General features: G+C 37.9%; 1 protein-coding gene across 2 annotated transcripts; it reads left to right on the forward strand.

Moving 5' to 3' along the window:
- Positions 1–18449: 18449 nt before the first annotated feature.
- On the forward strand, positions 18450–243244 carry PTPRO (protein tyrosine phosphatase receptor type O; the record flags this gene model as incomplete). Of its 2 annotated transcripts, XM_082850493.1 has the most annotated exons (26): positions 18450–18524; positions 137955–138228; positions 148820–148978; positions 150937–151089; positions 152729–153172; positions 155154–155315; positions 159354–159550; positions 171468–171588; positions 171924–172117; positions 173068–173179; positions 176990–177141; positions 178305–178425; positions 195599–195738; positions 198242–198374; positions 200318–200438; positions 205125–205193; positions 207809–207892; positions 213221–213256; positions 216431–216512; positions 226563–226653; positions 228757–228833; positions 229668–229802; positions 230032–230154; positions 234831–234985; positions 237104–237239; positions 243140–243244. In XM_082850493.1, 26 exons carry the CDS (start codon positions 18450–18452, stop codon positions 243242–243244), a joined length of 3651 nt encoding a protein of 1216 aa, XP_082706619.1. The 2 variants fall into 2 exon arrangements, with proteins under 2 accessions (XP_082706619.1, XP_082706620.1); XM_082850494.1 differs by lacking the exon at positions 207809–207892.
- Between the last annotated feature and the right edge of the window lie 549 nt (positions 243245–243793).

A 243793-nucleotide genomic window follows, 5' to 3' on the forward strand; every position in this document is an offset into this window, starting at 1 on the left:
AAATTGGCTAGAGTTTACAGGACAGAGTACCAGAGAAGAGAGCGCTGCAAAGTGAGATTACCCCAGAGATCTGCAAAAGATCTATTCTCAAGTGATCAGCAGAACACTTATCAGGGCATGCATGTGAGGAAACTACCCATTTCCAAGGAAGAACCACTTGAAAGGATTAGAAGGAACAATAGTCAGTGCTCAAATAGGGTTGGAGATAGTTCTAGTTCCCACTAGCCAGATTGAAAAACCTCATAATGAACAGTGCACTGGGTAGAGTACTCAAAAATCATGAGGTATTGCCTCATGATGGGGATTAATTTGCCTGCTCAGGTCCCACCTAACAAATCAAAACAGTTTCAACAGACTAACCTATTTCCAAATAACTTAATTACTTCCCAGACCTAATCCAAGAATATTTAAGTAGAAATCCAACATTTACAGTGCCCAGCAATGTAAAATTCATAATTTGTGATATCCAATAAAAAAATCACCAGTCACGCAAAGAAGCAGGATAAAACTCACGATAAGGAGAAAAACCAGTTAATTGAAGCTGACCCAGAACTCTAAGAGGTGTTAGAGTTATAGCAGAAAAAAACACCAAAGCATTCATTATAACTGTGTTCCATGTGTTGAAAAAGTTAAGTTGATACCCAGAAGATACAAAAAAGACCCAACTCAAGCCTTTGGAGGTGAAAAACATAATGTGTGTAATGAAAAATAAACTAGATGGGATAAACCATAGATTAGACATTGCAGAAAGATTAGTGAATTTAAAGACATAGCAATAGAAACTACCCAAAGTGAAACAGAAAATGAAAAGAACATCATTGAGCTCTGAGACAGCTTCAAGCATGTAAGTGGAGCCCCCAAAAGAGATGGGATGGTGGTACAGGAATAAATTTTGGATGACATATGGGCAAAATGTTTCTAAATTTGGGGGGCGGGGATATAAATCTAATAATCTCAACAAATGCTGAGTATGTGAAATATGAAGAAGATCACACCAAAGCATATCAAAATCAAATTGCTCAAAACCAGTGATAAAAAAGAAAATCCTAAAAGCAATCAGATAAAATAAGAATTGTTAGATACAAAAGGACAAGGAAAAGAAAGACAGCATACTTCTTATTAGAAATGATTAAAATGAGAAGAGAGTGGAGAAAAATCTTTAAAATATGGGAAAAAAAGCTACTGCCAGCCTAGAATTTTATACCCAGCTAAAATATATCTCAAAAGTGAAGGCAAAATAAAGACTTTTCAGACATAAAAATTAAACTAACTTGTCTCCAGCTATCTAAACTTTAATAAATATTAAAGTTAAGTTCTTTGGGAAGAAGGAAAATTATATGACATGGAAATGCAGATCTACGCAAAGATATGAAAATCATTGGAAATGTGCCAATATAGGTAAATACTTAAGATTATTTTTTATTATTTAAATGTTCTTAGAGAATAATAGGCTGTTTAAACAAATAATAATGATGTATTATTGGATTTATAATATATACATAAAAGAAACGTATTACAATAATAGCACAAAGGATGGGAGAAGAAAAATGGAAGTATACTACTAAGAGGGATTGATAGGATAGAGATGTGTACTAAAAACCCTAAAATAACGACTAAAGTAACACAAAAAGAATGGTAGTTAATAAGTCAAAGGTAGATAAACTAGAATTATAAAAAATATACAACTTGTCCAAAGGAAGATAGAAAAAGGAAACAAGGAACAGATAGAAAAAAGAGAAAACAAGATTGTACATTTAAATCAACTACATCAACAGTCATATTAAATGGAAATTATCTAAATACCCAATTAGAATCCAGAGATTGACAGGTTGGATAAAGTAAAACCTATCTATATGTTTTCTCTGAGAAAAGCCACTTTAAAAATAAAGACACAAGTAGATTAAAAGGAAAAGGATGAAATAGTTTATACTATCACTAATCCAGAGAAACTAGAGCAGCTATGTCAGTACCAAACAAAGAAGATTTTTAGAGCAAAGAATATTGCCATGCATAAAGAGAATCATTTCATAATTATAAAGAACTAAATTCATCGAGAAATAATAATACTAAACTTTTATGTCCCTAATAACAGAGTTTGTATATACGTAAAGCAAAAATTGATGAAACTGTAATGAGAAATAGAAAAAGCCATAATTATTTTTGGAGACTTCAATGCCCCCTTTCAATAACTGATACAACAACTATACAGGAAATCAGTAAGCATATAGAAGACTTGAACAACACCATCAACAAACCTGACCTACTATTTGACATCTACAGGGCACTTTACCCAATAGCAACAGAATATACATTATTTATAAGTACACACAAAATGGTTACTAAGATAGACGATGGGGCTTCCCTGGTGGCGCAGTGGTTAAGAGTCCGCCTGCCGATGCAGGGGACACGGGTTTGTGCCCTGGTCTGGGAAGATCCCACATGCCGCGGAGCGGCTGGGCCCGTGAGCCATGGCCGCTGAGCCTGCGCGTCCGGAGCCTGTGCTCCGCAATGGGAGAGGCCACAACCTCATAAACATAGATGCAAAAAAGTCTTTTAAATTACTTTAAAAATTCCTACGGCTGTTTATTTATTGAAAGGTTCAATATTATTAAGACGTCCATCCTCTCTCCAGCTGATTTACAGATTCATCACAGTCCCTATCAAATCCCAGCAGGCTTTTCATAGAAATTTACAAGCTGAGATTCAAATTCTTACAGAAATGGAAGGGACCTAGAATAACAGATCAACTTCCAAAAAGAACAAATTTGAAGGACTAATACTATTCATACTATTAATACTAATAACACATAATATAAAGCTCAGTAATTAAGACAGTGTGGTATTGGCATCAAGATAGACAAATAGATCTTAGGGATCCAAAGAAATTTCATAACTGGATCCCTGCATTCATGGACAACTTATTTTCCACAAAAGTGCAAAGGTAATTCATTGGGAAAAGATAGTCTTTTTAAAAAATGGTGATATAAAAAATGAATTTTCGTATACTTAAAAAATCTTTAATCCACTTCTCACATCGTATACAAAAGCTAATTCAAAATGGATCACAGACCTAAATGTAAAGTCTAAAACAATAAAAGTTCTGCAAGAAATCCTGGAAGAGAATCACTCTGACCTACAGTAAGGCAAAGATTCTTAGCTACAACACCAGAAACATCATCCAAAAGAAAAAAGAGCATGATAAATTGAACTACATTTAAATAAAAGTCTTCTGCTACTTGAAAGACACTGTGAAGAGAATGAATTACAAGGAATAGGCTGGGAGATAATATTTGCCAATTGTGTACCTGAAAAAGGACTTTTATCTGAAATATATAAAGAACTCCTGGAACAAATAGTAAGAAAACTAGCAACCAAACAAAAAAATAGGCAAAATATTTGAACATATCACCAAATAAAATAAGCAGATGGCAAATAAGTACATGGAAAAATAGTTACATTATTAGTCATGAAAGTAATGCTAGTATGGTAAGAGGTACCATAACTAATATTACAAATTATGAACATACTATGTTTTGGCAAGGGTATGGAGGCACTGGAACTCTCATACACTGTTGGTAAATGTGTAAAATGATACAATCATTTTGAAAGCCAGTTTGATGTTTCTTAAAAATTAAATGTGCACCTACCATATGACCCATTCATTCCACTCCTAAAGTATTTACCCACAAGATAAGAAAGCACATGTTCATTCAAAGATTTGTACATGAATGTTCATATCAGCTTGATTTGTAAGAGAGACAAACTGAAATTGACCCAAATATCCATCAATGGATGACTGGATAGACAAATTGTGACATATCAATACAATGGAATTCCATTCCTCAATGAACTATCGACAGATGCAGCAACATGGATGAATCTTAAAATTATGATGCTGAAAGACAGAAGCTAGACAAAAAAAGAGAGTACCTATTGTATGATTTCATTTATATAAACTTATAGAAAATGTAAACAAGTGGGTAGTGACAGATTGGTGGATGCCTTGCAATGAGGAAGGGCAGGAGAGAGGATTTATATACAGGTACATGGAAACTTTTGGAGGTGATGGATATCTTTATTATCTTGTGTGTATTCATTATTTCAAGGGTATCTACATATACCTACATCAAAATTTATTTAATTGCACATTTTAAATATATGTGTGTACCTTATGTATATTAATTATACTTCAACAATGATATTAAAAACATTTTAAAAATTAAATTTGGTATAGACATTGAATCACAGAGCATATCACAAAACGTTCAAACTAAAAATTTTAATATTAGTGAAGCCTATTCAGTAGCATTGCTCTCACTAAAAATTATTGTTTGTAATATGTTTTCCTGAACACTGAATGTTTTTATTTTATTAAAAATAAAATACTTAAAATACATTGTTATATTTAGCTATACCTCATCCTTAAATGTATATTTGTGTGTATTTAATAAAGTACATATTTTATTAGAATAGTTATACATTTATATAGTTCATAAATTTAAAACATAATCATACATTAATGTTGCAGTACTTTTTCTAACTCATGAAAGTGAGAGTTTAAGAAGGTTTAGAAGCTATTGCTTGAACAATGTAAGGTTACAATATTAAAGGCAGTAAGGATAAATGAAGCTTCAAAGGATATGCAGGTAGGCAAGTGCTATTCGTGTGGCTAAGTACAGAATATAGCTTGAATGAGCTTAGGGAACTAATCTGTCTCTAAAAACAGACACCTCAGTATACATTAGAAACCAGCCTGTTTTCCATTTGGCTACATCAAAAGTTCTTACTTTCCTTCCACTAGTGGTTTTGATCAAAGTTGCCTGAATTTTTCTGTACCTAAACAGGTATCTTTTTTCTAGCCAGCAAAATGTATTCCCAGTATAGTTTATGTTAGACACATGGCTCTTCTGATTCTCTTCTTCTACTGTGTTATCTTTCTCATGTAGATAACTACCTCTAAACTATATACCTTCACTTTCAGTTTGAGTCAGATATCTTCCAGCTTTTTGTCCCAGGGGGCTAACCTGTGCAGACTACATCAACCGGCTGTCTTACTTTTGATTTGGTCTGCCAGTGGGAAGACTTGGAAGGAGGTTAAAAATTATGAATGTGCAATTAAGAATACACGCAGGGAGGGTGGAAGGGAGGGAGATGCAAGAGGGAAGAGATATGGGAACGTATGTATATGTATAGCTGATTCACTTTGTTATAAAGCAGAAACTAACACACCATTGTAAAGCAATTATACTCCAATAAAGATGTAAAGAAAAAAAGAAAATCAGTTGTAACCAATACAATAATAAATTTAAAAAATAAAGACAGTGAGACAAAGAAAAATAAAAAGAATACATGCAAAGATGTGAAAGTTTCTGGAATGTAATTCTGACCATTTAACTTGCCTGTTGGGCTGGTGCAGAGACAAATAGGTTCTGGGAGAATGGCAGTGAATTATTGCAAACTTAATCAGGAGGTGATGCTAATCACAGCTGTGGCTTAGAATGTGGTATCTATTAGAGAAAATCAGCACAGTTCCTGGTATGTAGCTATTCTGGGTATGGAAATGCCTTTCCTGTGTGCAGGGCTTTCATCCAATAACCAACTGTCTACTTACAGAAAATCTTATTCACTGCTGTGATATCCCATCCAACATCACATCCAGGTGGGATACCTTTATTTCCTTGGAAATGCAGCAATGGACTCTTCCCACAATTCACTGATGTTTCATACATCTCATTACCCAGAAAAACCAAGCAATAGAGTGGTCTGTTGAAGACTCATAATAGCACCAGCTGGCATACATTCCTTGGATGCTATTCTAGGATCAATAGCTTAGGTGCTATTCTGTTGTACATGGTATATATCTTCAGGCTACCAATAAACAGTATATGAGCTGCTTTCACAATATCCGTCAAGGATGGAGGTTAGCCATGGCCTCAACAACCTAGCTGCCCTTTCACCAAGACTGACCTGGCTATCACCCCACCCCTGAGTGCCTAACATGTCAACTACATGAAGTCAGTGCTGAGTCCCTCACATGGCACTATTTTCCACACTTTGAGCTTGCTACCTCGTGGCAGGTTGATTACATTGGAACTCTCCCATCTTGAAGGTCAGTACTTTGTCCTCCGGGACTGGTTTCTTTTCCTTAGATCCAAATGTTCTCTATCTTTTTTTCTAAAAGAATATTTTCTCTTTACGTCATTTTCAACATATTCCCTAATCTCTACACAATGGGAGTTTTCTGTAATGCTAAGGTGAAGCAGGAAAAAATTTGTTTGACTCCCTTTAGTGGAAAAGGGATCTTCCTTATTGAGGATCAAATTGAACATCAATCCACTTCAGTTGTGCATGTATATGTCTGTGTATTCTCATTACCTAGCTTCCTAGCAGCAGGAGTTCAGGAATTCTTTTATGTTCATTATACAGTAGCCACAAAAGTAACTGGAAAACAGTAGCAGGCAGAAATATTTAAAAAAAAAAATTGGGGATAAAGATCTAAAATGAGGACCATCTTAGTATTAATTAAAATGTGGTGGTTGCTATTAGTCATTTTGACTATGAAATGCCCACTCTAAGGCTCAGTGACACTTGGCTTTCTCTTATAATAAACAACCATTTGCCATGTTTTCACAGAATAGATTATAGTAAATATATGCCACATACAAGCCCACATAATAGATGCTTCACTGCAATATTGAAGGTGATCTCTTCTGTATAGTCTGGACGAACGCTTTCTACACTTTGTAATGATGCTTGGGACAGTCCTGGGGAAAAAAGTCACCTGTGATCCTCCATCTTTTTGTATCACCTGTTTGTAACCACTACTAACCCTACCAGCATCTTTTAGAAAACTGAAGTGAGGAAAGACTACAGACTAAGGGTATATAGAGAGCTGGGGGAAGGCTTTGTTGTAGGATGCCAGCCCTGTTCCCATCCATGGGGAAGGAAGGGGAAGGTATATTTCTGGCTACATGCATATGAGTGGCTGGCAGAGGCTCTGAAGCTAATGAGACTTAAGATCCATAACCCCTTCCAGAACTCTGGGATGCACCCTATCAACACGTTGCCATGGTCACCCGTTTTTATAAAATTTGAAAAAGTAAGGTTTTTACATTGAAGTAGTTAGGACACCTTTCTCTTTACACTCTGACTTCCCCTCCACTGCACAATTTCCACTTCCTTTTGAATGGCTTGGAGCCTCAGTCATTTTTGAGGTCTGGCTAAAGGAAAAGTGAAGCGGGAGAGGCATTTACTGTGGGTTTAGAAACATATTTATGTAGGTCACAGTCACTTTCATGAAATAAAAAATTATTGTCAGCATAGGAATATCTTCCAGGAATCCCCCTAGTACCCACTGTCTGACAGTCCAGCATCATGACGCAAAGACACAGCACCAAAAAGAAATATTATTTACAAACAGTGCTCAGCATATGTGAGCACAGGCGGAATCTGAAAAATTCTTCCAATCATCAGACATTAAATTGTAAGGAGAGGTTTTATCTTCAGTACTGTGTTAACATGGATGTTCTCTCCTGTCAGAAATATTCTTAAAATGTAGCATATCCAATTATAAACAGATCACATTGTTTTCTTTCTTGATGGCAATGAAACAATATGAAATCAGAATTTGTGTCTTTAAGGTCCAAAGCAAATGTTTTAGGCATGCCAAGTATTAACAGTAAAATATAAGTTTTGATCATCCATGCTGGAAGAAAAACTGGATTGTATTTCTATTCTTTAATTGAAAATGATATTGCAATATTATTTTCAAACAAAGAGGCAGCCAGAGTATGCACCAAAAACCATAGGCAAAAATTATAACAAGAATATGGCAGAGAGGGACTTCCCTGGTGGCGCAGTGGTTAAGAACCCACCTGCCAAGGCAGGGGACACGGGTTTGAGCCCTGGTCCTGGAAGATCCCACATGCCGCAGAGCAACTAAGCCCGCGCGCAACAACTACTGAGCCTGTGCTCTAGAGTCCGTGAGCCACAACTACTGAAGCCCGTGTGCCTAGAGCCCGTGCTCCGCAACAAGAGAAGTCACCGCAATGAGAAGCCCGCGCACCGCAACGAAGAGTAGCCCCCGCTCGCCGCAACTAGAGAAAGCCCGCGCAGCAACGAAGACCCAACACAGCCAAATATTAAAAAAAAAAAAAGAATATGGGAGATAAAAGTATACGTTATTTTTCTGGATTTTTATGATGTTTGTACAATTATTAACTTAAAATTTTATAGTTTGTTATGATTTTTTTCTCGTTCTGAATACATTTACTTTCAGGCCTAATTTTGGATTTTCCGTTTTTATTCTTTTTCTTTTAAGGCTCCCCAGATTGTATAAGCTTTGAGGTCTTAGATCTACCTCTGGGCTCTGAAGTTGCTTAGTGTCAGTTCATAGAATCATTTGTTCCTCATCAACACACACTGCCGGACTGTCACCATACATAGGGCCTAGTATGTTCATTCTACTTGGCTCTATTAAGATGATTTGGAAATTTGATTTTAGTTACTTCTAGAGGATGAGAAATAGAATTGTTTATATTTGAACTCCCAGGATGCACTGGGCTATGACACATCCCTCACAAATAAAACGAAGTCCTTTTCAATATACTAAATAGAACAATGGAAAATTTTTAATATTTATTTATTTTTAAAGATAGACATACCTACATTTCTCTTGTTTCCTCATGTTTTATGTCTTCAGCGTCAATTTTCTGGACTCTTTTATTAATTATTTAGAAACATTTCACACAAAATATGAATGTATCAAAGTACTTTAAATTCTCTCTGATGTGATTTGAGGGTAGATATAAATGAATAACTCTTTCCCTTTGAGATGGGATAAATTATCATGTCCTGAGATTTAGAATATCAGAAAGACAAGTGACAAAAAAAGTGCCCTGGAGTAAAAGTTGGTGTTTGTTTGAATCAGAAATATAAAAAATGTTTTTTTTCCTGTATGTTTTGGAATCAAATCATGCATAGATTTGTGTGTGTGTGTGTGTGTGTGTGTGTGTGTGTGTGTGTGTGTGTGTGTATGAAAGCAAGCAACGAAGACACATTTCTTTTTTTCATATATCTCTGCTAACCATAGTAGGTTAATGGAGACATCTGGCTCCTTTATTTTGATACAGATGTCACTAACTTCTCTCAGACATATTTTAATTGTTAGTTTCTAATGAAATTCATAATCCTAAGGGAAAGTTAAACTCACTGAAGGATCTTCTTGGCGCACTACAGATTATTAAACAACAGAAATGCCTGATACTGACATAATTAATAATATTACATGGAAATAATTTATTCCAAAGGACGGGCAAAGAATTTAATGTATGAGTTATTATACAGAATAAGATAAATTTTCTAACCTATCATCACTCCAATGTAATATGCTTGCTGCAATAATATTGATTTTTTTTCAAAACATGGACTGAGAATACTTTATTTGCAACTCAAAAACTCATAGCCATTGTTATATGCTTGTATTCTGTCATTGCTGCCTAAGTGAAATTGGCCAACCATGATGGTGGCATTGTTCTTCATAATGTGGATCTAGTTTGTGGAATTTTTTCCTACAGATATTTATTCTGATAAAATAGTATCTGACTACACTTTTATATCTATTTCAAACGCATTCGTGGTGTTCCCACTTATATCCCCAATATTTCCAGGTCTTTAGTAAGTAATTCATTCATCTATTTTTAAATTAATCTGTAATGTTCCAAATCTTTCTTATAATTGGTGGCTTTTCTGTGTATATCTATTTTGTGTAAATTTTAAAATAAAGCCAGTGGGCTCATCAAATATATTCTCAATGTAAAATTTTTCAGCATTACAAAAGTATGTCGAACAAAATATAAAAACTTCCTTTCTGCATCCACTCTGCCCTCTTTAGAAATCAAGTCTTCTGGCAGTTTTTCCTATCCACTTACATAATGAATATTTTTGTACAAGTGGCGTTACATCATATATAATTTTCTGCAAATTAGTTCTTCTCCTCAACAATATCTGGGTGATCTTTACATTTCAGTATATGTAAGAGCATCTCATTATTGTCAACAAATTTCCTTGGCTTTATTTTATGTTTGCTAACCTTTAAAGTTACATGTGGTACTCATTTATTTATTTTTTAAGTCTCTGTAACACCAAAATTCAGACCAGCAAATTTCAGGGCGTTCATTATTTTCCACACTTCACTGGGTAGATGCCACTTTCACAAACAATTCATGGAAAGTGTGACATTTAGTTATTGATCTCTTAGTATTCCTAAATATGTTTTTCTCATTGAGAGCAAGTAATGACATTTAAATTTTTTGCTTCTGGGATGATTTGCATTTTCTGTAGAAGAAATTTTCCATATTAATTATTTCTAAATTCCATTGCCCAGAAGCATGAGGCTTCTAACTATTTCTTAGCAGCTTTGGGGCTTTCTTAGAGCCTGGCATATGCTTGAACTTTTCTTTGCACATCTGTAAGTAGACAAATGTCCTTCATGTTGGTATGCATCTTTACTCTTATTTTATGCCCCAGTTCCATTTTGTGACTTGATAACTGGAGGTAATTTCATGCTTTACGAAGAACTTTGAAAGGTTTGGGATATGTTGTTCTTAAGAAATGGAAATGCAGATTGTTTGGTTGCTGCTGTTACAGACATTATGTGACATGGTAATTCAGCATCAACTTAATTTTTCTACCATTTTAAATTTCAAAGGTTATAAGGAAAATTCAGAAGGGACATATGTTACCCATGCAAATAAATCACTTTTCACTAAGTCATTGTCAACATGGTCACTTAATTTGTGAGACCCAGGAAGTCTGGAAATTGGAAATAAATCTTCTGCAGCTTTTAAAAACATGTTTACCTCACCTTGCAGTTATCTAAAAAGTGCCTATTAAGTAACACTGAGGTTTTATATTTAAGCCAATGAAAGCAATAAGAATTCATGATATCAAAGATAGGCCAGTGTATTTAGTTTAGGATCAAGAGCCCAACACTAGTTGATATGGATCAATGGGGACCTGCAAGAATTAGTAGCTTCAGGAGTAAAACAAGGAGATTCCCATGACATCCTTCAGCTCTTCAAGGGCATTGCCAAAGGACCCCAAGACGCCAATATTTAATTGGCTTCTTATACTCAAAGTAATTGAGCTCATTTGACTTTATAAAATCTTTAGATATATCAGTAATGGGATTTTTAAAAATCATTTTTATATCAAAGTTTCTGAACATGAAATTTTGCCAATGTTGCTGTGGTTGTAAAACAGAGTAGATACATGTATATTTGATTTTTGCATATCTATTTTCAACACTCTAAAAATAACAATATTCACACTTGGTTTCTGCTAAAAATTCCAACTGAGAGTTTTTCCAAGAATAAGGAATAGAAAAATAATAAAAGTAACAATGTTTTTAACCACAGGACCTAGCCAAAAATACTGAACAAATAGTAGACACTTAATAAATACTGTTTGAAAAAGAGTATAAATGAGTGAGAGCTTTTGTCTAATCAAGGGTCCAGCTAATGACAAAACAAATACTAAGCCAAAAAAGAATGAAAACTCTATTGACAAAATGTTTAGTAAAGCATGTATACATGTAGACATTTTTATTTTGATACTTATCTATATGTACATATTCAGATTGCTCTATTAAATTAGGTTATGATATTTATTTTATAAACTGCTCATACAGATTTATGGATAGGTAGACAATTTGTCTTCATCCTGATGGAGGGGGAAAAGGTTTTTCCATCCATGTTGCTGCAAATGGCATTATTTCTTTCTTTTTTATGGCCAAGTAGTATTCCATTGTATATATACATCTCATCTTTATCTATTCATCTGTCTATAGACATTTAAGTTGCTTCCATGTCTTGGCTATTGTAAACAGTGTTGCTATGAACATTAGGGTGCATGTATCTTTTCGAATTAGAGTTTTCATCTCCTCTGGATATATGCCCAGGAGTGGGATTGCTGTATCATATGGCAACTCTTTCCCTAGTTTTTTAAGGTAAAGGAACCTCTATACTGTTTTCCATAGTGGCTGCAGAATTTACATTCCCACCAGCAGTGTAGAAGTGTTCCCTTTTCTCCACACCCTCTCCAGCATTTGTTACTTGTAGTTTTTAATGCTTAAGGTGTTTTAAAAATTCCAAAGGACTTCTGAGCATGCAGTAAGGAATATGGGTCTGCATGGGTCAAAAGAGTGTTGTATGAAGACTGCTGATATAACTCTTTGGATCATCTGCATAGATGGGGATTGAAACATAGTCATACATTAGATTGGCTAGGGCACAGATACAGAGGAAAACAGTAGAGTTTAGGGCTGGGCTTTGAAAATTGCAACATTAAATGTACAGGAAAAGGAGAATGATCCAGCAGGGAGATTTCAAAAGAACATCCAGAGATATCAAAGAAAAGCCATTAATGTGCAGGGTTATGGAAAGTCAGAGATGAGAGTGTTTCAGAAAGGCGGGAGAAGCCAACATAGCACATACTGCAAAGTGATTCTTAGTGAGAGCAGTGCTGGTGAGATGACAGGAGTAGAAGCCACACCAGAGTGGTTTGAAGAGTCAGCAGATGGTAAAAACAGAATGGAGACTGTCTACGCAACCCTTTGGAAAATATCGCCATGAAGGGGCAGTGGTGAAACATCAAGAGAAAGAAAAGATAGCAGCTGAGAGCATGAATGATTCAGTGAAGGTTTTCTTTCTTTCAGTTTTAAAGATATGAATGTGGTTAAAAAGCCAAGGGATGGAACACATGAAAAGGAGGAGGTTTAAAATAAGAAGGGGCGGAAGGCTGGGAAGAATGGGTTCTAGACAATCGGTGGTAGAATTAGACTTAGGTGGTTATTGAGAGAGAGCTGCTTTTTTTTTAAACAAGAGATATAGGAACAGATATGGGTGGGATTATGTTTACTGTCAGGGAAGACAAAAAATGTTGTCACTTTATGGCCTCTATTTTCTCTGTAAGGTAGAAGGTGAAATTGAAAAGGTCTGCAGGGCGGAGAACTGGAGGACTGAAGTGAGTAGAAATGGTTGGAAATGACCCTTGTAGTGTATGACAGTGAGTTAACAGAGACTAACCATAGGCTTGACATACGTTGATCCCTGACTGGATTTCATTCAAATCGTCCTCTACCCATATGTTAAATGCTTACCCTTGTAACTTTCTCTGCAGTATCCAGTTACCAAACAAAATGATGAAATCTCTACATTCAACTCCCTCTCCCAAACTGTTCCTTTTACAGATAGTCACACTACATAAACATATCCAGAAATGTACAGCTTCAAAATTATGCCTTTTATTTATGTCCCTTTATGAGGAAAATATTCTTCCCTCAGGCACTGGAATTTCCCCCAGAACATTTGTGCCTTCCCCCAAATTTTTCTTCTAGATCCTTCTGCTAAGACACATAATGACACCAATCTATCAGTGGCATCCCCTACTTCTCTTTAGACTATAGTCATCTTCACCCTATCTCTCACAGATTTGAGAATAATATTAACTGTAATTTTTATCATGAAAAATTGATTTGGTGTAATTGACCTGGAGTAAGATTGTCAATATGCAGTATTATTGTGCCTCTTGGTAAAATCCTTAGCAGTTAAGGCAGTGCATTTTCAAAGTATGTGATTAATATTTTCATAGATTCTATGAAATGACTATGACCAAATTTTCCATAATTATATTTTGGCAACCACTTTTTAATAACACAAATATAGACGCTATGTGTGTCACCCAGTAGACAGTAAATGCTGCATTCCATTTTTAATTTGAACTGAAGTAAAGGAAGAAGAGAAGGAATGATCTGCAGACACTATTTCCACTGAGCAAACAGTATGTCTTGCTTTATTTATAAATTATACTCAAGTTTTAGTCATGCCTTTTGGCCAAGCTAAAGTGAATCCTCCCACGCAAGATGTTAATGCTTTACATTATAATTAGTCAAGAAGGCTAGTTATTACCAAACGTAAAATAGATAGCTAGTGGGAAGCAGCCGCATAGCACAGGGAGATCAGCTAGGTGGTTTGTGACCACCTAGAGGGGTGGGATAGGGAGGGTGGGAGGGAGGGATACGCAAGAGGGAAGAGATATGGGAACATATGTATATGTATAACTGATTCACTTTGTTATAAAGCAGAAACTAACACACCATTGTAAAGCAATTATACTCCAATAAAGATGTAAAAAAAGAAAAAAGAAGGCTAGTTATGAAGAAAAGTTAGATGGTTATATGATAACAATGTCTGGGTGCTCGGAAAAAAATTATTATAAAAGTTCATTAGCCAATGCATATAAAAATATAAAATAAAACTGCATAACTTAAAGCTATTTCATGTATTTTACTTTTTTAATTTTAGGGCTAGTAAAGAAAATGTTAACAACACACAGCATAGAATATAATTGAAAGAATAGTATCTAAAAATGACCATCTGCCTTCCTAATTTAGGATCACTCAACTATAGCCTTCAGTTTGTGTCCTATGTCAAATATCTGCTCATGTTTTCAATCTATGTTTTCTTATTCCTTTGAGTGGATGGTTTTGTATCATGAAACTTATACCTTGTAATAAAATACTCTTATTTAATTTTTCTTAAAACCATGTAAGGGTCAAGTAAAAAAAAAAGATAGGTCCCTTAATAGAAATTATTTAGGAAGAAAAAAGAGGCAATGGGAAAACAGTTTCCATATAAAAGCGAAAATGTCTTTCTGTAGTGAATTTCACTGTTTTTCAAGTGTGGCAAGAATAATAAGTCTTGGCAGTTGGAATATGCTATTCACCTGAGGGCTGCCAATCATTCTCATTTTGAAAGACAGAATTTATGAATTGTCAACACCTCTTTTAGGCGAGAAACCAGTGTTCATCAAGAGAAAAATGAAAACAAATGCTCAGATGAATTGAAAATCAAAACGCTGCCTGGTCATTACATGTAATCTACACCTCCTACGTTTTTTTTGGTTTTTGCGGTACGCGGGCCTCTCACTGTTGCGGCCTCTCCCGTTGCGGAGCACAGGCTCCGGACGCGCAGGCTCAGCGGCCATGGCTCACGGGACCAGCCGCTCCGCGGCACGTGGGATCTTCCCGGACCGGGGCACGAACCCGTGTCCCCTGCATCGGCAGGCGGACTCTCAACCACCGCGCCACCAGGGAAGCCCCCAGTTCCTATGTTTTAACAATTGTAATATGTGAGATATGGATGATAAAATGCATGGCTGTTACTGCGCTTTTTAAGTGGATTATATTCCAGAGATCAATGGCTTGAGTTTTTTCTTCATTCTATAAAAAGTAAACTATTTCCCATTGAGCAACTCCCATAAATATGCCTCTGAAACAGCGAAACTGCTGACAGCCTGGTAGGCGATTTCAGTAGTGGAAGCCAGGACTAAACACACTGAACTACATTAGAGTTGGTCCCTGGAGGACAGAATTGAACTTGGCAAGGGCGCGATAAGAGTTCCATTTGACTCATTAAACCTCTCATAGGGATTACAGCTCCTTCTCTGTAGCTGCTATTGCTTCTCTTTGTATAGAAGAGATAGATGTGAACACATAGTACTGGGTACTTTTTTACTTATTTAGGAAAAACAGATTAAAAAAAAAAGATCTTCCAGTTTCTTGCTCATTAACCACCTTATTATTATTTCCTAAGGAAGTAGAAAGCTTTATTTCATTTTGTGAGAATTCATTTTTACATGCCTGTCTTAAGGCATGCAAGAGATTCTTTTTTATCCGCATCTATTATTTCTCCTGGAAATGCAGCATTACAGGGGAAACAGTTGGCGATTATGATATCAGCCTTCTTTACCAAGCAGTGTTGTTGTGATAATGAAATCAGAACAAACATTTTGAAGCATACATTCCTATATGCACTTTATGTTGCCCATGGACATTCTCGCTGATTTGGAATCTTGAAAACAGCAAAATAAGATTCACCATCCTTTGGAAGTATTACACTGGGAAACCAACCAGTAGTTCAAAGAAAAACACAGCAGGCTCTATGAATTGAAAACCCCACACAGCTGATGATAGAGCATTCACATTCTTCTTGGGTGTCTCTCCTGGAAAGATTCACAAGCCTGTTATTGTTTTAAGTACAAAAAAAAGAGAATGAAACTATTTTATTCAGCAATGGCTAAGTAAAATACTTTTCTCTGGAGAGAACATTTTCTGTGACTACGAAATAATACCCTCAGTCTTCAGGGCACCTAATCACAGTGTGATTGAATACAGTGTAATGGAATATTAATAATGTTAATAACTAATACTTTACTGGGGAATGCCTTACTCTTATTGTTTATTGCTTTATTGTTCCCCCAAAGTGGTCCATGTGTACATATTTATGAGGGCATAAAGAGCTAAGCAAATTGTGATATAAGTGATAAGGAAAAAAATAGAAAGACAACATAGCAAAATATGATTATTACAAAAACGTGCATCACTGTGAAAGTTCTTTTTGCATTTACAAGATGAATGTATGATTAGTAGGCTATATTTCTAATATCCTACGCACATCAGTTAAGCCTATATCCATGTATCTACACACACATGCATATATATACACACATATGTATATCTTCATATATATCCATAATCCACAACATGGACACACATACCCTTTAAAATCAAACTCTATTCAAAAGAAGAATTGTTGGCAAATTATGAGTGTGATTTTGTCCCTGGCTGAAACATCTTTTTTGTTCTAGACATAAGATAATTTTAGTGCCACTTTTGGGTGTGGGTGGGAATAGAATGCTGCCTTCTGGTGCTTCAAAATAAAAGGAAAACATACCAAACCAAAGCCCTACAAGTGTAGTCCCAAGAATAAAATTTTCAGATAGCCCATGAGTCTGACCTCGAGGGCTGGAGAAGCAACTAATATTTTCTCAAGAGAAAGAGAAGAATGGACGTAAGGGCACTAAAGTGAGCATATGAAAAGGAAGGTGACAACAAAAGAAGTTTCTAAAGGAAGGCATCAGAGACAATATTCTCACATAAATTCAGACCATTATTCTAGATTTATGCATCTAAGAATTTAGCACACATATATACTTGTATAACTATATTCAATCTAAACCTTTCTCAGATACACATATACATACCAGCCATCTGTACATACAAACATGGAATCATTATGTTGTACATCTGAAACTAATATAATGTCATATGTCAATTATAGCTCAATAAGAAAAAATGTACAGAATGGCCCCATGTACCTTTCCCCAGTTTCTTCCAGAGGTAACATCTTACATAACTACAGTAGGTATTAAAACCAGGAAACTGACCTCGGTACTGTTCACAGACCTTATTCAGATTTCACCAGTTTTACATGCACTCGTGTGTGTGTGTGTGTGTGTGTGTGTGTGTGTGTGTGTGTGTGTTTCTGTGCAATTTTATCATCTGGGTAGATTTGTGTAACCACCAGCACATTCAAGATACAGAACTGTTTCATCACCACAAAGATCTCTAACATTACCACTTTTAAATTACACACCCACTCTTTCCCCTCCCCCTACTCATACTTTGCCGGTGGGAATGTAAAATGGCATAACCACTCTGGGAAAGTTTGACAGTTTCTTTAATAATTAAACATTTTAAAAAGTATATAAATGTTTATGTGTTTAAAAATGTGTGTAATATAATGTGAACCAACCTCCTTCTATATTCCACTCAGGTGTCAAAGGACAGCCCTTAAAATTTACAAAACTTCTGACCTCAAACAGAAAAAATATATACTTGTGTTATTTCCTCCTGGATGAGTGTGGGACAGAGAGAATGAGTGTTTAAAGAGGATGAAGAGAGTGGAAATGGGAGGGAGTATCCTCCCCATACACACACACACACACACACACACACACACACACATACACACACACTGAACTCCATCACTACAATCACAACCACCACTTCCCTCCAAGTGTTAGCTGAGAGCAGGTGTAGGAAGATTGGGAAGGGACCGGTGTGTTTGTTTCCTGAGTTGCTGAAGAGGAGTCAGGGAAGCCCCACAGAACTCTGCGTCCCAGGGACTGTGGAAGAGGTTGGGGCGGAGCCTGGAGTGGGGCTTGGGAAGCTGCTGTCACTTTTATGAGTCCGCAGCCCACAGTGAGAGTATCTCTGCTGCCAGACGACCGCGGAGGCTGGGCGCAGGGCCCCCGCCTCTCGCTCACCGCGCGACAGCCGCGGCGGCGGCAGCGGAGCCTCGCCCACTCCAATCCGCACCCTCTCCATCCTTAGCTGTTAGAGAACAGCAGCACCTGGCACGTTCCTAGAGGACCCAGGGAGCAGAAAGCGAAAGAGAGCTGGCGCGGGGGGACTGCACAGGCAGCATGCGCCCGCCGGGAGCAGCCTCGGCGCCCAAGGTCTGAGGCTGCAGCCCCCGTTCGCCATTGTGAGCCGCCGGGGGAGCCAGCCGGCGTCACCGTTCCCCCGTGTCCCCGTCCACGCCGCGATGGGGCACCTGCCCGCGAGGACGCGCGGCGGCCGCCGCCTCCTGCCTCTGCTCTGGCTCTTTGTGCTGCTCAAGGTAGGGGACCCCCTCCCCCAGCCGCCGCGGTCCTGCCTGCGCCCGCGCTCCGGCGCCCTCGCTCTGTAGCGGGGGAGCGGCGCGCCCCGGGTCGCGATGGCCGGGCTGCTGGCAGCGCCCCCGGTGCACGCTTTGTTGTCCTTGCGTTTACGTGTTCTCCGCGGGCTTCAGGGATGGGGTGGAAGGAGAGGGAAGTTTGCTGCCTCCGGCTTTCCCCCTTTGTGCTCTTGTACCGCCGCCGGCATGCGCGTCAAAGGTGGGCTTTCGGATGGTGCTTCCTCCGACAAAATGAGATCACTTTCCCTTCTGGTCGCTACTGCACCCCGATGCTGCTTAACCTTCCCTCCCTCCCCCAACGGAGTGAGCGGAGGCTTTGCCTTAATTTACGTTCTGCTGGAATTATACACCGGGGGCCGAGCTCCGCGGCCTCAAATGGACTGCCGGGGCTGGATCGTGAGCATGGTTTTCTTTGACTAAGGAATGTCAGCTTGAGCCTGGAGAGGACTCCCCTTCCCAAGTCCTCATCTCCAATCTGAGAATACCCTTTACAAAGTCTAGACTTTCCCCCGCTATATTTACAGAGGATGCTACCTCTAAATTTCAATGGCAGACATCTGTATAATTAACTTTTTCGTGTCTTCTTTGGAATGTCCTGCTTCAGGGTTTAACTCAGAAAAATAGACAAGGACTGCTTAAAAACAAAAACAAAATACCCCTAGTTTGACAACTATACGGTGCATAATTTTTTTTAAAGAAATTTAAGCTAGATGTCTTTGGAGAAGTGTCATGAAGTAATTGTCTATCACTCGTGTCTTCCGTGTGTCTACTTTAGTTCTGTTATTAGTCCTTTTCCCAGCAAAGCAAACTCAAGTACGTCGACAGGTGACCGGGAGCTATCCTTTCAGCACCACAGTGATATCTACCTTAGAAATGGAAGAAACATTAAAGGATGCAAATGTCTTCTTATCAGTCACTTCTTGCTCATATGCACCCTTAATCGGGAATGTCTGACAAGGAGATAGTGGAACAGAGCCAACGGATTGAGCACAGCATCAGTTTTAAATATTCCATACGTTCATTATCTTAATGGAAAATAGGAAAAATAGTTTCCGGAAGAACCAGCAGCAGAGTGCCTAAATACGATTCTAAATTGTATTTAATACGTTTTTACGTTTTCTGAAGCTATCAACGATAATATTATTTAAAATCTGATAAATAATAAGCTTGGTCATATATTTTCACTCTAAGAGGTTGCTCTTTAAGCAGACAACACAAATGTGTACGTTTTATGAACATACACAAACTATGAAGTTTTCTATTAATTTTTCTATTTGTCATATTCTGTCATAACTATATGTCTATGCAACACTTTTCATGAATGCAAAGTGAGAAATTGAACAGCCACACATTTTACTATGTATCAGCTAGGACTTACACATATGACATCTGATCCAAACCCAACCTTTGGCACTACTTCAGGTTTCTATTTGAAATCTTCATAGTGAGTGAGAATTTCAGAAATGGTCAAAATGATGGGCTCGGGAGTATGGGTAGAGTGCCATAAAAAATGTAAAAATTTGTAGCAAAAGTTCTAATCAAAACTTGATATCAGACTGAGAAATTGCAGTCAGTAATGGCATAGACTGTATAGACGTTCACCCTGTTCTACATAATAGGTGTTTTCCTGCACATTTGCAGTTTAGTGTCAATTATGATAAACTGCATCACACAGTAAATGCATTAATAAAGCTGGCCTTTTAGTAAATATTGTAATGAGACAAGTAATTTTGTAAAGCAAGTCTTTACTCTTTATTTTATGTAAATGCAATGTTTTATGTCAAATGGATATAAAGTATACCAAAAGAAATATATATATACATATATATATAGCCTTCATATATGTACACTGAATACCCACCATGTGTGCCAGTCAGTCTTCCAGGTATTTCACACATGCTATTTCATTCACTTATTTTGTTACAGTTGACAAGAGATGTTCAGAGTGGTAAACTAGGCACATAGAGTAATGCATTTACATTTTGGAAATAGTATATTACATGGTAAATTGGGTTCATAGTATAATCTTTCCATAATTTGGAGATGCTTTTGCATTCAAGGTCCTGAATAAGTGTCAGTAAAACAGACTTAACATGCAGGTGGTGATAGAAACATAACATTCCATTATTAAATACCAAGTTGTCGATTGAATATCAGTGATAAAATCTAAAAAGGTCTATCTGTGCTAAGTCAGAAAGAAACCATTTCCCCAGCCCTCCCCCCAAATCTCTGTAGTTCTCATTATGTCAGACTTCATACTCTGTATGAAGTATCCTCCACATGAGAGTGAAAATCCCTTAAAGCCATAAAGTTAGAGAAACTCAAATATGAGGCTTGATTTGTAGTTTTATCTTTTCCACAAATCAGAAACAAGCAGCTGGACATAAGTGGTGGGAAAGTCTGAAATTTTGAATCTGTAAGATTGGCTATAACCAGTTTCATTGAGGTAGCCTGAAGGTGCCTGGCTAAGGAAGCCTTCGTGCATTGTTCCCTATCCATGGCTTAATGATGGGCACATTTAATCAGTCGTCACCAATTGTTTAAATCATCCACTTTATGTTATGAAGCTAATAGCTGCATAATTGATGTTTCATAAGCACAATATTGGTTATGAAAATTTCTACTTTCATATCAATATTGATGGTATATTTCTATTTCTAAAAACAGGAAACAAAAGAACTCTGTTATCAAGTATACTGGGAGCCTACCAATCTCAAAGTCTTCTACCCACATGTGAATGTAAATCGAGTGGTATTTATTGGAGTATTATTTATTTATTTAATCACCAGATAAATACAACTTCATTTAGATTTTCCCTCTCATACATCTTCCCATAATTTTAGTAAAAACAATGTAACTTCTCTCACCTATCCTATCTTTGCTACACCTCTCCTTGAAAATTGCTTCCTATATCAGTTCACTCGACATCAGTATTTTGTCAACAAAGAGGCAAGTTGTAGCATATGACATCATAGGAATTTAGATTCTGCCTTCCCTGAAACGGTGCTCATTAGTAGTGAAGTGGAAGGTTTCCCTAAACTCACAGGCTTGGCCAGAATCCTTCTTTCTTTCTGAACCTCCTCTTTATATTTCCTTCCATTTCTGCTCTTACGTGATACATAATCAAGGAACATTAAATTTGAAAGGGGCTCGGGCTTCCCTGGTGGTGCAGTGGTTGAGAGTCCGCCTGCCGATGCAGGGGACACGTGTTCGTGCCCCGGTCCGGGAAGATCCCACATGCCGCGGAGCGGCTGAGCCCGTGAGCCATGGCCGCTGAGCCTGCACGTCCAGAGCCTGTGCTCCGCGACGGGAGAGGCCACAACAGTGAGAGGTCCGCGTACCGCAAAAAAAAAAAAAAAAAAAAAAAGATACCAAGTGTGCTGGTGGTGTCCATTCTCCTCCAGATCAGTCTACCTCCTTCTCCACCCTCAGCGCCAGGGAGCTTCCCTGTAAAGACTGCTTCTTCAGGATCCCTTGCCCTTTGGCCAGCAGTGAGTTTGACTAGTAGGAGGCACTAACAGAAGATTACTGGTAGGAGTCCACGCTGGCTGGACCCTGATAGTCAATGGCTTCATCCCCTCTTTCAATCCTGTAGTCAGCTCCTCCTTCAAGGCCAAGTTCTGGCCAAGTTCCAGAAACAGCTTCCTCCCCTGGTCTCTTTAGGGTAATAGCTTCCCGCTGCTGTTCGTCCCTGGATACTTTATCATCCCTGTTTAGTATCACTACTCCTGCTCTACACCTTAATTAACAGTCTCTTGATTAAACTCCACAGATTTCCCCTGAGTGTCCTGCTGGGACCTCCACTGCTGTAGTACATGATGAGGTTAGTGGAGGATCTTTTGAATTTGAAGTGCCTAAAAAAAGCAGGTACTTAGATATGAGTCTGATGTCTAGGGGAGAGGGCAGACCTGGAGATGTGAATGGGGATGTCCCAGCAGAGGGCAAAGGAGAGAAGAGCAATGGGCCAGGGTGGGGCCTGAGGAGCAAGTAACATTTACTAAGGAGCCTTAGAAGATGAAGAAGGAACAGCCGGAGAGGTATAAGAATCAAGGAAAACCAAGGTCTAGGAAATTTCAGGTGAGAGGGATTGGCAAACTGCATCAAATGCAATGGAGAGGTACTATAAGCGGAAAATCTTTGGATTGGGAAATAAGTAGGCTGTTGGTCTCTCAGAGCTTGGCAGGGGTGGTATGCTTCTGGGAGTAGAAGAGTTGAGAACTGGCCTTTTGTTAAAAGGATCGGTGTCATTGGGTCAGAGAGACCTGATTTCAATCTCAGCTCTCTGGACTGTGCCTTTTACCAACAGCAGGATATGGGGGAAATTATCTCACCTCTCTGGGGTCCCTATGGTGATTGGCTATGTTTATCTCAGAGGATGATTGTCAGGAATAAGTGAGATAATGACCGTAACATATTTTAAACAGTGCCTAGAGTACAGTAAGCACTCAATAAGTGTTGTGTCCAAAAAGAAAAAGAGAAAGAAAGAAATAGGACAGTAAAAATAGCCCAAAGCAAAAGTCAAAGAAGAAGAACAATTAAAACTGTGTCTAGAGCAGCATCTTCCCACGTGTACTCCATGGAACATTAGAGACTTAAAATGTTAACAGATATTATTAAAAATAAACACTTCTGTGCTGACATGAATTTGGGAAGTAATCTGTTTAACTTTGTTTAAACTAGTATTAATTCATTTATTATTATTTTTTGTACCAGGATTTCTTAGAACCTTCACTATGTTAATATGCATTGTGCTTCCAGTAGGAAGATATAGTGTGTAGCATTTCCCAAGTTTGAGTGCAGAATTTTTTTCTAAAAATGATTTATGGGAATAGTATTAAGAAACAATTAAGTATTAAGTATTGTATTAACAATTAAGTATTAATTAAGTATTAAGAAACAATATCTATATTTGTACACTAGACACTTCTTCTCTTTATCTCTCTCTTTCCTTAATGAGAAAAGTAACTTTAATGATAGGGGAAACATACCAGTAAGATCAATCATAGTCTAAATCTCAGAATCTGAAGAATTTGCATGAAGGAGCGCAACAATTCCCAACTTTCTTTTCAAGGACTGATGTTCAACTCTCTTGGAAGAAAAACATGTGTATATTTTCCTTATTTTATGGGTTGCGCTAACTCTGGGTTTGGTAACTGTACATACAAAAATTTCTTTGGCTTTTGACTGTTAAAAAGATAGAAAATTAATTTTAACACGATTTTTAAATATGATTGTCTTAATATATGACTTAAGAGAACAACATATTTTGTTCAGTGTATTTCATTGAATCATAAAACTATACCTTTCAAAGATCGTCTAGTTCAATACTTAAGCTGGTACTTAGATCTTGCCTCTAATATTACTGCCAATTGGTCATAAATGGTGAAATTACTATCAGCTGAGAGGTGGCTCTTCCACTTTTGGACCGTCATTTAGTTGTTTGGTTTGGTTTGCTGTTGAGATGAACTATTTCTGGTTGTATCTTTCACACATTACTTCTATCTCTGTTTCATTTTAGTATGACACTAGGTTGTGACTGCTCCTGCTTTCTTGCATGTTCTGAAGACCTGCTTGCCAACAGACTTGACAGGTTATAAAGATAAAATGTGAGAAGCTTGTCATCTCTCTGTCCTGTCCTCAACCCTCCATCATACTGCTTTAAGCTATTTACACCAGTCCAAGATTTCTGGCTGCTGTCCTTGCTTCTCTTTCATGGCCACAATAGCCAGTTGGGTAGAAGACGATTCTCATTCTTCCCAAAGGTGTTCTGTGATGAACCGTGGTAAGGGGCTGAGAGTGCCAATCTCTGCTCAAAGGGTGGTTCCTTAAAATGTCTTTCCTGAACAGCCAATCTAAAAATCAACCCATCATTCAAATTTTACCACTTTTACCCAGGTTTATTTTCTTTAGAGAATGTATCACTCACTACATGGCATTATATTAGCTCTTTATTATTACTTAACTCCTCTATTGGAATGCTTGTAGGTTCCATGAAAGCAATGTCTTTATCCTTTTTGCTCACTGCTGTATCCCCAGCTGTTGGAAGAGTGCCCGGCGCAGGGTAGATGCTCAGTAAATATTTGTTGAATAAATGGATGAATATTGAATGAATACATAGGGTGAGAAAGGTCAAACGGGAGTTATGGGACAGACTCGAGACAGAGGAAAAACAGGTTGCAAGCGTGCAAGTTCAGGGAACAGAGACGATGCACAGTGAGATGAACTAGGAGAGAGGGTCCATTGGGCAGGCAGTGCTGAGGGAGAGAGTGTAGTCGCAATGGGGAGATAATCTCGAGATGCTGTTCTATTGGTCTTGTGGAGGTAGCAAAGGATTTATTACCAAAAGTGAAAATAAAGTCTTTTAGACATCAAGATAAGGTTCCTCACACATTTTTTTTTCTTGCTATTGTATTGTCAGAATCAACCACTGGTAAATGGTGTGTCCTCAAGCAATGAATGGGTTCCCCTGTGTGGCAAATTCTCATCTGTAATGAAGTAAAAACAGCTTTTTTGATCACTTATTCTCTATTTTATTCATTGTGCATAAAATTTACTTTAACTTGTAAACAAAGTAGTTTTGGGGTTTTTCAAATCTAAAAATGTGTTCTTTTTTGGCTCTACAATTTGAGAATATCAAAAATAAAAATAATTTTTTACATAATGTTTTTTCTTTATTTTTCCCTCACAATGTATATTAATATACTCAGATTGGATCTAGACCTCTGAAGGCATTTCCAGAAACTCACATGACTGACTGAAGCTCAGATGATCATTGTTATTTTTCTTCAATCATTAAAACTTATGAGTCCCTTTATTCCTTAAAATGATATTTTTTCTTTTTTTAAATGCATATTGGTACCTCACAGAAATTTTTTTAATGGATTTCAGACAATAAATGTGCTTTCTTGTTTAAGATCCCAATAGGTAATTTTATACAGAAACAAATGATAATTTTCATACTCAGTTGAATACTAGATAAGTATTTATTATCCAAACATGGACAGACAGTTAAACAGGCTGATTAAATTAGTGTTGTAGTCATTAAAATGTTAGTATATATACACCAAAAATCTGGACTGTCAAGATTTTCAAATGATTAGAATACAAAAATGTATGCATGAAACAAGTACTATTACTTACACTATTTCGCTAGAGAATTGAAAGGTATTACACTGTCTTGTAATATACTAACTTACACCCATAGTCTATTACTGTATTGGTAAAGTGTGGAAGTTTGAGTTAGTTGTAATTTTTTTCTCTATGACTTTAATTTTCTTTTTCTTTGTTGATAAATCAATATCTCCTATAGAGTCAAAAATACAGGAAAAGTTGTGATCAGATTATTTGTACACTCACAAAAATGGCTAAAAAGAGGTTTTCCCCTCCATGAATGTATAAGGAGAAGTGCACCTAAAGAGTATAAAAATAATATTAACAGTTCTGCAATTAATAAATTATTATTTTTAAGTTTAACAATCTTCTTTTTTTAGTATCAAAACAAAATTTCTGGAAATCTCCAAGAACACACTTATATGAGTCTCTTTCTCTCTGTGTGTGGTGCATCAGAATTAGGCTAATTGTCATACATCATTCTTTGTCTCAGATAAACCAGGAATTTCCTATTTAAGTCAAGTTGGTGGTCCAGAAAATAGATAGTCTCGTAATATTGCTTTAGGATGTCGATTTATTTTGATGTTGTGCTGAAAACTAAAGTGTAATCCTAAAAATGAGAGTGTTCTTGACAAATTCCACAAAGTATAACCATCATTTTCACAATAAGGGCCAACAGCGTTACCATAAGAAATACCTTATTACTTGGATGTACTTAAAATTCCTAGATGTTATCTAGGAAGAAAAATTGACTTCTAAAGTTTCTGAATGTTAAGTTGATTAATAAGGTGAATAATAAAAAGCCAAGGGAATTGTATAATGTCTGTAATGTATTATTAAACAGTGAGTCATTTGGTCCTCCTTAAAGGATTTTAGAAAAAGCTAGGTTATTATAGTGTTATTTACATAGAAAGATAGTGATGGGATGTGGCCAAGTTTATTATGCATCATTATGGGGACTTTCTTCTACAGTTTCCCCTAACTAAATTATACTTTTTAATTAGTCTTGCAGAAATAACTATAGGTCTCATTCAAAATGGATAGGTATTTGGGATTTTTTTTTTTTTTTTTTTTTTTTTTTGCGGTACGTGGGCCTCTCACTGTTGTGGCCTCTCCCGTTGCGGAGCACAGGCTCCGGACGCGCAGGCTCAGCGGCCCTGGCTCACGGGCCCAGCCGCTCCGCGGCACATGGGATCCTCCTGGACCGGGACATGAACTCGTGTCCCCCGCATCGGCCGGCGGACTCTCAACCACTGCGCCACCAGGGAAGCCCTGGGAATTTTAATATGAAGATTCTGGTATTATCAAAACTGTGCTAAAATGATTGCAACAACTTAGAATTAAGCACTATGGACTTAATCTTGAAAACTTAGCTTATGTGCTTTTTTTTTTAAAGATCTTTAAATTTATTTATTTATTTATATTTGGCTGTGTTGGGTCTTCGTTTCTGTGTGAGGGTTTTCTCTAGTTGAGGCGAGCGGGGGTCACTCTTCATCGCGGTGTGCGTGCCTCTCACTGTCGCGGCCTCTCTTGTTGCGGAGCACAGGCTACAGACGCACAGGCTCAGTAGTTGTGGCTCACGGGCCTAGTTGCTCCGCGGCATGTGGGATCTTCCCAGACCAGGGATCGAACCCGTGTCCCCTGCATTAGCAGGCAGACTCTCAATCACTGCGCCACCAGGGAAGCCCTGTGCTTCTTTTTAATTAGGTAAAACTGTTAAATCTGCTGAAAGTCAGCCCCCCTTTAGAGGTGCTCCAGGTTCTTTCCTGTTGCCACATCTTTTTACTTATTTTTTGAAGGCTAATTGGAAACCTGATGAGACTCTTTCTATTAAAATTCTTGTTGCTATGCTGAGGCCTCCAATTAGCCTTTTCACCATGTGGTTTCTTGTGGTTCTGAAGTAGGGATTTCTTAATTTGAAATCTCAAAGTAAGTCTGAATCTGGCGCACATCACCAATCATAAGAATTTTGTAATGGATTAAAAATTTGAAAACTAATACATGTTCACTGTGGAAAATATATAAAATACAACAGGCAGAAAAGGAAGAAAGTAGCCATTCCTACATATTCAGTTCTAAAATAACTACCATCTGGGGGACATATCATTCCAAATTTTTTTCCTATGTCTGTATACTGGAGTGAGTATGTAAAAAAAAAAATAGTATCAAATTGTCCCACTATTTTAGCATGCTCTTTTCACTTAAATGTGCTATGATAATTTTTTCAGAATCTGAGCATTTTCGGTCCTCTTCAATTTAGGAATTAAGCCAGGGGTCTGAGGTTCAATTATATTCCCAATTGTACTTTCACCAGTGAAGGACATAGGGGTGAACATAGGTATTGATTATGACCTTGAAATGTTGGGGATCATCACCTACATGTATGCTTCCCATTAGTGTGATTACTTCAGAATTAGTCACATAGAAAAACTTAAGAGGCTATATGGACAGGCATTTATTTTCCATTTCTCCACAGCTAAATATAATGCATAATAAAACTTAAGACTATAGGCTCTGTAGTCAAAAAGGTACAGAACTGAATTTTGGCTGTGCTCTTCCAGCTGTGTGTCATTTGCTAGTGTGCCGGCCTCTTCACTGAAGACAGAAATTAGAGTGACTGTCCAGATCACCATTCCTCCAATGGCCAAATCTGCCATCTTCTCCAACACCTGCCATCCTTTGAGGAAAACTCCTTTTTAATCCTTATGGTTGGAAAGGATCCTACTTGACCTTAATACCCCGGACAGTGATCAGTCAAGGGGTGAACCCTGACCTAAGCTAAGCCCATTTGGGGACTGTACCTGACTACTGTCTTTGAGATTGGCATGTGATCTAAGCCAAACCTATCAGCATCCATCCCTGCAATTACTTCCAAACTGGCAACAGTAGGAAAGAGTACTCTCCTCTCCAGTTGTGGAGCTATGACATGAGCTAAGACACAGGAGCTAAGTCATGAGCCTGGAAGCTGTCCCCAACCATAAAACTGAAACACAGGAAGGAACGTTTTCTAACAGAAAAGGAGGCAGCAGAAAAGTAGAGACTTCAGCAAGACTATCTTTCATTGCACAAACACTATCTCATTTCTCATACTCTAGAATCACTCCACTGATGCTCAGAGAGATTACAAAACAGCAATCTACAAAAATGCAATTCTATCATAGCCAAGCAGGCACAGCAATGCTTGGAATCTTTAAGAAACCTGAATCTTGTACACCTGAAACTAACACAACATTATAAATCAACTAGGTCTTCTACATCTTCTAATCAACTATTTTTTATCTTCAGTAAAATAAATAAATCTGAATCAGAGTGATTATATAATTTATCATACCAACTGCGGCACTTCCAAGACTGAAGGGAATCATTATGCCAGGACAGCAGACATAAATCGGCCTGTTCTGGGAAAACCAGGACAGATGGTTACTTCTTCCTGAATATACTAACAAACATATTTGATGCAGTATGGAATCACTAGCCCCTCACCCATGTCACCCATCTTTGAAAACTTCTGCTCTAAACAAGATGATTTGGCTGTGTAAGAGGAATTGTAATTCTCTTCAGCAAAAAACTGAAGCTTGTGCAGGAATGTTTATAGTAGCTTTGTACTAACCAAACACTGAAAATAACCAAAATGCCCTTCAATAGGTGAATGGTTAAACAAACAGTGGTATTTCTCTACCATGTGATATTACTCAGCAACAAAAAGGAACGAATTATTGAAACACACAGCAACTTGAACGAACTACAAGAAAATTATGCTGAGTGAAAAAAGCCAATCTCAAAACGTTTCGTACTATCTAATTCCATTTATAAAATATCCTAGAAACAACAAAATTATGGAGATGGAGAACAAATGGGTGGTCAGCAAGGATTAAGGATTACATGGGGTAGAGGAGAAAGTGTACCTGTCTGTGAAGGGGTGGCATGAGGGAGACTTGTGATAATGGAACAGTTGTGTATCTTGATGGTTGTGGTACTCACATGAAGTTATACTTGTGATCTCAGTGTGTAGATCTACACATACATACACACAGATGAGTGCATAGTCACTTGTGGAAGCTCAGTAAATTTTACAGATTGGACCAATGTCAATTTCATACTTTGGATATTTCCTTGTTTGGGATATTTTCTTGTTTGATATGCAAAATATCAACATTGAAAGAGGCAGGGTGAAAGGTGCATGGGACCTGCCCGTACATCTCTTTGCAACCTCCTATAAATCTATAATTTTCTCAAAGAAAAAAGTTAAAATAACTTTATTTAGTTTGTTTTATCTTCTTCTCTCTCTTTTATCTGTGCCTGGCCCTTGCTAAGTATTTTAACTGACTAACTGGCGGATATAGCCTCTTTCTGATGAGGACAGTCTCTGAAAGACAATAATTATACTTGCAAGGGAGAGTAAGGCTATCTAAGCAAATGTGAAAAAGAAAATCAGGAAAATACACAAGGACCTCAATAAAACGATTAGCTGCAAACTCAAATGCATTATGAGAAAGACTGCCTATTGAACTATGTTCTTACGAGATTTATCTATTGAATTCTGGAAAGGAGCAGATATTAAGGCATTCCCATACCACCAATGTTAACATTTTCATAACTCTTCAGAGAATCAGTTAAAAATGGAGTCGTGGAAATTACCATTTGGGGAAGTTAGGACAAAATACTTTGATTGATGACGTAATGTCATTCTTCTGTTCTTTTAACAATTATTAAATAACATATCTGGAAATAATATAAATAAATTAGAATGAATTCAAAAGTTATAAGAGGAGTTTAGGCGGCTTGAGTAAAACAGGGGAGATGGATGGAGGATACGGGAAGGTGAATAGATGTTTAAGTATTTCAACCAATGAATCCTCAAACATGTATGAAACTGGACATATAAGGAAAGTGCTGTATTCATCATTTTTAAGAGTGTAAAACAAAGTTATGCCCTTAGGAAGTCTGTAAGGTAAGGGAAAATAACATAAACATATTACATGCAAAAGGGCTATATGTATACGACTTCCTACTTGTAAGAGAAGCCTGAAGTAGCTATATACTAACTTCCAAAGGAATGAGACAGACAACTCTATTCAGTCAAGTGCCTTTCCCTTCAGATAAGGGAGAACGCACTGAGGCTTGAGGGAACACTGGTTTCACGAAGGAAGACAAATTTTGATGTGAACCTTATCCGTTGCAATTCAGATAGACAGACTAGGTTAAAGAAAACACTCCAGATGGGAGAAACAGGGGAACAAGAGTAGGAATGTGAGAAAATTGAAGTCCTGTTTAACAAGGTTGAATAAAAGCAGGAAGAATGGATTCGAGCTGGAAGCAAGGTGGTTTTGCCCAGCCATGAACTTCTATTCACAACCTTCTGTTCAATAATGCTGCAAAGGCAAACATCAAAATGAGCTTTAACTCAGCAGTGGTGTGCAGGGAAAAAAAATGATCATACCTCATTTTAGCTTTAATTGCTTTTATAATTCTGAATTTGCTGTTAAATGCAAAATGCTTAATTCTAAATACGTGTTCTCTGTCTTCATTTAGATAAAATAATCCTCTGTTGCTTGGGTAGTTCAGTAAATTAGTCTGTAGACTTAAACTCCCCTGGATCATGTTGTTTATGCATTAATCTGTATGCACTCTTAAAGATAAATGGAAAATAAATGGATTTTTTTTCAGAGACAAGTCATAACTGTCAGCATACTTTCAAATTTATATCCTCCATGTGTGACATCAAAATTGCCACGTTTATTATAGTAATTATTATTCACATGTATATTACCCCATACCTGTAAAATTTCTTCTACAGTTTTATATTTTATTTAAAACTACGAGTTAAAATTACATTTTGCTAGCCAAAACTAAATAAAAGATCTAAACCTCTGTTATGTAAATCAACAGGCTGCCAGCTCAGCAATCGATGAATTACCGATAGTGCCACATTTGTATATAAGGTACGTCCCAAAGGAAACAACCCATATAAATATATTGGGCACAAATCAGAAGTTCTTCCAAACCTCACTGCCTTACTGAGAATGATGGTGAAGATACTGATAATCACTACCATTTATTGGATGGCTGCTGTTCAGAGGACATTCTTATATAACCCCGAGCATCGTTATCACTACTTCAGTAATGGGGAAACTGAGTTTCAGAGAGGTACCGAAGCAGTTAAGAACGAAACCTTTGTTTGACCATAGAAACCTTTGCACACTGTCCCATACTGTTTTGTGTGAAAACTCTGGCATGACTTTTATTTCCCCACTCACTAGCTTACCACTTCTGCCTCTTCTTCTTCCTCTAGAAATATCCTGAGACACAGGTGACCGAATCGGTTTCTAAGTCCTTGGTGGGGACTGCCATCTGGAGAGAAGTGGGGTATGGGGTAGTCCTTGGAGACAATGGATTCCTGGTCATCCAAAATGTTTCCTGCAGTTTCTCCTTTCTGTCAGTCTGTGAGTCACATGTTCCTAGACCAAGGCCTGCTGACTGTCAGAGGACTCCTGCAAATTCACAAGCGCCAGGTTTATGCCTTTGTTTATCACCTTCTTCAGTTTAATGGAGCTGTGGCGTCTGAGCTTTGTTAGATAATTGCACAGAGCTGAAAGGAGTGGAATGTGCTGATGTGGAGAGCCCGGGATTCAGTTTTTGTACATCCAGAGCTTTCAGAGTCAATGCTATAAGCACGAGGGAGAATTTTTTGCCCTGGCTTTAGAAACCTGCATGGAATTGTGTGACTTGCTGCTTTATGTGACATTTACACCTCAGACAGGCTTTTCCCTCCATGAAAGATACCACCTGGACAAAAACAATTTTAACACTAATGTCTTCCTTTTGATTGCATTAGATTTGCAAATTAAACAGATTAATGGCCGTGTTCTGTGTTCCTCTCAGCTCTTCTGTTTAATACTCTTATCTGACGAAGTATAAACAGAAGACATAATTAATTACTCATAACTTTCACGTCAAGTTGAATAAAAAATTACCTCCCCAAGAGGCCCATTATGACATATCTGACTGTTCTGTGACATTAGTTTTGCAAAGAAAAAAAGCATACCTAAAGATAAGAGTTTTGTTTGTTTTTCTCTACTTTTTATTTAACTTACTAGAGTATCTGAAAAAAGATATGGAAGAACAACATTAACTGTTAACATAATTTTAACGAACTTACTTCATTTGCCCAAGGGCATGTTATTTTTCTTTTAAAAAATTTTTGCATTTGTTCATGAGATACTAAACCCTGTATATGAACGCTATAAAAATGACTATGCTTCTATAGAAGGAGGGTCCCAGAATATGATTACTACCCCTCTAGAATCTGTCCTGCTAAGCAAGTTAGTAGCCAAGCCAACTATGCCGTACCATCCCCTCCATAAATTGTCTGAAACTTGAGCTGGGTAGTGTACTACAATGACTGGAAAAAAAATAGAATAATTGTACAGCCATTTCTTCTGCTTCGTCTGTCTAGAGCTGATCTGAATGAAATGATGTTTCTGCTTTAACTGGAGAGCTCAGCATTTCATATTTAGCTGTCAATCTGTTTCATGATAATTTTTGAAGGAACAAACTGCTCATGACAAAATGTGCTATACTATTATTAAAGGTGTATTGCCTATATAGATTTCTATTGCTTTGAAGCAAAACGATGGCTGTGAAGAAATTTTGAATGAGCATATTTTCTAAGTTTTAATAGCTCTTTAACAACATGTAGTATATGCCTCAGGTTAGAGAAAACCAAGTATTTGATGAAAAACATGTGAGAGCTATCAATAAAACAAGGCAACATAAAGAAAAGATAACTTGCCCACAGTCACTTAGTCATGTCACCTCTCTGTAAAAATGAGAAGCATAATCACTTCCACCTCCTGGGATTACAGTGCAGCCCAAATGAGATAATCTGTGAAAGCACTTTGTAAACTGTAAAGCACAATTTAAATGTAAAATATTCTTATTAAAAAATAATTGCATCCCCTGTTTCATTTGCTCTGGTATAGGAGTGTTTTTCCTTCCCACATTTATATGTAACTGTCCATGTGTGTAGGGTGTATCATGAAAGGCTATAATTAATACTTTAATATCAATACATTCTTTTTCTTCTTAGAAAGTAAAGCTTGCCATACCCAAGTTAACTTTAGGTCCCCTGTAATCATGGCTTGATCACATAAAATTTATTAAATGTTTATGTCTCATGGTAAAATGTTTTCACATCAGCTCTACCTCTTATCTACTGATCAGATCATTCCCATAAAAAAGTGATTTTTCACCTAACTTCATGATATAATATTGTTGAGCGTTCTATTCATACAGTGTTTCTGTCCACAATCACTGATCATCTTTCATATATGTTCAACAATAATTCATTCTTTCTTTCAATGAACATTTATAGAGCAACAATTGTATGCTAAATATTGTGCTAAGCGTGCACTGTCTCCTTGGGCTTCACTCCTCTGTGGTATAAATGGGTTCATATCTACAGTCATAACTCCAATTATAAAGGCTCATGGGGCATCTGCCTTCTTTGTACAAAGTGCTCACTCAGCATTTCTCAGACTATAGAGTGGGGCATCAACTATGGAACCCCAGTTCTTCTAGGAACCACATCTGCCCTTCCAGGCCCTACCTTTCTCTATTAGATTCCCCCCAACTCCACCAGGTACTACCCCTGCCAACTCCAACACCTTCCCTGACGCACTCAAAAATATGGGAAAAGAATCTACAAAACAGTGGATGTATGTCTATGTATAGCTGAATCACTTTGCTGTACGCCTGAAATTAACACAACATTGGAAATCAACTCGACTGCAATAAAACTTTTTTTAAAAAAAGAAAACTATTTCCGTCCCTTTGACAGCTAAGTCTTTCTTACTGGGTCAAGCATGTGCTTTTTGTGTGTTTTGTTTTTCCCCTCAGAGCTTGTCAGCTGTAAGCCAATGGAGTTCTGGAATTCCTGTCCCACTAATTCTTCAAGCATGTGTGATTTCCATTTAGACAGAAGCTTGGATCTCCTCCCCCGAATCCCCATCACATTAACAGTAGCAAAAATTACTTATCTGATTTGATCTTCCTCTTATTTACCTTGTCCACTTTCCAGTTGAGTTGAAGAAACTAGTGAACAGTGAAATAATCAAGTGCTTAGTAGCAAGCTGGAGGATTAAAAAAAAAATGAAGACAACATAACTACAAAGAAAGAAAAAAGCCTGTTCTAAATGCATTCTGTGACCTTTTAAAAAGTTTGATGTCTTAAGTGAATGTAAAAATAGATACAAGGTCAAAGTTTATTTATATTTGATACTCTGTCTCAGGTATTTATAAATTTCTCAGTTGTTGAGATATTAAAAATTACTAAAAGCTCTATTTATCTCAGAAGTATTTGTGTTTTATATTAAATGTCCGAAATAAGTAGACATTTTACAATTCACAATTTAATTTTTAAAAAGAAGCTTTACTGTTTTTATGAACACATTCTAACATAAAGAATTTTTATGTGACTCTACCTAATCTTTATCATGTCCTGACAAAAAAAGAAGGTAAATATAGAGACCAAGCTTGATGTCTTGAAAAAAAAAGGGAAATAATAATAAGAAATTTGCACCATTTCAAAATTTCCACTTTTTTTTTTTTTTTTTTTTTTGTGCATTACGCGGGCCTCTCAACTGCTGTGGCCTCTCCCGTTGCGGAGCACAGGCTCCGGACGCGCAGGCTCAGCGGCCATGGCTCACGGGCCCAGCCGCTCCACAGCATGTGGGATCTTCCCGGACCGGGGCACGAACACGTGTCCCCTGAATCGGCAGGCGGACTCCCAACCACTGCGCCACCAGGGAAGCCCAAAACTTCCACTTTTGAACATTGTTAATGTTAAAAACCCCAGAATTATGGGAACATGGACACTATGTCATACTGCGAGTGTAACGCTTGCTGATTACATTATTTTCAGAATAATCAGTGAGCGTAATAAAATGGCTCTAAAATACATTTGTTTGGAAATTTAAGTTCAAAGAGAAAATCACCTTCAAGTAATATGATGTATTTCACAAACATGGCACTGAATTTTTATAGCATGCTTTTCCAAAGAATTACCAAATTCTACTAGACCTCCTTCTGCAGAAGTCTTATAAAACTTGGCTATATACAAATAAATCAATGAAAATAATATCAATTTCTTCCTCCTAACTCAGTAACTTAAGATTAATAAAACACCTATTAAAAGAGGTGAAAGCAAATGTGGTATGTGTTGTTGAAGTCGTTGCATATTGTAAATTAAAACTTCTATATGTGATCTTTCAGATTATATAAAATTCGTATAATTATTTCCTTAATGAGATTTTCAAACTACTATATAGAAAAAAATGTGTTTTGAGTTTGTGATTTCATGGCTCTTTTCATATGCTGATCTCAGTTCAATATCAAGTCTCTCTCTTTTCACAAACCATCTGGGAGATTGACAAGTTGCATCTCACCAGATGGCCTAACATACAAATCTCTCACTTCCATGGCAACATACCTTCATGATAAATCCTGGAATGCTTTGATACAATGTCCCTTCTCAGGAGGAATTCCACAGCTCATGGCTTTAAGGTTCATCATTGCCCACTTCATTTCCCAAGGTTGAAATTGGTTATGATTTCCACTGGGCGCTAAACAATTCTAGGGCACAGAGGACTAAAGTGATTCTCCCATCATCCTATCTTTCTACAATTTCTCTTCTTAACCCATCTCTCTCTCTCTCTATTCTCTGGTCTATACTTTTATTACTACTACACTTTATATAGAGACAGTCCTTTCTTCTTTCTTCCTTTCTTTTTTTCTCATATATAAATCATTGGAATATATACATTAAAGCGTCAGAAAGTAACTACACGGTTTTGAGCTTTGTGTGAGGGAAAAAATCTTCCTGAATCTAGCATGCAGCTTGTTTATATCTTGTAACAAAAAATTTAATTGCCTGTGTCAATTATTTTATAGAATAACTACATACTTAAAAGTTACTGCCTGAGAAGAGACTCTCAAGGTCCTTCTGTCTTCCTTTTGTCTTTATAAATATCAGGGAGGCCCTAGAGAATTCATGAAGGACAAGGACATGGAAAGGGGTCTTTTTGCTTTCCAGTTTAGAACCCCCTCATAAGTTTTAAAACTTCCTCCAGCTATTTAGTTTCTAAGAACAAAGTGTGAATCAGAAACTTGCACAAATATATCAGTCTTATTTCTCTGGTGTCTGGGCATCTTTCTTTTTAATATATTGGATTTTAGCTTCTAACGTTTTGCTTCCTTTTCTTTATTCTTTTTCTCTTGGGGACTTCTAGGCTTTAGTGTCTCTGTATTCTCCAACAAACATATGAACTACCCATATCCTCAAATCCATGTTCTGAATGTCAAGGCTGAGTCCCTGCTAAGTTTTTCTCATCCAACAGTAATGGGCTGTCGTAAATGTACTACCACAACAACAAACCCTATCACACAGAACTTTGCCTCCAGGAATTTTATTTCAAATCTCCTTTTTGCTTAAGTTTTCTAAGTGCTGTCGTATGTATTATTTTATTTCTCCCATTGCATGCCCAACTTGGATATGATAATAGTACACCTGCATCATTTTTATGTGTGGAGGTTTGCTTCTCTCTCTATCTGATGCAGAGTCATAGGAAGTTGTCCACAGCTTGCCAGAGACAGAAAGAGCTTGAGGGATCCTCAGCTCACCCTAATCTGATATTGATCTCAGACAAGTTGAATGCTTCCCTCGGGTGTGATTTTGTATACCAGAAGAACGTCAGTCAATCTTTCCTAAGAATCCTGCATGTTCTCTTCCATGTGGAGAAAAGGAGAAATAAGATGATGAATGAAAAAAAAAAAGAGATGATGAATGAAAGAGGACTGTCTTGATGTAGTATTGAATAGATTCATTCCAGCCTGGGGAATGAACTACCACTAATTCAGTTAGCCAAAGGATAATGGAATTGAACAAGATGAAAATCTGTCATCTCCTCTCCCTATTTAAAACACATAAATGGCTTTCCACGGTTCTTTGGAGGAAATCCACACTCCTTCATAAACTTAGCCTCCCTGGTTTATGACTACTCCTCTAGTACCATTTCTTCCCCAAGCCTCACTTTTTATGCTGTGGTCATTCTGAACTTTTCTCAGTTCCTCAACATTGATACTCATTCTTACCATCTTCCAGGCTTTTGTATATACCATTTTCTCTGCCTGGAAAATTCCTTTTTCCCACATCCTCCCCTTAACTCAACAAGTGCATATTCATCCTCCACGTCTCAGCTAAGATGACCCTTTATCCACAGACCATTCCTGACGCTCTCCCCTTCTGAACTGGGAGAAGCATTTAAGTTTTTCACTGCTCCCTGGAGCTCTTCTCCATTCCCTTCCTCTATGTCCATCTGGAAAAGTCCTGTTTATCCCTCAAGACACAACTTAAGATCTCCTCTTCTTTGAAACCATCCCAAGCACATTCCAAATGTGATAGATTTCTTCCTCCTTCATGCATCACTGTAACTTGAAGATATGTCTACCATTGGTTTAATTCCATTGTAGTGGCAATATTTGTCAATATGTTTGTATTCCTGACCAGGATGTAATATTAACTTTTAGAGGAAAAAGCTTTTCTTGGAGTATAATATGCCTTTATTATCTTTGTAACCCCAAATCTGTTTTTTTCTATCTGTACTTCCTATGGGTGTAATTACTTAATTACCTGTCTCTAAATTATTCTGTAAGCCTTGTAAGGGAGGGACTGTGTTTTATTTACCACACTTTATCTACCACATTTCACAAAGCTCGGCACATATAGACACTCTAATACTTTTAGAATAAAAGTATGAGTTTGTAGTAACTTCATACAAATGATAAATCTCTCTGTAATAAGTCATGAAGGAACGAGCAAGAGACTCCTGATGGCTTTACGTAGACTTTACTAATAACATTTATGATTTACGGTAAATCAGTGATTGTAAAGAAATTCATTTGGTCTATTTGGTTATAATTCATTTGCATGATTCCATGAAGGGCAAAGCTCTAGAAAACATAATATCTAGAATTTGTTTAAAAAGTTATAGCAAATAAATAAGACAAGAATATCAAATTGCTTAATTTATCTATGGCCCTATAAAATTGCCTAATATACACCAAGGGCCTAAATACTATTGTCATCTGCATACATTTATTTTGTCACTCAACACAGTATTTACTGATCACTTAAAATATGCTAGGCTCACGTGGATGGACCTAGAGATTGTCATACTGAGTGAAATAAGTCAGGCAGAGAAAGACAAATATCATATGACATTGCTTATATGTGGAATCTAAAAGAAAGTGTGCAAATAAATTTATCTACAAAACAGAAATAGAGTCACAGATGTAGAAAACAAACTTATGGTTACCAGGGGATAAGGCGGGGAGGGATAAATTGGGAGACTGGGATTGACAAATACACACTACTATAAATAAAATAGATAACTAATAAGGACCTACTTTACAGCACAGGGAACTCTTCTCAATACTCTGTAATAACCTATATAGGAAAAGAATCTAAGAAAAGAGTGGATATATGTATATGTATAACTGATACACTTTGCTGTACAGCAGAAACTAACACAACGTAAATCAACTATACTCCAATAAAATGTTTTAAAATTATATGCCTCTTTTAAGAGGCAGAATAATGGTCCCTCAAAGATGTCTACACCCTAACCTTGGAATCTATAAATATGTTACCTTATACAACAAAGGAGACTTTTCAGGTGTAATTAAGATTAAAGACCCTACAATACTGAGATTAACCTGGAATTCCAGTTGGGATCAATCTAATCACGTGAATCCACAAAATTGGAAGAAGGAGGTAGAAGTATAGCTCAGGATGCACTCAGAGAGAATCTGCCATTGCTCACTTTGAAGAAGAAGGGAGTCAGGCACAAGCCAAGGTGTGCAGCTAGACTCTAGAATCTGGGAATCTGACAGCCAGCAAAGAAATAAGAGCCTCTGTCCTACAACTGCAAGGAAGTCAATTCTGCCAGCAACCTGGATGAGCAGGAAGATTTCCTCCTAGAACATCCAGAAAGGAAGCCCTGCCAGCACCTTGATTTTAGCCCAGTGATACACATACCAGATTTCTGACCTATAGAAATGTAAGTTGATAAGTGTGTGTTGTTTTAAGTTGCTATATTTGTAGAAATTTGTTATGGCAACAATAGAAAACTAATACAGCACTGTACTAAACTCTTGGGGGAGAACAATGATTAATATACTGTCTTAGTCATAGTCTCTTCTTCAAGGATTCTTGAAGACCACAGAAGAGTCTGGTCAGAAAAACAGATTCATGGACAGACGAGGCCAATGTAATGTAATTAAACCTATTATAGGAATATATAAGTTTTATGCTTCACAAAACAGTGATGGCTTTAAGGAAGGAGCCAGCTCTATTTGGAGTGGGATTACGGAAAGTTTCAGAGAAGACAATTCTACGATGGATCTTTAAGTGATAAATGCTACTTTTCCAGTCAGCTGGATGGATAAATGGATAGTACACCTGTTGGTAAGACATTAGTCGAAGAAGGGGTGCAGTTTGAGATGCAATAAATAGATGGTAAATAGATAACTAAGTGACTTAGTTATCATACAAAATGTTTTTGGATGTATAATGTGAAAAGATGGGCATCTTAGAAAGTTTACTGTAGCAGCAATGTGTAGAATAAAGAACAGAGAAGGGGCGAGTCTGTATGCAGGGAGACTGCTGCGATATGCTTAGCAAGAAAGGATGAAGTCTCTGCTTCCTACCCACTACCATTTGCCAGAACTTTATTATGTACCAGCAGCTATACCAACACTTTACATATATAATCTAATTTAATTCCTATTCTTCAGTCCTGGTAAAGTAGATGTCATCTACGTTTCATAGATTAGGAAATTAAGCTTAGACAGACACACCCTCCAAAAAGATATGCTCCCCAAAGAGGTAACAAAAATGGGATCTAAGCTCAGGTATTAATGGGGTTAGAACGTGCACATCTAGTCCATTCTGCATGGCAGGAGCAGGGGACAAAAGTAAGGGGAGAGAATGGAGAAATGTAATAGGTAGTGTCAACAGGGCTTAGACTCTACTTAGAGTAGATGTGGTAATAAAACAGAAATTAGGGTTTACTACCAGTTTTCTGACTGCAATTATTAGATTAAAGATGGCACTGTTAACTAACAGTCCATAGAAGAAATTTTCTGAGTCAGGGGCAAGGTAAAAGTTACATTTTGGGTGAATTTAAGGTATAAATGGGACGTCCAAGTAGAGATGTATAGAAGCCACTTCGATGTGAGCTCAGAACTAGGACATGGGTTGAAGATAAGGATTTGAAAATCATCTACCTACAGGTAACTTTCATAGACTAGAATATTTCATATGAAAATCTTGGAGAAATCTCCTGTTTCTAAAGGATAATGTATGAATCTACCCATAACTCTGCTCTAAAAGAAATTCTCATCTGAGGCTGGAAGACGGCTCAGCCTAACTCAGTGTGCTGACTGCCAGACTGGGGCTGCTGGCGGAATGGCAGATGACCAAGTGGCCTGGGATCCTACCTGTGTGTCCTGCCTGACAGGGTCAGAGCCCTGTTCCCATGGAAGACCCTCTATGCCACGCGGTTCTGTTGCATTGCCAACCAGCGTGAATATAAGCTTTTTCCTCTAGATAAAATTTTAACCCCTTCATGAACATATGGACTTCCTACCCCATCTCCCAGTTAGCTGCATATCTGTTAATTAGCAGACTGACAGCTCAGTCAAGAAAACAGCGAAGGCCGGTTTTGCAAAGAATTGTTAAATCTGGTTTGAGTTTTCTAGTGGAAAATGAGAGAAATTTAGGGCCATACCGCTCCCTGTTCCCTGAACAAAATCTTTTAAGTGAAATCATTGCCTTCAAATATTCTGATACAGGATTTCTTGAAACTGCCTGGTGACTTCATTAGAGGGAGAAGCAGCCACTAACTGCAAAAGACTACCTCTGTTGTACCAGACACACAAGAAGAGATTTTCACGATTGCAGAGCTATTTATACACAGCCAACTTCTGTCCTCAGTTCACGCACACACACACACAACTCCCATTGATATCAATGGAAGCTACAGACATGTGGCTGGAACAGAACTTGGCCCACGGAGCTGCAAGGCTTGGCATTCTTTTGCTCACTATGACAACTTCAGTACTGGATCCCTTAGCATATGAGCTTTTAGAGGAGAGTTCTTGATTTCTTTTTTTCTTTTTCCCTCATCATGGCCTTGAGGTACGAAAGGGAAACTTGAGAAACTCCTGGCAGTAATGGGTTCCTTGAAGAGAAGAAAAACTGTGACCTTCCAAATGTCTAGATTCAAAAACTTGACAAAATAGCTTCACTAAGTGTTGTAGTCCCCAAGGCACAGACTAATGGTCTGGCTTCAGAGTCACCCTGGAAATAAAAGCCAAAGGTATCTTGAAACAACTTTTGAACCCATCTTAGTAAATTACATTTACAAAATTTTTGTAAGTAAATTTTTGTAAATTAAATTCTCAAGTCCAGCATTTAATTTACAAATGACATATTCCAATAAATATTTGAAATCTGTCATGAGTATGTACCTTATATTCTTTCTTATAGGAATTGTTCCTTCTCTAGTCCCAGTGATTCTGTTGGTACTGTCAGCAAGATTCCTGCCTCCATTATAAGGTTATATGTCGGGCTGGGCAATCAGGGTATCCAGTCCCCTTGGACACAAGAATTGGCAGAAGTGGGCATGTGAACCAAGGAGAGATAATCGTGTTATGCTATTTTAAAGATTTTACAGGGGCACAGGGAAACTGAGACTCTCCTGATATCAGGAGATGAAAAATACAAAAACATTTAGCTCTCTGGGCTAGTTTTCTACCACTTAGAGAAACCTTGACACATAATGAAGCCAACAAAAAGAAAAGTAAATATATTTTAAAAAAAAGCACATATTTGATGATATCATTTGAGTACCTGGATCCAGCCATGCCTCACTGGATTTCCACAATACAAAGAAAATAAATCCCTCTTATTCTTAAGCTGGTTTGAGTCTCTGTAACTTGTAACTACAGAGATTGAATAAAAAACTTTGTTCACTTAAGAGATTCTCTCCTTTCCCAAATATATTTTTCCATCCCATGCAAACAACCATATTTCACCAGCTCTGAACATACCAAAACTTTCCTAAATAAATAACCTCAGAGAAAACTTGTCATTTGCAAATTACTGCGGATGCTCTATATGTTAAAAGAAAATGCAAAGCACACCATGTCTCCATGTCTCTGCTCTACAGGGAAATAGGAAGGCAGAGGAGGCCCAGGGAGAGCCACAGGCTCTCCCTGTGGAAGTGCTTTAAGAAGCATCCAGTTGTCTTGGGTCTTGGCTTTCACCCAGTGTGGCACCTTGATGGGGTCTGAGCTCAGCATGTAGCCCTGGTAATGGATCTGGAAACAGGGAGAGTGTGTAACAGGGCTCATTCCACTTGACCAGCTGCTATTACGACATCAATCTCCCCAAATTATTTGAGTGCCATTTTTAGAGAAAGTTAGGAACTCTTCATGATTGGTAGCTATAGAAGCTACTATTTTCAGAGAAATGAACACCAAGAATACAGGAGTAAGCGGTGGGATTTTCAGAAGTGTGAAAGTCCAGTGGGAACGCAAGTGTCTTCTGCCATTGTGAAGTCGTATTGCTTCGCTCATTCTAGAGGAATGTGATTCAGCTTTGCTGCACAAGAACTGGAAGAAGAGTTTACATAACCAGATTTAGTTATCTTTACTTAGCGTAGCGATGAATCCACATGGAACCTTAATAGTTTCTCTGTGTGGTAGATTCCCGTCAGTCAACCAGAAAATATACGTGTTGGGAATATATATCTACTATCTACTTCCTGAGGAATCTGATTGTTGAAGAAATAGTCTGCTTTCAGCATGGTCTGATTTCTGGTACCATTATCAATGTAGGTTTTCTCACACATGATAACTCAGTTTATAGACATTCACCTTGATACTCTTATTCATATGCAGGGTACAACCTCCACTAGACATAGAAGTCTCCTCACCACACAAACACACACACACACACATACACACATCATAACGCTAAAAATTGTTCAAGTTTAAGTAGTTTCACTATCTAAGAGAATCGCAAGCATTTATTTGACTATAGGGGTGACAAGGAAAGCTCGTTTTCCTTCTATTTCAAAGTATGTGTTTATTTGTTACTGAGTAACAACAAGAGGAACCATGTAAAGTTCCTTGTATAGGTTTTCTTACTGAATACTCACAACAGGTCTATGAGACAAGTAGGGTGACCCCCATTTTGCAAATGAAAAAAACAAGGCTCAGAGGTATGAAGCAACCGAGGAAACAGGTTTGACTCCAAAGTCCATTCCCCATAACCACTAAGTAAATTTCAGTACATTGTTGTATATTTTAATCAAACTTTATAAAGGGTCCCTAAAGACCCAAATCCTCTCTGCATATAGTTACCAGCAAGCCACTCCACCACGCTGCATATTTTCCCCCATACCTTTCCCTTTAGTCTAAATGATCTTCTCAATTCTATGATTTTTGAAAGTCTAAGTAGTAAAGAAATTTAGAGGAAGGAGGCTGAAGGGAGAGAGAAAGGAAGAGAGAAGCACAGACTGAAATGAATTTAGAAATGAAGGCGGCTATGATTCATATTGGTGATATTTCTCTGTGCCTCCTAACGGGGCTCTCATCCGAGATGGACCTTTCTTTGTAGGTTGGGTTGAGTATCATTCTGCAGTTCTCATTGCTTCACTCCCAACTCTCTTCCCTTTCAAAGGACTGAAAATAGTGACCAGAAATGATCTTTTCCATCATTAGTCATAGTTGTTTGGGTTTCATGTAAGAAACTGTAACTGTGCTCTCCCATCCCACTGATTTCCATGTTCATTCACAGTCTTAAGCAGATAACTGGGCTGTGAATCTCTCTTTTCTGCCCAGGAACAGCCCAGTGCTTGCTGGGTAATTTTAGTTCTCACAATTAAGGAAACACTTCAGTATGGACATGTATTACCTGCTAAGACTTTTCCCGAGAACCAACATTGCCTTCACATCCAGGACAAGGAATGTAGAAATTTATTTGTAATCTCTAATTGATTGCAAAAGTGAAGTTAAATCCTATTCTCATCTCTCTCTTCATCTGAAGTTAAAAAAATAAAATAAAATAAAGTAACGCTTGAAATATTGCCCCACAAAAGAACATTTTGGACAGATCTTTCAAACCTGAAAATCATGCCTCTTCATTGAAAGTTACCAGATAGTTTAATGTTTATTAGACTGAAGTGTTACGTTGAAAACTCCTTGTAAATGGACACTGAAGTTTTCCATGGCTATTTATATTATTATATAAAAGAAAAATAACAAAAAAGTGCTTTTATTCATTTGAGGAGGTAGCTGGTATTTGCTAGCAAAGGAGAACTGCCATATAATTAACTGTGTCAAAATGTTTTCTTTGTTCACAGTTAATCTAAGTGCAGCTGCTAGGAGACAGAATGCATAAATATGACTGTGTACTTTTAATTACAGAAAATGACAGGCGTAAGCTGTGACTGGAGCCTTGCCTGATATTGTTATAGGCAAAAAATGTTGCTCAGAGACTCATTGAATTAATAAGTAGCTTTTTGTTTTTTTGGTGTCAAAATTGTATAGATGTTAATAGTGACTAAAATAAAATTGAAATTCAGAATTCTAATCAGCCAAAGGAGATTTTAATGAAATCAATGTAACATATATAGGGAAATATATATGTTATATTGATTTTTACACAGAATAATATTTCACGCATGTCTTGGAGAAAGAAACGTTCCAAATATGTGAATTTTCTAGAGGCACCTTTAAGAATTAAATTATTTTTCCCAATTTTCCTCTCTATTCTATGCAAAGTCACTACAAATTTTAATTTTGATCCAAGGTGCTCTATTAATAATGAAGAAACAATATTTCATAGTTGCTGATTTTTTTGATTCCAATGATTTTTTTAATGCCCATACAAGGGAAAAATGGGTATCCCTGGGCCCTGGAGTTCATTCACCTCTAAAAGTTTATGCCTATTCAATAGCATTAACTAGAAATGGAGCAGCACTTCATTCTTTGAGACAGTCTTCTCTTCTTCCCCCTCTCTCTTCTCCCTTTACTAGCTGGATGGTATAGCAGAATGTTCACTAGGCTTTACATCAACAATATGTTTTACCTTCTTTGTAACCCTGAGCAAAGTATTTAAAACCTCTCTGAAAACCATTTCATTCTTCTCTAAGGATGAAATAGGATAAGCCATGTTTAAATCTTAAATACTGTGGTTGCTCAAAAATGTTATTATTTTTCTTTTTTATGTCTTTCCTCTAAGACTATTGTTTAGTCATCCATTGTCTTTTATTCTTATCTTTTTTCTGTACAACGTTAGACAGGTAGAGGGTGTGGTTTTGGTTAGAGAGGTTTCAGGAGTCATGGTCAAGGCTGGGATGAGTGCTGTTTTCAGCTTCCTTGTTGCCTTCATTCTACTGTTTATCCCTTTCTGCGGTCACCGTGAGGGTGGCTGTCACCTTGGTGACAGCAGTTTTGTGCAGCGTACGTGGTGTGCACACCAGCCTAGTGTGGAGTATAAACAGATCCTGCTGTCTCAAGTAATTCACCATAAGCAGACAAGCTATTGCTTTTGTTCTCTTAGCAGCTCTGCCACTGAAATACACCAATAATAGAACATGTTAGTTGAAATGGTGCCTCTCCACCTCTAATTACTGCATGCCAACGTATTCTGACTGCTAACTGTGAACAGCTGATGGCTGGGGGTGATTGTTTCAGCTTGTGCTCAAGGGGGTTCTTCGACTCATCCTGTCCTCGCTTCCCCGTGTGGCGTGTGCAGTGACTTGACTGATTCATTTCAGTACGCTGAATGGTTTCAATGAAATAGAAATGAACATTAAGAAAATATTTTCAAATCAGCAGATGTTCCTTGCCGGTTGACTCTGTGTAAAGGAAAGTGAACAGTCATAGAAATCTTTCAGTTAACACAATCCATCCATTCTTGAGTCCAACTTCTCTGATCTTGGTGGAGACAATTATTCGACTTAGCCTCTACACCTACTGGCTCCCCCAAGTCTCCAAATATTTCAGACAGTCCTTAAAGCATGAACCTGGCTTTCTTCCTGCCGCAGACAGTCAATTCTGCTCAGTCAAGCTTTGGGGGTCTTAGGGAATCTCTAATCCCCAAGTTTCATAAATGAAAGGAGCTCAATGCTAAATGATTTGTCCAAGTTTTCCCAGTAGTTAAAGCAAAGACAGAACAAAAATTCAGGTTTCCCATCTGTTGATCTAATGTGCTTTCTGCTTCACTTCATTGTCTCTACCTTCTACCTGTTAGTTCATGTCACAGATGTTGCTGATAAAATGTGAACAGAAGTTGTCAGTGGCAGGTACAAATCCCAAGCCAACATGGAAAGTTTGTCACTGCCAGAACTTCTGTTCAGTTTTAGTTACATCTGCTAAAGATTTTCTGCTCGGTTTACATGAATCTTCCAAAAGGCCCTTGGCATTTTTACATCACTTTCCTTTACTCCCTCCTCATACATTTTATGGAGTGTGATCAAAATTTTCTATGTACAGTTTATACATTTGTGCACTCAAAGCTGAATTTTAGGTGCATCCCAGAATTTGGTCTAATTCTGTAAAATAAAACCTGAGTTGAAACTGGGCTCTTCTCCAAAGTAAGTTTGATATAAGTGAGGTACAAGAACCTCATGCATTTTCCAGAAGATCCAACCTGCTGTTTCTGAAAGAGTACATGACCTCAGAGACCACTAGAGGAAAATTGTACTTTTTTTTGCCTTTTTTTAAAAAAAGTATTTATTTTTATTTTTAATTAATTTTTATTGGGGTATAGTTGATTTACAATGTTGTGTTAGTTTCTGCTGTACAGCAAAGTGAATCTGTTATACATATACATATATCCACTCTTTTTCAGATTCTTTTCCCGTATAGGTCATTACAGAGTATTGAGTAGAGTTCCCTGTGCTGTACAGTAGGTTCTTATTAGTTATCTATTTCATATATAGTAGTGTGTATATGTCAATCCCAATCTCCCAATTTATCCCTCTCTCCCTTTCCCCCTCGGTAACCATCAGTTTGTTTTCTACATCTATGAATCTCTTTCTGTTTTGTAAATATTTAATGGATAGATGGGGGGGGCATAATTAACCTTTATAATAAGATTGATTCTCATCCATGTATGAACATAAGTGTATCTTTCCATGTACTCAGGCATTCTTTCAAGCCTTTCATTATTGTTTCATGAATTTTGAATGCTAGATTTATTTGCAGATATTTAAAAGTTTTAGTTGCTCTTGTAAATGGATTTATTTCTTTATCATGTTTTTCTGATTTATTTTTGTTGACTTCCTGGAACTGAGTTTTTTGGTTTCTTCCATGTTCACCCTGTGCGTAGCATCACTGCAGAACTCTCTTGTGAGCTCAGAGAGTTTATTTTTCCACTTGCTAACCTCATCTTTGACAGCCCCCATGGCTTTGCTTCAACCTTACTAACATTAAATAATTTCTAGAGTTCACCAACCATTTTTCTTCCTCAGAGTCTTTGTTCTTCCTCTTTCCTGTGCCTGAAATATTCTTCAACTCTTCAAGCGGTTAAAGCTCTTTTTTCTTTATCTTTCAATACTCCGTTTAAAAATCAGCATATTCCAAGAGCTTGTTCTTGATCACACATGTCAAAGGTGGGCCTTCCTTCTATTTCACCTTTCTAAAATCACCAGCATTGTGCTTCTAACCTTTCTAAAACATTTTACAAGCTGGAAGTGTTTGAGTTACTTCTGTAATTACATTAGAATATGAGTTTCATCAGGGAAGGAACTTATCAGCGTCACTCCCTGCTGTCTTCTCTGCACCTCGAATAGTATCTGACAAACAGTCCATGCTCAGAAAAATATAAAAATGCAGGAAGAGTGATCTGAGGCCAATGACTGCAGATCACTGGTTATAGCATAGAAGATACATTTTCAAAGCATATAGTGATACACTTTGTATCCATTGTTAAAAAACCACAAATAATGTATAATCGTAATGAATATACGTGACAAATAAAAATTGTAAAATTTCCTGTCACAAGTACAGTCCCAAAGTAGTATGCAGGAAAGACAACAAAACATTAACATGCTATTAGCCGCTAGAATTTAAACGGTTTATAATCTATTTAGTCATATACATATATTTTAACTTGTAATTTCAGTTAACACACTAAAAATATATACCAGTAAAACAGAATATGTGATAAATATTTAATAAATCGTTCAGGAATCACTTGCTTCAGAAACTCAAAACAGCAGAAGATTGGGGCTTGTTTGGTCAAGGTTCATTAACAAAGTGTTGTGCTCAGGAACCTTGAATCTGCCACGGGAATAAAAGGTTATTCTGATCCGTCAAATAAATGAATCAAGTATCAATGTACCTGGTTTTGCTGAAGAGCACAAATGACTAAATGAATGAATGAGTTAAAACATTGAGTTAGTATTGTGGATGTTTGACACATGTTAAAAAAAAATCTTTGAAAATTTGACACCATGTAGATGCTATGCTGTGTTACATAATATACTATATCACTCCTAATATTCAACATGAAATCAAATTCCTGTTTTTATACCAAACTCCTCTGGAACAGCATAACCTATAAGCACAAGCTATCCCATGGGCCCCATTTATAAGAACTTTTTCATGTTGCTATTACTGGCACACACACTGCCATTGCATTCTATTCCCCAAGCTTCTGAAGCATCCCTGAAAATTACTGTAGACTCCTGATTCACCCCGAAGTGTGAAAGCCACCAGTAACTACTGAGAAAACAATGCAAAATGAAATACAACCCTGGTTGGACGGTACATATGGATTTAGGCACTGAGTCCATATGAAATATTCTCAGCCCTGTGCATTAGAGCTAGATTCCAGGTTTTGTACAATAGGGTCACATTTACTTTTATTTTATTTTACAAATACAGTATAATTACAGTATATAAAAGTTTATCTATTCTTAAATGTTTCTAAATATAGTTTCTCTAAGTATTTTCTTACATTAGATTTACTTGGAATAGGTCAGGCCTTTACAAAGCAGACAGCAAATAGAAAATACTTGATATTTACAGAGCATTTTCTCAGGTTAATGTATCTTATTATCACATGCCCTTTCTTCTATGATATAGTTTAGAAAGTTCTAGAGTTCACTAGTAAGTGAATTGGGAACTAGGAACTAGGTCCAGTAAAACAGGAACCAATACACCAAAAGGAATAATCTCCTAATTTAGAAGTGACTTAAACTATAATATAAATTCTAGCTCCAAATAAATGAAATTATGGCATGCGTGTTCAACAGGTATTAATAAATTACATGATACTTTATAAAAATGTTAATCTGAGTTAAGTATTCTCATTATTATAGACTAATGCATACAGAATTTTCAAATTCCAAATTGAAAAAGTTAAACCTATTTACCAAAATGTTTTCACCTGAAACATTTTAAAGCATTATATATTTTTCGTTATTACTTGAGCTTTCTAAAGTTAATTATACAAACTAATATTGGGACACTTTGCAAAATGTGATTGGAATGAAACTTACAAGAAGGAATAAGCTATAAATTCAAGATGGAGGAAATTTAATTTCTATGCCGACCTTGATTATGCCTAGAGAGGAAAACTGGCACTCTCTTAACAAAATAAATCAGAGCTCAGTTACTGTATGGAATGAAGTTTGAAGTGAATATAGAATGAAAGTAAATATTTGGAATATTAATTCCTTGAGTTTCCTCAATATCTTAGTTTTGCAAGACTTTGAAACTATCTTCTCCAGGGACAAAAGAAAATAATTACCTCTCCTCCACATGGTGTTTAATCATGGTCTATTTTTCAAAGAACAGCTGTGTAACACTGGCTGGGCTACAAATTAAACACACCTCCTTCAACTTGCCTAGATTTAAAAGATAATGAATATGTTAGGTGACAGAATCTGAGTCGAAAAAGATTGGAATAGGCTGGAGCTATAGGCTGAAAACAAGATGAAAGTTATCAAGGATAAATGTAGGATCTTGTACTTGGGTCCAAGAAACCAAGTGAGCAAACACAAGGTTGGGAAGATGTGACTTGATAGCAGCAGAACAGCAGAGTGAATTAAAAAACACAAAATTTAGAAGCTTTATTTGACAAGAAGCTAAATATGTCAGTGGTTTGATATGATTCACAAAAAAAAAATGTGACTCATACTACGTAAGTAAAAGCATTCATGGTTTGAAACCTTAGGTTGACACAACAAAAAATAATTCAGGTGGACTTAAGGCTCTTTGCAAACAAATGCCATCAGTGTTCATTTAAAGTTTCTTTAAACAGAGGTTGAAGGATTTGCACTGACATGATGTTCATTTTACCAGTTTTACTAAAACTCCAAGACTTCCTTTTATGACAGAATTTGTAACCTCATAGATACTTGGTGGCATCAGAATTTTATGCACATGAAAATATTAACATATACCCAGACATAAATCAGTAATACAAGGTGCAGCAAAAATGAGATTATAGTGGAGAACTATCCATTTAACTTACGCCTCACTTGTTAAATCTACATTTTCATAATTCTGGCAAATACCACAACTGACCGTTGTACAATATAGAAGGAAAAATATGATCTACATAAAAATCACAAGAGGATCTGGGAATATGACATATAAGACATTGTTGAGGCCTCACTCTGGAGCATCAAGAGTGCGACTTGACACACGTGCCGGGAGATAAGATAAACCTCTAAGCATATGTAAAAGAGAGAGGTCATTAGTACCTTTGAGAATATTCATTATCCCAGGATTGGTACATTCCCCAGTATGTTTACCAAAACAGCAAAACTGTTTTCCTAGCTTCTCACTCTACAAATAAATTACTACAGTAAAAACTCTCAAAGGAGTGTCAAGTGGGTTTTCTGTAAGTATTTACCATAATTGATTTCTGTGGGCTCCTAAATGCTTTAGTCCAAAACCTCATTTATCAATGTTCTGTCTATTTCATTGTAATTGCAGGGTTTTCTATTACTATATCATGGCAGCTCAAAGCAGCGCTGTGACAAGGAGCCCCTGTGTTAGGAGAGAAGCACATTCCACACACCAGCCCATCAATCTAAGTTCCTGACTGTAATTAAACTTACAGGGGAGTTATCCTTGTTTGACAGGGAAGGAGGTGGGATGATTTGCAGGACTTATTAAGTCTTAGCGGCGATGCCAGGCACCTGCCCCCAAACCTTCTTTGAATTTTTGCAGCATCCGTACACATTTGGCTGAATAAGAAAAGACTGGATAATTTTGTTCTGCAACAGAGCAGGGCATATTGATATTGCTGAGCCACACACTTGAACCCTAGAATCACTGGCCCCATTAATTGAACAATATGAACATGCCCTTCGAAGAAATTGATAAACCAAATTTTGCTATTTTAATAAAAACTCATTGCAGTTAGAGTTTCTGGGCTGGAATCCAGAAACAATGCCATTTTTAATGGGTTGATTGCTAAATCTCTTTTTTTTTTTTTTTTTTTGCGGTATGCGGGCCTCTCAGTGTTGTGGCCTCTCCCGTTGCGGAGCACAGGCTCCGGACGCGCAGGCTCAGCGGCCATGGCTCACAGGCCCAGCCGCTCCGCGGCATGTGGGATCCTCCCGGACCGGAGCACGAACCCGCATCCCCTGCGTCAGCAGGCGGACTCTCAACCACTGCGCCACCAGGGAAGCCCTGCTAAATCTCTTAATACTGCATTCTGACCTATTCTTTTCTTCTTCTGGACTTGACTCATTTTCCTTTTTACAATTAAGCTTTGTCCTCACTCTGCCTCACTTCTCCAGCTTTGACCATCGACTTCTGTCTTTGCCAAGAAACCAGAATCTCATTTTGACTCTACTGCTTTTTCTACACTGAACACGACCATTCAATGGTGGTCTCGAGGAACCTTAGATTCTGGAAGCCTTGGTCTCTTCTCCTTCTTCCATCCAAGATCCCCTTCTCTGAAATGTGGCCAATCCACATGACTATTCAGTTTATGTTCGTGAGTTTCAAACAAAAGTGTAGCAAACTTAGTTTTCAAAGAGTAAAAATAATTCAGACTTCTGTATGTTACTGTTTGAAATGTGTTCAGGTTCTCTGGGTTTCAAAAATTTGCTCATTGCCACATGGTTTTCCTTTTGCTTAAAGGGAAGAGGGAATGGTTTTAAAATAACTGAAAAGCTATTTTAATATATATCTTCTAAAATAGCAAGATTTTATCTTAGGTAAATGGGAGCAGATAAGAAGTTGTTTTACCTAAATAATACATTTACATTAAAGGGAAAGACCCTTTAAGGGAAATACATTAAGCTAAACTAGATACAACCCAGAATAGCTTGGAGTAGCTGAGCAAATCCCTAGACGGTCAGGGTCACTTCAAGCTCATGCTCATGAGCCCAAGGTCCACCAGATAAGAGGCAACCACACAAGCTCCATTTGCTAACTAGTACTTCCCACTCGCTCAAGCTTCCATGGCTGCTACAGAAAGTAAAAAGCCCTCCCTATGGAAAAGAGCAAGCACTTATCCTGCCGCCAAATCCTGCTTTTGGCTCTTGGGTGTGTCATGCTGTCATTGCTCATTTTTATCCTCTGGGGAAAGGAAATGGAAAGCTTTCAACAGAGTCAAAGTTTGAGACAAAGGTGGGAGAAGTGTTAACGAAAAGAAACAGGGTTCCGGGCTTCCCTGGTGGCGCAGTGGTTGAGAGTCCGCCTGCAGATGCAGGGGACGTGGGTTCGTGCCCCGGTCCGGGAGGATCCCACATGCCGCGGAGCGGCTGGGCCCGTGAGCCATGGCCGCTGAGCCTGCGCGTCCGGAGCCTGTGCTCCGCAGCGGGAGAGGCCACAACAGTGAGAGGCCCGCGTACCGCAAAAAAAAAAAAAAAAAAGAAACAGGGTTCCTAGAGTGAGATTTAAAAGGAATTAGACTCATGCTGTCTTTCCTATGTCTGTTTGTGTTGGATCCCTGTGCTGCTTACAGCAATCTGACTTTCTGTCCCTTCTAACATCTTCTGTACTATTTCTTGTGTCTTATTTACTGCAATTCAAAAAGCATGTTTTAAATTCCTAAACTAGTTCTTTATTATTATCCTCATTTTAGGGAAGCAAGGTCACACAGTGACCAACAAGCTAATTAGGAGATGGTATAAACTAACAAATGTATTAAAGTACATACTTGTTGCAGGTAGTGCCATTTGAATATTTTATTTATGTATGTATCTAACACTTATTTCAAATTAACGAAAGATTTTACAATTAAAACATTAAGGAGATCAAGGAAAAAATGAAAAGTTATTCATTAGCGACAAAACTGAGTGAAGGAGATAATAAATTAACTCCACTCTAGAATACATACAAGGTAAACACTATTACTGAAAGCAGGAGAAGGAAGTTGTGATGATTCATTTCTTCATCCCAGCTAAATTAAGTCAGTACATATTTTTTGAGCATCCACTATAGGAAAGCAATTTTCTACGCTCCTCAAGAATGCAGATATGCACAGCCTTTGGTATCATACCTCCAACAATAAAACTTATAAAGAAACATTTAGGAAGCAGGAATCAAATTACAGTGCAAGATAATAACAAGCACTGCAACAACGCACTAAATAAATGGTACAAACCACCTGTCTACAATGACTGAGGAAAACCTTACATAGAAGGACAGAGTTGAAAAACTGGTAGAAGTCTGATGGATAGAAAGAAGAGGGAAGAATTTCCAGAATAATGTGAGCAAAATTTTGAGGAATAATTGACATATACCATTTATATTAGTTTCAGGTGTACAGCAAAACAGTTCGATATTTGAATGTACCGAGAAAAGATCACCACCGTTAAGTCTAGTTACCATCTGTCACCATACATAGTTATTAACAAAATTTTGGATACAGCAAAACAGTCTCAAAAATAGTAAATAAAGCAATTTGACTATTAGACCCACATTGGGGGTAATATCTTTTTTCTTTTGAAATTCTATGGGGAATTTCCCAAGCTATTGGGGGAAGGGAGTTCAACAGTTATTTTAAATGGCTTTCCATAAACCATTCCACTGCATTATAATTGAGCACAATTAGTTCTGTTGGCAATCCATAATGAGCAAACCTAGTTAATAGTGAATAGGTCTTGTGGTTAACAATACGAGTCTGCAGAATGCTAAGGTAATAACTCAGGTCTGGGTCTCCCTAGGAACACCAGATTCACATGTATACTTAATATCTCCACTTGGATGTCTAATAGGCATCTCAGATTTAATACGCCCCAGACTGGGCTTCTCATACTCTCCCACCAAGCCTGTTCGTTGGTAGTATTCCCCATCTCAGTCGGTGACAATTCCATCCTCCCAGTAGCTCAGGTCAAACATGTTAAATTATGCTTGACACATTGCATCCTCTCACACCCTACAATGCCCAATCTCATCTTGAATGAGATGAAGTGGACGGAGTGTTCCTTGGATCTGGTGGGCTGTTGTGGATATAGCTACCATGCTCCCACCCCACCCTGCTCTGAGCCCTGCCTTCAGTGGAGAGAGCTGTAACTCTACTCTGCCTGGGCAATAGTGCCTGCCCTTCCTCCCTTTCTGGGTCTAAGGGTAATGGAGGAGACAATAAAGACTGCTTGCTTGACTCATTAAATCAATCAATCAATGCATCAATCATCTGAACATTTCTCAATACAATACTTTAGTAGTTTCAGTTCTCATTCAGAAGCCAAGTGCTTACAATGAGCTACCAGGCCCATCATGACCCTTCTTCAGGACCCCTGTTACCTTTCTGACCCCGTGTGCTTCTACTCTACACTTGGCTCACTCTGTTCCAGCTGCAGCTTTTTGCTGTTCCCCCAAAGTGCCAAAGTGTATGCTTCCACACAGAGCTTTGCCCTGGCGCTTCTATCTGCAATGTACCCTTTGCACCTCCTCTCTGCCCAGTATTGCTCCCTTACCATATTTGGCTGTTTATTCAAATGTACCTTCTCAGTACATCTGTACTGGTCACTTTATATAACAGTTTAATTTAACCATCTCCTCATCGTTTGCAAGGGCCATTCCTTGCTTTACTTTCCTCCTTAGCACTTTTGCCGCTGAAACACTTTGTAACCTATTTATTGGTCATATTAATTGATTGTCTTCATTTCTACAAGGTAGAAAGGGGTTTGCCTGCTTTAGAAACCACTGCATCCTCAGCCCCTAGAATAATGTATAGCCCAGAGTAGAATTCAAAAAATATTGTTGAATGAATGCGTTGTTGGAAATGAATGAATAAATATCAAGAATAAATAGATAAATATGACATTTATTGATGAGCCTGGATTTATCTCCTAGGTAAATTTCTCCAGAATGTTGACCTTCTGCTTCTCTTATTTGTTTCTCTTTAAATGTGTCTCCCAAACTGTCCTACTAGATTAAGCACTGAGAATAAGTCATATAATTCTTGTTTATTGCTGCGTATTTAATTCTTGGAAGTAGTTAAGTGGGTCTGGTATATTGAATATTTCTGAGATGAGAAAGAAGGTTGTCCCTTGGTTGATAATATAGTATGTCTACTATGGCACGGGTGGGTGGGGAGTGAGGAAGGACAGAGATAACAACCTTACATTCTTCTTCATGGGAAACTCTCATGCGGGCTGTGAAATCCTGCAGTGGAGAACCACTGAGATGGCGGATTCTGTCTCACTAAGGAAGACGGTCACATGGATGGAGTTCAGTCTGCCAATGTGCTGCTTCATTCATTCTCTAACCACCCAAGGGGGGTGAAGGGAACGCCATAGATTTTGAAAGAAGTTTTAATTGGCCTTTCAGTCAATATGGTTTTCTAAAACTAAAATTAAAAGAAGAAATCCCTCATTGGAAGGGTTCAGTGAACACATAATCTACAATAGGAAAGAAAGATTTCTTTGAGTTAATGTTATTAAGGCAACACACCCTATAATTAAAAACAACTCTCAGTTGAAAATGTATAAAATGTGAAGAAAGTAGTCATTTTTTTCTCTCCTTGACCTTGAAGTCTTCAACCTCCACTTTCTCATTTACCTGCTCTTACAGATATACTAACAATCAAAGGTGCAGAGCTTAGTATAAACCTACTGAGAAAGATATGAAATCTTCTCAGTAATATTCCTATGATTTATTTAAAGAATCCATCCAATTTTACCTCCTCTGCAAGCCCTCCCAAATTTGAAATACATGGTGGGTTAATTAACTAAAATATTCAATTGGAATTACTAGATTATAAATTTGATATCTAACATAGACTTTAAGCTCTGCATTATATTAGATCATGTCTCTTTCCTCATTAGCTTACTGGTTGCAACAGAGCTACTAATGAAATTAAAAGTGATTTCCAGCCTCTAAAGTTTCCTTCAGTATGTATTCATAATATAACCTAGAATAACTACACAGAGCCTGGAAAACCCTGACAACTGAAAATTCTGACAATTGAGGAAAATCAATCAAATATTTTAAATTTGTTTATTTCCTCCTCAAAGATTAATATAAGTATATATGTTATTTCAACTGTGTGACATACTTTAACAGAGGTTAAAATTTGAGTAAACTTCTTATAGACAAAGCCTTTGTATAAATTTAAGATCTTCACAAAAACTAGTATAAGCATTTACGATATTTTAAAGAAAATCTGGAAAGTTTTCCTGCCTGTTGCTCTGCATTTCTAAAATCTCAGCCCCTTTATGTTAGAATCCATCAATGAGTTAAATAAATAAATAAATTAAAAGATAGTAAATAACTCTCTGAATAGCAGCTTCAAGTCTGTCATAACCAGTTCGACGAAAAAAAATCTTTAATACCACAATAAATTCCAAAATGATTAAAGAATTGAATTCAAATTAAAACTGTAAAAGAATTTTCAAAAATATGTGAGTAGTAATTTAGGTACACCATGTGGAAGACTTCTCAAAGCATAATTCTACAGGCATACAAATTTAAACCTCTGTATGTCAAATTTCATTATAAATAAATTTCAAAGCCGAGAAAAATTAAGGGAAAAGGACAACTGCTATGTATGCATGAAAGGTGTCCTAATTTTTTATATTTCTGATACTCTTAATATATTAAGCATTTTTGCACATCAGTACAAAAGATGAATATTTCAATAGAAAAATAGGCAAAGGAATTAATGAGTGACTCCAAAACAGAAAGTAAAAATGGCCAAGAGCCATGAAAAATATTAGTGAATACTATAAAAATTTACAAAGAAATTCCTTCTTTGCCTTTTTTCCACAAAAATTATCATAATTCTCTTTGTTGGCAGTGATAAAGGAAAACTTCTATAAACGTCTCAAGAGCAAGTGACATTAAAAAATCCAAAGCCTTGGGCTTCCCTGGTGGCGCAGTGGTTGAGAATCTGCCTGCTAATGCAGGGGACATGGGTTCGAGCCCTGGTCTGGGAGGATCCCACATGCCGTGGAGCAACTAGGCCCGTGAGCCACAACTACTGAGCCTGCGCGTCTGGAGCCTGTGCTCCGCAACAAGAGAGACCGCGATAGTGAGAGGCCCGCGCACCGCGATGAAGAGTGGCCCCAGCTTGCCACAACTAGAGAAAGCCCTCGCACAGAAACGAAGACCCAACACAGCAAAAATTAATTAATTAATTAATTAATTCCTACCCCCAGCATTTTCCTTAAAAAAAAAAAAAAAATCCAGGGCTTCCCTGGTGGCGCAGTGGTTGAGAGTCCGCCTGCCGATGCAGGGGACACGGGTTCATGCCCCGGTCCGGGAAGATCCCACATGCCGCGGAGCGGCTGGGCCCGTGAGCCATGGCCGCTGAGCCTGCGCGTCGGGAGCCTGTGCTCCGCAACGGGAGAGACCACAACAGTGAGAGGCCCGCGTACCAAAAAAAAAAAAAAAAAAAAAAAATCCAAAGCCTTGCAAATATGAATACTTTAAACCCAGTAATCCTACTTACAAGTATATCCTAAGGGGTTAGTGAAAGATGATACAAAGCCTTTGTCAAAGATGACTGCAGTGATACATATGAAGAATGTTCATTGCAACAGTACTTAGATTACTAACAAAATTAAGCAACGTAAATTTCCAACAGAGATTATAAATTAAGGCATATTTATACGTAGCAAACAAGAACATTAATGTTACATACGATACCAGCACCACGGAAAATGTTCATGCTGTATTGCCAAATGAAAAAATAAATGAACTGCAATTACCATAAGGCAGATAATAATATGGAAAGATCTTCACCAAACTATTTATATTAGCTTCTTCAAGTAGGTGAGATCATGATTTTCCAAATTTTCTGCAATGAGCAAGTATTATAGTTAGAAGAAAGCTTCTATCTTGCAACAGTTGAAATACTTTACAACCAGCAAGGTCAGTTAATGTTAAAATAAGTAGCAAAATCTCAAGCTCACATTTTGATTTTAGCCACTGATTACATGACAATGAAAATCCTTAGGCATTCACTAAATCAGCCATATATTGTATGTATGTGTGTGTTTGTAATTTCATTCCATATATGTGTAGGATTTTTATTTTTTGCCAAACAAAATTGTCTTTTAAAGTAGTTTCACTTTGCAAAATTCTTAAATTATGAGCTCCCCTAAAAGATATTCTGTTCATTAGATGTTCCTTAAGAATTCTTCTGTATGCCAAGTATTTGTGGTATATTAATGGTGGTATATATTCCTACTGTATCACTCGTTCACATGTGCTGAGAATGTTTTCTGCCTTCTTAGCACATTGGGATGCAATTTAAGAATTGAGATAATTGCTTAATATGGAAGATCTTCACTCTTTGCTGTCTGTAGCAAGAGCCATTTGCACAATAATAGAGCGTTCAAGTTCCATAATGCCTTTTATCGGCATAAAAGCATAATGCCTTCTATTCCGAAGTCCGTTATGGAACCAGTTAGGAGATTCCTACCTACTGTAAAACCCAGTACCTCTGGTTGACCACAGCTGCTATGTGGCAGTAGAAGTTTAATTTGATAGTTTCTCGTTTGTCTTAAGAGAGGAAGTAAAGAATAACTTCTGTGATTAAAACCCCTATGATTTCGTGGGATTTTATTTTTCTTTAAGAGAGAGGACAGTGTAATTCCACAGATTGGAATTCAGCCAAAACACTAAAGCTAAATACTTAAAAGTATTTATGCAAGAGCAGCACCACGCAAGAACTCACCAACATTAATAAGCTGTTGGAGGTGGGGGGATGGGCATGGGAAGGATACACAGGAGTCTCCCTACTGACTTGTGAATTGAATGAATCGCTAAAGATAAGCTAGATATTGATTTTGAAGTATAAAGAGAACACTCAGTTTTCCTCTATAATTTAGCCTGAGAAATAAATAGACTGTCTTATCAGTGCCCAGAATTTTCACAGGCAATGCTGCCTAGGATATTATTTTGTGCTGGATTCAGACTAAAACTGGTTCAGGCAAGTGGACCATCTATATTTGTCAGTTGATTAATTAGTGTTAGTTCTGAGTCAGTTAATGACAATACTGTCACAGGGGCAAATTGGAGTGTAAGTTTATAGGACAGGCAGTAATTAGTGTCCCCAGATGTTTTACATGGAATCTAGTTAAAATACGAGGAAAAATTAAATAGAAGTAACTGCAGTGCCTATGGGAAGCTGTTACAATATTCAGATACATATCTAGAGTGCTAAGTAAAGTGGGCACAGGGGTTTGGTAGAAACAAACATAATTATGTAGTTACAAAGTTGAACATAGGCTTTGCTGCCTTGGACCATTAATCTAGCACGGTGGCTAGCGTTGTCACTTGTGAGAGATTTTCCTGTGAGAGACACACAATAGGACAGGAGAAGAAAGTAATTTGGGCCCTTAGATTGGCATCGCATTTGAGACCCCTGAGAGCAATCTTCATCAGTTCTTTTATATTGTTTCATACTGAAGAATCTTTTGGAGAGACAGATCTTAGGATTGGTAGAAATTGAGAGATTTCTAAAGTTTTCCAGAGTTTATTTTGAATCTATTCTCGATATCAGCACAACTTTTTCATCTGTTTTTCCTCCACCCACTCTGCTGTTTCTTGAGTGTAACATATTATCAAACTATTCTAGTTCTTTTTATTTAGAGCAATGTTTATCTGTCAAAAGTTGAGGGAACAGAGAGGCTGAAATAATATAGGTAAAGTAGTATTTATGCAAAATATAATTATCAGGTACCTAATATACACAAACCATTTTATATTACATGATGACTGATATTTAATCATCGCTCAATAAATGTTGATCTTATCTTTCTTGTTTACTACAAATGATAAATTTTTTCAGAGACAAAGACGGTAAAAATATAGGAACAATGATTATAAACAAATGTAGCATAAAATGTTAAGAGAGAAATTCTTAATCTGTATTCCAGAGACATCTTAGGGATTCAGGACCATGAACACATTTTTAAAAGTGTATGTTTTTCACTCACGTGTGTATATTGGGAGTGAGAGTTCATACCATTCATTATATTTTTTCAAAGATTCTACCACTCCCCAAAGCCAAAGAACAACGACTGAAGAAAAGGAGTGAGGATATTGAATACATTAGAAAATATGTGCTGACTAGTACAGATATTTATTAATGCTATTGTTTTAGAAATATTTAAACACAGTATATTTATTACCTAGTTTGGGAATGGCTCAGAACAATTCCACAGTAAGACTAATATCCATAGGAAAGAACTTCTCCAATATAGAAACTGGGTCCTTGAAATACTGGAAAGGGAGTAAGGTAAAAATAAGAGTCAATAAAGGGAATTGGAGCTTCTGGGTGAGAACTTATCAGAGTGAGAAATTCTGCAAATCTACGCTATAAAAGAATGAAAACAGAGCCTCCTAGACTTGAGAAAAAAGAATGAAAACAGAAAAAATTATCATTTTTCTCAGAGCTCTAGAAATTAACCAAAGCCTTGCAACAATCTGAGAAGGGTTTATTCAAGAAAAGTTGCTGAACCTCAGCAAGAACAACATTTATGGCTTTTAAACTGGACCTACATTCATCCCCTGCTCCCCAGTCCTCAAGTAGCCTTGAAAACCACCAGACTTGGTTTTCAGCCTCCATGGAGGAGGCAGACCAACTTTGGAACTCTTCAAATAGTCTCATCCTCAAAGCACCATCATTATGGGATTTGTCTCAAAGCTTCCTGGAAAATCTCTGTTCACAAGTCATTGTCATTATCTAACCTGATTCAGAGCTCAAGAGCCCTACCTCCAGGTCATTTGTTGAAAACAATCAGCAGAAATTGTTTAATATCACAGAGGCCTATATTAACAGTTGTGGCAAACAAGAGACTGGACAAAATGTAAAAGGAAGACATGGTAATGAGATGTTCATAAGGGTCTTTGAAAAGCTCTGACGTATTGTTGAGAATTTAGATGGTCATACACATAAGTAGGGCTGTGTGCATGCTGAGTAAAGACCGAAGAATGCCCCAAACTCTCATCTCTGGATGAGGCCCTGTACAAGCAGGAAGCGATGGCCAAGGCAGTCTTATAAATTGCCTGAATACTACTAGAGTTTTCTAATACACATGAAGTTCCTTGGCAAAGGGTAGAAGGCTTACTGGTTCAGGCCATTTAAGAAAATCTTTGACCACTCATTTACTGACCATTTAGCTCATCAAACAGAGACTTCAGTAGTGCCCACTTTAGGAAATACAGACTTTGCAGAATTAGTCCCAGGAAATCACTAAACAATAAAACAGCAGCAGCAACAACAACAAAAACCAACAACAACAAGCTGTGGGGAGGAGATCTGAATTCTAGATTTGCAGTATTACATAATCTGAAATGTCCAGATTCCAAGAGGAGACTTGCTCAAACACAGGGAAAAAGTTATCAGTTTAAACTATCCCTATGGGACACAGATTTTAGACTTACTAAACAAAGACTTTAAATCAGCTATTATGAATGTGTTCAAAGAACTAAAGGAACTCCTGTCTAAAATATTAAAGGAAATTGTGACAATGATGCTTCACCAAATGAAGTATATCAATAAAGAGATAGAAATTATTACTTTAAAAAATTAAAAAGAGCTAAATAGAAATTCTAGAGTTGAAAAGTACAAAAACTGAAATAAAAAATTAACTAGAGGGGATCTACAGCAGATTTAAGTTTTTAGAAGAAAGAATTGGCAAACTTGAATCTAGGTCAACTGAGATTACCCAGTCTGAGAAATGGAAAAAAAAGAGTGGGGGAGGGAATAAACAGGGTCTCAGGGAACTGTGGGACATCAGCAAGCCTCTCAACATCTACACAGTGGGGCTCCCAGAAGCAAAGAAGAGAGAGAAAAGGGCAGAGAAAATATTTCAAAAATTATAGTCATAAACTTCCCGAATTTAATGAAAAACATCAATCTATAAATCCAAGAAGCTCAAAAAACGCTGAGTAAGGTAAGGTCAAGGAGAGCCACACCTACACAAACTGTCAAAAGACAAAGAAAGAATCTTGAAATTGATAAGAGAAAAATAGCACATCAAGTATAGGAGATCCTCATAAGGTTAATGGCTGGCTTCTCATCAGAAACCAGGGAGGCCAGAAGACAGTGGGATAAAAAATCAAAATGAAAGAGATTGTCAACTAAGAATTCTACATCCAGCATAATTATCTTTCAAACATGAGGGAGAAATTGAGATATTCTGAGGTAAACAAAAACTGAGAGAATTTGTTACCAGCTCTACAAGATTTACTAAAAGGAGTCTTTCAAACTGAAATGAAAGTGCACTAGACAGTAACTAAAATCTGCACGAAGAGATAAAAAGTATCCATAAATGTAACTCTACAGGTAAATATAAAAATCAGCTTAAATTTCATTTTTTGAAAATCTTTTTTACTTCGATATGATTTAAAAGATAACTACATAAAGCAATAGCTATAAAAACTGTGTTGGTGGACTTATATAAAGATATAATTTGCATGAAAACAATAGTACAAAGAGAGTGTAGAGAACAGAGCTATATTGGAACAATTTTTTGATACACTATTAAATTATTGTTAATCTGAACTAGATTGTTTTAAATTAAGATGTTAAAAATAGTCTTGGGGCAACCACTAAGAAAATAACTTTAAAATTTTTACAGTAAAAGAAATAGCAAAGTAATTAAAATGGTGCACTAGACAGTATCTACTTAACACAAAAGAAGGTAACAATGGAAGAATACAGGAACAAAGATGTAAAAAAATGTAGGGAAACAGCATTATTGAAGATGTAAATCCTACCTTAAACTCTCTCATAAAAAGGCAGTTATTAACACAATAAATTTCATAAATGGTACAGCTATATTCCATCTACAAGAAAGACACTTTAGACTCAAAGCCATAAATAGATTGAAAGTTTAAACGATGAAAGAAAAATACCATACAAACAGTAACCAAAAGCAAAGCTGGATAGAATTCCTAAGCAGAAGATCAACAAAGATATAGAAGACTTGGACAGCACTATAAACCAACTAGACCTAACAAACATCTATAGAATACTTCATCTAACAATAGCAAAATACACATTCTTCTCAAGAGCACATAGATTATTCTATAGGATAAACAATGTGCTAGGTCATTGAACAAACCTCAGTAAATGTAAAAGAATTGAAATCATCAAAGTATGTTCTCCAACCACAGTAGAATTAAATCAGAAATCAATAATAAAGGGAAATTTGAAGAATCACAAAAATGTGAAAATTAAACAACACATGTCTGAATAATCAATGGTTCAAAGAAAAAATGACAAGTAAAATTTTAAATGCTTTAAAATGAATGAAAGTGAAAACACAACTTACTAAAACTTGTGGGATGCAGCTAAAATAGTGTTAACCAGGAAATTTATAGCTGTGAACATCTATATTAAAAAAGAAGAAAAATCTTAAATCAGTAGCCTAATCTTCCTTTTTAAAAACCTGGAAAAAGAAGAGCAATCTAAACCTAAAGCAAGCAAAGGAAGGAAATCACTTAAAAAGTTAGAGCATAAATAAATGAAATAAATAATAGAAAAACAATAGAGAAAATCAATGAAGCCAAAGTTGGTTCTTTGATCGAGAAAATCAACAAAACTTTGCTAAACTGATCAAGAAATAATAATCAAATTACTAAAATCAGGAATAAAAAAAGGAAGACATCACTATTGACTTTACAGTGTTAGGATAAAAAGGATTATAAGGGAATACTATAAATAACTACATGCCAACAAATTAGATAACTTATATGAAATTGACAAATTTTTAGAAAAACACAAAAAACCAAAAGTGATTCAAGAAGAAATAGAAAATCTGAACATACCTATAATAAGAAAAGAGATTGAATTTGTAATTTAAGAACTTCTAGTAATTAAAATATCCTAGGCCCAAGTACTTCTACCAAATAAATAGAAGTTTTGGTGAATTTTACCAAACATTTAAAGAAGAAGTAATACCAATTCTACACATACTCTTTAAACACACACACACACACACACACACACACACACACACATCCAAAAAATAGAAGAGGAGGAACTTTCTAACTCATTCTTGAGGCCAGTATTATTTCTTTTTTCTTTTTTAAATTTTATTTATTTATTTATGGCTGTGTTGGGTCCTCGTTTCTGTGTGAGGGCTTTCCCTAGTTGTGGCAAGCGGGGGCCACTCTTCATCGCGGTGCACAGACCTCTCACTATCGCGGCCTCTCTTGTTGCGGAGCACAGGCTCCAGACGCGCAGGCTCAGTAATTGTGGCTCACGGGCCCAGTTGCTCCACGGCATGTGGGATCTTCCCAGACGAGGGCTCGAACTCGTGTCCCCTGCATTGGCAGGCAGATTCTCAGGCACTGCGCCACCAGGGAAGCCCGAGGCCAGTATTATTATGATACCAAAACCAGACAAAGACCTCACAAGAAAAAACTATAGAAGGAGAGAAAATATTTACAAATCATATGAAAGGACCTGTATCCTGAATATGTAAAGGATGTTTAACAACTCAATAACAAGTAACCCAACTAAAAATGAACAAAGAATTTGAATGGACATTTCTCTAAAGAGGATATAAAAATTATTAATAGGCATATAAAAGGATGCTCAAATTCCATTGTCATTAGAGAAATACAAATCAAAATCATAATAAGATATTAATTCATACCCACTAGGATGGTTATGATCAAAAGACAAACAATAACGAGTGTTGGCAATAATGTGGAGAATTTGGAACACTCATACATTACTGGTGGGAATGTAAACTAGTATAGCCATTTGGAAAACAATATGACAGTACCTCAACATGTTAAATTACACTCATAGGTATATGCCTCAGAGAAATCAAAATATATGTTCACACAAAAACATATACAGAGTGTTCATAGCATAGTATTCAAAATGGTCAAAAAGTGGAACCAATCAAAATTTTCATCAAGATAAATGGAGAAACATAACTTGGTATACGCATACCATGGAATAATGACAATGACAATAAAAAGGAATGAATTATTGATGCGTGCTACAATATAGATAAACCTTGAAAATATGCTAACTTAAAGAAATCAACCACAAAAGAACACATAGTATATGATTTCTTTCATGTATAATAGGGAAATCTATGAAGAGCAAAAATAGATTACTGGTTGCCTGGATCTGAGAGGGTGGGGAAATGAAGCATGACTGCTAATGTATATAGGGTTACTTTTGGGGAGGGGTGATAAAAATATTCTAAAATTAGGTTGTGGTGATGGTTGCAGACCTCTGTTAATATATTAAAACTACTGAATTATACACTTTAAATGGATGAATTTATGTCTGTGAATTATATCTCAAAACAGCTGTTAAAAAGAAGTTAGGGGCTTCCCTGGTGGCACAGTGGTTGAGAGTCCGCCTGCCAATGCAGGGGACACGGGTTCGTGCCCCAGTCCGGGAAGATCCCACATACCGCGGAGCGGCTGGGCCCGTGAGCCATGTCCACTGAGCCTGCGCGTCCGGAGCCTGTGCTCCGCAACGGGAGAGGCCACAGCAGTGAGAGGCCCGCGTACCGCAAAAAAAAAAAAAAAGAAGTTAATGAGGACCAGTTTATATGTAGTTTCTTGCTTCCATGGGAAAATTTGTCTTTTAGAGTAACATTATACAATGTGGGGAGTAGCAAACTCCAGCCTCACATCTATTGATCACATGACTTTGGACAAGTTACTTGAATTTTCGGAAATCTGGTCTTTCCATCTGAAAATGGAGGAAATAATACCTCACAGGGATTTTGAGAGAATATATTAGATAATGGCACATTTTAGATCCCTAATAAATGTTATTTCCCGTCTTTCCTTCCATGAGGGGCCATAGGCTCAAGAGAAAATTAATAATGCCATGTTCTGTTTTTTAAACTATAAACAGGGAATTCAATAAATAAATGCAAAAAAATCAAAGTTTGTACATAAGTTTTATGTTTTTGCCAAAAGAGGAGGAAAATAAATAAATATGGCAAGGAGATATAAAAAGAGATAGATTGAGACATCTACACAAAAGTAGAGACAGAAAAGTGAAATGAACAAACACAAGGAGACAAAGAATCAGTACTTCATACTTTTTTTTTTTTTTTTTTTTTTTTTTTTTTTGCGGTACGCGGGCCTCTCACTGTTGTGGTCTCTCCCGTTGTGGAGCACAGGCTCCGGACGCACAGGCTCAGCGGCCATGGATCACGGGCCTAGCCGCTCCGCGGCATGTGGGATCTTCCCGGACCAGGGCACGAACACTTGTCCCCTGCATCGGCAGGCGGACTCTCAACCACTGCACCACCAGGGAAGCCCCATATATATTTTTGAAAGGCACATTTGGCAAAATTAAATGCGATCTTGGATATGTCAATTAAAATTAAAATTATGTTGCCTTTTACTGGTTTAGAGAAATTCATCTAAAGGTGGAATTTGACCAGAGGGCCAGAGAATTCTTTATCTCAGTTTGGCCTGGAATTTGATGAGGTGATTAAGTAGAGAAACGATAGAAAAATAAAATTTACCAATAGAACTATATAAACAAGTAACCTCTAATACACAATCTAATTTTTTCTTGTTTTAAACCTCGTGTTTTTTGACCTTTCAGTTGTATTCTAAAGAAGTTTGGACCAGAGTAGTTATGCTCACATAGGTGAGAATTTCATTTAAGTGGGTTTCAATCAACTGGTCCTGGAAAAAAGTCATTCAGTAATATTTGATAGGGTTTCACTCTGAATAGATTTTAAAGGTGCAGACACACTATAATGAATGATATTATAGAAGGCAGAATAATCATTGAAGGACCAGTTTGTAGTTTTGAAGATAAAGCATAATCAAATCCTAATAATATGATAAGCTAAAAAGAAGACAGAATAGGCTAAATATTGTGCTCTTATGAGATTCATCTTTGATCAAGAGTAAGTCATCTAGTTTCTACAATTGATCAATGGGGTGTTCTTCCAGTTCACGCAATCAAAATGTTTTTAGAATACGATCTTTCAAGATTTTAGTTATATTTGCTTTACAAACTATAAACTTTAATTTTTGCAATTCCATTTGCATTATTCTTTAAATATGGGATAGATAGGATATTTAAGATAAATTCCTGCTATTTAGCATAAATGTTAAACTTAACAATGCTTTTCTCTTCATATCCTACTCAGATCAATTTAAGTAGCATAATCCCTACAAAAAACCTGTCACCATGGCTGTTTTCTATATCCCTAGCACTAGTGCTAAAGCCATTAGTGTGATCATGTTGTATGTTTTCAGGCAACAGTGGTCAAGTGATTTTTTCTAAGGCTATGTATCAATTTGTTCTTACCATTAATCCCCTGACAGTTTCAAACATCAATTTTTGCTTTACAAATAACCAAGAGACAAGAAGGCAACAATAACCTCTCATGAACTCTGCTGATACTTCATGATAGCAAATGGTCATATTTACTGGCACATCGTTTCCCCTGTGTTTACTGGCACATACTTCCTCTTTCCCTAAATTCCCATAGAAAATTTGATAACAGACACACTTGCCTTTGCTAATGGCAAAAGTAGACTTAAAACTTTTAATTCCCTTCTCCCTTTCCTTTCCCTAAATGGAAAAGATCTCTCAGGCAGTGTTTATGTTTAAGCTTCAGACTCTTAGTTGGAAGAATATTTGTCCACATCTAATGAACGTTTTGTGGCTTTCTAACATCAGGTGATTTTTAAACTATGAGTTTAAAATTCCCTCGTCTCTAAAATGGAGTTATTACAGCTAATAATAGCCTTTTGTGGAAGATTAACTGAGCAAAATAAATTAGGAAAATCTAAAAATATTTCTTATTATTTCTACAACCATCTTTCTAAGCCCAGATTCTCAAGCAAACAGAGCCTGGATGAAAACTCATGTGCTATCCTTTTATTAGACAGGGCAATCTCAAGAAAGGAGGAGGAAGAAAAAGGGGAGACAGCATAGAAGTGAGTACAATATATGTGTGATTATGAAGCCTGCCACTGCTTGGTACCAAGCAAACTGTACATATTTTGACAATCTTTCAAGAGGCTGGATGAATCATTGCATCTCACCATGGCCCATTTGGGGAGAGGAACAGAGGAGAATTTATCTGCTAGCTCCCATCTCCCAAAGCTCCAGGATTTACCCCAAGGGACATTAACTTCCCCACATTATCAAGTAAGGGTGCATGGGCTCTGAGCAGACCCTGATATCACATGACTCAGCCCCAACAGGAAAGCCCTGGCATCAGAGGAAAGAATCCAAAAGCACAGGCTGTGTACAAAGAGGAAGTCAGAGCAGACCATCATGAAGTCCATTAGAACCCATGCAGTACTGGTGGTGGCAGCAGCAGGGGGTCTCAGAGACAGGTGACGCAAAGAAGGAATGAGACAGGGCATCAAAGGGTCTGATTCATTGTCCAATCAAAGTCTCCAAATAGAAACTAGGCAGTATATTCAAGTTCAAGTGACAGATAGGAAGCCCTTTGAATGAATATGTTATTGTTCTGTTCTTGGGAAAAAGGCAGTATACAAAGACTTGATTATAACCACTTCAAAAGCACCATAAAAATCAGAAATGTTTTAGGACATTGCAACTTTTGGCTTTCCTTATAAATCTTTATATGTACTCTAATTCTTGTTGATCAGCTCACTGTATTAGTCACCTTGGGCTGACAAAACAAAATACCATGAACTGGGTGGCTTAAACAACAGAAATTTATTTCCTCACAGTTCTGGAAGCTGAGAAGTCCCGTTCTGTTTCTGGTGAGCACTGTCTTCCTGACGTTATCAGTAATTGCATTTTCACTATGACCTCACATGGCAGAGAGAGAAAGAGATCTCTTTCTTTCTCTTCTTATAAGGCCACCAATCCTATTGAATTAGAGCTCCACCTTTATGACCTCATTTAGTCTCAATTACTGCCTGAAAGTCCTATCTCCAAATACAGTCACATTGGAGGTTAAGGTTTCAACATGAGATTTGAGGAGACACAATTTAGTCCATAGCACTCACATATCACAAAGAATAAATCCATTGAAATGTTAAAATAATATAGAATTTGAGTAATCCAAAACATTTGCATGTTTTGTAAATGCTACAATGAATATATCTCTGGGTGCCAACAACTTTGAGTTTTCCCCATATATGACAAAATTTTCTTCCCTTAAAAATGACCTGTGAAAAAAATAGAAAATATTACTGTAACTCTGAAAGCACTGTTCCCTTGTCAATTTTCAGATGAGAAAATTTTAGATAGTGCTACTAAATTGATACATATATGATCCAGCAAATGTATCCACACAGATTTATTTGAGCCTAAACATAGTTTCATAACTTTAAACTGAATACATTTGATTAAATTATTTTTACCAGAAATTTCTATGGCTGATTTCCATGCAATCATTCATGTAGTAAATTCAACAATTTATAGGCTGAAAATACGAATTGCAACTTTGAAATCCATTTTATTATGGGCATTATGGCTGACTAAGGTTCCCAGAATCCTCCAGACACAAAATACATTAAAATGTAATTTTGAATAGATGAGCTGAAGAAAAGAGAGAGAAATCCCTGGACTTGAGGAACAAGAAAGAGCAGAGGACCAAGGAGAAGGATAAGGCTGAAGCTTCCTCACAACTTGAGGGCAACTATGGGTGCAGTGTTCTAGAAGGTGATGCCAGCAGTGTGGGGAACCAGATTGGAGACCAAGCCATACACAACCAGATCCAGAAAGGTCTACACTTTGTTCTGGAGAGCAAGGAGGGTCAAGGGTCATGCAGGGGGAAGGGGGTGACCTATAAAAGAACTTGACCAGCAATGACAACAAAGACTATATACATATATAATATATATACACATATATAATATATATACATATACATATATAATATATATACAAATATATATACATATATACATTTTTGTCTTAGCCTTTGAGTTTAAAAAAAAATCCTTCCTTGAGATTTTGTAAATACAAGCTAAATTATTTAGTTTGCAACCACATGTCATACTAACTGTAGGACCCCAAAACTGCAAGGAGTATTTTGTTTATGGTGAACCTACCTCTGTGGCTCTCTCAAGAACCTGGAGAAATATCAATATATCCTCTACTCAAGCCTATCAGAACTCAGAAATATGAGCACACACTCAAGTTACAGAAACACCTAAGGAACTTAGCTGGTGTAAGCTGAAGACTACAGAAACAACTGACAAAGTCATCAAATGTTTCAGATACTTGCCTAATAAGATTCAGAATTTACAGTAAAAATAGATGGTATATTTAAATAAATTAATGTAGGAATAAAATACAAACGGGAATATTAAAATCAGTCACTCATATCTGAAAAAGAATGAAAATAACATATAGATGGTCAATTTTAATGAATAATATTAAAATTAACTGGAGAAGTTAGCAGAACACATTCAACTGACAGAAAGATTATAAAATAGATCTGAACAAGTTACAAAGAATGTAGCATAAGGAACACAGATATGGGAAACCTAAAAGAAAGTATAGAGTGAGAAGGGAAAGGTCCAATATATACCTCATTAAACTTACATAAGGAGTCAATTTTGAAATAGAGTATTTTTCATCATATAAACATACCTTCCTTCCACTATTCTTAAAATAGAATAATCATTTTATTAGGAGTTACAAATACCTAATAATTATTATTCTGATTTTATTATTCTAAAACACATTTGATTCTTTAAAAAAATATTGTCACAATAAATAGTCAGGCCAATTTTTAGTGCTTCTCATCTGTTTCTGTCTCTCTGTCTCTGTGTATATATACAAAGATTAAGAGAGATAATCTGATTATATAAGCTGATAAGCATGTATAATTGATATATATCACCTTATGTGTGTGTGAGTGTGTATTGTTTTGAACCACATGAAACTGTCAATTTGCATGTCAAAAACAACTGCATTCAGGCAATTTCATATGGTTAAGCCTATATATATATATATATATATATACATCTTAGATTGAAGATGCACTATATATTATGGGTTTTCCATAAAAAGGCAAAAAAACCCCTCTATTCCTCTAAATTCAGAGTCATGTCTCATAGTCCGTAGTCTACATAATAGTAACATTTTTTCAGGATTGTAGAACCCACACACAGATTGTATTGCTTAGTTCCACTCATGATAAGGATGCTCAGTATTTAACAGGCTTTGTCAGAGACTCACCTATATGTCCACATCTTCCTCCCTAACAGACAAGTAGCTAGACCTGAGGTTCTTAGTTCCCCTGGAAACTGCTTGTATAAATAGCTATGCCACCCTTGCCATTTATTTTTGGCTGCCAGGTGTTAGTAACACCTGATATTAGATTCATCTCAGATGAAGATTGGAGATTCGCTCGAAGTATCAGTTAGAAAGCTTTTCTATTTTCAAATTACATGACCCATGAAAATTCTCGTGAGCCATATCTGTCTCCAAACTAAAATAACATGAGCAACCTAAAGAAAAAATGTTGCTTTCCTTGTAGAGTATGACATTATTGCCCCCAGAAAAAAATCCTAACTTCTTTACATGCTGGTAATAAAAAGTGGGGGGAAGGGGCTGTCGTTTCCCACACATGTTCACTTCCTCCAGAGCCTCCTGCCTTTCCTCATGTTGTTCCTGTGCCCATAAATTGTTCTTACCCACCTGGTGATACCTACTCCTCTTCTTCAAGTGTTATCTCCTCAGTGAAGCCCTTCCTGATGTCCTCAGCAGAGCTGGTGCTTTTTCCTTTATTATTATTTTATTATTATTATTATTTTATTCCTATCTCTGCCTGCCTCCCTCACTTGACCATACATTCACTTTTGGCAGGGGTCATGCCATCTGTGTATATCTGTCTAGAATATACCTGGTACTGTACTTCTCCACTGAATGAATGAATGAACTAACAAACGTATTAAAGGTCAATAATGCAAGTTATTTAAATAAAAGAAATAATGCTGAAACACTAATATTTTACTTCATAACAAACCAGAACAATCTTAAACAGTGGTTTTCAAACTCAGAAGCATATCTTTCTGATGATACTAGTCTGAGAATGGTTTCTCTGTTATTATTGTTATGCCAGAATTCCAAGGGTTTTTCTGGTTCTTCCAGAGACTATAGCTGTACATCTATAGGACTGGTTATTCCCCTGATTCCACAATTTGGTTTACGTGAATTGCGGTACTCTACAAGGGAAGCAAAAAGAGATCCACTTAGCTGTAAACAGTGCTCATTAAAGACCTACCTTTAGCCAGGCCATTACAGAAGGCCTCAGGGAATACTAAGAGAGAGAGTGGATTTTTTCCTTGCAAGCACAAATTATTCTTTAACTGTAAAATGCAATGTGCAGGTTTGTCCCCTAATTTCCATCGGGTGAAAAAATAATATATAAATTACCCTGGAAAGTTTTAATTTTTAAAACAAATTCAAGGAAACATTATGTAAATTCAAGAGCAAATATTATATATAAAATTTCTATATCTCTTTTAGATACTATAGAAGAGCTATCCACCCACCCACATGCCAGTTTTATTATAAAATTCTGTTTTTTAATTAAAAAGACATTGAGGCTTTTTTTCTTCCCATACTTTAAACTTCTTAGAAATTATAAGATTTGAAAGACCTTTGCTAATAGCCAGAGAGTCCTGCCATTAACAAATGCCAAAAGAATAATAAATCACCTAAAATGATAAGGTACTAGTGTCTGAGCTGAATAGCCCTTTAATTGGAAAAAGTTCATGTGTTAATATTAAACATTGAGCAGTGATTAATAGATGCACCATGTGCTTTTTTTAGTAGTGTAGATAACAACTTGTCTAATTTTAATGTAAATTTAGTGGAAATTTTAATGTGCTCCTCTAAAATGCTCTGATTAGTTTCAGAGGAATTAAAAAGAAAAGTCTTTATCAGTGAGCACATCCATAAGGTTTTAACAATAAAGTTCCTTAAAAAATTTTACTCTCTGAAATTGTTGCCATAACTTGCAAGATTTTCATGTTTAATAAGTACTACATATTTTATCCCTTTTTTAAAAAAGGAAATCCAAAGAAGGTGTTCATTCTTGTCTTCATCCTAGAAAAACTGTGTGAATTCTTTCCTTGCTCTCACTGGCGGATAAAAAAAGGCCTATTATTTTTTTCTGTCTTCTTCAAGAAAGATCTATTTTGACAGTATTTTTTCCCTCCAGGGAGTAAAAAGAATTCACAGAGCAAATGGTACAGTGAATGTGAAAGTAAAGAATGACATTCAGGACAACTTTTACTCAGTTTCATGTTCAGGGAGCTCATTTTATTAATGAAGATATTTGGTCTACCCATGTTCCCCAAATATTGCTGTCACATTCAGTAATTTGCTGTTATTTAATCTGATAAGCTCATCCTTTCTCACAGCTTTATCTATCATCCAATTCCTTCCTTTCACCTTAAATCAAGTCTTATAATGCCAAAAGATTTCTGGGTGAAGTCCCTATTCAGTTACACCATCTGAAAGTAAACTGTGAATCTCCCAATCCAACAAGTAGCTCCCCTCTCAACACTGCTTGTTTTCAATTGACACAACCAGTTGCATATCCAGGCTTGAGAAAGTGGCAGACAGGATCTAGCTGCCCCTTCACTTCATACTTCTAGAGAGTCTCCAAAAAACATGTTTCCTTCAAAAACTTTTTCAAGTCCTGTGTTAACCTCAGTTTCCCTCCAAAGCAAGCCAGGGATCACTGCTTATACAAAGATAGTTTATTTTATTTGTGAGTATGATCTTAGAGATCAACCTTGACGGGCAATGGTTTTGAGCAGGGAAAGAAGAAAAACCAATTTGAAGATGTGTTATGGGTAAGATGCCACAAGAGCAACCATTGTTCAGTCACACAGAATCTTCTAGGGGTCCTTACGTTTCAGAATTGATGGCTTGGGGGCAATAGGAGGAAGCATTTATCCATTTATCCACATCTCTGTTACTTAAGGTTGGAAATTAAGTGATGCCCTACTAGTTGTACATACGTTAGGGCCAAACATGGTCCCATGGGTATCCCACACCATCGTGCCAAGCAGTCTCATGGCAGGAAATAAGAGTTCCTGGTCCAGGTGTGAAATGAGGTACTGTATGGCTGAACCAGAGTGAGGATTGTTGAGGCACTTAATGGAACTAGTCAGCACAGAAGTGGTTGGGGTAAGAGACGGGCTGAGAGGATATGAAATGGTCAATCTAGCCCATCCCTTGCACCACTCAGATCCACCATGCCCTGCATTAAGTGCAATCTGTCAGAGTCCCCTTCTAGGTAGTAATCAACATTAATCAGTGAGAAGACTTACTTCCAGGATTTATTGGAACAAACTCCAGTCCCCACTTTTGCAGCCAGTACCAAGGTTGTTATTGATATTCATCATCTCCCTTCTTTATTATTCATTCTATTCATTTCCTATACCCTTAGCCAACACTTTGACTGGCTTAGGTTTCTTGTTGCTGAGATGACCTTGATTTTCATACTTGAGAGATCTGAGCCCTTAGTTGCTTTTCATTTGAGGGTATATTTGCTGTAATTGCCCATTCACATTATCCCTTGGCACAGAAACACAAATATTTACCCCTCATGAATGCTATAGTTCCACACATACTCCTTCCTGTTCCCGTTACGTATCACCAATCCTAGCACCGCATAGAAAGTAGAGTCAATTACCGCCACCAGCCTACTAATCCCCACCTTGACTGCTGCAATGGGCAACCCAAGTGACTGAGCGGTAGCTATAGTTTCAAGTTAAAGTGGAAAATAGGAATATAGTTCCACTCTGTCCTCTGGTAAAAGCAATCCCTTTCCAGAAACCAAGGCCACTAATCCTGCAGAGCTTATGTTTGTGGCAATGGGGAGCACCCGTTCCACAAGTGAGTCCCTGTAAAGGATGGTCAGATGAACCAATCCTACTCTTACTCCTTGGTTCTGGGACCCACATGTTCTAGCTGCTGGAGACATTGCCATATATTAGAGCCACTGATTTAGTGCATATACCACACCCTAGAGGACAGCACCTCTGCCTAAAGAGTTTATAACTAAGTTTGTATCCTCACTGGGACTCTAACTGACCAGTCCATTATTCTGCTCCTAGGTGATGAGATATATGGTGAGACAAGTGAGTTGTATATTTTTGTGCCCATTCTTCAATCTCCTGCATCATAAAAATGAGAAAACTTAGTGTGTGAAACCATGAAAATATATATCAGACATCATATAAGCCCCAGGAATATGACAACATTAGTGCTGGTCCTAGCCCTAGAGGCAGAGAAGGCAACTCCATACGCAGAGAAGGTGTCAATTCATAAAAGGATGAACTTCTGCTCCTTTTGGGGGATTGAGTTTGATAAAATCCATCTACTACCAAGTGGCTGACTAGTTTCCTTGAGGAATGATGCCATAATGAGGACTCAGTTTTGCTCTCTGTTCCTGACTGGTTGGCAGTAGGTAGATAGCAGGGAGACCTCTTGTTGAGCCTGCAGAGCTATATCCCTGCCACTATATCCCTGTGGTCATTCTGTTCATGGTCATATTCTACTAGCACTGGGGTTGCCAAAGAAAGAGGCTAACTGGCATCCACAGACATCTACTTGAAGGTTATTGAGTGCCTCTTCTGAGGTTAATGCTCCCTGGTGGCCTTTAACGTAAGACAAAAACAAATGCACACCTTGTGCCCACTCCCGTAGATCCAATCACATGCATCTTCCTAAGATTTCATTGTGTCTTATCTTCTAATTGTCTTTCTCCTGAGTCCTCACTGAATAGCCAAACCATTCACTCTGCCCAGGAGCCCAAAGTCCAGTCCACTTTTCCTTCCATGCAAAGGGAACTTCCAAATGTTACTTTTGAAGGGTTACTCCCTTCACCATGTCCTTTAGAGCTACCCTTAAATGAACCTAACCTGTAACAATTATCCAGTGAAGCTAACGTGAACAAATCACACCAATTTATCCGTGAATGAGGCCCCGATTGTTGTCCCCTCTGTCATTTAATCATAAGGAGCTATGCGTGGTGGGAGAGGGGTTGGTACCACACACATGACTTGGGTGTTTCACCACGTGTTTATGTAATTTACTTGTGTCTTTTAGAACTTCTCAGGCTTAATCTTGAACGGTACTTTCATAGTATATCACTGCTCTTTCTGCCCAAACTTGTGGATTAGATAATACATAGCTCTAGTCCCATAGTCAACTGGTGTTCCAAGGTTGGGCATTCAGCCTCTACTAGTATCCACTATCATGCCAGGAATTGTTTTTCAAATGTTGCAAAATTCTCTGCTACTGAAAGAATAGCCTTGCTCTAATGCCCTGGGGTTTTTGCTATGAGCTTTTTTCTGCTGAGGTTTGCCCTCTGGTACACAGGCAACTTTTTTTTTTTTTTTAACATCTTTATTGGGGTATAATTGCTTTACAATGGTGTGTTAGTTTCTGCTTTATAACAAAGTGAATCGGTTATACATATACATATGTTCCCATACCTCTTCCCTCTTGCGTCTCCCTCCCTCCCACCCTCCCTATCCCACCCCTCCAGGCAGTCACAAAGCACCGAGCTGATCTCCCTGTGCTATGCGGCTGCTTCCCACTAGCTAGCTACCTTACGTTTGGTAGTGTATATATGTCCATGCCACTCTCTCGCTTTGTCACAGCTCACCCTTCCCCCTCCCCATATCCTCAAGTCCGTTCTCTAGTAGGTCTGTGTCTTTATTCCTAAAATACTGGCCAATTACTACTAGTCATGTCCAATTGTATTTATGTCAGCAATATAGTAAACCAACATGAGGTGTTGCAGCACATACAATGATCAAGGTCGCTGCAGACTATACAGTGACAGAGAGCAGGCGAGTTAGTGTAGCTCTGAGGCAAGAAAATAAATGTATTGATATACTGTCCTTCCCATGTAAAAGTGACCTTGTTTTGACTTCTATTACCAAAGAGGGTTGAGGAGAACACATCCACCAAATCACTAGTAGCCACAAGCTTCCAAGCATGAACATAAGAGGCTGAGTCAATCTATTCCCCCCAAAGTACCATCTCCAGCATGTGGTAATTAGGATTACCACTAATTAATTAATTTTTTTTTTTTTTTTGCAGTATGTGGGCCTCTCACTGTTGTGGCCTCTCCCGTTGCGGAGCACAGGCTCCGGACGTGCAAGCTCAGTGGCCATGGCTCACGGGCCCAGCCGCTCTGCGGCATGTGGGATCTTCCCGGACCGGGGCACGAACCCGTGTCCCCTGCATCGGCAGGCGGACTCTCAACCACTGCACCACCAGGGAAGCCCACTAATTAAGTTTTGATAGTTCACTGTCATATGCCCTGATACATCTGGTTTATTGAAAGACCAGACATTAATTCCATGATATTATAAGAGGAATCTCTACTTTTGCAATTCTTAGGATTTGAATGGTGGCATTAATGTCTGAAGCTCTTTTGGGCATGAAGTACAATTTCTGACTGCTGTCTTTGCTGGAGGTGGTGAGGAGGTATGAAATTTCAAGGACTTTTCTTGGCCTTTCCTACCACAGAGGCTGGTGCTCCCTAATCAGGTAGGGTTCTCCCACCTACAGGGTATAGCTATCCAAATTATACATTCAGGAGTCTGGGGAAATAACTGCAGGGTGTGTCCATGTTCCAATTAGATGTATTTGAGATGGACTTGAACCCAAATTCTATCACCCAGAGAGGACACCACAGAAGTGGAAGAAATCACATAGAATAGAATAGATGAGATCTCTGGTAATACTAGTATTGAAGAGGGAGGCAGAGGGAAAACTCCCAATAAAAGACAGAGAAAGAGGGATGAGAAAGGAGAATGAAGTGAGAGCAATAATCAACAAATGTAGGGAGGAAAATATTTTAAGAGAGAAGTGATAATCAATGTGAAATAAAACTGACTATCACAACTGAATTTAGGATGAAATGAGGCCAATAGGTATAGAAAATAGGAAGACATTTTTCCTTTGTTTGAACAATTAAAGCAGAATTGCAGAGCCAAGTGTCAGATTGCAAGGGGCTGAGAATTATAGAGAAACTGAGGAAATTTAGGCAATGAGTTTCAACTATTTTAATAAGTTGGCCCTTAAAAAAAAAAAAGTGACAGGATGATGCTTTGAAGGGGAGGAAGAACCAGAGCAAAGTAGTGGCTGTTGCTGTTTTTATTTAGTATTGAAACAGTATGAATGAGTTTTAGTCAGATGATGGAGAGAACTCAAAGCTTCCTCTCTCCCCTAAATGCCTTTATTCTTCCAATACTAATGTGAATAATAAGAAATCTTCCCATAGCCCCCTCTTGGAATCAAATCTTTAGTCTCTTATATTGGCTAATTTTATGACCAGCATCTTTTTTAATTTTCTAATTTTATTTAATTTATTTTTTTATGCAGCAGGTTCTTATTAGTTACCCATTTTATACATATTAGTGTATATGACCAACATCTTAATTTTATTTTCTTATTGCTTGTAGCTTAGTGCAGGGAGATTTGCAAAATTATGAAATGTTAGACTGCAGCATGAGAAAAGGGAGGCATAATTCCACAATTACCTTGCCCAAATTGAAGCTGTCCAAATTTGAATTAAGTGCTTTTTAAGAGATAATAACCTATTTCATTTTATTGTCTCTTAATATATGAGAGCACTGTAGAATTAAAGATCACATATACTGATGATGAAAGCCCTTGTATTGGAAAATGGGATATTCTGGTGTGTCTGAAAAGATTGATTAAGCAATGAACCAAGACAAGCACATGGTTGTTTCAAAGTAATCAGGCCTTTGGGACTACATAAGGTTATAAACAGAAGCAGGTGTCTAATTCTTCATGAGTCCTTTTTACCATTGAGAACACAGATCACCAATACGTGTGTGTGTGTGTGTGTGTGTGTGTGTGTAGCATATTATTTCTGGAAGGTACTGTATGCTATAGAAGTTCATTTCCTTTATTTATTTTTACAAGTGGGGTCCTTCTTTGGATGTGTTCTCATGGAAATGTATCTGAATATATGTGATGTGGGATGTACAAATGTAGGTGTGAATTTGCACATAAATACACAGGTTCACATATATAAAGGTATATATTTTGGTGTATATATTTGTATGTCTGCATGTGCAAATTAAAGTTTAATCATTGGTATTGGACTCATTTGAATCACACTTGTGCCTTCAGTTACAATTTTAAAATTTCCTTTAAACCGTGGGAAAATAATTCAGTTAGGTATGTATGCTTAGTTTTGAGAAAAACTAAGATATTAGTTTTATATAATTAGATATATAATTATATCTAAATAATATAATTATATCTATTAAAATATAATTAGATATTATAAGTAATACTGTAGCCTTAAATGTTACTAAATTACTATGTTTTATTGAGAAGTAATTGACACACATCACTGTATAAGTTTAAGGTACACAGCATGAAGGTTTGATTTACATATATTGTGAAACTATTATTGCAGTAGGCTCAGTAAGCATCCATCATCTCACAAAGATACAATAAAAAGAAAATAAAGTTATCATGTTGTACATTACATCCCTAGTACTTATTTATCTTATAGACGGAAATTTGTACCTTTGACCACCTTCCTCTAATTCTCTGTCCCCCGACCCTCTGCCACTGGTAACCACATATCTGATCTCTCTTTCTATAAGTTTGGTTGGTTGGTCTGTTCATTGAGATTCCACATATAAGTGAGATCACACAGTATTTGCCTTTCCCTGTCTGACTTATTTCACTTAGTATAATACCTTCAAGTTTCATCCCATGTTGTCACAAATGGTAAACTTTCCTCAATTTTTTATGGCTGAATAACTTTCCCTTGTGTATATATATATGTATATACATATATATATTCTTTTTCAGATTCTTTTCCATTATAGTTTATTACAAGATATTGAGTGTAGTTCCCTGTACTATAGAGTAGGACCTTGTTGTTTATCTATTTTATATATAGTAGTTTGATGATACCTTTTATTTTCTTGCCTGATTGCTCTACGTAAGTCTTTCAGTACCATGATGAATAGGAATGGTGAGAGTGGGCACCCTTGTCTTGTTCCTGATCTTAGAGGAAAAGCTTTCAACCTTTCACCATTGAGTATGATATTAACATGGACTTGTCATGTATGGTCTTTATTATGATGAGATATGTTTCTTCTATGCCTAATTTGTTAAGAGTTTTTATCATGAATGGATGCTGAATTTTGTCAAGAGATTTTTCTGTGTCAGTTGAGATGATCGTGATCACATGATTATTTTCTTTCATTCTATTAATGTGATGTATCACATTGATTGATTTGCAAATATTGAACCACCCCAGGGATAAATCCCACTTGATCGTGGTGAATGATTCTTTAATATGCCCCTGAATTTAGCTTGCTAGTATTTTATTGTGAACTTTTGCATTTATATTCATCACTAGTAGTTTTCTTTTCTACTAGTGTCCTTTTCTGGCTTTGGTATCAGGATAATGTTAGCCTCGTAAAATGAGTTTGGGAGTGTTCCCACCTCTTCAATTTTTGGAGAAAGATTGAGAAGGATTGGTGTTAATTCTTCTTTAAATGTTTGGTAAAATTCACCAGTGAAGCCATCTGGCCCTGAGCTTTTCTTCACTGGAAGTTTTTTATTACTGTCTCAACCTTCTCACCAGTAATTGGCCTGTTCAAATGTTCTATTTCTTCCTGATTCAGTCTCAGTAAGTTGTGTGTTTCTAAGAATGTTCCCATTTCTTCTAGCTTGTCTAGGTTGTTAGTGTATAGTTGTTCATAATAGCATCTTATGACCCTTTGTATTTCTGTGATACCTGTTGTAATGTCTCCTTTTTCTCTTATAATTTTATTGATTTGGGTCCTCTCTTTTTTCCTTGCTTAGTCTAGCTAAGGGTTTTTCACTTTTGTTTATCTTTTCAAAGAACCAACTCTTAGTTTGGTTAATCTTTTCTATTGTTTTTCTGTTTTCTAGCTTACTTATTTCTGGTCTAATCTTTATTATTTCCTTTCTTCTTTCAAGTTTTGGCTCAGTTTGTTCTTTTTTTTCTAGTTCCATAAGGCTTAGAGTTAGGTTGCTTATTTGGAATCTTTCTTGCTTCTTCTTTATTATAATTTTGGGAGTAAAATTGCTTTACAATGTTGTGTTAGTTTCTGCTGTACAATGAAGTGAATCAGCTATATGTATACCTATATTCCCTCCCTCTTGGACCTCCCTCTCACCCCCCCATCCCACCTATCTAGGTCATCACAGAGCACCGGGCTGAGCTCCCTGTGCTACATAGCAGGTTCCCACTAGCTATCTATTTTACATATGGTAGTATATTTATATCAAACCTAATCTCCCAATTCATCCCACCCTCCCCTTCCCCCCCGTGTCCACATGTCCGTTCTCTATGTCTAAATCTCTATTCTTGCCCTACAAATAGGTTCATCTGTACCATTTTTCTAGATTCCACATATATGCGTTAATATATGATATTTGTTTTTCTCTTTCTGGCTTACTTCACTCTGTATGACAGACTCTAGGTCCATCCACATCTCTACAAATGACCCAATTTTATTCCTTTTTATGGCTGAGTAATATTCCATTGTATATATGTACCATATCTTCTTTATCCATTTACTGGCCCCAAAACAGAAATATAGATCAATGGTACAGGACAGAAAGCCCAGAGATAAACCCATGCACATATGGTCACCTAATTTATGACAAAGGAGGCAAGAACATACCATGGAGAAAAGACAGCCTCTTCAATAAGTGGTGCTGGGAAAACTTGACAACTACATGTAAAAGAATGAAATTAAAACATTACCTAACTCCATACACAAAAATAAACTACAAATGGATTAAAGACCTAAATGTAAGACCAGACACTATAAAACTCTTAGAGGAAAACATAGGAAAAACACTCTTTGACATAAACCACAGCAAAATCTGTTTTGACCCACCTCCTAGAGTAATGAAAATAAAAACAAAAATTAAAAAATGGGACCGAATTAAACTTAAAATCTTTTTCACAGCAAAGGAAACCATAAACAAGACAAAAAGACAACCCTCAGAATGGGAGAAAATATTTGCAAATGAAGCAACGGACAAAGGATTAATCTCCAAAATATTTGAGTTTGGTTCAACCCTAGAAAAGCTTTCTAACCATTAGAGCTACTGCACAATGGAATGGATTGGATTGGCTTTTTCAGGAGTAGGCTCCAAATTTCTGCAAATGCTAACAAAGAGGCTGAATGGGCATCCATCAGGAAAGCGGTAGAGATTTCTAAATTAGTTGGAAATTGTCCAAGGTGATTCCCAAGGTCTCTTCTCTCTCAATGATCTCATAACTCTAAATAGCATATAGTGCTTCATGTAGAAGCAAGTAAGAAAAAAGAAGCTTTGATTTCCCATTGTGTCTTTCACAGGGACACTTGAAGCGTTATTCCATCTCAAATTCTCTTTTTAGGTAATAATACTAGCGAGCAATAATATAAGCCTGGCGGGCACTATTCTGAGTTCTTTATGTGCGTTCACTCATTTAATCCTTACAACAATCCTAGGACGCAGGTACTACTAGCATTCCTGTTTTACACATGAGGAAAGTAGGTATAAAAAAGTCAAATAACTTGCCCAAGGTCAAGTCAGTAAGTGATGGAGCTGGGACTCAAACCCAGGTGGTCAAACTCTAAATCCTACAGTATGCAGTACAGGAGACTCATACGATACAATCCTGTTTCTCACAGACCCATAGTCTGTCCCACTAAACTAGAAGTTCATGAAGACACACACCATATATCTGTTTATACTCACCGTTTGAACCTATGGCACCTGACACATTATAGGTAACCGATGAATGACTTTCTTAACATATTAAGATTAATCAGGCTCCTATTTTTCATGTCTTTTAAAAGGTATATCGTAGAAAAATGTGTTGTTTAGCTCTTATACCAAGATTATTATTTACCTGATTAGAGGCAAGAAGTGGTTCAGAAGCGCTTGTTTTTACATACTCAGTACCAAAAGACCTTTAAGATGACTTAGGATGAATATAGAAAACATGGTAGGATGACCTAAATTAGAAGTAGGTAAGAACAAAAAGCAACACCAAAGGCAGAATCATACCAAGGAGACAGTTTAGTATCTATACACATGCTGTCCCATACAGTTCCTTCAAGTGGGACACACATTTGTCCTGAGCTTTTCAAAACACAGCCACAGGAAAAGGGAATTTGATCAGTTTCAAATTTTAGCTGTCCTCGAAATATAAAAAGAATATTTCTTAAGTGAAGCAAATCTATTCTTAGTGTCAAACTAGAAAGAAATCTCTTCCAAAGATCTACAAAAGAGACTTCAAAAGGAAACGAACAATGTCTTCCAGAACATTCTGTGAGCATTCTCCCTGCACTGCCTTTTCATATGAGACTAAGGTCTTATACCAAGTCTTGTTAGCGGGGAGGGCACTGTGCAGACAGCAGGTTCCTCCTCTGTAACAGGTTCGTGCTTAGTATCAGTCAGAAGGTTGAGGTAAATTGCTACGCTCCAAATCACTATTTAATTCTGAGTTAGAGGTAGCAATAAATTGAACTGATACGCTGCGTAAACTCCTGTTTTTAAAAAATCCTTCCAGTCTATTTTCCTCACAGCAACCTGAATATAACAATCCCTTCAAATGCTGTCTCCCATTTTCTTAGCCAAAACTTACAATCCTTAACAAGAGCCACAAGGTTCCCCAAAAGCTTCACCCACCACACCTGGTACCACTGTGCCGATTGCTCCCTGTCCTTAAGCTAAATCACCATCATTTCTCTTTCATGCCAGTGTCATTCCATGTTAGCGGCTCTGCACGCACCATTCTATTTGCCTGGAACACGCTCTCCCTTCCCAGTCTGCTGCCCCTCACCTACTTCATTCCTGCTTCTCAAAAGCCACTCTGATGAAGATGTTGCCTCTACTTCCCTTAGGTGGACTGGGCACCTTGTATCATTACGGAATGTCTTCACACTCTGAACTTTTCCACAGTGAAAAGTATCAATATTTTATGAGCTCATTCACTTTATCCTTCATTTGTTCAACAGGTACTCACAGATGAGCATCTACTTTGCAGCACTAGGTACTTTTCTAGCCCTAAGATACAGCTGTGAACAAAATATACGGAAATCTCGATGTTCACGTAGCTTCCATTCTAGCGCGTGGAACTGTATCTTCACTAAAATACAAGCGTTGTGTGGTCAGTCACGATTTCTGTCTTGTTCACTGACGCATCCTCAGCAGCAAGCACAATGTGTTGCATATAGTTTATATCAGAATAGCCTGGGTGATGATGTGAAAACAAACGACCCGGAAATTGTAGTGGCTTAAAGCAATACAGGTTTGTTTTCTGATCATTTTATATGACTGGAATCTCCTTCCATCTTCCCATCACAGTCATTCAGGGACATAGCTCAGTAGAATAGCCATCACCTCAAATACTGCTGGTCGTTACACCAGGGGACGCTCTCCAGAATTTTAACCAGGAGTAAATGACTCTACAAGATTTTAACCAAGAGTGAAATACTTCACCACCCCAGAAGTGCTGCACAAGACATTTTCCACTTACAACTCACTGGTTAAAATCAGTCACCTGGCCATATCCAACTACAAGGGGCCAAAGGGAAGAATCATAAGTTTTTGGCAGATGTCACTATTGAGTATAATAGAGAGAAGTTAATAAATCTTTGAGGAAAAGATGACTGAATCACAATGAGAAGTAGTCGTGACAAAGGCAAGAGCTATGTCTCTTTCTCTGTGTGAATTTTTCTGTGAAATATGTGTGCTCATGCATATGTAGTATCTATAGATTAGGCTAATGATAAAATGAGGACGCATTGCCTCAGCTCACATCATCTACTCATAGTTTGATTAAACGGAACCAGGGATGACAAAATTGCTCTCCACAAAATATAAAGTAGATATCCTTCGGGCAGATAACTAAAAATTCACTACATATTAAAGTGATTATTCAAATGAACTATAAAATATTTCATAGGTCGGATTTCATTAGACTGGTTCACATATTTTTTTTGGCACCGCCTTGCAAATCAGACTTAGACACATTCTGCAGGGTTGATTGCAAAGCAAGCTCTATTACACATTTTATTCTCCTTACCAACTATAATTTTGTATTTTGCCTGAACATTCAATTTTCTATATTTAATTAAAAATTAATTAAAATTCATTAGAGTATAAATTGTATCTCATCATTTCATTGAATCCTAACTATGGGTCACGCTTCTTAAACACAGAAATGGCCTAGCATTTTATTTCAATATAAGTGGAAGAATTGTCAGGATTATTTCAGTGCCCAGATGGGGATTTGGTATTTGTGTGACTGAATTCTGTCTTTAATTTAGGACATGAAAGGAGCTTTGGGGACTTAAGTTAGAAGGTTTAGCCAGAGCAATAAGAAAACCCAGTAGGAAATTCTCCTTGAGACTTAGGGTATTTTGTGAAATTTTTTTGCCTCTGCTTAGTTGGATTTTTAACTACAGAATTCTGACAATTATGAGCCCCTGTCTGAAGGAATAATCCACAGTCCTATGCCTCAGAGCTGTGCTTCCCACCTGAGGTCTTTGGACATACTCTTGGGGACCTGAAAGTTTCCTAAGTGTTCTGTTTCTATTTGATAATGATTCAAATGCATACAAATAAATATATATACATGTAAATATTCTAGATAATCAAGATGATAAATGCTGACATTCCTTGTATGTCTGATTTTAGTTTGTTTGCATTATATTTATTTTATTAAGAACATAACATGAGATTTATCCTCTTACAATACCCTATTGTTGACTATAGGTATAAATTGTACAGCAGACCTCTAGAGCTTTTTCATCTCACTTAACTTTATGCCTAACTGATTAATAATGTGCCGTTTCACCCTCCCCCAAGCCTATGGTAGCCATCATTTCAGTTTTCTCATATAAGTGGAATCAAGCAGCACTTGTCTTTCTGTGGCTTATTTCACCCAGCATAATGTCCTCAAGGTCCATACTTGTTCCATATCGCAGAATTTCCTTCTTTTTCAAGGTTGGAATATATCACATTTTTTTAATCCATTCATTTGTCATTGGACATTTAGATTATTTTCACGTCTTATCTATTGTGAATAGATCTGTAATGAACAGGGGAATCCTATTATCTCTTTGAGATCCTATGTCTGTTAGTCTGTTTTACTAACACCAAGCAGTACTACTTTAGCTATTCTAACTATTGAATATATAGAATGCAATAGGAAAATAGAGGATTTAAGCAAAGTGAAACATAAATGATAAGGTAAGTAAAGAGTAGTTGCAAAATAACTAAAATAAGATTGGTGTTAATATAAGTACGTGTTACTAAGAAGAACATATACAGTCACAGTTGGTACTAAATCCAGGCATCAGATGCAATGCAGGGTCAGCAAAGATCATGTGCCACATTATATCAATGTTGACAATTTAAATTTTATCAGTTGTGTAGCTTTATTTCTATTTGATTGGTAAATTTTTATTTTATATTCTATGTGCATAGTAAACGTTTGATTTCTTATTCATTTGAGAGTTTGTATCTGTTTGACATTACACTAAGAGTAAAATTCAAACCCCTTACCATGATCTGTAAGGCCCTGATCAACATGGTCTTTTCCTACCTGGTCCCTTCCCATCTTGCTACACTGCCTTGGGTCACTATGCTCCAACTCCATTGGCTTTTCTGACAATTCTTAAAGCACACCCAGCCCTCTCATAATTCAACACCTTTGCACTTGGTGTTTCCTCTGCCTGGAAATTTTTCAGGTTCTTAACAGAGCTAGTTACTTCTCATCTCTCCAATTTTAGCTTAATATACCCTTTAAATAGGGGCTTTCCCTGACCTCCATGTCCCCTCTACCATTATTTTCTATCAGAGTCCCCTCTTCATTTCCTTGCTGGTACTTAGCTCAATTTATAAACTTTGTTTATTTTATTTACCAGATTATTGTTTGACTCCCCTAAACACCAAACACACACACACACACACACACACACACACACACACACACATACACACACAGTCCAGAATATAAAGTCCATGAGTACTATGATCCCATTGTCTTATTCTCCCTTTTATCTTCATTTCTTAAAAGAGTGCTTGGTCCGTACAATAAATAATATTGGCTGAATAACAAAATGCATCCCTCGCTAGTCTCCAGCCCTATCTTTCTAAAAGTCTTTGCTAATTTCAACAGTGAAGAGTGGCATGTTATTGTTTTATGTATTATTTATTATTTGTCTCTGATTACTCTTGGCATTGAATATTTTCATATGCTTATTGGGCACATATATTTTTGCTGGTAAATTTCATGTTCTTTGCCTACTTTTCGTTTAGGGAAACCATTGCATTAATTTGTAAGCATTATTTATATAGTCAAGACATTGATCTCTTAACCATTTTGTCCATTACAAACATGTGGCTTGCAATATTTTATATTTTTTTATACCCAATACTTTCTCTTTTTGATATGAAAGTTGTCAGTGTTTTTCAGGTAGATGTTATTAATCATATTTTACAGGTAAATAAACTGAGACTACGAGAAAAAAGACAACGAACTTATGGTTACCAGTGGGGAAGGGCGGCGGGGAGGGATAGTCAGGGAGTTTGGGGTTGACATATACACACTGCTATATATAAAATGGATAACCAACAAGAATCCACTGTATAGCACAGGAAACTCTGCTTAATATTACGTAACAACCTAATTACGAAAAGAATTTGAAAAAGAATAGATATATGTATTAAAAAAAAGAAAAAAATTTACAAATGACTCAGGTTTAATAAGAACTCTCTAACTCAAAATTCACATTCTTTCCATTCTCCGTGTCAGCTGACTTCTGTACACTTAGAGACACGATATGTCTCAGTGTTTGACAGGAGATAGTTAGCTAAATCTACATTTCTGTGCATATCTTTAAGGGAAGAGGTAAGTCTGATTGCCTTATTGTCACATTCACATGAATATATCACGATGCCATCTATTAAAAGATCTAGGGCTCTGGGGGGAATAAATTAGGAATTTAGGATTAACATTTGCACACTACTATATATAAAATAGATAAACAACAAGAACCTACTGTATAGCTCAGGGAACTATATTCAATATCTTGTAATAATCTATACTGGAAAAGAATCTGAAAAAGGTGTACAGCAAAGTGATTCAGTTATACAGATATATATATAGATATATATATAGATATATAGATATATATATAATCTGAAACTAACACAACATTGTATTTACTTATTAAAGTAAATAAGTAAATAAATAAATAAATGAATCCAGGGAATCTCAATTTGAGAAAGGCTGTTCAGGTGTTTCTAATGGAAATTGTTTATTTGCCTGCCTGAAGACCCTGTGGGCCAACTGAAATTTTATATTTCCAAACTTTGGGCTAGCTTATTTTTTTAATCACCTTAGCATGGTAGCAGTGGTATCTTATCCTAATCAGACCCTCTAATTGATAGTCCTATATATCTTTGGCTAACACAAATTACAAAAGATAATTATTTCCTAATTACCTATAAGGTAGACAAAAATGTTTAATAATATAGAATCCATGTGGGGAGAAGAAAATCAATGGTATTCTTCTTGGGGGTAAAAATAGAAACCATTTTCCAAGATTATCTTTATTTTCACTTGACTCTACAGAGCATTGCCCTTTAAGAAAAAGAATTTTTCTAAAGTGACTGTTTCTCATTTTTTAAAATAATTTTTGTTTATTTATTTTTGGCTGCATTGGGTCTTCATTGCTGCATGTGGGCTTTCTCTAGTTGCAGCGAGCAGGGGCTACTCTTCGTTGCAGTGCATGGGCTTCTCACTGCAGTGCCTTCTCTTGTTGTGGAGCATGGGCTCTAGGCACGCAGGCTTCAGTAGTTGTGGCGTGTGGGCTCAGTAGTTGTGGCTCGCGGGCTTAGTTGCTCCAGGGCATGTGGGATCTTCCCGGACCAGGGCTCGAGCCCGTGTCCCCTGCATTGGCAGGCAGATTCTTAACCACTGCACCACCAGGTAAGTCCCTCTCATTTTTAATTTATTGGAAGTCAATTAGTTATCATTATTCTAAATAATATATCTTGAACCACAAGCTTTTTTTTTGTACTAGAAGATAAGTTAATCATTAACTGCTTCATTTTACCAAGATTAGTGGAACTAAACAGTCTTACCAATGGAGCAGAACCAAAGAGCAAGACATAACATACAGTGAAAAACAAATGAAAGAGGATGTGAATAGGATACCTACCACTGAGGGATCAAGTACAAGTTCCAAATATTTCTGTATAATTGCTAAAAGAAATTGTATTTTAGATTAAGATATTAAAGTCAGTAAATTAATTTTTCCTTGTGTCATTTAATTATTTTATTTTAATCAGTGGTTCAAACAAGTTGTCCTTTGCTTACCGTAGCATAAGAAGCTAGTGGTGCACTGGAAACAGAATTCAGGGGTCACCTGAGTCCATTGTAGTATTCTTGTAACTATAACTCACTATTTCCAACTCAGAGGATGGTTTGATTTGTGATTATCAAAATTATGTACACAATCCATCTTCTGCTGGCCACTGTGTATGCAGTTATAGCACATGGATATTGTTCAAAGAAATTGCACAAAACATGTAAGGATATATGGCCGGGAAGTGGTTTCTGTAAGCCCAGAAAAGATATAAAGAACCATGAACCATTAAATGAAATTTATGTCTCTGGAGCAGCCAAATCAATCATGAGCCCTGAAACTTTAGTCCAGGAGCAAACTTTGATCAGCATCAATTCTTCTTATAGTCTTACGTACATTGTCTACCTTGAAATATTGTCATTTAAAAAAAATTTTTTTAATTAATTTATTTTTATTTATTTTATTTTTGGCTGTGTTGGGTCTTTGTTGCTGCACGTGGACTTTTCTCTAGTTGCAGCGAGCAGGGGCTACTCTTCGTTGCAGTGCGCAGGCTTCTCACTGTGGTGGCTTCACTTGTAGAGCACAGGCTCTAGGTGTGCCGGCTTCAGTAGTTGTGGCACGCGGGCTCAGTAGCTGTGGCACACGGGCCCAGTTGCTCTGCAGCATGTGGGATCTTCCCTGACCAGGGCTCAAACCTGTGTCCCCTGCATTAGCAGGCAGATTCCTAGCCACTGCGCCACCAGGGAAGCCCAAAATATTGTCATTTTTGAAAGTGATTTAGGTACCGATTTTTAATCTTCATTTTTTCGTATTACATACAGGCTTTTGTTTGCTCGTTTTCTGATTAAGTTGCTTTATATGCATTTTTCCTTGTAAACTTCCTTGGTTAAACAAAGGCAATAATGACATGGTCTTAGATTAAGTTTAGTTATGACTGTCTCCTCAAGGGTTTGAAATCAGGTCACAGTAAAAAAATAAATGCTGTGTCCTGATATAATTGCACTAATAGAGAGCGCACACAAAGGCACATAAATGGTGAGGCTCAGGAAGAATTATTATAATATTTTGTTAACTTTCTCTCAGTTTACATTTGACATAAGGATAAGGACTAAAAAATCATACAAAGAGAAGAATTTTGCACCAACATAAAGTGACATAGCACAATATTTTGCTTTCCTTGATTTTTGTTTTTACTAGTCACTAAAGTGTTATGGACTTGGAGACTAAATGGTATTATCCCGATTAAAAAATAAACTAAAACAAAGATGTGGAGTCAGTGATTTGGGTACGTAAAGGATTTTACAGCCGTTTGTTATTTGCACTGTTTAATTTGGTCACAAGCTGAGTGATTTTCCCTAGCTTTAGATCACAGGAATAAGAAGCCTCTATTCCCCTCATCACTTACCTTAAGATAAGCTTCATCTCTGAGTTATGGATAACATTATATTCTGACCAATCTAGTGCTTTTATGGACTCAGCATTATTTAGAAAAATGTAAGAACGAGTGTCAGTCTAGACCCTCTATTCATAATCCAATTTATTTAAAGGTTCAGGGAAACTCATTATGTACATAAACACAGAGTTACCAGCTTCTTTTCTCAATTCAATTGATCACCAAATCAACCTGAAAGTATTGATTGAATCCCTGGAACTTACTACAGTGTCTAATCCAAAAGGCACTCAAGGGCTTCCCTGGTGGTGCAGTGGTTGAGAGTCCGCCTGCCGATGTAGGGAACACAGGTTCGTGCCCCAGTCCGTGAAGATCCCACGTGCCGCGGAGCGGCTGGGCCCGCTGAGCCCGCACGTCCGGAGGCTGTGCTCCGCAACGGGAGAGGCCACAACAGTGAGAGGCCCGTGTACCGCAAAAAAAACCAAACAAAAACAAAAGGCACTCAAAAATATCAGTCTTTGGGCAATTCTGGATTCTGTGAGGGAAACAGAAAAAGTAGAAGATTCATTTCTCCTCTTCAGGTAGCTTACTATCTACTTAGAGTGCCAATGCAGAACAACAAAAGAACAAAACTATATGCATACCGTACATATTATAAGCTTCTGTACTACAACCCATGACCAACTTCCAATCCTGCAATTACAACTGTGATTTTTAACTTTCTCTTACCATAACTCCAAACATCTTTACTTTCTCTTCCTCTTTATTATGTTCATCAAATATGAAAATTAGACCTCATAGGATTTCGGAGAAGGAGAAAATGAAAACTAAAAAGGAAAAGCATATCGATTCCTTCAAATTTTTCTGTGATCTTTGTGTAGAAGACTTGAAACCATCTATTTATTTATCAGGCTCGTTCAGTTTGCCTTCCTAGCAATTTCAAAGTTGACTGCTTCTTCAAGGTAAGGAAATTAAATGATGAGAGAGTAGGCGTGGATGGGATGGGATGCGGGATTTCATCTAAAGGGTTGATTTGATTTCTTTAAAATCCCAGACTGTAGCTTAAGATTATTTTCTTAAGTATTATCCCTTATCATTATTTAATTTTGGTCTCTAGGACTGAGATACTGTTGTTCCAAGAAAGAATACATATTTTATATTAACCATTTGAATATTTACTGCCTTTGGATATATGCCTGAATGTCCCTCTATGTTGGGGGGGGTATTTTTAATGATGTTAGTCATTATTGATCTCTGCTAGAATCATCAAGTGTCTGTATTATCAAGTATCTCTCCCAAAATAAGATCAGTGACATCCTACGTTTGATAAAAATGGCCATAGCTGTGCAGAGTAGGTCAGTCATGTGAGGTTCCATTCTCTCTTTAGGTTATTTGAAAAAGTTTTTCAAGTTTGATGAAAGTCAAATTTCCTACATAGATTATTTTCACAAATGTTATCTCTGAGGTGTGAAAATAAAAGAAAATGCACCTTATTTTCCACTTTAAAGGTGACATAGCATACTGTAATTTCCCTTAGCCTCAGTTTTTTTTTCCTGTAAAATGGCAATACTAATATCAATCTGCTTGAGTTGTCAAGAGCATTAGATATTTATAAAGAACTAAATTTGACACATAATCATCCAATAAATGGTACTTGCTATTGTTTATAATATATTAAGTCTACTTTTTCTTCAAGGTTGAATTTAAGTCCTAGTTCCCTTTAGAAAATCTTCCATGAAAATTCAACCCTTTGTGATCATTACCTATTCTAAACACTTCTCTGTATTTGTCATATGTCTTTTGGCATATGCTACTTTGTACTTATGTTTGCCTTTTTCATATGTTTGTCCAATCTCCCCAGATAGATTGTAAACCTTAAGAAATAACAGATAACAAATAATGCCACTTTGTATCTCTAGGACCCACCTAACAGAGTGCCCTGTGACTAGTTGACTCTCAATAAAAGTTGAGGATAATTCAATTATATTTCCACTTCCTTACTTTCATGAATAAATGGGATTTCTATATTAACCTCTTAGAGTTACTATTTTTAAATAGGATTTTATAATAATAACTCACTTTGGTGATCTAAGTCAAACAGTCCTCGGAATCTACTGAAGATAAAAAGGATCTGGTGGAAGTCAGCCAGTAAATATCACACCTGTGTCAAAACATTGCAGCTGATTTCAAAGCCTGGCCTTGTCTCTCACTGCGCCAAATTACTTTCCCCAAGATGTTCCAACTATAAGGGGCCTGACAACAAAGGGCTCAGAGGTATGGCCAATTTACATAGACCCATGGCGTGTCGGTTGCCTCTGCTGAGAAACATGCAGGACTTTTTCTCTCACACTTAGAGTCGGGAAACTGCACGAGCCAAAGAGTATTTGCTTTCATTTGTCAATGCAACATCAATACTTCTTATAAGCGGTAGACAAGAGTGTAAAAGTAATGTTTATTGTAGTAACAATCCATGGGAAGTATCCTTCCATCAGCTTATAAGGTTCTGTTCCTCTCCCTCTTACTCTCAGTGTAGGGACCACCAGACTCAACAAGCTGAGGGAAATGTAGTAGAATAGAGAACCTCATGGGAATGATGCCTGCCTGAATAAGGTATACCAAAGAGTTACTGAGTAAAGGATAATGGGAAAAAAAGAGACAGACAGACAGATAGAAAAAAGAATGGGAAAAAAGATTTACAGATGTAAGATAAAGAAATAAAAGATTGCATGAAACTGACACTGGAAGTATCAAATCAGTGAAACATTCATAACGAAAATAGTTCCCTACATGCAACAGGATCTTTGGTCTTTGTTTGATGTGAGAGCAAATGTTAATCAGAATTGGCATAAAATAGTTAACATCCAGGACCAATTTGTTTTTCCTCACAGGTGCATAATTATATCAATAGGATTATTGTTGCATACATTACCACTGGAAATCAGTGTGGCAGAGGGAAGAACAAAGTATGCAAAGACTGATGGTCTTAAATTTGAATCAAGTTTGTGTCATTCATTATCTTAATGTGTAGCCATGGCAAATTACTCTGAGTCTCAGAATCGTAACCTAATAATGGAGGTTTTTTTCTTCCCTATGATTCAGAGTATTTTAAAACGAATATGCATTCAATATGGTGGTTCCTGTTGTGTTCTATTTGTATAGAAGTTTTGGACTTAGAGAATGATAATCAAATTCAGCATTGTGAGTATTTAGCATTTGATTATTATTTGAGGGATGGCAACCATAGCTAATGGGGGTGTGAGCTGGGCTAGGGCTTTGAGGGAAAACCAGAGAGCTGGAAGAGCTATGAAGGGGACCGACTTTGGGAGGGAGTAAGAAGGATGAATCTTGAAAAGGGAAGAAAGGAAGAAGGCCAGGTATTGGGTACAATGAGTGTGAAGGGCTTGCTGATGGGATATCCCGGGGGCAAGGGAAGAGGTTGCTGGGGCAGAGGTGGATGGTGCAGTGGTGCTGGGGTTAGGGGGTGGGAGGGGAAGGGTAATGCTTATGCTTTTGAAATAGTTAACAAGGGAGGTTCATAAATAACATTGCATTATTAGAGATTCTTTAAGGTAATCATGCTTGCTGACTTTCATTGCCAATGTAAACACCAGGTATCAGTGTCTATCTATTAATTAAACTAAAATTATCAAAATAATAATAATATGTACTAGTTACTATTTATATCATATGGGTTTATGGATTTTCTGTAAGTAGTCAATGTGTTTTCATGACCCAAACATACAAAAATGATTCTGTGTAAATCACTGCTTTATAGCTTGTAAGGACAGGTATTTTTAGATTCTTTTTACCAAAAGAAAAAGAATTGAAAATGAAAGAAGCATGAAAACATGCTAGAAAACCAAGTAGCAGTGAAATATAATCCTACATATTCTATATTAAGTTACATATACTTCTGGTGAAAATGGATTTCATTGATAATTTCCAGGTATAATTGCAAAGACAAATTTAAGTTATTCTATGTAAATAGTTTAGTCTATAAATTAGATTCCAATCTGCTTGTCATTATCAGCTACTAGAAAGTCCTGCCAACTGTAAAAATACGATTGCATCCTAATAGAAATGTAAGCATTGTGATAGAGAATACTGTAGTCAGGAGAGTGAAATTTAGAATCGTTCCTAATCAGGAAACCACAGGTTCCTTATTGAAGGAGCGATTTATTATTGATTTCCACATCTAATATAGCTCCTCATATCTGACAGTAAAATTGGAAGGATAGTGGTTTAAATCTTGGCAAGAAGAAATTATGTGACCCTGACAGCTAATTTTCCAAGCTGAGATCAGGATGCTATGCAATTAACTTCCTAAAGGAATTACATGGACAATTATGCAATATTTTTGGTAATGAGGAAATGTTAGCTCACTAAATTAAAGTCTGAGGAAGTAAACTGCTATGAGAAATGTGAAGCTGATGATTACAAAAAATGATATTCAAACTGTATCTTAAAGATAATGAATGCCCTTTAGGTCATTCAGTAATTGGAAAAATTACTTAATTAAAAAAAAGTAAGAAAAAAAACTTAGACTGTATCTTTTCTTCCAGAGTCAATTAAAGCAATTATTCAAATCTTTGATGCCATCACCTCCTAATGGGTATATTCAGAGAACTATATATGGTCCAAGTTAGTTATTTGCTTAAATTCTTCTGAATATTTGCTTCCACTGCCTACATGTAAAATGTAGGCTATTGTTTCATGTAAAAATAAAATAGAGACTTATGTGCAGGGCTTTTTCCTGGTGATCGAGCTGGTTTGCTTCAGAGGAAGCAGTCCTATTTTTAACTTCTTTAAATAATCTACTTTTCTTGCTTCTCCCGGGCTTATGGCTTACCCTTGGAAAGGGAACAGAAAAGGTGAGAATTATCTGTGGAGAAGCTGAGAGCAAAGTAGTGGGGTTCTAGGATCTCAGCGTAATCACCAGGGACTGTGTATTGATACAGAATGTTCTACTATGTGCAACTCACTACCATTCTAAACTCTGAACATGACACTTGACCACATTCAACGCTGATCTAAGAGCTTGGTGGATGCTTTTTTTTAATTTAATTTTTATTTTATATTGGGGTATAATGGACACTTTTGATATTTAAGATAGAAAGTTTAAAGGACCACACTAAATACTACCATGATGTTTAAATTAGGCAATCAGAATACAATCTACTTGGAAACTGATTTCATGTTACTCAGTTTTTTTAAAGAGCTTAATCCTCACATAACCTAAGATTTACCACAAAGACTTAACATGATTTGGGGTCATGTTACTCTATTTAACCTAGCCCTATCACAATTCGTGGGAAAATCCGTTATATTGGCCAAGCTGCATGCTTCAAGTGGTCTAAAAATAATCTAAATAATTATCACTGAATAAGAAAAGAGAGAACCATCAAGTCTCCATGAGAGGGGCACGTGGTTTATTCTGCCAAGATCAGTTACTACCCTGTTTACTGTCTTCACTCACCGGGCTCAGACCTCCTACATGTCAGCAAAATTGCAGAATGTCTTTGGGGTCACTCACATATGGCTGAAACTATGAAACTTTAATCTGGAAATGCCAGATTTTCTGGTGAGGATAACATTTGAAAGATGCCTTACACTATTTTAGGACACATGGTGTTATTATTTCCTGCCCTAAGGGATACTGTTCCTTTTAAAAACCAATTTTTAGAAATTAGATTTTTTTCAATATTTTGTATGTCCTTAAACCAAGGTACAATGTCAGCTATAACATCTTACATACATTTCAAGAGAAGTAAGCCTTTTTCTATTAACATTTCTAAAATCTGGCTGTTAAAATGCTGCAAAATAAAATGTGTTACTGTAAGAAAGGCTATCATGGGGTCATTGGGTAAATCACCAAAAATGTTGGGGTTTTTTTTTCTGCTGTTAAGATATAAGTTTAGCTGCTGCTGCTTTGGGGATGAAGAAAACCCTTAATTAACATTCCTGTAAATTCTTTTTTTTTTTTGTCATCTTATTTATCACTAGTTAAGTCAGTATAGGAAAGCAGCTTAATAAACAAACCTAAGTAATTGTTTTGAATAGTGTTTATTTTGTATCTTCTTATAAATGTATGTTTGACCATCTTTATATTCTCCTGAAAGATTTACCTTCAAGTGCTCACCATTCATTACTGGAAACAGTGTTACCTTTTATAATACATCTTAAGTGGAACCTCCAGTTTGGTGAACACGTGGAAATTTGGGGAGAAAGTCACACTCGGACACAGCACAAACACTCCATACGCCTTCTCCATACCTTTTCCTCTGCATCTCTTCCATTTGGCTGTTCTGAGTTACATCCTTTTATAATAATCTGGTGATCTAGTGTCCTTATAAGGAGACAGAGAGATTTGACTGCAGAACAAAGGAAGAAGGTAATGTGACAGCTGACGCAACATGGCTTTGAAGATGGAGGAAAGGGCCTCCAGCCAGGGATGCATGGAATGAAGCTCTAGAAGCTGGAATAGGCAAAGAAACAGGTGTTCCCTAGAGCCTCCAGAAGAAGTATGGCCCCACGAACACCTTGATGCTGGCCCAGTGAAACTGACTTAATCTCTGACTTTCAGAACTCTAAGACAGTAAATGTGTGTTGCTTTAAGCCAAAACAAAATAAAATCTCCCTTTCTGTACTTACAGAAAAATACAGGCCAGTGAATAGATGTTCTCATTACAGTTAATTAGGTATGATTTTTATAGCGGATGACTCTATGCTTTGACTAAAAATATACTGATCGATTTTAAAATCATCACCTTTTTCTTACAGATTTTAAATAATTAAAGGATTTTTTAAGTGGGAAAAATATTTCATTTGAGCAAAGTGTTCTATAGCTAAAGAGAAGCTTTAAAAGGACTGACTTGGCCTCAAGTAACACGTTGAAAATTAAAGTTTGTGTCAGTTTGCCTAATAAGTATTCCCATTTATCTAATAAGGACAAAAGATAAATTGCACAGTAATTAGAAGAGAAACAATTGATCTTTACCCCATCGGGTTTTGTACAGTTATTTATCTAGATCAATGTTTACCAGACTTGTTTAATCATAAGAATCTCCTGGGTCTCCTGTTAAAACACCGATTCCCAGAAGTAACTGAACACATCCTGACATACGTTTAGGAAACGTTGGTCTCCTGTTTGCATTAGAGGTGGTTGCCTCCCTTTACATATGAATGATATTTGTAAGATTTAGGAATCTTATTAAAATGCAGATTTAGATACATTTATCACAAGCTCCCAAAAGATACAAACAGTGCTGTTCTGTAGGCCAGCGGTCCCCAGACCTTTTTGGCACCAGGGACCGGTTTCGTGGAAGACAATTTTTCCACGGACCGGGGTCCGGGCGTGGGGTGGCACGGTTCAGGCGGTAATGCGAGCGACAGGGAGCGAGCTGCAGATGAAGCTTCGCTCACTCGCCTGCCACTCAACCTCCTGCTGTGCGCCAGGTTCCTAACAGGCTGCCAACCCGGCACTTGTCCGCAGCCTGGGGACTGGGGACCCCTGCTGTAGGCCACACGTTGGGTTAGCAAAGCATTCTAAAAGCAGGCAGACCCCCAGCACAGTGTCTCCTGTCTAGCAGGTTCTCAGCAAAGATTGACATGTACACACTGCTATATTTAAAATAGATAACCAACAAGGACCTACTGTATAGCACAGGGAACTCTGCTCAGTAGTCTGTAATAACCTAAATGGGCAAAGAATCTGAAAAAGAACAGATACTTGTATATGTATAACTGAATCACTTTGTTATAAACCTGAAACAACATTGTAAATGATACTCCAATATAAAATACAAATTTTTAAAAAAAGAATCTAGCTAGATACATTGGTATAAAACATCTCCTTTTCTTTTCTTCTCTATTCTCTCTTTTCTTAAGTCAGTCCTCTGCAAGAAACTGCTTTATTTTATCCTGGTAAACTGAGCACTTACGCTTATTCTGTTGGAGCTGTGCCCTTCCTGTGAAGTAGCTTTCTAATGATCTGATTCACACTTTTGACAGCATTTATTTCAAATTCTAATTTATTTAGCTGCTTCAATCATAATCGTAAATTACCTTTTAGGAGGGATTCTTTTCCTCACCATTACCTTGATCAGAAATTCAATTATCTGAACACCTGTAAGAGAAGGAGAGTGTCAGCTAACGTTTTATTTTTAAAAGCACAAAAGAAAAGGAGGAAATGGATGTGATTATTTTTTCTTGAAAAAGGAAATTTAGTCATCTAATATAGCCATTTAGAAAAGTACCATTCTTGAATCTGTACTTGATTTTCTATGTTAAATTAGTCTAAATCTATCCAATTATTTTTTAAGCCTATAATGTTACCATAGAGAGTGTGAGGCCATTATTGCCCATTAATTTCTTCAAAAACAAGCTCAAAAGCTAACTCCAGGGCTTCCCTGGTGGCACAGTGGTTGAGAGTCCGCCTGCCGATGCAGGGGATACAGGTTCGTGCCTCGGTCCGGGAAGATCCCACGTGCCGCGGAGCGGCTGGGTCCGTGAGCCATGGCCGCTGAGCCTGCACGTCCAGAGCCTGTGCTCCGCAACGGGAGAGGCCACAACAGTGAGAGGTCCATGTACCGCAAAAAAAAAAAAAAAAAAAAAAAAAAGATAACTCCACCAAGATGGTGTGGAATCTCGTTTCATTCATGAGAAATACTAATAAGAAAAATAGTGACAAGCTGGCATAGCTCAGATGGAGAGGCTACGAAAGAACAGGCAGGATGCAGAAACAGCTGCCACGCCCACTTCACAGGAAAACACTCAGATTTTGGAAAATCCATAAATAATCTAAATTGTTTTCCTTGCTGCCCCAACCAGCTGCCCAAAGGCAAAATGCCCTAAATGGCCTCTTTGCAGCCTCCCAGATAATCATCAGCTTGCTCAGGAAAAGGTAGGAGAAATTTGCTGTTCAAACTGTCCCCAGCGTTTCCTTTTTCTTTCTCTCCACTTTCTCTTCTATAAGCCAGGGTTTTTGTTAGATGTAACGAATGTATGATACATTCTATTGATTATATAAGCAAAATAATGTGCTAAGAATTAACTATATGTCTTTCTATTATTCTTTGGAAAAGGAAATAAGTGTTAGTTTGAAGAAGCATCGAAAAATAATTATGATAGCCACCTCAATTATTAAAAGGCTGTCATGAAGAAGACAGCAGAAGTTTCCTCTTTGCTATAGAAAAAGAAAATTATATCAACAAGTGTCAATCATATGATATAAAGAGCTTTATTATAATCAGAATCAGAACAAAAGTTCAAGGATTATATAACTCAGACATGGGACAAATAGCATTTTATCATATATTTTAACCTCTAATTTGTTTTTCCACCAGTCCCGTAAGCAGTGGACCACTTGAGGCCAAGGACTATTTCTTAATCATCTTTGTATTTCCTGCATCATACAGCGTCTAGCTCACATCCCCTGAACACATTTTACTGAACAGTACTAAAAGGCACAGATTCAAGACTTTGGAAGCTTTGCCAATGCCGTGTCCTTGTCACAATGAATGAATGGATGAGCCATGAGTCTCAAGTGTCCTTAATGTTTCCCACTTGCCATCATTAATGGTGGAACTAGATCTCAGCTCTTCTCGGTTAATCCAATTTCCCAGGCTCTTTATTGCCAGCCCTCTGTTAGGAAGTGAGCAGTTTCTGTATATCCTGGTAGTGGTTTTGCCACTTTCTTTTTTCTTGGCAACTTGACATGCTAGTCTCTGTGACTAAGCGGAATTGGTAGTTTCTCTAAGTTGTAAACAGCAACACTTGCATTCTCTGGCTTTCTCTTCATTACCTTTATGAATGTGCCCTTGTGTCACTGGTTGGCCAAAGACAAATAGTAATAGAAAAATCAATATACCATATGAGGAAAAGTGGGAAAGTGACTGGGATATAAATTTTATGTTAAGTTTCTGTCTATACATACTTATACTATACATACTTATATATAGTTGAAAGATTCTCTATTTCTTATTTACTGTATCCCTATCTGTACCTTCCGAGAGCCGTGGGACTCTATACTTAGGTGCTTTACGGAAATATCTGAACAAATTTATGGGAATGGTCAGGTCCTTTATTCCTACACAGTCCAACCATATCCAAAGGAACCCAGCACAAGGTTAAAAAATTAGTTAATAATACCTGTGCAAGTATAGATATCAAGAGAAAAATGAGTGAATTCTATGCATATTACTTAATGAGTTTTTAATAACCCCGAATATAATAGTTAGACAGAGGATCTCTCATTCACGTCTTCATTAAAACAGAAAAAGAATATATTGAGAATGACTGACCCAGTTTGCTGTAATAATATATGCAGTGAACTGTAAATACCACAAACACCAAGCCTCACGGACTCAACGTGACCCAGTATCCGGCAGCATTCGAATTGTCTGGAAGCTTGTTAAAACTGTAGAAACTAGGGCCTGCCCAGACTGACTAAACGAAAATCGAATTCTTAACAAGGTCCCCAGGAGATCTGTACGCACATTATGTTTGAGAAGCTACTCTAACGAGGGCATAGTAAGTATTGATCACACTCCAATTCCTTCTCACAAAGGAGCTGATAGTAGGGTCTTAACCAGAGTGATGAGAGGAATGTAACTGAAGGACAGGAACATGGGTCTGTTCGAAATTCTCTTTTGTGTCTGTGCTGCCTCCAAAGTCTACTCTGAACTAGGATTCTTTGGGGCCTTTAACGCTAGGATTTAATCTTTCCTTAAGCATGCTCTCAGATCACAGCTTCTGTGGGCTGAGTTCACAGTGGGTAACTCTCAGCAAGGTGGGAATGCAGTCTAGAGCAATGCCTGCCAAACTGAGGTCAGAAGACTGTTGCCCACCTGCAGATTGTTTCTTACTAGTCTGCAGCCAGATAAGGCCCTTGGTAGAATGTGCAGGATGACCTCAGGAGCTTGTGCCAGAATTTTAATTTCCTGCATCCCTAGGCACACTCTTAATTTCAGCTACTATTTTTTCTGTGCAAGACTTTTTCAATGAAGACAGCAGTGTGTTGACTTCCATCCAAGTACGAGCCCGTGGTCCTCGTCATGGACAAGAACTCTGAGTGGCACGGGCAGAGATTACATGCAGAAGGTTTCTGTATTCATGGCAATGTGAACATGCTTAATCATTCCAAGCTCTTCATACGATAACACAGATTAATTGCTCATATAGAATAATTTCTCCATAAACTGTATCATTTTCAATGTGTATTCACTGCTAGATTCCTGGGACCTAGTACAGAGACGGACTTCAAAGAATGTCTGCTGAACAAATAAACCACCTAACTCAATTCCTGCTGTTGTTGTTTTCCTCTTTTCTGGCTTGCATTATGAGTTTCTTGAGGTGTAGATATAGTTGGTCTTCCTTAAGGGGCCTTCAGCAGAAGTGATTGTAGGGACCAATCACACTGTACATGCACGCAGACACAATATTGCAATAGAAGTAGACAACTGTAATAGTTTTGAAAGCTTTAGGAGTAAGATCTTGTATGGCAGATGACACATTTTCTACAACGTAAAGTTTAGAGCATGACTAATGCATATTTAACCAGTTAGACTTTCAAGTTAAAGTACACCAAAGATCAAATAGATGCAATTTTGAAAGAACAAAGATGAGTTTGAAACACAGACCAAATAGGCAGAGCTGAGCTATGATTTTTAGCAGACATTCATGTTCTCATTGAGCAAAGCTTCCTTTCCCTTCGTTTGTGCCCACTAGTTCATTTATCATTTTAAGATGTTCCCGTAATGATAAGAGGGGGGCTAATTGATTGATCTAATTTTTCAGACTCAGTTTTGGAGAAAGGTCAAGGTGGCCATAAAGCTCCCCATTAAAAATAACATCTATAAAAGTGTTGGAAAAGAGTACATGCCAGAGGATGAAGCAATTCAGAGTGCTTCTCTCCTTTTTCAAGATCCCTGGAAATAAGTATTTTCATTACACATGAAAAATGTTTCCGAATACTTCACTGAAGCTAAAGCAAAAGCACTTTTTCTATCAGGTCAGGAGAATTTCAAGCCAACCAAACTACAGGATAAAGAGTAGTGATCTCAGAATTTGATTTATGGGAATTTTTTTCTAATCAATAAACAGACTACAGGGGGACTTCCCTAGTGGTGCAGTGGATAAGACTCCACACTCCCAATGCAGGGGGCCCAGGTTCAATACCTTGTCAGGGAACTAGATCCCACATGCATGCCGCAACTAAGAGTTTGCCTGCTACAACTAAGGAGTCCACCTGCTGCAACTAAGGAGCCCTGGAGCCGCAACTAAGGAGCACATGTGCCTCAGCTAAGGAGCCCACGAGTCGCAACTAAGGAGCCCACCTGCTGCAACTAAGACCCAGGGCAACCAAATAAATAAATATCAAAAAAATAAAAACAGACTATGGTAATAAAATTACTTGGTGCACCACATTTATTTAATGCCCTTTGAGAGCATATCATTTAAGTAGGCACCATGTGCATGAGGGCACAAGCAAAAGAGAAATCTAATGTGGTTTGTTTTGTTTTTGTTTCTGTTTTCGTGTTCAGAGAAAAAAGAAGTAATCCAACATTGCACAGAATTTATCAAGATTAATAAATGTGCATTCAAAGCATCCGTTCAACAAGCCAATTGAGTCAGTTACATATTGGACATTGGCCCCTCCATTAAAAGATACAATATAGTACAGTTAGTGCCTGATTGGCAGTAAGGACCAAACACTCTGGTCCTAGAGAGATGACTCAGAAACCTATGAATAGCAAGGTTTAATTTGTGGGCAGGTTGTTATTTCATTGCCTGGGCCAGGTGGGAAAGAAGCAAAGAAATAAGACTGTGTGATTCTCTGTCATCATGGTGTCAGAGTGTTTATCTTGGAGTCTGTATCTCTACCCCATTCCCAATAAGGTATGATATTATTTATCAATACTAAATGACTCCTATTTTTAAGACTATGTGACAAATAGTGTGACACAAAAGAATGTACAAAGCTCAAACATCAGATTGCCTAGGATCTGGTTCTAGCTTGACCTTTACTAGCTCTGTGACCTTGGGCAAATCACCCTGTACTACAGCTCTTCATTTGCAAAGTGGGACAGTATTAGCACCTACCTCATTACACTGTTGAGAATACATGACATTCTTAGGACCACACCTGATTCATGATTAAAAATAAATTTTTAATTTTGTCTATTAATGTTAAAATCTAGTTATAAGAGAGCAATGAAATAAATGTAAAGCTTTCCATTTAAGAAAAGAAAAAAAAAAAAAAGAATGATTCCCTTTAAGGTACTTCCTTTCCACAGAGTTGCTAAGCAAAAAATAGCTTGAAAGAGAATTATAATAATTATGTTATCTATAACTGAGTGTCTATTATCTGCCAAATATTTTTTATATTGGGTTGAACCAAATAACTTTGCCAATATTTGATGTTTTTAACCTGAGAAATGGTCATGGAAAAAAGGTTCAGCCTAAATACATTGTTTCCACCCCTCCAAATAGAATTCTCCTCTTTTCAGGAAGGAAATCAGGGCTTAGAGAGATTAGGTGACTTGCCTAAACCACACAGCTGCAAAGTGACAGCCTGGGGATGTGGGTCCAGGTTTGGGGGCTCATCTCATTAGTGGCTAATTGCTACATTCTTCACATATTTCCTGGTCATGTAAATAACACAAGACGTAATCAACATTTGCTATAGTAAATGAGAGACTGGGCAATAAGACATAAAATATTTAAAGGCAGGTAAGTGTGTAGTGATTAATCAAAGCATGCTGCTGCTTTAGCAGAAAATATGGATTAAAGATGGTAGTCGAGGGCTTCCCTGGTGTTGCAGTGCTTAAGAATCCCTTGTCAGTAAATGGAAAGTGCCCCTCGCCTCCTCTCCCCTCCCCTCCCCCAGTAGGGAAGGAAGCTTAGCTCCTGACCTACCCCGAACTAACTGCTGTGAACTTTGGGAAAATCCCTTACCTTCCCGGGGCCTCCAATTCCTCTTGTATAAAGTAAGGTGGCTGAACCATGTTCTTCTCCAGATATATGCCCATGAATGGGATTGCGGGATCATATGGTAGCTCTATTTTTAGTTTCTTAAGGAAGCTCTATACTGTTCTCCATAATGGCTGTACCAATTTACATTCCCACCAACGGTGTAGGAGGGTTCCCTTTTCTCCACACCCTCTCCAGCATTTATTGTTTGTAGATTTTTTGATGATGGCCGCTCTGACTTGAGTGAGGTGATAGCTCATTGTAATTTTGATTTGCATTTATCTAATAGCAATGTTGAGCATCTTTTCATATGCCTCTTGGCCATCTGTATGTCTTCTTTGGAGAAATGTCTGTTTAAGTCTTCTGACCATTTTCTGATTGGGTTATTGGTTTTATTGATTATTGAGCTGTATGAGCTGTTTATAAATTTTGAAGACTAATTCCTTGTCAGTCGCATCATTTGCAAATATTTTCTCTCATTCTGTGGGCTGTCTTTTCATTTTGTTTATGGTTTCCTTTGCTGTGCAAAAGCTTTTGAGTTTAATTAGGTCCCATTTGTTTACAAGGACCTATTGTATAGCACAGGGAATGCTGCTCAATATTCTGTAATAACCTAAATGGGAAAAGAATTGGAAAAATAATAGATATACATGTATATGTATAACTGAATCACTTTGCTATACACCTGAAACTAACACAACATTGTTCATCAGCTATGCTCCAATATCAAACTTAAAAAATTAAAAAAGTAAAGTAAGGTAGCTGAACTAGATGCTCTCTGAGGTTTCTTAGAGTTTTTATAATTTATTGATCTTGTAAAATTAGACCATTAATTATCTTTGAAATGTATGCTTTGCAAAATACTAAGATGTAAGAAATAAACTGGTAAAACGTGAATTAGCTTGTAATTGGAAATATTCTCTGTATTTAATTATAGTTTATTTCTTTTTTCTTTTTTTTTTTTTCCCTTGTTCATTTTTTTATTGGCCCCAGGTCAACTCTGGGAAGTTTTTTCCTTGCACCTTGGCCGCATCTTCCTATTATCCTCCTTGGAGACTGTATAGCCATTGTGATCCACTTCCAGACAAAGCCAGGTTATTTTACTTTTAAACATTCAATTAAATCAAGGTTCATGGTTTCTTTGGCAACGAAATTCTCTAAAATACTTGGTAGAGGTTTTAACCTATTTTCTTCCAATTCTACGTGCCAATAACCACATTCAAAGTTCTTTTTTGTACATAGCTTTAAAATCTCCTTTATATCCTCACTTTTTTACCCCCTGACTTAGTCTCTCAATAGTAAGTGCCTTTAGGTCATCTGAAACAATGAGCTGGGTTGGGAAAAACATATCCTTAATCAGATTTTTGTCTGGTTTGCAAGCAGAAATGAAAGAGCATAGAGAGGTACCAAGTATTTGGGTCCTTGGTTTTGAGCAAATATCTACTAAGACTTATCATTGTATAGTTTATTTCTTGTAGAAGTGTAAACTGAGATGTGTTATAATTAAACCAATATTGGACCAAAGTGTGAAATAAATAGCTCAGTGTTGGACCAAAGTGTGAAATAAATAGCTCAGCGCACTTAAATATTTTTGAATAATTGGGAATCATTGACTATTTTGTCCATAAACTCAACTTTACTAACTGCTTAAGCCTTAAGGTAAATGCAACCATTTTGATTCATTCAGATCTATCACATAATTTGGGGGATGCAGAAGTTGCTTTGTTTTTACATTTCTTCAATGACAGCTCAGGTTTATTTGGTTTTAAGAGTTGCTTCTTGGCTTTTAATATCATGCTGATATGACAAGAAATAGGATAATCATAGGTTCACTGACATCCATTGCTTCTGCCTATCAGTATCCCAATTACTTCTCTATGTCATTTAGGTGACTCAGACTCAATGCCAGGAATACTGATATGAGAGATGCTGCTAGGGATAACTTACTGTAGTTCCATCCTGTACCTGCTTTTACCCTTCCTCCAGCTGAGACTTTAAGCCCACAAGTGTGAGAAGAGTCTGCTCATCAAAAGGGAATTCATTAGCCTTTTAAAATATGACAGGCTGATAGGACAGGCAACCTACAAGGAGAAGCACCTCTGACTTGCTGGACAGCATTTCTAAGTATCAGCATTTTTCTGGCATTTTAAGTTGTAACTGAATAGTCTTAAATAAATACTGTAAGAAAATGAAAGGTAGCATATGCATTACCTTTTCAGTGAAATATATTCTTATTTATTTACAGAGAACACATGATATTTTATTTATTTTTATATTTTTAACATCTTTATTGGAGTATAATTGCTTTACAATGTTCTGTTAGTTTCTGCTGTATAACAAAGTGAATCAGCTATATATATATACATATATCCACAGAACCCCTCCCTCTTGAGTCTCCCTCCCACCCTCCCTATCCCACCCCTCTAGGTGGTCACAAAGCACCAAACTGATCTCCCTGTGATATGTAGCTGCTTCCCACTAGCTATCTATTTTACATTTGGTAGTGTATATATGTCCATGCCACTCTCTCACTTTGTCCCAGCTTACCCTTCCACCTCCCCCATCCTCAAGTCCATTCTCTACATCTGCATCTTTATTCCTGTCCTGCCCCTACGTTCTTCAGAACAAATTTTTTTCTTTGTAGATTCCATATATATGTGTTAGCAAACGGTATTTGTTTTTCTCTTTCTGACTTACTTCACTCTGTATGACAGACTCTAGGTCCATCCACCTCACTACAAATAACTCAATTTCGTTTCTTTTTATGGCTGAGTAATATTCCATTGTATATATATGTGCCACATCTTCTTTATCCATTCATCTGTTGATGGACACTTAGGTGGCTTCCATGTCCTGGCTATTGTAAATTGTCCTGCAATGAACATTGTGGTACATGACTCTTTTTAAATTATGGTTTTCTAAGGGTATATGCCCAGTGTGGGATTGCTGGGTCGTATGGTAGTTCTATTTTTAGTTTTTTAAGGAGCTTCCAAACTGTTCTCCATAGTGGCTGTATCAATTTACATTCCCACAAACAGTGCACACCCTCTCTAGCATTTATTGTTTGTACATTTTTTGATGATGGCCATTCTGACTGGTGTGAGGTGATACCTCATTGTAATTTTGATTTGAATTTTTCTAATGATTAGTGATGTTGAGCATCCTTTTATGAGTTTGTTGGCAATCTGTACATCTTCTTTGGAGAAATGTCTATTTAGGTCTTCTGCCCATTTTTGGATTGGGTTGTTTATTTTTTTGATATTGGGCTGCATGAGCTGCTTGTATATTTTGGAGATTAATCCTTTGTCAGTTGCTTTGTTTGCAAATCTTTTCTCCCATTCTGAGGGTTGCCTTTTTGTCTTGTTTATGGTTTCCTTTGCTATGCAAAAGTTTTAAGTTTCATTAGGTCCCATTTGTTTATTTTTGTTTTTATTTCCAATTCTCTAGGAGGTGGGTCAAAAAAGACCTTGCTGTGATTTATGTCATAGAGTATTCTGCCTAGGTTTTCCTCTAAGAGGTTTATAGTGTCTGGTCTTACATTTAGGTCTCTAATCCATTTTGAGTTTTTTTGTGTGTATGGTGTTACAGAGTGTTCTAATTTCATTTTTTTACATGTAGCTGTCCAGTTTTCCCAACACCACTTATTAAAGAAGCCGTCTTTTCTCCATTGTATATTCTTGCCTCCTTTATCAAAGATAAGGTGACCATATGTACATGGGATTACCTCTGGCTTTCTATCTTGTTCCATTGATCTATATTTCTTTTTTTGTGCCAGTACCATACTGTCCTGATTACTGTATCTTTGTAGTATAGTCTGAAGTCTGGGAGCCTGATTCTGCCAGCTCAGTTTTTCTTTCTAAATATTGCTTTGGTTATTCGGGGTCTTTTTTATTTCCATACAAATTGTGAAATTTTTTGTTCTAGTTCTGTGGAAAATGCCACTGGTAGTTTGATAGGGATTGCACTGAATCTGTAGATTGCTTTGGGTAGTATAGTCATTTTCCCAATGTTGATTCTTCCAATCTAAGAACATGGTATATCTCTCCATCTCTTTGTATCATCTTTAATTTCTTTCATCAGTGTCTTATAGTTTTCTGCATACAGGTCTTTTGTCTCCTTTGGTAGGTTTATTCCTAGGCATTTTATTCTTTTTGTTGCAATAGTAAATGGGAGTGTTTCCTTAATTTCTCTTTCAGATTTTTCATCATTATTGTATAGGAATGCAAGAGATTTCTGTGCATTAATTTTGTATCATGCTGCTTTACCAAATTCATTGATTACTTCTAGTAGTTTTCTGGTAGCATCTATAGGATTCTCTATGTATAGTATCATGTCATCTGCAAACAGTGACAGTTTTACTTCTTCTTTTCCAATTTGGATTCCTTTTATTTCTTCTTCTTCTCTGATTTCTGTGACTAAAACTTCCAAAAGTATGTTGAATAATAGTGGTGAGAGTGGGCAATCTTGTCTTGGTCCTGATCTTAGTGGAAATGGTTTCAGTTTTTCACCATTGAGAACAATGTTGGCTGTGGGTTTGTCATATATGGCCTTTACTATGTTGTAAGTTCCCTCTATGCCTACTTTCTGGAGAGTTTTTATCATAAATGGGTGTTGAAGTTTGTCGGAAGCTTTTTCTGTATCTATTGAGATGATCATATGGTTTTTATCCTTCAATTTGTTAATATGGTGTATCACATTGATTGATTTGCGTATGTTGAAGGATCCTTGCATCTGGGATAAACCCGACTTGATCACGGTGTATGATCCTTTTAATGTGCTGTTGGATTCTGTTTGCTAGTATTTTGTTGAGGATTTTTGCATCTATGTTCATCAATGATATTGGCCTGTAGTTTTCTTTTTCTGTGACATCTTTGTCTGGTTTTGGTATCAGGGTGATGGTGGTCTCGTAGAATGAGTTTGGGAGTGTTCCTCCCTCTGCTATATTTTGGAAGAGTTTGAGAAGGATAGGTGTTAGCTTCTTCAGAGAAGAAGCTTGATGCCAATATAAGAGTCATTCCATTGTGGTCACATGTTATGGTTCTCCACTCCTTTCCTTGTTCATTTATAGAATTGTCTTCATCCTTGGAGTTCAAAGATTTCTTCTCAATTTCATCTAAATCTCAATTTCACCAGATACCCTTAAATTTAATTTCAGATGTACAATGAATAAAAATTATGTCTCAATTGTATGTATTGTTATTTGCTAAATCTGACAATCCTTACAGGCTATTTACAGTTGTTGTTATTATTATTGTTATTATTACTTTATTAATTTAACACTTAGTGGGCCTTTTTAAACTATAGTCTTTTTTTCAGCTCAGAGAAATATTTTTTATTATTCCTTTGACACTTTGTACTAGGTCAGAACTGATTCTTGAAATCATTGTGTATATTGAATATTGTGCCACCTTTATCCCCTAGGCAAGCTGTTCTTAATTTGGTTATCTGCCTTCAGCTCTTAGATGCTCACATGACAGAACAGGAATAAAAATTGTGGGTTTTATTTTCTCCTTTATTCTCTCCATTGTTGTCTTCTGGAAAGACTGATACTGGAAATCCTGATCTATCCTCTATTTCTCATAACTTACTTAGTAAGTTTTTATATTTTTGTCTTTTATGACATGTTTGGGAAGACTCTTCAGCCAAATTAATTTTATTATTTATACCTTTTGTTAAATTTTAACAACCATGGTTTTAATATATAGGAATTTTTCTTGATCTCTATCTCAATTTGTCATTGCTCTATGACTTTTCAAGTTCTTTTCTTTTTTTTTAATGAAGAATAATTTATTTATTTATTTTTAACATCTTTATTGGAGTATAATTGCTTTACAATGGTGTGTTAGTTTCTGCTTTACAACAAAATGAATCAGTTATATATATACATATGTTCCCATATCTCTTCCCTCTTGCGTCTCCCTCCCTCCCACCCTCCCTATCCCACCCCTCCAGGCGATCACAAAGCACCAAGCTGATCTCCTTGTGCTATGCGGCTGCTTCCCACTAGCTATCTACCTTATGTTTGGTAGTGTATATATGTCCATGCCTCTCTCTCGCTTTGTCACAGCTCACCCTTCCCCCTCCCCATATCCTCAAGTCCATTCTCTAGTGTGTCTGTGTCTTTATTCCTGTCTTACCCCTAGGTTCTTCATGACATTTTTTTTCTTAAATTCCATATTTAAGTTCTTTTCTGTTGTTGCATTATCTTGGGTTCCTCTACAGTTAGTTCTGTTTGATCAGCATTCTCCTTTGACATGAGTGTTGATTTTCTCAAAAACAAGGTCTGATGACCTTTGGTTGCCCATTCTTATTTACATACTTTCATGTTTATAAATGAAGGATTGGGCTTATCAATAGTAACAACAGTGGTCTTCTCAATAGTTGTAAAAGTCTGTTTTTGTGATAGTCCTCTCCCTGAAGAGTAGAGGAAATCTGAGGTCTCCGGAATAAGGTCTGGGCATCCTGACCTTCCTTTGTTATGCAAGCAGGTGGAGGCAGAAAAGCTGGACATCTTCACAATTGTCAAAGCAGAAGATGTGGTATATATATACACAATAGAATACTACTCAGTCATAAAAAAGAACGAAATTTTGCCACTTGCAGCAACATAAATGGACTTGGAGGGTATTATGCTAAGTGAACTAAGTCAGACAGAGAAAGACTTTCTGTATGGTATCACTTTTATGTGGAATCTAAAATATACAACAAACTAGTGAACATAACAAAAAAGAAACAGACTCAATGATACAGAGAACAAACTAGTGGTTACTAGTGGGGGGGCAATGTAAGGTTGGGTAAATGGGAGATACAGACTATTGGGTGTAAGATAGGCTCAAGGATGTGTTGTACAACACAGGGAACATAGCCAATACTTTGTAATAACTGTAAATGGAAAACAACCTTTTAAAAAAATTTTAATTAAAAATAACAGCAACAAAACAATATAGGAGGGCTTGAGGCAGAGAGCAACATGACCAGTTTTATATATTGAAAAGACTGTCAGAATGCAATGTAGAGAAAAACTGAAAGGGTATAAGAAGTAAATACAGAAATTTCAGTACTCCAGACATCCAGGCATCTAAGAGAGAGGGAAATGCAGGTGGAACTGAGAGCTAAAAAGAATAGGACTTGATAATTTTGATATGACAAGAGAGAGTGAGGGTGAGAGAGGAGTTGGAGGTGACTCCCATGTTACATTTCCAGATTGTGCAAAGGATGGATGGAGGACCATCTTCTGAAACAGGGGAATACCAAATAAAGGTTAGGTTTAGGAGCAAGGTTTAGTTTGTTTTAAAAACCTTGAGTTTGAAGTGTCTTTCAGACATTCAAGTAGGTATTTCAAGAAAGCAGTTAAATACACGGGTCTGGAGCTCAGAGGAAATACCAAGGCTAGAGAAATAGATTTGAGAGTTTTCAGCACAGATGGTTGGTAACTGAACCACAACCCTGGATGAGATCACCAGCAAAGACAGTAGAGAGGAGAAAAAATAAGAATATAGGACATGGGGGAATTTTTGGTGGTCCACTGGTTAGAAGTCTGTTCTTTCACTGCCGAGGGCTTGGGTTCAATCCCTGGTCGGGGAACTAAAATCCTGCAGGCCAAAGATGCAGCCAAAAAAAAAAAAAAGAATCTAGGACATGAATATAAAAAACTGGCAGAAGGAGGATGGCAGAGGGAGGCAAAGAGACTGAGGAGGGGCTGGGCAGGTAGAGGCTACGTGAGGAGTTTGTGGTGAGATAGAAGCCCATCAGGGAGCCTTCAAGAGCACTAAACAGAGTTGGGTTCTATAGCGGAGTCAAAGAAGATAAGGACAGAAAGTGAAATTTCAGGCTATAAAAGGGGTCTGAAACGTTACTGCGAGGATAAGCTGTAACAAATACCTCTTCAAGTCAGTGATATGTGTGCTGTGCATTAATATCTGGACCACTCTGAAGCCAAACTCTCAAATGATCCTAGTAAAGATCAAGCTTTGTTGAGACCAGCATTTCCATAGAATATATGCAAATGGAAGAGTCATTAGTTTCTTAAAACTGTACCCAGCACTTTGATGTTAACCTCAATTAAAAAATGTTTATTCAATTTGTGAACTTCCAGTCACTCAAGGGACAAAATGGTTACTTACCGTTTCCAGTCCTAGGGTGAGTTGCCCCGGATACTTGGTCCAGGAGTCCATAGTTGGTCCTTGATAAAAAAAAAAAAAAGTGGGTATTGCCCTCAGGGACACTGCAGGATATCACAATATTAGACTCTAAAAACCAGAATTGTGGCCAAATGAGGCTTTCTTTAGTTTCCAAAAGAATGGAGTTGGGTTTGAGAGAGGAGTACATTGACTGGCATCCCTCATCCTCTCAGATGGGATTCATTCATTATTTTACTCACATTGGAAGAATGTGCCTGCAAAAATTGTACCTTTTGGAAAGCCATCCACTTAATCATTTCTCTCCACCCAAAATAGCATGAAGTATTTCATTTTTCTCTCACTTCAGTTCTTCAAAGCTCTTACAATAAGGTGCTGGGTGAAATTATCTCTTTTTGTAATTAAAATATTTTACTGGGTGAGCAACCTGACTGTCAAACTACAAGGGACCTATGGTTATTTTAAGAAGCAATTATCAATTTAATGGTTCTAATCATTATTGTAGTTCAATGAAATAGGTTTTATATGCATGCAACTATAAAAGCAAATTTAAAAATTTCAGATATTTTTCAAAGGGATTATTTACTCTTGTATTTGGCTTTTTAGTTTAGAAAAAAATATTAATATTAGAAAAACTTTGTGCCAGGTTTTGGAATTATAACAAAAAGGATCATATATTATTTCAAAAACTAGTTACTAATGTTTAATAATTTGTTTTACTGTATAGCACAGGGAATTATATTCAATATCTTATAATAACCTATAATTGAATATAATCTGAAAAGAAAACTGAATCACTTTGCTGTACACCTGAAACTAACACAATATTATAAATCAACTATATTTCAATTTTTAAAAATTTCTTTTAGGGTTTCCCTGGTGGCACAGTGGTTGAGAGTCCGCCTGCCGATGCAGGGGACACGGGTTCGTGCCCCAGTCCGGGAAGATCCCACATGCCGCGGAGCGGCTGGGCCCGTGAGCCATGGCCGCTGAGCCTGCGCATCCGGAGCCTGTGCTCCACAACGGGGGAGGCCACAGCAGTGAGAGGCCCGCGTACCGCAAAAAAAAAAAAAAAAAAAAAAAAAAATTTCTTTTAAACCTGCATTCGCATCCTAGAGGAACATGCCTCGTCTCTCTCCATACATATGCTGCATTTTACCACATGGCAATCTTAGTTAATATTCCCTGACCACTGAAGCATCTTTAGTTTGTCTAAATTAATGTTCATTGTGATCTTCAGCTCAGCAGCTTAATTTTTCTTTTTTCAGGACAAAATGTTATCCTGTATCTTATCCAAAGCTCTCTGCCCATTTGCTGAATATATACTTGGTCTCTGGGTCACAGGGCAGCCATTGAATTTCCTTTGTGTGCCTGATCACAGGTCCTTTTTACCCAGTATGCACAAAAATTGCATATTTGAAAATGAGTAGTCCAGTAAAATGTCCCTCACAGAATTATTTCCATTATTTCTATTACAAATCTTATTAAATTTGCACAACTACAAGAGACTTCAAACCATTTTCAAATTACTGCTTTATCAAATGAAAGCAGATATAGACTCAGATGAAATATCTTATATTCAAACACATTCATTTCTCATTTGACATCAAATTTCAAAATACATGTGCGTCTCCATTTAACCTTTTGGTTTTGATCCACAAGCAAAAAAGTAATTTAATTTGGGTGGCATGTCTCTCATATAAGTAAAGATAAAGAAACTGAGGGCAGGTGCTTTATTTTCTCTCAAGGTGAATAGTAAAGTAGCAAAGATCAGTATTTCCTGGAAAAGGGGAAAATCTAATGCTTGTGCCAGGGGCCTGCAAATCTGTTTGAATATCAAGCACTGTTCTCAGAAAACATGAAAAGTATGACTCACGCATGATGCATGGGAATTTTTTCCAATTTTTATAGGTGCTGTTATGATTAATAAAACACGCAATTTATAGGAACCTTTTGACAAACTGACCAAACTGAGTTGATTTCTCTCAACAACCACTAAAATTTCAATCAGGCGAGTGTCTGAGAAATTCTTTGACATTTAAAAGAGCTTTTGAATGCGTGCAAAGATTTAGCTATAGGGATGTTCAGTGTATCACTAATTATAGCAAAAAATGTGAAACAAATACATGAAAGTAGGAGTTTGATTAAATAAATTATATCTATAATTTTGTCCCTTTAGGTTGTAAGAACCACAGACACGGCCAATCTCAAAATAATAGGAGTTACTGCAAAGAAGCTTTAGCAGCTGTGCTACAGGACACAGCCCCTGCTCTCATACTTCTCCTCTCAAGTGTCTCTGTTGGCATAGCTCCTGAAAATACCGATGTCCCTAATTTCTCTCTAACTTAACTTGTATAAGCATAGAAGATCTGATCAGATTATTCAGTCACTATCATATATGGAACATCTCCCATAATCATAATAAGTGGGCAGGAAGCTGAGATGGGATAATAGAACTTCCCACCTATCAGAGGATAAAAGTAATTGTAACTATCAAGATTATGACATACTTTCCAAAAGTATGTGAAATTAGCCATTCAAATAATGATTTATAAGGCATGGTTCTGTTTGATTTAGGATATTTTTACAAAACACAGTTTTCACCTATCTTGAAAACTAAAGCAAAGAAACCCCATAAAAATTTTTGTGTAACTGACATAACATGAGTCATGCAGTCTCCGCTTGCTTAGTAATTTGTCATTCTTTCAAAAATAATTTATTTATTACTGTCAATCCTGATGCAGCTTTGCAACACATGGGATATAAATATGTTGATCTTTTAGCATTTTGGCTAAGATTGACAGTAGTTTTTAGTAAATGAATTCATAAAACATCTCCTTTCTCCTTGGCAATCTCCTTCTAAAATGCCTCTTTACCTCTATCAATTTTTCTCTTTCTCTATATTTCCCACTCTATATCACCACTTTTTCTTCTTTCTCCTGATGCTAAATATCTGAGAAAAGTTAGTACAGAGTAATCAGCTATCCAAAGTTAGAAGAAATAACCAGGCTCTAGTGATAAATGAATCGTTCAGTACCATGGAGAGCAGAGCACGTGCTTTCCAAAATACTAACCCATTCTCCCCCAAATTTTAGTGGCTATATTATTAAAAACATTCTTATTAGCCAGCCATTGGCTCAGACTGTGATTCCATGCTGAGAAGTTCTAGTGCATCTAGCAAAATTGGTTTCACCTTTGAACTATCTATGTTAAAGGAACAAGTTCCCTTCCCCCAATCTACATGGACAAATACATCCATCAAAAATAAATGTATGAAAAGTTAAATTAAGTTAAAGCAGATATATAAAATACAAGCTCCAGTTTGTTTTTTATTGTTGTTACATTCTGTAACAAATTGTGATAAATGATTTCTATGCTTACCCTTAACTGATGTGCCTACTTTGTCCCAGATGATTAATAAATAGTTATTACACTGGCATTGTCCCACAGACTAACCTTTGATTAGTAATTAGTGTGGAGCATAGGACTTCTTGTCTCCTTATGGGCTGTGCAGTTGGCAAACCCTATAAAGTTTCAAGCATCCCAAAGTGGAATACTATACAGTCACTTAAATAAAAGCAGAGAATGCTTATTGATGTGCAGAGACTTTCCCGCATGCTAATTTGTAAAAGCATGTTATAAAGAAGCATAATCCCATTTTTATTAAAGAATAGTAACATGGTGAAAGAGTCAGGAAATATGACAGTGGTTACCTCTGGGTGATGGATTTATGAGGGATTTTTTTCCCCTTTGTTGTTAACATTTTCTTTCCTGTATATCCTTAATTTTTATACCATGATTATATATTTCCTTTATGAAAATAATGGGACTCATGGAAATTAATTATTATTTTTAAGTTGATCATTCACTCAATATTTTTGTATTTCAATTCACGGTCTATTACTGTGTCTCTATGTGCTTTGATAAGTGGCTGGTTTAGAGCCCACAAAAATAAAGTATACAGCCTTAGAATGGGAAAAAAAATGTAGGTATCCAAGAAGCATTTATTGTATGGAAGTGGAAGGGCTGACGTTATTTGGTTTTTATTTTCAAAGCATCCAGTTTCAAAGACGTATTTTGTTAAATATCATAAATTTCACATGGCTTAACCTAACATTAAATCAAGTTATAGCTAAGTAAGATTTCCTCCCCCCTTTTCTAATGAACAATTAATTATGTGCCCATAACCAATGGATAATCTTTACTCTTATCTATTTTACAACATATATCTTGGTATCTCCATTCAGAAAAAAAAAATGCTCCACTAAAATGCTCCAATCTGAACTGACACGAACACGTTCTGCAAATTTCTGCTTGGTTTCTGCACTGTAAGTTATCGTCAATTAATTAATCCTTATCTCCCTAGGGTAGGCCTTTGACAGGTCTGGAACAAAACTCAGCCAAATGTCAAAACAGGAGGGACAGAAACAGCTCAACGGAAACACGTCTGCCAAATCCCACTTAGATAAATTTATTTCTTCTGGGACAGAGGGCATTTATGAAATTGACATTTGCAAAGCAGAATTTGTAGCATATTAATAAAAAGTGCTAAATGCATAGGTTTTTAAAATAGTGAATCACTTAGGACTCTAATGCCTCATTAATACGGCATTAATCTATTTAGAACAATGCATAATAGAGCCTCCTTCCTCAGTAGATTATTCTAGGGTTCAACTTGTAAAGGAATAAATAATCCCAAACTTTTTTCTTAAACTTTTGGGTTTTGTATTTGAAACCATATACATTTTATGTTACTTGAGGTTTAAATTTTACTAATATGCCCACACCTCTGTCATTAAAGTCTCCGGGTCAGGGTAAAGGGAATTGTTAGAAGAAGCATAGTGAGAAAAACATGCTTTTAAAAACCTTCTAGTCCCCTCCAAAGAGATGGGGGCTAGAGGCCCCACAGAGCAGTAGCTGCTGAAACAGCTAAAATAATGGGAGAATGAGACAGCCTTCTCTTATTCACCTGGAGCTCAAAGGCAAAGTAGGAATAGATCCCTTTAGGTGTCACCAAGGTCCATCTCCTTGCTCCAGCAAGGAGTGTTTAAGAAAGACTCTCCTGTGTAAGCAAACTTGTAAAGAGCAGGCCAAGTTTTACTTCCCTCTTTTCTTGTTATCGCCAGAAGGCAAAAAAAAAAAAAAAAAAAAAAAAAGCAACACCTGCAAGGATCCTACATTACTCATGCTTGGGATAATTACCATGCATCATTTGTGCCACCCCCCTTCCTGGCATGTTGGCTCACAGCGAGTGGCCCAACCTCCAGTGACTCCTTTGGTATTTGCTTCTTGCAGCCTACATACAGCATATGAATCATCAAGCCCCCCAGCAGAGGACTGCCTGGAAGAAATAAGGTTTCAGTTAGAGAACCAGCCATATGGATGCATGGTTGACTCTTACCTCGCAACTCTTACAGCAAGTGAAACAGGATAACAACCAATGGCCATGTTTTTCTCTGTGCCAATGGATGTCTGGGGGGAAAGGCAGGAGAAAGTGTAAATGTCAATGTCAAAGAATGAATATTCAGTTCCAAAATTGTGATAAGTAAATCTGAAAAAAAAAGAATCACAGCAGCGTCTTATTGCTCAATTCCAGCCCATGTACAGAGAATAAAAAGGCAAAGCAATGTGAGTGAAAAGCAAGATATCAGACAGCAGGGCTCTGCCATCCTGGCTTTGAATGCTGCCACATTTATGAGTTTAACTGTTTTACCACCAGCCTTCTCTGATCTCACTTGATCAAGAAAGATGGCAAAAGTTTGGATGACCAAGGCAGCGCTGACACAAAATTAGCTCTAGGAATAAGATAACGCGCTCCGTGAGGAAGGAATTACTAAACTTAAAGCCAGCTAATGAATTCCTGGTAGAATTCCTGATGGATGCATCCAAAAGCTGATTCTTGAATTAGTCACAAACCTATGCCTCGTAACTGTTATTTGCCACACATAAGAAAAGGACCCAGGACGCAGTTTTTGAGAGCTAAACTGCCGGCAACATAAGTGGGTTGCATCTTATTCTCTTCAAACAAAAAAGAACAATATAGGCATGTTGGACTGCTGGTTCTTTTGAAACTAAGGATTCAGTGTCTTATGCCATGTTCATTTCAAAAGGATTGTCACTGATAAAAGAGAAATTGTGGATTTCATATGTCTTCTCAGAAAATATTTATTTCATTTTGAAGTATAATTCCAGTTGAGTAAACATTACTTCTGTTTTCATTGAGATCATGATTTCAGTTTTCAAAACATCTAAATTGTGTTTACTTGTGGTGACTATAACAACAGAGTCACAAATCTGCAGCAATATTATAGCAATGTGGAACTAATCTGAAACATATGATATATAGTTCATTTCTTTAGCCTATAAGATAATGAAATGCCAAGCATTACATACATATGCACTTCCTCTGCTTAGTACATCCCAATGTAAATTGGTTACAGTTCATGTTTAAAATAGGATGTTTTTTCTAATACTAAGAATTTTCCTTATGGAATCTTATTTCTTTTAATTGAAGTATAGTTGATATACAATGTGTTAATTTCTGCTGTACAACAAAGTGATTCAGTTATACATACATATATATTCTTTTTCATGTTCTTTTCCATTATGATTTATTACAAGATATTGAATATAGTTCCCTGTGCTATACAGTAGGACCTTGTTGTTTATCCATCCTATATATAATAGTTTGCATCTGCTAATCCCAAACTTCCAATCCAACCCTCTGCCGCCCCCCCGCCCCCCGCTTCCTTCCCCTTGGCAACCACAAGTCTGTTCTCTATGTCTGTGAGTCTGTTTCCGTTTCGTAATGTCATTTGTGTCATATTTTAGATTCCATATGTAAGCGATATCATATGGTATTTATCTTTCTCTTTCTGAATTACTTAGTATGATAATCTCTAGGTCCATCCATGTAGCTGCAAATGGCATTATTTCATTTTTTTTTATAGCTGAGTAATATGGAATCTTATTTAAAAGAATCCATCCAGGGTTATAGTTTTGCCTATTCTATTTTCCCCTGTCTAGCAAAATGCACTGATTATAAAGAAAGGGTGGCAAAGAATAGGGAATTGACATAACCTGTCTGGGCTTATAGGAAGGCCTTATACAGTAGGTTCTATAAAACACTTGTTGAATGGTTTCCTGCTCACAGTGTTCAAATTCTTAGCCTGGCATCCAAGACTTTTCTTCATTTGCTTTAATCTAGGCTTTTTCCTTGTCTCTCATTGCTTCTTCTCATGTGCCACGTGCTACCACTGAGTAAAACTTTTGAACTTAATCGGGTTCTGTACTCAATACTGTCTACCTCTAACAAATTTTCCTCACCATTTTCACTAGCCCAAGGGATCAGACTCATTATTTCCAAGATCCCTTTAAATTTTGAATTTAATGACTTATGATTCAAGGAAATACCCCTTCCTATGTGAAACATTCTTTGATTGCCCCACCTGAATATTATCTCTCCTTTTGTTCCCCGCTCTTATTGATCACGTCTTCTTCCCAATGTGGTATATCTGTGTCCATGTCTTATGTCCCCTGCTGTTTTTGCAAATTCTCTGAGCAATGCTGCATGACAGTATTCTGCATTCAGGAAATTTCCTCTAATTACATATTGAATTACAGTGAATTACTAAGCAGCAGCCCTGACAATGCAGGAGTTTTATACTGTAGTTTATTTATTAGTTTTGTCTCTCCTGGGTGTTGGAAACCCTCAGCCAGACGTAGCTGAGCTTTTTCCCCAAGGTAATTAAGATTCTCTCCTGCCTTTGCCATCTCAGTTTCATCCTGTGATTATCTGGCCATAATGATGTGACTGCTTTACAGAAAACTTGATGTTATATCAAGTGCACAAATTTTGTCTTTTTGTCTATAATTGTTCAATTTCATTCTTAAAGTCCAAGCTTTCTGCCTTTGCTACATGGAGTTCATCACCTCTGCCTGTTGCTCTTTCTAGATTTAAATCTGATGTGACACAACCCGTACAAACCCGGAAATATACAGATGCAACACTCTTTTCTAACTCTTTCACAGACCATTTCCATGCGAAAAGAATCACATTTAACTGCCTGATATGAAAGTTGCTTCATGAATTTTGCAGACCTGGGGTGAGAAAAAGAATATTTAGATCCAAGGCTTGAACGATTCACCCACGCAATTTTCAAACGCACATTCCTTCAATTCTTTTGAACACCTACTGTGTAACATACAGTTTCCGGGCGTATTACGTCATTATCATCTCTGAGTTATTCTAAACATAAAGTTGACAAAAACTGAAGCCTAAAAATAAAATTGAGTGAAACCAAGGCCCATAATCTTTAGTAGGTTAACCTAGATCATAAAGCTAAGTAACAGGATTTCAACTCAGGTACCTAATGCAGAGTTCAGTGCTCCCAGGGGGACACCCAGGGTGTCAAGCAGATGTGTCAACTGTGGTAGCGTGTGGCTAGCGCTTCTCCTGGTTCATTTAAAGCCTCTGAGCCTCATCTTTGTGTTACCCCAGTGGTAAAAGCCACCTCTTCTGAAGACGGCTTCACAGTGGTTTATCAGCAAATTATCTTATCCACTGGGTCACCTGTTTTCACATTGCAAATGCCTCCTGGTTAGAGGGACTGACTTGCTTAGACTCTCGGCTTATCCTACATGGCTCGGGACCTTGCTGATTAACCCATTCATGCCTGCAACCTGCGAGTAAAACTTTGAAAAGTAAGGCTTTGCTACTCAAAGTGTGTTCTATGAACGAAGAGCATTCCTACCACCTGGGAGCTTACTAGAAATGCAGACGCTTGGGGTCCATCCCAGACCATCTGAATTCATACGCCTTTGAATTTTGAGAAGCCCTACCAAAGCACTATATTCATTGAAGCTATTTCTCTCACGATATAATAATTTTTGGTATGTTTGTGACTAAATGCAGTGAAAAAATTCTCAATTTTTTGTTTTTAGTTTGTTCGTTTGTTATCAAAAAATGATAAACTCTGCAGGCAGTCTCCATTTCCCCTTGGAAAGTAATCACTTGTACACAACAATTGCCTCCACTCTGCTCACTCATCTAAGAGCCAACTTTGCCTTGTATCTCTACAGAAAGTCCACTTAAGGAAGCTTTATTTCTTATGGTAGAAATGGGGAAAAAATTAATTGATTTGGTAGGTCTGGGAGGACAAAATATCATCATGGAAATATCACTGGAGTGGATTCAAGAAGATGTGCATTCAATAGGAGTCTTCCCCTAACCAGGCAGTTACCCCTGGGCAGGCCCCTTCCCACTTCCCGGCCTTGGGTTTCCTCATCTGTATTAAGGAGTTTGGACAACATAATCTCCAAGGCTCCTTCGTACTCCGACAGCTAGTTGGGACTTTACTGATACTTCCTTAATAGATTTCTCATTGCCACCCTAGTCTCTTTCTCCACTGCCAAGTCCAGATAAGTCTTGCTTATTGCCATAGCCTTCTAATTGATCTCTTGCTTCACTTTGCCCTCTCCCTATCCGAGCTCCATACCACTGCTAGTTTTTTTGTTCTCTAATCATGGCCTTCTGATGCTTAGAACACTTCAACGGTCCCAAACACCTGGACATGACCTGCAAGTCCCTTCCTGTCCCTTGAAGATGCTGTGCTGTCCTCTGTCCCTAAACACACTGCTGCTCCCAGCCCCTCTTGCCTGAAACGTCCCCTACACTCCAGCCTGTTGGCCACTGACTCCTGATAATCTTTCAAGCATCAACTTCATCATCACTAGGTAAAGGTGTTCTTGCTATCAGAGTACATTGTGCACCTCATCATAATATTTGATGCTCATTTAGAATTAATCTTTGTGAGGGCTGAACAAGTCTCCCTTGCTCATAATCGTGCTCTTGTAACCAACACCAAGTAAGCATTACAAATTATTATTTGAATTCCATCCTCTGCTTCCTAGTTATTGATAAACTAATAATAGTAAACTCTAAATATTGCTTTAAGGATTAGGCATAATTAATCTAAAATGCCTAGAACAAACCCTGGCATATATTAGGTATTTAATATATGCTAGCTATTACTACTGTTACTATTCTTTTCTCTCTTTAATTACAGCAGTTAGTACAGGCTTAATTGTAATTACCTGGTAAGTAAAAATCTCTTTGTCACTCTGAATGCTAAAGGGAATACACAAAGAAGTAGATGCATTCACCTAAATAAATGCAACAAGTTAGTGGTTTTCCTTATTCCAATGAAACAGAAAATCATACTGTTATGTACTAAATATATATAATTAATCATATTCATTGTAAATTACGCAGCAATGTATTTGGAAAATACAGTATTGAATTATCACAAAGTATTATTAAATTCTTCCAGTAAATGTTCCATGATTTGTTCCCTTGAAGCTTAAGCTAATGGAAAAGGCTTGAGAGAGATTATCATTTTGAAGAAAACAGATCCTGGATACTTATGACCTAAAAGGAAATCTGGCATGCATCTCTTAATATTCTTAGAAATTACTCATAGGTTCAGCTTTTATTAATTCATAACTCTTTAAAGTTATGAATTGAAAGGGGTCTTGAAGTCCAATCTCTCATCCAATATTTGAATCTCTGTGGCACCATCTTAGCCAAGTGGATGGGCGGCCTCTGCATGGGCAGTTAGATGATTAAATCTCTATTAGTTTCCATAGCAACATATGATTTATTAATGATGCATCCATGAGTCTTTAAAAATATATTGTCTGTAAGTCAGAAACAAATTATAACACAGTCATAGGAGAAGAAAAACAAAGTGGAAGGTAGATAAGGAAACAATTGAGATATTAACCAAACTTTAGTTTGATTTTTTTTCTCTAACAGATATTAAATAATAACACAGATAGAGTCATGACCTGCAAACATACAAAATGTCAGTCTTATTCTGCCACTGTTATTGTTCATTATTACTTATTCCCAGTTTACACCTTTTCTTCATTATCTCTCACCCATTCTTTCTTTATATTCCTTTAGTCTTACCTCTGTGTCTAATTCCTGCTTTCTCACCACTTACTTCCTTGCCTCTCTCCTTAATATCTTTCTTAGTTTGGCCAAGTATTCTTTTATTTCTAAAATACGGTAATATGACTTTGCCATAATAATACAGAAACTGAGCTGTAATAAGAAATAATCTGACACAGAAGAATAGGCTGAGGAGACAGTAAGAATATGTTGTTAAAGGCTCAGTAAAAATAAGATAGGTGGATGAATGGATAAATGGATGGATTTCAGCTTATAAATATTTATTAAGTTCCAAATAGCAAAGTACTCTGTTAGATTCTGTGATAGATAATAAGTGAAGTCCGATTCTCTGTCTTTAGGAGCTTAAAATCTACAGGAAATTTATACACAGAACTAACCAAACACAGCACAAGACAGACCATGAGCAGTAATATGAAGGGAGAAAAAAATGGGGAAAAAAAGAGATAGAGGAGAAGGGAGAAGTGGAATATTATTCAAGGAAGAGGAAATAGAAATAGAGTAGTTAGCAAATGGAAAATTACTATTGATTATAAGTATTATATTTCAGGGTATTCAAGAAAGGAAAGGTGTGTTTCAGAACTTAAAGCACATGATATTAATTTTTAAAAAATCATATGGATTTCACATTCAGCCATGGCCTGGTAGAAGTATTGCATGCTACGACTTTATTAAGACTTTATTATGAATCAAATAAAAGCTGTGTAACTAAAGATCTTTTGTTTAACATAAATTGTGTAGATTTATGGAGATTGACATGAGGTACTTGTATCGGGCCACCGATAATAGCTGCTGCCTTTAAGAACAGAAACTAAAATAGTAAGAAAAGATACAGAAAGAGGTTTAAACATTTCTGTACAGAATCCTATTAAAAAAAATTCATGTTTACCATTAGATTCTGTACCATCAAAATGTTCTAATGGTAAAAACCACCTTTTAAAATTATTTCAAGCATTTCTGTTTTTCACCTTTTAAATTACATCTTGTACAGGGCAATAAGAAACTCTTTAATGATGAAATGCCAATTAACAACAAGTTCAGTATGTCAAGTAAAAGTAATGATATTTCCTCACCAAATACCACAGCATGATTTATAGAAATGCCATCCTTTCCCAAAGAATGGAATGCTTTCATTTGGTGCGGTAAATTGCATACTGTCTCTTTACAGCTGTTCCCAAAGACAAAGATATTTTTGAGCTTCATTTATAAAACATAAATATCAGATTGTTGTTCCAGCCTTCTTGTAATTCAACATAGCATCAGTGCTGGCTGAACAGTATTCACGCAGTGGAAAGTAAGAAATGGTGACAATTTAAAGTTAACATTGTGAAATGATGAATATGTAAAATGTTAACCTCAAATGGTTTAAGTAGATGTTATGAATACTTAAAGTGAGGAGAGCAGGATCTTGATAAAAGAGCCTTTTGAAATTATTTCCACTTCCTACTGTAAGGGCAATCTGCCTGTTACTAGACTCGTATGATCCCACGTACAGAGTGATGTGTTCTGGGAGAGATTTAGATAGAGGGCTGTGGATTACAGGAAGAGACTGATTCTGTCTGAGGTGGTCACAAAGATAGGTGGTATTTGATAAAGATACAGTGTCAGAGGTGTCTGAGGTGGTCACAAAGAAGGTGGTATTTGATAAAGATACAGTGTCAGAACTGGATATTCGAAGTGAGGGAAGGGATATTTCAGGCAGAAGGAATACATCAATAGGACAAAAGAGGCAAGAAAGCCCCTAGGCAAATGGAATGGGGAGTTTGACTAGTCTGTGAGGTTCATGGAGTTCTTGACAGAGAAATAGTGACAGATCAGATGAGATGGTAAATTAGGGACAGATTATGAAAGGCTTTAAGGGTCACACTAAAGAATCTGGATTTTATTGGCTAGTGAATAATAAGCTCAGTGGTATTTTTCCCCAAGGTTTTAAACCCAGAACATTCACATGACCAGAACTGTGCTGCTTATTGGGTATTCAGAATGCACTCAGCTGTGCCAGGTAATTTACAAACATTATCCAATACGGTCATCACAAAAGTATAGTTAAAGGAAGTAGTAACCCCATTTTACAGATGAGAAAACTGTCTCAGAGAGGCTATATAACTTGCCTTTGTTCAACAATCTAATAAGACAAATTTTTGCCCTAAATTATATGCTCCTTACTCTTCATAATCCTATTGTTTTTATACTTACTCTTCATAATCCTATTGTTTTTTCAAGACTGTAATTTTGTAATTCTCTTACTCTTAATAATTCAGTATTTTGAAGAAAGGAGAAATAAGAGAGAGTTAGGCTTGTTTAGAAGCTATTTTACTATGACAAGAAAAAATAATATTTCTAATTGAATTATATCTATAACTAGTTCAAGTAACAGCAAATCTGAGCTACCACTGTTCCTGAAAAATACACGTTGAAAAATTGCATGATTATCATTTTAGAGTTTTATTATGATGTTGAGGGTTCTTACACAAGTGAAAACTTAAATTTCTTTTATTATCTATTCAGTTTCTAATGGTATTCAGAAAGCTTTGCAATGCAGCTAACAAGAGCTTCCTTAGCCAGATTCATTAAGTGTAATTGCCATTTTTTAAACCATCAAAATTAAGCGCTTAGGGCTTCCCTGGTGGCGCAGTGGTTGAGAGTACCCCTGCCGATGCAGGGGACGCGGGTTCTTGCCCCGGTCTGGGAGGATCCCACGTGCCGCGGAGCGGCTGGGCCCGTGAGCCATGGCCGCTGAGCCTGTGCTCCGCAACGGAAGAGGCCACAGCAGTGAGAAGCCCACGTACCGCAAAAAAAGAAAAAAAAAATTAAGCGCGTAGTATGTGCAAGACATAAAATATGGCAAGTATCTTAATTCCATTTTTTTCATTTTAATCACAACAACATTGTAAGATAGGCATTCTTTTCCCATTTTCTAGACAAGGATACTAAGGTTCCCTGAGGTCTCTATGGGGTAGTCCATATGTAATGGAACTGGTATTCATGTTGAGCTCTATTTAAGTCACTATTCTTTCCACTACACCTGAATGTCCTGTAACCGCCCACGCCATGTAATAAAGATGAGTGATCTTGAAGTGATGTTCATGCCACATGGTTGCAGAGGAATGAAGTAAAAGACAGTCTGTGGCACAAGCTTGAAGTGGAGTGTCATGGTTGTTGGACAGACTTGGAAATCAGAGAAACATGGATTTAACTCTCATGCCCACCACATAAAAGCATGTGACCTTAGGCCATATTACTGAAGCTTTCTGAGGCTCAATTACAAATTGGGAAAATGCAAATAATAATACCTATCTTAGAGGGTTGTTAAAAGGATTAAGCAAAGTAATGCCTAAAAAGTTCTTAACACAAAGTAGATTCTTAATAAAAGTAAGCACTGTTCATAGTAGTAGTTGTGTTACCACGCTGCCGTATCTCCTCGATTCCCAGGGCTTCAGCCACCATCTCTCCTGCGATCTCTTCCAAGTATTAGATGCAGACCTCTCTTCTGAATTCTGGATACATATAGCTCATCAGTCACTTGGCATTTGCACTTGGATATCCCACATGCATCTTATACTCGTTGTGTATCAAACGGAACTGAACTAATTATACACATCACCTTCTTCCCACCCTGCTAATCTCTGCTTGCCTGCAGTCGTTTTCATATATGATAATGGTAATGTGTGAGTTTGTGTGTAAAATCAACCCCCCAAGCAACCTAAAACCAATCAGATTTCAAGTCACTAAGTTCTGCATTTCTATTTTGGCTCTACTTTTGTAGAACAAAAGTTCTACATTTCTCCTGACATCATGCTGTTCCTAGCTGCCATCATTTCTCTCCTAGAATACTACCATCACACCCTACATCTGCCTGTCCTTACCAACCAGCTCTCTGTACTGTAACCAGAAGGACCCTCCTACCCACCCTGAGACCTAAATGAAATTGGCTTTAAATCCTTTCCCATTTCCAGTGTTCAAATCCCCTTGGGATTTTTGTCAGTTTGGAGGAGGTTTTCGTTCTCACAATTTCCTCTTCCCTCAGGCATCCACCAGCTTCTATGATGACCATTTCTGTGTCCTAACACATGGATGTGAAACTCAGCCCCTTCATCAAGTCACACTAATGAGCCACTCACACAAAACACGTGTGAATGCCACAAACATTAGTAAAGATTGGGGTTTGGGGAGATGGAGAAATGTTTAGTATTCAAAATGCTAACTTCAAGTGAAACATTAGGCTTTCCCAGTTTTAAAATGCTCTTTGACCTCTCATCATCTGGATATTTCTTTTAGCTGATTGCCCCTCCTGTATCCCAATATCACACCACCATGCTGGCTCTTCTCTCCATGGTTTTTTTTGGTTTTTTTTTTTTTTTTTTTTTTGCGGTACGCGGGCCTCTCACTGTTGTGGCCTCTCCCGTTGTGGAGCACAGGCTCCGGACGCGCAGGCTCAGCAGCCATGGCTCACAGGCCCAGCTGCTCCGCTGCATGTGGGATCTTCCCGGACCGGGGCATGAACCCACGTCCCCTGAATCGGCAGGCAGACTCTCATCCACTGTGCCACCAGGGAAGCTCTCTCCATGTTTTTTTTTTCCAGCCCCTCCTCTCTTATCTCTCTCCCTTACTTTCTGGAATAAGGCCATTCTTTTCTTTGTAACTTGAATACTAGTTTGACTGTCTTTTTTTGTTTGTTTTTGTTCATTTGCCTAGATTCCTCCGCTCATACCTTTAGAGTGTGTCCTTTTATCCCAAGTGGTTCGTTATCAAGTATTTTTTCATTAAAAGTTCCCCTAATAGGAATTTGGGAGCCAGCAGTTAACATAACAAATGTTTTGCTTCTATTGCAGAATGCAAATCTGTTTCACTCCCCTGCTTAATAAGCTGTAAGTGGCTTCCCATTGCCTTGAGCAATAAGCCTCACCTTTTTTAGAAGGACTTAGAAAGTATCCTGTGATCTAGCCTCCACTATTGACCATTCTGATGTTATTCTGGTTTCTCAAATACATCGTGCTTTCTCCAGCCGCCAAATCTTCATATACACTGTTCTTCACACATCATATTTTTTCTCTAAATCTTCAGCAGGCCATCTCTTACTGTAGCCTGTACTTACCTGTATAGACTCTTACTCTAGGTTAGATCCTGTTGCTAGGTCCTCTTTTATCATCATTCACTTCTGTACAATGCCTCTTTCACTTGTAATTATTTAAAATGGTATATTTCTTCTCTTCTGTTGTAGACTCCAAGCACCACTGGAACCAGGACCAAATTTCTTTTCTTCACCATCTATATCTTCAGCACCAAGCATACAGCAGGCACTCAATTTTTAAAAAATTTTTTTTAATTTATTTATTTATTTATTTTTGGCTGCGTTGGGTCTTCGTTGCTGAGCGCGGGTTTTCTCTAGTTGCGGTGAGCAGGGGCTGCTCTTCCTTGTGGTGCGCGGGATTCTCATTGCGGTGGCTTCTCTTGTTGCAGAGCATGGGCTCTAGGCACACGGGCTTCAGTAGTTGTGGCACGTGGCTCCAGTAGTTGTGGCGCACGGGCTTATTTGCTCTGTGGCATGTGGGATCTTCCCGGACCAGGGCTCGAACCTGTGCCCCTGCGTTGCCAGGTGGATTCTTAACCACTGTGCCACCAATTTTTTTTAAACTACATGAAAGTACACATTGAGCAAAGCATGTGTGTAAAGTACAGCACTTCATCTCCCTTGACTTCTGGGCTTTAATTTATCCGGCATGGAGGGATCAGTCCTCCAGGAAAATCATAAAATTCCAGTGATGGTGGAGGATACAGGAAACAGGAAACAGGAAACAATTTACTTTAAAGATCTGAAAGTTCTGTTGTTGACAATGCTAACTCAACGAGGAGGGGAGTTAAAGGGCAGCGCTTACAAAAGGTCACAAGGATCGCACCTCAATAGGCTGTGAACTATGTGTTTCTAAGCAGAAGGCACTCTTTGTTAACTATCCTCAGGATTTAATTAACTGGTATCACAGTTGGAGAGACACTTCATGCCTGTGGGGAAATTCAACTGAACTCATCAATTCTAAAATAACTGATTAGCGCCTTTATCTTTCACATTATCTTTCTATAAGTGGGACAGCTACATTTTTACAAGCATCTTTCTGAGGTAAAACCACTTAAAAACTATCAATACTGTTAGGGATAAAGAAGCAGGGTAGAGAATTTAAAAATTCAGGCAAAATAATGTTTGTCAGTATTGCATGTTGAAGTAACACTTGTTATTGAAAATAACACTTGTTTCACAGAATTGACCTGTCAGAGACCCCTATTTTTCATAACATATTAAGCCAGAAGAATGTCACGCATTTTCAGAACTTGCCTGATCATTGGACTGTCAAGAACAGATGTATGTGATGGCTTTCTGGAGGGTGGACCCACCTCCTCCCAAATCTATCATCAACCAGGCAGCTTCACAGGTCTCTAAACTCGTCACCATAGTAGGTCCCAGAAACTGTTCCCATGGTAACCTTCAGTCAAGCAGGTTAGCTCAGGCTGTCTCACACAGGTGTAATAATAGAAAAAGAAACTCTTTCATGATGCCACAAAAAAGGGTAATACTGATTATTGAATAAGTAGACTGAAAGTCAGAGTGGTTATGGAACCATTTATGAACCATGGTGTTAGTGTCCTAAAATGATACATCTTCTAAAATGTACATGTCCCAAAGAGAATCAAGGAGAAAAATAGGTCATAAATACTGTAGCAATAATTAGCTATTGTTTTTGGAGGCTCTACTAAATATCACGTACTCAACTGGGTAATGTACACATATAATCTCACTTCCCTCCCCCCAAAACCTGGTCATAATAGGTTTTAGCTTTTCCATAATTTACCTGAAGCAAAGGAGGCTCAAAGAATTAAAATGAGAAACTATCACTCGTGAGATTTGAACCCACGTTGGCCTACCTCCAAAATTTCTTTTTATCTCCAAAACTGCTTTTTTTTCATGATATCACACTTTTTGAGCATCTCTCAAGCATAATTAGAGGAATAAATCATAGTTTGTGCTGAGCGAGTTCACCACCAATTAAGGACAGGTATGAAAGGTAGCATTTGGGCTACCTTTGTGCCTCAGTGTTTTCATCTGTGAAGTGAGATAATAACTTAATGGGAGGTTCTGAGGATGAAATGAAAAAATGTATTTTAAAACATTTTATAAAATATAAAATGTGATATGTGGCTATTGTTATTATCCTACATATAACATAAAATCTTGGCATATCTGCTCAGCCTAAGTTTCTTTCCACTTTAAAAATGCCAGGTTGAATTCTTTCCTCAAGCTTGTTTTCTTTGATCTCCAAAATTAAGAACTCCACAGAGCTTCTACCCCAGGTCCATATTGACAGTCGGGAAATAATTACTGCATTAATATATATAACAAAATGCTATTTTACACACACTTATGCACACACACGGCAACTTGCTAAGGAAATATTATTAGTATTTATTTTAAATTAATGCTTAACGGGTAAAAATTGACTTATCATTCTGCACTCTGGCTGGGCAGAGCAGAGTAAGATTCAACGCTGAAGGTGCAAAGATAATCTATTTAATCAAGGAAATGGCAAATGCAACAAATTCAAGGGCTGAACCCAGTAACCTACGGGCTGAGACTGGCCTGCAAATGTGTTTTTTTTGTTTTTTGTTTTGGTGTGGCACCTTTTATTTGTTTGTAACTAAACTATTTACAATATAATCAATGCCCATGAATCTATTATGACCCCAAAACAAAGCTAATGTGAACATTCTTCGACATGTTTTTTGGAGCACATACACATTCATTTCTGCTGAGCCTCTATGTAGAACTAGAATTGCTGGGTCATGTGTTATGTAAATATCCAACTTCAGTAGATATTGCCAGTTTTCCAAAATGTTTAAGCTAATTTACACTACCACCAGCAGTGAATGAAAATGCCACTTGCTCTAAATTGTTGTCAATACTTTGTATTTGTTGTCTTTTTAATTTTAACCACTCTATGGGTATGTAGCTTGTGTTACTCTTTAACTCCTTAAAAGTTGCCTTGTGCTCTCATTATTTTATACTAGTAAAGGACGTGCTCTTAAAGATGTTACTATTAACTTTCTGATGACCAAGCCTAATGACTTTTCTTCGATCCTTGCCCTTCATTTCTTACCAACATGTGACACCACTGACCCCCACTTTCTTCTTGAAACCATATTCCATTGACTTCCATGATATTACATTATCCTAGAAGGTACATCTTTATCCACAGTCCCAAAATCCAGTATACCCTTTATTTTATGTTTGCCTAGAGACAAACAAATGTGTTTTCTTTGGCCAGATTTTAATGATGCTTTTAGACAATGCCTGTACCCTCCCATTTGCTAACTAATCCATCATTCAATCCTCTTAAACTTGACTGTTTCACACATTTATATTACCTGCCAGACATCTGAGTTTTGGACCCCTTTACCAAGTAAGAGGCAAAAGAGATGAGGGCTCTGTCTCATGAAATCGTAAAGACAGAAATGGATGTATCTGAGCATGTAAAACATGAAAGGCAGTGTTGGCGTGAATGTGGACTCAGGCAGCAGGAGAGAACTGACATACTCCACCTGCAAAGGTACATGTAAGACCCACATAAAGACGTCTGGCAGCACACAGCAGCTGGTAAGCACATTCACTCGGCAAGCAGCTTTCAAGAACCTGCTGTATGAGCTTCAGAGCAGTTTCTGGCACCATGCAATAAGCATGATGGAAGTTGATGTTCTTTTTTATAATATTGTCATCATTGAAATCATTATCATTGCTGTGATTATGGGTCAGACACAATTCTAGGAAGGACAGAGTCACACAAGGCCTGGCTTTCTCTTTACTCCCAAATAGAATATATCCCCAATGTCCTGCACCATTCCTGATACACGCTGGTTGCTCAAAATTTTCTGAAGAATGATAGAATAAATAATGGGAGATTGGGGGAGGCCATCCTTAGTCTTTGAAATCCACATCCAAATTCTGCTCTGACAGTTTCTGAAAGAAAGAAAGTATCAGGGCTGCTCTGGGACTTTAATCTTCCTGAAGGAACTGAAAGGACAGACTGTCTTGCTGGAAAAGGTTTCCCAGGAGCTGGACAGGAGGCTAAGTGGATGAATTACATAACGTCTGCAGAGAATTATGGCCATTAAGTGCTATATAAGCAGCAGACACCATTAATACTACTATCTAAAAGAATTGAGCATCCCATCACTTCTTATGTGGTAACCTTAGCACAGCAGAGTTTTCTAAGTGTTCCCTCTAACATGCCCTGTCTAATAATACTAATCATTGATTGGTTTGCCAGCTGAAGCACTGATAATGTTCTAGAAGCATGTCACACCGGCAGGTCACACGGGCAGATCTGGGGCAGCCAGCTCTTGTTTGAACTCTGGTCAGGTCTTATGTGAACTGTTACAACATCCTTACTGTCTGCTGACCTTAGATGGGCTCAGTCAGCCAATTCCTAACTACACTAGGCCCATCCTTCTAACTATATTGGCCTTTCTAAACTGTGATCTGTCTAATCATGCCACTTTCCTGCATTCAAACAGTGCATGATTTCTTTTGGCCTAAAAATATCCAGATTCCTTAATAAGGCATAACTTGCACTGGGCTATTTGCTCTCTCCTCTGAGCATCCTAGCACTGTCTACCCACTCCAGAGCAACCTGGAGTCTCTTCCTACTTCTCCAGATGACTTTCCTCACTTTTGTTTCCCTGGGAAACTCCTGAGTATCTTTCAAGCATCCCTTCTACTCTGAAACCTTCCCTCATATCCATCTGCAGAAGCAGAATGAATTGCTATCTTCTCTACATGTCTATAACACTGAACAATTTTCTTGTATCAACCAGGACCTTTGGCTGCAAATTTTGGAAGTCCGACTTAAACAATTTAAGCTATAAATTGGGGTTTATTCAGTATGTATCTGTGGCTAGTTCTCTTCCTTGACCCACATCCCAGGGACTCATCCTGCATTTTTCTCCTCTTTAATGCTGTCCACTCTCTCTCCAATAGCTTTTCTGTCCCAGGACTGGCTTTAGAACAGGTGACAGGCTCCTGGGCTCCCGCTTCCTTGCTGAAGCCAAACCCCTAGGCCCCTTCTTCTGTCTCAAGCAACTTACCTCTAGTTCAGAAAAGAGAAATACCAAGGGGCATCAGAACGTGTGGATCCTAGACCTTATTCTGACATCAATTAGCTGTGTGACATTTGCACCATTGTCCTCTCAAGCGTGAAATGAGGGTGTTGGACCAGAGAAATTTCTATATTAAACTTCGTTATGCAAAGGACATGTCAGTGAAAATATTTTGACTGCAGAGTTGAGCCATACTTTACCAGTCTCAGAAAAAGAAAAAGAAAAAGTTTTAAATAGTTTTCTATCCACCAAATAAATCAACATTGGCCTTACCTAAGTTTACCAGATCCATTTTGATTACTTTTAATACTTCCTTTTTGCTCTGCTTCTCAGCAGGGATGACATGCCTGCAACATACATTCAGAATTTTCTCCTGAATGTAGATTCTAGGAAAAGCTGAAGTGAAGGGGACAGAGAAGAAAAAAATAACATAGATGACATTTCTTTTAGGCTCGCTGCCTAGACTGCACTTAGCCTGCTGCCTTATCCTCATTAGTGCCACTGACTGAATCTGATTAGCCCACCCTGATTTATTTTTGGCAACCTGGGAACACATGGGCCAATGCTTATTTTGATGGCTGATACAATCATCCCCAAAGCTGTTGTTCGCATTTGGAAGATCAGTTCCTTTTCCTGGAGGCTTTAACTGTCTACACGGCATCATGGCACATGAGACATAGATTTCTTAAACACTTTACGAAATTGAGTTTATTTTTCCCTCTTTTCATTATCATAAACACTTCCAGTTTATTGGTTGTTAAAACATAGAGCAAAAAATTCCTAGTAATTGTGTCTCTGATGCCTGTAAACGTATTCTTTTCTGAGTTAGTGAATCAACTTCTATAATCAATAATGAATAGAAACCAGATTTCAGTGCTATTGGATACTCAACACTTGGTTTAGCCTTACGTTCCACCTGATCGCTGGCAATGGAGAATGGGTCACATTTTATGTTTGGTCCCCAAAGTACAGAACTCTGTTTTAGAAATCTGCCCATGTATCTGAGGATGAGAGACAAATGTGGATAAAGGACATTTAAAGAGTCAATCTGTACTGACAATCCCGGGTTACATAAATCTTCCCAGGCCTGCCCAGATCACAAACCACCTGGCATATGCCAGGCATTGGTCCTAGAGCTGGAGACACAGCTAGAAATAAGATGCAGTCTCTGCCTAGAGGACTTACAGTCTAGTGTGATAGGAATAGCGTGAACACAATTACATCTACTAAATGTTAACATAGAATTAAACTTCTCTTAATGGCCAGATAGTCTTTATAGGTCCTAGGACCTTTAAAAACCAGACTTCTTACAAAATGAAATAAGAAGAAAAAAAAGTCAGTATGTTTTTAGGTCTATACAGTAACTTTTAAAGGATTGATGCGTTGCACACCTGATTTGGTTGCTGACAATATGTGAGGTACCAAAATCAATAAGTAGATTAATCCTAAGAGGAGAATGATCACATATAATTAATGCAATCGGCAATCCTTTCATTCATTTAACAAACAGTTATCAGCTATGTCCTGTCTGTCAGACTCGCTGTTAGGAAAATAAGTCAAGAGGACAAGGCAAAGACATGTAGAACAACAGTGGAGCTCAGTCTTGGTACTTGTGTACGGTGGTTAAAAGTCCAACCTACATGTGTGACCTGGAGCAAGTGACTTAATCTTTCTGGCTCTCAGTTTGCACAGTGACAAACTGAGATGGAAATAATAATATCTACCTCGTGAGAGAACTCTGAATATCACATGAGATGATCGTGTTTATAGCCTGCCTAGCTTGGTACCTGGATCCTTGTAAGTCCTTGACAAGTTTCAGCAATTTTCCTGTCCCACTTTTGTAGAAAAGAAACCTGAGGCTCAGAACAATGAAATAACTTGTCCTGGACACTACATTCCCAGAAGGTAAATTAAAAACAGAACGGCAAGTGTTAGAAAGTCTATGAGTCGTGTCAAGGCCAGAGAACAGAAGAGGGTGGATTCTGCCTGTGGCGTGTGGGAAAAAATCAGGAAGGAATATTCAAACCAACTACACAAATGACTTTTCAAATACTGTTCATGAGCCTTTATCTGGAGACTCGGAGCAAAGTTTTCAGTCCACTAACTGCTGATTTTTCCATCAACGCCCACGGTTCCTGAGCCTGGTCCTTTCCTCAAAGAGCATCTTAGTTTCTCATATTAAGGACTGGCTAACCTTTAATGAGGATTATCACAGGTTTCTCAGCCCTGACTATTTTAGTTTCCAGAACTGACAGGTGAGACATCAGAGAGGAAATCACTCCCTTGAAACATTCTTCTAGAATTTTCCTAGGACTATGGCAGGACTACTCCCTCCAAAGTAAAATAGTGCTTCTTCAAACCATACAGCTTCTGCAACATAGGTGAAACGAAGTCCTTCCATAGGACTTCTCTGGAAGTCGAGTGCCAAGATGATTTTCATTCATTTATAATTATGCATTTCCATGGTGTTTATTTTGTGTTTATTACATGGCACAACCCATGAACCAGAAGCAGCTTTTCAATCAAGAACGCTAAAAGTAAAAAATCCTGAGAAGATCAATTGCCACAGTAGGGTTAATCTCCCTCGTTCTGCTTTTCCTCCTACGCTAAAATACCTATGCAACTCTATTTCACAAAGCAATGCTTATCACACACAAGTTTTGGGGAAATTATGTCAGTATAATTTTATTGCAAAATAATCTGAAATTTGACCTCATTTCCTTTTTCTCTCTTTCCTTAAACAGAATGCTACAACATTCCATGTAACTGTCCGAGATGATAATAGCATCGCTGTCTCCTTAGAAGCTTCAGATGTCATGAGTCCATCATCCGTGTATGTGGTGAAGATAACTGGTGAATCAAAAAATTACTTCTTCGAATTTGAGGAATTCAACAGTACTTTGCCTCCTCCCGTTATCTTTCAGGCCAGTTATCACGGCCTGTATTATGTCATCACTCTGGTAGTGGTAAATGGAAATGTGGTTACCAAGCCATCACGATCAATCACTGTGTTAACAAGTAAGCATCGTGTGCAATATTGTTCTCTGTGTCTCTTTGTTGGGTGTATTCCCCTGGGGGTTCTCATGAAAACAGAGCCCAGAATGGCAAGATCAATTGCCTTGAAATCGAGTGACAAGATTCAAAGTTCTGCTTTACCTTAAGAATACAGTCCCTTGCTGAAGCTGGATCACGTTTTACTGTAACCTTTTGTTAATCAAAATGTGTTTAAACCAAAAAAAGTCAACCTATTTTGAGATTGAATGACAATTTTAGATTCATAATTGGACGATGTAATTTGCTATATAATTTAATAGTATGATTATAACTAAGGTTTTTTTCTAGAACACATATTCTCATATTAAGCAAATTGCTTTTTGAGGCAATGAATTTATGCTAATATTTAGCTGGCTCAAAATCAAAATTACGGGCTTCCCTGGTGGCGCAGTGGTTGAAAGTCCGCCTGCCGATGCAGGGGACACAGGTTCGTGCCCCGGTCCAGGAAGATCTCACATGCCGCGGAGCGGCTAGGCCCGTGAGCCATGGCCACTGAGCCTGCGCGACGGTCCGGAGCCTGTGCTCCACAACGGGAGAGGCCACAACAGTGAGAGGCCCGCGTACCGCAAAAAAAAATCAAAATTACATATTTTTAGTTGAGAGTAAAAGATATCGTTATTTACCAGTTGCTATTCCTCACCTCACCCTCAAACTAGCCTAGGCTTCCACTGCCCAAGAATAATGCCAAGAAAAAAAAAGTCGGTAACATTTTAACCTTTAGCAGCACATGTCTTAAGAGGTCATGCTGATATTAGAAATTTTTTAGGAGTGGTTTTAACTACAGATGATTTTCATTTTTCTCTCTGCCTTTAATACATAATCTCAAAGTAAAATTCGGCTCTACTATATATGTTGATGTATGGAAGAAAAACTGTTATCTATAAGATGGTAGAGTTTATCACTAGAGCAATGCAATGTCTCAGCAAAGTTCTTTTTGCTCTTTGTTCCAGTGGTTGCAATCTTTTTTTGTTGTTGTTGTGGCCTCTCCCGTTGCTGAGCACAGGCTCCGGACGCGCAGGCTCAGCAGCCTTGGCTCACGGGCCCAGCCGCTCCGCGACATGTGGGATCTTCCCGGACCGGGGCACGAACCCGTGTCCCCTGCATCGGCAGGCGGACTCTCAACCACTGCGGAAATCTTTTAATTTCCATCTATACGTGATCTTTCTGGCCACATTAAGGAAAAGGACATAGTGCTATTTTCTGTTGGGATAAAAGGAAAGAGAAACACCAAGAAGCAAGAACTCAGAATCAAGCTAGAGGACATATTTTTAACATGTCTGTCAAAAATTAATTAAAGTTTCCCTTGGCAGAGTTCCAGGATCCATACTGAGTTCTAAAAACTAGGAATGGCACAGACTCAAGACCTTCAAGGTTTATACATATAATGAACAAATCTAGGACCGAGCTGAATTAAAGGAAGGACTTGCCTGGTAAAATGCTGTCTTAAACAAGCTCCAGAAATGGCGAATTAGGAGCTAATAGAACCAGGCAGCAGATCTAGGTGTATAATGCCTATAATATAACACTTGGAATCAGAAGCTCTGCCTTACTTATCTTCATAATTTCATAAGCATGACCTAGCATGACCCTTATGCTTAAATGGTGATCAGTAAATATTAATTCAATTTAGCTGAGCAAGTAATGGAACCAGGAAAAAAAGGCTAAGACACAGAGCAAAATAAAACTAGTGACTGTTGCGGACCCAACACTCATTAGCAGGCACTCAGCCACTCTGGATCAAAGCTGGAGGCGTCGGCCCTTGAGTTAGTGGTTCACAAAGAAATGTGTTAAGTAAGTAGATGGTGAAAGGTTTCTGGAATATCTTGTTGATATTTTAGCATGTGCAGTAAGTTCTACTCAACATGTTTTCAGTTTTCTTTTGTGATTTCTCCTTTGATATGTGGGCTAGGAATTGTGTTGTTGAATGTCCAAAACTTTGACGATTTTGCAGAGATCTCCTTGTTGATTTCTAGGTAACTGTCGTTGTGATCAGATCAGAGAACATGCTCTGTGCAATTTCAATGCCCGGAAAGTTGTTGAGATTTGCCTTATGGCCCCAAATATGGCCTCTCTTGTGCTTTCTGTGAGCACTTGGTGGGTGAAGTTTCAATAAATGTCAATTAGGTCAGGTTGGTTGTTCAAGTCTTCTCTACCCTAATGATTTGCTGTCAGTTTGTTCTAACAATGACTGACAGAGGGAATGGATTTGTCTGTTTCTCCTTTCACTTCTTTTAGCTTATGCTTTAGTTCGAAGTTCTGTTGTTACGTTGTTAGGTGCAAATACAATACTTTTAGGTTTACCATGTCTTTTTGATGAGCTGACCTTTTTATCTATATACAATGTCACCCTTTATACCAAATAATATGCCTTGTGTTGAGGTCTATCTTGGCTGATATTAATATAGACATTTTAGTTTTCTTTTGTTAAGTATTTTCCTGGTATACCTGTTTCATCTTTTTAATTTTAACCTACTTATATCTTTATATGTAAATGGGTTTCTTGTAAACAGCATAGAGTTGGATCTTGTTTTTTTCCCCAATCTGAAAATCTCTGCCTTTTAATTGGAGTGTTTAGACTAGAACTAGCCAATAAAAATAGAATGTTAACCACATATGTAATATTAAATTTTCTGCTAGACACATTAAGAAACTTTCTGAAAAGGTGAAATTAATTTTAATAACATAGTTTACTTAACCCATTACATTCAAAATATTATTGTTTCAGTATGTCGACTAAAAAAAATATGCACAACCTAAAAGTTGAGTGTTATGTTTTCTTCGGTGGACTTACTGAGGACTTCAAGCCCGGGAGGCAGCGTCTCAAGTAACCCTGAGAAAACTGCTCCAAGGAGGTGAGGGGGGAGCTAGGATATACAGGAGTTTTGCAACAAAAGGCAGGTAGTAGGAACAAAAGATTATTGTTGATAAAAGAAAACTAGTTAAGGAATTTAACGTTTTTCTATGTGTGGGAAGATGCAAGGGTCTGGGCTCACTGAAATCATTCCTTTGATACGCACTTCAGCTATCTGGGGCCTGTATCCTCTGTTTTCACATCCTGAGTTTCCTCAGGGCTCACCATGGGGAGTGGCTGCAATCGCTGATGACTGTGACATCCTTTGTTTACTGATAAGGCAGGCAATGTTTTATTTCTCAAGTATATAATCAGGATATACAAATTTACACATTTTTTACTCTTAAATATAATGAAAATAAATAAAATTTAAAATTCAGTGTCTCAGTGGCACTAGCCTTATTTTAAGCGCTCAATAGCCATATGTGGCTAGTGGCTACCAATTTAAATAGTACAAGCTTAGATCATTTATATTTAATGCAATTAAGTATATTGTTGAATTTAACTCAAATCTTCCATATTGCTAGGCTGTTCGTGTGAGGAGTTGGGTCACTCTAGTCAATAGTTGAGCTCAGTTTAAAGTACTATTAACCTACAGTTCATCACAGACTTCAAATTCTTCTGGTCAATGGTAGGTTGCCAGCAGTGACAGAAGGTGTTTCTCAGTGTTCCAGTTCTACCCTCAATGTTCAGCAAGTCCTGAACACGTGCGCCACAGAAGGGATCCATGATTTGCCTCTCCCTTACCAATGGACTTTTTACTAGTGCTAACTTTTGGGGGGATGGGGGAGGATCTTGGTTCTCCTCGTTCAGCCTCAGGCTTAGGCAGATGTTGTGATGCTAAGTGGGGCATTCTCAGCATTCCTACCCCTTGCTATACACTCACAAAGTCTACCTTAAACCTGTAGATGGTCTTGGGTTGGAGAGTCTCCTGCCTCTTCCCCATAGTAGCAGAACTCTACCTTCTATCAGTGCGTGAAGATCATGGGTCCAAGGCTGTTTCTGCCCTTGACTCAGGAATATACATCTTTTATTTCTACCTGTCGCCCAGAAGGAGGAAGATCTTTGCCAGAGAACTGAGAGGGAAAGAACTTCTACCTCTTGCCAAGGCATTAAGCGTTTTGCTTTGTGTTTTAAAAAAGTCCAGGGAATTAAGTTTTCTCCTTGATGTCTTAATGGTGCTAATTATCACTTGCATCCCGGTGCCCTGGAGGGTAGGAGGGTGGCTCTCTTGCCATCAGTATTTCTCCTGAGCCCCTGATGGAGGCCCATGTAAAGGGCTAGAGAGAAGTGGGCTCCACTTGTGCCTGGGAGCCCCACTCATTTTAAACCAGCTCTGTCCTATACTTTTGGACAGAACTTTTGGACGATGGAAATGTTCTATATCTGCATTGTCCAGTACAGTAGCCCCTCATTTTTAATTTTATTTAATTTTGATTCATTCTAAGTTTAATTTAAATAGCCACACGTGGCTGGCAACTACCTTCTTGGACAGAGCAGTCTAAACTGTTATTTAGAACACACTCCACCTTTCTGGATCAGGGAAATTTTAGTTGCTTTCTTCTTTCCTGCTTTAATGGTGCCCCTTCTTTCTGCCATGCCCTACTAAAGGTAAAACAGTTAATGTGTCCCTTTTCTCCTCAGAGGGGCTTGTCTTTAGAATTTAGTTCATTTGGTTGCCTTGCAATCTTATTTCTCTGATAGACACAAGAAAAATTGTGTCTCATGGATTATTTGACTTTTTCTTCTCACTGTTGGATGTTGGGATGCTGCAGGAAGGGGGACCCCTTCCAGGGCCTGAGAGTGGGCTCTTGTCTAACACTAGGAAATGAATTGTCCGAGGAAACTCATGTGCTGACAAAGCAAGAGACGTGATTGGGAAGGGGCACCTGGGTGGAGAGTAGAAGGGTAAGGGAACCCAGGAGAACTGCTCTGCCACGTAGCTCGCAGTCTCGGGTTTTATGGTGATGATTCACGGTCCTTCCTGGCATCGCTCAGCCGAGATGGATTCCAGCGAGGAGGATTCTGGGAGGTTGGTAGGACATATGGACTGGCATCCCCTCCCTCCTTTTGACCTTCCCTGAATTCTTCCCTTCGTGGTAGCTTGTTAGTTCCACATTCCTTACTAGGACTTCCGGTTTAAGATAACTCATGCAAGCGGCTACTATGGTGCCTGGCCAGGGCGGGCGGTTTTAGTCAGTGTTTCCCCTAACAGGAGGATAGCATTGGCTTGCAGTTTTCTACATCTTAAGCAGAGGAGGAAATTTGCATTGATATCTAAAGAGTAAAAATTGATTAATGATGGTTTATTGTCTCTCACCCTCTACTCTATTTTTAAATACTCAATTACACCATCCCAGATTTTTAAAGCAATAATAGGTTGGGAATATAAAAACTGAGGGTTAATGCACAAATATTTCTGTGACATTAGGCACGAGGTGATGGGTTTCAGCTTCCTTCTTTAAAAAAGAGAGTATTAAAATACATGATGACTAAGATTACTTTTGAGCTCTAAAATTAGCATTATTTCTCAGTTAATGATGTATTTTTGCCATCTTTATTTTTCTAAGGGGAAGCTTTTCTTGGAAGTTTAGGAAACATTTGTAGGATCTGCTCTCAGAGTTGACACCTTGAGGCTAAAAGGGTACATTTGTTACAGTCATTTATTCTGTGTTAGATCTTTGTCTTCATGAAATAAGCAATGACAAAGCAATTGGCCCTGGGGCAGTCCTTTGATATTTCTCTACAGTTGTTCTGAGTCTGGTGCTCTCAGAGAAAGCTGAGGAACATGGCAAAGAATAAATACAGCACAAACAAGTCATTTGGCCAGTTCAAAAGTTCATAACCCTTAGGCTCTGACTTCTGATTAATATTTAATTAATTGAGAACCTTCAGTATATAATGTGCTCATTAGAGAGAAGGAGTAGTTTCTCAATAGATAAAATAATACATGAAAACAATTGCTTAGAAATTTGGGAAATGCTATTTACACACTACTGTCTCCTGTGTTTGCAAAGTCCTAGAGATAGTGGCTGTAAACAGGGCAGAACACACAAGGGGACACTCTACAAATATAATATTCCATACAAATTCATCCATGATAATAAAAATAATGCATGAGTTTTTATTTTATGTATTACCTACATTCTTTACGCCATGTCCTAGGTGGCAGAGAAATAAAAATAAAATACCCACACTCAGAGATTCTATACAGTAGTGGAAAAGACAAATATATAAGTGCTGTAAAAGAATTATGTAAGAGACTGCCCAGCCTTCTTAGGGAGCACTGAGAAGAAGAAACAATGATTTAAAAATTATTGGAAACTTGCCAAATGAATAAAGAGTGGAAGATGTCACCATCAGAGTTAAAGGGAATCACAGGTAAAAAGAATGGGGGCATATGTGCATAGCATGGCACACCTGTGAACTTCAAGAGTGAAGGTGGCAAGAACCTGTGATTCCAGAAAATAAAGGGAAAGGTGGCTAGAAAATGTGGGAGGAGCCTTGAATACTTTACAGAAGAGTTTAGACCTTAACCTCTAAGTGCTGAGGAATGAGGACACATCTTATGCAAAGAAATGACATAACACGATTTGATTGGGGAAATCTCCTTCTTGTAACAGAACTACAAGCCACAGGATCCTGGATCCTGCATTGGAATGGACAAATTATCACACAGATATTTTGAATAGTGGATCAAAGCATGAACTTTAGAGCCAAAGAAAACTGGAAACCATAATGTAGACGTTGGCAGATTATTACATTCTCTTAGTTTTCTAATTTAATATCTATTCCAGAGGTTAGCAAACTTTTTCTGTAAAGGCCTAGGTAATAAATATTTTATGCTTTGTGGACCATATAATCTATGTTGCAATCATTCAACTCCACTATTTCCACAGAAAAGCAGCCATAGATGATATGTAAACAGATAAGCACGGCTGTGTTCTTAGGAAACTTTAAAGACACCAGAATTTGAATTTCATATAATTTTCATGTCATGAAATAGTATTCTTCTGTCGATATTTATCAACCATTTTAAACTGTAAATACCATTCTTAGCTCATAAATCATACAAAAACATGTGGCAGGCCAGATTTGGTTTGCGGGCTATAGATTACTGATTTGGTAGAGGGTGCTATTAAATAATGTCAATTTTTTTTGTAATAAAACATTTAAAAATAAACTCCTTAACAAAGTATGTAGCATCTGGTATAAGATCAATAAATATAATAAATACCGATGGCATTAAATAGAAAATTACTCAACGGGTTGGGAGCAAAAGAGAACCAAAAGAGATCAGGAGGGGAAAAGTCAGTGAGGTGAAGGTGACAGGTGTAAGTCAGAGACTCCGACAAAAGTGAGAGTATCAAGTAGGCTGCAGCCTTAAAAGTTTTGAACAGAAGTAAATAAGAAAAAATAAGATGAGATTGGAGGCAGGAAGAATAATTCAGAAAGCTATTGAAATATTCCAGGAAGGTATCATAGAGGAAGAATTTTCCTCTACCCTTCTAGGTTCTTCTGGCTGGCCTAAGAATTAAATTGATGTGAGACAGATTAGTAAGAGAAAATCAAAACTCAAAATCGAGCCTTGGTCTGGGAAGATTCCACATGCTGCAGAGCAACTAAGCCCATGCGCCACAACTACTGAGCCTGCACTCTAGAGCCCGTGAGCCACAACTACTGAGCCCACGTGCCACAACTACTGAAGCCCACAGGCCTAGAGCCTGCACTCTGCAACAAAAGAAGTCACCACAATGAGAAGCCCACGCACCACAGTGAAGAGTAGCCCCCACTCACCGCACCTAGAGAAAGCCCACGTGCAGCAATGAAGACCCAACACAGCCAAAAAAAAAATTAAATAAAATAAATTAATTAAAAATAAATAAAAAGACTGATACAAGCAAGTGTTGGAAAAAGAATATGGAGAAACAAGAACTATCACACACAACTGATAGATAATTGACATCAAGTTAGAAAACATTTTCACAATATCACAAACAGTTGAAGATGTGCGTACTCTACTATCCAGGACTTCCAACCTAAGGAAACATGTCCCAAAACATTTATTGCAGCATTATTTGCAAAAGTGAGTGATTGAAAACAACCTATATAACAACAACAACAAAAAAAACAAATTATATTGTTTGTATAGTTGTAAAATGGATACTAAATTTTCTAGAGATACACCAAGATGGACAAATCTCAAAAACGATGTTAGGTAACAAAAAGTAAGCTGCAGAATCATACGTACAATATGATACCATCAACATGACATGTTAAAGTATGTGAAGTAATAGTCCATATGAATATTGGACACTTACAGATATAAAAGTGAAAAACATGCATGGAAAGAGAAACACCATATTCAGAGTAATAATTTACCTCTGGCCAAATTATGGGAGGCAAATGGGATCAGGGTAAGTTATACGGGGGAGTTTCAACTATATTTTGTAATGATTAATTTTTTTAATTAAAAAGGAAAAACTAAAGACAAAAAAGTAATAAATGAAGATAATAAATGATTTCTATTTTTAAACAACTACATTTCTCTGTCCAGTCTCACCTGGTTCCTGAAACAAGAAAGGGAAGTATAACAGGATAGTTGGCAGAGAAATGAGTAATGAATTAGATCAAGATTTTACCTTGTCATCACTGAAAAACACATGAGTAATTACAGCTCTGGTTTATGCCACATCCCTTAATTTTTCAAAAAGAAAAACAATGAGGGAAGTAACTGGAGAGATGGTAAAACATTTCTAGAGAATGCCTTTGAGTTCTAGAAAACAGTAATTCTTGTATTGAATATACCTCAAAAATGCCTGTGCATGGACTTTAGAATTTACAGCTGACCTGGGTTATATATGTTGAAGCTGAGGGAAATACAGGAAGCAAACATGTAAGTAGGCATTTTAAAAATTCTCTTAGTTTAAAATTTAAGTTGTTGGCACAGCTAACAGAAAAATCACAAAATAAAATATCTATGCTCTAATCCTCCTGTATCTCTTGAATTTCAAAGTTTGACTATGGCTTTGATGTGCAGACTTCCTAACTCAGGGCATGAAAGATTGAGTGGACCTCTAACTTCTCTTTCCAGTAGACAGACCCCTGGTGAGGATGTGAAACTGGGCTGCAGCAGTGGAAGAGTTATGGCTCTGTGGCTGCAGTTTGCTGTTAGCTTTCATTTTGTTTCTCATATCCAGAGTCAATAAGTGGATTGTGTAGACTCCCTGGGTTAGTAATTAGACTGAGTTGGAAGAAAGATCTTCAAATGGTTCAAGGCTTCTTTGGGATTAATCAAAGAGAAATACTCAGCGACTTCAGGGCTTGGTTTGCTGGTTTCTTTACATGACACTTAAGTGAGTTCACTCTGTTCTCCCTTTAAGTAGGAAAACCAAGGATGAGACAAAGCTAAAATAGAAACAGTCTAACCAGAGAACATTGCACATAGTCTACAGGGACATGATCCCAATATATGTTGCAATCTGAAGGCCTTCCAACTTTTTTATAGATGTTGGCTTGGTTTTTGGTTTTATAGATAGGCTTGGTTTATGAGAAAATTCCAGGAAAAAATTAAGAATTTTAACATGTATTTTCAGTCTTCCCTGGATCTCATCAGTCAAAAGCAAAAATAGGTTGAGATACTGAAGAACAAAATGAAAGATATTTAGCTACAGATTGAGACAAAGTAGGTAATTATTTGCTGAATGAACTAAGTCAGTTTTGGTTTCTTATGTTATTGGAACTGAAATTTTCAAAGTATAAAATTTAAACTAAGGATATTTCATTTAGGCTATAGATGTCCAAGAATCCTCTCAATTCTAAAATTTTGAATTAAAATCAATTTTTCTATAATAGAAGAGTTGACTCCAAGCCAAATTATTTAAAATATTTTCTTGAACGAAATGAATGCAAGTAAAACTTATCCATTAGTTCCTACTGAAGGGTGAGGGGCCTCCGGCACTTTACAAGACTTTGGCTGAAGGGTGGGATGTGGAGGAGATGCAGACATACATCAATCACAGTTATTAAAAAAATGAATATTTACAAAGTTTTGTGATGAATTAACAACTCATGCAAAATAGAAATAAACATTTTTAAATTTCTGTACAAAGAATAGTTTGATAAACATCATAAACTATAATCCTCACAACATAGGATGGTTGGCAATGTTATACTTGACATAAAAAAAGTGCTAAGTTCACACAAAGAAATAACTGATTATTGAAACATTTATCTTTGGTTAGAGCCAAAATGTATTTTCTGCTACTGGTCTATTATTAATGTCAAATTTTCTTGGCTTGGGGAAAAGAAAAATGAACTAGGAATCTGGAGATACAGACTCTGTCATGTCCTTGTTAAATTACCTTTGACAAGTAATTTAAAGTCTGAGTTATCATTATTTTTATATGTTGAATGATGATATTAATATTTGCTCTTCCTAGATCTCAGGGTTGTTGCAAAAGGCAAATGGAAAAATGAATATGAAAGTTCTTTGAAAGGCAGAAATCACTATTTAAAATATGCATCATTAATTACTGCTAAGGAGAACACTCAACTCAGGAGTACTGAGGAGTTTAGTGTCTTACAGATAATAAAAATATGTGTAAAATTCTAATAGGTGTAATCCTTGGCCCTTCCAAGTATTGATAATGGCCTTTTGCTCTTTCCTTAATTCCTCTTTCTCCATTAACTTTCCTTCTGCAGAACCTCTTCCCATAACCAGTGTTTCAATATATGACTATAAACCTTCTCCTGAAACAGGAGTCCTGTTTGAAATTCATTATCCAGAAAAATATAACGTTTTCACAAGAGTAAACATAAGCTACTGGGAAGGTAAAGACTTCCGGACAATGTTATATAAAGGTAAGAGGCAAAAGGAAGATGAAAAATGATGACTATTACTTTTACATGACTTTTGCCAAATGGTCTTGCTCTTGCTCTGAAGAGGTCTTATAATTCACTATTTGGTCATAAATGAACCAATAAAAATAGTTACTGATGCGTGAAAATATTGTTATGAGGAGTCTTAGAATGTCTGGTTCTTTAGAGTCATGTGTCATGCGTAAGCATAAGAAAAACTCAAATTATTGCGACTCACATGTTATTCTTGCGAAATATTATTCCTGCATGTCTGGTGCAGGAAACAAATTCAAACTTAAATTTAGAAGCACCTCACTTAACCATTTCTTTCTGCGTGTGTTAGGGCACTTCTAGAACTGGGAAACTAGAGAGCTGCCTTTCACAAAGTTTCACTTGGAGATGGTCCAAGATTATTCTCAAATGCAAAAGACAATGCTTTTTAGGTCCTTTGTATATATTTATCTGTATGACTAGCTAAATGATTGCATTAATATACAAAAATTGGTTTCACTATTTTTACTGGCTTGATGGGATCTTGAGAGAGAGGAGAGCCTAGGGGAATTAATAATTTCAAAAGAACTCAACTTTTCAGGGGCAGAGGCAGGTCAAGAGGGAGAGGGATAGGGAGAGAAGGAGGGAGGGCCTTTGGGGACTGAACCGGGGAAACGTAAATATTCTCAGGACCCAGCACCATAATATTTATCTGCAGAGAGTGTAGATGATGGTCTCAAATTTGACTAGTTGTGGGCTTCCCTGGTGGCGCAGTGGTTGAGAGTCCGCCTGCCGATGCAGGGGACACGAGTTCGTGCCCCGGTCCGGGAAGATCCCACTTGCCGCGGAGCGGCTGGGCCCGTGAGCCATGGCCGCTGAGCCTGTGCGTCCAGAGCCTGTGCTCCGCAACGGGAGAGGCCACAACAGTGAGAGGCCCGCATACCGAAAAAAAAGAAAAAAATAAATTTGACTAGTTGTAACTGGAAACTAAGTAGAGGACAGGTACTCAACCAGATAGGGCATGAAATATCTCAATTTGACTTGCTGCTTTTACAAACTCCTGAATCTTCCATGGATTTTTTTAAATGAGACATTGTTTAAAATATATGCAGTGAATTTACAGGGTTTTTAAACTTAAAAAAAAATCAAATAAACATAAATAGACTCCATAAATTACTGCATTCTTTATTATCAATGAAAACAGATTATCTGCAAATTAATAATTGGGACCTTATTTGCTTTTTGATCACATGCAAATATAAGTTCAGAAATAATTGAAAAGTAGTCACTGAAACTTTTGTTGAGCTAAATGCCATGAGTTTAAAAATAAGTTAATTAATATGCTCTCTTTTTAAATTTAATTAATTTAAAATTATTTTTGGTTTTTCATTCAATAAATGGTACTTTTCATTTCTCTCATTTCGAACTTGGATTGGATTTTTAAATTTATTATTATTTTTCAAAAAAAATGTTTTCCAAATAAAATTCAAATTTTTTATTTTCTTCTTTCTTCAAGCAGGTCCTATCCACCAAATGACAGACAAACTTTTATTTTTTAAATAGGCTATATTCTACAAGTGAGACTAGTGAAAACATTTCTTGTAAAATTATTTTTTCCTAAGTCGTAAATTGGCAAAATACCTTGGGTTTTTAATCTTAAAGTAAATGGCTAGCAGAAACTTAATCTCTACAATTTCTATATGTTATCTTCTCCACTTAATACACCAAATGTTCTTATAATAAAATTTTAATTCCAATTGTATCCAATTCTTGCAGAAAAAAGCCTTTCAGTTTGTGTCCAAAACAATCCAAATTTTCATCTCTAGCCTTATATCAATTTTTTATTACTGACCATGCCAGGAGTTGCAGGAAATATTATTTTATGGATAGTCATAATTGTTCAGAACTTTCTAGAAGTGTGTGGCATTTAGGAAACTGAAATTTTAATATAATTGTTTTTTTCTTCTCAGATTTCTTTAAGGGAAAAACAGTATTTAATCACTGGCTGCCAGGAATATGTTATAGTAATATCACCTTTCAGCTGGTATCTGAGGCAACTTTTAATAAAAGCACTCTTGTGGAGTACAGCGGTGTCAGTCATGAACCCAAACAGCACAGAACTGGTAAGTCTTCCAAAGAATCAAATTTAGTGAAAAAATAATTAAATTATATGTTGTTTTATATATATACTTTCTATCATTCTAAGGAAAATTCTGTTCCAGAGCTAAGAAAGAAAATAAATATGTATTTTAGTAACTTAAAACAAATTTTCTATCAATGTAAAAGGAATTGAACAAAATATTCAATTCGAAAAATTTTAAATATGTCAATGAAATCATAGATTTATAATCTTTGAATTAAAAAAATTGTGTGATACTACCAAAAGTTATAATTAAGTAATTTAACTGGATCAAGTGCACATCATTTATTCTATAACCTGACAAAATACTCATATGACAGAAGAACAGATGTGGGAGGTTCTACTACAGATTATCAGATTATTAATTTTAGTAGCATCACTAATATGAAGCACAATCATAGGATGGATGGATGGATGGATGGATGGATAGATGGTAGGTAGATGGAAGAATGGATGGGTAATATAAATATACACATACTAAATACCCATTGCCAATACCAATATGACTGATATTTTCCATGCCTAATGTCCTTAAGTATTCAGTAGGAATGCAGGAGACACAATTCATACAAACACTGGGAATGTGTTATAATAGATCACCTCTGAGACCCTGCCATTCTGAAATTCTAAGATGTGTTGAAAAATCTGAATTCTCATTAATTAGGCCAAAGCAAAGAAAATATTTCAGCTAAATTTTATTCACCTCACATCAACATCTAAGATTCTACTTGTAGTTTTTATTATTCAAGTAAAGAAACTAATTGAGCATCTTTCACCTGGGAGTTGTGTAAAGTACTGGAAGAGAGGAAGACAAAGTCTGGTGAGATGGTTCCCTGTTCTTAAAAATGGTAGAGGTACTACTGGCACTCATACAAGGCAGAATGCAATAATAAATATTATTAAAGAGGTACAAACTTATGTAACAGCACAAAGGAGGGAGAGATTAATTTTTATTAGAAGTTCATAGAAGAGGTGAGAGTCAAGCTGCTATCTGCAGGATGCATACAATCTTTTGCAGGTAGAGACCATGCAGTGTGCCTTCATAATTTTCTACCACTACAAAAGTATGATTCCATAGTTCATAAACTCATTTTGTGTGCATAGTTTCTATTCAAGAGAGATGAGGAGTGAAGCCATATTTCCAACATGCATGTTATTGTTTCTGAAGGCAATTCAGACATTTATCTCTCCTAAGTGCAACTATGTCATAGGGAGTATTTTTATCTTGATAGCTATAAAAACACTATAGTTGCTTTTTTTGTAAGAAAGATCTAGTGACAGAGACTCAGTTTTGAAAAAAAGAGATTGTGATAAGCTGAAAAATATGTATGTAACTCTACTTTGGAAGTGGTTAAATTACCACTTGGACAAGCATAGTATCATGAATTAATGTATCAATATTTGTAGTGTGACTGGTGATAAGCTAATGTGTGCACACTGTGTACAAAATCTTAGATGTATGTACTTGAAACCACATTTGTTCTTGATGTAAATTATCTATACAGTAAAAGTAAAATTAAACTTTACTTTCTAAATCTGCTTGTATGTTTGACTCATTAATAGATTAAGTATTCATTATAATAGTTAAAAATACTTGAAAATGATAATTCTCTCTCTTACAGTCCCCTATCCTCCTCAAAATATCTCAGTTCGTATAGTAAACTTGAACAAAAACAACTGGGAAGAACAGAGTGGCAGTTTCCCAGAGGAATCGTTCATGAGATCACAAGATACAATGGGAAAAGACAAACTCTTCCATTTTACTGATGACACTGCTGAAATTCCCTCTGGCAACATTTCTTCTGGTTGGCCTGATTTTAACATCAGTGACTATGAAACCACATCCCAACCATATTGGTGGGACAGTGCATCTGCGACTCCTGAAAGTGAAGATGAATTTGTCAGTGTTCTTCCCATGGAATACGAAAATAACAATACACTCAGTGAGACTGAGAAATCGACGACCAGCTCTTTCTCTTTTTTCCCTGTCCAAATGATACTGAGTTGGTTACCACCAAAACCACCCACTGCATTTGATGGGTTCCATATCCACATGGAAAGAGAAGGTAAAGTAATAGGAAATCAGAGGAAATAAGTAATGGTGCAAAGGAAAGGAAATTGAAGCTTTTAAAGATTACATTCAGAAAGAAAGACTGATGGTAGACAGTTAATATCTAAAGAAAGATGGTAAAGAAAAGGAAGAATTTAATTGAGTATCCAATGCAGACGGAAACCAGAAAACAAAAATGAACAGATTGGGTCAGAATCCGGTTTGGGTAGTTCATACATTGCAAGTACAGGCAACTGTATACATTTCATTACCTGACATTTCACGTACCCCAGGCAACTGAGGAAACTTTATATTTGGAAAGATTTTGAATTAAGGTTCTAACCATAACAAATTACAAAATATCCTGGAGAAATATTCTGTTTCCAGTACCCAAATTTGTGAAGCACGCAGCAAAACAATCTTGCTCACAACCTGGCTACTTTCCCAAGAGTATCAGACCTGTGTCCTGCTTATCAAGCTACTCTTATTCCCCTTAGCGGGTGCCCCCTGAAACCAGCACCACTCACATTTTCCCAAAGGGAAGCTGGTAGTAGAATAGAAAATACACAGCAACTGGTATTTCCACTCTAGCTACTATATTGTATATTGTATTCACTTAGCAACTGAGAGTTATTCTTTATATTTAACCCACTAACTTATGCAAAGCAGGGCCACAGCAGTCAGTAAATTTGGATCATGAATCATATGTGAATTGTTGTTTGGTAGGTTTTCATAGTTATTTGTTGTTTGTTTTGTTTTATGCTTTCCAGTCTAGTAGTCTGGGGAGCAAAAGTTGTCAAGTTGCCAAAATGTGAGGTTAAATTGACAGCCTTATTTATAGGATAAGGTATTCAAATCATGTAGTCTTATATATGACGTATTGTTTGCCCCCATTTTATTCGATAGAATGAAATACAAGACCTGTGAATTCCTCTCTACTCGAGTAGAGAGCAATCAACCATACCCAAATATTATATAACATTGAAATCCTTCGTCATTTCCAATTATTTGAGTCAAAATTCTTAACATTCGCCTGAAATTATCTGTATTAAAAAAAGTTCCCTTAATCTATCTTTTATTTTTCTATTCCTCAATATATTCTATGGAAAATAGGGTCTTGTAATTCATAATTTTTTGTAATGCCTATTTCCATGAAGGTTCATTCATGCTTTTATCTGACTGTGGTGTGTTGTGCTATGTGGTGTGTTGTGTCACCAAATGATAACAACTTCAAATGAATAAGCAGCAGGAGGTAGACTTTGAAGCAATGCAAAAATCATTTTTACTTTTAAAATTTCTGAAAGCAAATCAATGAAGCAAAAATATTACAAGTGTCAGAAAAATGTATCCAGAGGATTATTTCTAAATAGAGATAATTCAATATATTTTAAGACACTTATGGATATTTAATGCTACCACAAAGAACTTAGACAACATTTGTTACTGTTTTTTTAATCCTTTATATCCAAATGAGAACACTGACTATTGCTATTTTTTCCTAACATTATACTTCTATTTTGTGTATATAGCTTTATTGGTTGACAGTATGTAAGAATGCAGTATATATCCATCCCTAGTTTTATTGATTAGTGCACCATATTTTAATTTGGTTATTTAAAACTATTATAAAAAATAACTTGAACTCTTAGTCACCATTTTGGGGGGGGGGGTACGCGGGCCTCTCATTGTTGTGGCCTCTCCCATTGTGGAGCACAGGCTCCGGACGCGCAGGCTCAGCGGTCATGGCTCACGGGATCTCCCCGGACCTGGGCACGAACCCGTGTCCCCTGCGTCGGCAGGCGGACTCTCAACCACTGCGCCACCAGGGAAGCCCTAGTCACCTTTTTTAATAGTAATTTGAGAGGTATAATTCAACTTGACAAAAGGAAGGAGGAAAAATAAAAAAAAAATACTTTTTTTTTAATTAATTGACTTCTATAGCCAAGGCTGTTCCAGATATCAATTCATATATATTCTCTTTTTTATCCATGATTTAGAAAACTTTACTGAATATTTGACAGTGGACGAAGAGGCCCACGAATTTGTTGCAGAACTGAAGGAGCCTGGGAAATATAAGTTATCTGTTACAACCTTCAGTTCCTCAGGATCTTGTGAAATTCGAAACAGCGAGTCAGCAAAATCCCTCAGTTTTTATATCAGTAAGTACCAAAAAGATTACTTTGCACTTACGGAGGGGCTAGAAAAGTGGAACTGGTGAGATTCATGATGCTCAGGCATCGATTATGCATCAAACCTTAGAGACCCTGAGAATTCTTCAAGATCATGAGAGGCCCGGATCCGTGGGATTTTGACAGCAGGAAAATATATGTATGTTTCATAGTAGCAAACCTACCCAGGGATTTAACTTCAGGCTATTTTAAAATTATTGTGGTAATCGAACATGTATGAAACTGACCTTCCACACTAGTGATAACAAAGTCTCCAAGGACGTGGACACATAGTTTGGGAAAGAGGACTTTTGTTCGAGGCCATAATGAAAATGGATACTGTTTTTCTGTGTGAAAAGTCTCATTAGAGTATTGAGCTTATGGAGCTCGAAAGAAAGAGAGATGGAGGTGTAGTGAGACCTAGGTGGTCTCCAAAAGTTAGCACAAGACTGAGCTAGAGCATCATGAATACTCTCATAACAAGTCTTAGGGCATCTTCTACCAATTCCATCAGGGATAATAGCAGAGCAATAACTAGCCTCTAAAAGCTACACAAATAGTGTATGTCTGTAATGTTTTCTGCTAATCTGACTATGCTTACCAGAAGTTGAGAGGCCAAAAACCAGTTTCCTAGCTTATCAGGAGTTAAATGTGCCTCTGACCAGCAGAAAGAAGAACCAGAAGGAAATGGATAAAAACTGAGTTCCGAGAAGGAGGGTCACCATACTCTATCTCCTCCTTCAAAAGCAAATTACCACCTTTCATCAGATGATCCTCAAAAAGATGGACAGGGGAAGGAGGAGGGGGGCAGAGAGAAGAGATCAGTACTTTTGTTTGTTTGCTTTTTAAGGAATTTTGCCTTTTTTTTTTTAAATTTATTTATGGCTGTGTTGGGTCTTTGTTTCTGTGCGAGGGCTTTCTCTAGTTGCAGCAAGTGGGGGCCACTCCTCATCACGGTGCGTGGGCTTTTCACTATCGCGGCCTCTTTTGTTGTGGAGCACAGGCTCCAGACACGCAGGCTCAGTAGTTGTGGCTCACGGGCCTAGTTGCTCCGCGGCATGTGGGATCCTCCCAGACCAGGGCTCGAACCCGCGTTCCCTGCATTAGCAGGCAGACTCTCAACCACTGCGCCACCAGGGAAGCCCGAGATCAGTTTACTTAGCAGCTTAAAAATGTTGAAAATATCCCATACAACAATTTTACTTAAGAAACCAAAAATGTCACCACTGGTGAAAAGGCTTGAAATATCCACTGAACGTGCAGAAAAAATATCTGTGATTGCCTTGCATGTCTTTCAGTTATGGGCAATCTTTGACGTGACATCACTTGAGAATGAGAGCAAAGTTTAGTATCCAGTTCTTCCCATGAGGCTAAATATGTTTCATTAACCCAGAGATTTCCTTGTCTGCCAGCAGAGATCCACTGCAAGTTACAGGAAAACTCCCACAACTCTTCTGGCCATTAGCTCTTCCCTTCTCTGAATTTCTACTATGTATCATAGTGCACAAGACAAAATACAGAGCTTCTCTGAGTGTGGTATTTTTCTAGATGTATTTTATTTGTGTACATTCTGCTTCTCATACCAAATTACAAAACCCTGGGCTGGGGTTAAACTCTTTGCTTATTTGTTAATTCTGTTGCACATTCGACAAATATTTATTGAACCATTTTCCAGTGTCAAGCACTCTGCCCTCTTCCTAGAGTATCCAGTTGACCAGAGCTGCTGAGAATGTGTCAGAATTGCTCAAACATATGATTATTTCAAAAAGATGCATATTAATGTTCATCTAGGAAAATATAGGGCACTAGAAATTTTGCTATTTCTCTGCCAATAAAAATCTTTTTAGAGCTTCAGATATGATGTTCTGCGGTAATGAGTTATTCAGGTGTACTCTGTATATGCCTTTGATTTTAAAAGGATACTGGGGGCTTCCCTGGTGGCGCAGTGGTTGAGAGTCCACCTGCCGATGCAGGGGACACGGGTTCACGCCCTGGTCCAGGAAGATCCCACGTGCCGCGGAGCGGCTGGGCCCGTGAGCCATGGCCGCTGAGCCTGCGCATCCGGAGCCTGTGCTCCGCAACGGGAGGCCACAGCGGGGAGAGGCCACAGCAGTGAGAGGCCCGCGTACCGCAAATAAATAAATAAATAAATAAATAAAAGGATACTGAATTTGTGTAGCTTTGAAGGTTTTACTCAGAGATAAAAATTAAGGTAGAAATTTACATTAGTCTCCCAATAGCCTCATGAAGGGAATATTTCTCTTATCCCCATTTGTCACTTGAAAAAAAATACTGAGTCACAGAAAGTTTAGCAAATTGGTGTCAGAAGAAGAATTAGATTCTAGAAATATTTAATAGCAAAGTCCATTTCCATGGAGCCTGCAGTGACCTATTATCTTGGGTTGATTAGCGGGTCGGTCCTAATGTAAAGACATTAAGTGAGTGAATTCATTTTGCCTTCCCCCACCTTCTCTCTCCATGCCCCCACTACCCCAGTAATCATCATAACAGTAATAACACTTCACATTTAGATAGTTCTCTAACACATTATAATCTCATTTGATCCCATCGACAGTCCTGTGAAGTAGACTAATCAGAGAGTATCATGATAAGTTATCACAGAGCCCCAACCCAGGAGACAGGAGTTCTAGGTTGGTTCCCAAACATTACTAGCTCTGTGACATTGGGAAGTTCATTCACATCTCTGGCCTCCAGTTTCCTCATCAGTAAAACAAAGCACTGAAAATCTAAAGTCCTTTTCAATCCTAACATTCTATGATTTGTCCATTTGACAGATGCAATGACTGAGATTCAGAGTAGTTAAGTCATTTGCCCAAGCTTGCATTGCTAATAATGAGCAAAACTGAGTTTGGGGCCAACTTTCCTATCTCCAGACCCATGCTTTTCACTCTTTCATAGTGATCCAGGAAGTTTTATGCAGGGGTTAAGAGCATGGATTTTGGAACCAGACTTCCTATGCATGAATCCCAGCTCTACTTGTGCTATCTCTGCCTCGATTTCCTCATCTGAAAGTGAAATCAATCCTAGTACTTATCTCGTAGGTTAGTTAAGAAAATTAAAGGATTAAAATATGTAAACACATATAAACTTAAAACAGAGCCTGGCGCACAGCAAGTCCTACCACTCTTTGCCATTATTATTATCCTTTTTATTGTTGTTTTTTCCCTTACCCAATTAACCATGAGCCTGGGACTGCCCTTCCCAACAGAGCCTCCTTCCCCTCTCCCGGGCTCAGGAATACAGCTTCCCATGAGGGAACTGAGAAATGTACACTAAGCAAATAAAAGAAGTTGCACATTTGCATTTTAACAATGCCTTTCAGGAGATAATAATCACCTTAACATTTCTTGGGTCCTCATGATGTGTCAGGCACTGTGCTAATAACCACTTTGGAAATTTAAGAGAACAAAGCTAATGGCGGGCACTTTCAGGGAGATATTTTATAATGAGGAGCCCACCGTGTCCCCAAATTATCAGCCAGGTTTCCGCCAGCTTCTATAATTGAGCCCGTCTGTTGCCTGTTTCTTCTCTAAGGTAGTCACACCCTGCCTCTTTGATCCTGCTGTCACCAAATTAAAAATTTTCCCATGATTGTAGTAGAGGCTAATTTGAATCTCAACATAATTATTTCTAGAGACTGAAGATCCTAACAGCAAAGGAATTATTAATACTCATGAAATGCCACACTGCCACACATACTGTTTGCTAAAAGAGAAGTAAATTCTCTCTGGTGAAGAATTTACCAGAATAATCTCAGAGGCACGTAACAACTGAAGTGGAGCTTCTGTCTCTCAGAAGAACTGGTTTGGTGGCTGCTACCAGGACGTTGCTTAGGTCAAAGGGGAGGTCACCCAGTGGAGACTGTAGCTAAGCAGAGAATGTAAAGACCTACCAGCCTGGCTGCCAGTATTACTTGGAGTATCTCTGTAAGGACAAAAGGGAAACAACACGATTTTTAGAACTAGAATCTTGTACCTCAACCAGCTCAGCGTCTGATTTGATGTCCAGGTCCTTCAGGAGAGTGGATCGAAGAACTCACTGAGAAGCCCCAGCATGTGAGTGTCCACGTTCTAAGCTCAACCACTGCCTTGATGTCCTGGACGTCTTCCCAAGAAAACTACAACAGCACCATCGTGTCTGTGGTGTCACTCACCTGCCAGAAACAAAAGGAGAGCCAGAGGCTAGAAAAGCAGTACTGTACTCAGGTAAAGGAATTGGAAGGGCAGACTGGCTCACTCACCTCCTGCAGCCCAGCCTCGCGGGGGATGCAAGGGGGCCGCCAATGGCAAGAAGCTGTGCTGAGGTCTCCCAGGTGCGTCCCTGGCAGTGTTACCAAGAGTGGGGGAGGAGCTAGGAAATCAATGCGCGAGGCTCTTCAATCACAGTCGCCTTCCTTTTCCCTCTTAGAACTACCATCTTCCTTTTACTTAATTCCTCATTCAAGAGAATATACTGCACATCTACGATGTGCCAGGTACTGGGATAGATGGTGGGGATCTAGACAATTCTTACACGTCTTGCTTTGGCTGAGTTTATAATCTAGTGAGAACAATGGTAAGTGAACATATAATTACTGCAGAGTATAAAATAAGTCCTAGGCTAAAAGTAAATGATCGAGAGGCCATATGAGCTCGCAGAAAGAAGGGCATGAATAAATACGGATTGGGGCAAGAGGATTTGGAAACTGCTCAGAACTTCCCCCAGGGGAGGAGATTACGAAGCAGAAGGTTTGGGGAGGTTTTATTTGCTTGTTTTATTTTTTTCCCATTGTTTCTTGTTATTTTAACTGTAAAATAAGGCATGCTCACTGAAAAAATAATTCAAAAATTTAAAGTACATAAAGTGAAAAACTACCCCCTCACTAATCATAACTGAAGAGTTTTGAAGGATAAATAGGCGTTAGCTGAGCACAAGGGGGGGGGAGGGGCAAGTGGAAACACATGGGAATCAGTAGTTCTGGGCGTGGCTATGGAATGAGCACCACGCCCGATCTTCAGTCCTGAATGAAACCACCAGCCTGGGTCCCAGAGCAGACTTTGCTCTCAGATGCCCTAAATACCCACAGGAATCCTGGATCCCAGTCCTGTTTTCCTAAAACCTGGATTTATTCTTTTCATAAGATCAAAGGTACTGATTCTTGGTGTCTTACAAACATAGTATTTTCTTGCCTAAAGGAAAAAACTTAAACTTTCAATTTGTGTGGAGTACAGTGGAAATATAATACGCAGTCAAAAAAGATGTTTGCTGTGTGAAAGCTACTTAGAGTGTTTCCATTTATCCCATGAAAATTAGGCATTTAGTGTAATTCAAAGGGTGAAAAATTTTTAATTAATAAGATGAATTCAGGAATCGCGGCCTTTGGAGCTCTTGAAAGCCTTAGAGGGCTGAGATAAGCCCAACTTGAAGGTGAGGCTATCTCTGGCTTGAATTAATGAGTAAATATGCTAAACAGTTCAGCTAGTAATCACAGCTCACTGAGAAGCTTATTAGCTTCCTTCCCTCAAGGTATGCAGCATGGCTGACTCTGCATTAATAGAAAATGTGTCCTGCCTGCAGGACAAGACCTAGAACTTGACTGCTCTCAGGTGTGGTTTTTCTTGTCCCACCTAATGTGTAAGTTACGTATGTTAACATAGAAGCCAAAGGCTAAAAGTATAAATAGATATTGTAAATTATAAATGAACCAGAATAGGGTGGTCTAAGTGCACTTTTTTTTTTTTTTTTTTTTTTTGCGGTACGCGGGCCTCTCACTGTTGTGGCCTCTCCTGTTGCGGAGCACAGGCTCCGGACGGGCAGGCTCAGCGGCCATGGCTCACGGGCCCAGCCGCTCTGCGGCATGTGGGATCTTCCTGAACCGGGAGCGCGAACCCGTGTCCCCTAGTACCGGCAGGCGGACTCTCAACCGCTGCGCCACCTGGGAAGCCCCTAAGTACACTTTGACAATGGCTTCTTGAAATGTAGACATGAAGCTGTTAAGGATTATAGGCGAGGAGGCCAGTATTTGAAGTGGAGGGTGGAAACTAGACCACTAGTGCTAGGCGTTATCTCAATTACTGCAAGATTGTATTATTATTACATCATCATCATTACACACACACACACACACACACACGCACGCACATGCACACGCACACACACACACACACATTTTCAAAGAAGGAAACATCAGTGCAAAAATCTCAAAAATTGGCCTAAATCCATGTACCCATTAATCAAAGGAATCCAGAAGACATTCTCGCCAGGATTGGTCTGACTTAGGTTATTTCTTGAAGCAAGCATTATCCAGAAAGAAAAAAATAATAACATTTCTTTAGTTCTACAGTCAGTGGTACGGTGCTATGTTAAATAGAAAATTCAAAACGCAGCTCAAAAAGAAGAGTGATTCCAAAGCCAAACACAGATGAATAATTAATCACAATGTTTCACTCCCTTATACTTTCATTCTCCTTACTTTTCCTCTACCATCATCTCATCACCTGTACCACAGGATCATTGCTGTACCGATTACCTAGATCGTTCATGAGATTCGCCGCTATTGCCCCTGATCCTTCCCACAACTTGATTGATTTCTGTGTTCTATAGCGGGTCCTGTGTGAGATGCTAGAAATAAGAACAAATTTGATTTGAACCTTGACTTCATGAAGCTTAGAGTCTGGCCTTCCATGTAGGTACATTGGTACCCCTTAATTTGAATTTGTCCTCATTATATATATATGTTCTTCCTGTCTGGTTTCTGTTTTGTGTGTGAGTTTATAAGCAAATGTTCGTGGAGAAGGGAGTTTTTTGATGTAACCCTTCTAACAACCATTGTAGTGCTATTCATTAATAAACCTACGTTGATATGTTAAACGTAAAGCCAGTGCTCAATGTTTTATATGAAGGACCCAGTCAATTCTTTGAAGTAAGTGTGCTTCTGGCATTTTCTCCAAAGTCTCACACACAGTCGTGAACTTCAGAATTAAGAAGCATCATGTAATATATGGATACGCATTTATTTTTATATGTGATCTGCTTGGTCCATAAAAGTTCGGTGACAGTTTATAGGAATGTATAATAACTAAGTGACTAAATCAGAAAGAAAGACCAATCGATCTATTAGCTTTACGAAAGAGGAAATGATAGAGCTAAGAGGCCGAATATTTAAAAGACCTGCCCAAAGTCACACAACTGATTAGTATCAGAGCTGAGACCCCAGCTCAAGTGATCTGACTTCCAGGCGAGTGTTGTTTCTGGCGGATTGCAGGTGATATACTAGGGGAAGGTCACCCTCACCGCTCATCTTGATAGAGTCAAGAGTACTGACTAAAAGCATAGACTCTAGAATTAAACAGACTTGGGTTTCAGACCTGATTTTAACAGCTTCCAGCTCTGAGTCCCTTTCTTTATAAACTTAGCGTCTTAATCTGTAATGTAAGGAGAAGCATAACCTACCTCATAGAGTTGTAACAAAGATAAAAGGACTTGATGCTTAATGCAATGTCTGGAACATAGTAATGTGCACCAGATTGCTAACTTTTATTATTATGCAAACCTAACTGAATACTTTTTGTATCAAGGCAAGAAGATATAGAGGTTCTAGAGGTTCTCTGTAGAAAGCAGAGTAACTGTAATAAATGTACAGAAAGGGCTAATGGAAAGAGGATCACCTAGTATAAAAATAAGACCATTTCAGACTGAAAGGAACTCTCAACATCATCTAGTTTAACCTCGTTATTTAACAGTCTATCAAATATTTCCTGTGTTCTGTGGTACATCTTTCCTTCTATTTCTTCAGGTGAGGAGGGATAGGACTGGTGCCTAGCTGGAGGTATATTAGGCTGAACTGAATCCTCTGGAATGGAGATTAAGCCAGTCAGAAATAAGAGAGAGAAAATATTGGATTGCAAAGATGGGGTGAAAATTAGGGGAGGAGTGTGGAGTAATTTTCTAGAGAATAAAGCACATGTTATTTAGTAAGTAGCATACAGGAGCATTTCCCCTTCCCACCTGCAGTCCACCTCTAAATAAGTCCAGGATAAATAAAAAGGTATGAAGGAATAGAAGTGATATAGGTAGCTCAGCAAATATTCAAAACTTAGGGGGAAATTAGTTTATAATTTGTCACCAAGGTCTTGTGCAATATCATTTGCCTTCTCATGTTTTTAGTAGTGTAATATATATACACATTGTTGGTTCTTATTTTTTTTAAAGGCAGTGTAATTTTCCTAAGATGAACTTATTATGAGAGTATATTTAAGTTGTTATGATTCCAGGAAGTCATTTGAATAATTAAAATCAACAACTGCCTAAAATATTATCAAACCAAAGAAACTTTAACCTCACCCTGAAACAATCTACACTCTGTGTTATTCTAAATATTCTAAATGAGTGATTAATGAGCAAGGTTCGATTTGCAGGTATGTTCACATGTCTACATGTTTGTGAAGTTTAAAAGAAAAGTTTGGAGTAATGTCAATAATATAATACCTATATGGTTCAATATCATATTATTTGTGTATATATGTATCAAGGAGGGCCTAGAAGATTGCCTGCCAAAAAGTGGGAAATGGTGAGAGGAGGACAGAAAGACTTCCAACTGACTTCATTTGCTCTTCTATAGTGTGAGCAATTTTTACAATGATCATTATTAGTTTTATTACTTAAAAATACATTCTAAAGAGATAAAACAGTACTGCTGGCTCTGCAAAACATGTGTTCTTATGCGTAGTTTGTCTCTTCAGGAAGTGCTCTATTAGATGAGATGTCAAACTCTGTTTAGATGGCTTCCAGGAGAATCAAAATTCTAAAACATGGGCAAGAAATACTGACATGAGTGTAAATAGGAAAGAAAAGGTGGAAATGCTCATTTATTAACTCAGTTTAATCTTATTTTGATCAAGTTATTGGAAAAGAAACTTTGGTGTGCTCTTTCCTTACTTACATGTAGAACAAGTTGTACCAGTTCAAATTATACAATTTCTACTGTGTAGAATCATTGTTTAGTATTGAAAAAGTTTAACATTTATATCATATAACCATAACTATGTTTTTATAGTTTTATATGTATGTTTTATATATATGTTTATATATATGTTTTATATATATGTTTATATATATATGTTTTATATAAAATGTTTTATATAACATTTATATCATATAAACATAACTATGTTTATTCTTAAACTCATGATGAGACACAAAAAACTTATAGCATAGGTAAGTTGTCAACAATATTCTTCTTCATTGATTCATGCTCCTTTCTGTAGCAATTTTACAATTTTAGGTACTCGAGATGCCAAAAAGTTAATGAGTAGTAAGAGTTAACTTATTGATACCCTAGTTTAAGGATCCTAACACTCTACTAGGTATGTTACCTATAGTTTATCAATGAGGAAGTCAAGGTAAGAATTATAAAGAGATTAAAAATTACAAATAAATTCCCATGCTTACAAGGTGTGGAGTCAGGATTTGATCTCAGGCAGTCTAATAGAGAGCCTGTGTTGGTTCCACTAAGCAAAATTGTCTACAATATCAGAGGCACTAACGGGCAAAGCAGCACATTTCTTAACCTATTAGTTAAACATCAATTCTTATGCATGCCAACATTCAATATTAATAAATACATTTTACTCATCTGTCTGTTCACACTACTTTTCTCTATATGGTATTTTTTCCATAGCTAGAAGATTTTTTAAAAAGGAACAGTGGAAGAGCTCATCTAAATGAGAGATGTTCTCTACAACATTATTTTATTGGGTCACAGTAGCCTTGCAAAGTGCTAACTGCTATTACCTTTTTTTATTGAAGTATAATAGATTCACAGTATTATATTACTTTTAGCTATATAGCATAGTGATTCAATATTTTTTTAACATTTTTATTGGGGTATAATTGCTTTACAATGATGTGTTAGTTTCTGCTTTATAACAAAGTGAATCAGCTATATATATATATATATATATATATGCCCATATCTCCTCCCTCTTGCGTCTCCCTCCCACCCTCCCTATCCCACCCCTCTAGGTGGTCACAAAGCACCAAGCTGATCTCCCTGTGCCATGCAGCTGCTTCCCACTAGCTATCTGTTTTATATTCAGTGGTATATATAAGTCCATGCCACTCTCTCACTTTGTCCCAGTTTACACTTCCCCCTCCCCATGTCCTCAAGTCCATTCTCTACGTCTGTGTCTTTATTCCTGTCCTGCCCCTAGGTTCTTCAGAACAATTTTTTTTTTAAGATTCCATATATATGTGTTAGCATAGGGTATTTGTTCTTCTCTTTCTGACTTACTTCACTCTGTATGACAGACTCTAGGTCCACCCACCTCACTACAAATAACTCAATTTCGTTTCTTTTTATGGCTGAGTAATATTCCATTGTATATATGTGCCACATCTTCTTTATCCATTCATCTATTGATGAACACTTAGGTTGCTCCCATGTCCTGGCTATTTTAAATACAGCTGCAATGAACATTGTGATACATGACTCTTTTTGAATTATGGTTTTCTCAGAATACATGCCCAGTAGTGGGATTGCTGGGTCATATGGTAGTTCTATTTTTAGTTTTTTGAGGAACCTCCATACTGTTCCCCATAGAGGCTGTACCAATTTACATTCCCACCAACAGTGCAAGAGGGTTCCCTTTCCTCCACGCCCTCTCCAGCATTTATTGTTTGTAGATTTTTTTGATGATTGTCATTATGACCTTTGTAGTTTTGATTTGCATTTCTCTAATGATTAGTGATGTTGAGCATCCTTTCATGTGTTTGTTGGCAATCTGTGTATCTTCTTTGGAGAAATGTCTATTTAGATCTCCTGCCCATTTTTTGATTGGGTTGTTTGTTTTTGTGATATTGAGCTGCATGAGCTGCTTGTAAATTTTGGCGATTAATCCTTTGTCAGTTGCTTTGTTTGCAAATATTTTCTCCCAATCTGAGGGTTGTCTTTTCGTCTTTTTTATGGTTTCCTTTGCTATGCAAAAGCTTTTAAGTTTCATTAGATTCCATTTGTTTATTTTTGTTTTTATTTCCATTTGTCTAGGAGGTGGGTCAAAAAGGATCGTGCTGTGATTTATGTCATAGAGTGTTCTGCCTATGCTTTCCTCTAAGAGTTTTATAGTGTCTGGCCTTACATTTAGGCCTTTAATCCATTTTGAGTTTATTTTTGTGTATGGTGTTAGGGAGTGTTTAATTTCCTTCTTTTATTCCAGTTTTCCCAGTACCACTTATTGAAGAGGCTGTCTTTTCTCCATTGTATACTCTTGCCTCCTTTATCAAAGACAAGGTGACCATATGTGTGTGAGTTTATCTCTGGGCTTTCTATCCTGTTCCATTGATCTATATTTCTGTTTTTGTGGCAGTACCATACTGTCGTGATTATTGTAGCTTTGTAGTATAGTCTGAAGTCAGGGAGTCTGATTCCTCCAGCTCCATTTTTCTTTCTCAAGATTGTTTTGGCTATTAGGGGTCTTTTGTGTTTCCATACAAATTGTGCAAATTTTTGTTCCAGTTCTGTGAAAAATGCCATTGGTAGTTTGATAGGGATTGCATTGAATCTGTAGATTGCTTTAGGTAGTACAGTTATTTTCACAATGTTGATTGTTCCAATCCAAGAACATAGTATATCTCTCCATTTGTTTGTATCATCTTTAATTTCTTTCATCAGTGTCTTATAGTTTTCTGCATACAGGTCTTTTGTCTCCTTAGGTAGGTTTATTCCTAAGTATTTTATTCTTTTGGTTGCAATGGTAAATGGGAATGCTTCCTTAATTTCTCTTTCAGATTTTTCATCATTAGTGTATAGGAATGCAAGAGATTTCTGTGCATTAATTTTGTATCCTGCTACTCTGCCAAATTCATTGATTAGATCTAGTAGTTTTCTGGTAGCATCTGTAGGATTCTCTATGTATAGTATCATGTCATCTGCAAACAGTGACAGTTTTATTTCTGCCTTTCCAATTTGGATTCCTTTATTTCTTTTTCTTCTCTGATTGCTGTGGCTAAAACTTCCTAAACTATGTTGAATAATAGTGGTGAGAGTGGGGAACCTTGTCTTCTTCCTGATCTTAGTGGAAATGGATTCAGTTTTTCACCATTGAGGACGATGTTGGCTGTGGGTTTGTCATATATGGTCTTTATTATGTTGAGGTAGGTTCCCTCTATGCCTACTTTCTGGAGAGTTTTTATCATAAATGGGTGTTGAAATTTGACAAAAGCTTCTTCTACATCTATTGAGATTATCATATGGTTTTTATCCTTCAATTTGTTAATATGGTGTATCACATTGATTGATTTGCATATAATGAAGAATCCTTGCATTCCTGGAATAAACTCCACTTGAACATGGTGTATGATCTGTTTAATGGGCTGTTGGATTCTGTTTACTAGTATTTTGTTCAGGACTTTTGCATCTATGTTCATCAGAGATATTCGCCTGTAGTTTTCTTTTTCTGTGACATCTTTGTCTGGTTTTGGTATCAGGGTGATGGTGGCCTCGTAGCATGAGTTTGGGAGTGTTCCTCCCTCTGCTATATTTTGGAAGAGTTTGAGAAGGAGAGGTGTTAGCTCTTCTCTAAATGTTTGATAGAATCCCCTGTGAAGCCATCTGGTCCTGGGATTTTGTTTGTTGGAAGATTTTTAATCACAGTTTCAATTTCATTGCTTGTGATTGGTCTGTTTATATTTTCTATTTCTTCCTGGTTCAATCTCGGAAGCTTGTGCTTTTCTAAGAATTTGTCCATTTCTTCCAGGTTGTCCATTTTATTGGCATATAGTAACTTGTAGTAATCTCTCATGATCCTTTGTATTTCTGCAGTGTCAGTTGTTACTTCTCCTTTTTCATTTCTAATTCTGTTCATTTGAGTCTTCTTCCTTTTTTCTGGATGAGTCTGGCTAATGGTTTATCAATTTTGCTTATCCTCTCAAAGAACCAGCTTTTAGTTTTATTGATCTTTGCTATTGTTTCTTTCATTTCCTTTACATTTATTTCTGATCTGATCTTTATGATTTCTTTCCTTCTGCTAACTTTGGAGATTTTTTTGTTTTTCTTTCTCTAATTGCTTTAGGTCTAAGGTTAGGTTGTTTATTTGAGTTGTTTCTTGAGGTATGATTGTATTGCTATATACGTCCCTCTTAGAACTGCTTTTGCTGCTTCCTATAGGTTTTGGGTCATTGTCATCTGTTTCTAGGTATTTTTTTATTTCTTCAGTGATCTGTTGGTTAGTTAGTAGTGTATTGTTTGGCCTCCATGTTTGTATTTTTTACAGTTGGTTTCCTGTAACATAACCATAGTGTTGTGGTCAGAAAAGATACTTGATACGATTTCAATTTTCTTAAATTTACCAAGGCTTGATTTGTGACCCAAGATATGGCCTATCTTGGAGAATGTTCCATGAGCACTTGACAAGAAAGTGTATTCTGTTGTTTTTGGATGGAATGTCCTATAAATATCAATTAAGTCCACCTTGTTTAATGTGTCATTTAAAGCTTGTGTTTCCTTATTTACTTTCATTTTGGATGATCTGTCCATTGGTGAAAGTGGGGTGTTAAAGTCCCCTACTATGATTGTCTTACTGTCGATTGCCCATATTATGGCTGTTAGCATTTGCCTTATGTATTGAGGTGTTCCTGTGTTGGGTGCATAAATATTTGCAATTGTTATATCTTCTTCTTGGATTTATCCATGATCATTATGTGGTGTCCTTCTTTGTCTCTTGTAATAGCCTTTATTTTAAAGTCTATTTTGTCTGATATGAGAATTACCACTCCAGCTTTCTTTTGATTTCCATTGGCATGGAATATCTTTTTCCATCCCCTTACTTTCAGTCTGTATATGTCCCTAGGTCTGAAGAGGATCTCTTGTAGACAGCGTATGTACAGGTCTTGCTTTTGTATCCATTCATCCAGTCTATGTCTTTTGGTTGGAGCTTTTAATCCATTTACATTTAAGGTAATTATCGATATGTATGTTCCTATTACTATTTTCTTAATTGTTTTGTTTGTTATTGTAGGTCTTTTTCTTCTCTTGTGTTTCCTGCCTAGAGAAGTTCCTTTAGCATTTGTTGTAAAGCTAGTTTGGTGGTGCTGAATTCTCTTAACTTTTGCATATTTGTAAAGATTTTTAATTTCTCTGTCGAATCTGAATGAGATCCTTGCTGGGTAGAGTAATCTTGGTTGTAGGTTTTTCTCTTTCATCACTTTAAATATGTCCTGCGACTCCCTTCTGGCTTGCAGAGTTTCTGCTGAAAAATCAGTTGTTAACCTTATGGGGATTCCCTTGTATGTTATTTGTTGCTTTTCCCTTGCTGCTTTCAATATTTTTTCTTTGTTTTTAATTTTTGATAGTTTGATTCATATGTGTGTCAGCATTTCTCTTTGGGTTTATCCTGTATGGTACTCTCTGTGCTTCCTGGACTTGATTGACTATTTCCTTTCCCATATTAGGGAAGTTTTCCACTATAATCTATTCAAATATTTTCTAAGACCCTTTCTTTTTCTCTTCTTCTTCTGGGACCCCTATAATTCAAAAATGTTGGTGTGTTTAAGGTTGTCCCAGAGGTCTCTCTGACTGTCCTCAATTCTTTTCATTCTGCTCCCTGGCAGTTATTTCCACCATTTTTTCTTCCAGCTCACTCATCTGTTCTTCTGCCTCAGTTATTCTGTTACTGATTCCTTCTAGAGTATTTTTAATATCAGTAATTTTGTCGTTCATCACTGTTTATTTGCTCTTTAGTTCTTCTAGATCCTTTTTAAATGTTTCTTTTATTTTCTCCATTCTGTTTCTGAGATTTTGGATCATCTTTACTATCATTACTCTGAATTCTTTTTCAGGTAGCTTACCTATTTCATCTTCTTGTTTTGTTTTTTTTTTTTTTCTTTTTTTTTTGGTCTTGTAGGTTTTTACCTTGATCCTTTGTCTGTAACAAATTTTTTTGTTGTTTTTTTTCTTCTTCTTTTTTTTTTTTTTTTTTTTTTTTGATGTGTGGTGCTGTATTCCTGTCTTACTGGTTGTTTGACCTGAGACGTCCAGCACTGGAGTTTGCAAGCAGCTGGATAGAGCTGGGTCTTGGTGCTGAGATGAGGACCTCTGGGAGGTCTCCCTCTGATTGATATTCCCTGGGCTCTGAGGTTCTCCTTTTGGTCCAGCAGTTTGGACTCAGAGCTCCCACCACAGGAACTTAGGTCCAACCTCCGGCCTGGGAACCAAGATCCTGCAAGCCGGTTGCTGGGCGTTCCTCCTGTCCCCTTAGGTGTCCATGGTCCCCCACTGATGCCTGGTTAGTGCCCTAGTTGTGAGGATACGTGAATTCCACATCCTCCTAGTATGCCATCTTGACTCCCGGAATTAGCTTTTCTTTATAATGTTTGGTGGAATTCCCCTGTGAAACCATTCAGTCCTGGGCTTTTGTTTGCTAGGAGTTTTTTTTTTTTTTTTTTAATTACAAATTCAATTTCACTACTAGTAATCAGTCTGTTCAGATTATCTGTTTCTTCCTGATTCATTCTTGGCAGGTTGTCACAGTAGCCTTGCAAAGTGCTTACTGCTGTATCTTGCTGCTTGGCCTGTATCATGGAGTAGAGGACAAAATGCTAGGCTTCCAGTCCCAACACTGATCTAGATATGTGATCTTGGCTATTCTCTAGCTTCACTTTCTTGATATGTTAAATGAGAGATTTGGACTAGATAATCTCTGAGGTAATTTCCATCACTATAATTAAATATTATATGCTTCTAAGTGATGAGAGACTAAAGACATTCCTGCACTGATCTTTGCATGTAATCAGCTGACACTACAATTTAGGATGTCAGACTATCCTTATGTTATTCCTGATTTGATTATGGTTAGAGGCTGATGTGTTTCTAGTGTACATAGTTACAGTTGACATTGATGGGTATAAAGCAGTTCACGGGGCTTACTAAATCTAGCCTTAGAATTTGAATGTTCTGGGTTTCCTCCAGTGCTCATATAAACTATATATCATCCTAATTTTGAAATTTGACCTTCCTCAGCATAAGTAAAGGCTTCTGGATTTCAGAGGCATTTGTGATTTCACAAAGTGTCCCTGAAAACGATGTTAGCCTCTGTGTCACATTCTGAAAGCCCAGCTCTAAATAAATCTTATTGGGTGTTTGGTTTGAAGGTGAACTCAAGCAAATCTATTATTGAAAATCTGGTTCCTGGTGCCCAGTACCAGGTTGTGATGTACCTAAGAAAAGGCCCTTTGATTGGACCACCTTCAGACCCTGTGACATTTGCTATTGGTAAGTTGCCAGCCACAAGAATAATACCTTTATCAGAGTACTATTTGGAGGGGTGCAATTTCTAAGCTCAAGTCATTATCATCATTTATGGGAGGTCCATACTTGTTCACCCAATATTCAACCTTCAGAGTAATTAATGATTACAATTGTATACCTGGAAGCCATCCTTAGCATCCATTACTTGGGAAAAAGAAAATCTCAGGCAAATATTTTTAGTTTTTAATGATTGTATCAGAAGAGTGAAAAACCTAGTTATTAGGTAGCAGTGTGAAGCTATTGCTAAGATATTAAACATTCCTTCTTGACTTTCTTTTTTCACTCCCCTCCCTTCTTAGTTCCAACTGGAATAAAGGATTTAATGCTCTATCCCTTGGGTCCTACAGCAGTGGTTTTGAGCTGGACCAGACCTTATTTAGGAGTGTTCAGAAAATATGTGGTTGAAATGTTTTATTTCAACCCTACAACAATGACATCAGAATGGACAACTTACTATGAAATAGCAGCGACTGTCTCCTTGACTGCATCCGTGGTAATCTTTCCTTAACCAGCTGTTACATTTTCCTGTGTCAACAGACATGCTTTCATGTACCAAACGTGTCTGAAAAAATTATTATGTGTTATGTAAATTAGACCGTTTTGTAAATACACACAGGTAGCTTGCTGCTTGCAAGGTTTGGGGTTGTTTTTGCTTTTAATTTTTTTGTTGTTTTTTGAGAAAGAGAGAGAGAGAATTGTGTGAAACTAGCTTTCACTCTTAATTGAGTGTATTTGCTAATTCACATTTTAGTAGACCTACCAAGTGCTTATTGTTTCTCTCTGCTCCTGAGGAAGAAAACACAGGAGATTTCCTCTAGTCATTCAATAATTAGTTGACACTGCTTAACTCTAATGATGGCTTTTCTTGACATTGAAAAATCAGTTAAATACCAATAATGTCAGGCCCTTAGAGGATGTTCTTCAAGAGAGCAGGAAAGGATTGCTCTTTCTGAGACTAGAATAATTTTAAAAGTGCAGGTCAGCTACAGGTCACATACAAATTACACAATTGTCCTCTACCCAGTTGACGACTCTGGTGATTGCCACCCAATATGGATGCATGTTTATGGTCCATGCTGGGAGAATATAAAGTTGTGAAAGGTTATTTGCCTTAGAAATCGGAGGCCATGTACATACAGTGACGTACAAATAAATACTAATTCTCTTGTGTAATATAACTTAGGAAACTGCAAAAGGAAACCAATACTGAACATATTTGACTCTATATCTTTTGATCACTTTTTAAAATATATTATATTGTGGTACATCATTTTATTTACATGTCATCTCATTCCAAAAAGAATATTTTTAATGGGAAATGGGAAACACAAAAAGGCAAAAGGAAATTAAAAATTACTTTTTTCATAGCCTAAGAGAAGTACATAACTGTATTCCAAAAATATGATTTTCCCTCTTAGTCTTTTGTCTTCTTGCTTTTTTCAGAGGATAGCTCATCTGTTGCCAGCATGGTACTACAACTTTCGAGTTACCATGGTAACATGGGGAGACCCGGAACTGAGCTGCTGTGACAGTTCCACCATAAGCTTCATAACAGGTGAGTGTGTGGGAAATGGTCCCATGAGGAGAGATCACTATTTTGAGGAAGTTCTGAGGGGACCCATCTCCAGAAATTGCTAGTCATTCACCCAGGACCGACTGAGTATCAATTTCACAGAAGATGATATACTTGATTCTGAAAATTTATTATTTGGTTAAATAATAGCCTTTAAAAATTAAAATACAATTTATATCCTGAGTTACTGTCCTTCATTTCTTTTTATCCTGAGCCACTGCCCTGGATTTATGCACCCCTGTTCAGAATTGATTAGAAGCGAGATGTGGCAGGCAGAGCTTTCAGCTTCACACCACACTCAAATGATTTTATCCATTTTGATAATTGTATTTGGTAGAGTGCCTCCATTTCCTTATTAATTAAGCCATTTTCAAAGTCACAGGCTGACTGCAGTACTGTCCACTGCAGGAATTGAAACAGACCTGGAGACACATAAACTTGGGTGTGTGGGTCACACGTTTGCCACCGTCCACCTGTAAACTCCAGCAAGTTAATTCTTCTAAGCCTCAGTTTCTTTCACGTGAAAAATAGGGATGATAATAGTATCTATAATCTGCTATTATTATCTATTGTTACTTCCCAATTAAAAAAGCTACTTAGCAAAATACATGGCACAAAGTTTAAGTACTCACAAAACTGTTAGTGTTGGATCCTCAGAGCCTAAGATTATGTAGATCACTATCATATGGCAGAGACAGCAGAGGTGGGCAGAGGTAGCAACAAGAAGAGGAAATTCATCCGAGAAACAGTAACCCTTATTGTCTGAACTAAGATTTTTTCAAGAACTTTTGATGGGACTGCAAAGCCATAATTAAATTTATATTGATGGGCTTCCCTGGTGGCACAGTGGTTGAGAGTCCGCCTGCCGATGCAGGGGACACGGGTTCGTGCCCCGGTCTGGGAAGATCCCACATGCCGCGGAGCGGCTGGGCCCGTGAGCCATGGCCGCTGAGCCTGCGCATCAGGAGCCTGTGCTCCGCAACGGGAGAGGCCACAACAGTGAGAGGCCCGTGTACCGCAAAAAAAAAAAAAAAAAAAAAATTATATTGAGAAAAGAAAAGAGAAAGATATTGTTTCGATGAAGAATAATTTTGTCAAAATAATTTACTCACTGGACTTCTAGCTTTACCCTGTTGAGCTTTATCCATTAAAAAAACAATGGAAAGAAATTAATCATGTGAATTCTTACACAATCAACTTACATAGTTCATGACTGTTGTTTACTGGCCAATGTCAAGAGCTTCCTTTGTTCCAGATGTTAATAGTAATATTAAAGTAGAGAAGTGAAAGACTACCATAAAAAGAGAAAACACCAATTATTTGACAAGTCCTGTGTTAGCCTTTTTGACTATATTCATAATCACATACTTAATTATAATTAAACTTCATTGTATCAGTAATTCATACACTTAACTTTACTGAGATTAACACTCTGAGAATGCTCTTTCCTTCTCGGACAGAGCAGCTGTCTGGAGAAAGCCCAGACGCCACATCTGATCACTTGATCGAGCAGCCTTGACCCTGCTAATTTCCAGCTGTAGAACTTTGAGCAAATTATCTTAATGATCCTGGACTTGTATTTTCTCACTGGTAAAACTCAAAATATTGCCTAACAACTGGCTAATGAAACAAAGCTAAGCGTAGGGAACTTGCTGTAGTGAGCCAGGACACTTTCTGGACAGAGTGTTCGTGGTGTCTCCCAAGGGGGACATCAGAAATGAAATATTAATAGGGTTTGGAGTTCTGGACTCAAATGGTTTAGGTGTGCCTTTCTAAGTTGGGAACTACCTGGGAATGGGCAAAGGTCATGAGATAAGAGTTAGGTGGACAAAGCAAGTCTGGATATGTAAACTATGGTTAATAAGCAAGCTACTTGCCTAGGTGAGCAGTCTATTGTCTCCAATAAATTGATCTTTGGGAATTTCTTATTTTTTCCTGGGACCAACCACTAAGTCATGCTGACACTGGGGATCCACAGTGTTATCTAAGCGTATTGACACAGATGGTCTCAATTCTCACATCTATAAAACGGGCATAATAATACCTCATAGGGTAGTGTGAGAATTAAATTATGTAATCTAAATCATTGTTAAAATACATATGGTAGCTGAGTTTTATTTTTATACCTGTATCTAAAACTAGTTGAAATTTTAGCTTTTGGTCAGGGGGGGCTTTCTTCCCTCATTTCAATTTTAAAGCAAATAAAGACCTCATACTTTACTTTCGTATGTTTTCCAATTGTAATCCAAATTGCCAAGTTGTGTGGGAATAGGAATAAAATACTTGAATAAGGTGCGATTTATTAGAACCTCAAGTCTATTATCTTTGTTAGGCAGTTTGTCTGCAAGTCAAGTTCCTAATTATGCTAGTGTACCAAATAATGTTTAATAAACAAATAGTGACATCTGGTGGCCTTTCAGCAATATGCTGGATTTGAAATCAACAACATGGAGTATAAAAATGTGAAGACTTCATACCTGTGAGCGAGAGATATATACTTCTGGCTTTGCAATTTTAAATATGTCCACTCAAATTAGAACTTGAGAAAATATCCTTTGAAGAAATATACATATAGGTTCTTGTATATAGTGAATTATATAAAAATATGTTATGAGGCTATAAAGAAACCAGGGTTATTTTCCTTTATTCAGATTTTCTGCAATATGATATGGGTTTGTGCTACTTATTATAGACATGTTGATATTTCAAGATTTTATTGTCAAACATATAGAAATGCTACTCATACTTAGCATGAAACAGAAATATGTTTTTTACTATTACACATCTCTTTAGTGAATAATTGTATCTGAAAGCATAGATAGTTATGAATGTCTGTTATACGTATTAGTGCATGTTAAGGAAAATAAGTCTTTTTGATTTTTAGAAATTCTCCTCCAAACGTTGGTTGGTTTGGGCCTGTACCTTGGAATAGGACACTTGACTATCTTCAAACCAACATCACATAGAATGTAAAGTCAACTGTGTATTTGTTAAAATCTTCAGAATTATCAGTTACTTTAAAAACTAATTAAAGTGTGCTTTCAAAGCTTATGTATTATAAAGCTTGTGATGAACTCTCCTCCCCTATCAGAATTGTTTTAAATTTAAACGTGTAAAGTTATAAAATAAATTCATAAACTCAGTGTCAGGGAGAATTTAGCTTTTTAAAGTTAAAAATCTCTTCCTTCCCTCCCTTAATACTTGCTTCAGCAACTTTTATTTAGAGCCTACCTTCCGCGAAGCACTGCGCTAGACACTGTCAATGCCATTGTCTTGTTATCTTATGGACATAGTATTTATTTTTCTGTTCTTCTACTCATTGATCCTACTGTTGTTCTTTATTCCCGTAAACTTCTTTGCTGCCACAATAAAAAAGATTTATTTTTACAGGACCCCAGAGTTTCTAGTGCTGCTTGGAAAATAAGTTCACCAGTGCCTAATAATATTAATTTATTGATCCAACAATAAATTAACCCCAAATTTGACCCAAACATGTGAACATTTTTGGAATCTTGTAAATAAAATTTATATAAGAAAACTTGCTCTCCTCAGGTATAGGTCTGGCTGTCTTGAGTCTGAGCCATACAAGGTAGTGTCCCACAAAACAAGTGCCCACCTCATACCACCAAACTTCACTATATTATCGACAGGTCCAAGAGTCCCTAGGACCATCATGAGGTGTGAATTTTAATTCTCTAAATTAATTCTATATGGGATTTCATGCTCTGTTGATAAGTACTTTAATTATTCATAGTCTCTTATACTAAAGTGTAGTTCTTTCCTCTCTCATAGCCCCAGTTGCTCCAGAAATCACTTCTGTGGAATATTTCAACAGTCTGTTATATATCAGTTGGACATACGGGGATGACACTACTGACCTCTCGCATTCTAGAATGCTCCACTGGATGGTTGTTGCAGAAGGAAAGAAGAAAATTAAAAAGAGTGTATGTATCTTTGATTCCCAGTATTGGGCACCTGTTGAAAACCATGAAGCAAACATTTATTGAGACATCAAAAAAATATTCGTGTGCCAAGTGGCACTGTTTTGGGTTCTGGAGACAGGATAGTGAACAAAAATTAAATTCCTTCTTTCACAGAGCTTAGCTTTTAATCTTTAGTAGTGAGTAGTAATCATTGTATCTATTGATTATTGATTTCACCTGTGTTTAAAGTTATGACCGCGCTTTTTCTTCAGGATACTAAACATTTTCAAGAAAACCATAGTTATTTCATTATTTTCTCCATATATCCCCAACACCTAAATATACGGATGTGTTGGAAATACAAATTTCTTTTCTCCTGGTTTATTAAGCTTTTTGTTATAGTATTTAGGGTACCAACTAAATGACTGTAATAATATGTTTTTTTAAGGCTGTGGATTAAAGAATATCAACACCTATGTCTCTCTCATAGTACCCAGCACTAACAGGGCACCTCTGCTGTGAGGGATCATCCAGGGGTCCAGATTCTTTCTATTTTGCTGCTGCATCTGCCACTATGTGTAGTCCTCATCTGCACAGGCAAAACTTCCTCATCTTTACAGCCATATTCCAGCCCACAGGAAGGGGAAAAGAGAGGACACAAAGGCCCAGCGCATACAGGGTGTGAACAAAACTATAAGTTGCCCATGGTACCTCCTCTTACCCATGGTTGGAATGGGGTCACATGGTCCCCACTAGCTATAGAAGAAACTGGGAAATATAGTCTTAAGTTAAGAAAGCAGGTGTCCATAGACATGGTTAGGTTTCTTTTGAGCTTCTCAGCTAAGGCTGATCAATGTTCCTATTAGTAAAACCAAGCAATTGCTTTTTCTAAAATTTGCTGTGAATATGAGGGGAAAGAAATCAGAGTAATACCCATTCCAAACAAAGGAATTAATCACAAAAATGTCCCTTATGTATTGTGCCTATTTAGGGCTACCTTGCATTTGGCTCAGCTGAGAAATTTATATCATCAGAGGAAATAATATATTCGTAAGGCTTAATCAACTGTAGATTGCAGCACAGAACAGAGAGGGAACATCTGTGATAGCCCTGTAGTTGTTTGGAATGGTATTCTAGTTCAAGGCCATTAGAAGCTTAAACCCTCCATTCTGATGATCTTGCAGGTAACGCGCAATGTCATGACCACAATTCTCAGCCTGCCTCCGGGAGATATCTACAATATCTCCGTAACTGCTTGCACTGAAAGAGGAAGTAATACCTCCATGCTCCACCTCGTCAAGCTAGGTAAGAAAAGTACACAGGTGTGTGTGTGAAAATAATCATGCTGGGAGAACCTAGTGTGTGTATCTCTTGGTTTAACATGGTCTTCGCAACTCAGTGAAATAGAAAAAAAAAATGGTTTGCTGTCTTTTATAAGTACAAAAGAGACTTAATACTATCAAAAGAGTACATTCAACTTATAAATTTCTGTGAGTGCAGTGTTTACTGTGCTGGAGACAACAGTGTTCATCATTCATAGTAAGGCTAGAGGAACCAACAAGTCTTAGAATTTTAGAGATGGATGGACCTTAGATATTATCTAGTGCCGTGTTCTCAACCCTATCAGACACCATTCCCCTTTTATATAAATATTATGCAATGCCCTCATTAATATCTTAAATTGAAATTCATAGATAAAATAATCCACATGTTGATTTTTTAAATTTGATATAAATCCTAACTCTAATTCAAAATCAAAAGAAAAGAAAAATAATTTATAAAAAATAATATGGATTCCCTATGTATATGTTCAGGTACAGATTTTAGCTATTCTAAAAGTCATAATGGGACTACCTGATGACTACATACAATGAAAACGAATAAATGTGAGTTTACAAGAAGTAACAGGATCAGTAGTTCTTCCATACAGGAAGTATAAAAATAAAGAAATGAATAAATCTATATTAATTAATTTATTATTATTAATTAGAGATAAATTATTTAAATAATTAAAAATAAAGCATATAAAAGTACAGGTGGACCCTAGAATAAAACCTAGAGTTAGGATAAGTAATAAGAGACTAGACAAATTTGCCTGTGATGAAAGAAAGAGGGAAATAACCTTAAAGTAGAGATAACATGCTGAGAAAAATAATAAGCCGTGGATGAGGGATAATGAGGAAACTGATATTATTGCAAATGACCTGGAACTTATTGTGTAGTGTCAAAATAATTATTTATATTATGAAAAACAACTTGGAAGTGACACTATATGACACAAAACACATCTCCTACATTCAACAATCTACCATGTATTAAAGTAAATAGTTTCAGGTACTTAAAGGGACCTCAGAAGTAATATCCTATCTTCAGCTGCAGGCAAAAGAGGACAGATGGGCAAAAAGTTGGGTGGTAGACCTCTTGGGGCAGTACCAGTTTGAGAATGATAACCCCAAAATAAATGCAGTTCAATATGTAATTTTCACAGCAGAGATCTCATCATTTTTATAGTTGAAAATTTTACATATATATATAACTAGACATCATGAAATCATTTCATGATCCATACAAATATTGAATCATTATGTTGTACACCTGAAACTAATACAATGTTGTGTGTCTATTATAATTCAATAAAAAATAAATGTATATGGCAATAAAAATAAATTCAAAACATTTAGTTCAACTTACTGACATCACAGTTTCAGATATCTGCTAATTTATATTCTGTGTCTGTCCGTAAAAGTTTCAAATCATTTCTTTTATTACACATGTTCATATGTGCAGCTATAAGTAAAGAACAATCCAGGATGTTTTATTAGCAGCTTAAATACCAGGAGCAGCAGCGCTGACAGTGATGTACCTTTAGAAAACTCTTGGAAAATCCAGAACCAAACAAAACAATCTTTTCTTAGTATATCCACTAGTTGCATTTCTCTATAATTCAATGCATAAGACACAAAGTCTTAAATCTTTTTTGTCTCTTATTTGGCACAGGAAAAACTAAACTCTTGCACTGAAATCCTTTAGAATTAATTTGGTAATTGAAAATGCATGATGTACTAAATAGACACTATGGGCAGAAAAAGTGAATTATTGAGTAGGTTTTTTTAATAACATTTTAAAAAAATTTTATTGGAGTATAGTTTATTTACAATGTTGTTTTAGTTTCAGGTGTACAGCAAAGTGATTCGGTTATACGTATACATATATTCATTCCTTTTCAGATTCTTTTCCCATATAGGTTATTACAGAATATTTAGTAGTGTTCCCTGTGCTATACAGTAGGTCCTTGTTGGTTATCTATTTTATATATAGTAGCATGTGTATGTTAATTCCAAGCTCCTAATTTATCCCTCCCCCCTCCATATTTCCCTCTGGTAACCATAAGTTTGTTTTCAAAATCTGTGAGTCTGTTTCTGTTTTGTAAATAAGTTCATTTATATCATTTTTTAAAATTAGATTCCACATATAAGTGATATCATATGATATTTGTCTTTCTCTGTCTGACTTATTTCTCTTAGTATGATAATCTCTAGATCCATCCATGTTATTGCAAAGGACATTATTTTGTTTGACATTACAGCTGAGTAGTATTCCACTGTATAGATGTACCACACCTTCTTTATCCATTCCTCTGTCAATGGACATTTAGGTTGCTTCCATGTCTTGGCCATTGTAAACAGTGCTGCAATGAACATTGGGGTGCATGTCTCATTTTGAATTATGGTTTTCTCTGATATATACCCAGGAGTGGAATTGCTGGATCACATGGTAGCTCTATTTTAGTTTTTTAAGGAACCTCCATACTGCTCTCCATAGTGGCTACACCAATTTACATTCCCACCAACAGTGTAGGAGTGTTTCTTTTTCTCCACACCCTCTCCAGTATTTATTGTTTTTAGACTTTTTGATGATGCCCATTCTAACTGGTGTGAGGTGATACTTCATTGTAGTTTTGATTTGCGTTTTTCTGATAATTAGTGATGTTGAGCATCTTTTCATGTGCTTTTTGGCCATCTGTATGTCTTCTTTAGAGAAGTGTCTGTTTAGATCTTCTGCGCATTTTTGGATTGGGTTGTTTGTTTTTTTGATATTGAGCTGCATGAGCTGTTTGTATATTTTGGAGATTAATCCCTGTGGGTCGCTTCATTTGCAAATATTTTCCCTCATTCTGTGGGTTGTCTTTCCCTTTTGTTTATGGTTTCCTTTACTGTGCAAAAGCTTTTCAGTTTAATTAGATCCCATTTGTTTATTTTTGTTTTGTTTTTTTAAATTACTCTAGGAAGTGGACTAAAAAAAGATATTGCTGTGATTTATGTGAAAGAGTGTTCTGCCTATGTTTTCCTCTAAGAGTTTTATAGTGTCCAGCCTTACATTTAGGTCTTTGATCCATTTTGAGTTTATTTTTGTGTATGGTGTTGAATAGTTTTTAAATAACATCTTAATTCCATTTATGTCCTTCTTCATGGCAACTTTCTTCAAAATTATTTTACATAACATTAAATTTTTTTCCAATATTAATTGCATGATAAAGTACTTGTACTTATATTTATAGTGGATTTATTCTGATGCAAAGTTATAAATTCATGTGGAACGTGGGACATGGGACAATTTTCCTCTTTGGAACTTTCTTGATTTTTGCAGGACATCTAGTATTTCTGAGCCCTGCCCACCGAAGTATGGTTAACTTCCTCCATTGTGACTACTAAAAACATTTCTGCAAATTTCCAAGCACCCTCAAGGGGGCGGTACTACTCCTACTGAGAATCATGAGTAGAGTTCTTTCATGCACTGCACACAATCTGCTTTTCCCTAGCAGTCTATACTTGAATTCCAGGAATGTGGAGATCACCAGCTTCCAACATTGCACGATCTATTTATTAAGACAAAAAAATCACCTGATTCCAACCATTCCAACTCTGATTTTGTTCTCTGTATGAATGTTAGTTCAAAACTTGTTTCCAGGTAACTGGAATTACTTGAAGATCATGCCTGTGTTCCCCAAGACTTTCTTTTCCCAAGTTTTATGAGCAGAAGCAACCATGAGTGTTTCTCGGGTTTCTAGATGCTTTCTCCAACTTACCTGGTTTGTTGGTCTCCCTTAAAGTACAAGTTCAGAAGTGGTCTTACCAAAGTAGTATTCAGTGGCCTATTTTGTGTTTTGCTGTCATTTTTATGTGACATTATGGATGATCCGTGAAGCCTCAGGAATATGGGTTAAAGTCATGAACTGAGACAATTACACTCAAACAAATAGGAATGTGAGTAAGAAAACTGTCATAATTTCCCAAACTTATCATGAGGTTTTGACTCCCCATGTCTCCCCATTAACAGACAGGACTGACTAAACCAGTTTAGGAAGTTCCTTTGAGAGCTTCCCTGGTGGTGCGGTGGTTAAGAATCTGCCTGCCAATGCAGGGGACACAGGTTCGAGCCCTGGTCCGGGAAGATCCCACATGCGGCAGAGCAACTAAGCCCATGCACCACAACTACTGAGCCTACACTCTAGAGCCCGAGAGCTACAACTGCTGAGCCCACAGGTTGCATGCCTAGAGCCCGTGCTTTGCAACAAGAGTAGCCACCGCAATGAGAAGCCCATGCACTGCAACGAAGAGTAGCCCTGCTTGCCGCAACTAGAGAAAGCCCGCACGCAGCAACGGAGACCCAGCGCAGCCAATAAAAGAAATAAAATAAAAATAAATATATTTTTTTAAGTTCCTTTGAACTTTTCAAATAGGGAAGACACGTTCCCGCAGCAATTATTTCTAGTGAATCATTACCCTTAGAATTGATAAGCTTTTCCATGTTGGTATCTTAATATCAGACAGAATATTACCTCTATCCTGTTCCTCTCTGAAAGCAAGACAATCTTTATATAATGTGCCTGTCCTTAGCCCTTTTTTTTCCCCTGAAAATGAAATAACCCTACTTTTTATCCATTTGTCTAAAGGTCTATTTTCCATCCTACTAATGACATTATTGTGTTTTATAAGCTCTTTCAATTTTCTATCACACACACTACCTTGTCTGCTGTAGAAGCTTAATAGATATGTGTTGAATGGAATTGAAACTATAGACCTCGAAGCTGAAATTAGTATTACAGTTAATATTTAACCAAAACAAGTTTCAGCTTTCAGAGAAGTGAAACATTTTGCTTTAGTAATAACTGAACTGCAATTTTTTTCACAAAACATTCATTCTTGCCATTTTTATGTTTCTATACAGCATTCAGTTAGTATACATAAAAGTCAAATTAATTCTACTTTACAGAAAAATACAGCTTTGGCACCCAGATTTTCAGTGCTTGTTTAAATCAGAATGCCATCTTTAACCTAGGAGCAACACTGTTGAACCAACCCTGAGTTTAATTTCTCTGTATAGAGATCTCTTTGGAATGGCTCTACTTGCTGTCATGGAGGACAGGATCTACATCTGGAGAAAGAAACCAGAAATCCAGAACAACATAAATTAATCCAAGATGGCATGCACAAGGGTAGCAAGCTCTTAAAACAGTTGCCAAAATTTTTCAATTATTATGTCATCAACAGACACCCAGAGAAGATATGTGCCATTAGTGGTGCCGTTTGCAAGGCTTTGAGCCAATCATCCCATTAAGAATCTTAGGCTGCCAGCAGTTTCATGGTACTATGGTGGTACGTGATGACAGCTCACTTTGGCAGTTAACACAAATGTCAATCAAATCTGCACTAAGACTTGTCATTTTACAAGAGCTCGTTGGTCTGCATACAACTGCGGCTTCAACGAGCAACCAGTTGTAACTTCTAGTCTTGGTGAATCTACCTGGAACTCTGGAGAAACTTTAGGAGGATTTGATAAGCTTGCATCGCGCAATCAGTTTTCCAACCTAAAAAGAAAAAGAAAAGGGGGGGGGACGAAGGAGTGAGGAAAAGAATCAAGAATGAGAAAGAAATAAGAATGAGATTCATAAAATAGATCTATGGTAATAGAATATCCATTCATTAATTTATTTAACAAATATATGCTGAGAAACTTCTAAGCACTGCTCAGATGCCAGACTTCTTATCATAATAAACCCAAAAAGTCACGTTCATTTTCTGTTCACAAGGAGCTTACGATCTAGTGAAGGGAGAGATGGTCATAAGTGCTTTACAGAGCATTAAAATAGGGTAGTATGATGCAGATGGCTTTGAAGTAAAAGCTTTCTCTGAGTAAGCGACAGAAGAGATCTGAATAGCAAGGATCATCCGTGAAAAGGTTGAGGAAGAGCACGTAGGCAGAAAGAACAGGAGAAGTCAGATTATATGGGACTCGCGAGGCATGGAGTTGAGATTTTATTTTGAAATTGCACACTTGAAGCCATTTAGAGAATTTAACATAAATAATCTGACTTATATTTAAAATAAGCCTTCCAGTTGCTCAAGGGAGAAAAGATTTGGGGGTCAACAGTAAAGGTAGGGAGACCAATTAAGGGATTATTTATCATTAGCCTTAAAAACAGCATTCTAATTAAAATAAGTGCTGTGGGAAATGATGGTAACTTTGACTGAAATGGTAATAATGGAGATGGAGAAAACTGGGCAGAATTCAGGAGCTGTTTTGGAGGTTGTGTCCCCAGAATTTTCTGATGGGGTGAAACAGCAAATGAGAGAAAGAGAAATTAAGAATGTCTCTTAGGCTTTGCTCTTGAGCGACTAGGGTGGTGGGTGGTACAATTTACTGAGATTGAAAGGACTAGAAAAACTAGAAGAGGAGGAAACCGGAGGAAAGCTGAGAGTCAAGGATTCTTCCTCAGACATAAAAAATCAAAAGGACATCCAAGTGCAGTTTTCAAGTAAAGAGACTGTTGATATATGTGTCTGGAGATCAGGGGAGAATTCTAGGCTGGAAACATAAATTTGGGGGTGTCTGGATAAGATCCTCAAGTACTAAGTAGAAACAGAGGAGAGGAGCCCTGGGTCTAGCCAAGAAGAACCACTCTAGCATTTAGAGACTGAGCAGAGGGAGAGGAGTTAGCAAGAGAGACATGGAAGGAACAGCCAATAAAGTCAGAGAAAGGCGAAAAACAGAATGTGTCCACCACTATCGTCAAAGGTCTGCTTTATCCTGACCACCAACCTGCTCAGGCAGGTTCAAGATAAGGACTCAGATAACTTTAGTTCTGGGAGAGATTTGGAGATAATTTAGTGCAATGTCCTCATTTGGGCAAGTTGAAACCTAGAGAAATCTGTTGAGCCTGGATCTAGAAACAGTACTTTTTAATCCATCTGCTGGCTTATGTCTTCCTGGATTTGGGGTGTATTTTTTTTCTAAAAATTTCATTTTTCTATGAACGCATTTAACAGAGCAGGAAGGAGCCTCACACCCATTCCTGTGGCTTTCTGTTCCTGTTTGGGAATTTGAGCATTGTGAAATTGGTTTGATTTCCTTAATCTCCGCCATGAAAGTTTTTATATAGATGAGAAATCTTTAAAACATAATTTGACGATAGATACAGATGTTAAGAATTGGGGGGATATTAGAATCTGCTCTCTTCTCTAACTCTCTCTCTCTCTCTCTCTCTCTCTCTCTCTCTCTCTCTCTCTCTCTCATGCACACTCACACATCAAATTTTAGTAGCTTACAAATAATTATATCCATTTTGATGAAATGTAATTTCTGACTATATAAAAGCCCAGCCATTACAAGGTACCGCCCTTCCTGGTCTCTCTGTCAGTTGAGAAAATTTGTTTAATTCTTATGTTGAAGTCATTGAGTGTACAATTTTGGGAAATAGTTACTTGGATATATGCAGTTCTCATTTTTGGTACGAACTGAGTTAAGTGTTGTGAGTCATGGCAAACTGAAGTCTAAAGTTCCTCTCCCTAGCCACCCATCCCTTTCCTTGAATCCTCTCCCGGTAAGTGACTAACTTGTTATTCCCCTTACCCACCACCAAAACAAACAAACAAAAATGAGTTCAATAAGAAGGTGAATAAATTTGTGTCAATGTAGCACAGAGAGAGGAAAGGAAGATGAACAAATGAATGGATTGAAGAGAGGGAGGAAATGATAAAGGAAAGAAAGTGTGTATATCCTTTATTTATATATATTTACATTTAACATAATATATATATATATATAAACACACTTTACACAGATATTCTATTAATTTGGGTAATAATATGACTGTGATGGCTGGCAAAAATTTACCAAGTACAACATATATATACCACCAGTCAATTAGAAAGAAGATAATAAAATAACCAAGGTACTATAGTTTTTAAAAATTAACTTATCCTATCAGTCAACAAATCTTTATTTAACATTTATTATATGCTTCCCACTAATCTAGGTGCTGAGGATACAGAAATGAACAAAGCTGACAGAAATTTCTATCCTCCTTCTAGTGGAGAAAAAGAGACAAGCATAAATATAAGGATGCCAAATGGTGATAAGTGTTATGGAGAAAAATGAAGCAGGAAGAGTTCTGTGGTGCAGGTGGGGATGCAGTTTTTGTAGGGATGGGGATAGAGGAAGCTTCACTGTGAAGGTGCTATTTCAGCCAAATCCTGAAGGAGCTGCAGATGCCGAGCAGGTAGCTGGGAGGAGAGTCTGTAGGCAGAAGGAACCACAGATGCAAAGTTCAAGAAGCAGCGCTGCGCTTGGAAAGTTCAAGGAAAAGTTGAGAAGGCAGTGTCACTGACGTGGAATAGAGACAAAGAAGAGTAACTTAGAAGGCAGAAAGGTAGCAAGGAAACAAATCGTGCAGGGTTTAACCAGAGAGAGATGACGTTCCCCTGGATGGTTCAAGCAGAGGAGTAACATGACCTGACCAGTTCCAGGGATCGCATGGGTGAGGGTAAAAGCAGGAGACCAGTTAGATGAGATGACCTTTCATCCCAGTTGCTTCAGGTACCAGTTTAGGTCTGTTATGGATCAGGTAAAAGCTAGTCACCTTCTTTAGCAATCCCTTCCCTCCCAAAAGGATTCCAACTGGACACTTTTGATAACTTACATGATCACCCTCCTCCTTAGGGTTAGGAGGCTGTAGCGTCTATCCAGATACAAGCTTATGCTTGCTTCCACCAGCGTGATGAAAAGTGATCAGATTCAAAGTTTATTTGGAAGGTGGGGCTGAGAGAATCTACTGATAGATTTAGGTGTTGTCTATGAATGAATGAAAGAGGTCTAGGGAAATGACAAGTTCTGGGGTCTGAGAAATTGGAAGGACAAAGGCGCAATTTATTGAGTTGAGGAAGATTATGGGAGAGGCAGGTTTGGGGGGAAAGGTCAGAAGTTCGGTTTGGGATGTGTCAACATTTGAAGGTGCCTATTAAACAATAAAGAACAGTTACTGAGTAGGCAGTTGGAGAAAGGAGCGTGGGTTCTGGGGATTTCAGCACTGGAAATATAAATATGAGGGTAGACAGAAAACAGACTTGATGAGGTTATCAGGGAACAAGTAATTAAAAAGGAATGCTACCCAAGAACTAAGCCCTAGGCACCCCAACTTTTAAAAGTGGAAGTGGTGAGGGAAAACCAGCAAAGGAGCCTGAGAAAAAGTGGCCAGTGAAGTAAGAAGAAGCACATAAAATGTGATGTCCTAAGAGCCAAGCAAAGAAAGTACTTGAGTGAATAGACAGTGATCAACATGTCAAGTTTGTTGATAAGTTAGACGACAAATGAGAATTGATCACTGATCTTAGCAGCCCAGAAGTCATTGGTGATTTGCAGAGAAGGCATTTGGGTGGAGTGGTGAGTGAGGAAAAAAAGATAACAAAAGCAGAAAAACTGAAGACAGCTGGAATTAAACTTTTGCGGAGGTAAGACTGTAAAAAGGTGAGAAAATGGGCAGTAGCTGAGGATTAAAGGATCCAAGTTTGTATTTTGTTTTGTTTTTCTTTGCCTTTAAGTGGGTGGAAACAGTTTGCCATTGAGCTAATCAGAATGATTCAACAGAGCAGGGGAAATTGATGATGCAGGATAGTTAGAGGAGAGATTTGTTGGGGTGAGAAGTGAGATTTGTTGGTCCTTAAATGGGCCAAAGGAGATGGGACCAAGGGTGCCATTGGAGGGGGTGGCCTTAGGGTGGGTGGATCTGTAGTAAGACGATAAATGACAGAGTCTATGGGCATTAAGGGGGTGTATGAGTAGGAGGGATTGATGATGGAAGCTTGTGAAAGTTCTCATCTGTTGACCTCTTATAAACACATGGAATTTCCTTAGGTCTGCAGAGGATCGTAACTGCTGTGCTACTATTCTTATACATTCCTGATGGCCAGCAGCCCCACGCGAGCATTTTTTTCTGGGTTAGGCTGCCAGGCATGTCACTGTTCCATGACTCCATTCCTGGGCCCAAGAATAACCGATACCTGTCCTCAATATATGTCTCCCCCATTTCTCATTGCAGTGGTTTTCTGAGTGTCACTGCAATTTGCCAACTGCCCATGGCCATGCCACACAATTTCAGCACTTCCCTAAAATCGTTTCTCCCGCCCACCGTAAAGTGACTTGCAAGTTTTGCTTGTTGCCCTTGGATATATTTAGAGAATCTGGATGTTGGACTAATATGACAATGATCATGATGTCTGCCTCTGATTTAAATACTCAAGCAAGTGCCCACTCTGAAAAAGTTGGTCTTCTGGGCAAAGGAACTTTCCAGAAGACCTCATGGTCCCCAGTTATATGGAAAATGCTCATATGTTTAGGGAGGAAGCTGGGTGCAGGAAGGGGACCCTTACCTAGAGGTACTTGCCTTCACAGTCAAATTGTGTCACCTTAGAAAGATGACCCAGGCCCTCTGAATTTCAGCTGCCTCTTCTACAAAATGAGCGTCTGGACTAAATGATCTTTAATGTTTCTTCCAGTTTTAGGATTTAGTCCATAACTGAGTTCAGAGTAAAGGCAACAAGGCTGATGATACAGTAAGAGTAGCTACTTTTTCTAAGAATTGTGCAATATCTAAGTCCTAACTAATAAAAACGCCAAACAAAAACACATATTCCTGGAACCAACAAAGGAGGAAGTCAGATATTTTGGGTTTTTTTGTTTGTTTGTTTGTTTTGCGGGACGCGGACCTCTCACTGTTGTGGCCTCTCCTGTTGCGGAGCACAGGCTCCGGACGCGCAGGCTCAGCGGCCATGGCTCACAGGCCCAGCCGCTCCGCAGCATGTGGGATCTTCCTGGACTGGGGCACGAATCCGTGTCCCCTAGCATCGGCAGGCGAACTCTCAACCACTGCGCCACCAGGGAAGCCCCCAGATATTTTGTTTTAAGCTAAGTTCAAAGAGAGATTTCTCTGAAAAATTCTACTAATCTTCAGAAATTATTTGAGCTGGTAATACCATAACTTACCCAATGATTCACAGAAAAGGATATTACACTTGCAATCATTAAGCTATAAAGAATTTCTTTAAAATGTAATGAAAATGACAGGTATTTCTAATTCCTAAGAAATTTCTATGTTCTGTATATGAAAAGGGCCTAATTGTAATTTATTGCTAAGTATTTGCCTGAATATTTTTATATTCCCCAGTGTTATTTTAAATGTTCTAATTACTTATTAAGTGTACGGAGGAAAAGAATCTCCCAAAGTCGGTAAGAGAATAGGCCTAATAAACTTCAGACCTAACGAAGGTGACTGTTGTTTAATATACATTTTCCTCTTCTTAATTTCATGGCATATCAATCTTAACTCACCCTTAGGGTTTTTGGGGTTTTTTTTTCTTTTCAAAGAGTGCTTTTCTGCAGATGCTGTTTTTGACCAAGTTGAAGGTAATTTATGCAGCTTACACTGCTTAAGTCACAGATGTTTTCTTTGGCCAAGTTGAATATACGTTCTGTGGCTTGAGATGAGGAAAATAAAAATCGATTTAAAAGACTTACTCTAATACAGATGTTAAAGACCAGCTTTTGTGTATGAAAAGGATACTAACAAATTGCTGTCAGTCAGGCTGAGGATTAAAAATAGATTTTGCCATGACAATCATTTTTTACAATGTTTTTCTATTGAATTCTCCTTATCATCAATGTCACACATTTGTAAAATGACTCACCAAGTTTAAAGGTATGAAATACAAATGGAATAAAACCAGTAAGCTTTTATGGATTTAACCTTAGCCTCATTAACATAATTCTATCACCAGCTAAACTAATGGGTCACATTAAAATAAGAAACAATGTAATAACTGTCAGAGAAAGATGGATTTTAGGCATTAAATACATTCCGTTCTGCTCCAAGGCTGAATATTACACCTGACTCCCTTTGGAATTCCCAGGGAAAGGAAGAGCTTTGCTGCCAGAGCAGAGAATGTGAATCAAATACTCGCTCACACTTCACCCAATGTCACCTTCACTTCCTGGAGATCCTGGGCAGCACCGTGAGCCTCTCATAATCCATCCTAAATTAAATGGTAGAGATAGCGTTACAGCTTTCCATTCAGTCCACGTTCTATGCATAGTACTTGATTTTCTTATAAAATTAGGTTGGGGGGCTTCCCTGGTGGCGCAGTGGTTGAGAGTCCGCCTGCCGATGCGGGAGACACGAGTTCGTGCCCCTGTCCGGGAGGATCCCACATGCCGCGGAGCGTCTGGGCCCGTGAGCCATGGCCACACTGAGCCGGCGTGTCCGGAGCCTGTGCTCCGCAACGGGAGAGGCCGCAGCAGTGAGAGGCCAGCGTACCAAAAAAAAAAATTTTTTTTTTTTTTTAAAAAAAAAAATTAGGTTGGATCCCCAACACAAGTAGGAGGGGCACTGAGGGGGAGAGAAGGAGAGGACCAAATAGTTGAGTATAACACTTGCAATGATTAGCATATTAAAAGGCAAACAACCCTGTATCTATATCCCATTTTGTCAAAATAGTATGTCTATCTCCTTTCTTCACATCCATAGGTTCTCATATCAAATATCATGGATTCTGAAATTATTTTAAACAAAAGGACATCTGACATTATGGAGCAGGGGGAATTTTGAAGAAATGTAAAATGTCATTTAGGGAGATAGAAAATGATAATCAGAAGCTGTTCTGTAACTAATACGTACATGACTCTTTATATTATATAAAGTGTTTTGTATACATTAAATTAAGGCTCATTTAACAAAATTTAAAAAGGCTTCATGTCTCTCTCCTTTATAAACTACATGGAATTTGATATTTTGAGCAGTAAGAGACCATATTAGTTTGCTAGGGCTGCCAAAACAAAGTACCACAGGCCGTGGGGCTTAAACAGCCGAAGTGTATTTTCTCACATTTCTGGAGGCTAGAAGTCCAAGATCAAGGTGTTGGCAGGTTTGGTTTCTTCTGAGGCCTCTCTCGTCGGCTTGCAGGTGGCCACCTTCTAGCTGTGTCCTCACATGGTCCTTTGTCTGAACCCATTCATTCCTGGTGCCTCTTTGTATGCTTAAACATCCTCTTCTGACAAGGACACCAGCCAGATTGGATTACGGCCCACCCTGATAGCTTCATTTTAACATAATCACCTCTTGAAAGGCTCTATCTCCAATCACAGTCACATTCTGAGGTGCTGGGGTTTAGGGCTTCCACACATGAATTTTAGGGAACACAATTCAGGCCATAACAGAGACACAGACCACTCAAGAGGCTTTTGTGTGTCAATGTATTCCCCACCATATGAAATTGTCTAAACAATATTTAGCCATTCACCACTTTTAGTCTTGTTTCTAAGGATGCAGAACATGAACCTCTAAGCCATCCTAAGCTATGAGGCTGAGCTGACCTTGCCTTCTCATGAGAAGAGATAGACAGCAGAAGGGGAACCCCTCTGACCAGTTTCTGCCAAGAATTTCCAGACTTCTCTACCAAACAGGAAGAACTGTTCTAACCCAGTACTATACAATTTAAATATGGTGAGAGCCACAAATGTAATTTTAAATTTTCTAGTAGTTACATTACAAAATAGTAGAAAGAAATAGGTGAAGTTGAGTTTAATATACTTTATTTAACCCAGTAAATCCAAAGTAGTACCATTCCAACGTGTAATCGATGTAAAGAAATATTAATGAGATATTTTTATTCTTTCTTCATACTAAAGTCTTTGAAATCTAATCTGTATTTTACTCATGCAGCACCTCTCAATTCAGACTAGCCACATTTCAAGACTAGCCACATGTGGCTAGTAGCTACTGTGTTGCACAATATAATTCCAATATTTTAATACATTCCCTGGGGCAGATGATGTCTTGAGTAGTGAAATTTAATTATAAGCCCCTCCCAATCTAATTACACCTCCACTTATGAAATATTGTGATAACTTTATTTTCTTTGGAGTAGTAGTGTGGAAATTCTCCCTAATATATCTAGGAATATATACCGATCCAAAGATCATAAGTCTTCAAGCAGGTGATTTGTGAATGTTATTCATTAACTACTGAATGAGTTGTGAGTCTGTATTCACAATGCAGAACTGAAACGCATTAGCTCTTTCAGAAAAGAATGCAGAGATAATGGGTATAGTGATCTTGGAATAATCTATTGCCTCATATACCACCTGAGGGAAAAAAAATGTTACATGGCTGTTTGAGGTCCCAGATCCTTTGGAGATTTTCCTGAGGATCTACTTCTCACCTAGGTCCACATTCTCAGCCAGACTCAAAGAAATCCCTACTCCATTATCTAAATCATATTTCTTGGGCCACTGAGAAAACTTCTAATTCACAACAGTCCTTGACCCTGCCACTGAGAGCTGATGACTTTTTACAAATATAATCACTATAAAAAGGCAGAGAATATCAAAACTCAATGCCTGTCTGGTCTTACCTGATGCTTGAATCCTAATGCCTCTGTTTAATGAATCTTGACTTATGTTTTAAGTCTGTCAATAGATAACATTCATTGAGTCCCTACACTTGGCTAGTTCAAAATAAAGATGAAATAATTTATAACACATGGCTGCCATTCTTAAAGAATCTAATAGGACCCAGTGGAATCAGGACTTCACTCACAAAGGTCGCACAGGAAATAGTTAAGGGCAATAGAAGGTCAGAGAAGGGATAGAGCATCAAGAGACAGTCATCAGATAAGGCTTCAAGGAGAAGGTAAGACTTTTCCTTTAAGATGATCAGAAGAGAAGAAAGAGTACACTGAGGGGAAATACATGAGTTGAGATAGAGTAATACCTGTGTGATTGTCAGTGGGAAGACTGGCTTTACGGGGCAGCATGTCTGTGCGGGAGAGATGGTGGCAATGAGTAGCAAGTGGCCAGTGTACGTAGAATATTTAACACTTGGCATATTTGGATTTGACACCATAGACATTGATCACAATAGATCATTGCACAGATAGGATCTAACAGGAGCAAAGTGGTGTTATAAGACCTTTTAAACCATCGCTGGCAAAACGAAGAAAGAATCAAGTAAGAGGCAGGGAAAGGGACTAAGGGGCTGTTGTAATGAATGCTAAGTGTGATGGCAAAAGCCTGGATGTGCAATAAAATAAAAGGAATAAATAAAAGGAAGAGATGAAAGGAAGTATTAAAAGATAATGCAATCTGAGACTGAGAAGCAAGAGGAGAGCTTCAAAATTGTCATCTTAGACCATTGAAATAATGATGCTGCTTAGGACAGAATCAGGGGCAGGTGGAAAGCAGAACCGATTTGAGGAAAGGCAAGGACTCCACATTCCATTTTAACCTTATGGAGTTGAGGTTAATAGTGAGATACTTGAGTAAGAACAGATGATAGGTGATGAGAAATCAATACGTAAAAAGTTGGATCCAGAAATTAGGATCTGGGCAATGTTCATATCAGATAACTAAACTGATTTTATCTACCCATCAGGAAAAAATATATAGGTGTCCTAGGGATTCTAATCATAGTCCAAGAAACTCACTCCGAGGAGCAATTCCACAGTGTGTATCTTTTAAAGAGACATAGCCCAGGCTCAGCCTAACAGATCATCTATCTCTGCCTCAGACAACCTCACACTTGCTTCCAAAGATCCAAGTTCTGTAGGAGTCAGAATCACTGGAGGACTTAGTCTCTGACTCATAATGCTATTAGCAGTGACAATTATGGAGGATGTAAGAAGTGGAAGTAGACTTCTGTGTCTCATCAACAGTCTTCATCATAGGGCAAGCGAGACGATACAATGTCTAGAGGAATGAACAATTCATTGCAAATGAGAAAGGGGTCCTGACATCTATTGTGAGTTATACTTGCCCAAGACCAACTCATTTATTTCCTCCTTCAACTCTTGTGCCCAACTTTGTCAGGTTGCCTCTGGAAAGGAAAATGCTTCTTTTTCAGTTGGACACAAGTTTAGGTTACTGCAATAGATCACGTCAAGAATGATTCTGACAAACTTCTTGGTTCTGGACATGATGATGATATTCCAGAAAGAAGGTCCAGACCTTCCCCCCACAAAGACATATCACTTGTCAGGAGAGTGAAATGGCTTCTAGGGCTTTTTTGCTAAACACCAGGAGCTGTAGAACAGACTTGGAAGGGTGAGGCAGATAATGAAAAGAAATCCAAGTAACAAGCAAACAGTGTGGAGAGCTGTCTGTCAGGGACATGTTGATGGGCAGAGTATGCTATTATGTGAACCTGACAGCAAGATGTTTGTCCAAACAAGCAATGTCAAGGAGATCTGACAGCAGGTAAGAGGGACCCTGGCTTAAGAACTTGGATTCAGGCGTAGCACTTTGTGTACTGGAGGAACTTGAGGGAAGGGCAATGCCCAAAGGACACGGCGGCAAGGAGGGGACCAGGAGAGATTCAGCAAGTGGGAACAAGACAGCAGACCACCTCCTAGAACTGGGGAACAGACAGGCATTGGTATCAAGCCTACAAGTCCAGTGACTCAGTTATTGGAAAGGCATACGAAAGGGCAGAGATAGAATGGTTTACTTAACTAACGGATTAATTTATTGATCAATATTAAATGTCTAAAAGAATAAGATAAAGAAATCAGTCCTCTAACATTTTATCAACCAGCCAGTCTTCTTCCATCAATCCTCTTCCTTAAAAATCATATTATCTCTTTAGCTTTACCCCTCTTAATTTTGACTAAATTTTCAAGAAGCCATTCCTCTGGCTAAATTATTCCAAATAGTCTCCCGAGAAAGAAAGGCAGGTTTTTGGCTCAGCACCAGACTGAATCTCCCCATGAGAAGGGAGCACACCACTTCCGTTTTTCTCAGTCTTTTCAGTACAGATTTTTGTTTCTCACCCAGAAAATTCGGTATCATATGGGCAGTGCTAACTCCAGTGTAGATGACAGAAAAACTATTAATAGATTATGTCTATAATAAAGCTGAAGTAGAAAACAGAAGTGTTACAAAAAGAGAAGTATAAAATAAAAGATGCAAAATATTCTGCCTTGCAAGTTAGATGACCGTCTTTGTAAAAGGACATATTTTGAAAGCAATATACACTCTTTATGGTGCTCTTAACTACCCATATTTGGAACTTTTTGCCTATTTTTTTCTTTTGATTAATGAAGGAAGGAAGAATATTTTATATTAAATTAATTTTTTTTAACTTATCTTTGCTCAGAACCAGCTCCTCCAAAATCACTCTTTGCGGTGAATAAAACCCAGACCTCGGTGACTTTGCTGTGGGTGGAAGAGGGAGTAGCTGATTTCTTCGAAGTCTTCTGTCAACAAGTTGGCTCCAGTCAGGATATAAAACTCCAGGTACTGTATGCTCGGATTTTCCTTTTCTGAGTTAATTTTGATTAAGGCTCATTATCCAAGCAAAGTGAAAATCTCCTCTTTCTTTGAATGATATAAAATGATAATTTTCATGTACACTTTTGGTTTTCAGTGATAGAAATTTAAAATTATTCTTAGAGCAAGCCCAAAACCTGTCATAACCAACTTGCCAAATCACAAAGTTTATTTCCATCTTTGTATTTATCTTGTTTTTAACATCTTTATTGGAGTATAATTGCTTTACAATGGCGTGTTAGTTTCTGCTGTATAACAAAGTGAATCAGCTTTACATATACATATGTCCCCATATCTCCTCCCTCTTGCGTTTGTCCCCAGTTCTTAGCCACTTCAGGTCATATTGAGGTTAAATTGAGGCATCTTCTTATTAGCCATTAAACTGATGGAAGGGATAAAGACACTGCCATATAAAATATAATTTAACAAATATGAACTAATTGCTGCTTATGAGAAAGGCATTGTATGGGACACAAATCACAGAATCAATACTTGCCTTCAAAAAATGTTTTTCATTTAATTGTGGATATTTCACTTGAGTAGAAATAATTAAAATAAAATATAAGTGCCAGAAGAGAGATCCATACTACCAAGAGAATTTAAAAGAAGTTAGTAAGGAGGACGATTTTGTTAGGGAAAGTGAACGCTGAGAGAGGTGATCGTTAAAGTTTTAGAATCACAAATAGCAGATATGATGAATACTGAGTTTTTCACGGGGTTAAATTGAATGGAAGGAGAGAAGTGGACCTGGGGGGTGGGGGAGTAACGGAAAAACTATGTTACAGCCAGACATGGAAGGAAAAGGGCAAATTTGTGAGGGATGTCACAAAATACAGTGCAAAGACTAATACTATGAACATGAATAATTGATGTTTTTTAAATAATGCAGTTCATGAGATTGAAAAGAAAAAAGGATTTCTGGGAGCACGAATCTTTTCATATGAGTGTTAAGATAATTTGCTTTGATTTCTTTCCCCTTTTGATAGTCTGTTCTGCAATTGTATCTCTTTTTGATCTGTACTGAACAGCTGAATCTTTTTTCTATCCTAAGAATCCTTTTGGAAAATAGCTACTCTGCCAGTAGTGAATTTTCTTCTCTGCAACTACAGTAATGCCTCCCTTTAAGAAAACAATGGTTACTACAACTGAGTCCTGTTAGCAAAAATCTTTCCTTAGAATCATTCTTTTATGGGATCATGAAAGAGATGGGAGTGGGAAATCTGTGCTCATGGCTCTCACCTCTTTAGGCAGAGTTGTTTTCAGATCCTTGTTTTGAAAAACAGTCTTATGCTGCCTCATGTTTTTATACTGTGCAGTTGTAATTATCAGTGCCTGGCCATTGGCGCACCAAATTAACAGCTTCTTCTACTCAAGAATAAGTTAATATTAAATGTTTTGGAGAATACAAAGTCTTTATGCCTTTGGTGGATGCTATTTAAAAGCCGAGGATGCAGACAAAGGGGATAGTGTTCTTCATATACAAAGATCTACTACAAATGAAAAAGATAAAGACCAACAAACCAAAACAAATATTTCATAGAAGATAAACACAAAATGTTATTAAACATAGAAAAAGATGATCAAGCTCACTCATGGTGAAAGAAATGCAAAATAAAACTATAATGAGGTACAACTTCCACTAATAAGATTAGAAAAGCTCAAAAAGTTTGCAAATTTGTTGTGTAGGGACAGATGTAAGGAAACAGGCATTGTCACACACTGATAGTAGGTGGGTCCCTTGGAAAATGTCTATGGAAGATAATTTGTCAATAGCTTACAAAATTAAAAATATATAACTTTTTGAGCCAGCGATTCAACTTCTAGGAATATGAGTGGTTGTATATGTATGTATATTCATACATACATACACACACATATGCACACAGGTTTTGTGTATATGAATGCATATGTGTATATATACATACATATATTAAATGAGTGTGTGTACATATACATATGTTCCCATAATTGTGAAGTTATATTCATTGTTGCATTGTTAATAATAGCAACAAATCAGAGACGGCTTCAATATTTATGAATAGGGGACTGGTTAAATAAAGTATGTTCTTTCACTGGATTTCTATGCAACCCCTAAAATGAAATAGCTTTATCTGTGCTAATATGGAAAGAGTGCCAAAATATACTGAGAAACAAGATAAAAAATAAGCAGAATGATGCGTAAACTATGTTAGCACTTACGTTTTTAACTATATTCTTTCCTGTTTATACATCCATAAAATACAGATGGGAAGAAAACTAACCTACCTGACAACAATGGCTGCTTCCATGGAAGAGAATTGGGTAGATGGGAAGTACAGAAAGAAGGAAATAGTTTTCACTGCTTCCTTTTTGGTTTTTTAAATTTTTTACTCTGTGCACACACGTTACCTACTCAACTATGAAAAATACTGATAATTTAAAAACCAAAATGAAGATAACATAACATTTATCTTGTTTTCTGCATCTCCAGGAACCGATTTCTGTTTCTTCTCATGTCGTGACCATCTCCAGCCTCCTTCCTGCCACTGCCTACAACTGTAGTGTCACCAGCTTTAGTCATGACAGCCCCAGTGTCCCTACATTCATAGCCGTCTCAACAATGGGTAATTACAGGCATTAGTGGACTCTGGTGTCTTTGGAAATTATATCTTTCCAGATTTTCCTTACGTTTTCTTTTTAAATATATATAATCCATCTTTTTTAAAAAATAAAACTCAGCTTTCATTGAAAAATTCCAAGCTTTGACTTCAGGGAGACTTTAATTCCAATCCCTAACTGCACTTATTAGTTATGTGATTTAGGAAAAGATATTTACTATCTCTGAACCTTTGTTTCTTCATCTGTAAAACTGGAATAATAATATGTACCTTGTTGAGTTGTTTTCAGGCTTAGAAATAAAGTACATAAAGCTCTAGCACATGCTGTCTAAATGCTAGTTGTTATCATCAATTTCATCATCCCCCATCATCCTCTTCAGTGGTACCCACAGTACCCTAATCAGGTCAGGTGCACCTATTCTAGCCTTGACCTTTAGCTGTCACTGATCAAATAATGGTGAACCTAAAGTACTGGGTCAAAGCAGAAAAATTTCCAATCAAGCAGAAAGTATAATTGCGGAAATTAGATATTAATGAAAAGTCCAGAATAATGCTATTTCCTTATTCTTTTTTCTGAGTTACATTATTTGTTTTACTTCCCTGCTTGAGTCTAATTCTGTAATCTGAGACCCTCTCTGAAGCTGCCTGTAATAAAACCACTCTTACCATCACATTATCCCTTTACTGGTTCGTTTTCATTTACATAGCATTAATATGTTTTGCCACTACATCCAGTGACCACTAGAATAGACTTTTTTATTTTCTGTTTTTAGTTTTTGCTTTTTCAGAAGTGAGGGCAAAAATGGACCTGAAAAGTATATTAATGGTCTCTCATTTTGACATCCTTTTACATTTTCTAAAAATACTTTAATGTTCATGATTCCTTGTCATCTGTACAGCAATCCAGTGAAACAGGTGATATTATTAAACGTACTTGCAAGTGAGGAAAATGAGGCCAGAAGAGACTGGTAAAATAGCTTCCCCAAATGGCAGGTAATAGTCAAGCGAACTTGAACAGTCTCTTCTGACCATGAGTCTAATGTTCTTTCTGTCCAAGTACTTCTACCCATAAACTGGAGCCAAGCTGGCCCAAATGGAATGTGGAAAATACCAAAAGCCTTAGAGATTGCACAGACCAGCCAGTTCTGTGACTTTGTGACCAATGCAGAGGATGGTATCTCCTCTTTTCCTCTGGTCCACTTTTAAGAGTTTTATAAAAATATTTGGTATACATTCCCACCTTTAACATCTTGGTCTTCCAGATGCTGTGTGAAGTAGGCAATGTGTAAGTACCATTGAAGATGGATCATAGAAGACCTAGTATATGAGAGCAACCCCTGTTCTTAAGGACCCTGCAACTTATTAATAAGTTTAATCTCTTGAGTTGTACAGATGGAAAAACCTTGAAACATATGGTTACAGATCATCAGAATGCCTAGTGCTAGCGATGTGTCAAGTGCTGCAGCAGATGGCAGCTTGCTAATGCCTTTTTCATATACATTATTAGTTGTGAGGGAAATATACAGCTGTGCTTTCTGACTTTAAAGTCATGGGCATAAAATAAAAGCCTCCCCCTCTCTAAGCTTTTGAAAATGTTAAACAGTGATAATACATGATAATGACTTCTAGATATTTTTTTTCAAGTGAACCCAAACCATGGCAGAGGCATTCTTTACATTTCACAGTTTCCTTTGATAAGAACATCCTGAATATGGGCCTTTGAAATGGACTCAATTCTTCCAGCCACCCAAACACTATTTGTCAATCTACTTTACTAGTTAAGAGTTGACCGGGAAGAGGCCATTGCTGGCTTGGAGAAACATCATTGTTGCTGTTGATGTTATCATCATAAGTTTGTTAGTCTTAAGGTCAGATGAGAAACAATGAATGGTCCTGTTAGTTTCCATGTCATGGAAGCTACAATGAACACGTATGGCTTTTCTCTTTAGTTACAGAGATGAATCCCAACGTGGTAGTCATCTCCGTGCTGGCCATCCTTAGCACACTGTTGATTGGATTACTGCTCATTACCCTTATCATTCTTAGGAAGAAGCATCTGCAGATGGCAAGGTAAGTTGTGTTTTGCTCATCTTTCACCCACAGCCTTTAAAATATTTTTGTTTCTCATACACGTGTGGCTTTTGCAGACCTAAATTGTACAGCCGTGAGTTTGCTTTCAGTTTCTATTTTGTGTTTTCTAAATAGACTTTTCAATATTATTTTAGAGAACATTACCATTGAAATAGTAAAGCAAACGATTGTTTGTTTACACAAAGTCAGACCTCTTACTATCAGTCTTGTCATTTTAAGTAGCCCATACATTGGGATTCATTCATTATATTTGGATACTTCCAAATATATTTTGGAGTAAAAGAAAGATCTATGCCTACTCAGTACAATTAATGAAAGGAGTTAATATATATGGAGACCACAAGAAAGAAAAATAATCCCTTCCCTCATTAGTTCTGTTGAAGCTGTTTAGGAAGAAAATATTTTTAGAGTTTATGATTATGTCTCTTCAAGTCCCCCTATTAGTTCCTACCCAGGGCTGCAGGCAGTTTCATTTTGCTTGCAGTTAGGAAAGTCTTTTGATTTATGATTTTGTTGATTCCCTATTTTCTTTGACCACTGATGCACTTTTTATCAGAGCACATTTGCAAGTACTTTCTGTGATCCTCTATATTATCAAAACAATCCATCAATTCTCTTAAAAAAAAAAAAAACTATTGCCTAGTTGAGTGTTACTGGGTTTGGGAAATTTGTATAAAATTTATATTTGCCCGATGCTAGCCTGCTGAATTGTCAATTAACATCCTTGTCCTTTCTCAGAGTTCTATCATTTAGTTATTCATAAATTAACTATTTGTCCTTTCTCAGAGTTCTATTTAACTCTGAGATTAACATCCTTGTCCTTTCTCAGAGTTCTATCATTTAGTTATTCATAAATAAACTTATCCATCTGATAATGAGTCAATCACTGCCTTAGATAGCACAATCAAAGAAAAATCAGAAATCCAAGCTGTCCACTAGGAAGTTAGAACCTAGCTGGAAATACATGAATAAATATATTTAAAGGTATAAACTGACCTGTAGCAGAAAGGAGGTAAAAATGAGATACCATGAAAGTCGAGAAAAGGGATTAGTTCTGAATATAAAAATCAAGCTTCTTGAGTGCTAGTGTTTGAACAAATCTTAGGAGGATAGGGAGGGCGGTGGTACAGCGCTGAGGCTAGAATATAAAGCTCTGAAATTACACTCCTTTGGGTCAAATCCTAATTGACAACCAACACAACCATGTGCGGTTCGCTGAAACTTCATTAATTTAACAAATATTAATGGATACCTGCTGTGTGTCAGACTCCCCTGCATGCTTGGGATATGGGCTGCATCAAAAACAGACAAAAATCTCTGCCTTCGTAGAGCTTGTATGCTCATTGAGGAGGTAGACAAGAAATAATAAAGATGAAAGTAAGAAGATTCTGTGGTGTATTAGCAGATGATAAGAAAAAAACAATAGAGTAAAGGAGATTAGCATTCAGGCATGAAGGGGATGAGAGGAGCCCTGGAAGGCAGGTAGGCCTCACTGAAATGGTGACATTTAAGAAAAGACTTGAGGGACGTGAGGAAGTTAGTCATGTATTATCTGGAGGAAGAGTGTGCCCAGTAGAGGGAACAGCCAGAGCAAAGGCCCTGGGGCAGAAGCACGACTAGCAGGTTCAAGGAAGAGGTTCGCGTAGCTAAAGCAGAGGAAATGAAGGGAAGAATAGCGGGAGATGATGTAAGGTCCTATAGGGCTTCATAAGCCATTATCAGGACTTTGACTTTCATTCTGAGCAGAGGGCAGCCATTGCAAAATTTGGGGCAGAAGATATGACTTCTATTTTAACATTTTCATTTTGACTTTCATGTAGAAAAGAGTCTGTATTGAGGCAAAGGCAAAAGTGAGTATATTAACTGGGGGAGCCAGCTAATCCAGGCAAGAGGCGATATTGGTTCAATCCAGAGTAGTGGCAATGGAGGTAAGAAGAAATGATCCTCTTCTGGATATATTTTGAAAATAGAGGAGTTTACTAACAGGATTTGCTAGCAAATTGAGCTTGGAATGGAAATGATTAAGAGTCAAGGATGACGCCAAGATATTCGGTCCTACCAACAGAGAGGATGGAGTTGCCATCAACTGACATAGGATTCTCGGTGAGGATTTCAGAGTTGGGGGAACATCAAGACCCCAGTTTTAGAAATGTTAAGTTGGAGGTGACTGCAAGTGCAGGTGTGGAGTAGGCAGATGAACATAAAAGTCTGAAGTTCAGGAAAGAAGTCTGGATTGAAGATATACATTTGGGAGTTCTTAGCATACAAATGGTATTAAAGCTGTAGACTGGATGAAGCCTGGGAATTAAGCGTATATTAGAGAAGAGACCATCAGCACCATCTAATATTAACATTTTCAGAGAGAAAATAAAAGATAATGGCAAAAAAAGAAAGACTGACAAGGCATCCAGTGGAGTGGAGGGAAGACTAAGATTGTGGTAGCCTGGAAGCAAGGGAAAGAACATTTATCAAAAAGAAATGAGGGCTTCCCTGGTGGCGCAGTGGTTGAGAGTCCGCCTGCCGATGCAGCGGACACGGGTTCGTGCCCCGGTCCGGGAAGATCTCACATGCTGCGGAGCGGCTGGGACCGTGAGCCATGGCCGCTGAGCCTGCGCATCCGGAGCCTGTGCTCCGCAACGGGAGAGGCCACAGCAGTGAGAGGCCCGCGTACCGCAAAAAAAAAAAAAATGATAACAACCCCACATTAGTGGACGGTTAGGAGCAATACTGCAGTAACAGCATAGTGTCATAGGAAGCATGCAATAAATGTTAGCTCATAATAGTAATAGTGGAAGGAGTGGTAACAGAATAGAAATGGAAGTAGTGGTATTTATGATGGCATTATTGCAGGAACATCCTTGTGAGGCATACAGCAAAATATTTAGGAGAAGTGATTCTACTTCAGCCAGCTGGTCATTAGAGCAGAGATTCTTAACATTTTTTGAGCATGATTCTCTCTGGCAGTCTAATGAAGCATGTAGATTTCTTCCAAGAATAATGCTTTCTTTCTCGGTGCATAACATAAAACACATAGGATTAAAAAAGAAATTAATTATATGAAAATATGGTAATCAAAGTATTCAGAAAACAAATGTGTTATATGCTTCTTTATTAACACATTAGATAACAATATTTAGTAGAGTATCTAAGCAATCTCATAATTTCATCAGAGTGATGACGATGAACAATATTTCAACATCTGCAGCAGGTCTATTGTAGAAAAATATCTTCCGTTTCTATTAGCAAATCTCACAAGTGCTGATGATGTTATCGGGGCTTGTTGCCTACTTTAATAATTGAAATAATTGTTAAATTTCAGTTACAAGTTGTGAAAATAAAGATGTACTTTTTTTCCCACATATGTTCATGGAGCCCTAAATTCTATCCTCGGACCCCAGATTACGAAGCCTTGAGGTAGAGTAAAATAAATGCCATATACAGGAAACTGACGCAGGAAAATTAATTGATATCTAATTTATAATACATGCAGCACAAAATAATGAAATGTTAGTGTATTTTTGTGTTTTAATAAATTTATTTATTTATTTATATTTGGCTGCTTTGGGTCTTCATTGCTGCGCGCGGGCTTTCTCTAGTTGCGGCGAGCAGGGGCTACTCTTCGTTGCGGTGTGCGGGCTTCTCATTGTGGTGGCTTCTCTTGTTGCGGAGCACGGGCTCTAGGCGCGCGGGCTTCAGTAGTTGTGGCTCGCGGGCTCTAGAGCTCAGGCTCAGTAGTTGTGGTGCACGGGCTTAGTTGCTCCGCGGCATGTGGGATCTTCCCGGACCAGAGATCTAACCCGTGTCCCCTGCATTGGCAGGCGGATTCTTAACCACTGCGCCACCAGGGAAGTCCCTGTTAGTGTATTTTTCAAGGAAGAAAGTTATCCTTAGAACACTCAAGTTAGAACAGGCAGATAACTGAAGTAATTAGCACATTATGCCAATGTCAAAATCTCTGCTTCAATTCTGAATAAGTCCATCAATTTCATATAGAGGGAAAAAATGAGAGGTATGCACCCCAGTGAGCTATGTTATTTATGCATGATATTAAACAAAAGGTGGAGAAAGCATGAGAACTGTATTGACCTTTTTCCTCCACTTCTGGGAAAAAAACCTAACAGTATTTTCTACTGACTCTGCGAAAGCCAATCTATTTCAGTACGTATAACTCTTTTCCTCTCAAGTGATGAATAGTATGGGCATCACAACATGAGGGGAAATTTTTGAAGGAAGAAAACAATACAGTTTGATCCACTATCATTACAGAGAGGAAATCAAAATGCTATAAAAACAAAAAATATTTGCTAAAAATGGAAAACCCTTAGTCTATCTAGGAGAGTTTCTATACCTTACTATTGAAGGCTTTGTAAAAAATATTCTACCCCACATAGTTCAACGATTTATGTTAGCATCATGAGCGCCCTTTGGTAAGTGTTGTGAACTGAATCCTTCTGGCTTCAAATAGCTTGATTTGGGTGTGTGCGCCCTTGTGAAAAATTGTTTTATTTTTCTATATTGCATTGTATCGGAAAGAGGAAGACATGCAACTTATATTAGCTTTTTTAAAATTTAATGCTGTGATGATTAGCCATTAAAGGCTCTCATGTCAAGGTAAAGAGTGCTCTGTGAAGCACTAACCTTGATCTTGTGGTTCCTTTCCAACAGGGAGTGTGGAGCAGGGACTTTTGTCAATTTTGCATCCTTAGAGCGGGATGGAAAGCTTCCATACAACTGGTGAGTATTGTTTCAGAAGAAGTCTCTAGATGGCTTACCTATGCTATGTGTGCTCTCAACTTGATTGTTCTATCTTTGGGCGATAGAAGGTTTTGCCTGATTATTCTTTCATAATTTCGGTGATAGTAGACTTCAAGGTGACATCTACTTCACAGAGCATATTAGTATATACACGTTTAATTCAGGTAAGAAGGAGAGAAAATGAGGTAGTCTGCTGGTATTCACTATATTACACAAAGGACTGATGCAGTTGTACAAGTTGCCCACAACTGGGCTGAAGAAGGGTTAATAATACAGGAGCCTCGTGGAACAAGTGTGGTTGAAGGCAGGAGGGGAGACTCCAGGGAAGCAGTGGGAGACAGAGCAGCGTCTCTATTTAAAACTCACATTTCAGTGCCTGGGGATATGAGCTACCCATTCTGTTCAAAAATCAAGCAGAAGTATACAGCCCAGGGCTCTCAGGTCTTACACTTACAGGCAGATAAATATCAAAGCTAAGAAAGTTCCCTGAGAAACATAGCCTCATGTTTCTTTATGCTTGAGTATTAAGGAGGGAGGATGTATTCTGAGAATTAAGAAAGCATTGTCAAGAGATTGAATTTGTTGATGTTATACCTAACAGCGATCCATGGGAATTAACATATATATTAATATATTAATTAATATACAGAGCAATTAATACCCAACAAAATTGCTGATTAACTAACCACTTAATATGAAGCCAGCACTGCTTACGTGATCTAGTTTGTTTCTTTCACAAGCAACCATGCAAAGCACATTTAAATATATACATTTCATGTTAATCCTCAGTAAGTGATTTTTTTTGTGTGTTTTGCTAACTCCCCCAAAATGGTTACTCTGACAGAAATAAATATGTAGAGACAGGAAATTTTAGCCACGGAATTAATGAGGGAGGAATGGCCTTATTTAAACTGTAAATTCTACTTCCCTAAGTGGGACACTAGTTGAGATCCACTCTAGGTGAAAAATCTAGGTGAAATAGGATTCTCTTTAACCAGAAAATATGTTGTACTAGTCTAAAAGTTCAACCAGAACAAAATTCCATTTTGCTATTCAAATTTTTTTTGCTATTCAAATCTGATTAATTTTGCTATTCAAATTTTGCTATTCAAATCTGATTAATTCAACTGTCAAGAGAAACCCATAAACTCTTGCTGGTAAAAAGTTAGAAAACATTCCTAGGTTTGTTCAAATGTAATTAACACCTTTTCCAAGATTAAGAGGCTGACTCACTGATGTTTGTTTCTTGCCTGGCCTACCCTTAAAAAAGGCCCAGTCATAGAGCAGTGATGAGGGGCCCATCTAGGAATTGATCCCATTATACCTGTGACTCGGGAGAGCTACATATTGACTAACTACACAACTGGTCACAATTTACGGAATTTATGAGAGAACATTTATGGGAGAACTGAGGCAAAAGAGAATTCATTTCAGGACATTTCTATAAAATTAAGAAAATTCTCTTGCAGCTCTGGGCAAAGACAGTTTTGCCAACACTGGCATTTTCTCGTTAACTGAGAAGACATATCTCAGGGGATATTTGTAATAACTAAAATGACAAGGTGACATCATTTTTCCCCTAATTCTCAGAATAACTATAGATACAACCATAGCCTATTTTAAAATCTGCATTAATAGATGTTCTATTTTAAAATTGGTCTAAATATCTGAAATTTGATTCAAACCAAGCATTTAAAATTAACAGTCTGCATTAGTGTTAATGTGAAGCTAAGTAATTTTGCTCCCACTCAACTGAGTATAAGATTAGAAACTAGGGGCTTCCCTGGTGGCGCAGTGGTTGAGAGTTCGCCTGCTGATGCAGGGGACACGGGTTCGTGCCCCGGTCCGGGAGGATCCCACATGCCGCGGAGCGGCTGGGCCTGTGAGCCATGGCCGCTGGGCCTGCGCGTCCGGAGCCTGTGCTCCGCAATGGGAGAGGCCACAGCAGTGAGAGGCCCACGTACCGCAGGAAAAAAAAAAAAAAAGATTAGAAACTAGACAGCTGATGAGCTACTTATTTTAAATGAATGATACGTGGGTGTCATACCATACCTCTGTTCTAAGGATTATTTTTTGGAAGTGATATATTAATTTATATTTAAAATAATATAGAAAGTCGCACCTAACAGTGCAGTTTTATAAGAATGTGTCCTGAAAGCTTGTTTACCAAAATCAGTATACACAAACTAACCATTTGTATTCCATACACAAGCTGCTGTTAGCTATCAAATGTTAGATTTCTTAAAATAGGCTTAAGCATCGCAAGGGTAATACCCAAGAATAAGACTCGAGATAACGGATGAGGCATTTCAGAGCCGAATTTAACTGAATGTGAAACGTAATCACCTAACAATTGACACAAACCAAGTTGAAAGAAATATGTCTGATCACAATAAGATGTGAATAAAACTGATTTTGACAATATTATAGCACTTAAGTCCTCACGTTTGAATTTCAGAGAACGGAATATTTAATTGTAATTAACGTGCTTGTCATTTTAATTGATCCCAGTAGGTAATTTACTGTTCACAGTTTGTATTACTAACTCTTGCCACTTTTTCATCTTTGCATCTGTTATCTATTAATGCTCACAGGCGTAGGAGTATATTTGCTTTCTTAACCCTGCTACCCTCATGTCTTTGGACTGATTATCTTTTGGCATTTTATATTAATCCTTGGTAAGTGATTTTTTTTTTTTTTTTACTGTTTACAAAGTCTTTAAAAGTTAGCGTTCAGGAAGTAAACCAAAGGGAAAATCCTTTTTAATGATTTTATGTGTTTGAAGCATGTAAAATTATTAATTATGCATTGAAATGGATTAAAGCAGCTAATGGTACCAAGATGCTAACTATAATGTTTTCCCAACTGAATGTTCTTCTTGTGATGTTCTTGACAAGCTTTTCTTCCATTTATTGCTAAGTTATTTGTTTCTTCATTGAGTCAGTCCATGGCCTCTCATCTTTATAAATGATGCCTTTCATATTTCTCACCATTTCCATTGATTAGCTCCCTATTTCCAAGAAGGAAAAAATGTAATCAGGTAAAGAAACCCAGGATACTATGTATTTGGGGCCTTCGTGTTTTTATAATAATGCTCACTCAGCGAATATTAAACAACTGACTGTGTGCAAGCCTCTTAGTATAATCTTCTCATTTAATTGTCCACACACCTCTGCAGAGATTATTATCAGCACCATTTTACAGATGTGGAAATAGAGGTATAAGGAGACTAACTATCTTAACATCATATGACTATATAGAAAATTCAGGTTCTAAACCCAAGTGTCTCTGAAATCTATTCTTTCCTCTCTAAAAAGCAGCCTCCTATAAATTCTTATTTTCTTGACTTTTAAATCATTTTAATAATCAAATCTCAAAGAGTATTCCTTTAGAGTTTTTATAATATACAATAATAATGATTTTCAATTCTGAGACTAAACTATCTAGAAGGGCTGTTTCTTTTTCTGAGCCATAAGTATAAAGGTAGCAGCTTCCCAGAGGAAAAAAAAAATCATTATCCTTAATGTTAGTCCATGATGTTTAGGTACTAAATTATGTACAGACAGATCCAGAAACCTGGACAACTTGAGAAGGACTCAGATAAAAGCAATAGAAGTAGTTCATGGACTGGGGAAAAAAAAGTTCATGGAGGGTTGGGGGCGGAGTTCAAGATTTAAAGCAATCCGGAGAGTTAGCTATTCAAAAAGACAATTGATCAAACATTCTTTGGCTTCTCCGAGACAGAATAAATACAGTGGGCAAAGTTAGAATTTGAGTTGCAGTGGGAAAAGAATAAAAAAAGAACTTTCTCACAGTGGAGATTGTTAATACCGCAATCTGTATTTTCTTTAAAAGAGAGCTAGGTGAAAAACTTTTGAAATATGGTAGACACTGATGTATAAGCAATAAATTCAGAAGAATGTACTGGATGATGAGGACGAGGACCCCTTCACCATTATTCTAAGTTGATTCTTAATAACAAGTCTCCAGTATAGGACTTCCCCATGGTCAACCAATATTTTAAGTACTTAACATCACATGATACACATAAATTCCATCTTGACTTTCAAAATATACATTTACTTTGAACTTAACATCTACTGATCATCCTCAAGTATTCTACCTATCATTGGAATACTTGTAGCCAATACTGTTAGCGTACCCTCTACAGATTTCAATTAAAACAAAAGAAAGACGCATGTAATGTTATATTCCTTTCCCTACTTAATTCTCTTTCTCATTTTCCATAGTTTGTTTTAAGCTTATATCAGGCAGGCCTATGCTTGTTTGTATGTCTTTCTTAGTAGGTCCCCCTGATGAACACGTATTTTGGAATTCTAGCAACTCCTTCAAGGTCCGCTATTTATAGTACTGATCAAATAACATGAGACCTAAGTTAGGGGGGAAAAGAAGCCCTGCAGTAGTCTTTAGAAGAATGGTCCTGAGGCTGAAAATGGTTTTCTCCAGGTGAGAAGAGAAGGCAGAATATAGAGCCCCAGGCTTTCGACACTTTTCGTAAACTACACACATATTAACCAATGAAAAGATACCGAACGTAAACTGTTTTCAGCCCTAGACTTGCGCTCTGCCAGAAATAAAAGAGGTAAAATTCATGGTCCCTGATCCTTCAAGTCCAACTCAGTACTCTCACAAATTCACCCGAATTCCCTACTCTTTGCTACTTTTCTCTACATCTAATAAGTTGTGGGTATTCTCCCCTGTTTTCATTTCTATACAGTCTTTTAAAATCCTCCTCTAGATGTGTTTGTCTTCATATTTCACCCACCCGTTAACAACCACCCCAAGAAACAGAGCCACACTCTCTTTTCTTAACACTGCCCGGCTTTGTCTCTAAACTATCAACTTCTTGGAAAGATATGTTCCTGTTGATTGTCTAAAATCCACCTGATGCCTCTGATGGTTGTGTGGAAATCCAGAGACCCTCTCCCTCATAGGTTGCTCAAACCTTTTCCCAGGTGGTGGCAGAACCGGTGTAGAGCCTACGTGCCCCATTGGCTTAGTCCCCAGATTGTATTCTGCCAGGATTTCTGACTTTATTGATCTCAGATTGTATTTCCTGTTCAAAGAAAACCATCTCAATTGGACCAGCTCTATCTGGATTCAGTGTTGTTACTCTCTTTTTTTGCTATCATGGTCACCTCATGCCCTATTCACATTCATCTGTCTATTCTAAATCCTCAGCAGTTGGCATTTTAAGCATGATGCAATATTTAGTTTAAACTGCTCAGCTTTACTCTTGTTGTTGTATGTTCAATTCAGAGAATGACATAACTCTAAAGACCTTTTTTAAGATGCGGGGATGATTTTTGTTTAGCTTGTGAAAGAGTAAGTAATGCTTAGGAATTTGTGGTCATTTAAAGTTTTTGACTTTACGGTTTTTGGTTTTAGTTTCTGTTTGTTTTTAACCACTGTGAACCCCATGTCTCTGCCATTGCCTCATTTTCCTCTTTGGAATGAATTTCATTCTGGCGGGCTTTCCAAGATGGTCATAACCATGAAGAGCTTATAAAGAATGCATCTTAACTTCTTGACGTCATTAGGGTTTTGAACCTAATCTAGTATTAGGGAAAGAGGAAAGATAAAAGAAGCACATCATCCTGTATGCATATATACTGTATGTTGGATGGGTGTTATCAGTTATTCAGAAAATCTTTCACAATGATAAGATGATGTCTTCAACATCACCCAAAATGGTCACTGTGGCATGCACACACACGAGCTCTTTCCATAAAGTGCTAAAGTGAACATTGCTAGCAAAACCTGAATTTACATGTTTAAAAGTGAATTATCCCTTGATTTGAGTCTTAGGATCAGCATGGCAATTGAAAATGCAGGAAGATTCTATCAGTGTTGCTGTGGAGTCTCATAATTCAGTCCTGTCTTGTACCACAGCCTTAAGATACAAGAACCCTTTGGAATCTTCAGGAATTCAGCAAAATCTAATCAGAACAATGAAAGTTGTACACAAATCATGAAGACATACACTTAAAACAAGAGGTCATACAAAACATGTGGTAGAATTTCATATTATATTTAAGGTTCATTCAATTAGTGAATGAGACTGAAAGAAAAAAATACTGCCTCTAAAAAAAAAAAAAAATACTGCCTCTCTTCCATGAATCAGGTTTCCACACAGCTGTGGAATAGTAGTGACTTAATATTTCAGCACTGAATGTATTCAGTGTCACCCTACCACATATATTTGTTTCTTCCCAGTTTCCCTTAGAGTCTGTTTGGATTTGGAAAGGTTTTGTGTTTTTCTTTTTTTAATTTCACTCTGAATCACAAAATATGTTGGCAGCCTCCTGACATTATCAGAGCTGTTCCTTATTATGCTAACATTATGTTTTCATCAAGCACTAAAGTAATGGGCTCCTACTATGCGAAGTAAATGTAGGATTCCTAACGTTAACTAAATTAGCATCACAAGAGCAGAGTAAAAGAATTATTCAAGAGGTACACCATGACAGTGGTCTTTTGGGGGGGTGAGGGAGAGGTGAAGTAAAACTAGAATGTCTATTACCTCTAAATCCCAAGTATGGAAAACCAAGAGAGGATGAGGGAGAAAAAATAGGGCAAGAACTATTAAAATGTACTGTCTTCACTCAGAATTGAGAAGAAATAAAAACTATCTGAAACTAGAAAAGGAAAACCAAGAACACCACTTGCCTTTATGGATATTTCCTTTGCTGCATTACTTCCTCTCCACCCACAAGTGCCATTTCCCCAGTGGGATCCCTCAGGAGCCCAAGTCTAATATCAAATCCTTAATTGCATCATTAAAAAAATTGTGAGGATGACATAACAAAGATGTGTTGTTTCAATTCAATTAAATAAGCATTTATTGGCCACCTGCTAGTGTTCCATTAACTGTGCTCAGCTCTGGGGGACAAAGGACAGTCTAGCAAGGAGCACATATACAGCTGATGGTCAGACCATGTAAGAAATACTCATGAACCAAGTGCTATGAAAGCCCAAAGGAAGCAGTGCTTCGTTCCGCTAAAGGCTTTCCAGAAATGCGGCTACCCAAGCATTCCTAATTTTCAATATAAATAAATATTTTGGCACATAAGAGTACTCGGATCACACCTGGCTATTTACTATCGATTGTTTATGTTCTGAAAGTCTGGGTGCTTCCGTCAATATTTCAAGACCTTTGAAAATTACTTATAAAAATTGTCACACTCAATCATGTATCAATATCATTTATATAAGACAATCTAAACACAATAATGGAGCCCTTCAGCAGATACTCTCTTAGCATTAGCTAACTTAGGTCAGTTATCTTATGTGTTGGTAGAAAATAGTTCCCCTTTTAATAAAAACCCTAAAAATATAATAAACTGAAACATACGTTAGTATTACATGTGTCTGAGCTTGCAGACTAGCAATGAATTCAGAACAAGCAGGTAATAGGTATAGTTCCTCAGATAGCTGAAAAACTAGTTCAAAACTGAATAAGAACAACGCCGTAATAGAATACATGACACGTGACAACACTGATAGCACAAATTCACATTCCCGATGAAAATGTCCGAAAAGGTTATTTTATTCCTTAATTTAAAAACCATTATGTCCATCCTCCCTCCACCAGTTCTCACCTTTATTCCCTGATTCTTTCCTTTTGCCTGTAGAATCTGGAGTATTTAGACAGGAAATACTTCTATATATTTACAAAGCACTTCAGCAACTTAATCACCAGGAGCAAGAAATTATATTTCTAGAATTCAGTTTTTTGGCAAATCTAGAACATAAAGTGTAGGTATGGCCCAGAAATCTAACAGAGTTTTAAAACATGAATCTGGAATTTTTATCATTATCTTCTCATTTAAGGGGAAGTAATTAAACAAACATGAGGTATGTTTAATAAAAATTAAATAAAATGGCAGTGCCTGATGTAATTATTTAAAGTTCTTCAAGTTTAATCATTTTGTTAATCAGTTCTTTTGCCCAGATAAATTTGCCTCTCTTTTCTTAATTCACAGGAGTAAAAATGGTTTAAAAAAGAGGAAACTGACTAAGTAAGTTTTTCTTACTATTTCATTTAAAAATATTCTTTATAATGATCTTCACTTTCCAAACTGAAAAGTTTGCTGTCTTTAAATAGAAGGGATGCTTAAGAAAGAGGCAAACGCATATTAAAATAGCTAAGCTATTATGCGTAGGTGTGTTTACACATATGGATGGCAGTGACCACCAAGAAAGTGTACCAACAGAAACCATGTCAGGAATAAGGAAAATTCTCACCACGTGAAATCTGAAAAGGAATGGGTTGTTAGGAATTATAAGTCTTACAGAAGGAAGTCTACTATTCTAAATCTATAAGGAATCTAATATTTAGCTACATCAAAGTAGTACAAAAACCTTTGACATTTTGTATCTTCAAATTTCGTGCCTATTGCAGGGAAAGGCTGTTACTCTGTCTGATGTTGTAACAAATACTTGGATAAATGCTGTCTCAGGAAATCTTTATAATAAACAGAAAAGGATAATTACTTTAGCTAACCTGTGGTTTCACTTATCTACTGAACTGTTACGTCATAAGAGTTATAATTCTGATGGGTGAAAACGAACAGTCAGTTGATTTCAAAAGCCTAATTAGAGTATCACCTCCAGGCCTTTAGTTAAAAACTCTTCATATAAAGAGTGGACCATTCCTATAAATAGAGTTCATTCTTGATACTTGCCTGGGATAGAATATTGGTGAATTCATTAAGGAGGCAGTTAGGGGTCCCAGCCGAATCTATGGTATCTGCGCTAATGGAATACATAACACAAGAGAAAAATTGATGCAAAAGATTTCTCTTCAGCTTTGAGTGCCATATAATATTTTGGCACATATAGGTGACAGAATAATTTTTTCCTAAATCTATTTCAAATCATTACGGATTCTATTGGCATATATCAAGTGACGCAGGAGAGACGAGACCAGCCAAAGCAGAGGAGAGGTGCTGTCAGCCTAAAGGAATGATTTGACAGAAACGGAAAGACTTTCTTGCCCAAAATTATTAGTTGGGTTGTTAAGTGAAGTACAGAGGCATAGACTAGAGCAGTTAGAGGACACGGTCTTGGGACCAAAAGGGAGCCCAAGACCCAAGCAGAGAGAAGAAGCAGGATGTGGACCAAAGTTTGAGTGGAGCATAGACATGGTGGAACCTGCCCACAAGACAAAACCTCGAGTCAAACCAGCTTCCGCCTTCCCTCTTCTCATTTTCCTTCTCATCCTCCCTCCTTCTCTACAAACCTTTTTTTTTTTTTCCAGTTTCTAGCGTATTGTTATTGATAAAAGTAGAGAATGGTAAACTTTGTCTGTGAAGTAGACCCATGATGGAGAAATGGCAGTGGATCTGGGTGTCAAGCAGTGGATAAGCTTCTACAAGCCATTTTTGAGGGACTCCTCCCATCTTTCCATTTACTTTCTCTTTACCTTTTCTCTTTCACTCCAAATGCCCCCCCACTGCCACCACCGTGCTCCTTGGCTCTCCTTGCCCCTCGCCCCTTACCCCTTACCCTCGCCCCTTACCACAGTAAGCCCTTACCTCGCCCCTCCTTTCCTCACCTCCTCTCCTTCTAAACCTTTGTCCCACTGATAGATCTCTGCTCCTTCCCAGTTTTCTTTCTCTTCTCCTTACCATTCTCCTCCTCTCCCTGATGTTCATTCTTCTACTTCCTGGGTCCTTCCTCTGACTCTCTTTCCCCTCTCCATCCTGCTTTTGCTTTTTCTAACCCCATTTTCCTCTTAATGAGATGAGAACCAGCATCATCAAGTCCAACTTTAAGGTCAACGCACTGCCAAGACAGCAGGGAAGGATCACCCCACCCCGCCCCTGTTTAGCTGTTTCTTTTGGAAGGGTGGCAAAGTTGAATGAAAAAGCTTTTAACCAGGAGTCCTTCTCCCTGCTTCTGCCCAGGGTTCTCCAGCTTAGTAGCCCTGAGATCTTGAACTACTCATTTGACTGTCTCAGCCTGGGCTCTCTGTGGAGTTCCATCTGGAGTGTGGGGCTAACGTTGTCCATGTCTACCTTAACCATCAACCCAGCAAGATGACGCATAAGAGTATTTAGGGCGTCTTAAGGGTACAAGGCATTGATGTTATCATTATTAAGTAAAACAATTAAAATTTGAATGTATTATCTGGGAGGTATAATACCCTCAAAAAGCAACTAAAATCTTAACATAATCTATCAGGTTAGCTAATCGACAACTTTGAACAAATATCTATCATTTACTTTGTATTTGCTAATAGGGCATAAGACCACAGATAGATGATATAAGCGGAGTAATTTGCAGCAAGATGAAGGGAAAGGTCAACTCTGTGGACCCTGTCAAGGTGGAAAGGCTTGGGTTAGGTGACAGTGCGGCATCCTGAAGAAGCTCAGGGAACAGGTTGGCATGGGTAGGCTCTAGAAGAGATAAGCAGCTAGAGAAAACCACAGGAAATAAAACCGAATTCTTATTCAAAAAAAAAAAACAAGGAAGAAGGTGAGCACTTCTGCTACTGATACAGAAACATAAACTCAGATGTGTTACTTGATTGTCCTGAACCATTTTGCTTTGCAAGGCTCTGAACACAACTCTGAGAGAGAGAGAGGGAGAGAGAGAGAGAGAGAGCGCTCTGAGAGCTCCCTGGAGAAATGTTTCCTGCCAGGACACTGCCTTTGCTCTGGGAAGACAGTGCAGCACAATTCCTTACACTTGTAAAGCTGTTTAAACTTCCATGTTTCTGTAATCTGTAACATACTGTGTGTCAACCTTGTGATGTAGGTATCACTCTGATTTTTCATAGATGAGCATGTTCTCAGAAGAGTTAGGTAAATAAAGTAAAACTATAATTCGAACAGGTCTTCAGACTAATCCTTTGTTTTTTTCCATAAACTGGAGTTTTCTAGAAACAACACATATACCTGTGAGTGTATGAGTGTGTGTATATGTAATATTTTACTGCTAAAGTAAAAGCCAATTAAAAATCTAGAGGTTTCTCCTATCCTCAAGGAAGTTTAATATATAGGGCTCTCTTTTTAATTATAATATATCAGCGACTGGTAACTTTAACCAAAAAAAAAGAGTGCTAACCTCTGAGAAGTAAGAAGAAAAGTGCAAGAAAATTGTTCATGTTTGAGAAGTATGGTGTTAAATGCTATATGACACCTATCAACAAGATTTTTAAAACATACCTTTCTTTGTATTTGACAAAGCCCGGTGCAACTGGATGACTTTGACGCCTACATCAAGGATATGGCCAAAGACTCTGACTATAAATTTTCTCTTCAATTTGAGGTGAGTGAGTAAAGTTTTTCCTACCCTCTGTGGGCAGGGGAATTGGCAGCCTTGTACCAGTGTCATTCCCCTGCTCACTAGGCAGTGCTGGTGGTGTGGTTCATAATGGACCGGATGGTAACTGGGCTTGGGGGTACCTAATGTGCTGGTTCAGAGCCAGGATGTCAACCCTTAGTTAGGAGGTCAGGGTTTGGGTGGCACGAATGAAAGAAAGAAGAGAAGAGATGCAGGTACTGGGGGTGCTGGGGTGAACAAACATGGTAACAGGAGAAGTTTTCAATGGTAACATTGAAAACCAGGGGGATGGAAAGTGCAGGGAGAAAGCAAGCTGAGGATTGAGACCTGGAGCAGTTTCTCTTTCAGGGGATTTTTAGTGTGTTTCTCATGCCACTTAGGACACAGTAAGGGTGGATGATGGATGAATTGGACCCCTTTGTCTCCTGAGCATATAAGAGCCTGGTGTCTCTTTTGCCGTAGGACTCTTGGCATTCTACTGCACATGTCTTTGTGAGGTTTTGTTTTCTTTTCTCGGAGAAATTGGAGAAAGAGAGTTACACATGCTTTGGGTAAAAGAGGAATAAAATTGGCAACATCTTTTTCTGAAGCACACGTATTTCTTTGATTCCGAGAACATGTGTCAGAGTAGATGGAAAAGGGTCTAGGATCTCAGTAGTGTGAGGGATACAACTGGTCCTCAGGTTTTCTTCCCACACATTTCACAGCTCAGAACACAGTCTGGATAGCTTCCCATTCTTCAGGCTTCCAGCAAGGCTCAAGGAGACCAGGGAGAAGGGAAAGATAAAGTGACTTTTCTAAATTATGTCATTTTTTTTAAAGCCCCTCAGCTGCTTTTCCTGTGAAACACCAGGTGGTAGAATGTAGCTGCTCTCTCCTCATTATCCATATTCATTTCTTCTTTCCTCACATCAGCCAAGGACAGCTTTGTTCTGCAAGAATCAGCAGGAATCCTGGTACGGATATTCATTCTAACAGGGCATTTAAGGATGAGAAGGATCTTATACATTATCAAATACAAAGCCCCCGAACTATCACCTGTGTCATGAGAAATGTCACATAAAGCCTGGCTCAGTCATCCATTGTACGCAGGTGCATGAGAAATTATAAATGCTACACCAAATGCTATAGCTCGAAGAACAGAAACTCAATTTGAAATGGAGATCTATGGTGAGGATGGCATTTCAGAAGAGTATACCAACGAAAGGAGGACGCTTTTTATAAGAAAACATAAGCCCAAACTCAGAAGAAAATAAATATCTAGATAATTCTGATAAAAATTATATTGTAGTTGCACCTTCTATTTTTTACCTTTTTTTTTTTTTTTTTTTTTGCGGTACGCGGGCCTCTCACTGCTGCGGCCTCTCCCCTTGCGGAGCACAGGCTCCAGAAGCGCAGGCTCAGCGGCCATGGCTCACGGGCCCAGCCGCTCCATGGCACGTGGGACCAGGGCACGAACCCGTGTCCCCTGCATCGGCAGGTGGACTCTCAACCACTGCGCCACCAGGGAAGCCCAGCCACAGTCTCTTAATTCCTACCAGATGATATGACCTTGGTGCAGCCAGGGTCACTGCCTTTCCTGGAAGGATTAGGAGTACCCCCAGTTCATGTCATCAAACCCCAGTGTAACTATTACTGTGCTTCTGAATTGCATCATTATAAAAAGAAATTCAGTGAATCATTTTCTGGTAAAAAGAAAATATTTTTTTCAGTTGTGAATGACAGAAATACAATTCAAACTAGTTTAGACCAAAGAAGAAGGGAGTTTGTTCAAAGGATAACTAAGGTATCTCATATAATCAAAGGAAAGGTTGAATAGCTAAACCAGCTCAGTCTCAGGAATGGCTGGAATCAGGGGCCACACACCTGAAGAGACCCCCTCTTTTTATTTCTCATTTCTACTTCTCTCTTTGTCTTGGCCTCACTTTCTTTGGCTGCAAACCAACCTCTTTCTCATAGTGGAAAATGCGACTGCAATCAGCCTCGGAGTATCACACCTATGCTTGCCAAAGGGAGTCATTGACTGTCTTTCTTGTTTGTAGTTTAAAAAATAACAGGGGAGGATTCTGATTGGCTGGCATGGCTAATGATGTCTGCTCACACTGTCTGCAGCCCGGGAGGGCAGAATTACAGAAGAAAAGGACAGTTCTTATTGGTACCATGTGGATAAACCAGAAACCAAGAGCATTATACCCAGAGAGGACCACGCAATAAGTAATTAGATCTGAGCTTCAGCTGCTTCAAAAATGTGAAAAGTTGAATGGTCAATTTTATGACTAAATATTCAGTTTACAATATGCTGAGGGCTTCTATATATTCAAGGTATAAATGAACACATTCAAGCTTACTTCATAGGATTTATAACGCAGATAGGAATGTACCAAACTGAGAGTCCAAAAACCTGGATCCTCACTACTGCTTTGCCACTAATTAATACAGGAAAAAAATCAGTTTCTCATCACCTCAGTTTCTTCATCTCTAGAATGGGTAAGTTGAACACAGAGTGGTTCTCAGCTGGACCTGTACCAGGCAGTGCCCTAGGGGGAGTTTGAGGGGGTGTGGTCATCCTAATGGCTTGGGAGTAGTATTTAATGGGGAAAGGGACAGCAATGTTAAGTGTTCTGCAATGAGTGGGACAGTCTCACACAATAAAGAATTGTCCCAAGCCAGTGGTTTTCCATGGAGAGACACTGGACTAAATTGGGGACAAGGTTACCTCGAAGCTTTATAATTCTTACATATTAGTCAGGGTTCTCTAGAGAAACAGAACAGATAGGAGACATATACATTATATATATATATATATATATACACACATATATATACATATATATACATTTATACATATATATACACTTATATAATATATGTTAATTATATTATTATATAATTATATTATATGATTATTATATAATTATATTTTATAATATGAAGATCCTATATATGATAATACAATAGAAGATAGAAGCTGATAGATAGATAGATAGATAGATGGAGAGATAGATAGATAGATAGATGGAGAGATTTATTTGAAGGAATTGGCTCACACAGCTGTGGCAGCTGGCAAGTCTGAAATCTATAGGGTACCCAGGGATGAGCTGATGTTGCCACTCAAGTCCAAAGGCAATCTGGAAGTAGAATTCCTTCCTCCTCAGGAGACCTCAATCTTTTTAGGCCTTCAACTGAGTGATGAGGTCCACTCACATTATGGAAGGTCATCTGCTTTCTCAAGTCTACTGGTTTAAATGTTAATTACAGCTAAAAAAATACCTTCATCCAACATCTAGACTGATATTTGACCAAGCAACTTGGCGCTATGAGTAGCCAAGTTGACTCATGAAATCAGCCATCACTCCATGACCTGAAGACGTGTTTAGTAATTTTTGTTTATTTTAAGGATATTTTTCCATATCCCTTTGTTCTTAGAACATCATTGGTCAAATATGTAATTTATTTGGTGCCAATCCTGATGTTGTATCTCTGCTCTGGTGAGAAAATACAAATTACTCTCCAGACGTCTGTTTTAAATCACAGGCTCAGATTGTAGGTTTTGGACTAACATTTGCTTAAGCAGTGACCTAGTGGTCTGACTCACTTCCTTTTTCATTTGACAGCCTCCCAGGAATTGCCAACCTCCAACTCCACCCAACCGCACATCCTCAGGTTCAGTGTCAGAGTAACCCCATCTATTTTCAAAGACCCATTGTGCTTTCATACCTGACTTCAGGGTGAATGTCAAACCTTTCACGTGGCAGCCCTCAAATTTTCCTGAACTTGATAATTAATGGAGGCTTAAGAAAAAAAAATGTTTCTTGCTCTAATGGGACCCCAAGAGGGTATAGAGATGGCTGAATCAATTGGGCTAGCTAAATTCAGTATCGGACAGTTATTTGTTCTGTTTCTATTAATGCTTAATACCTGTATTCATGTTGACACTGACATGGAAAGATCACACTCATATTGAGACATTATGTCATTTATAAACATCATGCAAATTGAAACTGTCTGGATTTACATGTATTACCAGTACCAGTCATACATGAAGCTACACGAGTTGCTAATTTGCATTCACTGAATAAATTCCTTTTTCACTCTGTATCTGATTTCAGATCTGTTGGAAAGATTGATTATCCTTCTGATGAAAGTATACATCTTTTCTTAAGGAGGTTTGGGACTCGGGGATTAGATTCAGTTTCTCATTTCTATTGTCTCATGTTGAGAACGTTTCAAAAAGCCAGAATTTAGAGCTTGGAATCTCAGATCCCATAAGACATAGCACGTATTGTTAATTTTGCCATTAATTTCTGTACTTTGTGTTTGATCAGGACGCTAGGAAAGCCCTCACTACCTTTGTTTGGAGATGTGGCTGCATGGGTTAGAACAAAACTATATCACTTGCCACATAGTTCATAGGAGATGATCTTTGATTTCTGGTAGTAGCTCCCATTTGTAGCTGTTTTTGTTTGCTTTTTAAACCTTAACTATTTATTTATTTATTCTTTTCTTGGCTGCGTTAGGTCTTCGTTGCTGTGCACGGGCTTTCCCTAGTTGCGGGGAGCGGGGGTTACTCTTCGCTGCAGTGCGTGGGCTTCTCATTGCAGTGCCTTCTCTTGTTGTGGAACATGGGTTCTAGGCATGAGGGCTTCAGTAGTTGTGGCACGTGGGCTCAGGAGTTGTGGCTCACGGGCTTAGCTGCCCCGCGGCATGCGGGATCTTCCCAGACCAGGGATCGAACCTGTGTCCCCTGCATTGGCAGGCAGATTCTTAACACTGCACCACTAGGGAAGTCACTGTAGCTGTTTTTATTTGCGTTTCAGTCCAGTTCCCTGGAGACCTACCTGCAGCATTGCTGAAATAAGTCAACTCACACCCTCTACAGCAGTTCTTACAGAAGGGGTCTTACTTTTTTCCCAGACCTGAGTTTCCTCTGCTCTCATTCCTCATTGCCTAAGTTTTGGTCTCTGTTTCCAAGTGCCTGTACTAGTAATTTGTCTAGTGATTGGAACGTTACCCATCCTGGAGCCCAGGGCCCTACTAGCTATTGCTAGACTGTCCTGAGGTTGAGATCCTTCTTACCCAGTATTACATCAGGTGTCCAAGTTTCCCATTCTTCCTTCAGAGTACCTGTTATAGGTGTCGGAGCCCTAATTGCGTAGTTCTCCGGAATGTGAACTTATTTGGAAATAGAGACATTGCAGATGTAATTAAGATGAGGTCATCCTGGAGTTGGGTGGGCTCTTAATCCAATATGTCTAGGGTCTTATGAAAAGATAGCCGTGTGAAGACACAGAGACAAAGAGAGAGAATCCCATGTGATGACAAAGGCAGAGATTGGAGTCATGCACCTGCAAGTGAAGGAAAACCAAAGATTGCCAACAAACCATCAGAAGCTAGGAAGAGGTGTGCCCCTGCAGGTTACAGAGGGCATATGTCCCTGCTGACACCTTGATTTCAGATTTCAAGCCTTCATTATTATAAGATGATAAATTCCTGTTAAGCCAGCAGTCCCCAACCTTTTTGGCACCAGGGACCGGTTTCGTGGAAGACAATTTTTCCACGGCCTGGGGGTGGGAGTGGAGGTGGGGATGGTTCAGGCAGTAATGGGAGCGACGGGGAGCGGCAGATGAAGCTTTGCTCGCTTGCTGGCCCGCCGCTCACTTCCTCCTGTGCGGCCCGGTTCCTAGCAGGCTGTGGTCTGGTACCGGTCCGTGGCCCAGGGGTTGGGGACCGCTGTGTTAAGCCACCCAGTTTGTGGCACTTTGTCATGACAGCCCTAGGGAACTAATACAGAACATCACTAAATACCTTGCTCTAAATCCTTTCTTCTCCCTTTGCGTTTACCTGAAAAGTAACCAGCCATTGCCCTATCCCATTGGACCTTTCACTGGCCACAACACAGGTCACATTGTTTCTCCCGACTTGTCCTGTAGTCTAGTCATCTATCTCATCTGATTCTAACGTCCAACCTCATCTGAAAGTAAACAACAAATGCTTATCACCTGTTGACATTGTTACAGACTCTAAAGCCAGAATACAGCTTGTGCTCTTCCGAGAAGATGTGGTACATGTTATGGAACGAAGGTATACCCCACCTTCCCAAATTCATATGCTGAAGTCCAAGCCCCAGTGTGATGGTATATTTGGAGATGGGGTCTTTGGGAAGTGGTTAGGGTTAGATGAGGTCATGAGGATAGGGCCCTCATGATGAAATTAGTGCCCTCATAAGAAGAGACACTAGAGACCTTGCTTTCTCTTCTCCCCAACCCCACCACGTACACACAAAGAAGAGATCATCTGAGCACACAGTAATACGGTGGCCATCTACAAACCAAGAGAAGCCTCATAATGAAACCTACCTTGCCAGTACCTGATTCTTGGATGTCCTAGCTTCCAGAACTATGAGGAATAAATTTCTGTTTCATCCACCCAGCCTAAGGTATGTTGCTATGGCAACCCAGGCATACAGCGCATGCGTTTGTGCCCCACTTTTCAAGACCGTATGCTTCAAACACAGCCAACACAACACATACTGCCATTGGCTTCAGTGACTGTATCGGTTTCCTAGGGCACTGCCACAACAAATTACCATAATCTTGGTGACTTAAAACAACAGAATTGTACTCTCTCACAATTCTAGAGGCCAGATGTCCAAAATTAAAGCGTTCGCAAGGCCATGCTCCCCCTTTGAAGGCTCTAGGGGGGAATCCTTCTTTGCCTCTTCTGGTGGCCCTGGCTGGGCATCTTTGGCTTATGGCTGTATAGCTCTAATCAATGCCTCATCCTCATATGGCTTCTCCTCTTCTCTCTTTTATAAGGACACCCAGATAATACAGGATGATCTCATGATTCTTAATTACACCTGCAAAGACTCTTTTTTCCTAATAAGATCACATTCACAGGTTCTGGGGGTTCCAACATGGACATATCTTTGGAGGGATTATCATTCAACACTATGGATGACTATGTAACCTGGAAAAAACCCCACAATGATAAATTATATTAGAAACAAAACTGGCAAAACAAAATTCAAAAATGACTTATGTTGGTTTCAGGCCATCACCTCATACTTCGCCTTCATGAAGATTGAAGCCTCTGGAGTTTCCATGTGGTTGGAAAAAAAATAACTGCAAAGCTACTGGGCTGGAAACTTAGTATTTGATTTTCCACTTAGTGACAGGCTGAATTACAAAAGATTGCAAGGCATTCTGTGTATACGTGCCATTCCTGCTTTGCTACAATTTAACTTTGGCAATTTACATTTACAGTATTCAGCCAATTAAGTCACTCTTATCAACTGAGGGCATTTACAGCAGGGAGGCAACACACAATTAAAGTTCTATCAGTTAGTCAGCTTCCATATGTGCTCCAGCTCTCAGCCTCAATCTGTTTCCACGGTTTCTTTTGGTACCGGAGGGCTTTCCCTGTGGCTTATCCGTCTGTCCTCAAAGTGGGGCTTTACTGGGGGAGAGTTGTTCAGTTAGCACAAATGGCAGAGGAGGGAGAAATTATGGAGTCAGGCAAAGCAAGACAAACAAAGAATCATAATGGAAGCATGTCACAATCACGATCAATAGTGCTGCATTAATATTTATTGAGTTTAATCATTCCATTTGATAGTCACTCTATACCAGTGAGGTATGGAAAAATTATTAGCCTTATCTTACAGATAATTAAACTGATGTTAACGAGAGTTGAGATACTTTTTCAAGACCCTGCAGTTTATAAGCGGTCCACCAAAATAAGCCAGATGTTTTGACAAACTATCTATAAAGACACTCCCCAAAGGAGGTAGATTTCCAAAATATTTTAAGCAATGGAAGCATCATTTAAGTACACTTATAGCTGCCAAGAGGAGCTAACCTAAAAATAACACTGATTTGGTTGAAGTTTGCTAAAAATAAATTTTGTTTCTTATAAGAATAATATAATCAGTCTTTGACAACCCTTTAAAATGGAAGAAACAGTTATAAAGGAAAAATGACAAGCTTCTGTTTAAGGGCATTTGGCAAGCAAGGGTTTTGCCCGAGATGAAAAAAAACTTCTAAATTTGTAAACTGAAGATCAAAGTCAGCATAGTTGGTCTTTTTTTTTTTTAACATCTTTATTGGGGTATAATTGCTTTACAATGGTGTGTTAGTTTCTGTTTATAACAAAGTGACTCAGTTATACACATACATATGTTCCCATATCTCTTCCCTCTTGCATCTCCCTCCCTTCCACCCTCCTTATCCCACCCCTCCAGGCGGTCACAAAGCACCGAGCTGATATCCCTGTGCTATGCGGCTGCTTCCCACTACTACCTTACGTTTGGTAGTGTATATATGTCCATGCCTCTCTTAAGATTGACTTCGACTTGGGCCAAGAGCTCGCAATTTTGTGAGCTTGGATAGCCAACAGTGATGAGAAATCAAAGGAAGAGAGAAATCTGGACAATTAGATCAGTTCATCCATGTTGACTGCAGCTTGCATTCCAATGCCATTAAACACACACACACTAAACTACCAAAGAACTTCTATGTGGATGTAGCAGACATCCCAAGAACTGGGTGTCTACAACATTTGCTTTGTACGGGCACTTGAATCAAGATACTGAACGCACACACACCAAAAAAATTCCCTGCTCAATCTCTCAAAACATCATCAAATGTTTCCAACTCCCTTCAAAACTCTTTCAAAGACTTTCCAAAATTCTTCCCCCAGAGAAGTATTCCTCCAGCTTATGATTCTTTAAGGTAATAATTGGGAGGAATCATGAAGAATAGTGTCCCATACACGTAAATTAAATTTCCAGCAAGTGGTGTCTCTACTTGTTCACTTAATAGTCTTACAGAAAAATGCATACTATATCTGTAACCCACAGACTGTTTACTAATATTGCCCTCAGATTTGTATGGGATTTGCTGCATTGGTCATGCGCTGCACAATTCCAGGGAGCACCATTTACGTAGACCACAGAATAATTGATGACCCCGGAGAAATCCAGGTGGCTTGACTCCAACCCCTATTTCCTATCAGACACATGTCATAGAAGCTTAGAAACCCCCTTTTCCAGTAACATAGATTTTCTGAAGTATCTTTGTAGTCTGTTTATATAAAAATTGCTTTATCAGTGCACCTTCTGATAATAGAATTTATAAGAGTAATGATACACACAAACAGATACTTGGATGTTCCTATTTTCATGGAAGGGTTTGCCTACCCACTACTGCATCATCCTTATTTTGAGGGTTTATTACCAGATTTTAGTGACTGTCAATCCTATATCTTGTAACGTGGAGAATGTGCCCTACTTCTTGTTCCTCACTCTCTCCTTTTCTACCTTCTCAAAAGCTCATCGCCTTCAGGAGAAATACCTACAATTCCTCATAGAATAGGAAATATTTATGCAAACTGCACAAATTTCGGTTACCTTGTACCTCCAAAAATCTGAAACCTACTTCTGTTTTCAAATTCTCCATACTCCTGAGTGTACTGCACATAATTCTTACCTTCTCCAAGTGATCACTTAGCTATCCAAGGTCTTTATGTGTTGCATCAGTCAGCTATTACTGCAATAATGCTATATAAGAAACGACCTCAAAACCTCAGTGACCTACAACACTTTTTTTCTCACTTGTGGCTCTGTGGGACAGAGGAGATCATTCTACTTCAGGCTGTGGGTCAGAGTCAGGTCTGTTCCATGTGTCTTCTCGTCCTGGGGCCAGTAGCTTTCCTGGGCATGTTCTTTGCAAGCAGATGGCAGAAGCACAAGAGAACAACCAAGCTGAACAAGCGCATTTAAAGCTTCTGATTGGACGTGAGTTCTACCAACTTCACTGGCCAAAAGCAAGGTGGCCACAGTAGGATGGAGAAGTACACTCTGCCCCAAAAGGGAGCCACTGTGACAGCGTAGAGCAAAGGGGGTGTGATAATTGTGATCATTCTATGAGAGGCAGGAAATGAAGAATAATCCAGTACGAGCAATAAACCGATGTGAACAAGAATGCAATCCATACCATGTATGGGAATCTCAAATCTATTCTCTGTCGTTTACAGGAGTTGAAGTTGATTGGACTGGATATTCCACACTTTGCTGCAGACCTTCCACTGAACCGATGTAAAAATCGCTACACAAACATCCTACCATGTAAGAGTGTCAATAATGCCGATCCTACTCATGTCTTCCAAAGGCTGAAGGGCTGTTACTGAAGAGTAATCAGTTTCAGGGACCTCTGGCCAGACCCAGTAACGGTCTGTTATCTTCAAAGCCATCTCTGTGATTGCACTGATCACATTGGTGTTTGATGTCATTAGATCCTGTCATATGTAGGAAAATTTATTAATTATGCTTTTAAATAAATTGTATCTGAACAGAAAAGACCGACCATTTGGCTTTTGGGAGATCAAAAAGTATTCGCCAAATTAGGGACAAGATAATCTGTGCTCATAATCTATTTTCAGTCAATTCATTGACAATGGAAGGAAGCAAATGGAAAGGGAGGTAAGGTGTGAAAAAACCTCTCTTCTTACTTCTGGCAAGTTCTGCCATTCCTTAGCATTTTGTAATAAAAGCAACATTCAAAGAACAAAATAATGCCATTTGCAGCAACATGAATGGACCTAGAGCCTGTCATACTGAGTGAAGTAAGTCAGACACAGAAAGACAAATATCATATGATACCGCTTACATGTGGAGTCTAAAAGGGTACAAATGAACTTATTTACAAAACAGAAATAGAGTCACAGATGTAGAAACAAACTTGTGGTTACCAAGGGATAAGGGGGGGAGGGATAAATTGGGAGATTGAGACTGACATATACACGCTACTATATATAAAATAGATAACTAATAGGGACCTATGGTATAGCACAGGGAACTCTACTCAGTATTCTGTAATGGCCTATAAGGGAAAAGAATCTAAAAAAATGAGTGAATATATGTATATGTATAACTGGTTCACTTTGCTGTACAGCAGAAACTAACACAACACTGTAAATCAACTATACTCCAATAAATTTTTTTTAAAAAAAGCAACAAAGAAAAAGTAATATAAAGTACTTACAGGACAATTAAAATACCTTCCAATATAGATTTAACTTTCCTCTCTGCTACACTCTAGGGGGAGCTGGGAAAGAAGGGAAAAGTGCAAAGCTCTAGAAAAAGAACTCCCTCCTTTAAAAAGGTTCTTGACAAAATTAAGTAGTATTATCATTACAACACCTTACTTCTGTACACGTTTCAGGATTTACTTTTTTCATGTGAAGTCCGTTTACAAAAAGACCATCAACTCCATCTTCTCTTCTCAAGGCTTCCCAAAAGTAGTGAATTCTCTGGATGTCCCTGAGTGAAATGGAAATCCTGTGTTTAGGCTACATTCTATGGCCTTCCACGTAACCTACCAAATATTTTAGTTCCTGTACATATTCTCCACAATCCCCCAAAAACCTGGAGACCACTCTTTCAAGGACAGGAGGGCTGAGGGGAGGAAATTTTGGTGGGGAGATATTTATATATTTATTTAAACCAGAAGCTAAGATTGAGATAGGCTAAAATATTGAGCTAAAATGAATTTTATCTACCTAGCCTATCACTGACCGATTTGACTTGGTTCTGAGTACAGATATTGGGTACAGAATTGTCCTGACAAGTCTTCCTTCCACTCTGATTTTTTTTTTTTCTGGTTCATTTGTTTTGTTTTATATCTGTTAATCCCGCACTCCTAATTTATCCCTCCCTACCCATTTCCCCTTTGGTAACCATAAGTTTGTTTTCTTTTTGTGAGTCTGTTTCTGTTTTGTAAACAAGTTCATTTGTATCTTTTTTTTTTTTTTTAGATTCTACATATAAGTGATATCACATGATATTTGTCTTTGTCTGACTTACTTCACTTAGTAAAATAATCTCTGGGTCCATCCATGTTACTACAAATGGTATTATTTCATTCTTTTTTATGGCTGAGTGATATTCCATTGTGTACATATACCACATCTTCTTTATCCATTCATATGTTGATGGACACTTAGGTTGCTTCCATGTCTTGGCTACTGTAAATAGTGCTGCCATGAACATTGGGGTGCATGTATCTTTTTGAATTAGAGTTTTCATTTTTCTGGATATATGCCCAGGAGTGGGATTGCAGGACCATATGGTAACTCTATTTTTAGTTGTTAAGGAACCTCCATACTGTTCTTCATAGTGGCTGCACCCTTCCACTCTGACTTTTAATATTTTTCTCCTTATGCTTTACAGATGACTTTAGCCGAGTGAGATTAATCTCCATGAATGAAGAGGAAGGTGCAGACTACATCAATGCCAACTACATTCCTGTAAGTAATCAAAATTAAAAATTTTAAAAATCAGGCATCCAAATTCTAACCCAGCCAGAGGAAGACTATTAGGGCTTCAGGGATGTGTCAAACAGTTCAATAGAGAGCCATTCTCCACTAAGCACTCCCACTCTAAAGAACAGTTTCCATTATTCCATTTTAGAATAAAGAATAGGGAAAAAGGGCTTCCCTGGTGGCGCAGTGGTTGAGAGTCCTCCTGCCGATGCAGGGGACATGGGTTCGTGCCCCAGTCCGGGAGGATCCCACATGCCGCGGAGCGGCTGGGCCCGTGAGCCATGGCCGCTGAGCCTGCACGTCCGGAGCCTGTGCTCCGCAACGGGAGAGGCCACAGCAGTGAGAGGCCTGCGTACCGCAAAAAAAAAAAAAAAAAAAAAAAAATGAATAGGGGAAAAAAGAAGCCCAGAGACTAGTAATATACAAATTTCTCTGAAAAAGATTAGTGAAATTGAAAGTAGATCATTATACTAAAGATCATCTTTCTTGTGCTTAAATGTCAATGTCAGCAACCAAACTCAAAGGGCTCCACCTGAGCACCTGTGCTTTTAAAATGTATCTGTAAAGACAGTGGTTGTTATTGTAAAGACGTGTGGGTGATTTCTAGGCTTCCCCCCCAGAATGTGTCCAATCGTATGGATTTATACAGCCAGCTACTATGACTTCCTCCTTGATGAAAAAAGGAGAAAACATTTCATACACGCATGATCCCTTGCCATTTTATCCCCAGTAAATTTTCAGTTTTTTCTCATTTGTGTGAAACAGCATTTGGTGTTGACTGTAGCTCCTTAGGTGACAACTTTGTCACTTACCTTCCAGGGATACAACTCACCCCAGGAGTATGTTGCCACACAGGGGCCTCTGCCTGAAACCAGAAATGACTTTTGGAAGATGGTCCTACAACAGAAGTCTCAGATTATTGTCATGCTCACTCAGTGTAATGAGAAAAGGCGGGTAAGTGCCTAGTGGGGTCAGCCCCGCTTAGCAGCGAAGCCTGTACCAGCCACTGCCATGGATTAAATGCCTACTGTCTCTTGGAAACTATTCCACTTGCTTCATTCTTCATCCTCACAATAATCCTATACAATGCTTCAGAGGCAAGTCATTCGCTTTCCCTAAATGAGTACAGACTATTTCCTCCCTAGCCTGTTTGTTTTAAAAGGTTGTGCTATTGTCCCCTCAGGTGAAATGTGACCATTACTGGCCATTCACGGAAGAACCCATAGCTTATGGAGACATCACAGTGGAGATGATCTCAGAGGAAGGGCAGGATGCCTGGGCCTGTAGACACTTCCGGATCAACTATGTAAGTCACAGAGTGTGGGTTCCGGAGCTGTTCCCACGCTGAGGGAAGCCCCAGGGTCAGGAGACCAATCCCCCTTCATGAGAGACCATGAGCACCTCAGACATGGCAACATGGCTTCCTCCAAGAGGAAAATCCCAAGTGTAATGTGCTTGCTTCCTAACTCCTCGAGAATGGTGTGGATTAAATACTTATCCTGGAGAGCCTGAGGAGATGGAATCAGAAGGCTACACCGTTCCATCTCAGATTTCAGCCAGGGTCACAGAAGACACGGTGACCCACTGCTCACCAGGCATGACTGAGGAGAGAAGTGTTGTCATACTTATAGTAACCATATATGGGTATATTTAGGATATACAGGCACCTGCATTATAAATTAAAATTTAGTTTTAGATGTAGTGGTTTGGGTTTTATTTCGCTTTGTTGGGCTTTGTCCCTTACTTTGTTGTGGTTTGGTTTTTATTATTTCTAAGCTACTTCTGGACCTTAGTAATCATGGTTTCCTAGCTCTTTTGAAATGCTATTGAATTCTGATTGTTAGAATGTCAGAAAAGTCTATTTTTTCCTGTAAGGACTGCTACATCTCTGCTGACAGGCAGGCTAAGTTTTACTAGTATTCTCCCCTAAACATGGTCTCTGTTGAGGACAAACTTAATACTAAAGTCCTCATTACAATGTGCTTCTCTGCTTAGAAACAACATTTTCTCACAGTGTAGACCAGAGGATGAACAAAAGACCCTGCTTCGTGAAGTCCATGAGCTAAGAATGAATTTTACCTTTGTAAAAGTTGGAAAAAATTAAAAGAAGAATAATATGAAATATTATATGGACATTAAAAAATTCCAATTTCAATGCCCATAAATAACATTCTATTGAAACCTAGCCACAGATTTGTTTACTGATTTCCTATGACTCTTTCTGTGCTATATCAAGCTTGAATGGTTGCCACAGAGACTGTGTGATCCACAAAATCTAAAATATTTACCATCTGCCCTTGACAGAAAATGCTTGATGACCTTAACATAGGCAATGGAAACAAGGATCGTCCATTATCAGTGCAACCCAAGCACTCATTAACTCGCCATTTATTGATATTTACAAGAAGCAAATCACTTCTTAACCACTACTAGTTAACAGTGGCTTTTGCTACATTGAGAATTTAGGCAAATCCCAGTGTAACTGTTAACAGACTGCTCCAGGCTGTTCCACCTCTTTGAAATGCCCATCTCCTCCTGTTCCTCAAGCACACTCCTACTCAGAATTTCAGCTCAAGTGTTAGCTCCTTTATCAAGCCTTCCCTAGTCTCAAAAGACCTTTCTCCCTTTCCTCTCCTGCTCTAGTTTCATATATATCACTCCATCACTGTGCACGATACATGGTTATAATACTCTCATTTCATGTCTGCCTTCCCATCTCCCCCCACCCCATGTACTGTAATGGACTCAAGTATCCTGTTTTAATAATCCTTGTAATCCTAACCCTTAGCCACTTAATAAGTCTTCATGGCATTAATAAATCAGTGAATGAATGAATGTTTTCAAAAATAATAAATCACTTAGAAAACATCAACAGACGTAGCCATCAGAGAAAATGTTTGACAATCTCAATTCCATGTGAACTCTCCTTTCTTTCTTGGATATTTTACCCAGGAAGCCGGTATAAACTGCTATACAAATACAGAGTAAATCTTTCCCTAGGTTTTGCATCTGGGAGAAAAAAGTTGCAAAGCAAAAATAAGGTCTGTTCCCTTGACTGGGAGAAGTGACATCGATCACTGTGTGATCAATACTATGTCCTTGTCCTTGGTCTTAAATAATAACTTTTCAATGACAACCACGTGAAGGGCTTGAAACATAGGAATAAAACGCTGAATAGTAGACGTTTCTGGTTTTTATACAGTAGTTGCACGCATCTGATCCCAGAGCGCCCCCTTTTGGCCATAAACAAGTTGAATCTAAATTTTAAGCTCCTGCAATGAAGGTTAAATTACCAAAGAACATTGTGCTGTGCCGATGAATACCTTTTTCTATTTTTTTCATGTTTTGCTTATATATTTCTTTATTCCCTCCATGTTGATATGTGGAAATTTTCAGAGTACAACCAGATAAAATTACACAAGTGAGGAAATCAGAGTATGAGAAATGTTGGAATGGTTAAGTAAGATGTAACCAGCAGGGTTTTCTCATTTAATAGGAAAGGAGGAAAATGACCATAACGCAAAATTTGTCACTTTCCAGTACTTGAAACTTGGCATGAACTGAGTAAGAACTGGAGACTAAAAACCAGCAAAAACCTGTTTGTTCCCATTACTTGTGCCTTGCTATTCAGCTGACAGGAATCACCCATCTGATACAAGACCTCTGCCCTGCAGCTGCAGAGAGACTAATCACAATTTAAATCTTTCTTATTTTTGAACCACCTTGCATATTTTAGCTGGATACATTTTCAGATACATTTTAGAATATATATATTCTAATATAGTTATATATATAGGTATATATATGTATGTATGCGTGTATATGTATATATTCTGTCAATGAAAATAACCAGTAAACAATCTACAATAGGAATATCTATTTGAACCAAACTGAGGACTATAGCCTTGAAGACAGCCTCTCAGATAACTCTCAAGAACTGCCCTGGGGAAGCATGATTTTCAGCAGAGTTTTCTATCTTGTCAGAACAAAGAATATTAAACAAGTCAGGGATACATTCCTTCAAGATTTCAAAGAAAACCCAGATCAGCACACACACAGCAAGCCAGTATGGCTTTGGCACCTGGGAAGGGCTTCTTATCACGGAAGGAGGACCGGCATGGGCATCCCAGGAAGAGGGGCATTTATCTTTATTCTCAACATGGACATTCGTTACTTCCGGCCAATGCGCCCTTTTCTTTAATAATTAAAGCAAGTGTACAATGTATGTTTGATAGGCCACAAACAGGCCGTTCTGGTTAGCATAAAATTCAAGTTAACTCATGTATAACCCAGAATGGTTTCCCGTACTTCAATATGTAAACATTTCTTTTATCAAAACACACATATCCTACAATGTATGAGTCTTGTGCTCAGCCTGTGATCCGCATTTGGAAAGAGTGAGCATTTTCGTGAATTTTTCTGGGCAACCAAAGTTATCTGGGGTAGAGTATCCTTAAATCCTCCAGGTGTTGAGTAATTCATTCATTCTGCACAATTTATTATGCTTGAGTTACTTTCTTGCCATACTTTCTGAGGACAGCAGTGAGGTTGGCCAGCATCTTTGCAGATTTCATGCTCCGTGTGTCAAAGACAAAGCCCTTGAACTCACTCATAGAGAGAGACATTGCGTATGGCTGGGGACGTGTGGCCTTAGGCCAAGGAGACAGTGGGTCTAGTTGAAGTGCTGACATTTATATTTATACAAATATTATTATATTTGTATTTATACATTTATTTATATGTCTAATTTTGACCTCACCCAAGACCAGTGACACTTTGAAATTCATTTCTTTCTAATACCTGAAAACCTAAACTTTAACTCCAAACTCATAGCCAGACCAAATTCTTCCAAAGTATGATATAGTATTCCATCTCCTGAGTGGATTCTAGGGTCTTAGCAAATTTGAGGGGTGAGGGATGCATTAGATCTTTGTGAGGCTTGGATTTGGAATATTTCTGATAGTTGATAGCAAAACTTTATGCTTATCAATTAGTAGGGACTTAAAAAAGTAAATCTTGGAGGACGCACATCCTAGCTGATATTTACGCAGGTCAGAGGGAACAACAATATATTTGGTACACGGGTTCATATGAATGGGAAAATATACAAAACATACCCATTTACTGGGATTCCCAGAACCACCCATTGAAATGCACTGAGCTGGATGACAGCAAGTGGTAGTAATTATGCTGTAGTAGTGATGAGGATATCTAACAGATACCACCCTTCACAAACACAATCACACTTAATCTCCGCAACAACCCTTGTTAAAGATATCATGAGACCATTTTCAAATGAGAGAACACTGGTATTCAGCGAGTTTGTCTTCGTCAGTTCCCCTAGCATCCGATCCCAAGACACGGACTGTTATATAGGGGATTTTTCGAAAGCGTAATGTTGGGTAAAATCTGTCCAGGAACAAAGGAAGCAGGATAGGACAGTAGAGTTGTCTCATCTTGACTTTTTGTGCCCCAGTATCGATCACTCATTAGCTGCAGGCTGCCCTCAGCCTGAGAACGCCATCTCTTAGGCACTTCCCAGCAAGGTAGCTCCCTTCAGTGGGAGACGCCTGTGAAGAGTGGGGTGCGGCTAGATGCTATTAGCAGCATCAGGGAAAGGGGGTGCAACAGCCTGGCCCAGTGGACCCAAGCGGGTCACCAACAGAATCTTCCAGTATTTAATTCGTCGCCCAGAGCTGATGTAACTTCTAAATGGCAGAGCCGGGATGCAAACCCTGATCTGCTTAAGCTCTTATCACTACAGAGGCATAGATTAGCCTATTTATCCTACTATCTGAAGCTTTATACAATTAGTATTTTTTTTCAGGGCCTGCTTTGTGCCAGACACAATGCTGAGAGCTGGAAAGGGAGATCTACTGACCAGGAGTGAAATGTGGCTTTACCGTCGCTTGTGAGCTGCCTCCGAGGCCTGAGCTATCCTGACGGGGGACTGAGAGATTAACACTTGTTTTTCTCCTACAGGCTGACGAGATGCAGGATGTGATGCATTTTAACTACACTGCGTGGCCTGATCACGGGGTGCCCACGGCCAACGCTGCAGAAAGCATCCTGCAGTTTGTACACATGGTCCGACGGCAAGCGACCAAGAGCAAAGGCCCCATGATCGTGCACTGCAGGTAACCTCATCAAATGCACTGTCAGGTAGAAATCATGGAGGAAATTGCCCCCCATTAAACCACTGATCGGACTGAATGAACAGTTAAATGAATTATGATTTTTTAAAATGTACGATTAACTGAAGTCTTATTAGATACATGATTTACTTATAATACAGCTATTTATATCCTGTAGTAGATGAGATTAATAATATTATTGCCATTATCAGATTAAAAAAAAAAAAACCTAAGGAGTAGAAAGATTAAGGGAGTCACAAAAGTTCACGCATCCAGAAAATGGAGTTAGTATTCAAATCTAGGCACACCGGTCTCCAAAGGCCGGGCTTTTAAGCACCAGGTGATGGTACCCTATCCTATCAAGGATTCTGTGGGGTTTATAACAGAGCCAAATACAAAGTCAAATTAAAACTAGCCCATCACAACCCAGAGTAATATAAATAGACATAAAACGCAAGTTGAAGGAAAGGTGAAATAAAAACATTCAGCTCATGAAGATAAACATATTTGCTAGGTTTCCCTTCCAGATTATCTCTAAATTTCCAGATGGTGCAGACAAAAGGCGCTATATGATCTACTGCATTATCAAAAATCAAGGACCACGCTAATCCCTTACAGAAAGAGTTATCTTTGAATTTAAGCTTTCTTTCCTACCATGTGAACAAAGTTCCATCAAAATCCAGCAGTGTGACGTAATGTTGTTGTGACGTGTTTATGCAGCCTCAGAAGAGCCGGGGATGTAAATGCACTCCTGTTGTGTATCAGCAGTAGAAGCGGAATAAAGCTGTCAGAGGAGGCCTTGGCAGCCAATAATCCTGGATCTAGTACCTTGGTCTGTGAACTAGAATGGCTAAGGGTGTGTGTGTGTGTGTGTGTGTGAGAGAGAGAGAGAGAGAGAGAGAGAGAGACAGAGAGAGAGAGAGACAGAGAGAGAGAGAGAGAGAGAGAGAATGGGTCTCCCTGGAAAGAAAAATGTTTCATAAGCTACCAAGGTTCTGATTAGGGAGACTACCCTTGCTGTCAGTCATTCCCAGTCAAAAGTTTTGCTTCACCAGATGAAATTATCTCATCTCAAAATGGTTCTTTCCAAGAGCAGAAAATAAAGCTGCTTGACCCTGGGGTCAAACACATGGACTCCTTTCACGCACGTAGCAGGGTAGCAGGTATAGTTCTGGGTGTGACTTCGCAAGTGTTCACCCAGACACAGAACGTTTTATCTGAGAAGGTAAGTCCTAAGAGGGAAGAATTGTCTGCTGGAAGCAGCAAACCACGGCTCTGAACTCATGGTTTTTCCTGTTGGATTTCTCTCCCAGCAAATCCCACATGTAAATTGGTTTTGATTTCTATTTCCTCATATTCCCTCATAATCCGGAGTTCACTTCAGTCTGTGAGTGATTGGAGGAAAAGGACGGCTGACTTTAGCTGTAACCCTGGGGACTGTGGTGGAGAATAGGTCAGCCCATATCACTCCACTTCCCTCTATGCTCTGAGCCCTGGGATTTGGGGACTGGGAGAGACTGGGTCCAAATATTAAATCTGATTTTGAGGCAACTGTCTGGGAGAATGAAGCAGACTAGCACCCACTAGCAGGGCAGATGCACTTTAAGGAAGGTCTGAGACGATGAACTTGACCTAGGGCTGAAGACGCACAAATTACCAAGGCCCCAGCCCCAGAACTAGGGTGTGGACATCTCTACTAAACTTTCTAGCTGGGTGTGAGGGCTTGACTCTGAGGCTACTTGGAAGACTGGAATTGTTTACGTTTATCAGCTCCCTGGGGGGCCAGACCTGACTGTCCAGGAGGCTCCACATGGAATCCTTACTTTCCTAAGGAACAGAAACCCTGGGGGGCGGGATGGGCAGGTGTGGCCAAGGCAGACCCACAGCTCTCTAAGAGAGGTAGCAGTGGTAGAACTGTGACGTTAGGAGACACATCAACCACAGCTGCATACTTAAACAACAGTTGAGCGGGAAATATTGTCAGTTTAGTCTTTTTTTTCAATGATGCTACATGTAGTTTTGATGTGTTTTTGGTTTTTGGTTTTGGTCTTTTTTCATCGCCAATTTGTTTCCAACGGTGTAGAAGTGCTAAGTGATGTGCTGTCGGAACCTCTTTTTCAGTGCTGGAGTCGGTCGGACGGGAACATTCATTGCCCTGGACAGGCTCTTGCAGCACATTCGGGATCATGAGTTTGTGGACATCCTAGGGCTGGTGTCAGAAATGCGGTCATACCGGATGTCTATGGTACAGACCGAGGTAGGAACATAATCACAGGTATTTTTAAATTTGCCCTTGACTGAAAAACTTCCCATTATTCAATCGCATATGTCAAGACCATGGTCTCGATTTTTTTTTTTTTTTTGCATCTGCCGTTCCCAGTTTCTTATTGTGCACATTCAAACTGCTCCAAGGTATAAAAGAAACAGATATTAGTCTCTAGAAATCCATTTGGTGTACTGTGCCCGCACTTTTATTGGTGTTACAGGCCCTTCAGTAACCCAGAGCACATGGGCGTGTCTATAATGGAATAAAAGCTCTTTGAACAGACTGAGAGTTCGGTGAAGGTGACAGCCATCTGGGGAAATGCCACCAAGTGGAGACTTTAAAACCGATGTGATTTAATTTCTATATAAAATGCTAGATTTGACTCAATAAGTTTGTCATTATTTTGCCATTCATATGGCTCAATTCACTTTTGATGATAATATGGGTTGGCTTTGTGCTTTGTGATGAAATAAAATCCTTACAATTTTGAGGATTTCCAGCCTCTCATCTACCAGCACTGCCAATCCCTTGAGCTAAATGAATGGAATCGTCATTGTAGCAACATGGAGGCATCCCCAGAAATATACACCCGCGTTACGTGCTTCCCTTTCTCCTCTTCTCCCAGGTACTCTCCACCGCAAAGCCTTAAAATGCACTCAGGCTGGAGTGGCAGCCGCAGACAGACAGCATCACGCTGCCTCAGAGCAGCAGTGGGTGTGCACCTGTGTGGGTTCACAAACCTAAGCACAATAGTTTCTTCGTAATCCTAGTCACCCAGCCTTACTCGCAACTTCTTAGCTTCAGGCGAACACTAATCCTTTTTCTCGAGGAGTGTGTGTGGGAGGAACACTTATGGACTGGAACCCAGCCTGGCCCTGACCTCTGACTCAGTTCCCAAGGGATTAAAACCTGCCTTAATCTTCCTCATGTTTTTCCCAACAAACACCACTAGATGTCAGTATAACGCAAAAGTCCACAGTCCGGGCTGCCGTCTCAATGCTTCCGGGTTCCCCTTTCCCACCCTTTTTACTTTTCCTCCTGCCTCCCCATCCTGTCTGACCAAGGCTTGGCACAGACGTTCCAATCTGTTCATTTCTGAGCTCTAGCAAGATCATAGCACTTTGGAAAGAGTAACTCATTCACATTCAGATGGCTCAGGGATGATTAGGAAGCAAGACATCTATTAGTGTGCTCACTTCCTTGAGATCACTCACATTCCAGTCCTGCTACCTTCTAATTTACCACTGTGGAGACATAGACATTATCCTATTATCATACGTTTAAAATGTCCTGGTTTCCCAGACAAGCCCAACTACCTAGTGATTAAATAGTGTGTTATGGGGATTCCCTGGTGGCACAGTGGTTGAGAGTCCGCCTGCCGATGCAGGGGACACAGGTTCTTGCCCCGGTCCGGGAAGATCCCACATGCTGCGGAGCGGCTAGGCCCGTGAGCCATGGCTGTTGGGCCTGCGCGTCCAGAGCCTGTGCTCCGCAGCAGGAGAGGCCACAACAGTGAGAGGCCTGCGTACCTCAAAAAAACGAACAAAAAATACCTGTGTTATGAATCTGTCCATATTTTTGGCTTTCACTTCCATAAATCTATATCCCCCTACGTGATTAAAACTCTCTATTATGTATATTGATCTCCAAGCTTCAAAGGGCCACTCCTTATTTTAAGTATTTTGGATTTGATGAACTGTCTGCCCCCACTGACTTAATGCATACCTTTTATAATTTTATAGACTGTGATTACAGCCTGTTGGCTTTCAACTTTCCAACAACAGAATCCTAATCCCTTTTTCAAAAGTCTACCTTCACATGGTAGACCCTCTATCCAATTTTCAGTGCCATTATCTTTCTTCATATGTGGTAATCCCAGGACACCAGGGCCACCACCATGTGCCTTTCTGTAAAGCTGAGAAAAAGTTGGGTTTTCTCTATAACTTCCTTTCCTCAAATTTTGATTGCTTCTTTGTTTATGGTAGTATTTTAGGTTGACATCTCCAGGGAAACAGTCTTTTTTAAGTACGATATCCCTTCCCTGAACTCTCGTGGGAAAATTCAAAGTCAGCAGAAGAGGCAGAGGTCACCACGGGTCACTTATTTTTCCCAGCTGTTCCAGTTCACTCTTGAGTTCCCTCAGGATTTTGCAGCGATCCTCTCTGGTTCAAGTTATTTATTTATGTCGGTTTTGTCAGTTGTGTCTGGAACCACTCGTCCAATGATTTACCTCTGTTTTTCCTCATTCCTGTGCTCTTCGTGGTTCAACCTGTAACTTGAATGTTAGGATTTCCTTAGCATCCTCCTTGAGCTCATTCACGCCCCAGTCCTGCTGCCTCCTAGTTTACTGATGCTAATAATAAAGAGCAGAGTAAAAAATTATTTTTCTTCATCATCCCCGAGCACTCCTTTGACACTAATGGTTTTCAAGAGGCCAGAATGATTCTCCAGCGGAGTCGATGTATATACAGAAACCACAGTGTGTTGTGTACAGGTTACCTCCCATGCTCGTTTTTCATTTTCCTGTGCCCTCTTGATGGCCCATTGCCTTGATTCTAGTACCCCACCCCCTCTACAAACTGCAGAAGTCACTGATTAATTTGACCATATCCTCAGATGCAGGTTTCAGGTCCCTACAACATGCCGCATGGGCCGTATTTTGATGAACCCTTTTCCCCTTTCTCAGCTGACCAGGCACACCGTGTGGACCCCTGCACAAGAGGAGCGAGGGGTAGTCAGAGAGTAGGGTAGTCAGGCCAGACCCCGAAAGAGGCCAACCCTGACCACTGTACAACTCACTTCACCTCTCGAATCTCCCATTCCAATGAACAGATACACCCTACTATATATAAAATAACAAACAAAGACCTACTGAATAGCACAGGGAACTAGACTCAGTATTTTGTAATAACCTATAAGGAAAAGGATCTAAAAAAAGAAATAGACATAGATGTGTGTATAACTGAGTCACTTTGCTGTACACCTGAAACTAACACAACGTTGTAAATCAACTATACTTCAATTTTTAAAAAATTAAATAATAGGACTTCCCTGGTGGCGCAGTGGTTGAGAGTCCGCCTGCCGACGCTGGGGGCATGGGTTCGTGCCCCGGTCCGGGAAGATCCCACATGCCGCGGAGCGGCTGGGCCCGTGAGCCATGGCCGCTGAGCCTGCGTGTCCGGAGCCTGTGCTCTGCAACAGGAGAGGCCACAGCAGTGAGAGGCCCACGTACCGCAAAAAAAAAAAAAAATTAAACAATAAAAATATATATTTTTAAAAAGCTCCCATCCTTCATCTGTAAAACATGAAGGACAACGTTCATTAGTTGTTTGTTGTAAAGTATACATCAGGTGAACCGATATCATCAAGATAAGTGCTTTGAAATTGTGAAGTGCCACATGTGGATGGCCTTCGCCTCTCCTGGGCTCTCTTCTATTTTTATCAAAGGTTTTTTTAATTTTCCTCTAATAGGCTTTCCCTGGAGGTCAGGCCTTGCTTTGAGCAGCTGCTTCTCCTTATCGGCAGCCTCCTGATTTCTCAGGAACTCTCAGAGATGCGTCTGTAAATAGTCTTTTATTTACTTTTCCTGTGGCCTAGCTACTTTATTTACTTATTTATTTAGACACAAAGTTTGGCCACTGCGTAGGTATGGGTTGAGAAACCAGGCAGTCTCTGTCCTTACCGATGCTCCGTGCTTGACTCAACATCAGAAGCAATGGACGGATGTGTCATAACAAGAAAGGGAAGCTCAGTTACTGATGTGATGTTGTCACAATTTAAGGGAATATATTTTCCCCAAATCTTGTTGAAAAATACATGTGAGTCCAGGGAAGTTTGAAGTATTTAATTTTATCCTTTGTATGAAGTTGTCATACAAAAGGTCCTTGAAATCCTGTGGTTATCTTAACTGGTTCTTATTTAAAGGTTATTTTTAATGGTATTACTTAGAGAGAAACTCCGGCAAATAAGGAAAAAGGAGAAATGACCTTGACTTCATGGCATAAAGACAGCTACTCTCAATATTTTGGCGTACCTCATCTCGGCCTTCATTCAAGTATAATGTTCACACAATTGTGCTCATATGCCCTATACACATATGCTAATTTTACATTCTGATTTTTCACTTAATATTTTGCTACCTGTATCATCCCAAATTGCCTAAAACTCTATAACTCATTTTAAAGACTGAATACTGTTCCATTTTATTTATTTATTTTTCTTTTATTTATATTTTTAAATTATTTTATTTATTTATTTTTGGCTGTGTTGGGTCTTCATTGTGGTGCACGGGCTTCTCACTGCAGCGGCCTCCCCTGCTGCAGAGCACAGGCTCCAGGCGTGTGGGCCTCAGTAGCCGCGGCACACAGGCCCAGCAGCTGTGGCCCGTGGGCTCCAGAGCACAGGCTCAGTAGTTGTGGCACACGGGCCCAGTTGCTCCGCGGCATGCGGGATCCTCCCGGACCAGGGCTCGAACCCGTGTCCCCTGCACCGGCAGGCGGACTCCCAACCCCTGGGCCACCAGGGAAGTCCCATACTGTTTCATTTTAGATATGCTGTTGCTTACTTAAAACATTCTCCTTTTTATAGGACATTAAATTGGATTCTTTTCTTTCTTACTTTTATCTGTCCACAATGCCATTTATTAGCATTTTATTAATTGTACCTCCACCAACTGTAGGTAAAAATGATTGCTTCAACAAACTCAATCATCACTGAATATTATTTTTTTCCTTTAGGTTTGCTTACTTTATATATAAAAAAATTGTTTCAATTTACAATTTTTTATTACTTGGCCATTTTTTGCATATGGTTTAATATTTTCTCAGTTTACTTAAACATTTAATAAGCACAAACTAAGTGCTGGGTATTAGGAATAAAAAGACACGGTCCCTGCTTTCCAGGAATATTTAGTCTAGTGGTCAGTTTATTTGTCACTTTAAGTGTGCATGTTACTGATGTGGATGAATTTTAAACAAAGATGAAGGTATCAACATTTGTCATAATTCTAGAAAATATTCCCTCTCAGTTTCTGGTTTGCCCTTTATTTTATTCTTTTTACTGCTTTTTATATACAGTAGTTTGACATTTTTATTTGTAACTTATTTCATTGTTTAAAGTTTAAAGTCCTTCCTTAAAGTAATCAGAGAAAAATTAACCTATATTTTCCTTTATATTTTTATGGCTTAGTTCATTAAACTTCCTGGAATTTATTTCAGTGTATTATGAGGTGATGTGCTACTTTTTTTTTCAAATAGCCCCATGATTTATTGTTTGAATATTCATTGCCTTTAGCATTAAGTAGTGATAGTCTAAGCCCTATTATTAATCAAACTATTTCTACAGTTGATTCTCTTGGATCTTCTAGTTATAAAATTGTGTCATATATATGGAATCTTAAAAAAAAAAACTGGTTCTATGAACCTAGGGACAGGACAGGAATAAAGACGCAGACGTAGAGAATGGACTTGAGGACACGGGGAGGGGGAAGGGTAAGCTGGGATGAAGTGAGAGAGGCATGGACATATATACACTACCAAATGTAAAATAGATAGCTAGTGGGAAGCAGCCGCATAGCACAGGGAGGTCAGCTTGGTGCTCTGTGACCACCTAGAGGGGTGGGATAGGGAGGGGGGGAGGGAGACGCAAGAGGGAGGGGATATGGGGATACATGTATGTGTATAGCTGATTCACTTTGTGATAAAGCAGAAACTAACACACCATTGTAAAGCAATTATACTCCAATAAAGATGTTAAAAAAATTGTCTCATAAATAATGAAGAATGTTTCCCTTGGCATCACATCATAGCATTTAATACTGCCATAGTATTAAAATATTGTATTTTTGCACAAAGATATCTTGCTCTAAAACCTGTCTTTGTCTTTTGCTCCAGGAGCAGTACATTTTTATCCATCAGTGTGTGCAACTGATGTGGATGAAGAAGAAGCAGCAGTTCTGCATCAGTGACGTCATCTATGAGAATGTCAGCAAGTCTTAGTTCAGAATCCAGACCAGTAAGTGGAGAGGAACCCGTCATGGGCACCCTGTCTCAGCACAATGGGAGAGGGCATGATGGGATACGACAAAGGCAGCAGTGGCTATCTGTGCTGACTCTGACCCCACAGAGGTGGTCACAGGGAGGTGGTCATAGGGAGAGACAAATACCGTAGCAGATCTTTGAGCTTCAGTGGGCCTAGGTTGGTGGGTGTGGCATGCAAGAGCTTCAGCAACTCATGAAGATTTGCCCTCCATTCCCTCCACCCTGAACCTTAAATTATTCTGATATTGGATCTGTGCCTGCAATATCAGGCTATTACCATCCAATGCTATTTACCTAGATACTTTATGCAAGCATTTTACTGACTACAAGGGCCATACAAGGGGCTACAAAGAAGACATGAGCTAAAGTAGACACCCCAAAGAAGAAAAACAATATTGACAATAGTCTTAGGTTAGCGGAGTTTTCAAATGCCTTGATCTCATCTATTATGTGAGTACTTACTTGAGAGCATCGTGAAAAAAAATTGTAACACAGTCAATGCCTTGT

The sequence above is a fragment of the Leucopleurus acutus genome (genome assembly GCF_964270905.1).
Source record: "Leucopleurus acutus genome assembly, chromosome: 11".
In the NCBI taxonomy this organism is placed as follows: domain Eukaryota; kingdom Metazoa; phylum Chordata; class Mammalia; order Artiodactyla; family Delphinidae; genus Leucopleurus; species Leucopleurus acutus.